A 238780-nucleotide genomic window follows, 5' to 3' on the forward strand; every position below is an offset into this window, starting at 1 on the left:
GTGTGTGTGTGTGTGTGTGTGTGTGTGTGTGTGTGTGTGTGTGTGTGTGTGTGTGGCTAAGGGGTGGAGGGGTGGCAGTGGGAGTGGCCTACAACAAAAGGGTGCATAACTTCTAAACAGATTCCTATAACATGACAAGCTTTGTAGAAACACACACACACACACACACACACACACACACACACACACATACACAGATAGACATATGTACACATTATAGTTGACTTAAACTGAACTAAAAACTAAAACTAGGTGTGAACAAACATATACTAATATACTAATGCTAATAACTTCTATACTAATGAAATAATAATGAAAACTTACTTAAAAATAATAACATCTGCTTACAAAACTAACTAAAATAAAATGTAAAATCTACAGGAAACATCTTTAGTTTTAGTCAATGTGGTCATATTTGTCAACACAACAAGCATGAGGGGGCATAGGCACGTATGTTTCTTGAGAGTGGGACATCTACATTAGAGACTGACATTTTTTCGAGAATCTTGCGGTTCACAAGATTCCCATGAGATTCCCGCAGGATGGGAGTCAGTTTCATTTCTCATCACGTCACTGGGACTGGACAGGAAAAACGTTAACAGGAGACAGAATCATAATAATGTGAAGTCAGCAGCTGTTAGTTCAGAGAATAGGAAACATATGCCTTCAAGTATGAGCATATATGTCGTTTTATGTTAAGCATGTTAAGTAAAATGGATTGTTTGTTAAGATAATATTATTGCTATGCTTCTTCCATTAGCGCAGTAATTTTAATTCCCATTATGTGTTAGCACCGAGCTAAGGAATTTACAAGGGATTTGCCTTGGTGTTTTGTGCATACAATGAACATTCAGTAAGCATATAAAGATTAAATAAAACTTAAGTAAAAGTACTGCAACAGTCAAAAATATAAATTACAATAAAAATATGAAAAATATGCTATAAAAAAATGTTTATATTTCAGTGTTATGCTTGGATATACTTAGTTTTCATTATATGTATACGCAGTTCTAATATTAAAAACACTATTTTCTTTATTATTTAAAAACACAACACCTGAATGGGTTGGGACAGGAGTTTTTTTTTTTTTTTCGTGGGATGGGACAGGATAGGGATGAAAATCCACTCCTGTGTCTCCCTCTAGTCTACATGACTAAGTAAATTGCCTTCACACAGTTTTGTGTTTGTATTGTAATGCTTTTATATTAAATCTTGCCCCCGACAAATACCCCTGATAGTTTAATTTAAAAATAAATTTAAAAACAACTATCACTGAAAGCAATAAAACCTGAGACAAAAGTAAACATCTTTGAACAATAAAAACTAAACTGAAACAAACAAACCTACGTTGGAAACTGGAAACATGACTGAAAACAAAAATAAATTAAAAACAAAATAAATATAAAGCCTACCAGAAAATAAAAAACAATATTAACTCTGATACACACACACCAGTTTGTCACATCCCCTTTCATAAATGATGAACCGGTTGTCGCAGGGAGGCAACACTGGACTAGTGACAAATGCTTGTGATGGTGTGTATGTGTGTGTGTCTGTGTGTGTGTATCAGAGTTAAGAGTGTACACATGGGCGCATGAATGTGTGGTCGCAGCTATTGCAAATGTGTGCTTGTTTTAACGACCATTGGATGGATTTTCCTGAAACCTGATACAGACATTCATGACCCCCTTTGGATAAATGTGGGAAAGTCAAATCCCTGCACAGAGTGACAAGCCTGTTCAGTGTAACCTGACTCTGTGTCCTCTCCTGTTACCTCTCAGCTCTAGATAATCATCACCTTCCTGTGTTTTCTGTCCTCTGCAGGCTAAGAGATTTATTAACTAGCAAACAACGTGTAAGGTCTCAGGAATGTGCTCCAGTTTCGTCCATTGAACCTGACGGTGACTGGCACTCACGCCTAACGTGGCAGGCAGCTCTGTCTCGGTAAGTCTGCGTGGGCTGCCAAGTGTGCAGAGCTGTACTCCTGCTTAATATCTGTCTGAGGCCCTGGTCTTAGGGGCAATGGAAATGGGGAGAAAGCGCACAGACCCGACGTCGGGTCCCAGGTGTGCACTTAACGCCACCTATCAATTCCGGCCCGAGGTGAGAGAGACTACAAGTCAGATCGAATCATGAGTCAGAGCTGGAGGATGCATTTCAGCCTGCCTTATTGCCTGGCTAGTCACATGATAACAGCACAGACTGAGATGGAATGAGTCAATGGCCACGGGAATCACAGCCACACATCCATCCAGGTGATATGTGGGAAAGTGTGAATTGAATCTGGACTCTGGGGCGTATCTCATAATCCCATGTTACAGTCATATCTATGATAAGAGACAACCAGGAGAGAAAAAAAAAAAACATCAGCTGCACTCAAGGAGAAGGAATAGCAGCATCTGAAGCTGCCTATTATGTGGCTCCCCATATCCACCCACTGCTTGGTCCAAGGCTGTCTGTGCCGCTTAGCTCTGGCACAGGGACTCTCTGTGATACAGCAGAGCTCTCAGTGCAGGGAGCGTGGTGCCGATGCCAAAGTCCTGTTATCCAAATCCGTCGGCACTGTCTCATTTAGAAGATAAGAGGCTAATCTACAGGGTGGGCAGGAGATAGACCTACAAATACAAGGCCTCTCTTGTCGCTTGCTCACCATTCTCCACATTCCTGGAATGAGTATAGGCATGTGCAACCAAACAAAACCTTTAGGATCTTTTTCCTTTATTCCCTCGGGCTCAGATGTGCAGTTATAGAATGTAAATCACAATGTATTTGTTCTGTTTATCTGCCTGAATTGTTTTTAATCTTACAGATGTAAATTACAGCCTTCTCTTTCTCTTTTTTTCCCTCTGCAATATAAGAATCATAGCTCCGAGCAGTACGGAAATGCTGGAGCAGAGACTTCTGTATTTGTGTAGTTAATCAGTGTCCAACACAAAACTGTTTGTAGTGCTCCAACTGGGATTTCTGAGTATTTACAATATGGGTGGATGCATGCTGTTAAGACTTCTGATGGCTCAGATTTGCTGATGGAAAATAATCTATGAGTCTGGTTTCCTAAACATCAAGTCAGTGGGGGTCATCAGTCTTTCCTCCATTATCAACACAGTCAATTTGCTTTTGACAGAGATGAATCCCCAGTAGAGCTGGGTGTTGTTTGATACTCAAGCTTAGATTCAGTGCCAATGCTGAACAATACTTTTTGACACTTTACTATGAGAAAAACCTTTAAAGTTGAAGAAAATAAGTGTTGAGCACTGGCAGTCATACAAAAACATTACCTAACTAGAAAGGCTTAATTTAAATCAAGGACGATTTTGTCAAAGTTTAAGTAAATGACTAAATGACTTGCAAGTTTTCTACACTCATTACTACTGTGACATTTCAGTCATTACCAAACATTTTGAGTCTTAATACCCAGCTAATCCCCAGTTTAGCTGCTCAGTCCCCGGCAGCAGAATACTGGTAAAGCATGCACCCATATAGGCTGAGTCCCGTGCACTGGCCAGAGTTCTGCTCTTTGCTGCACGTCACCGCTCTCCCCCTTTCATGTTTATCTCTGTACTATCTAGGAAAGGCAAAACTGCAACATCCTGAAACTTCTCCCATGTGCAAAGTGGGAACTCCTGGTTAGGATTCCTTTAGTGTTCATTGTTCAGGGGGGTTTTTCAGGAGCTAAATTATCCGCAGAGCTCTCTTCCTCTCCAAATCAAACAGATCAGGTGATATAAACTAGTAAAAGCACTAAATAAAGCAGTGTGATATTACAAGTCAGTGTTTCTCCTATGCTGTTTGGCTTGTCGCAGATGGGCTGCTAGCCCAGCACCTGCGTGCTCACCTCTTTTCTCTGATAACGTAAGATCCAGAGGCGGTATTCACAAAATTGTGATGTTTTCTTAGAAATTCCCCTTAAAGTTGAGGCTAGGTCCTTGTAAAGATGAAAGTTATTCACAGAGCATCTTAGTGCTCCTAAGGTGGAAAACTGTTAGGAGTAGGGCAGTGGACTTTAAAGAGGCTGAGGCGTTCCTTAAGAGGAGAAGAAAATGGCAGAAAGAGGTATGAGAATTACTCTCCAAACTCTGGATAACAGTGCAGTGAGTAAATGAAATGCTACAGATTAGATCATGCAGCGATAATGTTTGTGGTTGATCTCATTAGGGAAACACACACATTTCCCACCTAATGCTACAACGCCAGAAATTAAATGATCCCGACACTAAGATATTTGAAAAATTGAAAAAGGCAACAGTGCAGCAGTGATGACTTGGGTCTGTCTAAACCTTCCATCATCAGAGTGATCACACTAACAATGACAACCCTTTCACAGTCAGCAGTTCATTTGTCCACACCTTGCAGGCTCACAAAGGGGCATGTCTCTGACAACCAATCACATATGTTAAAAGATAGAATCATACCTAGCAACAGGGTCAACCACGTCTTCAATGAGATAAAAGTTTCTGCCCCTTCCTTGCTTAGAGTTGGTCTGAGAACATTCCCAAATCACTCCAAAGCTAGGAGCAGGGAGTTGAATCTTCCACTCCTAAACAAATGCACCATATGAATAAAACCAATAAAAACACTGCATAAAGCAGTTTCACATCAAAGATCAGTGTTTGTTTGACACTGTGCGACTCGTAGTAGACTGGCTGCTAACTACAGTGGCTGACACGAAAACGGAAATGGCCAAATCTAGAGCCAATGTTTGGTTTGTCCATTCTGGGCTACCCTAGAAACATGTCGGTGCAACATAGCAATCTCCGTGGCAGAGGACCCGCTCCCTATGTGGCTCATTCTAAGGTAACAAAAACATGATGATTCATATTTTCAGGTGATTACACACTAAAGAAAACATCCTCATTATATCATATGCTGATATGTCCTGCTAAATCCCATTGGACATTTAAAAAACACTGCCGCTGCTAGTTAGTGTCTAGTTAAATGAATGTGTGCATATCAACATACAACATGGGCCAACAAAGGGTTAAAACCGATGAATAAACAATGGTTTCAATAATTAAAGCCCGGGACACAGAAACAGGCACAAACTGGCACGCTAGTCGGCTCTCTAACAGAGACTTTCTTGGTAATTGTTTTTGTCCCTTTTGTTGGCTGCATAGTTACAAACATTCAGCCTTTATCCTTTATGTCAGGCATTTCTCACTGCAAATCCTCCACACTGATGGAGGCCTGACATGGGACAAAACGTTTGTTCTTTGCTCTCAATAAATGTGACACAAAAAAGTAGACAAGGAGCTCATTATTCAGTTGCAGGACTGTGAGTCTCGTGTTATTTGTAGTTGCAAATGTATTCATAATTAAATACTGGTATGTGTATTCCTTTCAATGTCAATGCAAAATCAGGCTCTATTGTTCAACTGCTAACTTTCATTATTGTCTAAAGTTACAAAAGGACTTACTACCACACCATTTTGGTATTGTGTACAAGTACAGTATTGTGCTCCAGTACAGATCTCATTACCTACTTCCCCACCTCGGTGCACTCTCAAGATCAAAGGCTGTTTGAAGGTTCTCTTCATACCTGATACATGAGACTCAGCAGATAGCCCTGTCTCTGAAGTTATGCTGCATTCGTGAGCTCCTCGGATGGTCCCATTTCCCAAGTGGGGAAGTTGTTCTTCTGACTTCTGTGTGTTCATGAGCTTTTAAGTCATACTGTGGCAACAACATGGACACGACAAAGATGATGTGTTGTATTCACACTGTTAAAAATGTTCTGAAGCCTCAAATTCAGCATTTCGGCTGTCGCCATCTTAGTTTTTTGGAGCCAGAAGTGACCATACTGGGACGAGAGATTGGAGCTGTGGAAGAGCAAGGGGTGGACAGCCTGTCAATCGAAGCACCCCGCCCTTAATTATGCTTAACTTTAGCCTTCATAAAATGTAAACAGGTTAGTTGATCCCTGTACAGTTGAATGAATGTTGAAATTAGCTGTAGAGACCAAAACTGATTTTTGAATTAGACTGCAAACGTGTTTATTTCTGCTGTAATGTTGGGCATTTAACACTGGGGGGTCTGTGGGGACTGACTTGCTTTTGGAGCCAGCCTCAGAGCAGTTTTTGGCACTTCCATGTTGGCTTCGTTTTTCAGCCGCTTGGTTGTATTTTATTGCTCAGAACATTTAAACAACCCATTGACAGCTGTTTCCAGTATTTGTGTAACAATGAAGAGCAAAGGAAATACATCAGATGATAGATTTTGTTCCAAATGTCAGTGAAGGTTCTCAGTCATCCAGGTAGGCAACTGGACATGCTTGAGTTTCTTGAAGACGTCTCACCTCCTCACCATCCAAGAGGCTTCCTCACTTCTAACAGACTGGTGCAGAGTCGCAGGCTTTAAACTCTGTGTGGGTGCGAACCCTTACAGTCGGACCTGCCACAGTGTGTTACTGGGTTTGAAGTGCACAGGGATGTGGTGTTTGTTGAAGATCCCCCTGAGTTTCTTAGACACTCCTGCGACATAAGGAAGGATGATGTTTGGTTTTTGTGTCTCTTCCTCTCTGTCTGTTTTGGGTCTTTCTGAGGTTTTTGCAAAGGCCCAGTTGGGGTAGCCACAGGTTTTAAGTGCTTCCCTGATGTGTTTCTGTTCCTTCACCTTCCCCTTCCCCTCCCCCTCCGTCCTCGTTGGCACGTTTTCAGCCCGATGGTTCAGGGTTCTGATGACTCCCAGCTTGTGCTCCAGTGGCTGTGAGAGTCGAACAGCAGGTGTTGGTCCATGCGCGTAGGTTTTCTAGGCTTCTTGGATGAGAGGCGAAACGTCTTCAAGAAACTCAAGAAAGTCCAGTTGCCTACGATACATTCCCTAAAACCACCAAAATATTGCTTTAGCTGACTTGTTATCAGGGTCAATGCTAATGAAAAACATTTCAAACTAATCTAGGTCACTCTACGTGGATGGCAACTAATGGTTACAATCTAATACCATATTACAAATTACATGTGAACAATGCAATATGTGAATTAATAAAAAGTTTCGTACCATCAACCAAACATCGACTTTTGTCTGCCATGTTTCTGCCTATATCACATCAAAGTTGGCAGGTCTTGTACCAACGTTTTCACATATTTTCCAAGTTGTTTCAACTTGACAGGGCATTAATTTTCCCAGCTGGGAACTTATTTTTCCAATTATTCTAATACCACATGAATGCAACATAATCAAGAACTTTGATGGGGCCCTGGAACAGGAAGTGATTAGTAAGTTAAAAGTTTTGAAATGCAAAGTAAAGATTCAAGAGTTAGAATTACTAAATCAGCTCCATATTTTGTCAACAGCATTAAGATCATTTGAGGGCCTTTAATAATGCAGAATTAAAAAGAATAGTCATTTCTATTTATGTAGTTTTAAGTTCTCGTTCCCTCTTTTGCACCTCTTTGAAACGATTGCCAGAACCTCCCACACTTTCCACCATACTTATCAGATCAGGTTCCTGCCTACAGGCTGTTTCCAACCACAACACTAGAAACCATATCGTCATAATGTTGACTACAGTGCATATTTGTGCACCTGCCGATGACACAGTATCCTTTGGCCTGCCCGAGACATAGCCTGGAGGAGCACTTCCTCTCACATCTGCCATGATCTCATCCTCACCCCTTTTCAAACACACACTGCATTAAGGCACCTTACGACCCAGAGGCCACGGCAGAGGTCTTATTATTGAGACATTTAACGGTTACACATTCGCTGCATGATCGTAAAAACTGAGAAGAGAACCTGCATGAAATCTCCTTCTCCTCTCTTCTAAGTGGTTCAATTAAAACTGGAATACGGTTTGGAACAAAGCGTCATTTATCTGGGTGCAGGAGGAGACTCATTATTATTAAATGAAAGAGAATTGCAGTAGTGATCTGTCTCTTCTATTAAAACTACGGAGGGTATTACAGGAAGTCTTGCATCCACCAGGCAGTCCTTTTAAAGTCCTATCACCAGGTTTAAATGATGTTTAAGTGGTGTCATTGTGTGCTGTTTAGTTGAGGTTCCTGTTTTAGATCTAAAGGATTTCTTTGCCATTACACTTAAAACAATGTCATCAGAGATCTGTGGAGACAGTTTTAAAAGGCACAATAAAATAAGCTATAATTGTTTTATAATTTGTGCAGTCGGGTGACAAATGACACTAAAAACGCAACATTTATCGTGGTAAATAATATGTTTAGTGCGGTTTCACAGCACACACAGCTACATACACCTCTAAGCTGTGCTCATGCAGTGTTGAGGCGAGCAAGCTTTGTTCAAGAACACATCGATGATAGCTGAGAGGCCAGAGTATTCATAATTAACTCTTACCTACATTTTACTGCCCATGCTGGGATTTGACCTGGCTGTCTCTGTAACCACCAGGCCAGCGCTGCTTCTTAGAAACCAGATAATGTAAGGACTTGAGTAGATTACTTTGTCATATTGATATATTCAGTACTTTTCAAATATAAGCCCCCATCTAGTACCATTTAATTACTTTACTGTGGACATTGTGAGGCAAATAGTTGTGATCACTCCTGTCAAAGTCCTTAGGAATATGTTCAGTTAGTCAAAAGATTAGTGCATTGGTGGTAGCACAAATACTGAAATCATTGTGATTAAGATTACGTAACTGGAGAACTTCAACATTAAATAACATGTTTTCTTGCCATTTGTGGTGGTAATGACCTGTGAACGCAACACTGACATATCATCACCCTCTAAGTTGCTATGCGGAACTTGTTAGCAAACAGCCTCCTGTTTATCTCGCACATCCAGCGTTTACAGAGCAACATTATTATTCATCTGGAGTCGTGTTTCTGGCCACCTGATGAATGTAAATCCAATATTCACTCTCTTTTAGGCTCTGTTTTGGTTCTCTACCAACTCCTGAGGGAAATATCTGGCTGTTTAGCTGCTAAGTGCTCCACTATGTTCACCAGCTGGTCCCTAACTGTGTCTGTCTGTGGTCTGGTGCTGAGCAGGCAGTGTACAGTGGGTTTTATAGAGTTTCTACGTTGAAAACAGATGCCTGCGGCAGATATTAGGGTGGTAAGAGTGAACCCAGCATCGTAACACCACACCAAATTTAACAGACACTTTTAGAGCACTGGGCAGAGATTATGGAGTTAAGTAGATTTTTTACTGTTGGAGTTGTGTTGTTTTTTTACCATTAAAGGGGAACTAAAACCATTTTTAAAATTCATACATGTTATTCCTCTGGTCTAGGACGGTCCAAAAATATTAGTAAACATGAACATCTCTCTTCCAAATCCAAAAACAATAGACAATGTAGGGCTGCCTGTCTTAGTCGACCAAACATTAGTCGACCAGAAAGGTAATTAGTTGGCAAGATTACTTTGGTCTCTCAGTCTCAAAAACAAAAAAAACACGAAACTCTATTAGGACTCTGCACTCTGCTTAGCAACCTCATACGCAACCTGCCGCTGCGCTCTTGAAAGCTGGTACAGCAAAGGCACAAGAGTAGCAGCCAATGCCCATCCTTGTGTTTTCTAGGTGGTTAAAGAAGTGGCATGTATACGGCCCCTAATTTTCCAGGGCTGGTACCTAGAAGTGGCATGTATACGGCCCCTAATTTTCCAGGGCTGGTACCTGTGGTTATTCCACAGGCTAGTTAATAACATGTCGGGCAGGAAATCCAAAGTGTGGGATCATTTTGAGAAGGTGAAGGACGAACCCAAGGTGATATGTAAACTCATCTTCATTGGTCGACTACAAACATGACGTATCATCTGAAACATGGAAGTAGCTACATGCCCATTAGCCCACAGCGTCATTAACAGGCGGCTCGCTCAGTGTGTGACGTGCACTTGTAGATAAAATATAGGCCTATATTAATGAAGGTTCATTAGTACGGTTTTGTATTTCTCTGTAATGTAGCACAGTGTTAACAATGTTACTGATACTATTCTTTCTAACACCTTCAACTCAAACCATTGTGTTGCCCCACCCAAAATAAAATCAATATCGTAAACATGCAGGCGACTAGTCGACTAATGGCCCTTAATGACGACTATTGGTCGACTAGGAAAATTCTTAGTCGGGGTATGCCCCAAGACAATAAATAGGGAAAGATGTTCCAGATGACACTAAGAGGACCCAGGGGAATGTTCTGAGTGTATTTCCTGTTTCAGCACTGAGAACATTACAATAGCATAAAATGCATACAACAAAGAACTGTAGACTGTAGACAAGCAAAGTATTTTTCAAGTATGTGTTTTATTTTATGCCAATATTGGCTCTAATGCAGATGATAACCACCAGCTGATGATGATGATGATGATGCGCACCCTATGTAACTGTAATTTCCTAAAGTAATAAAACCATTTTTTTTTAAAATTCTTATCATAATAGTTGTCGACAGGTGGGGGTGAGGCCCGTTTGGACTACCCCCACACACCGCAGGGGTATATTTTACGAGCCAAAGTGGACCAAAACAGTACAGTTGCAGGCCTGACAGCTAAACAATTAGCTGAAACTCACTATAAAGCTCTGTAAAGCTGAGAGGAGCTGCAGATTCAGGTGACATGTCTTTGTAGGTTCATCACTAAGACTCACCCCCTTTCATATTGTCCGGCCCTATGATGATATTCACAACACCAGTTAATAGAAAACTATCAGTTGCCGTCACTTTAAAACATGGGTGTCAAACATATGGCCTCGGGGCAAAAACCAGCCCACCAAAGGGTCCAATCTGGCCCTCTAGATGACTTTGCACACCTAATGGTGATGCTCATACTTCATGTAAAATACTGCCTTAGAGGCTTTTCCACCCTGACCAGAATACAGCTCTCTGAAATAATACGTACTTTCTATGGCCATATTTAAAGATACTGAACACTGTGCAAAATATTGTCAACCAGCAGCTTCAGTACAAAAGAATCTGGATCAGACTTCTGTCTTAAAACAATATTAGTGGAACCCTGCTGCTGAGGCACTGACAAAACATCAAACTGTAAGGCAAGAGATTAATTAAACTGCTTCTTCAATAGCTTCCACTTTAGAGGAAAATCATGATAAAAGTCACATGTAATGAAAGTGAGTAGTACTGTAGACTGACTGTACGTGGAAAAACTGAGACATACTGTTGATTTGCACATAATTTTTCTTTCTTCTGTGTTTGGTAGATGGATGAACATTTTCAGAATTAAAGAAAATTTTGAAGGGGTCAATATTTATAGGTTATTATTATGCAGTGGTTTCAGTGGTCCGGCCTACGTGAGATCAAATTGGGCTGCATGTGGCGCCTAAACTAAAATGAGTTTGACACCCCTGGTTTAAAGGGTCAGTTCACCCCCCAAAAAATACACTTTTTTTCTCTAACCTGTAGTGCTTTTTATCAATCCAGATAAGTTGTCAAATGTTGGAGATATCAGCTGTAGAGATGTCTGCCTTTTTCAAATATATCGAAACTACACTGTAGATGACATAAGCGCCCAGCTTCCTTCTGTGTGGTGATGCGGTTGGCGGGTTTAGCTCAATAAAAGGAAAATAGTTCCTACATGAATCTGCTCACAACAACATTTGTGGTTTATCTTGTGTAACCAGGTCGTGATTTCTGTTTGGCAACCCACACAAAACAGTCTAGCCAGATATACACTGATCAGCCAAAACATTAAAACCACTGGTGGGTGAAGTGAATAACATTGATCATCTTGTTACAGTGCATTGTCCTGCTGGGAAAACTTTGGTCCTGGCATTCATGTGGATGCTTCTTGACATGCTCCACCTGAACACCATTGCAGTACCCCACCTCATGGCAGCAGCACTTGTCAATGACAGTGGCCCCCCAGCAGGACAATGCACTATGCCACACCACAGACACTGCTTAGGAATGACCCGAAGAACAGGACAAAGAGCTTGAGGTGTCGACCTGGCCTCCACATACCCCAGATCCTGACATGATTGAACATTTGAGTGACATGCTGGTACCCCAGAGGTACCCCAAATCCACGGTGGGTCCTCCTTGGACCAGACTTGCCTCTGACCTCTTAAGACATGGACACAGGGCCTCTGGACGGTGTCCTTTGGTGTCTGGCACCAGGGTGTTAGCTTCAGATCTTTTGGGTCCTGTGGGTTGTGAGGTGGGGTACCAGCATGTCCCACAGATGTTTGATCAGATTGGGATTTGGGGAATTTGGAGGCCAGGTTGACGGCTTGGGCTCTTTGTCACCTACTTTGGACCATTCCTGAGCAGTTTTTGTGGTGTGGCGTCCTGCTGGGGGGCCACTGCAATAAGGGGGGGTACCTGGTCTGCACTGGTATTTAGGAAAGTAGAGCGTGTCTGATGGCAACCACGTGACTGTCAGAACCCAATATTTCCCAACAGAATATTGCATTGTAACAAGATGGTCAATGTTGTTTGTGACACCTGTCAGTGGTTTTAATGTTTTGGTTGATCGGTGTATATATCACTACAGGTAAAAGGAAAACATATATTTTTGATTTCGGGGTGAACTGTCCCTTTAAGTGACTGGCCAAGCAGAGAACTTAATCAAACAAATGAAGTCCCTGACAGCTAAAAAACATTGAATGCTGTGAAGAATATCAGATGGTTTTCTTCGATGGTGATCTCGGCTTTGATACAAATATCAAACATACAACTAAAAGTGCCTTTAATCACATGGAGCGGCCCCCCTGTGGATCTGAGGGAGGATCGTCAGTAGACTTTTTTTTAAAAGCACCTCTAAGATGTGTCAGCTTTGACCTTGTCTTTTTGTAAAACTGTCATTAAATTTCTCTTATTTCATTTGATCTTCTTTTTTTCTGCTCATTCTCTCACTGTGTGGTATATCTATCACGTTTCCTGTACTCTGTGTAACTTACAGGTTTTTACTGGATTTATATGAACACCACAAATGAAGGTTCATTGAAAAAAAAGCAGGAGATGAAACGGTAAATTTGATTATGTCACACTTCATGACATTTACACAAAATAAATGAAAATATGGTATCACATGGGAGCTCAACGTCCTCGGTGCATACAAAACAGAACAACACTTAAAGAGCATGGCAAACATAATCCTTGTTCTGTAAGCTATTTAATACTAAATCTCCTATTAGTATTCCAACTCCAGTCTGTTCTGTCCAATGTCTCCTTCCCACCCATTGTTCAAAATAATATACTGGCTTCAAAGCAAAGCCATACATCTTCAAAGAAGGATATATGGAAATGTGCTTTCTAATAAACATCACCATTCTGCATCTAAATGCAAATCATTGCCACAGTGGTAAACACTATATAGGGGTCCACTGTGCATGTGTCTGTGCATGCATTTAATTTGTGGGTCTCTTTTATTCTTTGAGCTGGTACTGTGGACGCTGAAACACCTGTAGCTTCTGCAGAATTATCATGTGAATTTTAAAGGAAATCGTAGTTAAGCTTGTACCAGAGATCTCTTTCATGTTTGATAAGTAAACATCAAAAAAGAAATGTCAAACCATTGCTTTTCGCTTGAGAGGGAATCAAAGATGATCACAGCTTTCAAGAAGATCAAGCTACTGCAGGAGTAACTTTAATGAAAGGCTACTCCTCCTACGACCTTCTGTGAGCTCCGGCATGTGGAAGCAGACAAAAGCACAATACGTCTTCAATCGCCATTTGTCAGGACAAAGTTAAGAAATCCAGTGCGGACAATGTTAAGCCGTGTTTATCTGTGCATGGGAGGATGGGAGAGAAGAAGAGAGACGTTCCACAGCTGAGTAATTGTAGTTGTTGCCCTCGTGTCATCTCTCGTTGTTTCAGTGCCATTTAGTATGAGAGGTATTTGTTAAGCTTGAATGCTCCCAGACAAGCAGGGATGATATACATTGTGGTTGTCAAAGCGAACGGGGGGGGGTCTGTGTACCGTGGCTTCTATCAGTGCAAGCAAGAATGCTTTTGTGAATTTGACATCACAATCTAACTTTCAGCTTGACTGGATTTTTTAGAAATGATCATGTTACAATGAAAACACATGCAAGCACTCCAGGCTTAACCAAACTAAATTAGAAATTATCCAAATACAGATGCATATCCCGGCGTGTGGTTCAGTCGCTAAAAATGGAATCCAAACCATATAATTATACCAATTTACCCTCACACCTTTACACTCTGGCAGAAATTCAACACACACACACACACACACACACACACACACACACACACGTAGCAGGACAGGGGTGGAATTTCAATTTCAAAGGTTTGGGGTGGGGACACACAGCTACTTCAGGCACAAATCCTCAAAGGGGCTTTAGTTTTTCAGATACTTGTATCTGAGGCAGAACAAAACATGACCATGTTTTTTCATTAATTTAATATGTCCCTTTCATGAAATAGAATGGTCGTTACAATAATATTTCAGACAGCAAAAAGTTATGAAATCACCCCATAGGTAAAAAAGTTCAGAATAAAAACACTGATGGTGATGGTGGTGTATCTACTGAATCTTGTGTAATTTTTCACCTATTGCTTGGGTTTACTCCAAATTTGCTACACCTCAAAGCAATATGAATGGCAACATATATATTTATTTAAAACTTAGAGCCTCAAGGCTTTAAAATACAAATGTCATAAGCAGACACCTTCTTTAAGCAAAGTTACTTTTATTGGAGGTAATATACACACCAGGTGGTGCAATGTGTAAAGTGGGGAGTAAAATGCATTTTTTGACGTTCATATGCCAAGGCAATCTCTTTTATACTTAAGCAGGTATATCCATCCATCCATCCATCCATCCATCCATCCATTTTCATCTGCTTATAAGGGGCCGGGTCGCAGGGGCAGCAGGCCAAGCAAAGCACCCCAGACGTCCCTCTCCCCAGCAACGCTTTCCAGCTCCTCCTGGGGGACCCCAAGGTGTTCCCAGGCCAGATGGGATATGTAATCCCTCCAGCGTGTTCTGGGTCTGCCCCGGGGCCTCCTACCAGTGGGACGTGCCCAGAACACCTCTAACAGGAGGCGCCCAGGAGGCATCCTGATCAGATGCCTGAACCACCTCAATTGTCCCCTTTTGACGTGAAGGAGCAGCGGCTCTACTGTGAGCTCCCCACAGATGTCCGAGCTCCTTACCCTATCTCTAAGGCTGAGCCCAGCCACCCCACAGAGGAAACTCATTTCGGCCACTTGTATCCCCAACCTCATTCTTTCGGTCACTACTCAGAGCTCATGACGGTGTTTGAGGGTTGGGACGTAGATGGACCAGTAAATCAAAAGCTTTGCCTTCCAGCTCAGCTCCCTCATCACCACAACAGTCCATCACAGCCCCGCATCACTGCAGAGGCTGCACCAAACCACAAATCAGTCTCTCGCTCCATTCTACCCTCACTTGTGAACAAGCAATCCACTGTTTTCAGGCAGAGAACCATGGCCTCAGATTTGGAGGTACTAACTCTCATCCCTACCGCTTCACACTCAGCTGCAAACCGCCCCAGTGAATGCTGGAGGTCAACAGAACCACGTCATCTGCAAAAAGCAGAGATGTAATTCTGAGGTCCCCAAAATGAAAACAAAACAAAACTGTAAGCCCACTAAGCCCTACGGAGCTCAAGATTTCAAAATGTTTCTCTTCTTACAATGTTTAAACCAGACACTCCACACTCCACTATAAGATATACTGTTAGAACACAGATTTTTTTTGTTTTGTTTTTAAGTTATTCTCCTTTCATTTTCTATGTAATTTTCTACAACTTATAAGATAGTAGGGTTGTCTAAAATATCGATGTATCGATACACAGATTCTGATTATTTGAAATTCAATCTATATTGAATATTTGTATTAAGAAGAGCAGTTGTGTAAATGTGCGGATGATCCATGGTGAGGAGAGTGTATTTATGTAAGAGTTTGATTAGTGATGGATTAGTATAGTTTGGGATCGGGTGTAGGGCTGGACAAGCAAGTTGTTTCTTCCTACTCCTTTTCGGACATGAAATATTAATTTATGTTTCTCATTTATGTTTCTCATCGTAAGTCTGTTTATGATTTGTTGTTTGTCTCTGTTTTGTAGGGTTTTTTTCCTGCAATATATTCTATTTTTTTCAAAATGTTCGCAATAAATTCATCAAATCAAATCGAAAGTTGTTATTGAAGCCTGAAATTTATATGGATTAATCAGAAGTTGCTATATTTATGATCTGTAAGAAAAGTACTTTCAGAACAGCCTCAGAATTGAGCTTCAGATCATTTTTTATCACAAGTTTAATAGATTAAATGCAGCTAGCCAAATGAGGATTTCCCTTTATCATGAGTACACATTTTTCAAGTCGTCATTTAGCGCCATTAGTCGACTAGTCGCCCGCATATTTACGACATTAATCTAATTCTAAAATTATATATTTTGGGTGGGGTAACACAATAGTTTGAGTTAAAGGTGTGTGAAAGAATAGTATCAGTAACATTGTTAACACTGTGCTACATTACAGAGAAATACAAAACCGCACTAATGAACCTTCATTAATATAGGCCTATATTTTATCTACAAGTGCACGTCACACACTGAGCGAGCCGCCTGTTAATGACGCTGTCGGCAAAGCAGCAATGATTGTGCTAAGTGGCTAATGGGCATGTAGCTACTTCCATGTTTCAGATGATACGTCATGTTTGTAGTCGACCAATGAAGATGAGTTTACATATCACCTTGGGTTCGTCCTTCACCTTCTCAAAATGATCCCACACTTTGGATTTCCTGCCCGACATGTTATTAACCAGCCTGTGGAATAACCGCAGGTACCAGCCCTGGAAATTAACAGTAACATGACTCCCATTGGACTGCTGGGCGTGGCCACTTCCTGTGTCTGTCCTTTCAAATTAAATTCCAAAATAGTCCAGTCATATATGTTTTGATTTATTTTAACAAGGCACAGCTCCTAATAGAATTTCAAGTTACTTTTATTTTTCTGCAACTAAGCTACCAATGAAATCTTGCCGACTAATGACCTTTCTAGTCGACTGACATTTGGCCGACTATTAGGGGCCAGCCTTCATGACAACACCATGCCAACTTCCACACCTTTTTAAAAACATATAACAATAGTTAAGTGTAAAAAGTGGTGCAGGGTACACCACCTACCCACCCACCCTAAATTACGCCCCATTGCAGGGAGAAAATCTTTCTCATTTAAAAAAATAAAAAATAAAAATCCCACACCTAGTGCAGCTCCCTCAGCTTGTCCACCTGTGATTTAGCGCAGATCTCACTGTGTTTATTATATCCCTGCATTATATGTGGCAAGTGTATTGATGCAATCACACTTCCCTCTCTCAGTCAATGGCTGTGTCATATCCAACAGTGCACCTTAGCTGTTTTAAAGCCACATCAACATGACTGATGGCTGGCAGCGGTCTGACCCACACACCCCTAGTGGTGGCTGCATTTTTCTTGTCTTTCTTTTTTTTAAATAACAAAGCACCCTGTCGCTGCAAGATGGATTTGAAATCACACAGCACCTCCTACTGTTTGAAAAACAACATGTCACTCTGACAGTGGGCCAGATGGACCACTGCGAGTTATTCAGCGAGGCTTTTATATGGTTAAGTGATTGATTTATAGGGTGCTGTTATGCAGAAACTCCCACAGAGTCGCTTTTGCATGGGTGAAATTAAACAGTAATAGGCCGTATTATTCTTCTATATCTTGCTTCACAGTTACATTTCCCTGTCAAAAGATTTAAGGCATAATACTGTAACGCCTCTTCCCTCAAGGTTAGAGTCTAATATGACTTTATTCACTCAGTGGCCCTACACTGGGCCAGAGTTGTGGTAATCATAGTGGATAATTGCATCCCTTTCATCTCAATAAGTGACCCCATAAGTGCTGCAAATGTGCAGCTCCCCAAGTCGTAACTTACATTTGGGAAATATACAGCTAATAATAAACTAAAAATAAACTGTGTGAATGTATTTATTTAATTTATGTAGCCTCTCTGTTCTCTTCCGACTCCCAGCCAGGAGAAAATGTCACCATCAGACAGACAAAGCCACAAACTGTATCAGCTTACGGAGACGGTGCTAGAAAATGTCAAGCTGTGATGAATCGAGGCCTTTTATTTAGAAATATAAATATGAGTTAACATCCATTCTCTTTGCTGTGTATGAGAGGCACCTGAGATAATTTGTGAAATGGATGGAGATGTCATGCTCAAATTACCCAGACGTTCCCTCCCTCACACAGGAAGCAGTGGGAGCTGTCTAGATGTCTTCCTTCAGCGTCTTTAAATTAATGAGCCGTTTTGTGAAAGTGAAAATTCATCACATTTTCGTTTGGTGTGAAAGAGACTGATTCACGTCATTCTGTCTCTCTGATGTTGTTTGTTTCACGTCTCATGTCTCCACTCAGATACCGTCATGCCTCTGCAGCTCTGTTAAACAAATCTGGGCGATATGAGGTGTGTGTGTCACTTGCAGTTTGTTGCACTTGACTCTTGATTGTTGGTGATGTTGTTGTCGTGGAGCACTTTGTTTCTGAATGTCTGTCTTCAGCTGTAATGTCTTTTTGATGTGGTTCTATTTGTCTGACAGTTGCCACAGACACAAAGAGTTTACGAAAGGATGAATAAACAAAACTAAATGAGAATGTCGGCCACTTTGCTAAGAATACCTGGACTTCATACTGCCGCTGATATATAATTTACAACAACATTACAATTTTGACCCTGTGCAGGATGAGATAGAATAATGGAGGATCGTAATCACAACCACCCTGCATACGCCTGATCTCGTATGCTCTTGGAAAACTAAGAAGGGTCGGGTCGAGTCAGTACCTGGATGGGAGGTTACCTGGAAATACCTGGTGCTGTAAGCTTGGGCCACTTCAGTCCGAGAGATAGCAAGATACTGAACCCCAGACTGCTCCCAATGGCTGTTTCATCGGTGTGTGAGACTTTGTGAATGGTTGCCGAGTTGCAGGTGACAGGTGTTCGGAAGACTAGAGAGACACTATATAAGTACAGTCCATTTAACATTTGCGGGGGGCCTTTTTCAATTGACACAGTCTGCAACCTAACCATCTGGGGGGAAATCACCCCATGAGAAAACTTAACAGCTGAACTCTAGAGCATTTTGAAACAAAAATCTTAGATCAGGAGTTTTCAAAGTTTTGATGACTGAGTGCTATTTCAGGGAGCCAGCATTATGATTGAGGACCGCACAGGAAAAGTGCAAACACACTGACTTTTTAATGACTTTTTTATGACACTTTACATAAACTATAACAATCAACAGTGATATAGCCCAACATTGTAGCTTTCTGCTTTTTCAATACATTTGAAAGTAATGAGACAAAAACAGGACACGGTGACACTGATTGTACCCACGGCAGTCAAACAATGGCTTCTGCTGGGGTACGACAATGCACAGCATGATTTTGCCAAGTAGGACATGCTCCTGGATCAACATTGCAATCAACCACTGACAGCCCTTTGACATCACTGGTGTGCTGCTCCTGTGCTTCTTTCTTTGTGCTTCCTCAGAGCTAAACTAGTCTTCCAAATTCAGTACAAATTTGGTCCAATTCAACAAAATCCTTGTGCACTACTGCAGGGTTAGCGAGATAGCTTGCTAACTAGGTTTGTTATGCTAACAAGTATTCTTGACAAGTGGCTAAAATATTGTTCATTAACAGTAAGGACAATGTCATTTTGCAGTTGCAAAGACCTGTAATGGACACATTTTCCACCATTTTAATAACCTATATAAAACTATTTTTTGCAAGATTGCAGTGCTCGTGTTGATCCAGGACCATCACTGCCATGTTGACACTGGATAATTTGTTTGTTGATCCAGAACCATCATTATCATCACCTTTATCCTACATGATTTGTTTGACCCATGGACATCACGGCCATGTTTTTCCTGGATAACTTGTTGATTAGTGTTGTCGTTCGCAAACGAATCGTTCAAAAGAACGAATCTTTTGAGTGAACATACTGAACTGAATCACTTCTGGAACTGATTCATTCATTTCTCAGTTCAGTTGAGCTCAGCAGCAAGCATGCAGGCCGGGAGTGGAACTGCCGATTCGGTCCGTGCGAATGATGAATCACTCGCGAGTCGCGAGGCAGCCAGGGTGCAGGGAGGGACTGCCTACCGCGTGACGAATCACTCGGTGAACATCGTAACCCTGATCCCTGAGTGATTCAAATAATTTCTTCTCAGAGATACACTTTCATAGGGACCATTTTCTCCAAGCTAACGGCTAATGTAGCCAGGAGTCAAGCCACATGAACACAATCACACACCTCCCCATTGTTTTAACAGACTTAGTTTCCAGATAAGCAAACTTAAAATGTTAGGCTGGCCAGTAATGAGACTCACCAGTGCAGGGCAGACGCAGCACCAGCTCAGCCGTGTATCAGTTCAGTGAGTCGGACTACACAGTACACAGTCAGGGCTCCTCCAGCCAAGCACTGAACGAATCTTTTGAACGAATCTTTTTAATGAACTGATTCTAGTGATTCAGTAACATCTAAAGAACTGCTTTGCCCATCACTATGATGTTGGTCCAGGACCATCACTTTTATGCTGATGTCGACATAAACAAATCATCCAGATTCAGTGTGATGATGATGATGATGGTCCTGGATAAACCTAACCAAATCTATCCAGGGTCAACATGGGAAAAAAAGGAGGAAAGGTATATTAATTGCACAAATAATGATGCCTGGAATAATGATGAATAACAACAGAAAACATAAAGCCCTAACTCAGAAAGTAATAAAGGTTTAATCACCAAGTGATATCATGGCATCACATCACTGAATAAGGACACTACAGACTGTGTGTGACAAAAGAGCTGGACACTGAAATAACTGAGGACATGTGGCTGAATGCCTGGGAAACACAGTCGACCTCCACCAACTCCCAGACCTGGAAAGACTTCTGCTGGAAAACCCTGATTCGCTTTTTCATCACGCCCAAACAGAAGTCTAAACAAACTGGCACCCAGCTACACTGCTGGAGGGAATGTGGACAAATCATGATTGACCATGCCCGAGTTTTTTGGTCTTGTCCTTCTATTCAGACTGTCTGGAAGGAAGCAGCAATAATCATTTAAAAGACTTTGGGTTTTGGTATCAGTACAGCATTCATGTCCCTTAATCTTGGACACATCCCTGATGGACTGAGTAAAGATGATATCTATCTACTAAAGATCCTGCTGGCAGCAAGTACAAGGGCCATTACAAGATACTGGCTCCAGAAAAACTGCCCCGCTGCTTGTCTACTTGTTAATACTGTTAGACACGTACATCTTCTGCAACAGATGACCTACTCCTTAAAACTTAAAAAAGAACAGTGGAGGAAATGGTGTGTTTATTTAGCTAATGAGACAGACTCCACATGATTATTGTACCATATATGACACCCTACTTTAAATGAGGAAAATTTGTCATGCTTTTCTAAACATCCCATGACCTCATATTTGTCTTTTTTCCCCTGTGTACTGCTTTTCTTCATTTCTTTTGTCCCTGTACTTACTGAATGTAAGAAAACATTCATAAATAAAAAGTATATATATATATATATATATATATATATATATAAACCCATAAAGCCATAAATGTGCCTCCCTTATTTTCAGTAACATATCCTCCTGAGACCCAGCAAATATTTTTCCTCTGTGGGGGACATGACACCAAGGCCTTCATTTTAAACAACAGGAACACAGTCTGCAACCTGACGTACTGTGAAAAGCACATCCTGGACTTTCTAGTGATGTAAAACACACACTCAGAAGACATCTTCTGGCAGTAAAAGAGGTAGATGATCTATATTACATACATATATTATCTGTATCTATACATACATGATATATAGATTACTTCAGGAAACAGGAAAACCTCAGAGCCAGGCAGTAAAGCAGGATGCTTAAAGCTCAGAGAAGGACATATCAGCTGAAGAGGAGCCTGAGGACGATATTAGTGACACCCAGCACCCATTTTGAATTATTATAACTCTTATTATTTGGATTAGATTCAAAGATTTTTTAATGGTACACACACGCACACTCACAAACACTATATATAAGCAGATAAGAGCACATACAATAACTTAAATACTACATTTATTAAACGTGAATTTAACCATATAATATAAATGTACGGTAAGATATGTTTTGTGGAAAACATTGACCTGATGGCCAAGAGACATGTTAGACAACATTTTAAATAACATTTTTGAGTAAAATTCTTTTTGATATGTTTCTTACATCCTAATGACTCAAATTATGTAAAACTTTTTTTCTTGGGGGTCTCAGGAGGATATAATGGACAAATTGCAACATCCAGATAAATGCACTAGATGGCGCTACGCGAGAGAAAGTTACTGATGATTTAAACACTACAAACTTCAAAAGAAAATGCCTAATTTACATTTGCATCACTGACTTTGATTAAGCTGACGATTTTTGCATCTTTTGCTCCAGATTTGTGAGAGATCCTCATGTTAAGTTGGCCTGTAGCTGAACAGTAAACCCAGAGACAATTTCTCAAAAGGTTTGTGGTATTTAATTTGCAGTTAACTGGAGTTTGAATATGTATATAGCTGGTAAATATGCAGTAAATTATGTGTAGCTATATTAAAAGCAGCACTAACGTTATATAAAAGGCCTTAAATTGACACCCCGGTAGGTACTGTTAATTCCTCCATTAAAACACTCCGTATGATTGAGACAAGATACGCAGATTTCCGAGCAGTCTGATTGATTCTGCAAATGTAATTTCCCCGGTCATGGCATGATTTCACACCGCGCACAGGCTCACTGATCCTGAATGTGTCAATCTGCGCTGCGACGCACAGGGAGAAGAGGCGCGCTGCGCTCCCAGCAGAGGTCCTGTGGGGACAGGATCACACCACACCGGCCGAGGCGGGGATACAAACATACCGGAGCCAGCTGAGCCAGAGGGGACTTTTTTTTTATACCCAGAGAGCACTCGGTTCTCTCCTACGAGCTGCCCTCGGTTAATGGTGATCAGGGTGAGCGGGGTGGTCGCCGCCTGCATCTCTCACTGTGTGTCTCTCCCCTTCTCAGCGCACAGGCGCCCTGCACTCCAGTCTGCTGACACACCGGGAGGACAGTCCGCACTACACGTCCGCGTCATTGGACTCTATGTGGATACAAAGCCCGGGTACAACACACATCCATGGGGATACTTTAGTGGGAACTGCAGCCTGCGACCTTTTACATGAGAACAGGTAAGTGGCTCAGATTATTTCAGAAAAGGCACATTTTTGGACAGCATGTTCCCAATTCTATAACTTGAAACAGCTCTCATCCAATGGGTGACATTCTTGATCGCTATCCACAGTCATATTCAGTGTCTTATCCCTCGATTCACAACAAACAGAGAGGCATGTATTTTTAATTTACCCTACAAGTCATTTTGATGAGCAACCACCGAATTAAAGCTAGAACCAGGCCCTTTTAACGATTTAAATTCTTCCTGTCCTTCTAAATCACAACAGTCTCCATTGTTTTTACTTATATGAGTAGAAGCTGAAATGTTATCCTGGATCTCTAGATTCACACGAGCTGAATTAATGAAGCCATAAAGTGACTGAGGTTGTTAAATCCAGCATATGGCACAAAGTCGCCAGATGAGCAGGGGACACAGGGAGACCAAGGAGACAATTGGTCTCTTGTGTGTTGACGGTTTTATGATAATGAAAGTGGACCCGGTTGGCCAGGCCAGTCCTGAACACAAAGATCATTCTCAACAAGTCCGGTACTGTGGGCGCCTGCTTGGTGCTGAGGCAGCGAGTGTGTGTGACAGCACCATTATTCACCAAGATGCCTAATTGCATTAGTCTTACACTGGGATAGAAAAACTGTCTTGATAAGCTGACCCAAATGAAAACCAAAACCCAGGGCAGATGCTATTTGGCTGGACATGCATTAGTTACAAGAGTCACATTCGGCAGTTTAGTACACGAACACACTCTTTAACAGACAGTAATTTGTCTACAGTTTCCAAATATGTCCAGTGTTGTTTGCCAGGCAGTCACAGCCAGTAGTGATTTGAAGAATTATTTTCATTTAGCACAATCAGACTTGTCAACATCTTAATTAACAATCAGGCTTCAATACAAATTAGTCTTGATGTGTCTCTTAGATTGGAGTGAAAATCTGTCCACTGTTTCCACTTCCAGCTTTAATATCACTCACACATCCCGGCCTAAATTTATCCACTTTATGAAATTCAAGAGACTGATCATCTTCACTACAAAAGAATCAATCAAAAAAAGCAGCTGATAGCAGACCAGCTGATTGATTCAGGAAATCATGCTCCTTTCTGCCTGGAGACGCTCATGAATCTTGCATGTGTGCGCCGCTCAAACAAACAGTGGAGAGAAATAGGACACAATTGGAGAATTGCACATCACTTATGGGTGTAACTGTAAGCTGTTTGCGGGAGAATTCATTTAGGTGTAATGCCTTGTATGACTATTTTACTGGAGAAGTAGGAGAACATGATTTAGATTTATTTTGCCAAGCACATAACGGAGATCAATAAAGAATAGAATTTGTGTGTGTGTGTGTGTGTGTGTGTGTGTGTGGTGATGGGGGCGTCTGCTTGAGTGCATGCACACTATTTATTCCTCAACAGGGAATAGGACACACAATTTGGCTGATGTGTGAGGCACACGCATCTTTTAGAGGAGCTCCAGGGGGCACAAAGACAGACCATCATGTATTGCTGACTCTCTGTCCAAATGCAATTCCTTAATGCACTCTGAGAGTCGGAGATCTAATAAGAAGTGGAAGAGCATCTTCAATAATGAAACCCCACCTGCATCTCTGCTGCAGAGTGAGGGCTGGGGCCGAGAGGCTTCATAAATAACAGAAGCCAGACCTGACACGTGCTGCTCCAACGTCTGGGAACTGCCAATAATCCTTCTCATCTGCTAAGATGCTGTTCTTGCGGACTGAAGGCGGGGAGGGCGAAACAGACACAATGCTTAGTTTTAGTTTGCAGTCATCAAGTAATTGCAGCCCGGTGCAGCAGCAGCTTTACTCTATTAAACAGTTCTGCAGAGAGAGATCATGGATATTCAATCACCTTTTACTGACGAGAAGAGGACAGGAAGAGCTTTTAGTCATTAACAACACAGAGGAGCGGAACTGCTTCCATTGACAAAACGTCTCAAAACATTTTTCATTGGCTTGATTACTTAAAGGTTCAGTGTGTTGGGTTTAGGGGGTAAATTGGCAGACATGGAATATACTATAATATAGTATAGTATGTTTTCTTTAGTGTATAATCACCTGACAATAAGAATTGTGGTTTTGTTACCTTAGAATGAGCTGTTTATGTCTGCATAAGGAGCGGGTCCTCATCCACGGAGTCTGCCATGTTGCTTCTACAGTAGCCCAGAGCGGACAAACCACACACTTGCTCTAGATAGGGCCATTTGTGTTTTCCTGTTTTCATGTTTTCGGGTCGTCCACTGTACAGTATTTAGAAGCCCCTTCGCATTGGAAAAACACAAATTCATGCTTTACTTATTGTTTGTATCAATTTAAATCACCGGGTCCCTTTGTTGAGGAGACCTCTGCGGATAATTTGGCTCCCAGTAAAAACCTCCTGAACATCTGGATCTTACGTTGTCAGAGAAAAAATGTGAGCACACACTTGCAAATGCTCAGCAAGTGGGCCATGTGCGACAAAGCGAACAGCATCAGACACTGATTTATATCATGAAACAGCTTTTTCCAGTGTTTTTACCAGTTTTAACCACTAGAGGTCAAACTTATAAACATTGCATACGCACAAAATGAGACCTGAAAGAGGCGTACGCCACTTCCCATTCTCTGATCATTTAAGATCTAGACATTCAGGAGATTTTTACCAGAAGCTGAACTATCTGCAGAGGTCTCTTCCTCTCCAAAACAAACAGATCCAGTGATTTAAACAGGTAAAAATACTGAGTAAAGCAGTTTTGTGTTAAAAAAAAAAATCAGTGTTTTTCCAAAACGATCATGGCTGAAGGGCTGCTAACTACTTTTGGTGATGTGCAAAAGCGAATGGCCCTATCTAGAGCCAGTGTTTGGTTTGTTTATTCTGGGCTACTGTAGAAACATGGTGGTGCAATATGGTGATCTCCGTAGACAAGGACCCGCTCCCTGTGTAGATACAAACAGCTCATTCTACGGTCACAGTAACACAGTGATTCTTATTTTCAGGTGATTACACACTAAAGAAAACACACTCAATATATTTGATTCCATTTCTGACAATATATCCCCCTAAATCCTACACACTCGACCTTTAAATCATGTCAATATCAAATCAGTCCTAAATAAATTCTGTTCTCCATCTACAAAATGTCAATTTAAAAGCCTGAAATAACCTGCACTGCTCCTGGACTTTTTACGAGGCAAGTCAGTATCATCATCTTCACTCAGGCATTAATTTAGATGTTGTTGTCACACGAGCGTTGTTGTGATACAAATTAATTTCCTCTCCAATATTTGAGACAAATCCCCTGTAGCAATTAACCTGCATTTGAGCAATTAACCTGTGCTTGTCGCTATCTAATAACTGCCGACTCTTGAGACTCATCTCCACTCTCTTCCAGCTTTGTCGATTGCAATAGATTTGACTTCATTATCCTTACCATGATGTAGGCTGTGCACAGAGCAAAAATCACATGAATACTTATTGATTTGTGATGCTTGCATGCAAATAAACAGTGAAGATCCCTTTGTTCTGAGACTTCTTGTTCTGCTTATGAAGGGAGCCTTTCTTCTGAAACAGAATGTGACCCTTGCCGCTGCTCTTAAGACTGACCCCACTGTCTGACAGAGCCGCGGGCTGTCCCTGCTATGAAAAGATAGCTCTGTGTTGAGCTCCAAAGATTGACCCAGCAGGCCCCGTGACTCTCCTGTTGTGTCTTGCAAAAGAGTCTCATGAGCGTGATTTATTTAGTTCAGAAGTTACCCTCAAAGAGCAGCTTTCATGCCGTCTGTACTGTACAGAGAAGCGACCGGAGAAATACGGATAGGTGTGTGCTAAGTATGCCACTCCAGTGAGTAAGTGCTGTATATCAAGCGAATGAGCTAAAAGACTGCTTTCGTGACAGTAATCCGCTCTACAGTATACTAAATGGAGGTTTTCTTTCAATTGGCCATCTGCATCAGTGTGTGTGTGTCTGTTTTTGTATTGCGACCAAGAAAGAGAGAAGCCTTTTATCCCCCTCTTCAGCTGCCGAGTGCCTGAAATATTTAACAGGGACTGCACTATTTTTGGGTTTGTGCTCGGTTTGTTGAGGAGCTTATGTAATATGTAGTTTCAGCTCAACGTGCACGGGTACTGTTGTATACCAAACAACACACCAGCAGCTCGGCTAACTTAAGCGCAGCGATGCTGTAAACAATATGACTTTGCAGCCATACTGTACAGCACTGTGAAGGATACTGTACAGTGAATCGGAGCAAGGACTCCTGCACCATCTGTGCTTTGATTAATTTAATTGCCGTTTTTAATACAGTGTATTCTACGTCAAAGGAAGCAGGGCCAGTCCACATCCTCTCAGGTTACTTGTTTCTCTGAGATATCGATCAACTCGTCTCTCTTCCCTCCAACTGTCCCCATCTCTCCCCCTTTTCCTTCTCAATTTGTCTCCCTTCTCTCTCTCTCTCTCCTTCGCCTCTCCTTTCCTCTCTCCTCTGAGGTGTCAGATTCTCTGACTCATGCCCTGGTGTGGAGGATGGGAGGGAAGCAGGGATGAAAGAGAAGAGAGGAAAGTCATTTTGCAGATAGAGAGAGTGACCTTCATCCTGCAAGAGGGATGGGATAAAAGCTAGAGTTAATACCCTGCCAAAGTGTATTCTCCGCCATGCCAAAAAAACCATTCAGAATGATATATGGTCCTAATAGAAGCTCTCTAATAATAAGAAGCATGCCATTGTAAGTCAAGGCAAGGCAAATGACCAGAAAATTCCAGTGTCGAGTCCAGAGGGATAAACACTCTGCAGAAGTCAAACTGCATAATCGAATGAAAACAGCACTGCAGCACGTGACGCACAAAGCCAGTTAGAGATTCTCCTAAATTTACTGAAAGAGATCTACAATATGAGAAAAGACTTGTTTTACCACTGAGACAGAGCTGCAACGATTAGTCGATCAGTCAGTTAATCGATCGTCACAAAATTTTGGTCATCGATTTATCGCTTCAGTCACTTTTCAACAAAACAAGTGAGACATCTCTTTGGTTTGAGCCTCTTAAATGTGATAGTTTGCTGCTTTTCTCGGTCACACATGATGGTAATTTATAATATGCAGTGGAAATGGATACAGAGATCAGCTGCTCATATGGATCAGAAAGCTTGGGACAGAATCATTCCTATAATGCCGTTTAAATAATTTGCTTATAAATAGCCTACTTATAGTGTTTAAGTCTTTTCATACATGACAACATATGGAAAAAAACAAACAAAAAAAACACGTTCTATTTATTTGTTTACCATAAAACTTCAATTTAAAGCCTAAATGTGAAGTCCCTTTTACTAGCCTGGTGTGACTACACATTTTGACAAGTAAATGTCTGTCTCAAATAGACACCTGGTCAAGCAGACCATTTTTAAAAGTTCTTTGGTTGTATAAAACCAGGTTGTTTTGCTACCCACTTGAGCTAACGTTAGTTAGCTGTTTACATCACGCATGCAAATGTAAATGTCAGGAGATGCTACATATTGTTAGCTTGGTTAGATTCTCAATAATAAATGAATCATTGGGGCGTCGGTGGCTTAGTGGTAGAACAGGCGCCCCATGTACAAGGCTGTTGCCGCAGCGGCCCAGGTTCGAGTCCAGCCTGTGGCCCTTTGCTGCATGTCAATCCCTCTCTCTCTCCCCCTTTCACGCTTGTCTGTCCTATCAATTAAAGGCCAAAATGCCCCCCCAAAAAATATCCTTAAAAAAAAATAAATAAATGAACCGTTCAGTTAATTCTAGTAACACCATGAGCACCAAAGAATAATTCATCCAGATTTACCGGCATGGTAAACAAGAGAGACAAAAAAACTTCTACTACATCTGAAGCCGTCATAAAGTCAAATGATGTGTCCAATCCTCAATTACCTTGTAAGTCATTCACATTCCTTTAGTCCACAAGGGCCCTTAGATCAAAAGAATCAAAAGGGTTTTTCAAATATTTTAAGTTGTGTGTATTCTTTTAAAATACTAATTATACAAGTGATATTCATGCTGGTTTAAATAAACAATTGGAGTGTATTTCCCAGTCTTTGCTGAGCAACAGTTTTGTGTGAAAGGAATTAAAGGCCTGTCCCAATATAGGCCTGATGAGTTCAGTAATTGAAGCAAATAATAGCCCGGGCTACTAATCAAAGTTTTGTGGTAATTTATTTTTTACCTTTCTCCCATGATACTCGCGGTATTGCGTCTGCTTCCAGTTGGCTACCTGACGCTAATGCTGTGTGCAGTGGAGAGGAAACTTTATGAAAATTTCATATTGTAATGTAGGTGACCTAAATATTTTTAAAATATGCTGAAAATGTTAAAAAAAATAAGTAAATTTTACATTGAAAACCATGGATAAAATTAGCAGAGCTGTGCACTGTTTGTTTTTGCACATTTTCAATCCGTCATTAGTGCAGTTAGCATACATTAGCTCGGAGGGCAGACTTGGCATGTTTACTATATTATGTGATTGTCGCTGTCGTCCTCAGCCTCTTGCCAAACTCCGTTCAAACTCTCAAACACTATAGACCGTTTAAAGTTGTCTTACAGCTGCTGGGAAAAGACATTGGTATTCCACTTGGAGTCCAAGTCCAGCCACTACTGCATGAAAACAGCTTATAAAACCCTGAACTTTGGTCCTCCTGAACTGATATACAGTGTGGGAAATGTCGACATACGTTTGAGAACCTTGCGGGTCAATAATAGGTTGTTACCTTCGAAAAGGTACAAGTCAGAAATAAAAGTCTACCACTTCCCTGAAGAAATGATTCAGCGCAAAGTGTGGATTGCAGCGGTCCAAACAAATAACTGGACACCATCAGGAAACTCCAGGGTCTGTAGTGTTCATTTCATTACCACTAAATTTGAATTAAAGAATGAAAATAAGAAGACAGACACCAAAATGTCTTGTCATTGCATTCATAGCAGTCGTTAACACTTGCTCGCCAACAGTCTACAGAGGGAGAAAGGAGCATTTGTATTTGTGTGTGCCGTGTGTCTGTTTTGTCATTTTCATTTTCCAGAACACTGCAGAACCCTGCAGTTTTCCAGCGGTGTCCAGTTCTTTTTTTTTTTTTGATTGCTACAATTCATACTTTGCGCTGGTTCTTTGGGGAAGTGATTGACTCTTATTTCTGACATCAAGCTTGTATCTTGCGGAAGGGAACAACCTACCATTGAGCAGCAAGGTTCCATTTCCAACAGTGTGTATTTCAGTTCAGGAGGACTAAAGTTTGGTGTTTCATATACTGCTTTCGTGCAGTAGTGGCTCGACTGGGAGTCTAAGTGGAACAACAATGTAATTTCCTTGCAACTGAAAGACGCCTTGAAAAGTCTGTATGGGAAAAAAGTAAGTAATGGTCAAATATTTGTCGACAGGAAGGCAATCCAGGCAAAACATATAGAACAACAAGGAGGGAAAATATTAAAAAGCCTTTATTGTAGGGGCTAAATCATTAAAAGAGCCAATATGTTTCGACCACTGCAGGTCTGCGTCAGGGCATTCAAAACTTAACAGATATGGCCCCACTTACAGTATGTAGTGGCGGGAACCAATCAGAGGCCATCACATGACCCATATAATGGCATGGCAGGTGAAACTAGACATTAAGGGGAAAACAGCAATTTAATAAAGAACACAGAGTGACATCACACCCATCTTAACACATAGGCTGTGAGAAAAATGGTGAAGCTTGTAGAGAAATATTACAAATCACAAAAAACATGTGAAGTCTATATCCAAATATAGTCGAATATTTTTATTGAACAGTGACATCTGATTGAATTGATGTGTTTCTGAGTCGGATACAGCCCTCCACTTATAATGATCAGTTTGACCCACACAGATGTGATCACTGTATTTGAATTCTGGACTGACTGTTGGATAAAACAAGAAATTTGAAAACTAATTTTAATATTTTCTGATATTTTACAGACTAAACAATCCATAGAGAAAATAATCTGCAGATTAAGATAGTGAAAGTTAGCATTAGCCCTAAACTGAGATGAGGACAGCCAAATGACAAGTGTGCGGTGTACAGGCTCGGGCCACACTGGCCCCATGCTTACTAAAGCCAGTGTAAATAAAGGCTCAGACGGTGTCACTGTGTGTCTGGAACCAGCAGCCACTTGGGAGATAACAATTGACAGCCCAGAAACACACGGCCCCGTAAGGTTCATTATCTGTGTGTTTGTGTTGTTTTCATCCCCGCTGGCAATAATGAGAGGGAGGAAGAAACTGGGGTTTACCTAATGAGGAGACGGGATCCTTTGTGAAAACAACACTTGATCAATGTATGTTTCTCGCACAGTGACCATGTTCTTTCAAGGGTATTCTCTTATTAATAACCGTCGAGTCAGAACTAACTAAATACTGCTCCATCCCGACAGTCGCACAAACTGATGGCTTAGGGTAGACCGCCATAATGGAGTGTCAATTATGCTCCTGTTCATTAGCTATTGGATTCACTCATGGTTATGCAGATTCTGCAGCCAGACTGACATGATTGTAAATTGCCGTGACAAGAACAAGTCCTGAAAGTATTGATCCGTGCCACTTTGAGATATGACAGACTTTGCAAATTTAACTGTTTCTGCTAATAATTTGTGGCTCCTGAGCTGCCGTCGCGTGCAGAAAGGGCAGTGACAGTTGTTATGACGGAGAGAAATAATCTGCCTTTGTGTAAAGATAAGAGACTTTTAGTTCAGATATAGTCAAAAAGATGTTTGGGGGATGAGGAAGATATTACAGTATTTTGTTATAAATAAAAACCAACTGGATGGCGCTCCAAATTCATCATGTCAGCCAGAAATCCCACACAGTTTTGGAAGATGCTTAGAAATTCCTACATCAGTGATTTTGTCACAGCACTTCGAATTAGAAACTTTCACTGCAACTGTTCAGCAGATTTGTTCAAACAATCTGCAGGAAATCTTGTTGTTTTATTCACTCAGATGAGAGATTAAACAGACAGTGCTTTGGGGGGTAATCTTATCAGCCCACATTTAGGTGCAGTGGCTGCAGTGAACGCGGTTGTTGGCCTCCACTCTGCTGCAGAGAAGCCGAGCTGGCTCCAGGAGCAGCAGGCAGCCCAGGGGTCTGATAACCCTCTCTGGGGCCCTGTGGTTGACAGGCGGCTCGCACTGCAGGCTGACACGGTTATGCTTTAACACCAGATGAAGCCGGCGGCTGATAGGAGAGGACAGTCCCCTCTGCCCCGAGGGCTGACCCCTCCCATTATATGTGACAGAGCTGAGACAGACACGCTGAGAGATGAAACACTGCTCTTTAATTTCAAGCCTCTCCTGTTTCACAACTGGAGCCCTCTCCTCCTGTCTCTCTTCTTTTCTCTCTCGTCTCAGTGATGTGAGACCGTGGATGTGCAGCCACGGTGAAGAAGCCTTTTTATACTTAAAACAAGAGCTTTTTGGTCTTAAAGTGTCCTATAATAAAGATTAAAAACTTAATCGAAATCACAATATGGCCTCTGCAATTTTTTTAAATTGCAGGAGCTGGAATATTTGTGAACAGCGAATGTGTGTCAAAATACCATTTTTTGAATATTGTCTTGCTGCCTACACACCATATGGCCTACACACCATATGCTACAGACTAAAGTAAACATCTTTGTTTGGTACAGATCCCTGCAAAAATCAGACCAGATTCATTTTAATATGCTTTTCAATGAAAACAAGGATAACTGCACTATCAGGCAAAATAATCACAATTAGATATTTTTTCAAAATCATTCAGCCCAATGTCAGAATATGTATATTGAACTCAAACCACCAGAAAATCTATCCTTTTCAATCAGCTTCTGACTACAGTATTATCCATGTGGTCTTTCCTGAACACAGTTTTCTGTCAAAGTCTTGGTTTCAATCATAGACTGTATAATGGACATAGCCACTGTAACAGTCCCATTTTGAAGCCTTGACTTCGGCAATTTGGCCGTCGCCATCTCAGATTTTTTGGATTTAGACCAAATTTAGAAGAGAATGTGAAGATGGGAAGGAACAAAGGGTGAAGTGATGACTTGCAGACAGCCTGTCACTCACAGCGGCCCGCCCTTAATCATGCGTAACTTTAAGCCTTAACTTCAAATGGTTGAGTTATGAAAAAATTCATCCCCTGTACCGTTGTCAGAAATGTTTAAATGAATGATTGAGACCAAAATACATTTTTGTACCAGGCTATAAACATGTTTATTTCTGCTGTAATGCTGGGAATTTTAACATGGAGGTCTATGGGGATTGACTCGCTTCTGGAGCCAGCCTCAAGGGGCTGTTCAAAGAACTGCAGTTTTTGGCACTTCCACGTTGGCTTTATTTTTCAGCCCTGGAGGTTGTCGCTTGGTTTCATTGCATAGATTTCTATATTTCTCCTCTTGGTGGATTAAACTGGGCGGGGTTCAGTTGGGAAAAAGAGATGTCACATATTCCGTTGCACCAGTCAGAATTTGGCAAAATTTTAATTACGATTTGATGACAGTTGTGGGTTGTTTGCTGAAGCTGCACCTTCAATCAATGCACTCACACAGTCCTGAGGAAGCAGATTACCTTTGTCTCTGTTACATTGTACTAAGTCATGAATGTTAAATGTAACCGAGAAAAAAGATCTGAAACCAGTTCTCAGCGGCAAGGAGGTTTAAAGGGACAGTTCACTTCAAAATCAAAAATACAGATTTTTCCTCTTACATGACATCGGATTTATCAGTCTAGATTTTTTTGGTGTGAGTTGCTGAGTTTTGAACATATCGGTCGTAGAGATGTCTGTCTACTCTTGAATATAATGGACCTAGATGGCCCTTGGCTTGTGGTGCTCAAAGCGCCAAAAAAATACGTTTGAAAAACACAACACTAATGAGTCTTTCCAGAAATCATGACCTCACTCAAGATAATCCACAGACCTTGTTGTGAGCAGTTTCATGTAGCAACTATTTCCATTGACTCACACCAAAACAATTGAGCCCTTTCATGCATGGTGGCCACTACAGCGGTTAGATGGTTGGAAGCCATTTTGAACCAGCTAAGTTATAGTATCATGTCCCGACCATTACATGGTAAACCCCCAAAGCTTGTCTACAATTCCATTTCATTTTTGTCCAAGTAACGCTTATATTGCTTGGTGGTTTTAAGATATTGCATCATAAATTCAAGATGGTGGAGGGAAGAGGTGAGGCACAAAGTACTTCAGGAATAACTGTTAAATTCTTTTATTTTCACAAAAACCAAACAGGCAATAAATAAAGAAATAAATAGATAAAAGATGAAAGAAATTCAGGATATTGGATTTTTTGCTGATATCCGACATGCCGATATGTAACAACTCATTTGGCCAATAACCGATACCGATATAACCACTTTTTCCCCCACCTGATTTCAGTGATCATCAAGTCTCTTCTGTGGTGGAAATAACATCATACTATGCATGCATACTCTTATCACGATGGCCCACCAGCAGATGGAGACATGAAATACCAAGCTTTTCGATGTATGTAATAGTCAATCATCGTAAAAAGAAAATTAACACACATTATGCTCCAAAGGGTATACAAGTCTCTTCACTGCAGTGGTCACCATGCATCACTGGTATAAAAAGTGATTCAATGGAACTCATGGGTTGAACTGTCCCTTTAAGGTGTGCTTCATTTCCACAGGCGTTTTATGTTGCACATAGAGTCGTCTCTGCTATGCAGCTCGGCTCATAAAGCAATATTACTGATGAATCCCAGCATGACTTATGGCTGTGATGCTGTTAGAGCTAATCCAAACATGCAGATCCCTCTGTGAATATTTCATTCACATGGAATTGAGTTCATTTAATCAAGAAGCCTCTACATCAAGTCGTAATTCTGCTGAAATGTAAGTATTCTTTTAAATGTGCAGTCATTAGCTGTGTTAGTCCAATACTTTTTGGAGCTTCTACACATACTCTCAGATACAGTATGTAGTCAAATTCATAGACAGACACTCCAAATGGTTTGTTTACATGTGTTTGTTCTCTTGTGTTTGCTCTTGTGTGCACACATTTGTTCCCTGAGGATCTCATTTGAGTTTGGAGGAGACTCCGACTGGCTGACCACTGATGAGGGGGAGCCCGTTGAGGGCCCCCTCACTTGTGCTGTCTGAGATTTTTCATCATTTAGGAGGTGACGCTCTCATTGTGTCATCCCATGTACTCAAACATGGCAGCACTTTGAATGTGCTCGTGACAGACAGGCGCAGGAGAAGTCCTCCTGTGGAACTTCTGAGCAGATCAAAGCCTGTTTGCTCCTGTGTTTCAACGGGACAATTTCCGCCTATGTGTGTGTGTGAATTGTTGCCTTCTTTCATCCCAGCAGCTGTATGAGGGTTTGTTTTGGTGCACACAGACCTGTGAATGTGGCTGTCTCCATGTGTGTGAATGGTCTCTCACCTCCTGCCCTCGCCATGCGCGTGTACACACGTTGACACCCTCTCACTTACTGCTGTATGCGTGCCCACCCGGGGGGGACACCCTATCCTCTCTGCCTCTCCGTGTGTTTATCGAGCGGACACTCAATACCCCCGACCCCCTGTATGTACTATATGCAGAAGGGAACCCTGTTTCTGTCTTTCACCATGGAGACCAGGCATGTCCTCATTCCTTCTTCATTTCCTGTAAGCTAGCCCACAGCCGTCTGTTTGTCAGTTGTGTGAGGGACATGGTTGTCTCTGAACAGGTGTCCAGTCCTCTAGACAAGCGGGTTGTACAGCATCCTTTTCATCTAGACACACTCTCTGGAGTGGATGCTCCCGAAAACATGGCAAGAAAAAACTATTGCTGGCGGCTGTCAAGGGATGTATGTCGGCTGCTTTTATCCGTGACATCTTTGATGTGTGCATCACAGAAATAGGACCAAGAAAACAATCCTTTCAATATCTTAAAGAATAATTCTTGTTCATTGCATCTTTTGGTAATAAACTGGATCTTATTTTTGTTCCTGGCATGATTCCTATCTGTAATTATAACACTGAGCCTAGGGCCGGGGGATAGGGGAAAAATTCAGGATGTTTTTAACCAAATACCTCAATATGAATATTACAACAGTATTGTAGGTTTGACTAATGGTGCTTTCACAAAATATTTACACAATGAGATTTTGATAAATAATCATCAGTAATGTGGAGATAATGATTAAGTGGGTAAAGGCAAATAATAGAATAGCGAGAACAGTCTGGTAAGTTCAGAAAATTACATCACTTTACTGTTATGCAGCCTTTAAAACCAGGAAAAGACGACACGATATTCAATATCTGAAAAGATATGGTCTCATTTCCTGATATGGATATATTAAAGATATATTGCCCAGCCCTAAGTAAGCCAGAGAAGCACATATTTATATCTGGTTAATTGTGTATGCTATTGCATGTTATACATACTATATAACATTTTTTTCTGATATCAGTGAAGCTCACACAATAGTTTTATGCATCTTTTGAAAAGAGTATTACAAGCAGACTATGCTCTGTGTTTGTTTATATTTGGTATTATTCCTTTAAGAGCTGCAACTAAGGGTTATTTTCATGATTGATTAATCAGGCAATTATGAAACATACAAAAGTAGCTTTAAAAAACACATATTCCAGTTTCCCAGAATCAATGATATCTCCAAATGTCATGTTTTGTCTGAACAACACTTCAAAAGTTAAAGATATTTTATTTCCTGTAATATGGCAAATTTCTGGCATTTTTGACTGAAAAATGACATTTAATTTACAATTAAAGGTGTACTATGCAGGATTTTCCCAAAAAAGAATGTGTAGACTCATACAAAATTCATCAGTCATCACTTATGACCCACCATAGGTGTGTGCGGCTGTTATTATCTGCAGAGACTCTACCCTCTGCTTGTATTTGTTTCTTATTTTGCTGTGTTATGGAGTCAGGACGTTCCTGGGCACAGCACGCAGGTGAGTTCAGGACTTTATAAAAAGGTAGCGAGCATAAACAGCACACGTCAAAGAGAGAGCTACAGAAATTGGGAACACAGCACAAAAAATAAAAAATAAAAAAATACAAATTTAGTGAGGCAAAACACCAAGTGGAGTAAATCTGGGGCTGGCTATCACTTTCATATTTGCCAGCAATGTTGTTTATAAACAGTGTCTGATCATTCCTGCATAGTATACCTTTAATCAATTCTCAATATCGTTGCAGATTAATTTTCCTTTTATAAGTTAATTGCTTTGTCTTTTCAGCAGAAATTTGTTCCCTGAGTATAAACTGCAAGGAGATACAAGCCTGCACAATATGAGGAAAATATGTTGTATGAAATAACGTTGTTGAATAATGTGGCAACGACATACTAAACTGATATTTAAGTGTACTCAGTTGTGCCTTATTGCTGCTTTCAGTATACTGCTAAAATACAACAAATTGCTTGTTTAATTAAAATAAAAGGAAATTATTTCCAACATTATTTTACTGATCAGATTGAACATTGAACTCGACATAAAAGGCAGCAATAAATAAAAAGAACACCATTTATATTTTAATGTGCAGCTTTCGACTAAAACTCTCTTTTAACTAAGTCAATCCCTGAGTGCATCACAGTCTTTCATGGCGTGTAACGTGCAATTTCACATTTAAGAAATGATATAAGACAGAAATGATGAAGAAAATATAGAGACCAAATTGTGATAAACCATAATTCTCCTTTACTATTGTTTAAACTTATTTTTAATTAGTCAACAGCAGACTGACCACTTGCCTCTTCTGGCCATTTGTTTTTGTGTCAGTCATTTGGTTTGACAAAGTCATGCCTAATTCAGTGTATATAAAGATGAATACACGCAGTGACTCATAACGAGGAGCTCCTGCATACTGGATTCAGTCAGGCAGAGCAGGACCAAGGTTACACAGTCAGTGACAGAGGCGCAGGACAGTGGATTTGCTCTCCGCCTCTCGCTCCTGTTCTGACTGTATTTTGGCAGCCTGGCGCTGCAGTCTGCACTTTGCTAATTCCTTGTTCTGAGTTACCAGGTCTAATTTAGAACAGAGGGGCTCTGTTCATCCTGGAACGCTGCTGCTGCTTGGGACTCTGGAAATGAGGGAGTTCAGAGACTCTCCGCCCTCACACAGACACAGAGCACATGCCTTGTTATCAACCCACAGAGCAGCACATAATGATCCCTCCAACCATTAGCTCCTAATGCAATAAAGTGCTAACATTTTAGCCGTGCCCTTCAGTGCCTAAACATAATGAAGTTAGCCCACAAGTTGCACAAATGTGCTCTGCGATAACACGTGTGCAGGATGCATCGATCAAGCTTAAAGTCATGATTACTCGGCCTTATATCTGTAGCTAACAGCAAGCAAAATGTTCCCATTTTTGTTTATCTCCAGTCAACCCCCAGGGCTTTGTTTGATATTTATGGAAATTGTATGGAGATGAGCTTCTAACTGATAGCTTTGTAAGTCAATGAAATGAGCACCTCTCTCAAAAAAAGCAGAGGAAGTTTGATTTGGTGCAATCTAATCCAGGAAAATGACACTTTGCTCCACTTACTACCACATTTTGATGGGCTGGCGTGTCAGACTGCACCGTGGCCATGGAGGGGAATATAAAGCCCATACAGGCAGTCAAGCTCTGTGGGTTCTTAAGAAGTGAGCATTATAACGTGTCTTTGCAAACATCTAGTGCATGAATAAATCAGCGAAGCAGCGATGGCCTTGTGCACTGAGCAAAAGCAATAAACCTGCCTACAACAAGTCTCTCAGGAATTGGATCTCATCTAAAATAACACCCATTTATTAAACATGATCTCCTCACATAGCTCACCAAATCTACAGACAGCATGCAGATTTAGAAAAGACACACACATATGCCAGGCGGCGTCAGTAGGATTGCAGCAGTGGGCTGGTGCACAACGGATCTGTAGGCTGGTTGGAATTCACTTGGCAGACAACCAAAACAAATGGCCTTGATGAGTCAAAGAGCAGAGTCTGTTATTGTGTTGTTACTGAATATGAGTGTTAAAATCGTGAGCCATGACGATAAAGGATTCCTCTGATCTCAAATGTCTGAAAAGATGTATTAAAATCAAATGCATTTTATTGAAGCATTAAAAGCAGAGCTGAAGGAATAAGTCAATGAGGACTGGACCCAAATATTCAACTATATACAGTATATATAAATATTAGTTTGTCTGTTTCAATTTTGGGTTTTGAATATTTGTATTTGGTTGTTTTTCTTGAGAAATGACAATAAAGAAATGGTAAATAAACACAAATCATAGTGTTTCCCACCACAATGTCAGCATTACTATTTAAAATGAGTAAAATCTTATTTCAGTGTCGTTGCTGTGAGCACACAAAATGAAAAACACACACTCATGTGCCCTTACACACAGGATATCAATGAGATTATGGACATGATTCCACTGAACAGAGCTCACTCTTTGTAGACACTGATTAAATGTAGTCATATTACAGGCATGTCTTGCGCTACTGGAGCACCAGCAAGTCTCTGCTGAATGATGGGACTATGTGCTTTACCCTTTAATATCTTTACAAATGGATTTACTGTTTATTAAGTTTTTGTGTATTGTTTGGACCCAAATGTTTTAATTGTTTGTGTCAATGAAATAACTAACTAACTAACTAGAGCTGGGCGCGGTGTATTGATTCACTCAGCCTCTCCTTGACCCTGTTTCTTTCTTTCTCTCTGCTGTTAATCATGAGAGCTTCACTCCATGCTGGAGTCAGCTGCTGAGAGTCCACCCGCACACACACTAAGGCTAACTGTTAGCATCACACAGCCAGTTAACTGTTAATTAGCTGTTTAACAAGAGAGTTGAGCCATCTCAGTGTTGGTGTGAGTTTGTTGGGACAGCTTTGAATAAGCTTTGAATGTCCGCTGTTGATTTCTACCGAAGCTCTGAAGCCCCAAAAAAAAATGATATTCCTGACAGCCCTGTGTTGATTATTAGTACAGAAATTAATCAGCAACCACTGTGATGATTCATTAATTATTTTAGTGATTTTTATCTACACTGGCGGCATGGCTGTGGAGAGGGCAATGTCAGTCACTTGTCCTGTCCCCCACTTTGGTCTAGATTGAAATATCTCAACATTTCCTTGATGGACTGGCACAAAATATTATCCAGACAATCATGATAAAACCAAATCATCAGAATAAATGGTGGCGTGTTGTAAGTTTCTGCAATCCACAGATACTAGGGATACCCGACATTGGATTGTTTTTTGCAGATGTACGATACACCAATTATAACAACTCATTTGGCTGATAACCAATATCGATACAACATGCTCCCTCAACTCCGTGTTTACCCAGAGCCATGTTCGCTCAGCCCTGTGTTCCCTAAGCCCTGTGCTCCCTCAGCCATGTGTTTCCTTAGCCCTATGTTTCCTCAACACTATATTCCCTCAGACATATGATGTCTTGCCAAAAAAATAACCCATTTTGTTTGTTGGTCTCAAACAGTGGTCTGCAACTTGGCAGGCCTGTTCCTCAACCCTGTGTTCCCTCAACCCTAAATTCACTCAGCTCTATGTTACCTCAACCCTATGTTCCCTAAGCCCTATGTTCGGTCAGCTCTATGTTCTCTCAGCCCTGTGTTTGTTCAGCCCTATGTTCCCTTAGCCCTGTATTTTCCCAACCCTGTGTTCCCTCAGCTCTATGTTCCCTTAGACCTATGTTCCCTCAGCCCTATGTTCGCACAGCCCTATGTTCCCTTAATCCTATGTTTGCTCAGCCCTTTGTTCTCTCAGCACTGTTACTTTAGCCTTATGTTCCCTCAAACCTATGTTCCCTCAACAATGTGTTCCCTCAACACAGTGTCCCCTCAATGCCATGTTTGCTCAGTTCTATGTTGCCTTAGCCTTATGTTCGCTCAGCCCAGTGTTCTTTCAGATCTGTGTTCCCTTAGCCCTATGTTCCCTCAGCCCTATGTTCTCTCAGCTCTATGTTCCCTCAGCCCTGTGTTTGCTCAGCCTTATGATCTCTCAACCCTATGTTCCCTCGGCCCTATGCTCCTTCAATCCTATGTTCCCTTAGCCCTATGTTCCCTCAGCCCTATGTTCCCCAGCCCTTGGTTCCTCCGATCAACCTCTGCCAATGAGGTAATATTTTCGCTGCTTTAATAACCTGGGCAACCCTAACCCAGTTATGGTAGGGCCAGCTGTGATGCTGAGGGAACACCGGGCCTAATTTGGGATGGAAAAAAAGTTCATTAGAGAACATAGGTTTGGGGGACCATAGGGTTGAGGGAACACTTGGCTGACCCTGATGGGACTGCTGGATTGGTGCCCAGGTGATGTATCAAAACACTTTGATTACCCCCAGATAGTGTTCCCATTGTGCGTGTTAGCAGTAGCATGACAGTAGCCTCTTCTCATCTTGTTTTCTTCAGAGTCAGTGTGGCTAAGCTAACCCACTTGGTCTGACAGAGCCCCTCAGGATCTGACATCAGAGAGGGTGGAAGGAGAAGGTTTTCTCTATTGCACCATCTAAAAAGCAGCTCTGACGGAGTACACCAGCAGCTTCAGTCCTGCTTAATTAAAAATGCCTAACATTCTCTGTATCCGGCTCCCCGGATGTGCTGCTTTTCATCTGTTTATGTGACAGTAAACTGAATCTGTTTGGGTTTTGGACTATTGGTTGGACAAAAATAAAACAGCCATCTGAAGATTCCACTTTAGGTTTCTGGGATATTGTGATGACTATTTCCTGACATAATAAAATGAATAAAGAAAATAATTATTAGTTGCAGCCCTAATGTGAAGCCTTTGTCCCATCTCTCCTTGCCTTTAAGTTCTGCTAATCACAGAGCATCTACAGAGTAGCTATATTTATGCATCACATATATATCTGTCTCCTTCCCCTGTCCCAGCTGACAAATGTAAGCAAATATAAATCAAGAGGAAACATGAATGATTCCATGAACTAATTATACACATCACACTGAGACTGAGCAGCCAGGTGACTCACACATTAATCATCATACCGTATGTCACATTACTGACATGCACGTAGCCGATACCACATTGTCATTCCGGGATCAGCACAGACGCTCCTCATTTGCTGTCTGCGTATAAATTCTGCCCATTTTTTTTTTCCTCTCCTGCTGACTGTGATTGAGCAGATAAAAACCAGGTCCCTAAAGAAATTCCAAACATTTTCAGGTTTATGAGAACTGTTTCGAATTGAATTTGATTAACTTTGTATGAATCTCACACCACGCTCGGCTGAAAGGAAATTTCAATTTTTTTTTTTGCATCCAATTTCACAAATCACTCAACTCGCTGTGAGAGGAACCGCTTGTCAGTTAATGAAGATACACAGATAGAGTGTTACTCATCGATGGCCACCCACAGTCTGTTAGGACCCCGAAGCTCTGATGAGATGCAACACCGCTGACACTGCTGGTGCTTCTGGTCAATATCCTGCACACACAATGCTCTTCATTATGACTTTGTTATGAATCACCATCAATATTACATTGACTCTAACTAATGAAGAAGTTCCTCACAGAGATACTTGATTCCAGCGTGCTTTCAGAGGCCTCTCAGTGGTATAAATGTATTTGATTTCGGCTTTGATTTGTCCTCTGTTCATCTGAATGCCTTTGATCTCCGGGAATTATCATTCAGTCAACAATGCAGTTAGATACAGCACACAGTTTCCGAGGAATGAATTAGAACACAGCCATTAGTTTAATAGTGGCACATAATGTTCAGTGAATAATGACACTGTATTTCCTGTGTGTGTGTGTGTGTGTGTGTGTGAACATGAGCTACATCTTGGGTGCAAACAATGGAGTATGTGTGAGCATGGATGTATATGTATGTGACCTGATTCTCACATTCCTTTAGGGGCATGGATATTCTTTTTAAAATGATCAATATTTTATTTTATTCCCTCTCAGAGCGGCACTGAAGGACCTCGGAGAGCCAGAGAACGAGCACTGGCCTTCGTCTGACTGTGTGACCAGCGAATGAGCCTTGTTCATGCGTCTCCCTGCGTGCCACTCCCACATCACTATGAACTGTGAGCAGGACTTTGCAGACGGGGGCTTGGGAGTGACCCTCACACTACGACTGCTCATGCATGGGAAGGTACGCGCCTCCTGCTCACATTGTTTATGAATGATTGAATTGCATGCTGCAGAACTTAGGGGCCCTCTTTAGCATAACATCTGTCACCACATCGTGAATTATACACCAGATATGTATACAGAAATTAAAAAATAATGAAATGCTACTATATGGATTATAAATGTTTTAGCTTTTCAAAGGAGGAGTGTGTAGGATTTAGTTGCATCTAGCAGTGAGGACTGCAGATTGCAACCAGCTGAAACTTCTTCCATGTGCCAAGCGTGAACTCCCGGTTACAATTCCTTCAGTGTTCTTTATTCAGGAGGTTTTTACCGGGAGCCAAATTATCCACAGGACTCTTCCTCTCCAAAACAAACAAAACCAGGGAATTAAAACCAGTGAATAAAGCAGTTTCACATTACAAATCAGTATTTTTCGGACACTGTTTAGCGCATCACAGACGGGCCGCTAGCCCAGCACCTGCTACTGTGTGCCCACCTTTTGCCTTTGATAACTTAAGATCAAGATCTGTTACCTGGAGCCAAATTATCCGCAGAGGTCTTTTTCTCTCCAAAACAAACAGACCTGGGGTCTTATTTATAAAGCAGTGTGTAGGATCCATACTAGAAATGTACATACAGACACAGCCAAAAATGGAGTGCGCCAGAAAATATTCGACAATTCCTACAATCAGGCTTCCACCTCATCATCTGTGTCGCCAATTTCCCGTCTTCAAAATGTTTGTAAGCATCGGTCAGAGTTTCTCCCATCAAGTCTGCTTTTACAAATCACAACTTTTGCATGGGAAATAGCGTAAGCCACTTTCAGGCTACATAATGTGTGTACGCAATGTTTATAAATGAGACCCCTGGTGATTTAAACTGGTAAAAAATGAGCGTTTGTTTGTTTTTTTTTTCTCTGGCTCATCACAACTATGGTGGCCGATGCAAACTAAAAAAAACATGAATGGCCGTATCTGGAGTAAGTGTATTGTTTTCTGTTCTGTAGAAACATGGTGGTGCAATGTGGCGATCTCCATGAATGAGGTCCTGCTTACTATGCAGATATAAACTGCTCATTCTGAAATAAGAAAAACACAGCGATTCTCATACACTGAAGTAAACATGCTCATTATATCATAATCCATTTCTGCCAATATATCCCCCTAAATCCTACACACTGGACCTTTAAAAGTGGATTTAGTGTATGTAATCACCTTTATCTTTTTGTATTTTAGGAGGTTGGCAGCATCATAGGAAAGGTAAGAATTCCTAGTTTTCTTCTACTTCACAAAACACTGCATATATATAAAAGCATTAATAATAGGAATGAAAGTCCTTTATCAGAGGTTGACGTTTTGTAATACTTTGCTTGTGTCTGATCTTATGTGTTTTGTATGTATTTTCCATCGATTTAAGTCAAACACCTTATTTATGCCTTTCTTGTGGATTCATAATACGTCTTTGTGGAATTATTTTCCTCCCCTCCTTGATTCTGTTTTGAGATCAGCGCAGAGCACAAAGCCCTCTAACAAACAATTGTTGTTCTGAATATCCCCATCCTAAATGTAATTGCCTTAAACCAACCCTCTTAAGACCTCGGCACAACCCCCACCACCCATAATGCAACTAAGTAATCCATCAAACAAAAACATTAGTGCGCTGACTGCAAGCCTCCTGTTGAAACTGAGCTCCAAAGACATATTACCGTTGGCCCCTTGTGGGCACTCTAAATGTCTGTTAGGATGGGCCTGGCTGCTCTATGCTGCATCAGTAGCTCCAGCTATCACGCCTCGTAATACAATACCTACAAAAGACATCAATAGAAGACAGAACGGGGACAAAAATAAATAAATAAGTGCAGGAAAATAAAGAGTGCTGGGAAGAAAGATGTCACAATGGATGCCACAGTGTGTTGCAGAAATCAAAATATCTAAAAGAAAATAGAGAAAAGAAAGAGAGATGAGCTTGGCACATACTGTGCAGCTCAACAGAGAGAGAGGCACTTGATCTGCGGCACTCGGACTAATAACTTGCCACTCCATCTCTCTGGCAAACCTCTCATCGGTTTCTCTTCAATAGAAGACAGACACACGAATCATAATTCACCACATATAATAAGCCTCCCTAAAATATGACATAAATAACAGTGTAGCGCAGCGTGTTGGAGATGATACAGTTTTTGATACTCTTGTAAGGAATCGTCAGAGGATGCACGAAGGTGTGAACAGAGGTGTGACAGCTTGGATGGACTAAAGCCAAAAGGAAATTGGGGACAGGAGAAGAAACAATCTAAAAACCAGCAGAGGACATGCTGCGGCGTGACACAAAATGTCTGACAAAATGTTCTTGTCCCTGCTAGCAGGAGGTCTTCACACACGCTGCATATACAGCTATTACAGCAGGTGTACGTCCCCCCCTTCACACGCGCAGATGTATTTGATATCTTTTTTGAGACAGCAGTGCAGAGGACACCACCACAGTGCGTTGCGCATTGAAACTCTAGCTGAAATTTGTTCTGCTAAATTCCAATCAGACATTCGTGGTTTGAAATAGCAGGTTTCACTTAGAGGTCGAGGACACTGTGATGTTTCACACAAAGCATATTTGATTCTGTTTAAAGCTGTCCTTCATTTTCTTTTTTCCAGAAAGGAGAGACTGTGAAACGAATACGAGAAGAGGTACTGTGTCCACGATTAAAAGCTTTAAAGATGTCAACTTTACATCATCTGCATCAGTTATGCTATTTGTTGTTGATTTTTAAGTGTGTCTCTGAGTGACTGGCTGTGTCAGCATGCCATACAGCCAAAACAGGCACACACTACACTGTTCCCTGTTTCTTACACGGACACATGAACCAACCACATCTCTCTTCTGCCTTCTGTCTTTGACCCTGTAGGTTCATCTCAAGAGAAAACATAATTCAATCTCAGAAGGTTTTTGGAAAGTTGTATGTATTAATCATAAAGCTTTGATTCTCTGCTCAAACCCAACTAGGCTCAGCCCGAACCCAGCAGGTTGAGTCGGGCCCAACATTCCCCCGAGCTTAAATCGGGTCAGGCTCTCGGCAATTTTCAGCATTAAAGTGTTTTCATATTAGTTACGATTGATTCATATTGTATCCGAATAAAATTGCAAAGCTCTCCACCTCTTGCCGGAGCTCCGACTGCAGGTAGGAGGCAGCAGCAATGCTAGACCTGGGTTTGTCCATGGGGGGCTGTGCTGCTGTCTGATATAGACATCAGAATAAAATTGAGACTGTTTCATAACCAGTTAAAGAGTCCTTGTAGTCACAATAGCAGTCCAGTGTGCCTGGGTATGGTACACAATAAGTATGTTTACATGCACAGTAAAGTTGAGCTACGGTTATAGCTCGACTAGGCCATTGGACCACTGTCCTTGTCCCAGTATACAAACACAGGAGGGAAATCGATTTGTTGACCAAAGCATGTCCAGCTCCACTACGATAGGTGGCAAACTGGTACCCTGGTGGACAACTTAACAGCTCTGTACATTTCATCTGTCCAAAAATGCACGGCTCCGGATGTAGATTTTGCTGTGTTGTTAGCTGTTTCTTCTTCCGTTACACATTTAAGGCTTTCAACTTTTGGGTCAAAGCCCAGGGCGGACACTGTGGAGCACGTGCAGAGTACTTTAGCCAGTTTGGGTCCGACTGAGTATTTACATGTTTAAGTAAGACTCCCAATTGCATCATCTGGTTGTGGTAATCTGATTTTGAAAAATTAGATTTTGTACGATTTTAAAAGTCCAGTTTTAGTTGGACTAACACAATAAATCAGTTTTCTCTAATGTCATGTAAACGCACTGAATGTTCACACTACAACGTAGTGGACTTTGGGGTCAAGTGTACCCGGATCCAGGCCTGGGTCCTCCTTACAACGTTCTGTTTCTAGCGTTTCTATATAACTTAACTATTTATTTTCACTTTTACTGCATACTGTGCTTGCTGCTCTCGCTCCAGAACCAAACGGCGTATTCCAACATTGCCACAATACAAACGGTCCAGTTGTGCCAGAGTGCGCTCAGAGTGGCTCCTTAGAAAGGCATCCAGTATCACAAATGTCCATACTGCACTGAAAAGACTTGTTTACTTTAGCTGTAATCAATTAAAAAAATAAATCAACATTGGAAATTCTATTTTTAATCAGGCTCGGGTTGGGCTTGGACTGGCTCATATAGGGTCGTAGTTGTAGTTTTTGGGCACAATCAAACCTTTAATTAATAACAAAGCTCTTCCTCTGCCTGTGTCTGCCTGAGCATACAGAGCAGCAGCGATGCAGAGGACTGCCCACAACCTGCGTGTCAGGCAGGTCCAGGAAAGCTTACTAGTAAATATCACGAGTTCAGGTGGCCGCTTAAAAAAGTGATAAAGCAGCGCTCTGAGTAAACTATTAATAACTTACAGAAACATTGTGAGCTGCAGTCCACCTACCACTTTCTGCTCCCCCTCGGTCTCCCTCTGAAACAAACACACACACACACACACACACACACACACACACACACACACACCTTGGAGGGTTCAGTCCTTGTCTGTCCTTGTCTCAGTCCTCACTCCTGACAACTGCACTACTATAATTGCATAAAGTTGGCTGTTTGTGGGTCAGGTTCGGGTGGTTCATTAACGTATATTTTTTCAGGTTGGGCAGTGTAGATTGGCTCTCACACTGAGCTAGGTTGGTGCGGTTGTTCAAAAACCCTGACACGTGCGTAACTACAGAGCAGATACATCGTCCGAATTGCCTTTTGGGCAATAACGGCACCTTTTCAATTTAAATCCTCTCTCTCCATCATTCACTACCCCTCCTCTAACCGCTCTCTCACCAAATCCCTTTTCTTTCTCTTCCTGCCTAAAACAGCTTCCTTCATCTCTGTCTGCTCCTCCATTCCCTCTTTGTAAATCTCAAGGGTGCAGCCAAACTAATGCCGCTTGGTTAACTCTTTGTATTAAAAAGTAATTAGGCCAACACCGTGGCAGTACATTTCTTTCTCTGGCTGCTAAAGGTTTTATGTTGTACTTTATGAGGCAGAGGGATAAACAGAGGAACAGTGAGGTGATGGGACAATACAGCCCTGCAGAGCTGCTGGATAAACCACTCACCCATGGTAGTCATTCATCCATTCATCCAGCCAGCCAGTTTTGGCCTTTGTTACTTCCCAACTGTATGAGCCTCATCCTGTCAGCCACTCCCCGGGCCTTACAGTCACAGTGGGAGCATGACTCACTGGAGTGACTGGAGAAAATGTCCCAGAGCTCAGAGCACTGTCCCGCCTCTGCTCATGTGACTTCAACTCAAGGACACAAAATGAAAGGAGAGGAGGGCAGGAGATCTGTCATCTGAGGGCAATGCCCCGAGAAGAAACTCTATTACGCTGTCACTCTGAGATACAGAGATGTGCTCTATAGCTCTGTCTCACCTCCTTTGCCTCGTGTCACTCGACTCTCCTTCCCGTGAGTGTGCTGTACTGTAGAGTGTGTCTCTTCGAACTGTTTCAACGGTTTGAAACCGAATCATAAGATTACCTGAATAGACAATACACTTTTTTGCTTTCTTGTGGAGAGTTAGATGAAGAGATCAATACCGCTCTCAGATCTGTACGGTAAATGTGACGGTACAGCCAGAAACCAGTTAGCTTAGCTTAGCATGAAGACTGGAAGCAGGGGGAAACAGCTAGCCTGGCTCTGTCGAAAGCTAAAATAAATCTGCCTAGCATCTAGGGCTGGGCAATATGGCAAAAAATATTATCACGATAATTTTCCCCGTATTGATTGATCTCGATATTTATCACGATATATAATTTGATAATGCTGCAAGTTTCAAAAGTATCCTGATAATGTCTGACACCTGAAGAAACCAAACGATTTTTCAGCTTCACACGGCACTCAGTTTGAGAAAAATATTTCCTGCCTGGGAGCTCATACCTGCAGTCTAGCACTTTAATTTCTTGAACCCGTCTTTCTCCACTGTGCTCATGAGCATCATGTCTTTGGCTAAGTATGACACTGCATCTGTTATATATCTGCTCCTTATTTGCAAGAAAGCAAATAAGGGTACTACACTGACTACACTGTTAATGTTGACCATTAACTGACCTAATGATCATTGTCCCCACAGAGCAGCGCTCGGGTCAACATCTCAGAGGGCTCATGTCCAGAGAGGATCATCACCATCACCGGCTCCACAGACTGCGTCTTCAGAGCTTTCACCATGATCACATACAAACTGGAGGAGGTAACTGACCATAATACATGCCACTCAGTGACTACATTTACATGCACAAACACATATTTCATTATTTTTCCCAATATGACAATATTCTGAATTTGATACGAGACATAAGGACATCATATTCCTTTGGATTAGGGCTGCACCCAACTAAGAATTTTCCTAGTAGACCAATAGTTGTCATTTAGGGCCATTAGTCGACTAGTCGCCTGCATGTTTACGATATTAATTGAATCATTAAACTATATATTTTGGGCGGGGCAACACAATGGTTTGAGTTCAAGGTCTCAGTACAAGGGGTGTGTTCGCCTGGTTGAACAAGTTTGTCACCAGTGAAAAACTTTGAAAAAATCTTTTATTTTAGTTGAGTTAGCTCCAGCCGTTTCACCTCGATATTTTGATATGTATATCCAGCCACATGTAAATAGGAATATTGGTGGAATATTTATCTTTATTAGCCATGTAAACAGCTTAGTAGGAATATTTCTATTATTTTTTAGAGTAAGGGCAAAAACTGGAATATGTTGTGCATGTAGACGTCAGTGTCACTGCATACAACAAAATCCACTCAATCCATCATCATAAAAATTTTGCTGTAAAAAAAAATTTTAAAAAATGAGGACTGATCTCTTGTGGCTTTTTACAGAGAAAACCAATTAGTGTGCAATCAGACATTGTCTGTGGCAGGCTTTTGGAAGTTGTCACAGTCTTTGTGGAGCCAAACTAACTTGTTTCTGAGACGTGAAAAAAAGTGCAAGAAGCCATTTCACAGCGTTATTACAAGAAACCTCTTCCCTAGCTTCATCCCAACATTACCACTAATGTGCTTTTATCGCCATTGATTATACTCTAAACTGAAGTGATGGAAGGAAAACTTTCCAGCTGTGTTTCATAGCACTTGATGCGCTCTCAGATACGATTACACTGCAGATGAAAATTTGGGATAAGTGGATTAAGCTGCTGCTCTTGTACAACCATTTTTTTGGCTATTATAAGAGGAATGACGTGATGTGTGTTGTACTGTTAGTAATTTGTCTGGTGATGTCACACAAATGCTTTTCTCTGGGCAACACATGTTCAGTCCACTCACAAAAAGAGCGAGGGATGCTAATTTGTACCTGTTAATGAGAGGGATTTGTACACCTTCTCATCGTCTACTAATGAGTTATAGATGACAGCTTCCTCTTGCCATTAATCCCCATGGTGACTGTCCATCACCGCGCTAATTAATATGGTGGAATGAGAGCCGTCTTCGCTCTGATTTAGCATCACAGCAGACCCTGGCAGGGAAACAGGTGCTCCCTGCGCAGGTCGACAGCCTTCAGTAAACACACGCTGGCTGGGAGCACAGTGCAGTATTCATTAAAGATCTTTCACACTCACCTCTTTTCAACCCTGAAACTCTTGAGTTTCCATGGCAACATGTTGGCTGACCCACTGCGCGCTGCTTCCACCATAGTTGAGTTATTGTATGTGTGACACATTTAATTAAAAACAAAGGGGGAATAATCTGCTTTTTGGCCTCTGAGTATTAGACTTGGCATTTGTTTCTGTCTCAATAGTTTATGATTAGACAGGCGCACTTAGTTCTTTCATTGGCAGTTGATCACTTGTGTGCGTTTCCGTCTGTGTTTTATGGATGAAGTCCCCCCCTGACTGCTGCAACATTAGTGCAAACACACACATTTATGCAAATTAAGTGATCTGATAATCTGGAAAGACATGCTCTAATAGCACAGTACATTCACTACAGTATCATACATGTATTTGTTCCCAGGTGTCAAGGCACAGCACGCATGAAAGCCGCATAATCTGTCTGTGCTGGAGTGCCACAAGCAACACAATATGCTTTGGGGATTTAAGCCCAGTAACTCTTTTGTGTGAGCACTGCCTGTGTATCCCGCTGTCTTATTTCCGCCAGTGCGCTTTGTGGGTTTCTTTTTATTTTTTTGCTAGGATGTCACAGGAAAGTATGGGAACATTCACAGTTGTTAAGATGTGGCTCATATTTTTAGATCAAATCAAGAAAATGACGCCCAGAGTCTTGTGATTGTACAGACGAGCTGCCTCCTCTAATGAGACGAGACGTCAGAGAGCCCGATCCGCCTCACTAAATATAGACGCGGAGCAGAGAGGCACAAGTGCCACATCAGAGTATGCTTTTTAAATATAAAGTTCACCGTTATTGGAGACATTATGCAGCTCCCTTCATAAGTAAAATCCCTTGAGGTGGCGCGTCCATGCTGTCCCGCTCTTAAGTCAAACTCTGCTAATTTTATTGCAAACACAAGCCGTTGAAAAACAAGCAGCCGGCTTTGCATTCTGTCACACATTTTGTTGTGGGTTGAACTCTGATGGGAAGAGAGACAGCACGGCATATTTACATTTCAAAGGTTCACTGAGACACACTGTTCATTAATTAAAAGCTCAATCTCCACCCACAGGAGAGCAGACACAGGATGTTTGCTACCTGCACTGTAAAAACACTCATCAAATCAGCGAGGTTCTTCATCCAAATATATCATACAGATAACAGAGACATATGCTGCACCCATTCTTTCTTCAACTGTTATTATCATCAGACATAAAATGATGTATAATTGGACTGCAGCCATAGCGATCTATCAGACTTTAGGCACTTAAAGTATTTCCTCCCATGCTCTCATGAGTTTTCCACAATGTGTGTCCAACATTCCTGTAGTTTAAAGGAACAGTTCAACAATTTGGGAAAGTTAGATAAGACGATTGATACCAGTCTCATGTGTGTGATTTAAAGGCTAAGATTCATAATAATACCGAGATACTGGATCCCAACATGGCGCTTATTCACTCCAATGGAGTTGACGCATACAGCGAAAAAAAGGTTTCTAGCTTCCAGGTTTACTTCCCAATGAAAATGTGGAGTAACGTTTCTCCTGCTGGCCCCACCCGCGAGTTATGTTTATGTCTCATACTAGCCTACTAGCCTACTAGCTAGAGTGTCAGACTGAAGCTCCCAGAACCTTCAGTCTGACATGGCTTCCACTGAAGGCGATTTACAAGGGGGAGGGAATTTGATTTTTCCATAACCAATCAGTAGAGATCAACGACTCACCCTGAATCTGACGTCATTAGTATCCATGCCTCGGGGGTGCCGAAAACAAGCGAGCATTGCCCGTTTAAAATGTCTCCGTCGTCGTGCACGCCCAGCTGCATCCCCGTTAAATCCAGTTTAGTAGCTTCCTTAATTTGGTCCTCCATTAACGCGAGTAGTGGCGAAATACCTCAATAGCATCGTTAATGTGGTCTGTAGGATCTGTAGCGGTCGCCATTGTTGCTAACCTCACCAGTTACCCACGGGCGGACAGCTTGACATCAGCGTGGCGCTGATTGGCTAATCGCTAGACCCGCCCCCACCCCCGGCGGCGCTGATTGGCTAATCGCTAGACCCGCCCCCACCCCCGGCGTTCATTGGTCCTTCCATCGCTTGGACGAGATAAATCGCAAATTCATTGCAGTATGCCAGACCAGTAATGCAAGCCTACTCAGTTGAGTGGGCGGGGTCTATGGTCTGGAACCAGGCTAGTCTCATACAGCATCTGACCTATACTGACTTGTATCTGTGCAGGGTTTGTCACAAGAGAGCTATCTTCACACTCCTCTACTGAAGGGGCCGATGTCTGTGCACATATCTAAAACCTGAGAATCAAACACACTCCAGGCAAACTAGATTAGCTACGTCACTAACACAAAAGCCAATCACTGTCTAATACAGGAAGCATGTATCACTGGAGGAACAGACTTCAACGCCACCTCCAGTGCAGAGCAGACTTATTACATGTCAGGTTGGGTACTGTTGCCATTTCAGCAGATACTGGTTCTGGTACTGGTATTACTGGTATGCAACTGTACTTTTTTTTGCATTTAACTTTTACTTTGTAATAACAAAAGTTACAAAAGTTTTTGAACAAGCTGCAGGGGTGACTAAAACACAATTCTGCTCCTCTACCATTTTCTGATCACACATAGAGCTAATTGTCTGTCTCTGTATATCTTTCTGTTAGTGCGTGTGTGTTTGTCTGCTCAGCGAGCAGTGATGCTAGGCTAAAGAAAAAACAAAGAAAATAGACCACGAACTGAAACTACTGCTGCAGATCAGCACTGCAGCCGACGGAGCACTCAACGGATCAACCGACAGAGAGCTCTGTGGCCGGCTTCCCGGTTTCGGGGCGCTTCCTGTTGAGCTTCAGTCTGGGTCAGACTGAAGCTCTCTACAATTTTTACTCTTATGTTTCCTCTAGTGTTCGTGTTACAGGACACACTGATGGTAGCCATCTTGATGCGCACTGCTCTGTTACTGGTTAAACTAGCGCAAGCATCAGTGGTGGGTGGGGCGCAAGGCCAGATCAAGAAGTGCTCATTGAGGGAGACAGAGTAGATCTGAATCTGGCCTGTTTTCAGAGGGGAGCTTTTTAATGTGGGAAAAGCATGTTAAACAAAATTAATAATAGCAGAGTGTTTTCACATACTTTAAAACGTGTCTGGAGGGGAACTTTAAAGGATCAATAATCTCATAACTGTAGGCAAGAAATCAAATATGCATGTCTGAAAATGTCAAATTATTCCTTATAACTGGACCTCATCTGATAGCAGTTTCATTAGATTACGAGAAAAGGGACTAATCAAAATGTAGATGTATAAACCTTCATATTACATCCTCTCAGTCAGTTCTTTTCAAAAAGATTTGTGTAAAGAAATCCCAAGGTAACCAGCTCCAGTGTATTTGCAGTAGGAAGGACACACAGACGAGGTGTTCTGGCTCAGTTTTATGCAGCAGAGTGAAAATCTCAAAGCACGATTTGCTCTCTACCAGTGCTGCAATTAATGTCCCCCCTTTCATGGAGAATTCAGCAGTTCATATGAATGATTGAACAGCCTTTTAAGACCCCACACAGGACTGGATTACAGCTCCTACATTGCTGGCCAGCCTCCTGTGGACTCCCGGCACACAGTGAAACTTACAGAGGTTGATTAGGTGCAGATGCTAGATGGTGCTTAGATCCACCTGCCACTTCCAGTATAGATCCTATCTGCCTTTTTCTGATATTCCATTTGATGCAGTGGAAATTAGGTTTGGCTACATTTGCCTCGTTTCCATCGAGCACTTTTGATATGGTACCTTTGGAGCCAAAAGTAACCCTTCAGACATGGTACCTAGACCGTAGAGTTTCCTCAGCAAACAGTACTCTGAAATGGTGGAGTCATGAGTATAGCATCTGCTTTGCTCTTTAAAGTTTTGAATGTCGGTATTACTGGGGAGGTTTAGTTTCACAGTTTCATTGTAGTATTCTAAACATTCACCCAAGTTACTTGCTGAGTAAGGCGTAAGGATAAAACTGAAATTGAAAATGTGTTTAGATTAATGTAAAGCCTAAATTGTCCAATAAAATGAGCTCAATGCCTCTTCTAACCTAATTGTTGGAGATAAAACCCTCCAGTAGCTTTCCTCTCCCTCCATTTTCACTTTGACCTGCATGTTTTTTTCTCTCTGGGACTCTCTCTGTCTTTCTCTCTGCTCTTTGTTTCCTGTCGCCTCTCACCACATTTTTTTTTCTTTCCCCACATCTCCCTCCAGGACCTGACCGCACTGGTGGCCAACGGAACCATCAGCTCCAAGCCACCAGTCACCCTGCGGCTGGTCATCCCTGCCAGCCAGTGTGGCTCTCTCATTGGGAAAGGGGGGGCCAAGATAAAGGAGATCAGAGAGGTGAGCAGCCAGAACACAAATCTACTCCATCCTCCCCGTCCTTGCTGCACAGGCAGCTGGACCAACATTGAAATATGGAGAGAAAAAATCTGCTTCTGGAGATGAGGGAAAATAAACTGCAGCTGGAAGGAAGAGATATTTCATTTCCCACAATTCTTTTTTTTCTTTTTTTGTTGTTTCTTTTCCCCCTGCTGCTGTTTTGTTTTGTGCCTTATACTAGTGTAAGTCCTCCTGCTTGTGCTAATACATTTTAGGTAAGTGTTAGGTGCTCTTATTCAGAATCACTGCAGCAACAAAATGGTATAAAATAATGAATGTATGAATAATTTGTCATAGATCATATCATAACATGCAAATTACATCAAAGCAGAATTTAAATAAAATACAAAAATTACAAAGATGCACTAGAAGTATTAGTAACGAGCCTACAGCCATGCTAGAAGCGCTGTGACTCTTCTTTGAGTTACATGCTAACGTAAGGTTGTGACCATGCTGTAGCAGGTCCAATGTTTACCTATAAACTGTATAAATATAATGAACATAGCCAGCGTGACGTCACCAATTGGTTTGTGGACTCATGTTTTGAAGAGTCGAGTTCCATGGCCATCCCCATCTTGTTTTTAAGAGGCAGAAGTGACCATATGTGGACAAGAGGGTGGAGCTGTGGAGGAGCTAGGGGTGGATCTGACTCACAGACTGTAGTGATACCTTGCAGACAACCTGTCCCTCAAAGCGTCCATGCCATTAATTATGTGTAACTTTAAAAAACCCACTAACATCTGGCAGTACAATCAGCATTCACTCCCGGGTCAAGTGACTCTGCAGCAGTCACAGGTATTTATTGGCTCCAGCTCCGACTGGCTCCGACTGGCAGTGACGGAAACTCGACATCCGGGGGGACGTGCTAATTTTAGCCCCTTTGCCGGTGCAGTGCTATGACAGGATGCCACAATGTACCATCTGTCTCCATCCGAGCAGCACTCTTACATCATTCCAAATTAGTTGGTACCGAGTTTGCAAGAGAGACCGAATAAAAAACAGATAAAAAAGACATAACCACCGTAACATTTTCAGTGGCTTTAATGCTGCTTTCTACTGTTTACTAACCTGTTTTACGGCCTGTTGTTACGCCAAACATGACACACCAGTTAAAGCACAGAAAAGCAAAGAGTGCATTTAATAAAGCATCATATTAGAGATTATTTATCAAAAAAGTGCCAGGCAAGGATTCCCAGGACCCCCGTACAGAGGTCCAGTTTAAGCCCTGAATGTTCTCAGTACTTAGAAACACCCAAAGTAAGTTGAGTATCCCTGGTCTACTAGCAATGGGAAAGGAGTCTATCATCTATTTTAGCAGGTTTTCCTGTGTTTCAAAAATGGCATATACTGTACACGTAAATTATGGTGGAAAAAGGGAATTATATAAGAAATTCAGTAGAGTTGTCATGAAGGTGGAAATTAGCCATAGCCACGTTTTGTACCGGGCTGTTTATTTCGGCTGTAATGTCAAGGAACTGCAATTTATGGCACTACCACATTGGCTTCATTTTTCACCCCTTGAGGTTGCTGCTAGAGTTCACCATGGTCACCATTTTTGCATGCTAACATTTGCTAATTATCACAAAACAGGAAGTACAGCAGAGACCAAGGGGCATGTCATGAGTTTTGCAGTTACATGATCATAAGGCAAATAAACATTTCTGGCCTGCTGGTGGCGCTCGATAAAATGTCAGTGGATCACCAGTAATCTTACAATTCACCCGCTGGAGAACATGAATGTCTGTCCAGGATTTAATGTGAATCCATGCAATAGTTGTTGAGATTTTCCACCCGGAGCACAGTGGTGGTATCTGCACTTAGGCTGGCACCAGACTAAAATTGGATTTGGCTATTAAGGCAGGAAATTAGTGAGACAATGAAGTCCGATAGATCACCTAACACAACAAACAGCATGACTCAGCAGTGGCAACTTTGAAAGGGAAAAACTCCTGACTTCATTTAGGCCCAGTTGAAACATCAGGATTAAACATATCAGATCTGTTGCCAGAGACGTCTGTCACTGTAACTTTAGCTCTGTACCGATCTACAAATAGTCTCTCTCTCATTTTAGCCTTTACCTTCACTGGCAATGGCATCCAGTTGTTGTTTTTTGCGGTTAGACGGATTTTCTCGTCATGTTCATAACCCAGATTTGTTTCAGTTGCAGATTTGTTTTGTTTGTTCGGTTGCCACAGGACACATGCTCACTTACAGAAGCATTTTGTGATGTAAGTGGTTCAACAATGGCCTCCAAAAACCCTGCAGTCTGATAGAGACATCAGCAGATAAATCTTTAAAACTCTTCCTTTTGCCTGCAGACATGCTATATTAGGAATATATGAGCTAAAATTGAGAGAATTACCTCGGCTGACCACGGGTGACTTTTCATTTATCTCTAACCTGACAGTGCTTGACGTTAAACATACAGCACGGTTGGTCTCCGACAGTATAGGTGGAATAATATAAGGTCAGCGAAGCCAGCAGGGAGGCACGGAAAGCAGGCATGGCAGAGTAATAACGACTTGTCTTATCTCCGGAATCAAGCTAATCTTTTTTTCCAAAACCCTATCATTTGCAGAGCACCGGAGCTCAGATACAGGTGGCAGGGGATTTGCTGCCCAACTCCACTGAGCGAGGGGTGACGATATCTGGGAATCAGGAGTCTGTAATCCAGTGTGTCAAGCTCATCTGCACAGTAATCCTGGAGGTAGGAAGCGTACCATTCCTCTCTCTTACTACCCTCACTTAGCTGACATGTTGTCGGAGCTCTGCTGCTGCAGCTGTATGAAGGAAATAATTGCTGTTGACATGCATGTTTTCATTTCACCGGCATGCATTGATTGTTTATTGCACTGCAGCAGAAGTTGATGCATTTTTAGTGGGCTGTGTTGTTCTTCTTTGTTACATAATGCTGCTATGATTAGATTCACAGTGCTGCTGAACATAGATTCTGTAACAATATCCTCATTAGAGATGTTCCAATACCATTTCCGCCTTCCGGATACTGATACCCAAACATGTGTATCAGCCAATAACAAGTACTGACCCAATACCATCTGCGTTAAGAAAAGTTAACAGCTGTATACCACTGATCCTTCCTGATATCAGACCGAACTGTGAATTTGTTTAACTCCGTTTCCATCTTCAGTTTGACACTGCATTCACTCTAACCATTTCTGGATGGGGGGGCACCAAATAGGCGGAGTCTGCACACCAGCTGTTGTTGCTACTAAATTGCAGCGGTGACAGCAGCGTACATGTCATGGCCCATACAATCTAATCAACAGAGATGAATATCGTTGCGGCTTAAAGAAGTTTTTCACCACTAGAAAGATGGTCTTTTCAAAAAACTAGTCTGTCAATGCAGTAGGAAGACACAAATACTTTTGGAATTGGTGCTACATGACCAGAGAAAACAGAAAAAAAGGAATGTGGCATTCACTTCTGCCCAAAAGGTAGAAAACCTACAACAACCAGAAAGCACAGCGCCGCACCGGACCAGTAAATGCTCCTGCTGTAATGGGAACTCATCTGTTTGACACAATGGTGTCAAGCTGGTAATAAACAATCTGGTATTAAAAGGTCAGCTAAAACAGGTTTCTAAAAACATCAGAGGCAACACAGTACCAGAATCCTGGCTTATATTTGATCAGCACTGCCTAGTTTTACGGTTTCATCTCAGTTTTTTGTCAGCTTTTGTTTTCAATATGCAGAAAACAGTATGGTGTCCACTTCCTGTTGACAAACTCTCACTGTAACAGCTAAACAGGGCACTAAAATATGTTTCTGAAGACATTTTAAGCAAGAAATAGGCACTGCAGTAACATAATCTTGGTTTATATTTGATCAGTACTGCCTGTAACGTTAGATTGGAGGTTGGTCTGAATTTGAGAGAGAAAGGGGGGCGGATCTGTCTCTTGAGCCACTTCTATACTCTTTGTGTCCATGGTGATGGCATAGGTGGCGGGAAATACGAAACTACGGAGGTACAGTCTGTAGTTTGAGCAACAGCCCCAGAGCCAGCAATAACACATCAACCAGTGGAGTTCCATTGGGTGGGAACAGGGAGATCTAGGCACTGGTTAGATGGAGGGAAGTTTACCACAGTTAATTTACACATACTGCCCACATTGTCACGATACAAAGCTGGTTGAAAATCATCAAAGTACTATGTTTAATAAAATCACATTGAGTAAATCACCATGCAGGCAATTATTTGTCAACTAGGAAAACAATCATGGCTTTTGCCCCATAGGCTGACATTGTTTTGTCAGCTGACAATAACGTGGTTGCTGCCGCTTGCTGACAGATTACACTCCATTTAAAGAGTTGTCCCAGCCCTCGCCCTTATGCATTTAGCGAAGCACCGGTGCACTGAAATGGAGTGGAATCAATCCAACATCATAAAGTCCACACTGATGCACAGCCATGTCAACATACATGTTTTGCAGGGCTTTTAAGAGTGGAGCGGAGCAAAGTCAAAACAAATTACATTGTCAGTTGTTATGAGAGGAGCCTCAATAGCAGCATTTGCCTTGTCAATAACACTCGCCAATGTTGTTATTAATCTTCATTGGTTCCATCGCATCGCTTGAACATGCTTGACAACAGCGTGACAACGGCGTTAGTCCCAACAAACTACTTTCAAGTTTATTGATAAATTACGTGGTACCGGATCAATGCTTGGTGTGCGTACTTGCCAATACCCAATCCAGCATCTTAGGCAGTATTGGAGGCATTTCGGGTACTGGTATTAGTGTCGGAACAACTCTAATCCTCATCTAACACAGGAAATGTCAAGAAAGTACATAGTTTCTTTAATGTTTTGACCTCCTGTGCTCTAATCTGCCAGATGAGACATTTTGGCGAAGAGTCAAAAGGTGCTGCTCTCAGGTCAGAGCCCAGTATTGTTGGAGAGGACACTAATCTGCTGAAGGAAAACACACTGGCCTGCAGCAAAATCTGTCCACCTTTAGACAACAGCTCTCTTGAGAAAATCGAGGAGGAGATGAGAGAAAAACAACCCCGAGCACAGTTTCTCCCTGTGTGTTCATGGAAGTGCACAAGTCCTTTTTGTTTTAGCATTGCAGCTGGACCTGACTGACTAATTGCTAGTTTGATCCAGTTTTCCAGGGCTTTCTTCAAAGGCTTGCGAGTTTCATTAGGATTCTGTACCAGCGGCTTCTTGCTTTTGGCTCCAAGATTTAAATTATGCAAAGTTATACAAAGAATTTGCTGTGACTGCTCCCGCAGAAAAGATGCTCTACATTTTAAACCCCAAAACAGTATCGCCAACATTGCAGTTACTCGATAAGATATACGGTGTCATGTACTCTGTATAATCTCCTTTTCTCATTGGTGTTTGAAGAATTTTATCTTCAAATGTCTCCTTGTCAGTGGATGCTTGATTTATCCAGAGGGCAAACCACTGCAGAGCCAGCAGCTCCAATGCAAACTAAAGCTCAGAGCTATTATCCACAAAGAGCTCTCACCACACGGCTTCAATAATTCAATGAATGACTAATATTATCAAACGGAAACAAGGAAGGGAATAATGTCGGTGTCATTACCAGTTTAGTTCATCATTAATTGTTATTGTATCTTAATGTACCAGAGAGTTACACACCATTTGCACTTAGTGTCTCACTCTTTGACAGGAGAGCTGATGTCATTTCAGAGAAGATGAGCTTATTCATGTCTTTGAGGTTTCCAATAAGCATTTATTAAAACCTCTGACCCCTTGTCTTTGACTTTTCAGTCTCCTCCAAAGGGTGCCACCATCCCCTATCGACCGAGCCCCTCACCAGCTGCCCTCCTCATCGCGGGAAACCAGGTGAGAACCATTTTACCACACAAGTTGTGTAGCTTATCTATGATATGGTAGCACAGCGGTTCTCACACTGTGTAGTGAATCCTGCTTTATGGTTTTAGGGGCTTCACAGGGGGTTAGAGTTAGATCGGGGGAGGAAATGTGGATCTTGAATGAGCCGAAGATGAATGAATCTGTTTCCTGTGGGAACAGTGAAAGTGCTCTGAAGCTAGTGAGGCTATTATTTTACAAGTTTTATTCAAATGGCAAAACTAAATGTTGAGTTTAAGATGAGCAGATTTTTGACAGGAGAGAAATCTAAATTATTGATATTTTTTTCAAAGAATAACATACAATTTGGCTATTTTGTTAGTTGTTAAAAAATACTGTTAAACGTTTTTGTTATTTTATTTATTTAAATGATTCCCAGGAGGATGGAGGGCAAATGCCATGCTAACGGCTCTGTTATGCTTAAGGCAAATGCTTGCAGATGTTTAGCAGGCATAGTGTTTACCATGTTCACCATCTTAGTTTAGCATGTTAGCATGCTAACGTGCTAATTACTCTGCACTAAACATGAAGCACAGCTGAGGATGATGGCGAGGTCATGAAGTCCACAAAATGACCATTTGTAAATCAATGTGTTACCTTGAATTACTGAGGAAAAGTTTTTCTTACATGCCTTCAACATTGATTTATTGATTGATGGGGGACATTTAACAACAGCAAAACTATATCAAAGTATCTGTTTACAAACTCTTACACAACTCCTGCAGTTTGATCCAAGTCTCATTCATCCAGCTGTATGCTCAGTACTTCCCAAACACATGCATTTTCCTTAAAACCTTAATATTTAAAACTGAAAATATTAAGGTTTTAAGGAAAATGCATCTGTTTGGTAAGTACTGAGCAGACGACTGGATAAATGAGAATTGGATTATACTGCACGAGTTGTGTGAGAGTTTGTAAACAGATGGTCCCCAATCAATCAATGAATCAATATGATTTCTGTTTTCTGTTGAGGCATGCGAGAAAAACACTTCACAAATTCAAGATAACACGGCATGACTGACTGCTTTACAAATGGTCATGTTGTAGGTGAAGTATTTCTTCAATGGGATCTGCTTTGGAAACTCCCCACGTACCTTCTCAACAGCTGAACTGGGGGCCATGTCCGACAATTTCTGTAACCTTCAGAAAATGACAATCCAACAATCACACCCACTTCACACATGTGAGAAAGTAAGCAGGGTTTAAAATCCTCTCTCTAGCTCACTTTTTTATTAGCTGCGACCGTCAGCTCATTCTGTCCGTCAGTCGGTCCATAAAAAATTTCCCACCCTTTGGCGGCCACGATTTTTGCCTTAGGAGGCTGAAATTTGGCATGGAGGTCAAGTGTGAGTGAGTGAGTGAGTGTGTGTGTGTGTGTGTGTGTGTGTGTGTGTGTGTGTGTGTGTGTGTGTGTGTGTGTGTGTGTGTGTTCATGCCAGTGGACCTTTTCCAAAGCAGACATTTTGACTTGTCATAGCAGGAAAAGCACGGGTGAAGTGATAACATTAGCAGTGGCTCAGTTTCATTAAGTGTTCCGGTATGCTGTTCCGCACAGTACCAGGCCCTCCTGGTATGCAATGCAGCTTCCTGCGAAAAAGGCACCGAACTTCCACATGGATAAAAAGACTTGCCCAAGATTTTGTGGAAATATTGGTCATGAGCCAAAGGACAGCTGATTAACTCAACTGGCAAAAAGAGGCAGTGCATACTGTAGATACATGCACATACGTTGTTGCAAATCTGCCCTTGTTTAATTTCTTTTCTAGCATGATCCAGCCCTTTGCCTGCCATTTTGCAGGTATTTGGTTATAAATCTCCCAGTGATGGTGCTAGAAGAAAAGTTAATTGAAGTTGCAACAATTCATCCATAAAGATCTGAACTAAATTTAATAGCAGTCTCAATAGTTGTCGAGACATTTCTCTCAAAACTACAAATGTGGACCTCATGGTGGCATGACACAAGATAAGGGAAAACTTTGACCTGCTGATGGCACTAAGTGAAAAGTCAGGAGATCATTTAAGTCATTAGGATTCATCCTCCAAGCACCATGACTACCTGCAAATTTGTAATGGTATTTTAGCATGGACCAAAGTGACGGACTGACTGACAGACTGATATTAGAGCCACATCGCCAGCAGGGCTAAAAAGTTTGAGATCCACGAGATTAGAATTTGTGGCTGACACCTTCACCTTCCCACCTTACATGAAACTACAACTGGTCACTGGAGAATGTTCGGAGGAGGTATTACCACTGATCCGATCTTTCACTGAAGTTCTTGGCTCACTCTTGTGGAGAAACAAGACTCATGTAGGTGCTCCCTGGTGGGGGATTGGGTGTGTGTGTGTGTGTGTGTGTGTGAGGGAGGGGTTGAGTGTTTGAGAAGGGACAGATATCCACCCTCCCATGGAGCAAGTCACAAGATTAGCCAGCGAGACTGGAGGCCTGCCGTCTCCTCCGGCTGCAGCAGCAGTCAGATATTCTGCATAGCTGTCAGCAGTTCTGACAGTGTTTGTGCTGCCTCAGACTCTGGTCAATTTATGGAATGGCTTTGTGTTTTTGATATTACCCATAATAAGCTATCAAATTAAACCCGGGGCGAGGTCCTGGTCACTGGGAGATGGCTTTAATGAAGGCAGCGCAGTGATAAGGGATGTTTGTGTAATTTGTCAGAGGAGAAAATGAAGTGGAATGGGAAAGGGTCTGCGGATGAGTCATGGCCTATAAGCCTGTTAGGTGTGTGAAAGTGTCAGAAATGCAGCCTCGAGAGCCCATCTCAGAGCAAATTTGATCTGTGGCGAAAGAGCAGGGGGAAAAAATGAAACTGGAAGTTTTTATTCATTATTTTTTACATAAAATTTACCATGGAGGGTTTCAGCTGGTGAGAACACATTTACTCTCACTAATCATCACTTCCATTGCAAAAATAATGACTGTTTGGACTGTATAAACATCAAGATATTTCAGTAATGAGCCATGTACTTTCCTATTGTGCTTTGCAGGTGTTTGAGGCATCAGAATTTGCACCCCACCCTCTGTACTCTGTCACCCAGGGTGGCCTGGACCTCCAGCAGGTAACTGGACATTCATTAATGTAAAAAAACATATCCAGAAATCAACTCACATTTTTTTAAACGTTGGCCCTAAACTTTACTATGGAGTGCAGGAGGAATGAGTGTCAGGGCTGTGAGGACCTAAGGGTTGTGTGGTATGTCCAAATTTACACAGTCCATCATCTGGCACAAGGCATTAAAAACAACAGCTGAGCGTAAGCTGCAGCTATTGTTCTACCCCGTCACAAGAGCTATAACCCCTCATGAAACATGATGCCATCACACACCACCACCACCACCACAGTCTTCTTTTTTAGTCCTGCCTAGCTCTGCACCAGAAACATTTCGGCTTTAGGAATATTCCTCCCATGACGGCGATAGCAGATACTGTCATAATAACAGCAGCCTCTGACAAATCAGCTCGTCGTTGAAGGGAAAAAATAATAATTGTGGGTAATGAAATATAAAGACATCACAGTTTAGATCACTCATGCTGTAAATTGCAAGATTATTGCTAATAATTTTTGGTGTTCTGTGCTTTCCTGTATAAACACACCTCTAATGTACTGATGCACTGTAAAGGCCGAGCTCCCCTCTCCAGTTTATGACCATATAGGATGCACTGGTAATAGTAGCCAGACAGCTGGCGTCAGGCAGAATTGAGTTAAAATAGACAGATGGATGGATGGATAGACAGAAATGAAGTTAAAGTGAGTATCGATGGGTGGAGCGAGAGGAGGGCAGGGGGTTAACATGCAGTATGTGAGTCTGCATTATTTAAGATAATGTGGGGATAAGACAAAAAATGACGTAGCCAACAGGCAAGACTGCACAAATACTAAACATGCTTTTGGCAAATTCTTTAAAAAGGGTCAGGTCATCAAAATAACAGAAAAAAAGAAAAAAAAATTTTTTAAGAACCTCTAGTGGTATCTAGCCATGCAGACAGTTTTAGCTTTGTTTGCTGTGGTTTTGAGGTACTGGAGCTTTTAGGCGTTTGTTACAGCCCCAGTGCCAAAATGGAGGGAAGGGAATTTTTTTTGTGCTGTTCACAGGATTGAAAAGTGGCCTCTGTGACACATGTTGCATCTTTTATCCCTTGGAAAATATAAAGTCAGGCGCTGACTCTTGTGCCAACTTTTTAGGGGGCAGGGAGGCAGGTAGCGCCTGATGTTGCTCAGCGACCATAACCAGCCCTGTATCGTAGCCTACTTACCAGAAATCAAGAGTTCGGAGCTGATGTTCTTCCAGGTGTTATTTTTTAAGTGTGTTTTAAAATATTGTGGGACAGAGAGCAAAGCTCTGGGTAGACCTGCTACGAGCCATCCGGTCCCAGTATGACCAAAATGAGAGCTGCGTCAGCATACTCAGCGTAAAGTCAAACACACTCTTGGTGGGTGTTGGCCTCCGCCAGGGTTGCCTCTTGTCACCGATCCTGTTTGTGATATTCATGGACAGGATCTCGAGGTGCAGCCGGGAGGAGGAAAGGGTCCGATTTGGGGCAGATGATGTGGTTCTGTTGGTGTCATCTCACCGTGACCTCCAGCATGCACTGGGGCGGTTTGCAGCTGAGCGTGAAGCAGTCAGGATGAGAGTCACCACCTCTAAATCTGAGGCTATGGTTCTCTGCCGGAAACCGGGGGTCGCCCCCTCTAGGTTGGGAGAGAGTTACTGCCTCAAGCAGGGGAGTTCAAGTATCTTGGGGTCTTGTTCACGAGTGAGGGTAGAATGGATCGTGAGATGGTTCAGCAGCTTGGTGCGGCCCTTTGATGCAGGCACTGTGCTAGACCATCGTGGTGAAGAGAGAGCTGAGCCAGAAGGGAAAGCTTTCAATTTACTGGTCCATCTTTGTCCCAACCCTGACCTATGGTCATGAGCTCTGGGTAGTGACCGCAAGAATGAGGTCACGGATACAGGCAGCCGAAATAAGTTTCCTCAGAAGGGTGTCTAGGTTCAGCCTTAGGGATAGGGTAAAGAGCTCAGACATCCAGAGGGAGCTTGGAGTTGAGCCGCTGCTCCTTCACATCGAAAGGGATCAGTGGAGGTGGTTTGGGCATCTGATAAGGATGCCTCCTGTAAGAGGTGTTTCAGGCACGTCCCACTGGTAGGAGGCCCCGGGGCAGACCCAGAACACGCTGGAGGGATTACATATCTCATCTGGCCTGGGAACGCCTCGGGGTACCCCAGGAGGAGCTGGAAAGTGTTGCTTGGGAGAGGGACGTCTGGAGATGATGTCACTTGAGTCAGTGTTGGTTGGGGCTGAAAACTACAGATCTGAAGAACAAAAATTTGGGGGTGTCGAGTTAGAAAGAAGTAAGGTTACTAGTTCTCTGAGACATCTCTGCTTGAGGGTAGTGGCTTGTAGCTACATTAGCTATGACTAACATAACACACCCTCATGTTTTACTGAATTGTCGGTGGCCGAGTTGCATCTTGGGCATTGTAGGCGCCATGTTTTGAATGGGATATAAAAGACAATATCTCTTGGTCTGCTTCGCCGAATTTTATGCTTCAAAAAAAATTACAACGTTATAGAACGGGCATGTCCCACTGGGAGGTGGCCCCGGGGCAGACCCAGAACACGCTGGGGTTACATATCTCATCTGGCCTGGGAACACCTTGGGGTCCCCCAGGAGGAGCTGGAAAGCGTCGCTGGGGAGAGGGACATCTGGGGTGCTTTGCTTGGCCTTCTGCCTCCACAGCCTGACCCCAGATAAGCTTACCTGAAACTTCTGTGTAAACGTCAGGAAATTTAGACGCTAGGAACATCACTACTTATATTAGGTGTAATATCAATGCTCAGTTTATGTACCTTTATCAAATGTGCAAGCCCAGTTTGTGACAAAGGGAAGGGTTACCGCTTCAAAACTTTTCTACATAATGGGTTTGATACACCGCAAGATGTTTTTTTTTTTTAAGGGATGAATTGGTTGATTTTGCAATTATTTTAATTATCTTTAAAATTAAAGCAGTGTGACCACAAATGATGGGGAAGTAAAACTGATTTATCAGGACAGTCCACCAACAATCTTCACAGCAGCTACTTAATAGTCCGTATAACTGTTGACACTGAGGTCTGTGGATTATTCAGAGTAACAAGGACATTGTGTTTAAAAAAAAAGGGATTTTCCTGTTGAATCTTTCATTATCTGTAATGCTGTGAAAATTACAAGCAAAACTCAGTTCGCTTCCTGTGCATTGGGGTGGATGCTGCAAATTCAGAGATGTCAAAGCCTGGACTAATAAAACCAAAACTGTGGTGCCTGCTCTGGGAACGAGACCACTAGAGTAAATCGAAAAGTATGTTAAGTTCAGAGCTGAACTACAAACGCTCGTTTCTCTTACTCTGAAAAACAAAAGAGGCATGTATTGACAGTGAGGCACTTCCATTAAGAGGCTGCAGATTTATTGCCTGTGTGTGATGTTTTATTGCTGTAATTTACCTAATGCAGGACGCTCTCTTTCAGGCCTACACTTTGCAAAACCAATATGGCATTCCACACTCAGAGGTAGAGTATGAGCATCTGTGGAAATATTATGATTTAATATAACATGAGTTCTTTATGGTTCAGTGCATCAGGTTCTGCTTTCTGTTTTACAGATGGCCAAGCTCCATCAGCTGTCAATGCAGCAAGGCCTGAGTCCAATTGCCCAGCCTGCTCAGACTATCATACCTGGTATGTAAAACAGTAATACTAGTATTTGCCCTGAATTATATTCCACTGCTATGACAGTCAAACAAGTGGGAAAATAAGCAGCTTGCAGAGTTTTGTCTCTGTTTCTCCAGCTCTAATTTGTCGCAGATTTTCCACCTGCCTTTAGAAGTAAGAAATAAAGGCTCGCTGTCATTAGCCGTGCTGATAATGTGCTTGTGTCAGTGAGGAAGGAGGAGATGAGGCTTTATAGCTCTCTCATAGAAACTATTATGTGAAATGATACGTTCCGCAGAGTCAGAGAACTGGGAGAAGGAAAAGAATGAGTGTCGTGTTAAACATCGGTCCATTAAAATGGAAATTAACTGCTTTAACATATCAAGCAGTTCCCAGCTCAATGGGTTTTTCCAGCATATCAGTGCCGGGTTTGTGTGGCTTCACTTGTGCTAAAGGAGTTGAATGAATATTCAAATGTCTGTTATGTCAATTTCATTCAGTTGATTCCCGTGTTTTCTCTTGCCAGGGATGGACTCCAACTCTCAGACATCTCAGGAGCTGCTTATTCCCAATGATGTAAGCAGAAGCAACTTTTTAATTCTTCATATTTTTCGTATTTTCCCATCTGAACGACAAGGAAAATAAAAAACATCAGGAAATCAGCGCTCATCTCACATGTACACAGCGCAGGAGCAGGTGACTTTGAATGCAGTAGCTGCAACTGCAAAGGCTTGTGGTGTAACTTCAAAAGAGACGAGAGACATGTTGGCAACTTACTAATTATCCTCATTATTCTAACCTCAGACTAACCCAAGGTTAAAGGGATTCTGAGCTGATATGGATCCTTTTCGCATTATTGTCTGGGCTGCAGTTGCAGTGTCTTAGAGTGACTCCCATGAGTGCTCAGTAAATCCTCTCATGTTCCCTGACCTACTTAGAGGCTGTCTGCTGTCAAAACAGCCAATAAGAAAACAGACAAAGATCCTTTCCCTCCTCACTTAGCCTCCGCCAGGGTTTGATAAAACGTCTCTCCAATCTGAGAGGAGAAATCACGATGCATAGATACACTTCAAAAATAAAGTCAGACTGCATTTCCCTTTAGACGATCACTGCATATTTGGTTTGGATGGAGAGCATCTCGCTTTTAATTGTACTAATTTGCTTCCTATTGAATTTAATTTAGAAAAATGACAGACAGAAAGCTCTCTTTTAAAGTCAAATTTATGATGAAGTCATTAATGATTCATGATTTAATTTGCACATATTTCATCCAGAATACAAACAGAACAACAATGACTGTAAGAACGAAATGTTCAGAATGTTAAAAGATGAGCCTGGCATTTATTTTCTGTATTTTTCTCACTGTCAGCAAATACGGTAAAAAGACCAAAACACTCAATATGTCAAGTCTGATGGTTGCCAAATCTTTTATCAATAATGTACCCCCTTTGAAGTATTTTTTCAGTCCAGTACACCCCGACCAGCACAAAACATTTATGGTAGAAAAACAGTGAACAAACATCAGTATGACTGTATCAAGCCCCCAGGAACAGCGCCAGGCTTTGAAGCCAGTTGGACGTAGTGGCCAAACTGTGGAATTACAACTTGCAGGTCCGTGATGTGATGCCATTGGGCAGATTTACATTGTCTACCACATTTCATAGTTGACTAGTAGTTGTAATTTAGGGCCATTAGTCAACTAGTCACCCGCATATTTACGATATTAATGTAATTATTGAATTATATATTTTGGGTGGGGCAACACAATGGTTTGAGTTGAAGGTGTGATAAAGAACAGTATCAGTAACATTGTTAACACTGTGCTACATTACAGAGAAATACAAAACCTTACTANCACCTTCTCAAAATGATCCCACACTTTGGATTTCTTGCCCGACATGTTATTAACTAGCCTGTGGAATAACCACAGGTACCAGCCCTGTGCACATGCTGCATCTTTAAACACCTGGAAAACCTAAACCCCTATCCAGTTCTCTTTATACATTCATGGATTGTGTTTGTTGAGGCAGTTGACAGTTTAGAGCAAATAATGATTGCCTTGAAAATAAAGTAAATGTGGTTCATCAACCTTACATTTACATTTTTACTGAACTTATTATAGTGCAATTATTTTAGGAATAATGCAAAAAATAAAATAAAATAAAATAAAGCAAAAAACTCTCGGGGTACCCATACCCCCATTTGAGAAAAAACTGTGTTAGTCCAATTTATAATGACTTCCTGAAACTCATTACTTCCTAATGAAGATGTAAAACTTTGAAATCTGGTCACAAATATATAGTTTCGTTTTTAAAAGCCAAAGAAAGATCCTGAAACAGCTGAGCACTGTTAATCTGTACCCAAACAGGAGTAAATAAGTGCATTTGCAGGAGACCTTTTCCCACTGCAGGTTTCTACTCGCCTGTGAGTATTTACAGCAGCAGGATGGTGTACGTGGGACTGACTCAAAATAAACTACAGTGAAGGAACATGTCAGCCTGTGCAACACTGTGGCTCACTGCTGTGTTTCAATAGTTGTTTGGTATTTTCGTCGGTCTTTTCATAGGATTTGTTTGTTTGTTTCCAATAGAGTCCGCCAGGAATGGGCCCTAAAACACAGAAATGAGTTTGGTTCATTTGTCTTAAAGTCAATGGGTGTTTTGAATGGGTTTCTGGTTAGATGCCTGGAATAAGGTCTGTGGTTAACACAAGCTTTAGAGACTCACATTTTGTTCTACGACATAAAATACATCAGTAAATACCCCCCTTGTGAACTTTGACGCTTCTATATGTCTTAAAAAAGCTGGCTAAATGAGACTACAGATCATCATCACGCCAAGTCGGACTGAACACAGCTTTACAGTTGTGTTATGGTGGGGATGTAAGGTCATGTGACCATGGTGTAGCACATTTATAGCCTAATATTAGCTTTTTACTTCCGGCGAGTGCATTAAGGCTTCAATGATCATATAAGTAGTGGTCATTTGTGATGATTATCTTGCTGAAAAATATGTGTAAGTATCATAAACATTTGTTTGCCACACAGTTTATTTTCAGCAATAATCCAATATCCAATGGAAAAATCATGTAGGCTTTTTGACGAGGTAACGTAATCCCTGGCAGACGCTATTAAAAAAATAAAATAAAACCGCCTACAGAAAATTGCTTTTTTTGTTTTGTTTTTTAATTTTGATTTTTATTGGCAGCCACAGGATTTACAAAAGATAATTACAAATGCTTCACACCAGTTTTGATAATTAAATCACAACAAAATCAGGTGCTTAAAGGGGAGAAGAAAATAAACCACTGAAATAAATAAATAAAAACAAAAGAAAACATTAAGGTTCAAATCATTTACTAATAGATTCCTCATCAAGACAGCCACCTCTTTAATCTGAGGGAAATTCGACATTTATATATTTTAATTATGAGAAATTAAACTTTTACTTACAACTTGTTTTGTTTGTAAAAAATAATAAAATATAATAAAATTTACAGATTAAAAAGTATCACGTTATTTTGCAGGCATTATTTGTCGGTACCGAACGGAACTACTAAAGTACAGGACAAAATAAGTGGAGGGAATGGCAATTGTTAAGTTAGTCACGTGTGTCTTGTGTAAATACCAGTGTTATTCTTTAAACTAAATTTATCAAAATCCTTGAGTGTCAGCAAAGAAAAAAATCAGACGTGAAATTAATTTTCAGTTTGTTCTCTTGGTTTGGATTGATTAGGTTTCAGTGCTCTGTACAGCCACAGCCCTTCAACAACATTTCTAAAATGCCTGAAGGCTCTTTTAACCAAGTAAACCCCCACATGGCGAGTGGCACAATGCATCAGAGGAATGAGGGAGTCCAGTGCTATACGTGACAGGGACAGCTGTAAGCTCCAGCCATTGTTCCAGAAGAGAGGACTTATAGCCATGACTGAGCCTCCTCAGCCCTCCGTCCCCCCTCAGGCCGGCCGCACAATCCCGCTCTGTGCTCACACACTGAACGCCGAAGGAGACTTCTGCACACACACACACATACACACACACACACACAGATGCATTGAGAAACTGCTTACACCCAGTCAGCAGTATGTACTGCACTTCTGCGCGAGGAAGATTTAGCCGGAAGAAAAATGGCTGCACCCTCACCATCCCATCCCTCTTCCTGTGTCCTTTCAAATGACTGCCTCAGCAGGAACTCAACAATATGTAGGCCACTTATAGTTGAGGACCAGGAGTGTAGTGCAGCATTAATGATATTTGAATGCTCAGGGAAAATAATCACCACAGCAAGCATACCTGCTGTGTCTCCTGTGTCATTTATTTAGCTCTGGCTGCATTTTTTTAAGGGTTGTTCATATAGGAATGCTGCTGTCTGAGGTCATGCACGCCAAAGTGGGTGAGCTGTTGACAGCTGGTGTCTATTGACAGCTGGTGTAAAAGGCCAGAGTCCTGTGGAGATTCTTGGTCTCAGTGGGGGAGACATGTTATCTGTGATTTGAGGACTGTCTGTAGTGGCTATTGTCTCTGGAGTTGCTCTTTAGGCCGGCCGCTCTCACTGAATAAACTGCTGAGCCAATAATAGCCAGGCGGACCGACCAGATCGCTGTGTGACAAATCAGACATTGTGGAACAGGCTGCTTACTTCTCAGGAAAGGAATGTGAAATGCAGGGGACGAGTGCAGCACGAACGCCCTGTTTGTGTGTGTATTTCTACCTACTGTATGCGCCAGCCGCTGTTAAGCTGCCAGCACACACGCATACTACAAGTACTTCATCACTGTCTGTCCCACTCACCATATATCTGGCAGCATAACCCTGTCACTGAGCCCTGACACCCTGCACTTGAGCTGATACGCAGCCCCCGAGCTCTGGCTCTGTTAAATATCTATTGTCACTAATAGGCGGGGGTCCAGGTTGGGTAATGAAAGCAGAACAAAAGTGATAATGCATTTTGGAATGCAATAAAAACCTCATGTCACTGTCTAATCTACTCACAGCAGAGGGAACGCTCAAGCCGACGGGACTGTATGTTATATATTTGAGTTATTTTCCCATTATGTTTTCCATTAGTGTGGAGATGCATCTAGCTGGCATGTGTTTGGGAAGTGATTTGTTTGGGAAGTCATCACCACTCTAAGGAATCAATAACCTTTTAGCCACTCAGATTAATGAGAGGCAAATGTGCTTTCTCTCGTCTCTTTTACCGGTGCACACGCAGTAGCAATTAAGGGAGGCTCCGGGAAAAAAAAAAGTGCTTTTGACATGCATGATGGATGACCAATCCACTGAAGACAATGTAATTGCAATATTCAGAGTGGACTGCATTAAGTCAGCCCAACAGCAGCGCACACTTCTTTTTTATTGTAATAGTGTTTTTGCTTTGAGGCTTTTTGTTAGAATCACTTCCATCGGCATTACAACCAGCACTACGAAAATCAGTCAAATGATTTATTGAAGCCTTTCCTCGTAAACCATGTCTGCTTTTTTTCCCATCAAGCTAACAGATCTGTCTCTGCCTCTGTCCTCCTGCAGCTGATCGGCTCGATCATCGGCCGTCAGGGCACTAAGATCAACGAGATCAGGCAGGTGTCAGGAGCTCAGATCAAGATCGGCAGCCAACTGGACGGGACGAGTGACCGTCATGTCACTATCACAGGAACACCGGTCAGCATCAACTTGGCCCAGTACCTCATTACCTCCTGGTAAGACCCAGTGAACAGCCGCCTAATGAGTCACCGCGAGTGCAGGCCTGAGAGAAATGCATTGATTCAAAAAGGGTCAAAGGTCACGCCATAGAGTGATAAGTGATAATGAGGTATGTCCTTATGCTGCTGGTAATTGGCCTCGAGGGAATGAGTAAAAGCCTGGTGGTATTGTGCGACACAGAAGCGTCGTCTTGTTGGAATTCAGTATTTGCAGTGCAGCTCTGGCATCTTTTTCTTAATTATCTTTTCCAATACTTCATCATAATGCGACACGAGGCTTACAGTGAATCACCGGAGTACACGTGACAAAAAAATCTGCACATATGAAGTAGTTAGTACAAATAAAATTAGTCAGAATAAGAAGAAAAATAGGCAAAGTACAAATAAAATCCATAAATTATATTTCTTTTTTTCCTGCAAATTAAAATACGACACCAAACTGGTAATTATCAGTCCTTCCTATTAGAGATTCACAAGAGGCAACGTCTGTCATTAATTTTAACTATCCATCAAAATCTGGTTTTGTCTGACTCTTGCAATGATGGACAATAAATCTCGCTTAGAGAAACACTGTAGTAGGAGAGACCCGTCTCCTCATAAACACAGCTGCGGTGATTGTTACAATGATAAATGCAACTGCTTTCTAATAGTTTTGATTAATCATATCCAAAAAGTAGAAACAAAAGAACAATCACACATTAACTCTTGTGTTTTGTTGAAATTGGCTTTTCGTCCTTAAGGCTCATTTACACTCCATTCATGTATGAAAATAGATCTGTCTGTTTCAAGTGTTGTAAACGGTGGAGCAGGTCGTAATAACATACCTTTAAATGGAGGCAGTGTTATAGACAGCGGTGGTCTGTGAGGCCATTATATCCTCCTGAGACCCCAAACTTTTGTTTGGTTTGCATTCTTAATTTCTCCTAGCTATTTGGGATCAGTACGACCTGATAAGTATAAAAAAAACTAAACACTGTCAAAGATAATAAAGGCTGCTCCCAAAAACAGACCAGGTGACAAAAACAGGGCGGGTAAGTCATATATAATCACTTAAATGCCAAATAAACCTACTTAAGTGTTAGTGTCATATCACTCACACAATATCACAGCCAAACTATTTTAAACTAAGGTACAAGCACTGCAAGATGAACACAACAACTTCCTTCCTGCAAATGTTTCACAATAAAAGCCTTGCTAGAATGGCAAATGGCAAAACTTTACCATCTAAATCACTGCAGGGCCTCTTTATCTTTAAAGGGCAAAGGTTGATGGGAAAACTCCAACACTCAAACGACCAATATTGTAACTTCATTAAGCAGAAGTGACCATATTTGGGCGAGAGGGTGGATCTGTGGAGAAGCTGAGGACACTATCAGTAGACAGCCTGTCACTCAAAGCGGCCTTACCCTTAATCTTTCATAACCTTAAGCCTTAATAAAATGTAAACAGGGGAGTTATATAAAAATTCTACCATGTACAGTTGTCATGATGGGGGGGATTAGCTATAGACCAGGCTGTAAACATGTCTATTTCTGCTGTGAAGTTGGGCATTTTAACATGGGTGTCTATGGGGGTTGACTCTGTTTTGGAGCCAGCCTCAAGTGGCCAATAGAGGAACTGCAGTTTTTGGCACTTCGTTGTTGACTTTATTTTTCAGCCCCACAGATTTGCCTCCTGTAAGAGACAGATTCTAGTGTTTATAGGGCTGGCTTCACTCTGCTAGGGCCCAGCCAAAAAAGTGGAAGTTGACGATAATGTAATATGATAGATCCATTGAATATAAGGATCTATTTAGGGTACAAAATAAGGTGCATCAACATGTCAACACATCACACCACTGAGCCCCTATGACAGCACTTTACAGCGTGCAGACACCTGATAATCAATTAGGCCTATGCAGTAAGAAATAAAGGCAAAACTCAGCAACTACACAAAAATGCCACAGTGAATAAAAATAGAGCCATCATTAAGCCACATAAACAATCTGACACTTTGTATAGAGTCACCAGCAGATTAAAACATCACCAGACGCAGAGAAACATGTGTGAAGAATAACTCCACAGCAGCTGCAGCCCCAAACACACATAATACAGCTGAAATACAGTTTCACAGTTTTTGCACAACCTGCAGCACACACGCACACACACACACACTTAACAAGAGAGAGTTTGTTGTACTCACCTGTCTGAACGCGACTGTTGAACCGTCCTCCTTAATCTGCTCCAGGTCCAACTTCTCAAAGCCTCATACATCCAGTCCTCTCAGTGTCTCAAAGTCTCAAAGTCCGCAAACATGAATATCACAAAGTCCTCACACACCTCAGTGAAGATAAAAGGTCCTCAGTAAACACCTGGAGGAAAACTCCATCAGCGTTATAGATCCAGGACGCACCTGTTCACGTGACAACGAGGGTGCGTTTGATTTGTATCACTTAGCATTCTGGCTGGGTGGAACTGTAAACTACCAATTAATGCAGATACATTAACCCTTTGAAAGCTGAGCACATTGGCTTGATTTCTTTTAAAAACATGGGAAGAAGGCAATGAGCGACAAGAGGAAGTGACCTAAAGAATTAGCAAGAAAATATTTTAAAAAAAGAAAAAAAGAAGATTAGTATAAAAAAAGAAAAAAAGAAAGAGTTATAAAACAAACAGACAAGGAAAAGACATGGAAAGAGTGATTAAAAATGATAATAATTATGTAACTTTTTTTTAAATAATAATAATAAATATAGTTTTTCCTATTTTTTAAATAAATAAATCTTTTTTTTTTCATTATTGTAGGAAGAAGCAATGAAAACAAATTCACTTAAATCTATAGTGTAAAATCAAAAGTGTGTCCACTGGGCTCTCCTGGTCACAGTACACTCTTCTCGGAGTGTGTTAGTTTTTTTTGTTTTTTTTGTTTTTTTCATTTATCACCATAAACTCTGTCATGCTGCAGTTAAGACAGAGTCAGAGGTACTTTACTTTTATTCATTTTTTTATTTTATTGTTTTTACCTTGCTTTGGTTGCGAAGGTCTTTTGTGCAATGGTCTGGAGATCCCTTAAGTATAAGAACAACACAAGGAGAAAACTATAAATACTAGTGAACATTATAAGGATTTTTTTTCAAACTATAAAACATTTTTTATGTTTAAACTATACACCAGAATAGTGGTGGTGTATTTTAAAAGAACACTTAACTGATTTAGCATTGCACTTCTATAATAATCTGATTTTTTTGAGAGCATAAAAATTGGTGCAGCAGACCGAGAGATATCATCTTTTATATTCCAGTGAAAACATGGCGCCTGCAATGCCCAGGATGCAACTTAGCCACCGACGATTCACTAAGACATGAGCGTGTGTTATGTTAGTCATAGCTAATGTAGCCACAAGTTGCTACCCTCAAGCAGAGATGTCACAGAGAACTGGCATCCTCACTTTTTTGTAACTCTACACCCCCAAATTTTTTGTCCTTCAAACTCAAAAGACATCACTTGAGGCAATGTATGTATACCTTATACAGCATTTTTCACATATGTTAAACAACAACCTAAGACCAAAGCTGTGTCTCAATTTGGATACTTCCATGTAGTACACTGTGTATACTATGTGCTTACTTGTGTAGTGCGTGAATTTCAACAGGGTAGCATCAAATCGAGCATGGCTGTTGTGCACTTACCATAAATGATAACTGCAACCTTTGGCTGCTTTTTTAACTTCTCTTTAATGGAAAATTACAGAGCACTGCTGGCAACATTCGACCCTTGTTGGCACCTACCAAAATATTTTCTGGCTTGATTGCTTGTTCATTGCAGCAGCCTTAACTGCTGCAGCTTTCTCAGCTGCCATTTTCACTAGTTTAGTGGTCCTTCACCTTCCACCACATAGCCAAGATGGCAATCATTAAGGATGGAAGGCGTCCAGTGTTCCACATTTAACTGACCGTTCTGAGTGCACCACTCAGGTACTCATAGTGAACTGCATTTTTGCATACTTGTTATACTTGTCAGTGTGAATGCACTAATGTGCTCAAAATAGCAAGTGTTCTGCAGGAGGATGATAACTGAGACACAGCACAAGACTTTGATGTGTGAAATCAGTGGAGTTCCCCTTTAAAAGAATGTCCAGGCCCTTCACCCTGTGTTGCAGCAACAACATAATCCTCTAATCTTCATTCTCTGTCCTTTCTATGTCTCCCTGTCCTCCCTCCTCCTATCTCTGCCCTCATAGTTTAGAGACAGCCAAATCCACGGCCCAGGCAGCCACCATGGCAGCTCCGGTCGACCTCAACATGGCCTTCACCCAGCCAGCCTCCCCAGCTGCCTCTCCCGCACCCACCCTGGCCACCATGGGCGCCCTGACCCCGGCTCATATGCTGGGCACCCCATACGGCGCCATGCCCCTCTCCGGCCTGCTGGGGGTGAAGTCCGTCCCCTTTCTGACTCTGTCCAGCCCCGGCCCCACCGTGGCCGTCACTGCAGCGCCCTCCCACACCACCCTGGCCGCCTACACCGCCAAAATCTCCTCGGCCAACTGCATCAAAAAGCCAGAGAGACAGAAGTTTGCTCCGTACTGATGCAGCCTCTGAGTCAGATGAAGGACAGCTGCAGTGCTCTTCCACGAAAACGCCTGATGTAGCCATATCCGCTGGCAGAGATGCACTTGACTTTTATTCTACGATGCACCAACAGAGAAGAGACCAATGGAGATGTGGACAAAGCTATTAAAAGTTATTTACGGTTATAGATAATTTGTGAGTTTCCCCATGAAATGATGGACTGCTTTCATCGTCACCTCATCACTGTTATTGATCACTGAAACAGGGCTGGAACCTCACCTGAGAAACACGTGTTTAAATCTGTTTTCACGCGTGTTTCTCAAGTTAGAGCTCAGCTATAAGTATTTATCCTTCAATAAATTTGTAAATTATACTCAGATGACAAATGCTCTACTGTATGATGCTTTTATACAATGTCTATGTTTGCCTCTTGAAGTTTTTAAGAAAATTTGTAAATGTCTCTGGGGTTGGGATCTTTTTTTTTTTTAATAATCTGTGCTATGGTACTGTACTTTACTGTTCAGTGTTATGTTTTGTTGGATTTTATTTTGAATGTGCAACTTGTTTAATCTTTATTTATTAGTATTGTTTCATTTATTAAAAGTCTTTGTTTCCTGACATCTCCTAGTTTTTATCTTTTCCTTCTGTATTCGGAGCACACCGGTGCACAAAAAGCTGCCAGTCTGCTCATTTTCTTCCCAGGCGTTCGAACAGTAGACCCAGCACTTGAACCAAATCTGTGTCAAATTAATGTAGCAGCATGGGAACACATATTCTGGAGGAAACAGCACACACAAAGAGATGCAATGCCAGATCCAGGTTATTTTTGTTTTCTTCCAAACAGAAGGCTGGATGGCAGCTTGTCATTCCAGTTGCCAGAATTTATGAGAGATGCTCTTCACATCATCGTGCTCTTGTGCCCCAAACAATAACAGCAGAATGAGACGGTGCAACCCCTGAAGAGGGGGAGAGCTCTGCCTGCATGCCAAGCATTGCACTCACATGCATGTAAGTGTGCGCAAACAAAAACAGACCCAGTGTGGAGAGAGCACATCATTATACTGACTTCACTCACTGTAAGTCCCTTAAGATGCAATACAGTGAGACTTTAAGACAGAGGAGTTTGTGAAGTGAGAAAAAATGAGAGGAGTCACAGTGACGCTGTAAAAAAAAAAGAAGAAGAAGAAATTCAGTATCTGCATCAGCATGCACCACCACAGCATCATCATCCTCTGGAGAGGCAGCTAGGATCCTTTCATCCTAACTCTTCTCCTTTTTTTTTTCTGTGACTGCATCATGGATATGCAAGACACGGAGAGTGCACAGTCCTCATTGTTACCAAAGACATTTCAGAGGCAAACAGACACACAGCCCACGCGTACAACTTCAGTGTTATTCAGCTGAAGTCCATCGAGTGGCAAGGCTAAAAGATGACACAGAGGGGCCTTGAGATTCTTGCTTTTCTCTTCGAAAGAGCCCTATCTATCTATCTATCTATCTATCTATCTAGTTGCAGTGCCACTAAATGAGCCAAACTACACGTCCTGATGATGATGTCTGTTAGTGTTTGCTTTATTTTCAAACAGATTAGATTCAGATTGTTTCTAACGATCCTACAGGAATTCTTAATGGGTCACTTGTGCCACCTGTAGGCCACACATCACTACTCATTACTGAGACGGTGTAAACTGACTTCGAAGCAGATCCACAGTATATGCAAGCACACGGATAAAAACTTCACTTTAACTCCAGCTGTATTATTATATAGATATATATATATATATATATATATATCAAAGAAACAGAAACACTGCATTTGAATATCAAAGCTCGACGTTAGTGTCACCATGAAGCTTGAGCTGGTGAGAGCAGGGACCTTGGCTGTCACTGCAACTGAAGACTTTGTCTTTTTTATGTCTTTTATTCTTCTGTGGTGGACCCAAGGGTTGTGTGACAAGCTGTTACCACCACACACACACACACACACACACTTCAAGCACACCAGTGGTGGATTGCAACTTAGTACATTTACTCAAGTTGTGTACTTAAAGGGACAGTTCACCCCCAAATCAAATATATATATCTCCTTGAACATGGAGTGCTATTTATCAACATATATTGTTTTGGTGTGAGTTGCAGAGTGTTGGAGATATCGGCTGTAGAGATGTCTGCCTTCTCTTGAATATAATGGAACTAGATGGCACTCAGCTTGTGATGCTTTTAAAACTCAACAGCAATGTCTCTTTCCAGAAACCATGACCCAGTAACTCAAGATAATCCACAGACCTTGTTGTGAGCAGTTTCATGTTGGAACTATTTTCTTTCTACCAAAGTATGGATCTACTACTCACGTGCACCAGTGAACTAGCTAATGTTACAGCTCAGCCGAGGAGGACGTCATTAATGTTCAGATCTCTGGCTGGCACCAGCACAAGCCTCTCGTCCATAAGTAGATGCACGCTTCCTTCTGCAGTGAGAAGGTTGGCAGGTGTAGTTCAGTAAAAAGAAAAATAGTTCCAACATGAAACTGCTCACAACAAGGTCTGTGGATTACCTTGAGTTACTGGGTCATGATTTCTGGAAAGAGACATTGCTGTTGAGTTTTTCAAATGGCACTTTGAGCACCACAAGCGGAGTGCCATCTTGTTCAGTTGTATTGGAGAAGAGCCAGACATCTCTGGCTCAGATATCTCCAACACTCACAACTCACACCACAACAATTTAGATTCACAAATAGCACCACAGGTAAGAGGAAAAAAAAAAATCTGTTTTTCTGATTTGGTGTGAACTGTCCCTTTAGGTGCAAGTTAGACGTGTTTGTACTTTACTTGAGAATTTAAAGTTGAGGCTACTTTACAGTCTACTCAGGGGTGTAAATATAGACAGTGCAGACAGTGCAGTTGGCCTTTATGAGTGATTGCCACCTTGCAAATATGCCTGTGTTCAAAGAAGAACTCTCATTTAATTAAAACTAGTGCCATTTGCTTTATATGCCCTTTAAAAAGGCAAACGGATCTCCATCATGTTTATTTTTCTTTTTTTGTCAAATAGTCAATAACATCTATAACAAAAGTATATGCTTATTCCAAATAAACTATAATCAACTGTTAAAATTGTTCAATTAAATTAATAATTTCTCATTTTCTTTGGTATATTCAGATATTCAGATATGCAACGATGATTGTTGGGTAATATGTATGTTGATGTTATCCAATGTCAAGTCTTTGATCATATGATGAGACGATATGCGCACAATAGCGTACACTATCGTGCCTGTCATGATAGTATGCACTGGGGCCACTGCATCTAGTGCTCAGCTACATTTCAGAGGGAAATGCTGTAGCCTACGTTTTACTCCACAACATTTATTTCAACCACTGCAGTTACTTGCTACTTTTGCTGTTGCTTACATTTCAACGCATTAACACACACACACACACACACATATACAATATATATTTTTATTACATTATTTGTAGTCCAATATTCTCACTATTTGAGCTCCCATTTGGATTTTTATCTTCTAGATGTTTCACTATGTTCACCAGCTAGTCACTAACTGTGTCTGTCTGCTGTTTAGTGCTGAGCAGGTAGTGTACAGTGGGTGTTTAGAGCTTCTTCTTTTGGTCTTTGCTGAAAACAGCTGCTTGCTGCAGTGGAAACGACACTGTGAGCGGTGGGAGTAAACCAAAACAATAAAGTCGTTCCAAAGTTGGCTACCCAAAGCAAAGATGAGTAAAAGAGTAGAGGTCTCACTGCTTTCCCCCACACAGTCTGTTCTTTGTGGTAACATGAATTTTAACATTTTGATATCTTGGAAACAAATTTGCAGAACAATTTACAAAACCACTATTGATTCCTACTCCAGATTCTTTCAGATGGAGATCTTCTACAAAATTACTGCTATCAAAAAACAACTTAATGTTTAATATTTCAACACAATGAAAAGTCATCATTAAGCACATTTTTGGGACCTGTGGTTCCCAGCCTTTTTTCTCAGGGGACTCCTTTGCTATCAGTTGGGTAAACTGACAACCCCTGACAAAGTGACATACATTCAGCTGCCACTTTATTAGGCACACCTTGCTAGTACCAGGTTGGACCCCTTTTGCTTTCAGAACTGCCTTAATTCTTGGTGTCATAGATTCAAGAAGATGCTGAAAACATTCCTCAGAGATTTTGGTCCACATTGACATGATAGCATCACACAGTTGCTGCAGATTTGTCGGCTGCACATCTATGATGAGACTGTGGAGGCCATTGGAATACAGTGAACTCATTGTCATGTTCAAGAAACCAGTTTGAGATGATTTGAGCTTTGTGACATGGTGCGTTATCCTGCTGGAAGTAGCCATCAGAAGATGGGTACACTGTGGTCATAAAGGGATGGACACGGTCAGCAACAATACTCAGGTAGGCTGTGGTGTTTAAACCATGCTCAGTTGGTACTAAGGGGCCCAAAGTGTGCCAAGAAAATATCCCCCACACCATTACACCACCACCAGTAGCCTGAACCGTTGATACAAGGCAGGATGGATCCATGCTTTCATGTTGTTTACACCAAATTCTGACCCTACCATCTGAATGTGGCAGCAGAAATCCAGACTCATCAGACCAGGCAACGTTTTTCCAGTCTTCTATTGTCTAGTGTTGGTGAGCCTGTGTGAACTGTAGCCTCAGTTTCCTGTTGTTAGCTGACAGGAGTGGCACCTGGTGTGGTCTTCTGCTGCTGTAGCCCATCTGCTTCAAGGTTGGACGTGTTGTTGGTTCAGAGATGGTCTTCTGCAGACCTTGGTTGTAACCAGTGCTTATTTGAGTTGCTGTTGCCTTTCTGTCATCTTGAACCAGTCTGGCCATTCTCCTCTGACCTCTGGCATCAACAAGGCATTTGGCTCACTGGATATTTTCTCTTTTTGGGACGATCCTCTGTAAACCCTAGAGATGGTTGTGTGTGAAAATCCCAGTAGATCAGCAGTTTCTGAAATACTCAGACCAGCCCGTCTGGCACCAACAACCATGTCACATTCAAAGCCACTTAAATCATCTTTCTTCCTCATTCTGATGCTCAGTTTGAACTTCAGCAGGTCGTCTTGACCATGTCTACATGCCTAAATGCATTGAGTTGCTGCCACGTGATTGGCTGATTAGCTATTTACTTAAAAAAGTGGCCAGTGAGTGAATTTTTTGGATATTTCATATTAAATTTAATGCATTAAATTATTTCCTGTGAATATTGCATCAGAGATCCATTCATCCATTTTCAACCACTTATCCAAGGCCAGGCTGTGGGGGCAGCAGGCTGAGCAAAACACCCCAGACATCCCTCTCCTCAGCAACAATTTCCAGCTCCTCCTGGGGGATACCAAAGTGTTCCCATGCCAGATGAGGTATATAATCCCTCCAGCGTGTTCTGGGTCTGCCCTGGGGCCTCCTACCAGTGGGATGTGCGCAGAACATCCCTAATGCGAGGCGCACAGGAGGCATCCTGATCAGATGCTTGAACAACCTCAGTTGGCCTCTTTCAATGCATAGGAACAGCAGCTGTACTCTGAGCTCCCTCCGGATGTCTGAGCTCCTGTTTGTATTATTATTATTATTTTAAATGTTATAAATCAGACATACTTAATTGGCTTCTTCTTCTTTTTTTTTTACTTTTTTTTTTTCTTTTTTTTTACAAATTCACTTTTTCTTAAGCTCTTTGGTTGTTTTAACTGCATACTTTTCTAACGCACTGTACTGTAACTGTTTTACAAATGTTAGGAATGGTTCAAGAAATCAGTGAGTAAAAGACCCTTTTCCACACCTGAAGCACACGCACACAAAACAGCCCAAGCACTAGAAACCCTGCCTTGGCGTCTGCTTCATGTGTTTTCATGACAAATGGCGCCCTCTACTGTCCACTCGACATACTGCTCCACCAATCACAGCACAGCAAAGGGAAGGAGGAAGAGTTAGAGCTGATAAAAGATTGTCTTTAATGTTTGGCATCGTTAATGAATTCCATACCACAGCAGTTATGGGAGTAGGAAAACCACTTTTACAACCAAACACTGTTTGATCATGCTAACACCATATGTACAGGAAAGCACATTGAAAAGTGTATAAAGTATTTATATGAGAAGACTCAAAGTCAAGAACGGTTGAGACAGCCACAGTCTAATGGATTTGTCCTTTTTCAAACACTGATTATAGATATTTATCAATTACATTGATCTCTGGAGTACATGTATATACACAAAACAACGATAAACCTTTTTGGGGCGTCTGCAATAATTCTCAAAAATATTTCACAATACTGCTGTATGTACAATAACAGAATTTACATTGAAAAATTCTATTGTACCCATATTTTGAGTATCACTTCAGTCACCAGTTATCCTCAGCGCCATCAGGCTCACACTCACATATTGTATATATCTAACCTCAGGCTCGTCTCCATACAAAGTACAGCAGCTGATGCGGTACCTGGGCCTTCTGTCTCGGTACGGTTTCTGAAATATGTTCACACAACTGATGATCTCACATACAAAAATAGATGTTGTCTAGTCAGCTGACAACTTGATGTACAGTAACACAAAGCATCCACCTGCAAAAAAAAAGGAAAAAACAACCAGGAAAACAAGTCATTGTTAAAATATTAGCTATATCCTTCCAACCCACTATATCGCGATAAACAGCGCTGTTTCTTCTGCTCCACAAAAAGTAAACCTCTCTCTCTCAGTCAGCATTCTTCTGAAACACATCATTAGTTTTCACACAACAGAAGGTGATTGAGAAAGAGCCGCAGGCAGAATAAGAAATATTAGCGCTACAAACCAAACAACAACCTGAAACCAAAGCGGGACAAAACCATACAAAACATCACTAGGTAGATATCTTTTTTTGTGTTTTTCTTTTTTCCTTCGGGGAGCGTATAGTGAACAGAATGAAAAGGAGAACGGCTGTCGCTAAATGAGCTTCTCACAGTCCGGATGAGAGGTCAAACTGCATTTGAGTGCACTTAAGGCAGGTAGGCGATTCCAACGCTGTCTGAGTGGGCTCTTTGACTGGCCACTCAGTGGGCGGGGGTCTAGACAGTGTCATCAGACGCAACGCAATGCCACTGCAGCTGTCCAGGTTCAGCCCTCACTGCTTAACATGGTCTGACAACCATACAGAGAAGGAAAAAGATGGAGGGAGAAAGGGAGAGAGAATGGTGTTCGTGTTCAGCAGTCCAGCAGGTGGTTTGAGGTGTGGAGAGTTCTCGTTCCATCCTGTCTTCTGTCACCGCGAACATTGAACATGACAGGTGTGGGACCCGTCTGTCACTGTCCTCAGTGTCCTCTCTCCTTCCTCTCAAGATATCTTTGTCACACAAAAGAGACAAATAGACTTCTTCAACATAGACTGAACTTAAAGCACTTGAACAAAAACCAGCATTGCAGCTTGTGCAATACAAATAGAACATCTCATCTGAATACATTCACGTAGGTTTCCATACGCAGCGGTACGGACGGGAAATCGTCAGTGACTGGAGTTCGTGTCCCTTGAGATGCCGGTCCGAGAGGAGAGCTGCAAAGTCCAACCTTAGAGACCTGCGATCCATGACAGCAACACGTATCAGAGTGCGCCATTTGATATGATTCACTATTAAGGAGCACTTAACAGTGTTTTGAAAAACATAATGGACATAAGCCTTTGAAAACACTATAATGTATTTTGTATTATGTATTTATTTATCAAAATAAGAATTCATATATATGAAGCATTTAAAGCAGAGAAGTCACTTCACTGTGAGTAATAACCATCGGTCGTTGCCTTGTGTTGTGAAAATGCCATGAAAAGCAAAATTAAGGGAGTTCAGAGCTTAAACTGCACCTGGGATCATGTTGGTGATGATCACGGTTGTCGTATTTCACAAAACTGTTGTCGTATTATTCATCAAATGAAAAAACATGCTCACAGACGAGTTGTACAATTGTGTACAATCAATATCAATTTCAGAACAAAGTTAGTCTGTCTTATTGTTCAACAGATAAATTTCTTTTAATAATATCTAAGAGGCCACCCGGAGCAGTGACGGCAGTTGTGCCTCGTACTGTCGACTCATCGAGATTCACTCCCTCTTTTCTTTCCTTCATGTGCACTGAAATTAAATCACAGAGCGAGAGGGGTCGACTGAACTCACTCCACTGCTTCTGACAAGACACTTCCTGTTACTGTTCCTTTAACTCAGTGCAGATGAAGGGAAGAAGACAAGGGGAAGAAAGCTCTCACTGAAATTAGCCGGAGCCTCGTCATCACTGGGTCTCCTCGTGCTCCTCGCTGATGCACTGCTCCCAGGGGTGTTTCCCCTGGTCCTCCCGGTGGCCGTGAGGGGAGTGGAAGATCCTGCGGGGCAGTGGGATGGGCTGAGGCGGCAGCTCCTCCTCAGGGATGCAGCCCTCTCTCAGGTAGGGTTTAGGTGGCACGGCTGGAGGCTGAGGCCTGCGGTAAGGGATGTGGTGTGGGCCGTGGGTGGGAGGATGGTGGTGAGGCGGCGGCCCGTGGGAGTGGCTGTCCAGCCCGGGGTGGGCGTGGGCATGAGGATGCGGGTGATTGTGTGGGTGTGAGGCGGGGCTGCGGTAGTGGAAGGGGCGGACCGGGTCCACGGAGTCGATCTCCGGTCCACCGTAGTGGATGTGCAGGTAGGGAGAGGCCATGTACTCGTCAGGTGGGGACCACAGGTGGCTGGGAAGAGGCTCCAAGGCGTCGTTCCTGATGGGGCCGGGGTCTGGATACTGGCCTCCGAAGTTACTCTCACTCAGAGAGGAGACGCCGCTGCTGGCACTGCCTGACAGAGTGGAGTTACTGCCACCCAGAGCTGACTGAGGACTAGTGGGGGAGCCTGGGATCGGGTGGAGAGGAGACTGGCGGGAGAAAGAGAGATAGTGGGTGTCATGGGTGCATTCCTCACTAAAGTGTCCAGTGTCGTCACTCATGCTGCCTTCACATGCTGTCAGAAATATTGGAAATACAAGTGGCAAATGAAAGACGATGGAGTCAACAACTACTTCATCATTCTGACATGGTCCGTGTTTCAGACACCGAGGCACTTCAATATGACTTTGTAATTATGACTTGACTACTGGTGTGAAACAAATACTCTGTCTACTCTCAATCATCAGGCACTGCAAGGGACTGTAAGTGAAGACAATGTGTGGGAGTTAACAACTTGGTGAATAGAAGCTTCTGCGAAGGCAGGGTTACCATGACAAAGGACTGCAAATGTCATTTTGAAAACTGAAAATGCATTTTCTAAAGCTCAGATCACAACATCAGCATCGTATCTACATGAGGTATTTATGTAAATTGAATAAAGAGGAAGATGAAGAAGAGGAGAACGAAAGGGGAAAAAGCAGGAAGAAGAAGAAAAACAGAAAATTTGCTACAAAGCTGTTTGCCCTGATATTTTATCTATCACAAAGTCCAAATTCTGTTGTCATGACTACATATAATATTTGAGTGATGGCTGTACCTTTCTCAGAGAGCGGACGGGCAGGGCAGGGGGAGGGTCGCTGTTCTGATGGTGATATGCATCACAGTGCATCAGGAAGTGTCCTGCAAAGTGAAATTCATGAGGATATAATTATTGGTCTTATGTAAAGGTCTCAAATAGCCTTGAAAATCCAGCCTCACAAGCTTACTTTTTTTCCTGAATATTATCCCTGACAACCAACAGGACCAATTAGCTTAGGTAGTTGACAGCTGCAAGCAAAAGGAATGAGTGTGAGGTAAACGTACCTGGTGGGAAGGACCTGGGTGGGACTGGGGGCATGATCACTCCTCCAGTAGAGGCTGGCATGTAGGACACCTGCTCCCTGTTCTCTCCGTCCATGCCCCAGCCGCTGGGAGTGTTGGGAAACACTGGAGGGGGAACACATACACATGTCAACACACACTGTAGCACAGCTCATGTATAAAACATTGTACATGTCAACCTGTTTGTGTTGTGTTACCTTTCTCTGGTAGATTCATGTGAGGGTCAGCACACGGCTTACAGGGGCTAACTTGCTGAAGTAAGGCACGCTGCATGTGGTTGTTCTGTAAAAAGCAACAGAACAGTTTGTTAAAGTAAGCTAAAAACTATTATAAAAATCTCATGTGAACATTTGACACCCATCAGGTCCTCTGGCACGAGTCTGTTAGTTATTTCAAAGTGCAGGACGAAAACCTCTTATATGCTCTGAGCCGCTGGAACAGTCAGCATTATTCATTCATATTCATAGTCATTTTATTATTATTATTATTTTTTATCCCTCTTGATTTTATTTTGTCTTTATTTTTTTCTCCTTTTGATCTTTTTTTATCGAGTTTTTATTATAGCTTTTATTTCACAATTTTATTACTATTAATATTAATTTTAAAATCTATTCAATCATATTTTCTAGTCATAATTTTTTTTGGCTTTCTACTATATTTTACCTAGTTTTTAGTCCAGCTTTTATTATAACTTATTATTATCATTATTCTATTTTAATAAATCTATTTTATTGTATTTTATGGTCAGTATTTTTATTCTTCTTTTGTCTTTTTACTTTAATTAATAATAATAATAATTATTGTATTTTAAATATAATATATTTTTATATTTTATATTAAAATAATATTAATAATAATATTATATTTTTAAAATCCATCTATTTAATTGTATTTTATTGTCATAATTTTATTCTTTTTTAATCTATTTTTACCTTTGTTTTAATCTATTATTATTATCATTATAACATTTTATTTCATTCTCATTATTTTATAGCTGTTCTGTCTTTTTAAATATAAATTTATTTCACTTTTCAATTTAGTTTTTATTTCACTCTGTTTTACTGCTATTATAGCTTTTAGATCTATTTTATTACTCCCATCATTTTTATTGTCTCGTATGCATAGCTTCTCAAATTGTTAAACTGTCTTTGTCTTTTTTTGTTGTTTTAATGGTTCACACTTGTTCTGTCTTATTATCGGCTCGTCAGTCGTCTGTGAAGCACTTTGATCTGCGCTAAGCTGTGTGAAAGGTGCTATACAAATTAAGTTTGATTGACTGATTAATTCTAATGACACTAAACACACTTAACATCTGGTATGTTTTGCCCACTGATACACCATCTGTCCTACCTGTCCATTCTCTGCCATGTTGTAATACATGGAGTTGTTGGCCCTCTCACGATGAGACGGCAACAGTATCATCACTTCCCGGTTGTGTTTGGCCTTATCGGGCAAAGACGGAGAGCCTGGGCAGAGAAAAGACATCATCATTTTACTATTTCTATTTACAGCAGCCTCATTAAGTGTGACAGAGATGTCTTGTTCTACAAAAGCAGATATTTTTTAATATCTTCCTACCTCTATATATAATCTATGAGATATCTATGGAATATATTTTCTAATACCCAAGTATCTGTAATTGATTAAACCTCCGTAATATAAACAGATATAAAAATTTTGGTGCAGCGTACAGTAATGATAATTTCAGTCTCTGTTTGTTACTCACCTCTGGCACTCGAGGGAGCAGAGTTAATAATCTGAGAAGAGTTGGAGCGGATTGAGCTCAGGCTGGAGGAGGAGGGGCTTGGCTGCAAAACAAAACATATTCTAAATATAACACAAACTTTAAGGAGTAAAAAGCATTGTTCTATAACAGAAAACATCTCTGCTGTATTTGGTGCCTTTAATGTTTCATCTAGCAGACAGGAAACTAAAGATTAAAGTTTATGTGCAGTGACAGCAGCATTAAAATGAAGTTTTAGTTACAGTATCAATGCTACAAGTATTATATAGTGTCTTACATCCTGTTTCATACCACTTCCACCTCAACCATGCCAACAATGCGTGTTATTTTTTATTTCAATCCACACCTGCATGTGTAACGCCTCCTCAGGGTGCTCCCCCATCAGGCCGTCAGTCATTATGACAAGGTTCCCTGCTTCACTTGATGTGTGAGAGGACAGGGAGGAGGATGAGTGACGGATCGAACCCTGGAGGTTCAGGGGGCTGCAGGACAGAGAGAAGAAAGAACATTTTTTATTAAATCTGTGTTTGAATTCAAATCATGGAACTATCAGAGCTTTAGATTCTAATGTATACTGGTTAAAGCAATGTTTTAATGTGCAATACAGGATTTAATGAGCCTGAATGCCGAGATGGGGCTGCATCTCATGGAGACCTGCATATTCTCCCTATTTGCCTGATGGAAATATGAGTGTGAAAGTGTTTATTTACTTATTTTGTGTTAACGCCCATCCACACCAAGAACGATAACTGTAAATATATCATTTTAAAAATCATTCTAACTCAAGTGGCTGAGTCCACACCACAACTATAAAGACATCAGCACTGGGGAATGATTTCATTTGGATCACTTTCTGAGTGATTTAAAGAACATTACAAACACTGACAGCCAATCAAAATCCATCTGAATTTACAGGGCGTAACCTGGCAACACAGCTGGACTGTGCAGTGTGTGCTTGGCGCCACTGTTTACAGAACGTTATAGTTCATCATCGTGGATGCTCTCATCATTATAAAGTTATCATTCTTGGTCTGGATAGCCCTTAAGTCCTGTGATAGAGTGGTGACCTGTTGCCCAAATGCATGCTGGGATAGGTTGACCCTGAACAAGATGATCAGTTTAGGAAATGGTGAAATTAAAAGCGTTACTCTTGAGTTTGAACATTTTATAAAGGCGATCACACTTTTTATTGGGTTGAGATTAGAGATGCAGCAAAATTTGGTGAAGGTTTAATGATAAATCTGCCTCTGTGTGTGTGTGTGTGTGTGTGTGTGTGTGCGTGCGCGCAGTGTGTGTGTGCGTATGTCAGACTGACTGACTGACCTGTGTCTGTGTATGAGACGGACACTCTCAGGGCTCATGTGGCTATGAGAGGAGAGGATGCCTCTGGGAGAGTTGACCCCTTGGCAGCCTGCCGGGCCGAATCGATCCACGCCGGGCACACCCTGCTGGGACCCAACAATATACTGCTCTGAATATTTACACTGCTCACAGAAGCATTTTAACACTTTGTACATAAAAACATATAGCCAAACCCAAAGCACTTTATCACAAACATGTCTGCAGGGAAACAGACTCAGGTAATTAGCCTGTTTGTCAGCAGGAATAAAAAGGAACACAACTTAAACAGTAACAAAAACCTGAGCCACATGTGGGATGACTCACATGGTGTAAACCTGTCCTCATCATGTGGAACTGGTCTACAAGCTTTTTGTGCAGGGGACGCATCTCTGGATGCACCAGCTTCTCGTGAACAGCCAGCCCCACTCCGAGAATGTGCACCTGTTGACCGAAAACCAGAGGAGAAAGAAGAGGATGTTTGCACCATTATCACATGAATCTGTTAAATAAAAGTTCCACATATGATGAAAGTTAAAGTCTAACCTGCTCCTGCATCAGATCCTTCAGATGTGTGATCCTCTCTGTGTCTTCTGGGTGACTACTGATGTAGTCTTTATCAAAGAAGGCCTGTTGTTGAAGAGAAGTCAAAAGATGAGGATCTCTCACAATGCACATTCATCAATCAAATTCAACACATCTGCCCATTTATCTCTGTCTACCTCCTGATATCTGGCGATGCCTCCATTCACAGCAGCATCTATGACACCATTTAGGCACATGCTGAGCGGGTTGATGTTGCCATGATGCTGTCTGTGTTGGTACTGGCTGATCAGAGTCCGCAGCTCCTGGGTTTTATTCTCCACCACATAGATGGCATTCTCCAGAGGGCTCACCTCCATCTAACACATACAAAGAGGGGAGGAAGTATGTGTACATAAAACTGTCTAGCGTCCCTCAGGAGACAGTATGAGCGGTATGAGATGATAGAGAGTGAATGTTTGAGCTTCTCACCACTTCTCTCCTTTCCACCTCCGCCCAGCGGGAGATCCCAGGGAGAGGACGGGAGAGGATCAGGGTTGTTCTCTCAATCCACAGACTCTGTAAAAACATGGAGAATAGAGGTTATGCAGTCTACAATCAACCACATCTGGCAGCATCATGAAGATCTAGTGGAGAACTGACTGTGTGTAACAGATAAAAAAAAACCTAGTCTGATGTCTCAAAACAGTATTTCAGTGTAGCATGTAGGTCAGTTCAGTGAAGAGTAAAAAAAAGTCCTGGTGTGGTTTGATTCCATATCTAGGTTACTGTGTCAGAGGAAACTGGAGTACAGTATCATTCCAGGTCCAAGTCTCTAAAGCCCTGTTGGCTGTTCTTGTGTTAATTACAGGGGGTGAGTATAGTAACAACAGAAAAGCTTGCAGTACAATTAGGGCTGAAAAAACAGACAATCTATTAGTGGATTTGAAATGACAGAATTTTGGGTCGTTTAACTCGTGATATTTCTCGACCTCAAAAACGAATCTTTCCTCATCCATTTTTTAGTTTTTTTATAGTTCTTTTTGCATCAATGGTGAGGAGAGGAGTCGAGCTGCCACTGGAGCAGAGAAAAAGAGCTGCTACGGGAGCTTGTATGTACAAGCAGAGAGCGAGTGGGAGGAAAATGTATTTAATTCCAGAGAGGGTAAGGCTGGAAATATGACTGTGGTGTGAAGTTGTCCAGGAGCGCAGAAGTGCGTCCAGCCGCCGCCGGTGTGGGGTTGTACATTGAAAATAATAGGGGGCATATTTTTGACACACTGCATTCGCTGCTGGTGTGTTTTGGCCTCAAGTGTGACCCCTCTTAGCTACTGTATGACCACTGGATTTCATTGGACAGGACCTTGATAGGCGTCTTTCCCTGGGGCCCTCCAGAGATTAGGATTGACACTGATTGTGGAATTAATTTCTGAAAGGAAAATGTTGTTTCCTGCTTCTGAGAGTGTGAAGATGTGCTGCTGTTCTGTTTCGTGTTATTGTTAATTTAATATCACTGGGTTTTGGATTGTTGAATAGACAAAAAACATAGACTATAAAATAATGGACACAGCTACTATGATGTCACCCACTGGTTTGTGGACTGCAGTTTTGAAGCTTTGAGGTTGGTATTTCGGCTATCATCTTGATGTTTTGGAGCCTAAAATGTCTATATTTGGACAAGAGGGTGGAACTGTGGAGGAACAAGGGGTGACTCTCAGACTGTAGCAACACCTCACAGACAGCCTGTCCCTCAAGCGGTCCTGCTGTTAAAGGTCTCATATCGTGCACGTATTCAGGTACATTCTTGTATTTTGGATTTCTGCTAGAAGAATTTGTCGTGCTTTAATGTTAAAAAAAAAATCATATTATCCCATCTTTTTAGGTCGTTTCAGTGGAACTACAATGGATGTTAGGCAACAGCTTGGATCCATGTTTGCTTCCAGTCAGCTAATGTCATTTACAAACATTGCAAAACATTCATACAAGAAATACTAAAGGACCCATTTTAGAAATACTTTTGACATCACAAATTCACAGCAATCCTGGCGGCTTGTTTAAAGGCACAGCTCATGAATCCGAACTGTGTTCATTTCTTTGTGGACTGAGCATTTTGATACTTCACTGCTTTAGCACCTATACCTGCTTCGCGTTTACAAAGACATGAAAATCTGACTTTTCACAAATATGGGACCTTTAAATGTGCACAACTTTGCCTAAATATGCCTGATTGAAATGTAAACGGGTGAGTTATTTCCTCAATGCGAATACAGCTTTTTGTCTCTGGCTTATGTCATTATGATTCTGGAAACTTTTCCTCCTGCCACATTACATCATTCTGCAGTGTTTATGACTAATGCACCCGCGGTTCAGACAGGGACTGCTGTGAGTTACAATTACAGAGGCTGCTATACAACCAAGTCTTATTCGGGTGAATAAATCTGTGGTGAAATAATCAGAGCGAGGCTCAAGAGATAAGTGTTAAACCGAGTACGTAAAGCACGTTTGTCCTGCTGACAAGTGTACTATAAGCTTTCTGAAAACCACCGCATCTCTCTGACCCTCTGTTTGTTAATTGTCCCACAAGCACTCTCTCTCTCCCTATTTCTCCTCCTTGTCCTCTCTGTCACTCAAGCTTGTTTGCACTGGACCATCAGCCGTCCTGGGACCCCTCTCTCTTTCCCCTGCTTGTTGGTGCCTCATTCAAGATGTTCTTGATCTAGATTTTTGTCCTTCAGGAGATTCAGCCGCTCCCTTGTGTGCTTGTCCACCTTGACGTGACGTGACATGCTTCAGTTTTGCCACTTGTGTGTGTGTGTGCAGCTTGTGTAGGTCACCATGGTGGAGAGGGGGTCAAGTTCTATGTGTTTGGTGACACCTGACGTCATTACTCATTACATTTACTGTGATGCTCTATTCTGTACACACAACATCAACTGCACGTTTCCTGAGATTTTTTTCCGATTGTTTTTTTCTGTTGGGAGTTTTTCTTTATCCAAATCAAGGTCATTGTAGAGATTGTAAAATCTCTTTAAGCAAGTCGGGCTATATAAATAAAACTGATTTGACTTTATCACAGGAAAGGTCTTTGAATCAGTCTAACTGCAGTTTCCACAGAGTGTTTTTAACATCTGAATTTAGTGAAACTGTGAGGCAGAGATGGACTGAGAGTGGCACTGCTGGCTCACCGTACCCTGAACTCATTCTCGCGGTCCTTGGGCCCCTTGTGGAAAGGCCTGTCATAGTGGAAGCGGCTGACATTGTTTATGCGGTAGAAGCTCTTGATCCTCTCGGGCACACGCTCCAGCTGAGGCACATCAGAGATGTCTGACACTGGAGTCACCGCATAGATCTGCAAGTCTAGGAGCCAAGTGTCAAGGAAGTGACAGACAGACAGACAGACATACAGACAGACATGCATATTCACAGAGGAGAAAGAGCAGGAGGGATATTCAAAGGAAGTGCTTACAGAGAGCGTTCGTTCTGACTGTCTGACTCTGGAAATACAGTGTTTTTATGTGAGCTGAAATAACCTCAAACACATACATAAGCAGTACATAATATAAGCCGTGATGCTGAAATAAGTAACGAATTCTAATACATTTAGTTTTAGACTGTTGGTCAGACAAACAAGCAAAGTTTTCAAACTGTCTTCATAAAAAAATAAACTACATATTCATTTCAAATAAAAATAACTGTTCATTTTAGCTGTATAAACCAAGTAGGATACACTGAGCATCACTCTGCAGGATGGTGTCATCAGGTTGGTTGGGATGCTGCATGGCGATGGCTTGTGGAAATTCCCCCAGCATCCTTTGCTGGAAGTCCTCGAGCCGTTCATAGTCATAACCACGACAGACAAACTCCTTGTTCTGCAGAGAGAGGAAGCTTTAGTCAACACACAGAGTGACATGCTGATGAGAAACTGTTACACAAGACTCTGAGGCCTCTAGTGAACACGAAACTGGTGAACCAGTGCTCTGGATTTTTTGGTTTAGTGCTGGTACTAATAGATATTTTAGTATTAGTTGTTACTTCTGTTGTTTTAATACTATAGTGAAAAAAACAGCAAAAAGGTTTGTTCACCAGTTTGTCGCTAACTGTGTCTATCTGCTGTTGGGTTTGAGCAGGTAGTGTACAGTGGGTTTTTAGTTACCGGGCATTGTCAGATGTAGATAGGTAAATATTTTTTTGAAGGCTGATAGATTTCAGTGGTGAAATTTTACAGTTTTTATACTATGATGAGATTCATGATAATAAAAGCTGAGAGGGAAAACCCACGCAGCTCCTAATTTTCAACATAAACTTCCCGTCCCGTCTTTCTCTCTTGCACAAGCTGTTATAGTTGACATTGTCTCCTGCCGAAGTATGATGGAGCAGAGTAGTTGTCCGCATCAGCAGAATCATAACTGTGCCATGAGAGACAAAGCTGAGACTAGATTGAGGAAGTCTTACCCTGAGGAAGAAAGGAAACTTCCTGCCATAGAAGCCCATCCTGAAGAACTCCGGCTCGATCCTCTGCTGCTCGATGATGTTGTCATAGTACGCTGCCTCCATTTTCTGTCACAGAATAATAAACATGCAAAAGAGTCATGATGAATAATGATATAATCACACACATTACTGAATCCTCTGCATTTCCTGATGAGAGTGGGTGTGCACAGGTAATTAGGACATTGTGTTTGATGCTATACGCAGAGCTGAAAATCTCCCTTTACAGCATCGCAGAGGAAGCACTCAAGACTTTACTTACCCGTATCCAGCTGAGGCTCTGATAATCATATAAAGTCTCGTACTGGAAAGCCAGCTCCCGGCAGAGAGAGATTCCATATTCCCAGCACTGCAAAGACAGATATAAATGAGATGAATGGAAGAAATCATTAAAGCTGAATTTACACTTTAAGATAAAGATAAATCATCATTGAAATGACTGTGTGAGATTGGGAAACTTTGGAGGACTACAGGAGAAAGTATACAACAAATATAAAGTCGTTAAATAAATTACTGCTACAGGAGGAATAACTGAGGCAGCGGACAGATTTATACAGACACATCCTAAACATGAGGAGAATTTAACAGAGTCTAAAGACACAACAATTTGAAAGTAGAGGAAAAAACGTTTATAAAACGTTTTATACTTATATTCCAAAGGTCAGAGCTAAAAGTATGAAATCATTTTTAGAATTCAACATAGCTTCAAAATGTGTGTGATATCTGAAAAGAGGCCAGTTTGATGTCAGGCTTCTTTGTTTTCTTTATAGGAAGTTGTACGTACATGAAGATCTCATCAAGCATCTGTGTTAACTTTATATTTTACCGAAATTATTTTTAAAAAATCAGCTTCTACCAAGAACATTTTTAAAGGCAACTTGCAGATTGAATTTCTCACTAGATTTATAATTTAAGTTTTATGAAGATGATTATTTCAAAGGTTATTGTGGTGTTAAGATTTAAACGACATATGGGCAGAATTTTGGAGTAAAAATTGGGGATTTGCATATAAATACACAATTTTTCAACCCCATCAGGATATTTTATTCTGTGTAATTTTATTTGCTGGATTTTATTAAACTGTGGTGCTGATTTGTTTGAAATTAGTTTTTGTTATGAAAAGCATTGTGTGACATTTTTAGAAGCTGCTTAATAAATAAAACTTTTTATAAACTTTTTTTAATAATAATAATAATTATTATTATTATCAAAACTGGCACTGAGAATTTAGAATACACTTTTATTATTCTTAAACTTGACCTACCGATTCACAAAACGTTACCAACATCAAGTTAAATTTTTAACACGCTTAGAAGAAGAACAGAAGAAGAAGAGGAAGAGGACAAAGACGAACAAGAACAAGAATACGGAATAGAAGAAGAAGACAAAGAAGAGGAACAAGAACAGGAAGGAGGAGGAACAGAAGAAGAAAAAGAAGAAGAAAAAGAACAAGAAGAAAAAGAAGAAGAAGAACAAGACAACGAAGAAGAAGGAGGAACAGAAGAAGAGAGAGAGAAGAAGAGGAGGAAGAAGAGGAGGAGGAGGAAGAAGAAGAGGAAGAACAAGAACAAGAAGATGGAATAGAAGAAGACAAAGAAGAAGAACAAGAACAGGAAGGAGGAGGAACAGAAGAAGAGGGAGAAGAAAAAGAACAAGAAGAAGAAAAAGAAGAACAAGACAACGAAGAAGAAAAAGAAGAACAAGACAACGAAGAAGAAGAAGAAGAAGAAGAAGAGAAAGAAGAGGAAGAACAAGAACAAGAAGACGGAATAGAAGAAGACAAAGAAGAAGAACAGGAAGGAGGAGGAACAGAAGAAGAGGGAGAAGAAACAGAACAAGAAGAAGAACAAGACAACGAAGAAGAAGAAGAAGAAGGAGGAGGAACAGAAGAAGAAGAAGAAGAGGGAGAAGAAGAAAAAGAACAAGAAAAAGAAGAAGAGGGAGGAGAAGAAGAGGAGGAAGAACAAGAAGATGGAATAGAAGAAAAAGACAAAGAAGAAGAGCAAGAACAGGAAAGAGGAGGAACAGAAGAAGAGGAAGAAGAAGAAGAGGGAGAAGAAGAAGAGGAGGAAGAAGAATTTTCTAATAATAAAGTCAAGTTTTTAAATGAAAAAAATATCATCTTACAGTTCAATGTTGGAATAGTTTTTGAGTGTACAGTAAGAAGGAAATCATTTGCTGGGTAGAACATATATAGATTTTTTTCCCCCAAATCCAGCTTCTATATAATTGTCCCACCACTAATTCACTGAGGTCACTAACCTGCAAGTTGCTCATATAGAGCACCTGCAGATTTCAATTTGTCCTGGGTGAATTTTAATACTGGCTACAGCACCAGGGGATTCCACAGATGCAGACCAGCAACTTTTTCTTTGTACAACAGCAGCAATAAAAACTAGAGATGACAAAGAGTTAATGAAGGAGGCCACTTTTACTTCCTCCTCAGCTGCTCCCAGAGTCCAGAGGGCATTGTCCTCTCTGAAGCACAGAGACCAGTCGACTAATTTAATTCTGTGGATGAATACCAGCCAGGGAGGAGTGATTCGGGGGAGCAAATCACATTTGAGCAGACATCTGACCCTTACTGAGTAGAACTGTGGTGTGGGCGAAGGCTGCAGGTTTGTATCTATATTATATGATACTGAGAGTTTACTTCAGTGCAGAAAATTCTCTCATGATATATGCCGAGGCAATGACAATTAGATGATGTCGTTTTGATAATACACAGTTCTGTTTATGCCCTCGACACAGGATGCTGCTTCAGCTTTAAAGCCTGTGATGAAAGTACATTTACTCCTGAGTATTTCCATCTAAAGCTACTTCATACTTATATTTCACTACATGTATCTTGGTTTAGTTAAAAATTTACACATAAAACATATGATCAGCTTATAAAATATGATGCACTGTTAAATATTTAACTGTCAAACAGTATTCTAAAATTAGCTCCACCTTCACAAGCTACAACATTAAAATGCTACTTGAAAATGAAATGTATAGTCTGCTGTTAGTAATAATAATCAAATATAAAATGATGTAACATTCGTCAAGGCTATTTTTGCTTTTTCACATGTATTACAGCAGTACTTTTTTATTTTTTACAAATACTGTTTCACATTCTTAGGTAGCAGGTAACATTCTGAATTTAAGGCTTTTATACTGGAGTTTTTTTACACTGCTGTATTAATATTTTGAAGGAAGGATCTCAGCACTTCTCGCCCGCTGTATAAATCTAGTTCAATAGCTACAAGCACGAGTGAGTGTTGATGTAAAACATGATTTAAAAAAAAAAGTTAAAGAGAGATTACTGTAAAAGAAACACTACTAGAATCTGTCTCACAGCCAATGTTAATGAGGGCAAAATTTAATTATGTTTGTGAACAGCTGCACTGCCGATGAGAACAAAGAGCCACTTCAGCACTGTATGAAAAATAAAAATAAATACAAAAAGCAAGAAAACTGAATGTGATCTAAGCTAATTTACTTTCTGATGTGACTTGTCTGGCACAAACCTACAACACATACTGTTCCATCACTATAAAGTTAACCCAAATTTCCAATGTATATCAATTACTCACCCCATGTTACATTGAATTTGTAAAGGAAATTTTGTTTTTCTCACATGCCTCCATGGTGAATGAAGAAAACATTAATGGAGAAAATTCTTGATGAATTGAAGTCATAGGCGACTGCATTTAACAGCAAATCTATATGAAATCATCCGTCTACAAACTCTTATACAACTCGTACAGTGTAATCAAAATCTAATTTATTTGTTCATATGCTCAATACTTATACATTTCTTCCCAAATCCAATGTAACACAGGCTGAGTATGGTACATACAAATGATCATTTGGGGGGTGAAGTATTCCTTTATCTTGGCTTTCCCTCCATTTTTTCGTTTCACTCAGTTGAAGTACACACTGGCTTGAAGTCGGTCAAAACAGGAGTGACAGATAGAGCCATAAAAATTCACTTGCCTTGCCCTTGTTAAAGTAGTGCAGGATTTTACGACTCAGGTTCTCCTTACGCTGCCACTCGCTCTGACAGGGGTAGTGAAGGAAATCCCTCAGGGGCCGGTCCTCCCACTGCAGCAGCTCCCAGTACAGCAGCAGGGTGAACGCTGCCTCTGTTGTGGAGGGGGGAACAGGTCAAAGGTCGTCAGACTAAAAGTGTATTATCTGCTGTCTAGTGAAGTCACAGATGTTGTCTGGCCACAGTGATGAACTGATACCTTTTTGGGTCTGGTTTTTATGAACAGATGGTGAGCGACATGAAGTGCGGTCAGTGGCACAAAGCACAAGGTGCCCAGAGCATGGTGAGTGTGTTTTGGTATATTGGTGGCCAGATGTGCAAAGTGCAATTAAAATCACTACTGCTGCTCTAAGTCCCTTTAACGCAGTGGTTCCAAACTGGTGGGAGCTGTCCCAAAGTAGATTGCGGGTCCATTCTGAATGGACTGCAAGTGACTCACAAACATGTCAAGTTTGGAAAAAACACACTTTATTTTTAAGAACAGTAAATTTCTGGTACAGGGTTTTTATTTTGAAGTGCTGTTTCCTTCCTGTAGAGTGAATGACTAACGGACAACTACTCGACAGAGACAGCAAACTAGCTTACACACGTGTGAAGCTGAATGTAATAAACTGTGTGGACCTAGAACTAATGACTAAGGAGAGATGGACCCTGTGGTTGGACCAGTTGGGAACCACTGCTTTAGTGGGTTTTCTCAGTTGCTTTGACACAATCCTGAAATTAAAATTCTCAAACCCAAAATTGCACAGTAAATATGGTTTATTTTGCATTTCTATATAGTTTCTAATTTACATTTACCAAAAAAACTAAAAATAGTAATAACAAACGAAATATCTTTGGGTTTTTGAATGTTACTCATCACGCTGGGGTTTAGAGATCATCAGGACATCAATATTGACTATCTTAAAGATAATCGTTAATGAATATAATCATTAGTTGCAGCTCTGAAATACAAAGGACAACAACATGAACTCATTGCACCCTCAGTAAAAACCAAAGACAAATGATGGTTCTTTCTATGTTGAATTCCATCTCTGAAGAACGTTTTTTTAAGACAATGATTCACACAATAACCACATGTGTAATCACAGCCAACTCTGCAGAACATTAAATGTGTTTCAATTATCCTGCCAGCTGCCTGTTGTTCGTTTTACGTAAGTGATGAATAAGGTTGTATTTAATTAGTCATATTTGGGTACATTTACATGCACACAATAAAGCTACCACTGCCAATAATGTGAGTAAAGCAAGAACACTTAAGCCATTTACACGATTACATAAACTGACAAATTCCCCCGATTTCCTGTTTACTTGATTGAGAGTGCCATTAACAGAGCTGATTAAAATTTACTACAACCCCCCTTCCAAATAACCAATTTAGCCTTTTTATGATAAAGAAAGGACTAATGTGATATAAATACCAGAATCACAAGAGGCATAAAGGAGGCTGGTGACTGAGTGGAGACTGTAGAGCAATAGTTTAATGTCTTCATGTTGAAGCACATATTTATCTGTCTCTACCTGACATTTAGCCCGTCTATTTAGCCTGTCAAGGCTGTCTCTACACCGCAGTGTGATGTTTACTTTGCAAGTCTGTGTTTTCATCATACTGTTTTCTTATCCATTATCTCCCTTATCTACAGCCGGAGAGGGAATTCAGTCTGCTGTGGTGGAGTTTCATCAGTTTTCATGAGGTGATGTCACCAGACTGTCTCTTTTAATTGTTGAGGGCAGCGCTGCAGTACTGATTCTCATTATCTACAGGGAAATGCTTTCCAAAAGAAAAAAGGTACCAGACCTGAAACTATCACCTTTATAACTTCAGAATTGATTGTAGGATTCTTAACTTTTAAAGCTCAACATGATTTAGCCCCCAGTCATATAGCTGAGCTTCTATTGGGAGCCTCTGTTGGCAAAATAGGGAAAGTAGGGAGTAGTATAGGCAGAGCAGCAGGGCAAAGGCAAGAAAAAAACCAACCTAAGCGTCCGCCATAAACCCTGCATCATCACAAAAAATGACCCAGTGTCTCAGTTACCTGTGAAGTCCTCTGCTTGGAGATGCAGGTCACACAGCTTGTGGATGTAACGGATGTACATGTCCTCCTTGTTGACCTCTGATTTGTAGAAGTTCTGAGGTTAAATTAAAAAAATAAATCATGATTAAAATCTTGTTTTGTGTAGAAATACTCATAATTGTGTTTTAGACTAAAACCACTGCCATGAATGTCTCACCATGAGGTTGACAGAACCACCAATTTTCTTGTTCTCCATCTCATCTCCTTTCATGCAGTCCCTAAAAATAAAAAATAAAGATTTTTTTGTCATTGTTCTGCAATTGCATGATAAGCCACAAGTGTTTTTATGTTCAACTTCATCTCAGTGTACCTGTAATCCAGTAATCGCTCGACAAGTCTTGTGACTGATGTGACGAATGAGATCCCTGTCTCTCTCCAGGTCTCCTGCTCTATCTTCTCCAGCAGGCTGCACAGAAAAAAACGGTGAGATGTTCTTACAAAAGGTGACGAGCACAGGAAGGAAACAGATATGAATCACAGCGTGTCCTAGTCTTAACTGTGAGGGCATTCCACCTCACCTTGGATAAGGACCAAACAGCTGGGTCCTGCAGTGTGACAGCCAAACACACAGAGAAGAATGTTAGAGGGGAAACACTATGAGAGCAGCATTATTCTGGATATCACTCCACAGGCTCACTAAACACAGGTTTGATGCTTACAAAAGGCTGAAGAGCTCTCTGTGATTATCATCGCCTTTCCCATCTGACACCATGCTGTCCAGCTTATCCATCAGCTCTGCCTCCACCTACACACACACACAAACACACACTCAGTCAGCCAAAAGATGTAGGTATTTCATGTGACAAAGAGCTGTCCATTTTTTATCACAACAACTGCCCCTCGGCACACAACCTGTTCATTCAAAGCTTCTATTGAGGTTTTCGAATGAATGTTCAAATGACTGTCATCATGTTTTATAACGTCATCATCACCCTTTAAAAAAATCCTCAATTTGAATAAAGTGACTCATTGGATTAAATGAGTTAGTCTTTCATTAATTAAATCAACTGTCTTTAAAGGTCCAGTGTAGGATTTAGGGGAGATATATTGGCAGAAATAGTATAAATTTTTATCCCTACAGAATGAGCCATTTATATCTACATACAAAGCAGGTCCTCTTCCACAGAGAATTTGTGTTTGCGCATTGGTCACTGTCTCCTACATGCTTCGCACATGGGAGAAGTTTCTGTTCTGCAACCTCACCACTAGATGCCACTAAATCCTACACACTGGACGTTTAATGAATAAATGTAATTTATTAAATCAAATCAAATCATGTTTATTTATATAGCACCTTCTCATACAAGTAAATGTAACTCAAAGTGCTTTACAGGTTCACCGTTTCAGTCAGGCGAATGGAGTTCGAAGTGCAAAAGAGCATGTTAAAGTGCTGCACCCTTTAAAACAGTGGTACAAGATACAAAAAATATAAGAGGTAAAAAAACAAATGTACGCATATGCACACGTACAAATATACATACATGTTTATACACACATACATCAATATACACAAACATACATGTCTAGACAGATATACACATACATGCATACATGCATTCATGCATACATACATACATACACACACACATACATCAATATGGAATCAATAAAATAGCTCCAGGATGGTTCAAATGGTGTGGTACAGAGTGACATCTAATCAAAGGCGCATGAAAAGAGAAATGTTTTTAGTTGGGATTTAAAACACATAGTGGTGGGAGCATGTCTGAGATTGTAGGGAAGCTTGTTCCAGCTCTGGGAGGCATAAAAACTAAAGGCAGCTTTGCCACGGCGACTTTTGACTCTGGGAACAGTTAAAAGGCCACTCTCCAACGACCGTAGAGCTCTAGTGGGTTTGTAAGGTATTAGCATGTCTGAAATATATTTTGGTCCCATGCCATTAAGTGTCTTGTTTACTAGGAGCAGAATCTTAAAATCTATTCTATGTGAAACAGGTAGCCAGTGTAGTGATTTAAGAATGGGAGTGATATGAGCAGATTTCCTGGTGTTTGTCAGGACCCTAGCAGCAGAATTTTGAATGAGTTGGAGTTGTCTGAGTGCCTGTTTGGAGAGTCCAGAGAACATGCCGTTACAGTAATCAAGTCTACTGGATATAAAAGCATGGATAAGAATCTCCAGATCATGCTTGGACATGTAGCCTTTAATTCTAGAAATGTTTTGGAGATGAAAGTAGGCTGCTTTGGTAATTAACTTAATGTGTGCATTAAAACCTAGGTCTGAGTCCAGAATGACATCGAGGTTTCTGACCTGGTCTTTACAGTGTAGTGAGTGCGCTTTGAGCTGGACACTAACACTAGTCCTTTTTTCCTTAGCTCCAAAAATAATGGTCTCAGTTTTGTCTTTGTTTAATTGCAAGAAGTTTTGGCACATCCAGTTATTAATTTGTTCCATGCACTCCAGTAGGGAGTTAATTGGTTATCGTGCTGTTAAGCCCAGTTTAGACCAATGATTCATGACGGGACTAAACCATTTTAGAACATTGCAGAGAAGAGTCGCACTGGTGTGAACTGACCAGTCTGAGCTCGACTCAAGCCAGCTGATGGTGTCACCTGCAACTCAGCTGGTCAAATCACAATTTCAACAGCGTCAGCCTGTAATGAAGTCTGCCGGTCAAGTCAAAATGTTAAAATAACTCCCCTTGGGTTGTCTTTATTACTGTCTATATTATTGTGCCGTTTTTATTATGAAAACAGTACACTGATGCTTGTTTTTTTCCTGTTTTTCGCCATTTCATCACTATTACAAATGCAGCTGTAGCCAGCATCTCACTGTCAGGAGCCATGTTTCCATCATCCTGTTTAGATGCGCATCCAGAAGTATCGCATCGGAAATGGATGATGGAAAGGCCAAAATTCGAATTAAAATCCCCTGATTGGCACAAACTAAAATACGCTCGCTTAAGCCGGGTTTTGGTTGATTTGAAAAAATGTTAATTCGCAAAACGGGGGATGGAAACAGTTATGCTCAAATTAAGTCTGACGTAGTGCACCTCTCTCCGTGGTGATATCCACACTCCGGGTCGGGAAGGTGGTAATGCATTTACAAGCTGGTTGCCATCCACCAGAAAACGTAGAAGAAGAAGAAGAAGAATGCGAGACTTGTTTTGTTTCTGGTTCTGCGGAAAACTCGTGCGAGTTCGTAGTTTTCACCAAAGTCCGTACATTTAATGGAAACACACAGGATTCGTATTTCTTTTAATGCGCATTTCCCAGTGATTTGAATCACTTTTGGATGGAAACATAGCTATTGTCCTCATTCATATTTTAAGAAGCTACCAATTATATTCAACCACAAAATAAGCCTTAAAAGCTGGAAATCAGAACAGGAGTACAAAGAGTTGCTGCATAGACAGGATACACCGCCTCATGTAGTTGCATCGGTATAGACTGGCAAGTTTTTAGAAAGTTGCAGAATGGCGCATTGCAAGTAGTTGCCTGGTTCAACTCGTCTCATCGCAGATCTTTGGTCTGAACTGAGCTTTAGGTTGCTGCCTAAACATCCCTTTAATACAGATGCATGCTTCCCTTTGTGTGAAAGAAGTGGGAGAGCAAATAGTTTTTGACCTCAGTGAAAATGTTGTTTCTTAAAGACTAAACACCAACAAATATGGATTGAAGCAGAACATTTCCTCAGATAAAAACATGTTAGTAATTTCACATGTTGTAATGACATCTATTTTTTGTAATACATTCTGACTTTTGGACTTCACAACATTCTGGTATTACTGGAAACGTTTGGATCACACAAGTTGCAAACAATCCTATGCGGCCATCACTGGAATCTAATTCTACAAATAGTATAATACTAATAATATTAGTGAAGCCTAATCTTCTCGATCAGGTTTAAACAAAATGAATAGACGGGCAAAATAAATAAATATATAAAACTGAAAATTTGAATGTCAACATCATGAATGAAGCTTTGAACTACTCAGTTCAGCCCATTGTAGATTATAAGATAACAATGTCATACTGACCTGTTTGAAGTTGCCGTTTTTCCTTTGCTCCCAATCCATCATGTCATGGAAAATGGGGATCATAATATTTCGAACCTCCGTCTGAGGCACCAGAGTGACACCAAGGAAGGGACCCATCATTCCTGGGATGAAGTGGGGCTTGTTGTCACCTGGATTACATAGATTCACATAGAAAGGAGCCATTTGTTATCATTAATTTCATATGAATCTAAATGGAGGAGACACACTGTGATACATATATGTGAGTGTGGAGTTGTGTTGTCTTACGCACCTAATTTTTGCCACATGCTGAAGAGCTCATAAGCCATCATCACTCTCATATCTCCATGCCTACAGAGTAGAGAACAGAGTGAAGTTTAAACAGTTACACAAAGAATTAACCTGTGTTGGAGAAAATGCCCACAATGAACATACCGACAATCTCTCATATCTAAATGACAGAATAAGTTGATTTCCACTGACTTCCAAAACAATATATGTTACTGTCGCAGTTTTAAAAGCATCCTTAATGTTATGAATCGTCACAGTTATGATATAAAATGTTGTGGTTAGGTTTAAAAAGATCATGGCCTGGCTTTAAATAGTACTTTTGTTACTAACCTAGTGTGACGTATGCCATGTGACAGACAACATACACATTGTGTCAAATACATTACTAACATAGCATGCTTTACATACTAGCATACTACAATACGTGGTTATCAAAAGAAGTCAATGCTGACTTCAGGGCATGAAAACCTTTCTCTGGGGTGAAAGTCCTGTGCTTGTTTGACCGATCCACCACCCTTTTTGCTCACACTGTGGGGACTTCTTCGATCTTTATCACAGATGTATAATAATACCCAGATACCAGATGCCAAGATTGGCGCCTATTCAGTCGAATGGAATTGCTTGCCTGGCGCATATGCCAAAAAAGTTTCTACTTTGCGGGGTTAATTCAGGGGTATGTGGCCCACTGAATATGTGCAGTAGTGTTTCTCCCACTGGCCCCTACAATTAGAAATATAAAACGTCCATGGATAAAAAAACATAAGAAAAGAAAGAGAGAGTCATAAGATACCTTGTTTGCAGTTTGAGTTCACCTGTCAACAGTTTTACAGACATCTCTTTTACAGTTGTGGTCAATGGGGAAAATACTTTCTGGGCTGCAGGGGATTTTTTTGCTGCAATATCGCAAGTGAGAAAAATCTGGGCCTGTTCCTGGGGGCCTGATCATTATATAACATTACATGGACGTTGTCGCATTTTATACTACGTCACGTTGCTTCCTCCTCTGCTACCGTAATAATTACTACAGCCACTAGAGGGCGTCATCTTATAATAAACGCAAGTAAGGGTCATAATAAGCTGCTTGCACAGTCGACCTGTATGGCTGTTTTTACAGAGAGAGCTTTAGTAAGAGCAGGGTGAATATATGGTGGTTTCTTACTTGTCAAGGACTTTCTTTCTCTTAGCCGGGCCGAGCGCCTCCAGCTGCAGACTGGGCTGGTTGATGTACAGTACAGTGAGGCTGAAAAAGGAGTTCCACACCTAACAAAAACCATAGAAAAAAAAGTGAGTAAACGCTATGTTGAATCATTAACACCAGTTTCAGAAAGTGAACTGTGGAAAAGTGTCAAGTAGTCTGTGGCTTCATGATGTCGTGGGCTTCCTAAATTTCACATGCAGCCTCCTGCTGTTCAGACACACACCTTGAAATCAAAATCTGTCTCTGAGAAGTTCTTGTGCAGCGCCGGAGACAGGAACTGTGTAGTCACCACGATGATACTGCGGAAAAGCAAACATTACACTGTCAGCTTACGAAACGAGGTAGCTGCCAAAAATAGATGAAAAAATTTGCAACACAAGCGTCACCTTCAGAACAGGATTATCTGAAGAGAGTCTGATCTAATGGTTGGCTGTATTCCCTTACCATCTCCGGGACAAAGACTGCATGACAGAAATGGAAAAGCAGACTCACTGACTAGTTAGAAGCCTCATGACGCTCCAGTCCCGGGGGAAGATCGTCAGTTTCATCAGATTGCGGAACACGCAGAAGATCTTCAATAGGAACTCCTGCCAAGGAATATATTAAGAAAGTGTATGCAGTCAAGGTATGTAGTAAGCAGGCTGCAGCAAAATGCTGTAATCATGCGCAGCTCTGTGACTCAGAGAGTTTCCTACCTTAAGCTCCTCTTTGCTGTGGAAGTTGTTGAGTAGATGGTGAAAGTGGATCTCCGTCATTTGCTGGAGCAGAGAGAGAAGACAGGAAACATACTCCCCCTGCACGACAGAAAATGACAGATACGGCCAAACATGTTTTAAAAGGTTAATCACCTCAAAATATTCACTAAATTCCAGCTGTTTTTAATGAACATCAAAGAGGCACATTGAGTGGAAGCTTACCGTTATCTCGGCAGTGCACTGGGGACAGCGTTGTCCTCTGGACGTCTCCACAGAGTGAGACTTGCTCATGATGGACAGCAGAGTCTGCAGCAGCACATCCAGGAGGCTCTCCACCATCATCTCCACCTCCTCCTGAACAGAAGACTCCTGAGACACAGAGATGCATGCCATTTAATGGGAATGTTTTAGTGTTGTGCAAACAAGCTACAGCTGCAGTATCATGGAAATAGGAATTTTACATTATCTTTATTACTAATTCAATCCATCCTTTTTTGGAAAAGGGATTTTAAATCATATATGTCAAGTATGTACATGGTACAAGGTCCTGTACCATTGAGCTTGTCTTAATTATGGAAAAGATGCTGCCAAGGATCCCAGAGCAGATGAGCAGCTCCCTCTGCTGGCGCAGATGCAGGTGGATGTGATGCAGAACCACTGGCAGCAGAATACTACGAGACTCTGAGGGAGGAGAGAAAGGAGACAGAGTGCGGATGAGACTGAAAAGCACTGCATGGACATTAGGCTTACATGTACGGTTGTTAAATAATCCTCCGCATTTGTCTCACCAGGGAAGAAGAAGAGGCGGCTTTCAACTGTACGAGCGATGGACTGCAGTTTGACTACATCCATAGACTGGCCAATGTCCACTGTGCTGGGCATGCTCCCAAGGGTGCCCCTGACATATTCGGCCACCTCCTGAACGGTGAACATCTGCAGCAGCTCGTCAAAGATATCAGGGAAACTGTTCAACAGTGCAGCCTGGGCAGAGGAACAAAGGACACAGAGAATGAATTTGTAGTTTGCAAAAAACATGTTTCAAAGAAACTACACTGACATGTATAAAAACATCACAAAAAATACCACTTATAGCAGAAATCGCTTATTGCTGAGTGACGCTGACACAAAACAAAAATAGCCCAAAAATAAGCCTGCTATTTATCTTCTAAAATGAGCATCAAGATCTTAAAAGAGGGACACACAATTCATCTCGTTCCACAGACATAATCTCAGTTTCTATCAAAACACTGGCTGCATATCAGCTACTTCAGAATACATCATCCTGGACACACAGCATCTGCTGCAATGTGGTATCAACACAGGGGGGCGCTGTGACTTACTGAGATGGACGAGAGCCCAGGAGCATGATCACAGAAAGGCATGCAGCTGATCACACCCCTAAACTGTCCCCGAGCAAGACAAGGATGGGGCAACAGGCGAAGGATTGAAGCATCAGAATGAAAGTCCACAGAATGAAAAGTGAAATAAATAGAAAAGATGAAAGACGTTAACAAACAAAAATGAATCAATGAATCATGAATGCAAACTAATAGGATGAGCAAAAGAGAAAATAAACACTTATAACCAAAATAAGACTGCCGAGCAGGTGAGACACTGTATGTCATCACATCTGTTAGGCGGTGAAAATGTTTGTTGTGCTTTGTGAACTGATCTGACCTGCGTGAACACCAGGTTCTCTGAGCTGCGGCTGTCCAGACTCAGGACGAAGCGGATCGACTGGAAGAGCTCTTGGATGCTAGCTCTGAACTGCTCCTCCTCCATCCCGCAGGTGGCTCTCGAGTACAGGATACGAGACTGGACAATGAACTTAAACAGGTACTCTAGAGCCTGAGGGGGGAGTCGACAGAAGGCAGATGTAGATATACAGTCAGCAAAGGGACTTTAAATTCCCTTAGAGTGGAAAAAAGTACTGAAAGGTGTTTGTGGTTGATCATTTAGAGAAAATCAATATATAAAGAAATGTTTTAAATGTGTCAGGTCTCATGAGAGAATACCTCTTCATATGATCTCATTGAGGAAAGAAATTTCCAATGAGATATCCTGGGACATATGTGAGGTACTGGGAGAGGACACTCCTCTTATCAGAGATCAGAGATGTTATACAACAACTTAAACTGGAAACATGGAGATTCACTTTAAGATGTTCCACTGAGAGATTCCTTAAGACTTACCAACTATAGGTAAAGATTTCAGGGACATAGGGGACAGTAAAAAAATGAGAGTGGCAGAAGACTTTTATATTTGACAAACATAAGACATTTACACCAAAAACTGAATTGGTGCATGAACATTCACCAGTATGCAGGAAATTAAGTGTCTAATGCTGAAAAGTCCCTGGGAGAGGACCAACTCTGTTTCATGCGTCCAGCCTCAATGTTGAAACGAAACCTATGCCCTTGTTACCAAGCTTTTATTGACAATGTAGAGGCTAGGTGAGAAACATCCTCTTGACCTTTGCTACAATAACAAAGTTAAACCTCATGTGAGATGGCAATAGTCAGCATTTAAAGCAGCTTTGTTAATATTTATACTGTATATTTACTACACATCTCCTCTTGTTTTCTATGTGTGTCTGTGTATATAAATTCTGCATTGTTTCTGTGGTATTTCATGTAATTTGTATGCATTCTCCACTGTATGGTTGTTAAACAAAATACCAGTAAACAGACTGTGGAAATGTTTAACACTGAGCACGTCAATATCTACTGAGATTTTATATAACTTCCTTCCTCTCAGCAGAGAAGTCGCTGACTGAGGCTTACATGGCGTCACATTACTCCTTATCAGCCTCTCTGTGTCCATTTCCCACAAATTAATCCCAGAAGAAGGAGCCAGGACAGAGCAGAAGGAAGTGAGTGTGATACGTTACCCTCATGGCTTCCTGAATGTGGTCCTGTCGGACGACCTCGGCCGAGCGGTCCATGTACCACTTAAGACATCGAATCAGCTCTCTGCAGACACACAGTTTAAAAATATGAGAGTGGATATCAAGTGTGACTTTGTAGGTATCTTATTTCAGATTCTGCATTTGCTTTTTTGTCGTACTTGTATGCCAGAGCTCCAGCAAAGTGGTTTTGGATGTAGGAATCCATGACAGGTCTGAAGTGGTAGAAACGGCTATCCCTGAGCAGGTTAATGATGAACACCTAAACACACATACATATATATAGATGTTATGCATGTTTCATCTGCTTACAGGCAAGATAAATCATACAGTAGAGTTTATGTGTCCTTCTTTCATTTTCCTACCAGTGACTGGAAAACCAGCGGTCCATATTTATCAGTGTTGTCATCTAAAAGACAGAAGAGCGTATCCAGGACATCTCGCAAGAACTGTGAGGAGAAAAAGGAACAACACTCAGCACAAGCATCACATTAAAGGCTGCTGACTAAAATAGAAAACAAAGGGTAGCCCCTTCATCCAAAAACATAATAAAACCCTTTTTTAAAAACTCTGACATGATGATGTGACTTCTAAACAGTGTTAAACATTTTTTCTTAAATTATTTGTGAATACTGTAAAAAACCAGTACATTGTGAATATAAAATCGAGTGAACAATTTAAAGCTTTAAAAGCTAAATAATTAATCTAATCAGTCATTACATAAGAATAGCATAATATCACATATAATCAGTCCTGCTTTTATCTTTGAAATATGAAAATGTATTTTCTTTCTGAGCCTAAATAATCTAAGAGACGAAATCTGAGGCTGAATATTTTGTGTCGTGTGTTGTCAAACACACCCTGCAGCCACACAGAAGGTAAATATACCTTCACATCAATAGATAAATAATGTGCTGACAGTGACCTTGACGATCTCCTCTCCGCTGATCTGACGTAATCGACCGAGGATGTCCAACACCCTGTCTGGATGGGCCTTCCAGTTCAGAAGAGCCAGAAGGTCCACTGGAAACCGAATAAGAAACAGTCAGGTGAATTAAACTGATCTGCAAGTGACACTATATAAATGACAGCATGTACGGTATTTGATTACCGTTTTGTGTGAGTTTGGTGGAGCAGAGTATCGTGGACACCCAGAAGGTTTCTTTGGGGCTTCTCTGGAAGGGCAGGTTGGCTGGCAGGTTGGGGCAGCTGTTGAAGTCCTCTTTACAACAGGGCAGACTCAGGTACAGGCCCTGGTTACTGAAGGTGGCATTTTCATCACACTAGAAGGCAGATAACAGAGGGACAGAGAAGATTTATTAATGTTTGGAGACCATTTGGAGTTAAGCGAAATTTAGACCAAAGATTTGTGACAAGATGAACTGTTTTAGAATGTTGTAGTGAAAAGTTGCAGTGGCCTCAGCCTGACTCAAGCCCGCTGATGATGTCGCCTGCGACTCAGCTTGTGAAGTTGCCAGTGGCCGGTTTTAAAACGTGAGGCATGTCACCTGTTTCAACAGCCAACCAGCTTGTAGCAAAGTCAGCCGGTCAAGTCAGTTACAAACTGTCAGCGGACAGCGTGTTCACTTGCTGTGGCATTCACTGACAACAGCCCTCCGTCCCCGCTGAGCCCAAGTCTGTCTCATTTACATCCCTGCGGCTGTTGACATGTATGTCGGCCTCCGTTCTAGGTCACTGCTGCTCCTGGCTGTATTTGTACATGTCACACACACATACTCAAAAAAAAAAAACAGCACTCTTACAGTTGTTACATATTCCTGAAAGCCGGAGGTTGTAGAATGTTTGTACAGAGAGTCGATGACGATACACTGTCTTGTCTTGTCCCATTGGTGTAAACTTGCAGGTTAATCAGAACAGATTTAGAAAAAAAAAAAAAAAAGTGTAGCCACACCAGGCTAGTAAAAGGGACTGGGTGTTTAATTGAGGCTAGGCTGTTATACTACTGTACAAAGCCTAGAGTTCTGGGTCACAGGAGGGTTCAAATGCTGCATTCAAATAGGGTTGTGTTTACGAGAAGGGTCCATATGAAGCCCCCCCGTTGTGGTATTCTGAAACTCTTAAGCAGAAATTTTCTGAGAGCTCTGAGTTTATGACTTTGTGTACACAACCTCCCATGTTGTAATCACACGCTCACAAGTTTCATTTGAATGCAGCATAAGACTGATTTATTGATGCTAGTTAAATATAGTTGAATAACCTGGCAGGGAGCAGGAGGCTTTATTCCACCAGGACTAAAACCTCACGCTACAAAAACACTTTCTTCTCAACTGTATCTGGCCTGGTCGACAGGGCCTGGGACCCCAACTGACACTGACTCCCATCCCACCCCATAGACATCACAGGTTACATTAATGCAGAGTCTCACATCTGTTACACTGCGTTACATTAAATCTTTGGACTATAATCTCTGTACATAATTGCACATATTCCCTACACATTATAATGTGAACTTTTGCTCATTCCTGTACAAAACGGTTCAGCTCCTTAGTTTTTAAACAAATATATCATTCATATTTTTCTAAATCATATTTTATTTCCTTTTTTGTGTTTCTTGGCTGTTTGCAGTGCTTCTTTTTATTGTTCATTTTCTTTTACTGTTTATTGTTATGCGCCAAACACCCAGAGAAATGTATTCCATGTGAAGACCTACTGGGCGATAAACCTGTTTCTAATTTCTGGAATACAGTATATCATCATTTCCTTCATATCTAGAGGTGCTGAGTTAAAAGGTAACTGGACATGCTTTCGATATTTGAGGACCTTTCTTACAAATGCCCAGACATATTTATATCCTCGCTCCTTGCTGGATTATGTCATACTTCAAGTTATTTTTTATGTGACAACTCTCTAATTGCTGTGGTCATTCTTTAATTTTAGTGCCTAAAATCGGGGTCACAGGCCCAAAAGGGCTGACATAAGCCTCTGAACAACACACATTTCATGGCACTGTTGGATCAGTCATTCGGGGCTGCTCAGCTTTCACAGCATAGCTACTGTACATGTTTTTGGTGAGGGAGAGCAGAAAACAAAATGGACGATGCATTTAATTACAGAGGCAGAGCAGGTCATGACCTCAGGTCCACTGCTGAGAAAATACAATAAAGACACACAGAGAGCTGCCAGCAGCCGACTCCCCACCATGGCGGGTCCACTTTAATGCACTCAAATTAAAAAGTTAAAGACACAAAAGGTCAAAGATAAAGAGACATCAAAGATAAAGAGAAGACACCAACCATCAAGTGTGTGTGTTACACCTGCACATACCTTGTACACATATAGCTCATGGCTCTCGTCTGACAGTGTGGTCCCATCTTCTCTCATCAGGGGAGTGAAGGCAAAACCAAACAGTTTTTTCTCTCCTTTGTCTTTAGCTGAAAGGAAGCACATCATGATATCATGCACCACCATACTGTATCTACACAGCACAAACCATACTTGTATAACTCAGAGCGTGATCCAATCTGTCCTAGCAAACTCGTGTGCTGAGGGATGACTGCCACCAGGCTGCATTAGTGACTCACTGGAGCAGTGTCTGAACTCAAAGCGTAGGTGGGATCCTCTGAAACGATCTATGGGAATAGGCAACTTGACCATCTCACTCCAGCGAGGGCTGTTGTTGTGGTACAGGACAAAGGAGCGATATTCGCTGGAGCTGGGCTCCCCGCTGCCCAAACTGATGCAGTCCTAAGAAGGAAAAAGAAGCACAGTAGATCGTGTTGAGTGACACATACTGTTAATGATGTATCAAACTAATGTGTGGATGTATGGGAGGAACGCTACACTCATCGTGACTCATATATGGATGATATGGCACATAATAACTCATATGTGTCATACTTTGAGAGTGTCCCCGTCGGCGTAGAGTACATAGAGCGTGACTTCGATGTTCTTTTGGACGCTCTTGCCGCCCCTCTCAAACTCCCCCCGCTCCAGGGTCAGATACAGGTCATTGCGTGTGTCACCTTAAACATCACAAAGGAGAGACTTGAGTTAAAAATAGAACTCCAACAATCGTACATATCAAAGTTTGTTTACAGGTCTTGGAAAGTTCCACTACCCATTGTCGGGTGGGGAACAAGTTAGAAAAAAATTTAAAAACTGAGGGTGTTGAGCATGGATGTATTGTAAGAACTGGCTACTGGACTCAAAGATGGCGTCCAGTTGCTTGAATGAAAACTGCTTACAGAGCACCAAAAACATGCTTTTGTGTTGCAGCACAGTACCTGCATTCCCACTTGGCCCATACACTTTATATCGGGGGGATTTTCTAGGCTTTGGGGCAGTTTAACAATTATAAAACATGCATGGATAAAAAAAATCATAATACAAAGAGTAATGATTGCCTTTGTTTGCAGTTTGAGGTATTTCGTCAACAGTTGCAGTACTGCAAATGCCCACTGGGTCAAATTGGTAGCAAGGCTGTGTGTGGGACATATCCAGCTCTCTTAATACATCCATGCTGTGGAGGAAGAAGTGAGATTATGAGCCCACTCCTCATCTCTGCTTGTGGCTAGGGGCTCGAGGCTACATTAGCCGTTAATAGCATAACACCCCCAAATCTCTGATCCAAACTGTCGACAGTCAAGGAGCATTATGGGTAATGCAGGTGTCAGGATTTGACAAGGGAGAAGCGTGTGTTATGAAATAAAATAATCTCTGGTTGCACTGCATCAATTTTGATTTATTTTTCAGTCCATTGTGAATCCTACAATGTTACAGAAGTACAATGCCAAATCGCAGCACAATCTTTTGAAGGAAATCCTCCAAGTGACCATTTGTATATCCGTGACTCACCCTGTGTTACACTGAATTCGTTAAGAAAGCTTGTTTTTTTTTTCCCTCACATGCCTCCACAGTGAACGATGAATTCTCGATGAATTCAAGTAAAGGAGGTCCATGATTAACAACAGCAAAATTATATCAAAACATCCATTTGCAAACTCTCACACAACTCGTGCAGTATAATCCAAGTCTCCTTTATTCAGTCATATGCTCAGTACTTTTCTAACTTACGGCCCTTTCCTGCGAGGAACTGAACTAAAAGCAAAACTTATCTATGCTTTCATTAGAGCCAGACTCCATTGACAAAAACAGTAATTTTACCTCGCTGAACATGCGAGTTGCTGGTCTACTGCTGCCCCAATCAATAGTTTGTTGGGGTTATTGGGTGAGTTTGCTGAATCCTTACTAACCCTATAAAGCCAAATAACACAAACACACTGAATGAGGCAGTGGTTGACCAGCAGCTGCCGTGTTCTGCGAAGTAAAACTTTCTGTTTTTGGATTCCTCGTTCATTGTGGAGTCATGTGAGGAGAACGTTTTCTTCACAACTTTAATGTAACACAAGGTGAGTAATGATATACAGAAGTGAAGTATTACTTTAAGCTTGACCCGCTAGGTAGAATGACGTGCACAATCACTGACCTCATGAAGTTCAACAACAGGACAAAGACGTCTCAGAAAATCCCAGACTATGATAACAAACATGTCTCCTGCCTTGGCGATGTTAATAAGTTGCAATATACATGTCAGCCTCTGCTCCACAGCTGCACTGCAAGTGGTCAACATAAATTAAGACCAAGATGTGCACCACACGTCATTGTTCTTGACGATGAGAAATGACCCCGCTGAGCTGTAATACACTGTAGCTCATGACTGCCTCAGCACCTTTTGTGAGGTCAGTGTTTAATGCAATAAATATCAGTGGCAACAGCGGAGGAAGATATTGCAGTTATTTATAAAATCAGATTATAGTTATTTATATCCAAGTCATTTCCTTGGGGACAGATGAGTCACACGGGGTGATATTGGGAGGTATTTCAGGCTAACTGGAAAGGAGTTGGAAAGGAGTGGGAGAGGAGAGAGAGAAGAGAGGAGAGGAGAGGAGAGGAGAGGAGAGGAGAGGAGAGGAGAGGAGAGGATCATACACTCCCAGCAGGCACAAAGCAGAGCAATGTTATCTGATGAAATATACCGAAATAAACACACACCTCTTCCTTTCTCTCTGTCTTTGAGATATCTTTGAAGACCTCTGCTCTTCATAAGTTACTCAGCACCTGACCTAAATGCTGATCGCACGCAAACAGGGAGCGACAAACTGAGAGTCTCCAAAATACCAGTGATGGAAGAAGTACTCAAATCCTTCAATTAAGTAAAACTAACAATACAACAATCTAAAATATGCCATTAGAAGTAAAAGTCCTGCATTCAAAATCTTCAGTGAAAGAACAATACTGTCAGTTAAATGTACTTATAGTAATAAAGGTAAAAGTACTGGCTCTGCAGAGAAACACCCCGCTGTGAGATTTTGGATTATTGCAGAAAATAAGCTGTGTATGATACTTAAAAGTTTTGTTAAGCAAGTAAAAGGCTAGTGTGAGGCTATAGACGTACTACACTACAGTTGCATGACCTTTACATTGTCACCACAACAAGGTTTTAAAGCTGTGTTCAGCGTGATGACGCTCTGTAGTCTCATTTAGCCACTTGTTAAGACACATTAAAGCTCTAACATTGATGAGGGGCATATTTACTGACATATTTATATCATAGAATAAAATGTGAAAGTATCTTAAGCTTGTGTGAAGCACAGACTTTTCAGGCATCTGACCTAAAGCTCACTTACTTCTAGACGAGGGAACTGGGAGTGCTAAGATGCTAACTCTTTATGGATTTTAGGACTCAATCCTGCAGCCCTCTATTGCATTTGATCTCTGCTCAAGCAGACCCCATATATATGCGCATGCTCAGGCGCTACTTACACATTGTCAGAAGTGCCAATGTGTAAGTGAAAATGCATATGTTTGGGAAGCCCTGAGAGTACGACTGGATAAATGAGACTTGGATCATACTGCATGAGTTATGTGTGAGTTTCTCTATTGATGATTTTATATAGTTTTGCTGTTGTGAGAGGTGGTCCTCAGTGATTTCAATTCATGAAGAATGTTTTACGTTTTTGGATTCTCCATTCACAGTGGAGGCATCACAAATTCAAGATAACACAACTGATAGACAAATCATAACTTTGCCGGTATAGTAATCTATTAATCCTATTGATACAGTAGTTCCCAACTTACGAGATATATCTGTGGGGTCATGAGATGATGATGAGGTAGGAAAGAAGAACAAACAAAGTTCTGTGAAACAAATTTTAATTCATTTTATGTTTGGATAATTTTACCTCTTACCGCCTAAATGATTTAAATGAGACAATCTGAGGAGTTCAGAGGGGGAACAAAACTCACAAACATCTGAAATGTGCCAAGAGGCCACTAGTAATGTACAAGTTTCATACAATAAATGTATGTACATATTTTGTAAGCTTATTTAATGTTATTAGAGTACAATGTTTTCCTCTGAACTGGAGTGACATATAAGCATTAAGTTGTGTAAGTATAAACATTTATCTGAAGTTGTTTTATTGCACTAGCTGTATCTACTGTATTTCTTAGTGTCTTGTATTGATTTACTTCCTGTTGCTGCATCTTGGCCAGGTCATCATTGTAAACGTAAAAATAAAGTACATTAAAATATGTATTTACATGTGCTTTTACTGTTTCCTCATCACCACAGCCAACTCTGCTCTCTCCTTCATCTTCTTTAATGCTGCTTCGCTGTTTTCTTCTATTAAATCTTTGACTACCACTCTTGCTTTCCTCATATTCATCTTGCCTCGTCCCTGACCTCCCTTATCTGCATCCTCTGCACCCTGATCTGTGACCGTCCCCTCTTTTCATTCCTCCAAGCCATCTGGCCTCTGGTCTCCACCTCCTCCTGACCTCTCTGTCCCCATTACCGCCCACTGCTCTTTGCCTCCTTACCTGGCAGGATGACATCTGGGAAACCCAGTTTGCGTGTGAGTGCCAGGGCCCTGTTGAACACAGCTTGGTTCTCCCGTCTGATCTGCTCCAGCTCACCCCGCAGCAGCTGCAGGGAAATGATGAGGCCTGGGGGCAGAAGGAGGGAGGTGAGGGTGGGCATGTTCGTGTGTATGTGTGTGTGTGTGTGTGTGTGTGTGTGTGTAAATGGGGGGAAAGGGCAAATGAAGAGGTGTGAGGTTGTAGGAGGAAAGTGGAATTGAAGGGAAAGAAAGCAAAGGGATGAAGAAGAAGGGAGATGGGAGAAGGGAGGGACAGAGGGGTATTTAAAGGACATTAGTCAGAATGTGGGGGAGGAGAAGACAGACACAAGAGTGGATGGAGAGACGTGATCAGAGCCGGGGACCACAGAAGGAGGGAGGAGAAAATGGTGTAGTGGAATTACGCAAAGAAGCAAGGAAAAATATGGCTACCACACAAATCTAGTGACAGATTTTTGTGAGGCATGAGTCATATATCAAACTGTGAGTTGCTCATAAAAAAGATACAGTAAGTAATAGTGAAGAAGGAGAGTTCACGCTTACAGCGAGATCATTTTAAAAACTCCACGCAGCACGATTGTTTAAAGGGACAGTTCACCCCAAAATCAAAAATACATATTTTTCCTCGTACCCGTTGTGCTATTTGTAAATCTAGATTGTTTTGGTGTGAGTTGCTTGAGACATCGGCCGTAAAGATGTTTGCCATCTCTCCAATATACTGGAATTAGACGGCACTCGGCTTGTGGTGGTCAAAGCGCCAAAAAATACATTTGAAAAACTCAGCAGCAATGTCTCTTTCCAGAAATCATGACCCAGTTACTCAAGATAATCCACAGACCTTGTTGTGAGCAGTTTCAAGTAGGAACTATTCTATTTCTACTGAACTACACCCGCTAACTGTATCAACCTGCGGGCGAATTGTGTGCCATCTAGTTCCATTGTATTGGAAAGAATGCAAACACCTCTACGGCCGATATCTCCAACACTCGGCAACTCACACCAAAACAATCTAGACTGGAATGAGGAAAAATATGTATATTTTTTATGGGGTGAACTGTCCCTTTAATACCAAAGACACAGCGTGACCTGCGTTATCTTTTCAATAAGTGCTGACCCAATTTGATTTCTCCATCAGGTTTTATTACTCCTGTTACTACAGTGAGAGTTAGCGGTGGGTAAGATACTGTGAGGTAAGTTTAATTAACATTCATAAATATCAGGGTTTAGTTTATATACTGTCTGATTCAACTGAAAAAAATAAATAATTTGACATTTTAAGAAATATATTTTTTTAGAGCAGAAACTATTAGTTGATTAATCGGTTATTCAATCAACAGAAAAATAATAGACATACAATTTTTATTATCAATCAATCATCTTTTTATAACAAACATAGAATTCTAAAATTTCCTGGTTTCAGCTTGCCAAAGGTGAGTATTTGGCTGGTTTTCATAATCGTCAATGATATACAACATTTTGCGTTTGACAGAGCAAACAATACAATACATTTAAAGACGTCATATAGGGTTGTGGGAACTAGTTTCTATTTTTATTTTCTAGACTAAAAAAATTAATTGAGAAAATACTCAGCAACCCTATTCGCTTTCTTGCCACAAGTCAGATTAGAATATTGATGCCAGTCTCTTATTTGTCATTTAAATGTGAAGCTACAGACATGAGTCGATTAGCTTAGCTAAGGGCAATTTCTATTTCTTGGCCAGGAGCAGAAGTCACAGCTCCCGGCCAAGAAACAATCCCCCCACGTAATCCCCCGTAAAGTGTAGTCTTCACACCTCTGTTTTTCTTCTGTATAAACGAAAGAGCGTGGATTAATTAATGAGCTTTAGAGGTGCTGGTGGGTGTATTCTTCTACCTTTGGACAGGTTCTCACTGTTTCTGGTCTTTGTGCTAAGCTAACTGTCTGTCTAAATTCTAATTTACTATACAGACATGAGAGCTGTATCATCTAACTATTGGGCAAGGAAGTGAAAATGCCAAATGTTTAACTACATCCTTTAAATAAGGAACCACAGGTACTTCAGGGTACTTCATCACATTGATGCAAAAATAATCCAAAGTGTAACTTAATACAACTAAAGATAATGAAGGAATAAATACCTCAGTATTTATAAGTCTTTAACAATCAATAAATGTTTATCATCTCATGGTATAAATTATCATACAATTCCTACATTATCCAGATGAAAAATTATTCAGTCTGAGGGATGATTTTAATCTTTTTTTTCTTTGTTTTGTTTAGTTCATGTCAGCAGCAGAAAAAAACAAGTCCAGTTCTTAATAAACAGACTTTGCTGGTCACAGTTTTGTTTGGAACTAATTTCTATGACGGAAAGAGTCACTATAAAAAGTGTAGACCGCATGTTCACCATGACACTGTGTCTAGAGGGACATGTTGCTGTTGAATTTTTTCAGTTTTTCGGTACTTTAAGCACATGAAATTCCATCTCCGTGGTACTGGAATCGAGACAGAAGTCTTAAAATCTGGGCGAAATATGATCAAAACTGTGTGTATGTCCAGATACCAAAACATCATAACTGCCTATCCTACTCTTAAGACAATATATGTCTGTCAGCAGTCCCATGACCAGTTGGCAAATGCCCTTGAATGAATTATCCTTCACATCTTTCCATCGAGGCAATGAGTGACTGTTTAGGAAAAGACCTAAGACGTAATTTGACTATTTGTTCGCAGCCCTGGACCCTGACCTGCTTACTCACCGTGGCCTGCTTTGGATAAAAACTTCAGCAACAAACATTTACTTTGCTTTTGACTTTTATCTCTTTAAATTCAAACCAAAAGAAAAAAGGTGCAACTTTAATCCCGTAAAGAGCAAACAGGTAACAGATCTGTAGAGACAACATATTTACCATAGTTGGTGCTGGGAGCTGAGTACTTGGTGTTGGACTTGCGGATAATGTTCTCCTGTATCTGGTACCACTCGTTCTCATTGTTACATCTGGAGAGAAAGACAGTTGGGTGGGGCTGTTAACAACGCACCCATTAGTGAGTCCAGATGGAGGGATCGGGACTGTGTGCATGGGGACTACATGAACAGCATGTGTCCCAGAGCCGATTTCCTCCTGGAGAAAAGGTAGCAGCAGGGGGAGGTGCTATCAAGCAGCACATTAGCCCAAATGCACAGCTCACTAAGCAAACCTGACAGCCAGCTCTCTACCAGCCTTTTTCATTACTGTGGGCCCGTAGGCCCCTGGGATGGCATGGGGAAATGCACAGACTGGAGCGTTATAGGAGCCGACAGTTTGGAGGCAGCTCAGCACTGAATCACTGCTTGCTTTTTAAAGGGAAGAGCTCTTCGCCGCAGCAGAGGAATCCAATAAAAACGACAGCTTTCTATTCTGGAAATCTTTATTTCACACCGAGCTGTAAAGCTATCCTGAAAATACTACACAAGAAAAACATCACACACAACAGGATGGCAAAGTGTATGAATGACCTTTGACCCGGAGAGGACGCTGACACAAGGAGAGATTCTAGCTGTTGACTGACAAGAGAAAATGCTGAGCTTGGTTTTTTTTTTCTTTGTCCTCTAACTTTGCTCAATTATCTAAGTGTCATCCCTCTCAGTCTCTTCCCCTATCCTTCTCTGTGTCTCCCTCCTTTACTGGGTTGGCCAGCGTACAGGAGCGGCTCTCTGTGGCGAAGCCTAACAGAAGCAGCCAGATTCACAACACGCCAAGGGCCCTATCTCAGGCCCGGGGTGAGCAGCTATTGATTTTCCAGAGGACACTTCATTATCATTCTGGTCAAAACACACCAGGCATCAACACTGAGGCACTAGGTTGTCATGCACGACATTTGCAGAACATTCACACATTCCCACCTAACTGCATAGACTCTTTTAGCTCTATTTCCAAAAGTACAGAAGCCATGCAACCACTGAGCAATTACACTGACCATTTTTATGATAATATTCTGTTTCACACTTTAAAATGCCAGAGGAATAATTTTTGTGCTGCTGCATTTATAATCAAGAGGAAAAAGAGCTTCACATGAATACTCACGTGTAAACTTTTAACACAAAGTCTTTCTCCTCTTTGAGGTCTGTGATGGTGTGGAAAACATCACTCATGGCGAGAACAGCACAGCCATAAGGTCGTCTGTACTGCACATGAGGCGGCCCTTTCTTTGAATCATTTAGCAGCATACGACCTGGAAATTAAAAGGAGAGGGACGCGCTAAGAAGAAGCACCGATGAATGAAAACCCTCTGTCATTAAACACTGTTCTTTATTTACCAGTTCTTATGACATGTGCAACAATGTACAGGTCTCTCTTCAAGTCTTTACTGCTCAGGTCCTGAAGAGGAAAGGGATAAAAAATATTAGCGGGACAGCTGAGATGTAGAATATTTTCATATAATGTTTAGAAGGGAAAATGTGTTACCGTGAAGAGAGCACACAGACGATCAACCTTCTCTGGATTCTTTGGTCCTCCATTTTTGTTCAGTTTCACCATGAACTTCTCACTACAAAAGAAGCCAGTTCACAGCGTCAGAGTGTCTGTCAACCGCAGAACGCCTCAGTCAATCTGTCGGACAGAAATAGTGTGTTTGCCCTTGCATGCATCGTGAGATCGTTCGGGGCCGTTACCTAATCTGTTTGGCCTCGCGAGTGTCGTACAGAAAGAAGAAGACGTCTGCGTCCTCGCTGATGCTGTTGTAAGTAAAGCTCTTCAGATTGATGAAGAGGTGGTGCGACACGGGTACACGGCAACCGTCACCATGGCGCTGTCTCGTGCTGTCACCCTGGGAACGAAGAAGAAAGTGACCGCTAACAAGACGGGTCCTCACTGCGAGCGAGGCCAAGTACCTGCCACTCTGTATATAGATAAGCTTATTTAACAGATCAATGGGGGTACTGGAAGGGGTGAATAATTCATTGATATATGCTCCACAGTGTATTTCATCCTGTCACATGTGCATGTTATTTACAGTAGGCTCAGAGGACATGCAGGGTTACAAGAAATGATGAATGAATGATGGAAACGGCAGCTCTGGTGAGACTGTATTCCCGTGATGTTCTCTATTTATACGATGTGTGACAACTGTAGCCATTACTAAATTGTTATAAATATATCAACATATATATAATTTAGCTGGTTATAGGAGCTTTCAGTCATGTCCATCTCACTCTTCAAGGGTCCTTATCAAAAATATAGTTAGATATTTTGGGAAAATACGCTTATTTTCTTTCTTGCCGAGAGTTAAGGCCCTGACACACCAAGCCTATGGTCGGCCGTTTGGTCAATGTTGGGCCGTCTGTTGCCCTTCTTTGCGTAGTGTGTCCCGCATCACTGGCATTAGTCGGCCTTTTGTCGGCCCTTGTTGCCTGTTTTTTGGCTGATTCAGCATGTTGAATCAGCGTCAGAGCCGGCTGTGCTACTGGTGAATGAAATAACTCGGATTGGCAGTTCAACTCAGTGCACAACAAGAGAATCATCATGAAGGCATGAGATCAAAATAAACTTGTTATATGAGGTAAGATGATTTTTTTAGCCACTGAGCTCTTATCAGAAATGGTTTGTCATTGTGTTATTGTTTACTAGTGCACGGTAAATATCCTTTTTTCTTTCAATGTCAGGTTGTCTTGACGGCTAACTCGCATCTTGAATTCATCCTGTTGGTCTCCCACTTTCCCTTTTTCAATGACTACTTCCACCTGCTTATATGTAGAGTTATTTCCTCTCATGCAGGCGCAGAACGTATGTGCTCGTTGGCTTGTTGGCTGTAGTTTTTGCAGTGTGTTCAAATGCAACTTTTTGGCTGGGACACAGGCGACATGAGGCGACACAACAGTCAGCCTTGGTTGCCACTAGTTCTTTGATGTTGGTTTGGTGTGTCTGGGCCTTTAGATGAGAAAAACATTGATAACTGCCTGTGAAATATGGAGCTACTGTCAGCAGCCGTTTAGCTTAGCTTAGTACAAAGACTGGACACAGAAGGAAGCAGCTAGCCTGGCTCTGTATGTAAATAAATGACATGTTGTGGTTTCCCAGGAGGCTAATTAGTTAGCTTTTAGAGGTACTTGTAGGCTTGTTTTGTTACCTTCAACATTACAAGCTAGCTTCCAGTCTTGAGATGTACTAGGGTTTAGGTGGCAAAATAAGCCATAAATTTCATATTTAAAAACAGCATCTTAATCTCTTGATGGAGTCAAAATGCACCAATCTTTTAAAGGTACACTATGCAGGACTGTTTGTTACTGTTGTACACATGCTCACCAGCAGAAGTGAAAGTAAAAGTCAACCCCAGATTATCTTTCGCTTGGCGTTTGACCTTGCTATATTTGTGTTTTGTTTTTTGGTGCCTTCTCTCTTGGATGCCTGCTGCTTATGGTCTGGTACCTGGTCACAACATTTTTTTTTAAAGCCCTGACCTCCCCTAACTGCTGTGAGGGTACCCACCTGGAAATGTCCCAAACACAGAAAATAAGAAGAAAATATGAAAATACAGGCAGAGGGCAGAGTCTTGACATTGTTTTGTTTTATAGAAAAAAACCTGCATAGTGTATCTTTAGGTATTTCTCCATAAATTAAATTCAGAGGACACAGCTATCTACCCTGCAGTACCATTGGTGCATACATCTCAGGGCATATGTGGCCCCAGTGGGAATCAACCATCCCACTCTGGCAGCAATAGTGTGAGGTTCTTATGGAGCATGGCAGTGACACCTTGTAATTTTAATTTCATATGAAAGGCTTTTAACCCTACAAGTTCTTATCCTTAGTGCAATTAGAGAAATTCCTGGATCACCAGGTCTAAAGGTGGTTGTGTATAGAGACAAATCTAAAATGAGAGATGAAGAGGCTGGCACAGGATGAAAGGTTCGGATGATTTTGTAAACAAACAGCTTTGAAAAGACTATACCTGGTTTGTGCTTTGCTGACCACAGTGTCTGCTGGATACATGCTAAAAAAGAGCGAAGTTCAAAGGAAAGATGTCAGATCAGTCGGCCCATTCTTTACTCTTCCCACACAGCATTGAACTTATTTACCTTATAGCAGCTTCAGACACACACTACCTGAGCGATGCCTCGGTTGATGCCTCAAATCTGACAAAATTTCACCTACGTACGTAGCCGAGCAGCTATACTACTGCTCCTGCAGCAGCGCTAAAAGAAGCCCACATGAGGCAAAACGTGAGCATGTGGGAGAGGAGAGGACAAAGCCAGTATCGCCCACACACACCTCTCAGCTCAGCAGCCTGAAAGAACTCCTCTACTCCTCTACCTGAAGAGGTGCCAAGGCCTTGTGCCCTGCCAAAAGCAAGCTCACTTTCATCGACAGAGTCAGGAGGCTTTTTGGCAAGGAAGAGCTACGCTGTTGTTTCTGTACAGAGCATTTAGTGCACAAACATTCTGCGTGCAAAGCTGAGAAACATGGCAATGGGATAATGGGAGGCTGCAGGGCAGTTGGAGAGTGTTTTGATCAGCATATGGAGCTTCAACTTCTGACCAGAAAGGATCTCCCTCCTAGATAACAGTCTCCAGTAGTATTACATTAGATTTCATAACATCTGTGCTGTAATCGCATATTTCTAAAATTGGATCTGCTTCAGTACGTCTCCTAAATCTCCTCTCACTCTCTTTCTCAGTCTCTGTATACGTTTGAAAGTCCCATGTCACTGAAACCAAAATACATCTGAGGCATTATTTATCTCTGGAAATATGTCTCTAGTCTGGTTGGTGGATTAAAGCAACCAAGACTAAGATATGCAATTTATTTTTCAAAACAACGATAAAAAATTGATTCGTATGTATTTTCCCATCGCCTCACCTGGGACTGTCACTTTGCATTATGTCTGCATTGCTTGCTGGCAATCATGCTTGTGAGAGTCACGTGCAGGCAAGGAAAGGGACACACTCAATATGGCGGTAAGATAAGCATAAAGAACAGGTCACATGAGGCAGCTCTAACAGCTGAATCGCGCTCTCTCTTGTGAGTCACCTTCTTATGGATGATTTGATAATCGGTACATTCACACATCCCTACACATTCGACAACACATTCTTATATGCAAAAGCAGGCGGTGAAAATAAAAGGCACAAAAAAAAGTAAGTATCATAGTATGTAAAGACAGCATCGTTTGAGTCACTTCAACAGACATACTGTAGCATGTGCATGCTGCAGAACTGTACTTAATTATTGTTCATAGAATGCACATTTACTTTATTAATTCATAGTATTCAATAATTCATGGGGTGAATTTGCACAGCATGCAATGGTTCAAGAATATTTTCCATCCAACATACCAGTTTGTGTAGTTCTGATACGCTGATCTGATCTGGATCCACCATTTCAAACTCTTTTCTGGGAACAAGGTCTAAGCCAAGGTGCCTGGTGAAAGAGGGATTAGTAATTTTTTTATTACAAAGAAAGTGAGCTTTTCAAGATGATAAGAACTGTCCAAACATATCTCATTCAACATTGTAATATATCTAACATCAAAACTAAAAGCATCCCTTCATAAACAGGCTTTTGTACACTTTCATAAATACTGTACCTGCATCTAATAATAGTATTTCTGTTACATGCGACTTTGCACCACTAAATTTAAGAGGAAAATTTTGTATTTTTTTACTTCACTCGATTTGTCTGATATCTATAGTTACTATAGTGTACATAATAAAGTAATAATCTTGAAGATTTTCATTCTAATAAATGTCTGTTTAGTCACTATCTATTGCTGAATGAGGTAGCACAACAGCGAGTGAGCCTATGGCCTATTGACAAAAGCCTTTGCATTTGCAGTATTACAAACTGGGTGTCTGTGGCAACCTTTCCAGGAAAAATCACAAGCAGCGCGCAGTTGGTGACACCTTGACCATAACTCAGCAGTCGTTTGTCCGTCAGAGAAGGTAGCCATACTGTTTGGATCTCTTGGAAGTGAGATCCAAAAACACACCTGCAATTACCATTGCATGCATTACTAGTCGGACATTGTTTGGATAGCTGTTTTTTAGCTGACTTAGCATTTTGAATCATTGGCAGGGCCAGCAGGACTGTGGGAGCCTGCTGGTGAGTGTAATCACTCTGATTGGCAGTTCAGCTCAGTGCACGAGTTTGAAAAGCAAACAAATGACTAAAGTCAAGAGGGTGTGAGATTGAAACAAATTTATTATATTAGGAAAGATTATTTTTTTAGTTACTGAGCTTTTTAGCAGAAACGATCCTTAATTGTTTGTGTTATTGTTTGCCAACGCACAGTAAATATCCTTTGCTCTTTTAACACTGGGTTGCGTTGTTGATGTGCTAACTGGCTAACTAGCATCTTGATTCCATCCTATCTTACAGTTTCCTTTTTCGAATGAGGATCCGCCGCCTGCTGGTATGGGGAGTTAATTCCTCTCATGAAGACTCAGAACGTAAGTGCTAATTGGCCGTTGGCTGCAGTCTTTGCGGTGTGTCCAGGTGCAGCTATTTGGCTTAGACACAGGCGATGTGCAGTGACGCAACAGTTGGCCTTCGTCACCACTAGTTCTTTGATTGTGGTTGGTGTGTCTGGGCCTTAGAGGGATAGTTTGACATTTAGGAAATTATGTTTATTCGATTTCTGGTGGAAAGTTAGATGAGAAGATCGATACCACTCTCATGTTTGTACAGTATATATGAAGCTACAACCAGCAGCTGCTTATCTAAACAGTGAGCCTGGCTCCAACAAAGTCTGCCTGAAAGCAACTCTTAAGCTCACTAATTAACATGTTATGTCTTTTTTGTTTAATCTGTACAAAAACTGAAGTGTAAAAACGACAGTTTGCAGTTTTAGTGGGGGGGTTATGTGCCAGACTATCTCTTGGCTAAGCACACTCGTCTCTGCTGGTTGCCTGGCAACTGCTCAGGGACAAGAAATAGTTATAGCTAATAGTGGCGTATTTCCCAAAATGCCAAACTTTTGCTTTAAGAGTTTAAACACAGGATTATTTCACTAATTATCAGTGTTACAGTAACTCCTCAACATTATTTAAAGTTGTTAAGTGTAGCTCCACCTCGACCAGCTACAACACTAAACTCCTGCTATTAACGCATCCATTACAATAATCAATGATGTAACGTATATATCACTCTGAGAGGGGCCATTCTGCATAATGAGAACATTTCTTATTATCATCATTATCATTAGATAGTGTTTGTTAATTTAAACTGCAGCAATGCATCATGAAATTATCATTATTATGTTTTGCTCCCTGAAAACAATTAGCCGTCAGATGAATGCAATAGGGTACAATATTGACAATACAAGAGAATGTAGTGGAGTAAAACTATAATGTAACAAAAATGAAAATACAAGAGAAAAGTATTTATACGTATAGCACTTGAACTTTTGTTCTTATAAACTGTGTTCTATATCAGCTCACTCCAGCTACAGTTTGATGTATCGGTATTATCTTCAAACAGAAAACTCAAATTTTCACAGCAGCACCACCACATTCAAAGCCCAATTTAGATTAGTCTTGTGCATGCGACATTTTTGGCATCTTTGGAAACATTTGGATCTCATAGCGGAATTGGGATTTGTGGGTTTGAACAGTACTTATCCACTCAACATGAGTTTGCATTTAAGAGACCCACCAAAGAGTGTACAGGATTAAAGAGGTGCTGGTACAGTGCTGAAGTAAATGTTTCCTCACACCTCTGGTTCATGCTGCTGTATATCATACTGTAACCCTTCACTTAAATATAGTTGTGCAGCCTCAAATCACTGAGGACTATCAGTGCTGCTGTGATCTTTTGACCATGAAATTAGATCACTACAGCTCTCAGGTCAGTGTGCACTACAGAGCACTGACCTCAACACGCATGGTGCACAAAATACAGTGTATTGCAGGCTCCACTCCTGAGGTTTTTTTCATTCTAACACATATATTTCAAGTGGATATCTGTGTACTTTTGTGTGTAATTGTGCAATGAATCTTACAATAAACTGACAGATGGCCCCTCCACATAAAGTTCTTCCTTGGCCGAGCTGCAGCCCTCACATCTTTATCTCTGTTATGGATGCCTGTCACAGCTCAGTTGGAAGGAGTTTAAGACTGGCAACAGTAAGAATATGGCTTTACAGTTCCTCCAGGGGGATGTGCATTGACTTTAAGCCGCTTGAGATTCACTCATCTGCTAAATGACCATAAAATTACATCATAGCGGATGCTATTTCCCACCCACTCATCCAGGGCTGTAGATCTCTCCAGTGCCAAAGAAATATTGCATTCCATGATCGCCAATCTCGGCACAATGCGCTAAGCACAAGAGTAACTCACTCGTTGCCCCAGTCGAGCCGTACAGTGATGTGCCTCTTGATCTCACGAGTCTGATCCTGGGCGAGGTGACCCTGGATCAGCTGCCGACGCAAGTCGATGAGCTCATTCATCACGTGACGCAGCTTATGGAATAGATCCACCTTGTGTTTCTGTTGAAGCAGCCAAAAAAAGACTCAGTTAGGATATGTGATCTCCTTCTACTACAGCATTTATATAAAAATTATTAAAGGGGACCTATTATGCTTATATTGAAGTTCATACTTGTATTTAGGGTTTCTACAAGAACATGTTTACATGCTTCAGTGTTCAAAAAACACTTTATCTTCCTCACATTGTCTGTCTGAGAAGGCTCCCTTTAGTGCCTGTCTCATTAAGCCCCCCTCCTGAAAAAGCCCATTCTGCTCTGACTGGTCAGCATTTCTGGGTCTTTTCTATATTAGCATCTCTGCACTGTCACTGCAGCCAGGCTATGACTGCAACAGACAATACCAGCACTTTTTACTATGACAAAATCACCAATTAAAGCTTCTAAACACAACTGGACATGTTCCAGCAGGAAAATGATCTGAAATCCGGGACATCAGCGACCAAGTAAACATGTCTCCCTGACGTTAGCATTTAGCTCTAGATCTTATGCAGTGCAACTTCTGGTTTAGCCCTCCACTTACTTGAATGGTGATAAAAATGATTTAATCGTGCAGCTTTTCTAGACTTTTGAAATGTTATCGGACCAAATGGGTCAATTTCCAATAGTGACACAAGTCATTTCGCAGGGGTTGTGACTAGAGATGTACCGATAGCACTTTTTCCTTCCTGATACCAATTCCGATACCTGAACCTTAGGTATCTGCCGATACCGGGTATCGATCCAATACCAGCGCGTAAAATAAAAATGGATGGGATATGAATTGTTGTATGTCTCAACTCCTAAAACTCTCTGTAAAATATTAAGAAATGAATACATAATAGTAGAATGAATGCCATAAAACTTTTTTTATTATTATTATTATCCAGTGTTGACACAGATCAAGCACAGGTTAAAGTGCAGCCACACAATTTGGTAAAAAAGACATTTTAAAGGCAACAGTAGAATGCTTTTTAAACTCCGCTCCGTTTCCATTTCGTTTGCCTGTAGCGTGCGTATGCCTAATGACGTGAGGCATTACGTGGTATCGGATTGGTCATAGGCTGTACTCGCTGATACCCGATACCGCATTTTAGGCAGTATCAGAGGCATTTCCGATACAGGTATCGGTATTGGTACAACTCTAGTTGTGACGCTCACTGATTTACAGATGTCTCTTTCACAGTGTAAGTAAATGGGAAGAAGCCTTTTGGGCCCTATGGCATCATGTGACAGACCTGAAAGTTGTAATTCCACATTTGGCCACTATATAAAATTGGCTTCAAAGTCTGGCGCTGGTCCTGGGAGTTTGAAGCACATGACCATATAAAGAACTCTGGCAGACTATGACATCATACTGTCAACACAGTAGAAAAATCTGTTGGAAACGGTGTGTTCAAAACCGTAGGAAACCTGAGATTCTTGCTTATAGCTTATTATTTGAAACTTTAGCCACATTTATTATGAACATCCTTCATTGTACACAAAATATGGAAAAGCATAATATGTCCCCTTTCGTTAAATTCTTCCCAGCATTTACTTGATATCATCTGTTGTGTTAATTTTATAGCATAATTTTATAACTGCAAGGCTGGACACTGAGAAAATTGAGAGTCAAAATGTAGGGTTTTTTTCTAAAATCAGACTCTGCTGATTTATTTAACATTCAGTTGAAGTATGATCAAGACAAAATCACGTTCCAACCACTTCTGCCAGCCTGCGCAGGTAGCAGAACAAATATGTGCTGCTACTGAGATTTAAAGCCCACTGGTTTTGTTAATGAAACAAACAAATAAATTCCCCTTGCAAGTCTGCTTTGACCTCCTCACAGTAATGAATTTCATCACCACTTCTCGCAGACCAAGGACAACACTTTTAATTCGGGCATTTTCTGTTCTCCCTAATGGCATGACAAGTCCACATTACCACTCAGGTTTGTTTACATAAATGCAAAGATTAAGCGGCGCCACAATGCCGATGTAAATTTAATGAGGATAAACACTGCATGTTCTCAAAGGCTGCTGAAAAACAAAGATTTTTGTCAGGGTTGATGAGCCCTTTCGGGTGTCTATTCTGCGGGGCTAATTACGTACATTATAACAGATACACAGTTATGCTTAGGCCATTGCTCCCTGAAGTAATGCCATGAATTGTAATTGGCAACAATAAGGTGAAATGCATCAACATCTAGCCAGTGCTACATCCTATTATTATGGATGCAACTGTGGCAACATGGCCCATATCACACAGGGGGTGAGCACCAAAACGAGCACTGTTAAATCAGCTCTTCACATTAGTCGAGCTTCAGAGGAAGTTACATCACCACACCAATGCCTCGGGCTCCTTAGTTGCTCAGAGCATGAGCAGTCCTCAGTGAGAGGTTATGTAAAAACTCGCTGCCAGCTCCGCAACGTATCCACTCAGATCCAAACTCAAAACCCTACCAACCACTTCTGCCTGCCCCCTCGACACGTAGCAGGATTAAGGATGCTTTAGGTTTCCAGTAATCACTTTTGCCCGGCAAGTAAAGGCTGACTGAAGGTGGCGAGCAGAGCTGGATCTTAGGATGATGCAGAAACTACGAGAGGCAGGCTTAAATCAATCAATGGCTGAATGACACCGCATGAAATTGCATATGACAGGTCTGTAGGCCATTATCTGTGTCCAACCACCATTTCTGTTCCTACATAGATAGTATATGAAAATGTAGGGTGACAGTCAGAACGACATGCTATGGGGAAATATCTAAAGGAGCTGTCACTGTATGTTTGGGCTGTATCTCTTTGGGCTATTCACTATACTGCTGGTTATACGAGGTGTTGAATTAGGTGCAGGGAAGAAAACATACTGGAAAAGCTTATTCCACCAAACCCCCTAAGGAGGATGCAAATGAAACAACGATGGGTGTAATTTCTTTTTGCGAGAGCTGTTTTTTCTCCCAACTCCCTTGGAAATCTTGTTTGTGTTAGATTCAGTCTCACATTTATTGCTTAGTGTTTTGTTTGAGGATGAGTGAGATGTATTGTAATACAGTGGTACTGACCACATAGAGCTGCTTCCACAAGACCCCCCATTCCTGCAGTGTGGAGGTGGTCTCTGTGATAATAGGGTCCTCGAGGGGCACCACTGTCTCACACAGCCTGCAGAAAAAACACGTATATTAAAGTGAGTAAACACAAGGACAAACACACAAATATCAGTATTGGTCAGTAATGCAGTGCTGGCAGATTACTTGTTTCAGTAATGTAGTAGTGTAAAGGATTAAAATTTGAAATTCTGTTGACCCCTGATGGATTTTTCTTTTTATCTTGGTGTTATTCAGTCTTTAAAGAAGCTGTTTACAACATTCAGAGCACATGTATTATTCAGAGTCTGAGCCGGGATTGTCTGCACACGGTTCTCAATATGGAGGTGGCTGAAGTAGTAGCTAATAGGGATGGGTCACAATTTTCGAATTTCGAATAGTCGTTTTATTTTTGAAAAATTGTTTTTTAATGCGACTATTACTATTCACCATCTTATTTCCCCCCCTTTATTTGACATGCAATTCAGCTCCTAACCGCACGAGGGCAGTCTAGGATTGCTACAGCGGTGTGAGATGGGCTACCAGCTAGTTTGATGCTCTTCTACAAACAGGAGAAACATGCAGAGACTACTACTCCGTGAGGAATGTCCGCAGTCATTCGGGCTTTCATAGTCGAGCGCACCTCCGCGTTGTAGTTTCCTGTAAAAATGTCAGTGAAAAATCCCCGCGATGTGAAAAATACATGCCGAGCAGTCACTGGTGTGCGCGCACAGGGCTTGCGGACGTCCGCTTTGAGTCCACGCGGACCTCCGTTCCACCCGAGTATGTTCGGGCCTTTAAAGATGAATGGATCTCAGTGTTGCCCATCCTTAGTAGCTAACAGTGCTAACAGAGCTAACAACAGCAACAGTGCTGACAGAGCTCACAGTATAACCTAGGCAGGGAACTAGAGGGTGAGAACTATGCTTCTGCGATGATGCTGTTGCTATTATCAGCGGTAACTGCTCGTAGCTGCCATATGAGTGCAGTGCAGAGAGGCAGCAATTAGCTAGCCAGTGGGACACACACAGGGACTCACATGATTCACTACACCTGCCTGCTGTGCAGAAGGAAGTAAGAGTCTACTCATGGACGAGAGGCTCGTGCTTGTGAATGTGCAAGATGTAAATATCAATGGTGTCTCCTTGTCTGAGCTACAACGTTAGCTAGCTATGGTGTGCTAGGCGCTTCCTTTTGTGCAGTGATACAGTTTGTGGGCTAAAGAAAATATTTCCTACATGAAACTGCTCACAACAGAGTTTGTGGATTATCTTAAGTAAGCAGGTCATGATTTCTGGAAAGACACAATAATGTTGAATTTTTCAAATATATTTTTTGGCACTTTGAGCACCACAGGCCAAGTGCCATCTATGTTCATTATATTCAAGAGAAGGCAGACATCTCTACAGCCGTTATCTCCAACAGTTGGCAACTCACACCAAAACAATCTAAATTGATAAATAGCACTACAGGCAAGAGGAAAATATGTACTTTTGGTTTTGGGGTGAACTGTCCCTTTAAACTAGCTGTTGAAGGAGAGTGAATAAAGTGCTGCAGGGATGATGTTTATTTGTAGGCCAACACGGTAGTTAGCGTCGCCCTGGTTCTCTTGTCAAAAAGCCAATGACATTTTTCCATTGGATTTTGGATTACTGCTGAAAATAATCTCTGTGGCAAACAAACATTTATGATACTTAGACATTTTGTTCAGCAAGATAATCTTCACAAATGAACAACACATTTATTATTTTATTTGAGCATAAATGCAACCTCCACAACTAAAAAGCTAATGTTAGGCTATAGACGTACTACACTACAGTTGCATGACCTTAACATTGCCACCACAACGAGGCTGTTAAACCGTGTCCGGCGTGGTGACGCTCTGTAGTCTCATTCAACCACTTGTTAGAAACCGCCTTTTTCAAAACACATTAAAGCTTTAAAATTCATGAGTGGGGTCTTGACTGACGTATTTCAGGTCGAAGAACAAAATGTTAATGTCTCTTAAGCTTTTGTTGACCACAGACCTTTTTCCAGGCATCTAACCCACTGACTTTGAGGTGAGGGAACCACAAGTGCTAAAATGCTAACTCATTTTCAGGTTTAAGGACTCTTCCTGTACCTCTCTATACCCTCAAACCATAGGCTGCCTGCCTGTTAAACCACAGCATCTGATGTTCTACTTCCACATAGAGTAGATAACGTAATGTGTAAGTTATTAAAATTTCAAGGAGCTGGCTCAAGACTGACATACATAGACACATACGAAACCACATGGATGTATGTCACTGCTTGAAGCCAGCTTTTTAAAGAAGAAACAGCTATGATATGACAAGGAGGTAATATCATGAAGAGTAATGAGATTTTCTCTGCCTGCAGTTAGGAACGGAAGTGGAGCACTCTAAAAACCACAACACACATCCTTCCTGTGTGACCACACTCTTAGGGAAACATTACACCAAAGGTTAGATCTCTTGAAGTCACTATGCTCTGGCCTGTGCTGCAAAGAATTATCTTTAATACTGTATCCTTGTTTTTGCAACAAGGGAAGCATCTCCATCCACTACATAATGAGTCAGGGTGATTGTCTGTGGCACGGATGCTTTGGGAGAACCACAGATATGCAGTAGGTGTGTCACCTCATTAACTCCATGAGACAGCAAAGCACTTTTCCCAGAGTGCAGCTCCTAGAGCGAGGAAGTATAATAATGTCAATTTCCAAGTCTGCACTTTTAATTGTTTGAGTGCAAACGAGAGTCCTCCTGCTATGTGGGAGCTCAACTGGAGGGTGGTGATATAACAGCAAATATCCCATATCCCAGTCCACACTGAGCCACAGCTCCCAGTCTGCAGATTTAACATCCATGAGTTCAGGCTGATAAAGAGCTCTGCTGCCTGTTTTTGTCTCCGCCTTTATTGTGGCCTCTACAACCGGGACCAGCTATTGTGACGGGAACTCTAGATGACTGCCACTGTGTGTGTGCGAGGGAGTGTGTGTGTGTGTGCATGTCAGCAGCTGTCCGGTGGTAATTGTCTTGAAGATTGGATCGCCACAGATCATCACACTCTGACACTGATGAGTTGATGAATCTATATCACACTGCCTGTGTAATGAGTGAAGAGGAGCTCCTGACTAATATAGAATAAAGAGAGCTGTTGTTTTTTAAAACATCATTGCTAATATGATCATCCTGCAATATGTCTCAATAACCACTGCTGATGTTGTATAAGGATGTTCCTAACGACTAATTTCCCTGACGTTAACACATAAGTTAAGACTACTCAACTAGTCTAAACATAAGAAAACACTCAGGAAACAATATTCTTTAGGAAAATGAATCTTTAGGAACATGCCTGATTATTACAACAGCGATTGCATTCACTAGGTGAATGCAATCGCATAAAATAAAAAACTTGTATAATAAGTTTAACCGACTACAACAGATCATCAGTATATTCATGTGCATCTCTCCGCCTACATAGGACAGGGTTCCCACACATTTTTACCAATGAATTTTAAAAACTTTTCCATAATATTTTACCCCATATCAATGACTTCACTTAAGTAGTTAAAAATAGGTAGCCTTACATAGCAAAGGCGCAATCGTGAGGCTCTTACTCCAGTGTGTTATGCCTTAAGACAGGCACTGTAGCAAAAAATGTAGCATGGAATATGAAATGAAATGCCTTTGTGTCTACACATACAGTAGACACAGAGCTGTAACGTTATCTGGCCTGGCTATGGCAGGCATAAAATATGTGCTTTTCCCCCTTTAACATGGCTGACTAGAGCCGTTTCCCCAATGTTCCCAACATCAAACGTTGTGGTGCAGAGCCTACATTCAGCGTGGATAGGGTCTGCCTCTCCTGAAGCCATGTATTACATTTGTCATTTGAAAGCCATATGGTATTAAAGATATACTGTGCAGGATTTTCCTAAAAAAAACAATGTACAGAGTCACACAGAAGTAATTCCTCTCAATTATCATGTATGACCTTCTGTCTGCATGTGGTGGTGTATTTTTCTGCAGAGACGAGGTCCTTTGCCTGTATTTTTTTATTTTCTGTTTTTGGGATGTTTATGAGCGTGTACCTTTATAAAAAGGTATCCCGTAAGCAGCAAATGTAGCAAAGCAAAATGCCAAACGAGAGATATCTAGGGTGCTGGCGAACAAATTCATCATCACTAACCGACAATCCTGTATCGTGTACTTTTAAATAAACTCTTTCCAGGCATTTGCAGATAAGTAAACTGCTTGCGCCTGCCAACTTTACTTGCTCATTGACATTCCCATCACCAACTACGCCAGTGTGTCTCAGTCATGCAGCACAGCGCTAGATTTTAAATTAGTAACTAGTTATCACGCCTAACATTAGACATGTTTTGGGTTTTTTTAATATATATTTTAAACAACAGCCAAACCAAAGTATATTCAAAACTTTTCCAAAACATTCTGTTAATTACGAACCATTTCCAGGCCTGGAAGTTTTTCTAATTTTATAAAATTCCTAGGAATTTCATGACCGTGGGAACTATGATAAAATTCTACATGCTACAATAAATGAAGATTTTATTTAACTTTATTTGGAGATGGGATCCTCCTCATTAGGGCTGGGCGATATATCCTAAAAATTATATCACGATACATGATATATATCTCGATATTTTTAAATCTCCTCAAAAGCAGTTCCTTAATGCTAGGACTGGGAGACAAAATCAAACATAACAATATTTCTGACCAAACACCCTCTCTGATGCAACAAAGTCAGATTAATAATCATCAATATTATGGATATAACGACTAAGTACGTTAAGGCAAGCGTTAAAACATAGAAAACGTCTGGTAAGTTGATAAATTTACATCACTTTGCCATATTTCAGTCTTTAAAACAAGGGGAAAAACACCATTTATGCCATATTATGATACTACGATATCCAAAATCTAAAATGATACATCATCTAATATCTCGATAACAATATAATATCTTCATATTGTGCAGCCCTACTCCTCATCTGACTCACACTGTACATTTGTGAAAATGTATTGACAATATCAGAGAGCAAATCAACTGCAACTAATTAGTTTATGTTGATTTACTTGCCCCTCTTGAGTGTGTCTCACTGTGAGTTCATCTAAACTTTACTATCTACACTGGCATTTTTTTATTTGTGGATAGATCAGGGTGAGGTACATACTGAGTTCAAAATAAATTTTAAAAAAGTTGGATAAGTGCATCCCTAATTATGATGCTGTGCAAGCTCAAATAAAAACACTTCATCATACAACTCACCCTCTGTTGGTCACTGTGGATTTCTTCAAATGGACATAGCTGACTGGGAAAATACCCTGCGGACAGAGAGGAAGGAGCAGAGATGTTACTGAGTGTGACAGGATCACGTTCTCCATTCTCCTGCAACATGTAACCAAAATGTACAGTATTGTGTTGTGTCTGTGTTATTAGGTAGAACTGTGTTGAGTTGAGATTACACAATTCTGCTGGCAACACATTATATGTTGAAGGAAATACGAGATCACACTTCCCTTATATATTTATATTTTTGACGATTTCTGCTTTGCTGTGTGCTGACATTTTCTGCCATGCAAAGGAAAAAAAAGATACTGTTCGCACACACTACAGAGACGAGAGGCAGAGCAACGTGCAGGAGCCCCATTGTGGCTTGGCTTAGCAGGGGAAGGGCATGGGAGACTGAGTGGTGCCAACTGCCACCCTTGCAGTTCATCTTTCTTATTCTAATCTGCCAGATGTGAAGAATTGGCCACAGTGAGCACAACTAATTCTCTCAGCAGAGAGAGAGTATGGGGGCGATTGAATGTGGGCAGCAGAGTACATAACAAAATGGAGGGGTGTTAGTAAGAACTGTAAATAGCTGATGAAGAGTAGAGAAGGACAGCATGTAGCCACTAACACCTACATTTACCAGGACTGGACAGCTTTTGTGCTTTCTTTAAAACATTACAGCAGCATCACATAACACTCCAGTTTCTGACATTTCAGATTGAAGCAGTGGACATATGAAAAAACAAAAAAATCACCTGCTGCTCTCATGTTTCTGATACATCCGGTATCTGTGTCTCTGTACTACTGTTTGTATTGTGGATATTTAACTCTCCGACTTTGTACAACAGCTCTCCAGCTCTGCTACAGGTTATCAAGTCTGTTACAAACAGTCTTTACTGAACGATCAATCCAATGGGAAGCAGATGTGTCAGTCGTATATAATAACCACTTACTGCAGTGCAGAGTATTGATCTCTGTCAGCAGTGATGGTGTTGTATTATTCCGAGTTCTGCACCTATGGTCTCTACTGAGCATTGTGCAGCGAGAGGATTTATCATAATGATGCTGCATGCACTGACTGTGAAGTGAGAGGTTTGGATTATATCGCTCCGTCCTGCCCTCAATCTTAACTTTCCCTCTGCTTTGATCAAAGATATAACACCACAACAAGTGTGTGCTGCATCTCTCCTGCAGAAGTCACTGAAGGATACTGTTTCTTTAGTGCTATGGGATACAACTAAAGTGGATCTTTGTTTTATTTTTTATATAACTTTTGTTTTGTAAAAGAAATGGTTATCAGATTACTAACTGCACCATCTGCTGGCTGAAAGGAAAACAAAATTTGGATTTTCCAAGGAATTCCGCACAGGTAAAGACGCATGTAGGTGGTGTAGTGGTAGTTGATGAGGTGATGTGGGTACTACTGGGTATATAGCTAGGTTATCATTGAGAAAGTGGGTATACACGCATATATTTCAATGGCTTTTAGGCTGATAGATGAATTTACTGTAAACAGACAGAAAAAAGGTGAGTATAGCTGCATTTACCCTCCACTACACCACTTTGCAGTGTGGAGTATCCATGATGCTCTGATAATCTGTTAAGTGCCATACTACAATTTAAAAGAAATAATGTATCAAGGTGTGTATGCAATGCAATGCACATACAGTATATGTATTCTATCTATTCTTGTCTTTTTTTTATCATATTCACCACATAGTGTTTTTCTTTCCCACCATTTGAAAAAAACATCTTGAAGATGGCACTACATTTGGTGCTTTTGTGCTATGAAGTCAGAACAACTTGGTTAAAACGGTGTCTTTGTGAAAGGAAATACAGGTCAGGAGGTTTCTATTTTTGTCAAATCAAAGCTCTATTCAATAAGTTAATCAGTCATTAAGGCCTTTGTTGTCTAGACGAAGTTATTTCTGGGATGTGCATCTCTCACTTCACATATCATTCACAAAAATGCATTGGTCTCTGATAAAAAAAAAACCTTCATGTAGAGACCACTCTGTATTACAAGGCAGTTTCACCGATGTTTTGGTGGCTTTGTGTGTTTAATAAAATCTAGGTTAAATTAAATACAGATTGTCCAACCATTTATTTAGTTTACAGTCTTCTACATTATTAATGTGCGCCTACACATTTCTGCTTATTTACAATGCAAAGAGTTTTTTGTTATGTAGGGGTCTAGTTATGCCTTTTATTCCACTCTCAGTAAATTTAAATGTAGAATACTGTATGTAGCCTGCAGGAATCCACACAATGTTAAACCAGTAATGTGTGCAAGCTGTTATAATTACCTTGATAGAAGGCTTCTTGGTGGAAAAGCCTCTGTACCAACCTAAAGAAAGAGCAAAGTGCACATCAGAAAACCACTCTATCTCACAGTGAAACACAGTTTTGTATACAGTATGTGTCATGACACCATTTTGCAGTGGAACTTGATAACATGGTAGCCTTCTGAAGAAGTTGAAGGTCAAGTGTGCTAGCCTTGTTTTTAAAAACAACTCAAATTAGTTTGTAGTTGAAATGTCAATATGAATATATCCCCTACTGTTATAACTTTGCTTTTATCACAATGGCTATCATACCTCTTTTGAAGTTTATTCATGTTTACCTGCTAAGCCTAATAGCTAACAATGTTGTTTTTACGCACCGTGTATAAACTTAGCTAACTGTGCATTAAACTTGCGCTAGCTTCGACTAGCCTAGCCTAGCCTAGCCTAACCTAGCCAAGCTTAGTCTAGCCTAGCCTAGCTTAGCAATGCTACGGCAGGTCCACTTTTTCTTTATGATAGTTTCAACAAAATAATAAAAATATGCCTGCCTGTCCTTTTAAGCAAAACTTACTGTTTTAACTGATGCCGTGAATACTTCGTGGTCAGTCACTTTATTAGCCATTAAATAGTAAACACATCTGTAGAAGCAGTTCCGTTAGCCGCGGTTCCGTTTGCTAGCAGCTAGCTCGGTTATGTCACTGAACCAGTATGATGGATAATAATAAAGTTAGTGGCTTTTTAGACACCACTGGCTGTACGGGGGAAAAATAATATGATTATATTAGAGTAAATGTGGCATAAAATGAGTATGATAGGATTCGTGTTGGTTATCAACGTTTAGAGTTTGTTTAAGACCTCCATTGATTCATCCTGAAGCAACACCATAAACTGCAAAGAGCACTGTAACCAGGATTTGAGAAATAGGACTACTGTGGGCTTGAGTCAAGGTCCCTACAACCACCTCACCCAAAATCTGAAAAAGAAATTCCCATTATTTGGATTTTTCATTATTTATTTATCAAGTTAGCTTCAGTGATCTTTTCTCTGATTTTTGTTTAAAGGAGCAGTGTGTATGTTTTAATAGCATCTAGCAGTGAGGATTGCAGACTGCAACCAGCTGAAACTTCTCCCGTGCGCCAGGGGTGAACTCCTGGTTAGGATTCCTGCAGGTGTTCAGCATTCGGGAGGTTTCTACTAGGAGCCGAATTATCCACAGAGGTCTCTTCCTCTCCGGAATAAATGGACCGGGTGATTAAACCGGTAAAAACACTGAAGAAAGCAGTTTTACCTTAAAAATCTTTTCTTTTTTTTTCTCTCTGACGCGTTTTGGCTTGTATCAGATGGGCTGCTAGCCCAGCACCTGCTACTGTGTGCACACCTTTTTTCTGAACATTCAGGATGTTTTCACCAGGAGCTGAATTATCCACAGAGGTCTCTTCCTCTCCAAAACCAGCAGCCCTCAGTGATTTACACCAGTAAAAACACTGAATAAAGCAGTTTCACCTTAAAAAATCTGTGTTGTTTAGACGCTGCTTGTCACAGACGGGCCTCAAACTAAAGTTCTGGTGGAGAAATACTGAATTGTTTATTCATTTATCTGACCTAAACGTAGTCGCATTTAAACACTAACTAAATTCCCAGACCAAATTCCTAGAGGCACATAGGCCCTGAAGGAAAAGGACCACCACCCTGCTGTAAAAACCTGCTACTATTAACAATCAAAATAATTGTGCCTCTGTTAATCACATTGCAGTGCCAAAGGAGAGCTTTTACCTTCACTCTTCTCCAGGATCTGTACAGTTTCCCCAATCTCCAGGACCAGGGCCTGACATATTGATGACCGGAAGTTGCAGATCACTGTGCAGAAAAAGAGAAAACAATCATGAGACGACAGTGTTGAGAAATATTCAACCTTATAGTAGGTGAGTGTCAAGAGATATTACATTAAGGATAAAATCCATGCTTGGTTTCATCAGTGCTGTGACCTCTGATTAAGCAAGGTGCCTCCCCTACACTGTTGTGTCTCCACACAGCATGTGCTTTGGGGTTGTAGCTGGGCTTTTAATAAGCTGTTTAATGCAAACATCTAAACACAGTGTCACACAGGAACCACTGCTTAGCAAACTGTAAACAAGCTCCCACCCTAAAGTGGGTAGTCATTTTAATAGGCAATTAATTCTTAAGCGGCCTGATTTTTGTGCAGTGTTAAGTTAATTGAACTGTCTCCCAAAATAGAGCCCACACAAAGTGCTAAGTAGTAAACGCTGCTTTATCATAAGTCGGTATTAGCATAAATCTTCAACGCCACCTGCTTTTGCAGCATCGTGCAATCCTTGACCACACACAGAAACATCTTGTGACTTAAACATTTAATAAGACTGTGATTATTCCATATGCCACAGCGAAGGCCTTCATAATCGGATGGCCTCTGGAGTCTGTTTTTTATCTGTGCATCTATGTAAGATACAGAATACAAGACAAATTTGTTTAATAATGTCAGGACTCCACTGATGATTTTAAAAACCTACAAATGGTGGCCCTTCAAGGAGAGTTTGGTGTGAATCATTATGCTAATGAACTAGCCAGGGGACCCAGTGAGGGGGAGGAAGAGGAGGAGGGGCTTGGGCTCGGCTCCGTTGCCTGTTTGAGGGTAACGAGTGCTCAGTTCCTGTGCTCGGGTAACTATGGCAACAGATCATCCACAAACTGGAGGGCTTTCTTCACTGTAACTGCTGCGGGGATCTGGGCATTTTAAAATGGCAAAGCTTATGGATGCTGCATGGCACTGGAGTTCAAGTCAAGCGTATTGGGCACGTATTAGAGTCAGAGAGATGGATAGACTTAAAGAGCCTCCTTGTCACCTTTTTTCAGTCTGCCTCGGGCCCTTTTCCAGCCAGGGCTAAGTATTTCCTATTTGAGAGTGCTATTCTTTAATGGCCTCTATTTCATTTGAATTGCAAAACCGGCACTCACACCATTTGAAAACTCTTTAGCGGAGGCCACGTCAGAACAAGATGAGCTTGTCATGTTCGAGAGAGACGGGCGCATCAAGCAGGCTCATATTTTCATAGTCCACCCTCACAAAACCTCCAAGCTGTGTAAACACTCTTTCATTGTGCCTAAAAGCTTCGGAGCATTAGCATATCCACAAAACATAACCAACAAAAATTCATCTTTATACTCCAACATGTTGAACGTAGGATGTTGGAAGGACTGACGGGACAGGCAGTGGAAAATGTTGGCAAAAGCAAACATCTCTACTGAGCAACGGTATATCAGTCCAGACTGTCCCTCTATTTAGTTGCATTCATAGTCCACATGGCATCTTATGGCCACTATTGTGTAACCAATAACTCAGTGGTGGGAATTATGGGGCTTGTGCACAAGAGGAGACTCCTGCTGTGCCCCACTTTCCTCTCATCTTGTCACACCTTCACTTTTCTATGTATGACAAATACATAGGCCTACTCATTCATTACTTAAACACCACCTGCATTCATTCACTTATTTTATTCACTTTTTTAAAGAAACAGATTACCTCAAATATTTAAATACATTTTCTTTCTCTTACCTGTAGTGCTATTTATCATCTAGATCGTTTTGATGTGAGTTACAGGGTGTTGGAGATATTGACCATAGAGATGTCTGCCTTCTCTTGAATATAATGGAACTACATGGCGCCCAGCTTGTGGTGCTCAAAGTGCCCCAAAAAACTCAACAGCAATGTCTCTGACCCATGTTCTCAAGATAATCCACAGACCTTGCTGTGAGCAGTTTCATGTAGGGACTATTTTCTGTCTACCAAACTACACCCGCCAACTGTATCACCACACAGAAGGAAGGGTGCATCTACTGCTAGCTCACCTAGCACCACTGAGCTAGCTAATGTTACAGCTTAGCAGAGGAGGACTCCATTAATATTTAGATCTCACGCTGTCACGAGCACAAGCCTCTCGTCCATGAGTAAAATCACCTACTCTAGCTGATCACTGTAGGGGAGGGGGCTTTGATTTTCCCTAACCAATCACTAGAGATCCAGGTATCCACCTGAATCCAACGTTTTAAATCCACTGATGTGTAGCGATGCCGAAATACCTGTTTTGCCTGGGTTTTTAAGAGTAGAGTGGAGCAAAATGAAACAAACTACAATGTCAGGCTGTACTGAGATGATGGCTCTGGCGCACCTCTTGACAAAGCTTGACAATGGTGTTAGTTCTGTTCATAGTGCTGAGTTGCTAATTGTTAGCTCCCTGCGGTGCTTGTTGGTAATTTTTTATTTAAACAGCTGTTTATTGTCATGATGCCAGACGAACCATTCAACTTGAACTCAGTGGAGTGGGTGGATTCAAAGGTCTGGACCCAGGAAACCGTGATACGGTTGGCAGGTTTAGTTCAGTATAAAGAAAACTGCTCACAACAAGGTCTGTGGATTATCTTGAGTAAGCGGGTTGTACTTTTTTGGAAAGAGACACTGCTGTTGAGTTTTTCAAATGTATTTTTTTTGGCACTTTGAGCACCACAAGCTGAGTGCCATCTAGTTCCATTATAATCAAGAGAAGGCAGATATCTCCAACACTTGGCAACTCAAACCAAAACAATCTAGACTAATAAATAGCACTACATGTAAGAGGAAAATATGTATTTTTGCTGCCCCTTTAAGGGAGTCATATGCATTGAGCTCTCTTCTACTGGGGCAAGTTTTCTTTGTAAAGAACAAAATAGCCACATGTTAATCTTCCACCTGGTCTAAGATAGTAAAGTAGTTCAAGTTTTTCCTATTTTAAGAATGTTTTATTTATTTGGGGGTTTGTAGGTTGAATCCAATCCTTGTTTGAGAACATTTCAGTATGAAGTAAAAGTGAAAACTAAATATAAACTCCACAAAATAAAAATCCACAGGCTCCATAGGGGGGGGCACTCAGTTTGGGGCCTTGAGTTGTCAGAAGTCGTATTCCCCCCACTATGACACCACGGGGTACAACATTTGAATTCATCAAGAGAAGCTACGGCTCTTACAGTAGTGATAGAAAAAGTTCCCCCTGAAAGCGGCAACCTTACAACAACACGATGGGGACTGGATTTAGTTGAGTAATCTGGTCGTGACTTTCAGTTGCAGTTAAAGGGAAGGGAAAATGTTGATGGCAGCAAAGAGATGCAAAGTTTTTCCAGAAATAATTATCGAGCAACAGTGAATAATGCTTCCAAAAACTGTAGAAATGGTGATTTTCAAAAGAAATAAATTGGGTTGAGAATAGATAAAAGAACTACACAGGATTAAATCTTTACTATGTCTTGTCAACACGCAAAGTATAAACTCAAAACACAAAATATTCCCTATTTCCTGCTTTGACTGAAAGGTTTTAACAGCGTGAAAATGTCTCCTATGAATCCATTTTTTTGTGTGTGTGTTGGCGTGAAGTGAGAACAGAAGCTGGAGACGCTTTTCCATCACAGCACCTCATAACCACCACCACCAGCTCCTGTAGGACAAAAGTAGCAATAGTCCTGGATTTAATTACGCACACATTACGACAATGAAGCCATGACGTTTACATCATCTATGGTATCACTTGGGTCACCTGATACTGAGAATCATAGGAGGGAAATCACCCAGTGAGTATCAAGCATCATGGTTTAAAATAAATATTAGATTTAGGAGACAGGAGACAAACTTGTTCACAATTGTAAAATAAGTTTTGAAGCCACTGAAGCAGCTTCAGTGAGAATTAATGACGCTCTTCCTCTGTTGTGTCTTTATTTTCTGACTCGCTGCTCTTCACCGGTGGTGCTGCCACCCAAAGCCCAATTTTTTAAATAGGAAGGCTACGAGTAAAAAGCTCCACCTCACCTTGTGTTGCGGTGTAAAAATGTGGCAATTCAGAGCTCTCCAATGTGTTAGAGAGTTGTAGTACCACAAACATTGCGTCTGCATTTGTCTTGGGTGACAGGCACACACTCGCATCACATAAGCAAACTGTAATTTAGAGTTTTGGTTGTCTTTAGGTCATGTTAATGTGTGTTTGCTGTCTGTAGTGTTTTCTGCTCTGACACCACAACCACTGAGAAAATACACATGTATATGTCCAGACTAAGGCTAGGCAATATTTCGATATTATATCAATATTATGATAACAAGCTGGATTTCATCTCAGATTTTGGGTACTGTAATATCTTAAATGTTGTCTTTTCCTGGTTTTAAAGGCTGCATTACAGTGAAGTGTAATTTTCTGAACTTACTAGACTGCTCTAGCTGTTCTTTTATTTCACCTTTATCCGCTTTCTCATTAAATCCACGTTTCTTATGAGTATTTATCAAAAATCTCATTGTGTAAATATTTAGTTAACAATACTACTACAATATTGTTTCAATTTTTATATCGAGGTATTTGGTCAAAAATACTGTGATAAATGATTTTCTCCATGTCACCCAGCCCTTGTCAAGAGAGAATTTGTTCAGTATACATACTCTGTACAAAGTCAGTCTCAGGTACATGAGATACTCTGTGTTTGAGGGTGACCTTTGACCAATTTCCCTTGTCTATCCTTTACATACCTGTTTCCTGTCTTTCTCTGTCATTTTTATAGTCAAGCCAAATCCAATATGTAAGATATTGTTCATTAAAAAACATGTATTGTTCTTTAACAACTGGTGAAGTGAGACATCTTCCAGTGTAAATATTATTACATGCTGCCATGTCTTGAAAAATGTTTTCCCTCTATATGTAATATAGTGAAGCTTAAAACACAGCGTGCGTGGCCTGATGATGACCTTGTATTAGAATCAGTGAGACACACAGAGTACCTCACTGTACAACGGCCCTCAGGGGAGAAATATTCTGCAGAGAGATGGGAGATGTCATCAAAAACCTGCCAGTACAACAGTAAACACTATTATGGATTTTAAATTGTCTGATTTTTTTTCAAAACAACTGCTAATGGCACCAGTGTGCTGAGAAGCATTTTATTAAAGAGGACACTGTGCTGTTCTAGACTGCAGCAATGGAATAAACTTATTTTTGGGGAGTTTCTTTCATTCTTTTAGCTGCAGTCTCAATCATAACTAGTGACAAGTGAAGCTGAACTGCTTTCTGAGTGGATCCTTAAAGCATTCCAGTAATGCAATGTGAATATGCAGACCGTGAAGGTCCTGCTCGAGTAGTCCTGTCCCAGATCCAGCTAAGTTAAAAATTACACAACGGTCTTTGGGCTTCGCCCACTGAGTCATGTTGTTCAGCACGACTTGAATGCACACTCACTTACTCAGACACTTTACTGTGCTGAAGTCTTGGTAACCTAGGGATATCTGCCACAGAGGCAGAGGAGCGTTTCACCATATCTGATCCCAAATCAGTGTCACAGAAATCAAGGCATGTTAATCAGCTGCAGGAGTCTGTGATGACATTATCATGTACATCACACATACAACAGTAAGTATATTTAGTGCTGATGTGCAGTTAATGTACAGGAAACCACAGAACTAATATATATTGTGATCATGATAAAGCCAAGAAGTGCTCACCAAAATGAAGCAGAGCAACTTTCCACTAAAATCAAAGCTAAAACCCATGAAGAAATGCTACTTTGGGCTACTTTAATCTCTCTAATCCGCTCTCAGTCGAACATCAGCTCTGTCTTTTGTTCTGTCGTGAACACGTTTGATCCTCGAGCTGTCCATTTCAGATAATGGTGGCCTAGCCTGCTTGATTATTTCATGTACTGCTACAGTAGTTTGTGTCTGAGCCGTGTCCATGTGGCCTCAGATAAAGCCAGCTGATTCATTTCACTCTCTCTCTGTGGGCAGGTACTGACTTTCAGTCGGAGCCCTCTCCAACAAAAGTGTAAAGATTTTTTTTGCAATATTGCTGCTTATGTGAGAAAAAAACATCAGTGACTCATGCAAGAAAGAGAAATTTCACAAAGACTGGCCTGGGGATTGATTTAATGGTGATAATTTTGAAAATCTACTGAAATTTATGACAAGAAATCCCAAATATTTACAACCTACGACGTCACAAGTCGCTTATATTTTTGTTTTATATCACTAATGAGCATTTATATTTGACATTTTACAGACTAATTATTAAACAAGGAACAGAACAAGCAATTATAGATTAATTGGTGATTAAAATAATTATCAGTTGCAGTTCCAGAGTGGAAAGAGCTGGGCAACACCACCGGTACATTCACTCCAGGCTTTTGCTGCCACTCCACAAGTGATTTACAAACCAATATTACTTCCTGCATAAACAAACAGAATAATGAATAGGCAGCGATTCTAAGAAAGGCATTAACGTTTCATGAGGTGGTCTCCAACTGTTTCCTGTTTAGACGGAATCCATTAAGATAGCATGGGAGGAAAGAAAGAGAGGCCTGGCTGGCTGCTGACGGACCACAGTTTTAAATCGGTGTGAGAGACAATTTAGAGGCAAAATAAGAGACAAAATAAAGCAAATAAGACGGAGAAGTGTGCAAAATGGTGCCACTAATAATACCACAGCTGAGAGGAGATGATAAGAGGCTGTGTAAGGGCCGGTTAACGTAGCAGCGTGGGCTTCATCTTCAATGATGCTGGAGGAATATTGAGCCTAGCATGTCCACACGTTATCTGAGGCGAAGGGGGGAATTGTACCAGAGTAATGTGGGCTGCTTTTTTACAAGGTACAGTGTGTACTGTGTAGGTACACAGCCTCTCTGCTGCTTCCCCGCATTTCAGCACCGTGGACAGCGTCATCCTCACATTTCAGCACCATGGACGGCGCCAGGTCACTCCGCACTGACTGACTGATGCGGAGGCTGCGCCGAACTGTTGCTTCCCCACACTGTCAAACCCCCCCTCGGTGTATCTGCGCCTGAGAAACACCTGCAGTGACTCTGTGATGGATTCATGGAGGCGCTGGATGAAAAATACCAGCCCCTGAATGCGATAAGATTACAGTACAGCCAATTTAAGGAAGCAATAATATGGTGGATTTCCATTGGGGGCTCTCATCCTGCAGTCTTTAACGTAATACCTCCAAACAAAGTGTGTATGTGTGGGCGTGTGTATATATATATGTGTGTGGGGGTATCATGTGCAAGGCTGCAAGACAGAAGCTGTAGAGCATCTGGACATGACTCATTCCCCCAATGGAAAGCTTCTATAGGATAATCAGACGCTGTAAACACTATTTGCATAACAGCGGGGTTCAGCAGTGGGATACTATGAGGCTCTTTTTGCCCCTCTTGAGCATGCAGCTTGCTTTGACGTTTGCTTTTTTGTCATAAAAGGCCAAGCTGAGTGGAAATGCTGATCTCGCAGTGCACTTTCACCTCTCCCCCGGGGTCAAAGTGCACACATGCAGGGATGAGCAGTGGTACAGTGCAGTGGCTGTCTATGCAGCAGCAGCAGCAGCAGCAGCATTAGGGCAGTTTCTATCCACAGGTATACTCCAGCTTCACTCCAGCCTACACCTGTTGGAGGGACGCAGTCACGATGCCCCCTCGTGGTTTCAGCACGAATCGCCTTTTTTCTTTCTCCTCCTCTCCCATCTCCCCTCCTCCAGATATGCCCATATGAAGAAAAGGCAAAAATGCCACACTGACGCATTTTTTTTAATTATTATTATTATTTCTTACAAAACCACACAAGTGAAGAGCAGGAGCCTGATTTAAAGCACCGCCTGCGGTTGTGTACAGACTGCGATAGCATCTTTAAGGTGGTGGGTTGTAGGCTGTATCATCCCACGCAATTTCCCTTTCTATGCAGTCACTGTCCGCGTATATCAGCCATTAGAAGTGTATGTGTTTTTCATTGGGTGTGTAATGGGTATAATAACAAGGGGGGAAAAAGGGCTGCATATGCGGGGTGTCGATGAGCAGAAATTGGGTGTTTCTCGTGCTAAAATTACCATCACAACGCTGCCTGATTAAAGTCAATATAAAAAGCTAGAAAGCAAAGGTTAATTAATGAACAATAAAAGGCTGTGATTGACTCACCAACTCCGATTTTCTCCTCCTCTGTAGGTATCCACATATTTGGTTATTTTCCCTCCGGTAGAGCAAGCCACATTATGTCGATATCGTGAGATGATGCTGCTGAAAAATGAGCGCTGAAGGCTACAGATTCTCCTGGCTGCTCATACACGGGACTACATGTCTCGACCGGAATCAGTATCCTGGCGTTTGTGCGTCTGTGTGTGTGCAGGGGGGGAGGAAGGACCATCAAAGCCTCGATATCTCCGCTCTATTATGTCCCGGCGTGTGTCTCCAGTCTGATGCAGTCGCCGTGTCCACCTAATGTAACGCACACACACACACACACACACACACACACAGACACACACACACACACGTAAGCATGCACGCACGCTCGCACGCACACACACGGTGAGCGGTTTTCTGCTCTCCACAACAAGGTGTTATTGCAGCCGCATTTCAAGTGGAGCGCAGATATTTCTTTTTCCTCGAGGGTTATTTATTTAATTTCTTTGTTTTTCTTTTTTCCTCTCTTCTCCTCTCTTTTTATTTATTTATTAATTTATTTTTTTTATCCCCCAGCCAATCGCGCGCAACTCCAGCTGATCCACAATAGGCTGCTCAGCCAGCGTGAACGGGCTGAATCGGTCGGTAATTAGGAGGTAATAGGTCGCGATATCATTCCGCGGTCCGAGCTGTCTAGCTGCTGCAAGAAAACACTGAGAAACCTGCAATATACCATAAGCTGCGCCATCTTCATGGTCGTCACATGACTCGTTTTGTCAACACTGATGTGTCAAGCATTTGCAAATATATGCGCCCTCCCTCCTTCCCTCCTTCCTTCTCTCCCTCTCTGCATCCATCACAAACACAAACTGCATTTTCTCCTGCTACGATGCTGGATGGCAGGCTGCCTTCCCCCCTTTTTTTTTATTGAATGCGATGCTTTGGGGGCCATAAAGTAGCTCCCGGTGTTACGGATCAGGCCAGACCATGTGGGGAAGCACCTCCTGGTTGAGTCATTTCAAAGAAACAGACCCACTACCGGCGATGCTTTGTCATAGTGCAGTCATGCTCCCACACAGATGAGATGTAACTAACTCCTAAAGGCCAATTTCCTCCTTGGATTTCACTGAGAGGTTTGACGAACTGGATTTCCCATCAGATCTATATAACACAACTGTTGGCTGATTTATAGATGCCAGTGATGGAATCTTAAAGTCTGTCTTCATGTATTTAACTTCATGTCATAGATTCATGAGCTGTAAACCACAGGTGTTCCAGCACATCTATACACATTTATGGTGACTGAAACAAAATCCAGGAAATAATTAAGTTGGTCATCATAAATTCTGCTAGAATAGCACTAAATGGGTTACTCCTCTGCCATTTTTGGAGTATATTGGAGCTAAATGAGTGGCTCAGTTCACTTTCTCAGCCAGAGTCTATCTGCTGGCCAAACAGTAGCATACCAAGCACGATTTTTGTAGTTAAAGCTCCAGTGTGTAGGATTTAGGAGGATATATTGGCAGAAATGGAATATAAGTATGTTTTATTTAGTGCTGGTATTAATTATAGAGGCAATTTTCTGAAACACATTTTGAGTCTAGACAGTTAAGTTTATTCCCAGATGAATTTCTTGGTAATACATGCACCATTGAAAGGTGCGGTGTGTTGGATTTAGGGGGATACATTGGCAGAGATGATATGCAGTTTATTATATTTATATTCATGTATTTGAATGAATTCAAATACACAGGATGAGGAGTTTTTCTTTTTTACCTGTTAAACTTATTTATTGTTTATTATTTATTATTGTGAGGATTGGATGGTTGAATGTATGGAAGCTATGTTTTGTAACTGTCAGTGCCTTATAGGAGTAGCACTCCTAATTGTCGACAATAAAAGGCATTCTGATTCTGATGCTAATAAGTATGTTTTCTTTGGTGTATAATCATTGTTACCTTAGAATGAGCTGTTTATATCTACATAGGGAGTGGGTCCTCATTTACAGAGATCACCATGTTGCACCACCATGTTTCTACAGAAGCCCAGAGCAAACAAACCAAACACTGGCTCTAGAATAATGGTTTCGTGCCAGCTATCATTTTCAATAGCCCCTCTGTGATGAGCAGAGTCTGAAAAACACTGATTATTAAAATGTGAAACTGCATTATTCAGTGTTTTTACCAGTTTAATTTACCAGGTCTGTTTCTTTTACAGAGGAAGAGACCTCTGAGGATAACTCAGCTCCCAGTAAAAACCTCCTGGATGTCTGGATCTTAAGTTATCGGGGAAAGAAGGTAAGCACACATTAGCTGGGCCTCGCAGCGCACACTGACTTGTAATGTAAAACTGCTTTACTTACTGTTTCTTCTGGTTTAAGTTATCTGCTACATTTGTTTTGGAGAAGAAGACACCTAATTTGGCTCCTGGTTAAAACCTCCTGAACAATAAACACTGAAGGAGTTCTTACCAGGAGAACTTTCAGCTGGTTGCAATTTGCAATCCTCACCACTAGATGGCACTAAATCCCCCTAAATCTTACACGCTAGGACGACACAGACAGGATTTTGGGTGGGAATTACACCTCAGGGTGTGAATATGACTTCAGACTTCACTTTGGACTTGAGTTAAGACAAACCTGCGACATTGTCCAACAGTATTAGGTGCGTAATCTTCTTCCATATTTTGAGCATAATGTGTAGATTCAACTGAATTCATATTAAGTTGTGAGTTCAGTACCTGGAACTGAGTAACTGTGTGCTTTAAATACTTTATTTATTCTGTTAGCCACTCACTTATATATTCAGTACATTTTATTTTCATTAGGGCTGGCACGATATTTTCAGCACACGAGTATCATGGACAAAAGAGTTCACGATAACAATATTATCACAATGTCTCTAGAGAATTTGAAAATAATAATAGTAATGCTGTCTATCAAACTTTGTTTACTGCCCATTTTGTGTGTTTTTTTGTTAAATGAATAACACTCAAAATATGAGCTAGGGGACATGGAGAGTGAGTCTGTAACCAACTGTACAAATCATACAATAAGAGCAATTGCACTTGATGAACAGTGAAAAGGTACCCAGATGGCATTGGGGGAGGGAAACAAAGTAAGAACAAAAGAGAAAACAGACATGATTTAACAGGCACTGGATTATTTACATGATATTATCATATATGTATTATTAACATGATATCTATATTTCATTTCTAAATACCACAGTCATCGTCAATACCAGTTTATTGCGACACCCCTAATTTCCACACATGAAAGTCTAAATGCTGTTTCAAAGCCTCCATCCTGCTGCGCACACAGTTCTGGTGGGGAAATAGTATAGTGAAATATTTATGTATTTACTTATTCATCTTTTGATGGCTTAAGTCAGCCCATAAAATGCCCACCATGTGCTCCTAGTTTTGAGGAACAAGTTTGCCTGTAAGCTGATTGATTTGATTTGTAGTGACGTACATGTGACGCAATGACTGTGGTCGAGACTTGTGCACAAAGCACCAGCGCGTGGATTGACTTTATGGCACACCTGTTCCCATGAAGTGACTCACTGCTGTTAGAACAGTCTGTGAGGTAATGATGAACACTATGCACATTACTTTGCTGTGATGCATCAAACCTGTGGAGTTAACAGTCCACGCAAATCCACCAGCATGACCTTCTAATTATTTCCGTATGCCACAAAACATCAAATAAACGCAGCCTTATACGTGCGAACATTCCAGGAACGCCATCTGTTGTTTTGCCTTGACAATGTTCCTCCGTCTCGCAAAGACCTTGATTTAGAACATTTAAACATCAGCATGCTGTGGGAAGAGGACATGCTTTTACGAGATGATGTTTCAAAGCAGATGAATCTACAGTTTTAGTACCAAAATCTTTGTCATACAGTGTTTCATCTATTGCTCAATGCACGTCTGGTCATTTTAGCGCATTAAGTTGTCTTTTCCTATAGACAGGGCCATCGTGAGTAGAAAAATAGAGTGATTTGGTGAATATTGAGCGTCCAGTGAGTTTGATGTAGTGTGGGAGGGAGGGCAGTATTCAGCAGGGTAATTTCTCTCCATCATAGCGGCGCTGTGACTGACTCCCATCTGTCTATTACTTCAAGTGGAACACTGTGGGCGGTGTTCCAATCACATACATAAAGCTGGAGGAGTGTGGGGCGTTTTGTAAGCTAAATATGCATCCCAGCTAATAAACATTTGACAAAAAAAACATGACACAACAAATTATAAGCTTCCACCATGCCTGCTGAAAATGTGCTGGAGTGACACCGCCGCATGCTCGCTAAACCTGGCACAAAGGATTTCAAAATGATGAAGGATTTGAAAACGTGCACTTATCAGTTTTTCTGACAACGTTTTACTCGTTCAGCTTGGAAAGAGTGGTGGCTACATTTAGCTCCTGCTCTGATGCAGCAGCACTGTGAGGATGAGACACTGGTCCACTGCAAACAGGGATTGCCTAATACAGTGAGAGCTGCTATCTGTTTCAACACTCCCAAAGCTAGCAGGCAATAAGAGCCAGCCGAGGAGGTAATAAGAAGCATGTCCTACCAACTCATCCATCACCTGCCTTCACACAAACATTCTTATTTCTTCACACTCCTCGGGATCATACATTTCATGCACCCTGTGCTTCCTGTACAAATAATCACCCTCTGTACACATGGACACACACGTGCCTGTGCAGACACACACACACACACAAGCACTCAATTTAGAAAACACATTTGATCCTTCTTAATTTGGTTCTGGTGACTATTTTAATGTGCTCTATTATTAACTGTGGGGGAGGCCAGAGGAAAATTTAGTGGCAAATCCCTGCATGCACATTTCAACAATCAAGAGACCTGAGAACAACACTTAAAGGGCAATAAAGACTGGATTATTCCCATGCATAATATGTATAGCATAACTAATATATGGTTCAAATATATACCTAAACTCAGTTTTACTGATTCTTAATGCAAATGCACACTCTTAGCTCTATTTCCAGTATAGTTCCTCTCACTTAAAAGTAGCCTGGAAACTGTAATCTCATCACACTGGACATAATATATAAAACTTTCCCGACATTTGTACCTGCATTAAAGGTATACTATGCAGGATTCCCTAAAAGTAATTCAAAAAGTAATCCCTCTTGATCATCACTTGTGACCCACGATAAGTGTGTGACAGTGTATTTATCTGCAGGGACTTTGCCTGTACTTTCTTATTTTGCTATGTTCGGGACGTTTCTGGGCACAGTGCACACATGCCGTTGGGACTTTACAAAAAGGTAGTGACCAGGTGTATGCATCCAAGAGGAAGCTACAGAAATCACGGACACAGCACCAAAAAAAACCCCATAAATATAACGACGTGAACTGCCAAGCAGAAGAAATCTGGGGTTGGCTCTCACCTTTAGTTTTGCTGGCGATATTGTTTACAAACAAGCTGTGTCTGAATTCAGGGGCTGCAGCCTTTAAAGGAAGCGGCCTTCACAGTTGACGTCTGCCACATCCTTTGAAGACCGAACCAGCCAAACCGAACGATCTCCGAAATGGAACGGTCTGGGCTGCGGAGGATTTCGTGGTTGCATCACCAGTTGTTCTTGCCCCAACCTGTTGGCATTCCTGTTACCTAGCAACCAGCTGCACTTGGCGAAAGTAAATTAGTTAGCCCTAAATCATGGACCCAGAGATTGTTATGATGATAGATGATTCACCGTCGGAGACACCGCCCTCTAATATATTTCAGGCTGGAAAAAAAAAAAAAACTTTTTCAGGTAAACCTATTAAATTAAAATTGATTAAGCAGTGTGCTTTAAGCTAACAGTAATGTTAACAACAGTTAACCATTGGCTAGTTAATAGCTGTTAGTCAACTTAATGTATACTTGTCGACGGCGCACAGTGCATCTTGGGATAAGCTGGGCCATGAATGATTCATCTGTTGCATCCTCCAAATTCTGGAAATTTTGCATTTCTCGGCCGCATTTGAAGGATCCTTTGAAATGGGACAGCCTTGGTTGCACCGATGTGACGCAACTGGTCTTCAAATGCAGCATTCGAAGGCTGCAGCCCCTGAATTGAGACACAGCTACAAGCCCCTCTTACACTGCCAGATTTTCGGCGAATGTTGGGCCATTTTGCCGGCAAGCTGCGAGCGTTTAGACACACAGAGCCGGATTGGCGAATTGATCCGAGGTGTCCAATTTTCCGCCTCGTAGGGTAGACATATTGGCGGAACCCTTTTAGTTTAAAAAGACCGAGGCGGCCTTCCGCCACAGGAGGGGCTGTTGATGACTTGTGGGAGGAGCTGTTGATGACGCCGCACGTGCGACCCACTGGCGGTGGATAAACAGGAAACAGCAAGAAACAGAAGAGGCCATTAATCGTCAAATGACGAGAACAGTGAAGGATGGGCCAATTTATGAGAGAATCGCTGAAGGACTGACCATCCGCGGCCTCCCTCTGAGCAATGCTGTTTAAATACACGTAGACCTACGCAATTTGTTAGTTGCTCACGCCCCCCATTGCCCCGAAAAAGGCACTTTCTGTATGAACAAAAGTAGGCAGGCGGCATTTTGCTGCACTCCCCGATTTTGTTTTTATACTGCCAATGCTGAAAGAAGACTGATTGGGCTTTCCTGCAAATTTGCACAATTCCTATTTACAAAGGGCCACAGTAAACGACAATCCCTGCATAGTGTACCTTTAATGTTGAAGCACAGTTTTAACAAAATGAACATATCATAACCTTTATCTAATGAAGTAGATCTGCTTTGCAAAAGAGAGATGAGTACAGCAGGAGTTGAACAGAGATAAGCAGATACAAACGGCATCAGAAACAATCACACATCTCCAAAAAAGGACCAAAATTAAAAATTTAAATTCATCCAACTGGACCAGACTCTCAAGTGTTAAAGTGCTTTGTAATTCATTCCATTTACATAATGCCAAGTACTGGAAGAACCAGTTCAGTATTTACTCGTGCAGAGGGAGCCAGTCCTGTGATCTGGTCTGATGAACAGTAGCTTTCAATTTGAGAGGAGATGTGATACACTGAGGCAGCTATCGTAGGATACATTTACAAACAATAGATATAGTGTGTAATTCTCTTTTTGTTGTGAGTGAGGTGGAATGAGCAGCATGAGAGTACAGGATATCTCCATAGCCAAGCAACGACATAATGGTCGACCAAATGAGAAAAACACAAAGCCATTTTTAATCTTCGGGTTCTGTGCCAGCTGTTCCACATGAGGTTTAAAAACAAGGCTGCTATCTAACTGAATTCTCAAATACCTCAATATCGATACAACATTGAGGTTTTGCAGAGAATGCTGAAGGAATTTAGACATGGCTTGATTTGAAGAGGAGCTGTTTACACACAAGACTTTATCATCTGCATAAAAATAGATTTTACAAGTCTGTCGGAATGATAATAAATGTACATTATAAATAACAATGGACCAAGCACAAGACCTAATGGTACCCCTTTGGTTATAAAGGGGGAGGCTGATATGAGACCATCAGTACAGATCGCCTGTTTTCTGTTAAACCTAAAGGCCCAAATGCACTGAAGGCATCTGATGCATACATTTTGAAGTGCACCTACAGTTTTAAATGGCCAAACACACACCAAAAGTGTTGAGTCTGCTTTGACACCTCTACTCTGAAGTTGGTTCAAAGTTGGAATGCAAATGAGTACCCAGTGATCGAAGCCGATTTTTCTGCAACCGCAGTACCTGTTCAGAAAGAAAAAAACCCAGACAGGTAAGGCTTTTTTCCCCAGAGGACAATGAAAGCCTACTAACTGTTTACTGTTACTATGGCAACAACTGACAGCTGACATTAGCTCCTATGGCTTATCTTAAAACTTTATGAGCAATACTGTTGTAATGCTGCAGTGCTAAATGAAAACAACTACCACTGCCAACAGCTTCAGCGCTACAGATCTTAACTGTTTTGTCGTCGCGTCAAATACTAAAAATAAAAGCTTAAACCCTCGGTAGTTAGATTAACATAACAGGCCCACCCTGTATATTAGACTTGATCTAATAACGGTACTAGTATCAGAAATGCCTCCAATACTGTCTTATGGTGCTTTCACACCTAGAGCTGTCTTGCTTTGGTCTGAATCAGGGACTTATTTTGTTACAAAGTTGTATAATTACCTAGAGTTGGTTCGTGGCAGCATTTACAAGCGGACCAGATAAAATGCCTTGTGTGACAAAGCTGCTCAATTGGTCAGAATTTCCATGTGGGAAAAATCCAGGAAGTAAACAAAACATGAAGAGTACACTTGCAAGATAAATTCTTTGTGACACTTTCTAATGTCACAATGGAGGGACAACTACGCAGGTTGATTTTAGCGCTGGTCATCGCGCTGGTCATCGTGGACTATATTGCTGTCATTGTTCATTTTAGTCAAACCATACAGTTTGAAAACATTAAAGTGTTGTTTTCCAGTTTTGATGCATTGGATGTGCTGAATGTGCATATTAAGGCAGTACAGGAGGAGGTGCACATTAATAATCCTCCAGGACTGTAACATGCTCATGTTTAACCCAAACAATGTGTAATGTGACTGCAGTTGGTTCGATCGGAACACATTCTCGCCACAAACGGACCGCACAAGAGTTTGTTTGTAGCCTGACAGAGACCACCTCTTCAAGAAGATCTCGATCCGGTTGTTTTGGTGCACACCCGAGTGTGCTCCATAGACAATGAATTGGGAAAATTGTAACAAATGAAACTGAGAGCACTCAGGGAAATGTTCTAAGTACATGGGTACATTTCCTGTTTCAGAACTGAGAACACTACGACAGAATAAAGCTCATTTGGGTATAAAAAAGAAAACCTCTCTGTGGGTTCCCAACTGGTCCAGCCTTGGGGTCCAGATCTCTCCTCAGTCATTAGTTCAAGGTCCACACAGTTTAATATATTCAGCGTCATATTTGTGTTTGGCCATATTGTCGAGGTAGCTTGCTGTCTCTGTCACATAGCTGTCCATTCACTCTTCAGCAGGAGATGGCACTTCAAAATAAAATCTCTGTGCTGGAGATCCACTGTGCTTAAAAATAAAGTGTTTTTTACAAACTTGACACATTTGAAAGTCACTGGCAGTGAATGAACCTACGACCCACCAGTTGGGAACCACTGGTCTTTGGAGCAGCTCCAGACTTCATGACATAACAATTTGGTTTCTGGCTTTGAGAGAGAGCAGCTCATTTATTGAGCTCTTCTAGGCAGTGGAAATAATATACTGGAATCCTTAATTTAAGTGGTTTCCCCTTCCTTCTGGAGTTCCTCGCTTGCAGGTGACTCGATACAACGATCAAGTTTGTGTGTTAATCAGACCTTGATATTGGCACCGGTTTCGGCATGCACTGTTGCTTTCTCCCTTTTAAAAGAGCCACAAATGTTTAACACACCTCCGCTCTAACAGCTTTTAAATGTCTACTGCCCGCGAGCATCATTCACACTTCATTAAAGGAGCACACAAAGCTAATTTTGCAGCTTTATTTATAGTAAAAATACTTTAGATACATACAAGCTGTACATAAACCGTCTCAAGAAACTTAACATCAAAGTCTTCTTATGGAAAAGAAAACAGGTAAAATGAACAGATACAAGGCAAAGAACATGAGAAAAATCAACATTTGCACTGCTTTCAAAAAGTGTGCAAGTGAAAGGCATTTGTTTTCACAATGTTGAGACTTTATAGCCTCCTGTCACTCCACCCAGAGGAAACTCAAGTCTGAAATGAAATATTATGAAATATCTTTGCTGAATTGAACCACCATCTGTTATTTCCAATGTTTCTAAGATTTAGCCAGATCGATTTTATTCCAAGGGATGAGGTTTACTATCACTCCCGAACTAAAGTGACTGTGATAAGTCCTCAGTTTTCCAACATAAGATTACATTTAATTTTCACTGTATTATTGGACTCATGCTGTTATCAACAGCACGAATCCCTGTAATCTTTTTAAGAAACATCCACTAAAGCCAAATTCTTGTGTGGCTCAATAAAGCCTCGTAAATAACAGAATGGCAGAGAGCTGTAGAAGCCTCTATATGTTTGTCATGTGCTGACAGTGAGCAGGTGTGTCAATTGTTTTGTTACAGTGTCCACTAGTTAGGATTTCCTCAGCAATACAAGAGCACCAAGTTGATTTAATATCTCTACTTACATAATGAAATCAGAAGGCTACTGTATGTTCACAAATGGCACTGCTGTGTGTGGCGTTTTGGTCATCGGTTGATGGTGAAAGTAAAAAGCGGAAGGCGGGTTTGACGCTTGATGAACCATCGGCAACATGTTTGTGCATTACATTAGCTGCCTAATTCAATGCTTTATTACTTTTTGGTGATAGTTCCAGGTGGCCTGGCGAAATACAAGTTTGAGAGAGAGAGTTGTATTTTTTGCCACACAAATGCAGACCCACAGCGCTGCGATGTAAGCCTTTCCCCCTACAAACACTAATCTGTGACCAAACAGAGGCTTACAAAGTGAGTGAATCAATATCAAATGAAGAGGCTCACTTAAAAAGCTGTAAATGTGACAAAATATAAAACTGGTCTTCACTGCATCTACACACTGGCGATTTTGCTCATCAACCTCACTTTTTTTTTTTTTTTTTATAAAACTATATAATATACAATCATTTTTTGCCCACAAGTAAGTCAATTTGTGCAGCCCCCACCCCTCCTCTCTATGAGATTGTTCTTGCTTGGTCTCGTCACTCAGAGTGTAGACACCTACTGTTTCAAACTGGCAGTGCTCCAAGTTATCTCCCACCTCATCTGCTGATATTATCCTCCTTTTCTTGCCTCCTGTTCTGCAGCTCAAATGTCCATGAGGCAGAAGTCTTGACATGTTGTCCCAGACAACGCTGGCTCCTCACTCATTCAGGGATAAGATGATGTCATCCTCAAGGTCAGAGTTGTCGGAGCTGTCTGTTTGTGCGATAGACAAATACAGATTTTTAGAAACGTGGGGATACAGAGACTGAAAACAAAATGTGAAAGAGCACTAGATCTGTTTTTTTCCCCACAAATTCATGCTTCTTCTGTCATTCTCTGGAATAAACCAAGACAGCAGTTTTTTAAACTCCACTGGGAAAGACAACATTTCCTCACAGTGACCAGACAAGCATGAAAACACAGAACTGGACAGAACATGAGGCTTGTTGCATGACTTAGCTGAGACTGAAGATCAGAACTTATCCGGGCTAACATGCTCTTATCAGTCTTAAGGATCCTGTTAATTCTCATCAATTCAATTCTTGGTTCTCAGCAGGCTTTAGTGAATACAGATAGAGAATTGATTTGTTAATCTTCAGTAACCGTGCACTCTTATTTTGAAATAAATGCAACATGAACAGAGAGTTGAAACCGAGATCAATATTCACATAACTGGCTGAGAGAGGTAGCAAGACGTAAATTTCACATCATGGAATTCATGAAAGATACTAATAATTATCATTGCTGCCCCTGCTAGCACATGGTGCCCTACGTACAGCCTGTGATGCGTGTGTATGTCATGAAGCTCAATGTTGCTCTATAATTCTTCTGAGGTTTATCAGTAAAATGTATGAACTACGTACACCACAGACTGAAGTTTACAGTGACAAACAGAGTGACAACAGGTCCGATCAGGGTTGAATGTGCAACGGCAAGTCCTTTGTGTGTTGTATGAAATGTCTGTATCATCACTGGGCTGTATTTTTATACAATGATGGATGATAAACTTGTCACATCTCCTGTCTCACTCCATTATTTTGGTGCGTATATCCTCATTGTGAAAATTAAATAGTGATAGTAACACCAACAATATGTAAGGGTTTCTTAAGAACCTACAGGTTTTCATTTAAAATCATCATCCCTTTAAGGGAAGGAGTCATTTTGTGTCTGAAAAAGACTGTCTGGGATTTAAGTCTGCACTTCTGCAGATTTGGGCTTAAGGACTTGTTGCTCTGACAACATCTGCAGATAAATCTTAAGCCAGCTTATAGAAGAGCTGAAAAATCCTGACTTGTGTCTACAGTGAAATCAAGCTAACTGGGTTATTCGCGTACAAAGAACACGAGCCAGACAATTGGAAATTAAATTAAATACACACTTCAGTAAAAACACATATTTAGGACATTTAAAAGGCTTCAACTGAACAGCACTGCAAGACCTGACTCACCATTGTCACCATCCAGATCAACATCGTCATTGTCAGAGTCATCCTCATCATTGTCATCCTCATCATCGTCGTCCCCGACGTCGACATCATCTTCGAGGAGGCGTGCCACCTCCTCATCAGAGGGAGAGAATTCATCGTTCCCATCATCCTCCTCTTCGTCGTCCTCATCCTCTCCGCCGTTCTCATTCTCTAGCTCCGCAATGAGGGGATCCGTATCAACATCGTCATCTGAATCTTCGTCATCGTCGTCGTCTTCCTCCTGATCGTCATCCTCCTGGTGCACAGGTGACAAAAAAAAAAAAAAGAAGGTAAATTACAACTCACTTTGTATCTCTGCCTGAAGGAATCAAACACTGCAGTATTAGAGGAATAAAGTTAGAACCTGATCCTCCTCATCCTCCTCCTCTTCCTCTGCAAGTCTCTGCCGGCCAACTTCATACAGCCTGCACACTGTGTCAGTGTTCACAGAGTCTTGGTTCTACGGGACAGGCGGGAGGTAAAGGAGATTAAATTCTTTCATACATTTAAAGATAATAAATTATCACAACCTTTAGCAAACACTCGTTACATTTACCTCAATCACAGCAAGGTAGCAGTCTTTGGTATCAGTGCAAAGGTCAAATATATTCCTCTTGACATCAATAGTGGCTGAAAGGAAAGCAAAGAGCATGTGTCAGAGGTCAATTACTGAAAATATTACAATAAATAACCTAAGATTTTATAGTGTATTATAGTAACTGAACATACAGTATAGGGCTGCACGATTATGGCCAAAATGACAATTATGATCATTTTAATCAATGTTAAGATCACAATTATGTATTGATTCTAGGGACAAAATATGAATTTTTCAGTTCTTGCACGTTCTCCCTGTGTCAGTGTGGGGTTTTTTTCCTGGTACTTCTTCTTCCTCCCACAGTCCCAAGACATGCAGGTTAATTGGTGACTCTAAATTGCCCGTAGGTGTGAATGTGAGCGTGAATGGTTGTTTGTCTCTATGTGTCAGCCCTGTGATAGTCTGGTGACCTGTCCAGGGTGTCGCCTGCCTCTCGCTCAATGTCAGCTGGGATAGGCTCCAGCCCCCCTGCGACCCCTAACAGATTAAGCGCTTACGAAAAATAAATAAATGAATACATATTTTTTTTATAGCACTTTTACATTTAAATAAACACAACACTACTTCCACTTTCATGTTGAGCTGAATTCCTGCTAATGTACAAATCTTTGCACCAGAATAAGACCAGTCCTTCTTCACAGTGCATCTCCTCAAAGCAAAATATAAATAATATGTACTCAAAATATAGGCTAACTAAAAATACATATGCCATCACTGAATGCAACCAAATGAAAACAGTGTTTGACACATATCTTTGGCCGAAAAGCGAGCTGGATGGATATACTGACATGCTGTACAGCATCACTATTATGGATGTCTGTATTGACGCGGATTCAGTAAGCCAACACTGAAGACATCTTGGCCTTTGTGCATTCATCGTACTCCAGACTGTGTTTTTTCAGGTGGCTTAACAAGTTAGTTGTGGTGCTTTGCAAGTCTCTTTGCAAGTCTCATGCACTCTTCGCATGATTTGTTCTCTACTAAATCCAAACTACTTCCAAACAATGGATGATTATAACTGATGAATGAATGATTTTCTTTTTGCCCCTCTGAAGTCGTAACATTCAGGAGAGTTATTCGCAGGCTGTAGCTGCAGGGTGCGTGTGTTGTGGCATGGCAGCTCTTCAAAAGTGGAGGCTGGCTGCTAGTCAAGGAAATGCTTGATTTGATATGCAGCAAAGTTTTCTGTTAACAAAGCATGCAGTTGATCATGTTAATTTAATTGTGGGAGGCCAAAATCGAGATTGTGATTAACAATTGATAATTGTGCAGCCCTACTACAGTCCATAAGAGTCTTTAAGTAAAAATCACTTGATCAATATGAATGACTTGGGGGAAAAAAATCAATTTAAGTGAGGTGAGGTCAGGACACCTTACCGATTGGTTTGTAGTCTGTGGCATTAAAGGTCCTGAACGATGACCCAAAGGGACTTTTCATCTGCATTTCCATCATGTCATCTTCATCGTCAGCCTGCAACATTGCTGCAAAACCAAAAGGCCACGGCATGAGCGAGAGAGTAAATAAATCTGTGCACAGTGAACTGTTTAGCTGTGGTTTGGCCTCCTGAGATGTCCAAGTGTTCGTTGTACGGGCTGAGCCATTACGGCACGCCCATAGCTCTTCCTGTGAGGTGGCGTGAACCAGCTGGTTCTCTCTGTTGCCAGTCCAACGCTGAGCCTTCTGCCCATATGGCTCTGAGTGACGGTGGTATCAAACACACACACACACACACACACACACACACACACACACACAGACCTCTACAGGCTCTGTTCACACCTCTCTACAAATACACACATGCTCACTTTGCTTCATAATTACCAGCCTTTCACTCAGACACACCTTTCACACACTTGTACTACATGTGGAGCGAGTTGAAGGCTTAATGCCAGAGCCTCTACATTACCCATCATGCAGTGGGCTTCTGTATTTACCTCCATAGATGACGGTGCCGTTGTTGTTGAAGACTATTCTGCACTGGTCCAGAGCGGGAACTGTGTGGAGGAGGTGGAACGTCCGGAGATCCCACTGAAACTCCAACTAAGGACCATGACACCATTCTTCATTTGCTCCAACTAAATCTGCTACAAATTTAATTACACAGCGATTAAAACTATCCCCAGGGCAATGAAATCAATTTTCAGTGCAATAAATATTTAATGTTTAGCAGTGAAATAAAAGCCCAACAGTCATCCTATCATTGGAGCGGCTACAAATTTAAACACTGATGCAATCTTTTTTTTTGTCTCGGTCAGATTTATGAAATGTTCCACTGTATACTCATTACTTAAGTCCAATGTTAAACAAGCACTCTTGAACCACAGTAATGAAATCACTTTATTTTAATTAAAGCAATTAATTAAGAAGACGATATGCGGGTCTCTTTAATACTGCAACATTTCTTTCCACCATATGGTGATGTACATTTACATTTTTGTTTTTAATAGACATATTTTAACCACCTGTTGTGTCTTTATACTCATTGTTCTGCCTCACACTTTGGAAAAGATCCATAAATTACATTTTACTCATGCTATCAATATCTAAACAGCAGTAATGGCTGTCAGTCCACCACTTTGGTCCAGAGTGAAATATCTCAACAGCTACTGGATGGATTGCCATTAAATTTTGTTCAGATATTCAGTGGATGAACCCAACTGACTTTGGTGATCCCCTGACTGTTCCCTCAGCTTCACCATGTGGTTCACGTTTGTGTATTTTCATTTTGAAAACTGTATGAATGGCCATAAAAATTTGTTACAGACCTTAATGTTTGCTTTTGGATATTTTTTTATAACTTCAGTTATCCCTTAATTTATATTCTAGCAACATAAAGTCAGCTCTGTGCTCATGGAAGAGGTCCAGCAATAACCCTGTGTGCTTACACACCTGTCTGTTATTGATACACCAACTCTTCTACCTCCCCTAAGCGTGAAAGTTGGGTGAGAAAGGGCGGACGACATGCAGCAAAGGGCAACAGGTCAGAGTCTAACCTGGGCCGCTGCAAAGGACTCAGCTCACATGGGGCACACACTCTCCCACGTGAGCTAGAAGTCTCCCCCACTCAGGTATTTTATGCCCAAATTAAAATTGTGCTTAAAAACAGGTGGCTGGAAACACGGTTATTATAAGGATGTTAGCATGCTGATGTTAGCATTTAGCTCAAATTGCAATGTTCCCTCTTTTATGATGAGATTGAGGATGAGTTAACTATCACGTTCCTTTTACCAGTCAATAGGCATCTTGCTATCAACAATAAACATTCACTCCAAAATCAGTTAGTCTCCTACTGTACTCTTATCAACCCAAGTATTGACGTCTCAAGGATACAATCTCCGTGTTTACGATGACCTCCAGGCCGTTGGGATGGAACACTCCGCTGATGTTCATGTTGAACTTGTCGAACTTGTGGATGGCCTGAGCTGTGCGCACATCCCATAGCACGCCGTCATTCAGCACCAGGTCATCTGTTGGGTTGAAGGTGGCACAGTTCCTCTTGTAGTTGTTAGCCAGGTCTGGGTTGTTTAGAGTCAGAGTTACCTGGCCTGTCTGGATGTCGTAAATCTGGAGAAGACACAAGCTAAATGTAAGCATTCACCATTGATGTGTGGTGTTTTTTCTGTATTGATCATTACATAAACTCATATCATCCTGTTAAAATGCTGACAGACATACCCGTGCTACATGTTCCTTGGTCCCAATGACACGATCTTGTGAAAGCTTACTGAACTCCACATAATGATCGCCCAGAAAAGAATGCCTGAAGACAACCAGAGCAACATTTCAACATTTAATCAAAGACACAGAGCCAGCCTGGGTTTAAAAGCTGAGTAGTTTAAAACTTATAATTGCTTAAAGACGCAGAAGAAATCCAAATCCATCGGCAGAGTCCCAGTGTTGCCTTGGTTAAACTGTACGGATGAATGATGCAAAGTGCTTGTGTTCCATGAACTGAAGACTGCAGCCCTCAGGCTGTTAGCGTACATAATTAAACAGCATGTCATCTCCTTTCGGCAGCTCGCTCTTTTGACAACATAAAGCTGCTGTAATATTGGGCAGGGAAGACCACATACTGTACATGGAGGCAGCAGGATCACACACAGTAGTCATGTCATATTCGTGTCACAATTCTGCACTGCAAATGTTTGTTTATCTAAGATTTTCTTTGTAGCTGGTAAAAAATATGAGATTGGTCTCTTAGGCAAACATCACTTACTTCATGATGAAGACTGATTTCATGCCCCACAGTGCAGACAGAGGGTAACTCCAAGAGGCTGACGTCAAGAGCAGAGAGCCATCCTAAAAACACAAAATGTTATGGTTGAAAATCTCCTCTGAGAGACATATAAACTCTGCTTGAAATAATAATGTGTGTCTCATTTGGTTTTTCCACACAAAACGTTCAATTACATGGTTAAAAATCCCTATTATCCCTATTTTTTTTGGAAAATCCTGCATAGTGTACCTTTAACTGCTTTATGTAAGATGTTACACGGCTTCAACTCGGACCTTCAAGTAAAGCAACAATGTGCAAAACACATTTTCAGCTTTAAATATCTCACACGTAAGAGGAGAGTGAAGTTGCATTCAGCAACAGCAGCAACACATAACATAAAACTGTTGGTATTCTAGTAGCTTTGTCTACGGACCCGTGAGGGCTCCAGGTGAGTGATGGCTGAACTGTGACAGCTGTAGCTGGCTTCCTCCTGGCCTGTAAACACATTGTAGAGTTTGAGCTGCCCTGTGCACGTCCCGAGCATCAGGAACCGCTCGCGAGCTGAGAAGGCACAACACATGAATCCACTCTCGTCTTCGTCTGCCTCCCTGAACACGGAGATGGGACGGAACCTGGAAAACACAAAGTAGAGAATGTAGAGAAAAGGTTGTGGAGGATGGTGAAGTAATCCAACGTTGTGTTCATTGAAAGAAACAAAAATCTAACAAACCTGCTGAAGATGAGATGTCTGTCAAAGCAGCCTCCATCCACTCCTCCATATTTAGGATATATAACCCGCCGTGTGTGTCGGGATGTAAAGTTGATGGGTGCTTGGCGTCTCTGTTTGGGCTCGGGGCATTGGTGGGGGGTGAAGAGAGAGAAAGGTGGGCATGTTGCCACAGGGTTTTTACAGCGTGCATGCTGCTCCCTCAGGTACTCTGTGATGATGCTGTCTAACGCAGGGGGGGAGGGCAGGTGCCTGTCAAACTGTTTCTTCATGGCTGGACTCTGGCTGAAGGCGCCGTGGTCAGATTTCTGCCTAAGCACCCGAGGTTTCTTGCAGCTCACCGTGCCACACCCGGTTTGCCGTTCACGAGAGAAAATGATTCGTCCAATCAGTGGAGAGCCGTTGCTACAGGGTGGGACAGATGTTGAGGGGAAAGCAGTAGAAGGACAGACAGCAGGTTGTGATGTAGAAGGACGTGTTTGTGGATTAGTGGATCCGGGGGTGGATGGATGAGAGGGGTGGCTTCCGAGTCTTGACCCAACACCATTGGCGAGCCGTGGGGTGCGGGGTAGAGTAGCAACAGGGGAGGCAGGTGGGGGAGGGGCGACAGGAGCGAAAGCAGAAGTTGAATGTGCAGAATGAGACAGACATGCCATTGGGAGATCTGCCTCCTTGGTGAGTGTGGTGGCGGTGTCATGAAGGCCTTTGGCCACAAGGTGGTTCCTGATAAGCAACAGCAGCTCTTTCTCAGGAAAGGAGATCCTGGACTGAGCGACCACACTGGCCCTCTGCAGCCATGCCAAAGAAACGTCCGTACCGATGAGCAGCGGTTTCCCAGAGATCCTTTCTATCAGTTCAGCAGCAAACTTACAGAACTTGACATGTTCGCTGCGTTTGTCCTGGAGCACAGGCTCCTTCATGAGCTGCTGGATGTGTCCGCTGCTGAACAAAGGCAGCTTGCTGATGATCTGTCTGACGGAGCTGGAGCGAGACAGACCCACCAGAGCCTTGCAGGCCAGAGCTCGGATCTGATCTGCATCTGTAATGGGCATCTTCACCGTCAGCAGGGACAGCAGCACCTACAGAACAGACGCAGGATGTAAGTTAAAAACAAAGGCTGACAGAACAGAAGGCTTATTTAAAAGCGTATTTTTTTAGGAAAGTTCCCAGCTGAGTAAACTGACCCGGTCGTGTCTCAGAAAAATCCTCTAAATTCTACTGAAAGGCTCTTCAGTACTTTGCTATCTTATTTATCCCAGGAAACGCAGAACTCTTTTTTAAAGAGTAAAGGAGAAACTGCTCTGCAATTGTTTGCTCAGGCAGCACAAAACTCAACAATTATCACATTTCTGACCAAGTGGTTTTAATCAGTCAAATCAACTTGTTTAGAGATTTAGCTTTGATGATTAAACATGTGCCTGAGCAAAAATCATTCACAGAGCAAACGTTTAAACAGATGTTCTGATCTGATGTTTGTCTCATGTTTTATCTTTACATCAGCTAATCCAAGTGTAGTTGGAGCCTCTTGGCACAATAGTTGCTTTCCAAATCCCAATTTTACAGCCTGACATGTAAATCCTAATCTAAGATGAAGACATCTGTGTGTTATGCAGGTTAAGTTGATGTCTATTAATGCCAAATCAACATTTTTTTTCTTGCTGCCTGTGAATTAGCATGTTATAAAAAATGGTCAGTTTTCTTTCTGCATAGTCCCATCAAAGTGTCCTTAATTGATATAATGAACTTTAAATCTATGCCTTGCATGGCAGCTCCACTGCAATGAGTGTACGGATGTATGTGTGTGTGTGTGTGTGTGTGTGTGTGTGTGTGTGTGTGTGCGTGTGACTTAATAAAGTGTGCACTGTTCACAAGATAAGGGCACCATATAAATCCAGTCCATTTACCACTGCAGCTCTTAGCAGCACCTGTCTTGATGAACAAATATGTCTCAAAACTCTGACTGCTGCAACAACTTTAAACCCAGTCTTACAGAATGACTATAAAGACTTTAAGGTCACCCTTTGGTACAATCACAATACAGTCCTTGCCCCTACTACTTAGCCCTGACCCCTCCGTTTTGCACGTTCATGTCTAGGAGTAGGGTGTCCCGATTCTTGTTGGGATAGAGGGGTAATGTGAAGTGTTAGGGCTACATTGCCCTCCTAGCAGAGTTTTTCAGAGGCACACTTCAAACTATTATGAAAAATCATCGACAAGATGGCTGCACAAGCAACAAAAGAAACCCACAATTGGATTTTCTTATAAAGATTTTAAAATTATGATAACCATTGTGTAATGGTAGTTTAATATCCTCTCAATATATTATGGTCCTTCTCTTTATAACAAGCATAACAAAAAATGAAACGCTTGTAGTATCCTGATGTCTCAGTAGCTAACTACCTATCCAGTTAACGTAAATTGTTTTTGCTGATTTGTTCATGACAGTCCCACATTTTGACATGTTTTTAAGTCACACCCCCCCCTTTGATGGTACATGACCCCTGAATTTCAACTCAAGTCCAGCAGCGAAGTTGCTGCACTTGTTACCGCTCCTCTAATATCAGTGCAGGCTGGCAGGGTAGGAGCACGGGTTTCCGCCTTGTAATGAAAAGGTGATTTTTTATTTGATGACTTGTTAAATCGATAACTTGAAACTTAATTTTTGAGCAAACCATGAGCATTCTGACAACTACAAAAGGCTGCCTTCTGTCAACGCAAGAGAAATCCCCTCAGCAGAAGACAGCATATTCGCAATACTCAGCAATACTCAGCAACACTCGTCGCGTCTGTTCACGTAAACATCAGCATCAATGACTAACAATGACAAATCAGGGTCGCGAAGGGTTGTACTTTTTCATAAGGGGAGATTTTATCAACTACCCCTCGAAACGCTGTTGCAAAGGGCAAGGTGTAGGGGTAAAAATATGTGATTGGGCCATTGTCAGTGTGTTAAAAAATGTAAAATACAGCCTTAAAAACCACAGTCTTTGACGACTGGTGTAACTTAACTCTACCTTGATGCCATTGTTGGACTGCACCACATTCCACATCTTGGTGAGCACACTCTCGCTGGCTTTGGTCTGCTGAGGCAGGCGGCGACGGGGGGTGCCTGCGATGAACTTGCCAATGCTGGACATGCGTTTGTCTGGAGCACATACGCAGTTGATGACGACCTGCAGAGCTGACTTCTGAATCTCGGCATCATTTACAAACACCTCTCCCTCTGCCACTGCCAGGACTATACTCATTCCTGAGGGGGAAGAAAAACAAATAATTAAATGAGAAACCTTGCACAAAAATAATACTTGGAGTCACGCCATCTCTCAGAGGAGCTGGGCACAGGTATTATGAAATAAACCAAAATGAAAATACAAAGCTGCTGCATGTTATTACATTCTGTGTGGAGTGATAATCCTTTTAATTTTATTGCACTACATTTCTAAAAAGCAAATGTCCATGCTCCATTATGATGGGACACTAGACCAGGGCAGTGTGGACAAATTTACAGTTACAGCTGCTACAACAACATACTTTATGCCATCCTGCTTGAATGTATTGGTGATTATTTGCTGTATACATTTATTTTAACATTGCTGATTCATATTCAATACAAAACACTTAAGCGGCATCGCACTCTGATAACACCTACCAACAGTGGAAACAGTGGATCCTCCCTCATCGAGCACAGCAACAGCCTCAGACAACAACAGCTGGGTCTTTGGAACAACTGTGAGGATGCTCAGGATGTCCAGGGCATAACGCACTGTATCGCTCCTACAGCGAGAGAAAGATTCATCATTATATTACATTATCAAATCATTATATCACCACATAACACATCACGTCGTCAAATAACTGTAAGTGACAAAGCTCTCTGGAAAAAATGTAAAAAAGATGATAAAGCAGGAAGCAGGGAGGCAAACACATGTAATGGTCAGAAAACAAAGAGCTACCAGAATCAAGAAAAAGGCGACACCGCATTAATATGACCATGTGACGACATGCCTGGGGCCCTCTGCAAAATTCTGCTGAACCTGACTCCTACCTGACCCATGTGCCATGTAAACCATTTGCCACTGCCACACAGTCACACCTGACAGCCCAATGCTCACTACGAACCTCCCTACTTTAACAATCTACTCCATCTGTTAGTCAGAGAATAAGTAGACCTATACAGAACAGAAAGAGGTATTAATAAACAATATTTACTAAACAAAATATTTTCCCCAAGATTTCCTTTTTATACATTTTCAAAAATTAACACTATTAATGGCTGAATACTTGATGGTTATGATTTACTGAGAGATTTCGCATCCGTTTCGTAGAGTATGCCCAGCTCTTCTACAGTTTAAAATTAATATTTTATTAGTAGTCAATGTCAATCCATTGTTTTCCATCCTGTGTTCGTCCAGAGTTCTAACTTAACTTTGACTGAGAAACTAGATAATCATCTTGATTTAAAATGATGTGCTCCTATGAGAATTGCCTTCACGCCCATATATTGCCTACACTGGTCCCCACAGAGGTTGCTGCTGCTGGAAAGCACAAGTTTCATTTCATGCACATGCATATAAATGCACGTTCATGCCTAGCTTGCAACAATAGAAGATTTTCATGGGACAATAACCATCTTACACAATATCATGGTCTCACGGTATCACACAATTACTATTATCATTACTACTATCAGTTACAGTGACACATAAAGGAATGAAAACAGAAGGATTTCATTGGCTTAACAAAAGCTTTATATAACTGAAACCTGAAACCATTTTTTCAATGAGGTGTGTGTAAAAAGTCTGACAGGCAGTTGAGGAAGAAAGAAGATGTGCATACGCAGGTGAGAGTCTTCATCCTGTTGCTTTTTTAATGCTGGGTATCACCACTGAATTCCTAAATCGAATCATTCGATTAGACTAGATTTACGATTCGATATCGATTCAATTGGGGATATTTCAGTAACAATACCAATTTTTGCTAGAATGTGAAAGAGATTCTCAGAGAACTAATACTCAGAACATGATTAAAACTGAATATTTTATAACTTAACGTTGTTTCTAAAGCAGCAACAGTAACATTAAAACAGCAAAGTCCCAATATAAACTCAATATCTCACTAAACAAATCTAAAATGTCAATAAAATAAATTATATTCCTGACATCACAATACTGAGTGAAGTTTAGAAAGAATAAAGAACACAGACATCAGTCAGTATCTGTCAGTCCTGCTGTCCTGCTCCTCCCTCTGCTGCTGAGGAGATTCACTTGCAGGTAACATTAACGTTGGTAAGTGATACATGGCTAACAAACAGTTTGCGTGGGAAGAATCGATTATTTTAACCCAGCCCTAGGTGTGACAGCCGTCAAAGTTTCATTCCACAGTATATGGTTTTAAAGTATACCAATTCATCCGCAATGCAGTTTTCTTTTCCAAGTTGCACTTTAGAAACATTGTTGTCCACTGGCTTTAATCGGATGTAATAAATAGATGTATTTCACTCTGTCAGGCACAAATTCACAGAACAGCCCTGGAAGTGTCCGACAGGCAAGCAAGACATGCCAAAACATGCACTGCAACATTACTATTATTTGCTAACTTCAGACTTGGAGAGGAGAAAACACAAGTTGACCTGATTACTGTTCCCGCAACTCACTCTCACTCTCTGGGTTTTTTTGCTCCTTTTTGTGACCTGAAGGATAATTACGCTCCATCCTCTCATCAAAGTTATGAACACTGACACCTGCTTTGGCATGAGAGGGAGGCGTGGCCGGTGTAACTTGCTATATTCTTAAATAAAGAGGATATTCTATTTACTCATAGGGGCGTGACAGAAATAAGCTGTAGGAAACGTTAAGGAGATTCGTCCATCACACATATCCCCCTTCAAAAAACTTTTTGAATCTGGATGATCCACACAAGTCATCCAACTTGACGTTAAAAAAAAGCCTCATCGCCTAAAAGTGAGTTGTTTGCATCCCTGAAGAGGAAATGAGAACTACTGTTTGATCCATACCTGCCATAGTAGGTCCTCCAGTCACAGGCAATGGAAATGAGCTGCAGGAGGAGCTGGACACATGACAGCTTGTGAAAGACCTCCGCTGGTTCCCAGTACAGTCTTAGTGGACCATACTCTATCAGAAACTCCATCATTTCCACCACCTGCTCACGACTGTAGCTGACCGCCTGGGGAAGAAGACGAGAACGCAAATGATCACGACAAGAACACAGACTTCTGCTATTTGTTTACAACAACTAAAACAATAAATAGAGTGACTAAACCACACATTTATTTATTTCTAAGGACTAAACGTACTTTCTGAGTAAAACATTTAAAAATGTTTACATAATAAATAAATTGTCCAGTAACGTCAATATCACTTATCCTTTGTCCTCTGTGTACCTTGTAGTACGGCTGGGAGTGAATGGGGGCACCTCCCTCCGTGCGCTGTAGGGATTGCTTCACCTGCTCCACCTTTATCGCCAGATGGGCCTCAAAGTACCTGCGCAGGGCCATGCAGGTGTGCTTGGCCGTCTGCCTGCTGGAGAAAATCTCATCATCACTCAGCAGCGCTCCTTGGTCCTCAGGGTTCAGGATCTCCAATGTGCTAATCTGGAAACAGTCAGTTCATATCACCGTAAGCATCTGTTATGTTATGATACAGATTTGACTCAGTTCTCGAAACGTATCGTATTTTCTGTGAATGATACGGATGGTTACGTTTTACATGGTTACAGCGAGGCAAACACGACTGTCGGTTTGTCCTACCAGATTGACGAGGCGTCGGAGCCCGTCCTGCCTGTCGAAGAGCTCCAGGACGGCACGGAAGGAGAAGGAGATGGAGAAGAACATGGTGGCGTGGCAGCAGCCGGACGCATGTGAGCATTCCAGCAGCCACAGCGTGTAACCAACCACATCTGACAGGATGGAGTGGGGCAACATGCACACCTTGAGAGGAAAGGACACATTTATGAATACAAATGTGCACTGCTACTAGAGCTGCCAAAAAAATACCACAGTTGCCCTTTAAACAGAACAGACAGGCAAGTTAATAACTGTATCACTAAACTGTAACACAGCCATTAGGTACTTTCGAGATGTATCACATATCGTTATCTAAATTCCAGACAATATTTTATGTCACAATGCAATATGACACATTGCCAAGCTCCAACACCTTTCCTTTGGCACATACATTACCCAAACATCAAGCTGCAAGCAAAATTTGGCACAATTATGGCAACACTCCAGATTTCATTGTGTATTTGCATGACGTGTGTCTGTTCTGTACCCTTTCCATGGCGTCCTGGTTATAGGCAAGGTAGTAGAGGCACAGAGACACTCCAGTAGCAGCCATGGACGGCCTGGGGATTTCCAGCAACTTCTGAACTCCTCCATGAGCCACAAACTCTGCAGCAAACTTCTTGTGCAGCAGCAGCGAGGCGAGGTACTGCGAGGAGAGAGAAAAGTAGAGAAATAAGTCAGAGGAGCTTGACCTTGCATTTTGGCAGCATGGAGGATCAACTGGAGGAGATGGTGTTTACCTTGAGAGCCTCAAAGGTGAGCTGCACGTCATTGGTCTGCTTTAGATCCATGTAATGCATGAGGAGCTCACGAGCCCCCATCTGCATGAACACCGCCAGTAGCTGCAGGAAGGAGGAGAAAGAACGGGCACTGAGAACACATAAATCAGGTACATTCGCTTTACTGTGGAACTTATAGATGACAAGTTACTGGAAACAATGTTAAATATTAAAAAAAAGTCCCCACACATTTTTACCAAGAATTTTCAAAGTTTTTCCATAATATTTTTTTATGTTTTCAGTAGTTTAAATGGGTAGGCCTCTGTAGCAACACAGCCATATATTATAACAAATGCACTTCCCAGGCATTTGCAGGAAAGCAAACTGGTAACACTTTGTAACTTTACTCGCTCGTCAAGACATTTCCGCCACCAACTAGCTGCATAATTATGTCAACTGCTGCCAGACCGAACCTGCACATAGGGGTACTATGGAAAACATCAAGGGCACGCCCCTTATGGGAGGACAGAAAACAAAAGATCATATAGATATTAATGCAATTTGACGTGTTTGGATCATATTTCTGGCAAGTTTGAAAGCATTTTTTTCTTGCTGAACAAACGTTTGTTTCATGGATATTTAATAGCTGTTTTGCAACCTTGCTAAACCAGAACACAGGTGATACCTTAAAAAATTAAAGTCCATTGCCACCATGTCCCTTCAGTTTTGCTCTGTCCAAGTGGATCAATGACCCAGCCCAATGGCCTGATATTGCTTGTCCGAACATCTTTACATGTATAAGTGTCAGGATCAAGATACCAGGGGTCTCATTGTGTACGCACAAAACGAGGCCTGATAGACGTGTACACCATTTCCCACGCAAAAGATGTGATCTAAAAAAAACAGACTTGATGGGAGAAACTTTGACCCATGCTTATAAACATTTTGGAGACAGGAAATTGGCGACACACATGATGAGGTGGAAGCCTGATTGTAGAAGTTGTTGAATATTTTTTGGCGCATGACATTTTTGGCTTTTGTCTGTACGTACATTTTTAGTATCCTACGCACGGTTTTCTAAAAGAGAAAATATATAAATATATATATAAGACTGAATCACCAGCTATTGTTAGTCTAAGTGTTGTCTGTTAGTGGCCAACTGTTTGAACTACAGGCTGAGATTTAGTTGGAGACGTCAGTCTGACGCTGCCATACTGTATCACTGTAACATTACTGTAGCACCCAACCACCCAAGCTAACGTTAGCCATCCATCAGCAGTAACTGTCACCAGCATCATTTAGTGGTTCACCACACTGACAGTCAATATTTACATATCTTTCGTGGCTCAAATCTCAGTCTGACAGCCTGGTTAACAAGCTACACAACAGCTTTCTGGCATCTTCCTGTTCCTCTCCTGTTGTGACAGCGCATTCTATAACTCCAAAAGGGGGCGCAGCCTTGGCAATGACAATGTACCATCGGGTCGATGTGTATCATGTGATCTAGTGACACTGACAGTGACAATAGTGACACAATGCAGCACTAGATTTTGAATTAGTAATAAACAGACCATATTGTGCATAATGTTGGACACGTTTTGAGATTTTTATGAACATATTTTAAACAACAGCAAAAACAATGTCCAAAAACAATGTACTTTTCCAAACTATGTCCAGGCCTGAAAAACACCTTCTCTAATTTCATTACTATTTCATGACCGTGGGAACCCTGATAAAAAAAGCCTGTTAGTGTTTAACAACTTCCTATAAACTTAAAATAGATGAGACGACCCTTTAAAGTCACTCTTTCATAGTATCAGAACTAAACACAGTAATTTCTTTAATCATAATTAACGAAGACTGACATCTGCTGGCAGGTCTGTGACAAGACAAGGGAAACGCATAACTTGAATACAGTGATAAATAAACTACTGCTATTGACTGTGTAGGCTGATGTAAATGGACAAACCTCCTGATACTCTCCCAGAGGCGTGAGATATTGCAGGATGAGTCTCTGCTCGATCTCCGGGGTCAGAGGGTACAGATGATAGTTGTTGCCAATCACCCAGGGGCTCATCTCAGACCAGCTGCTGTTGGAAAGCTCGCTGAAGGTCCTTTCTGGCTCTGGCAAAGAGAAATTTAGCTTCTGTTTTGTGATCCTGCCGCTCTCCCTCTCCACCCTTCTTTTCAGGTAACTGCTGCCATCAGACATGCCTTGATGTGCCAGTGAACCTGGGGCAGACATGGGCTTCATCATGGTTTTAACAGCCGAGTTGGTGCGGCTGCTCGTCTTATGAGGGGAGTTCAGTCGGAACGAGAGCTCGTTTTCAGGCTCGATGGTTGAGAAGGGAATTTCGCCATCCTCCTCCGGCCCCACCCCCTCCCTCTCAGCCCCGTTCCTCCCCGGTGTAAAGGGCTTCTCTTCAAAGCCTCCGTCAACAGTCTCCTCATCCAAAGGTAGCAAGGGCTCACTCAAAGTCTTCCTGGGACTGGGGCGTTTGATTTCCCTTTTATTCTCCGCATCCTTATCCTGAAGCTCACGCAACCGATGCAGCATCAAAGGCACCTGTCAGAGTGAGACATGAAAAACAAGTTGATGGAAAGTTGCTGTTTCACATTGCCTACTGATGATGAGCAAATTTCTCTGTGGGATAACACAGATCTATCAGTTGCTGTAATGCCTTGTCCATCACTATGTACTTTTACATTATTCATTAAAATAAAACCAACATTTGAGACGGCAGAACCCTCTACTGACCAAAACTGAGTTTTCCTCCCTGTAGTTGGCTGCAATGTCCTGGTTCTCCATAGCGCCGGCCAACAAGCCAGTGGCGTAGATCCTGAGGGGCTGCTCGGCCTCCTGAGCCCACTTAAACAGCCTTTCAACTATGCCCTCCTGAGAAGAAGAAACACAGGAGAAATTTGTCAAGAAACAAGAATATGAACAGACTTTTAATGAGAGTAGTGTGTTTTGCCCAACTTGTTCCCATATTGTCACAGGTGCTGTTCTAAATTAAAAGTATCTATTAGTATTAGTCTACATTATTCTTTTCAAATTAACCTTTAAAAGACTTTGTACATTTTAAAAAACAGTCAGGTGACAGTTTATCTGTATCTGTAAGTCAACTGTCATAGAAAGGTGGTTAAAGTGTAACTAACTTGCAGACTGGACTCTGACTCCCCAAACAAAAACTGATGTTGTCTCTGGCTATCCACATTTGATGAAGTTTTTGTTCAGTACAATTGACTCTGTGGTAACTCTACCTCAGCATCCTGCCTTTACCTTCTACCTGTGTGTTTCTGCCAACTGCTTTAGTACCAAATAAACCAGAGTGCCTGAGCAATATGCAAAGATCTTCCTCTCAAATCAAAATGTGAGCTCCTCCTTGTATATACAGTGTTCTCTTTGTTGTTGTGATGATGGTTAACTGAAGGGCTGAAACAGTTACCTGCTTTACAAAAAAAACACAATAAAATTCCATTCCCGACAGTCAGTTATTACCGTATCAAATCTGAAGTATCATTAAAACTGCATTTGATTACAGGGCTTTGAAAACTCATGGTAAACACTGTCCAGCATCAACATTCCCTTGTTTACAGAGTGGGCTTGCAGCATGCAAAACTAGTGATACTACTGGTCGCTCTTCTTTATTTACAGTGCAAGCATGTAGTGCACATTTGATATGGTTTTTGTGTTTATATTAGGTATTGACTATGTTATTATTTTTATTTATAGACAAAATGTATTTCCTCACAGCTTTAGTTTTATCTCAATGTATTATTGTTCTTTCGATTCTCTGATTACGTTCCTGTAGACATTTGCTTTTTGCTGAGTCACACTATCTTATGATAGTGATTAACACATCTACATGTGCCACTGTTTGAACTACTAATTCAGGAAGACAGTCTTTGAGAAGCTTTCTTAAACTTGCATATGGAAAAAAATTAACCAGCACCCCCCACTGCGGACAGAGATATTACAGTAGCAGAGGTGTTGAAGGGATTAGGGCAGAATGAATCAGACTGTTTAGTTAATTAGCCTGTCAAGGATTCCCTGAGTCACTCAGATCTCTTGATTAGCCAATGATTATATAAACAAGAGGCTTATAAATTTAGTTTAAGAACTGGTATGAATGCTACAGATAAGCTAGTACAAGGAATAGGATTCTGAACTCTTCAAGTAGAGGGCAGAGACCCTCTTAAGACAGAGTGGTGATACTAATGATCTAAGCAAGTAAATTATTACTGATGTATTTTAGACTGTAATCTCTGACAAGCTGTCTTTGTGTTGTGTTTTTGTACAGTATTGTGTTGCATTTGAATCTGGTCTTTGTAGTGTCATTAAAATTAAAAAAATGACTGAATAAATAAAATAAATAGGATGTCTTGATTAGCCCAGCCCACTGTTTTCTACACCCTTCTGAAACTGCCACAGAATCTGACCTCAAAGAAGATGCATAATGCTTCTAATTTTATCTGTGGATTCATTATAAAACTTGGGGGAAGTATTTCAGTGTGTGTGTCAATACTTTTTGGACTTTTTCAGCACATTTTTACAACACTGCAATAATGCGGATAACCATGATATAAAATGTGTACACCATATTATCTCTGATCAACTGTATTGTTTAAATCAGCATGCTCAACACAAATCTATAATGCTGTCAGTAGAAGGCATGTAATCATAAATTACTTAAAGTGCCTTCAACCACAAAAACAGCGTGTTGAATATGCATCTGCAAAACTATAAGAGCATTACAGAGTGACCTAAGAGCTGAAATTAATGTGTACACATTGTCTGAACAAGAGAAAAAAAGAGACAACTAACTGCTGTTATCTTATAATTAACTCAGGTAATAAACCCACCTTTTCCTGAAAGACAACAGCCGTCTCCAATCCAGGCATGATGTTCTGAAGCAGGCGACAAGCTGCTGCATTGAGGGAAAATTCTCGGCTGGTCATTACGTAGCTATTCACCAGCTACAAAATAAAGAAAAATAAATCAATCACCCTCTGGCTTGGATGCGAAAAACAGCCCCTTATTCTGTATGAAAACAGCCTATAAAGCGATTCTTACTGTGTTCATAAAGTCATCATTCTTGAACAGGATCTTGAGCAGGTGCCCTAACACACACTCTGGATCAGCTCTCCCTAGTGGCCAAGAGAGAAATGTCAAAAACATACACCATACTCAAATCTCCAGTCATCCTCCCAGTATGTGATCTTTTACTTATTCATACCAGGGTGTCGATCATCAAAGGGGTCTGGATCCGCTTTGTGGTACTCTTCTGTCTCTTTCTCAACACGCTCTGAAATTCTGGAAATTACAGCACATCAACACATTTACCATCTTTGAGTCACACCAACCGAAACACAGCTTGTGGGACTACTTTATCATAAAGAGTTTCAACTAGACTACTTACTTAGTGAGGATGTTCACCAGCTCCTGTGTGCTGCCTTGTTGCTCCCTCTCCCACTGTTCCAGTAGAGCAGTCAGCTCTGCCTTGGAGTCCACACTGGCAGATGCCGACGCCATAGCGCAGCCTGTCAGGGTGGGATACACTTTATATGTGTTCATTTTTATTATTTATACAATCGTTTCTGCTACCCCAAGGGGGGTGTGACAAAGTCTGCTGCTGGGTGTTGTGGTGTATAATGTTATAAAGTCAGCAAAAACACACATAGGAAAGCATGGTGGCATGTTAGTGTGATGATATATCCCGCTATAATCAGGAAAATAAAGAGAGAGGAAGCAGATTTGCTCCATCGCTTTACTAACGTCTAACTACTGTGTGTGCAGGTGCAGCTGCCCTCCAGGGACTGCAACTGTCAAACAGCACTTCAAAATAACTACTGCTATTCAAGTTAGCATGTTCATTAATATATTTTAGCATTATTCCTGCTTTGAATGGGAAACACAATCTCAGCTCCCACACTTGGGAGTGTTTTCCTACATGCACTTACTGTACCAAGCAGCAACAAACTCAGACTCTGCCTGTTGCGGTGTTTGGCTAGCTAAACTGTGGCTAAACAAGGAAGCTAATATACTTAGCTCGCTAGCGACACTCATAAAGTGGCCAGTTTTGAATTCCAGTCCTACAGTTGACATTACGTCTGAGCTGTCCAGACATGTACAGCTTAGTGTGTCACATTCAAACCACAGTCGAGCCTACGAAACCTGCCTGTACATGTAGTGTAGCGCTGTGGCGTTAGCTAGCAGCATCACAGGTAAACCTGGCTACGTAGCTAGCATGCTAACTTTACCTCGTTGTTCCGCTCAGTTCTCCTTCGGTTTTCCCAAATTTACCAAGGCTCGTATCCACCGATATCAGCCCAAATTTGATTACTCACAGGTGAATATCCACGTATCGATCACCGTTTCACAGCTACGGCTTTATTTGCTTTATTGTAGCTTTGTGTTCACGGTTTATTATCATTATGGCGAACACGTTCCTCACGTCATCACGCGAGCGACGGTCCACCTTTAATGACGACCAGATTCAACAACAAAACATTGCGAAACACCATTTATTCAAACTGATGAATTATAGCAAAGCAGGTATTGCAAGTTTTTGTCTGACAAGATCATACACATTTACCAAGTTACAGTCACATAAAAACAATTCTTATTTTTCCACGTAGCAAACAGATTATGTTCAAATACATGTTACTAATATAAAAAAATAGCATTTAACAGCATTATATTATATAGAATTACAACAATTACATACAATAGTTCGTCGTACTGATCATTAGAAAAACCACTGCTGTCACATTGGAGCAAAAAGGTTAGGATTCAGTGAATTTAGAGTGATTAAGGTTTACATTGTGTCTGTAAGTTTTCTGTGGTGCATGCATACAAATGTTATGTACAGTAAAAATCACTTCCCAAACATTAGTCATCTTGTAGTGGTGAGTCAAAGGTAACTTCCCTTTCTGTGTAGCCTTGTATTTCATTGACTCAAAAGACTTCATTTGTTCTACTGATGTGTGTGGAGTTCAAAGGTTAAATGCATCTGTTTAACTCTTTGTAATTCTGTGTAAAACTGACTTATTGAGGTACCCAATGATCTGGAAAGAGAGAACCTTCATTCAAAATCATTGTATTTACAGTATTGTACAGCAACAGGTAGCAGGATAGTTGTCAGCATTAACTTTGAACTCATTTCCATAAACAAAGTAAATGTGTGAGTTCCCTTTCCACGAGTAGGTCACCTTGGTGACGGGGATCAGCTCTATGGTTTGACGCTGCAGACAAAGAGAGCAAATGTGAGCATGTCACACTAATGCACACACTAATGTCCAGTCCATTAACACTGAGAAAATATTATTTCATGAGTATAGCAGGCTTTAAATGAAGTAGGGGCACTGTTACCTGTTGTAGAATGCGTGACGTCTGGGAGAATTTGCCCTGATGTTCACTGACAAGGCGCTGTGCAGCATTCACCACTGTAGGGTCTGGGAAGCCCATCACAGGGTATACCTGCGCAGGGTTATCAGAAAAAAATATTAACAAGTGCTGAATCACCATCACTGTTGATGATTTTCATTTCTGGGGTGATGAATCGAGCAGGATAACCAAACTTGTGCTGGGGCAATTATAACCTCTGAATTTAGCGTCAGAATGAGGCCAAACACCACCTCAACACAGTTCACGCACTGCATAGTGAAAGGAACGTGCAAGCAGCAACACATTCAGTCCTCCATCAGTGTCACACAGGATGTGTTTAGCCACAGTGCTTAAGTGTGGTAACCCAGGTTTTGGCAGTTTAGAGAGCCCAAAACACAGTATCTGAATCTACACGCATAGAAGTAAAGAAAACAGACTAAAAGGTCTCAGTTAACCTCATACAACCTTAGTGCAACACAAAGGTTATGTGAGCTATGTAGACCACTGAAATGGTTTGAAATGTGGATGGCTTGTTTGTGTAGATATGGGTGAAAGTAGAACAGCTGTACCACTGATAAGCATGCCTGGTTATCATTCTAATAAGTCAGGCAAAGCATTTCTCCCCAAATATCTAAGCAATTTGCATGTTCTATGTATTAAAATAATATATAATCCTCTCATATCCACATCTTGTGTCCCCTGAGAAAGTGAGAAACGGTATTTTACCAGGTACTGGGAGTCCTTGAAAAGCTCCTTGCCAGACACCTTGCTGAGGTTGTCTATCTGCAGTCCACTCGACTGTTCCACAACATAGTTGTCAGAGTTGGTGGTCCTGAAAGCATGCGCAAAAAAAAGGAACAATCTAGTTTAATTTTACAACTGCTATATGCTAATTAGCCATATAAAGTAACCATACATGTTGATGACCTTCAGATTGTTAAGAAAGACTATTCATTGCTTAAGTTAAGTCAGACAATCTTGAGGGAAACAGTACCATTTCACGGTGAGCTTGATGTAGACCAGAAGCTGCTGTTTTCCATGACATGTCTCACATTGCTTCGATCCTTGCCCGTGACAGTGGCTGCAACTGTAAACAGAATACTCTTTAGTAATCATCAGTAAATATTATTATTTAAATGCATTTTTACTTCATTAGAAATCGATGAAATGCAATGGGTACTGCTTACTTTTCTCTCCCTCTGCCACTGCAGTGGTGGCATCGGTCATCTCCGTGGCGGTAACCAGATCCATTGCACACCCAACAAACTTTCTAACAGGAGCAAGAAAAGAAATCATAACATTACCATATGATGTTCATAACAGTCTTAAAGTAACCCTTTCGGTGGAAAAGGAAATGAGGAAATTACTTACATTACCAGCACCGGCGCAGTCTTTGCAAGGTTTTCGCCCCATTCCCACACACCCATGGCAGGGCTGTGTATGAAATGTTTCTCGTCAGTGAAAATCTCTTAAAGCAATTACAGGACATTTTTCCTCTCCAAACACGTGTTACATAATTTACCTTCGTGGACGATGTGTAGGGAACCTTTATGATCTGTTTGTCATCCGCAAAAAAAGTGGGGGTTTTAGCAGGAATGTCCCAAGGACCTGGAGGTGGTTGGACATAGGCATCCACTGGCTGACCTGATTCAAATAATACAACATATCAGATTATCTGTGAGCAGTCGCCCTAAATAGCAGCAGAAAACTGAGAATTCAACCCCCGCAACTAATATATGGTAATAGTACTGCACCTTTGTATGGCTCGTGACTCCACTCTGTAGATCTTGATTCAGTAAAGGTTTCCAGGCGGTACTAAGAAAAAGCAGCAGTGGAGAATATGAGAATTTTTTACTTTGGCATTAATGCGCTAGACATCCCAAGCTATGAGACAAACTATTACTTCTATTGATTTTCCAGCCTTTCTATCAGGTCTTCCAAACACAGACTCCGTCTTACCCTGTAGGTATTGAACGCATCCATGCCGGTGATCACACCATCCTTTGCTGGTGCTTTGCTGTAGCAGCACTTGCTGGAGGCATACAGGAGAAGCGCCTCCCGGGCAGTGTCTTCAGTTATAGATGGGATACTGTGAGCATTGAGGGAATGAGATACAGTAAGTCATGCAGATAATCCTTTAAGAAGAAGTGATGTTTTTAATAGCGTCTGAAGTGCTAAGACTGCTTTAATCTTACAACACATCCTGGAAATCGTTTGGCAATATTACGAGCTATGCTAGAAAAAGAGGAAATAGTTTTAGCTTACTTCCAATTTGGTTGTTCAGGACTAGGTGCAGGCTGAGGAGCTGGGAAAGCAGGCATCGGAGGGGGCAGATATCCACCTACAGCACAAAATGAAAGTTTTTTTTTTTTTACTGTGTTATTGCTTTACGTTAAGAGCAATCATTTCTAGTGCTTTTTCACATAAAGCATTCGCTTAGTGGACACTTTATTAGGTACTTTTGTAAAAATCCAATACAACAGCTCAGCCATATATTCTAATTTTAAACAGATAATAATGTTCAGTTCCATATTTATTATGTAGGTTGTAGTTATACATTGAAAGGTGTTTCTAATGTTTTGCACATTATTAGAAACACATTTAAATATAATAGCGTCCAGTTCAACATGACTAACGCCGACCTTAGTGATAAACATGATTTACATCATGTGATATTTATACAGAATTTAAACAAGAGCTTAAACTGGAAACTTATCTGTTGAATGAATACCAAAAGTACAGACAGGCTGTTTTGTAATTTTAGAGGGAACAACAACAGAATTCCCAAAGTCACATAACAATCGTTTGGGAGATCAGTATCATATTTTGTTTAAATGTAAGAATGTTGGAGCGCACAGTAGCTCACCTGGTAGAGCAGGCAACCCATGCACTAAGGCTTTATCCTTGCTGCAGCAGCCGGGGTCAGACCCACAGCCCTTTGCTGCATGTCGTCCCTTCTCTCTCTGTCCCCCTCTCGATTAAAAGGCATACAGCCCCCAAAAATATCTTAACAAGAAAGAATGTAGCTAAATAAAGTACAGAGAAAGGTATTTGTCAGTCTATGTTGTTACAATCAGATAAACCAAAAGTTACTTGCAAACTAGATGCCTTTTTAAAGAAATTCCTCTCTTTGTTTAACAGTTGGTTTACTTTAGCTAAGCCTTGGGCCACTGTTTTGATATGATTGTATGTTATGTTTGTGCTCCATAACATGTGATCACGTTAAATAAATGAGATGAAAATGAATTGACAAAAACTGTCCATTAGAAGAAAAATTAATATTATTTGGGAGAGCTGCCACACTGGATTGCAAAGGATAAGTAGACGTGTACCTGATAAAGTGGCCAGGAAGCGATCATGACAGAATTGTGAAAGAGGTTTAGTCATAATGTCTGTCAGCGGGGAGAACCAAGACTACAGACTTTACCTCCTCCTGCCACTGTTCCTTCATAGCCAGGCATGCTGTCAAACATGCTGGCCGGAGGAGCGCTGGGGCCCTGCTGGGAGTCTGCTGCGGGTGGGGCGATCATTGCTTAAACAAACCAGAGCCAGAAGAACCAGTTCAGTCACATGAGTGGATGAAGACTTTCACATCATAAATCTTATAAAAGTTTTCAAGCATCGCACAAACGACTCGCCCACAAAAACTGTTATAGACTCTAATGCGCGTCAATGAATCTTTCCAGAAAAACAAACTGAATTCTTGACGTTTCCAAGTTGTAAACATGTTTCTAAATGACACCTGAAGTGTCCAAGAGAGTGACTTACCGTGCCCTTCCGTGTTATTATCCATTCTGAGATGTCTTACAGCAACAACAAACACTCACGGACAGGACTGGGACCACTATCAAACACTATAAGTTAGGTGTAAGTAGTAGCGCATGCACACACCACTCCTCCTGCTCGTACGTGCGGCGACGACTACCCGAAGTAACCTGCACGTAAGGTGACGTCACTGATGTGTGTAAGCCACAGAAGCTACAATCACGACAATATTGTAACTGTCTTTACATCCAGACTGTAACTAAAGCCTTCAAGTTCACTGCAAAAGCGTCATTATAAAGCCATGGAGCTTACCGCGTGGTCCCGTTGCTGCTGGTATATAACCCGGATTGGCTATACCGTATGATCTGTTGGGCTCGCTGTAAAGTAACAGAAACAGAAAGTTAGGCCACTGGTGTGTTAAAAAAACACGCACTTACATTTACTCTGGAGAAAATACGCAACATGAAGAGACGCTTACTTTATAGGCTGGTACTCCATTTCAAAGCGCTGAAATACAAATACAAGGCGTCATATGTGCTCTAATCACAGTCAAGCAGTCTGTCACCAATCATCATGTGACAAAAAGCTGATCATTTACCTTTTATCTCACCCCGGTTCCAAAATCTTGTCAGTAGCCTGACGCCTCTTCTTTGCGCTATTAAAACGCAATAAAACTTCTCTTTTTAGTGTTTTTTTGGTTTAACCTGAGAGCTCGCGCTGATATAAGTGACGTTTTGATGATAACGCACTCACTCAGTTTGGAGAAGTAGAGTTCCCCCACAAATATGCAAAACTCTCATCTAATCAGGAAGTGCGCAAATCCGTTTTATAGGCAGTATACAGATATAAAAAGTGGGCGTGCAGATGTGCAACAAGCTTAAAATGTTAAAATATAACACTCACAAACACAGCAACAAGAACTACGCGATTTATGATACTAAACTGAATAGTTTTTGGAGAAATAAATGTTATTTTCAGTTGATCACAAGCGCATTAAAGCACTGTGGCTGAAAAAATACAGTACCCATAATCCTTTGCAACACTCACGGAAGTCCTTTTCTTTCCTTCCGCCGTCGTTGAGGTCCCTTTTGGATTTACATCGGCGGGTGAGTCCATACAATCTATGTTCATCAGCCATATTTCGTAACTTATTTGACCATCCTGCTATGGATTATCAATCATAGAAGCCCACACTATATATGTTGAGTAAAATTGACCGTTTTGTCATCTTATATCGGCTATAATGTCGCTGTAAAGTGAGGTGCTGCTCCTGAAGCGGCTGACCGGGTGCTAACGCTCTCCCTGTGAAATGGGGTTGTAGCAAAGGCCTGCTGTGCAGCGTGGTTTACATATTAGCAATGTGAAATACCAACTTGGTGTTGCCAACAATAGAAATGAGTGAAATGTTTCTGTGTTTCTGTTAAGGTCACACTGTTAAAGCGGAATACACGAACTAGAGTAGCATGGTAAGCTAGTTAGCTAAACATTGAACTCAGCGTAGAAGCTAGCTTACTTAGCTAACGTTACTCAACACGTTTACCTGGAGACTCACTCAACAGAAACGTTGGTGTATACTTGCTATTAGTCGCAGGCTCTGCGATCGTTTAGCCAGTGAGATCCAGTGTGGTCTGTATGTGTGACAGTAACCTCAACACTTGTTAACAATATCCCATTAGCATGTATCACGTTGCTTCATAATGCTACATCACTGATAGTCATGCTAAATTTGTTGTACCTAACTTGAGTTTGTGTTTCTGCCCTCAGTCACCATGGCAGCCCTCAGGCCCCTCACAAAGCCCAAGATTGTCAAAAAGAGAACCAAGAAGTTCATTCGCCATCAGTCTGACCGATATGTCAAGATTGCGGTAAGAGTCTGGTAGATGCTGGAGAAGTCCAGCTGGGTTGAGCCACCTGCTTTTACATGCTGGGGTGGACCTGCATGTGATTAATCCTGCAATATCACTGTCATATCTTTAACAGAAAAACTGGCGTAAGCCCAGAGGTATTGACAACAGGGTCCGCAGGCGGTTCAAGGGCCAGATGCTGATGCCCAACATCGGTTATGGTAGCAACAAGAAGACCAAGTACATGCTGCCCACTGGCTTCAAGAAGTTCCTAGTGCACAATGTCAAGGAGCTCGAGGTCCTGATGATGAGTAACAAGTAAGTTGTGTGTGTACTGTGAAACAATGCAGATTATTTTTTTCTACGTAACATATGTGTTTGGTAGTGTTTGCAAGCTTTATTCTATTTGTAGAGAAAGAGATAACATCTGCTGCAACTCCAGTATACTAGAGGTTAGGGGAGTAGTTGGTGCAAGAAATAATTGATCTTAATATTGATCAAAGTAATCGTGATTATCATTTTGGCCATAATTATGCAGCCCTACCTTGAACACAATAAAAAGAAATTCCATTAATCTCCAGTATACATATGTAGCATCAGAAGTCTAAGTGTCAGAGATTTCAAAAACCTTAGCAAAAAGGCTAATTACATGTCTATTAGGGCCGTAACGGTACATTTGTGTCGGCGACTTCCGGTTCGGCACGACCCTGTACCGAATTATTGGGTGCAGGGTATTATTTTATTTTGTTTTGTTTTATTTTAATTCCGTTTTTGCGAGCCGAACCATTTAAAATATCTAGTTCCTCAACGGACATAATTGAGTGACGGACCAAGTCCGACCGTAAATCTCCGCTTTCACTTTGTGCAGCGCATTCTCGCATTTTGACAACATGGCAAGTGAGCCTGGCGAACCTTTAGACCCACCCGCAAACCTTAAGTCCTCCGTTTGGGAACACTTTGGTTTCAGGGTAAAATACGAAGATGGAATAAACAAGTTGACAAGACAAAAGCAGTGTGCCGACACTGCAGAACAGCGGTCGGGTATGTACTTGGCAACACGTCTAACATGCTAACGCATCTAAAGCGACACCACCCGAGTTTGAACGTTAACCGGCACGACTAGAAAAAGCAATCTGGTGCAAACTACGATATCGTCATCGTTTAAAAAAGAGCGTTTCCCTGACCATCGCGCTAAAGAAATAACCAACGTCATTGGAGTTGAGTAAAATTGTTTAAGCTGCACTTTAGATATAAGCATGTTTTGTTTACTGCACTATAACAAAGTGGGAAAGCTAATTAAGTTCCTAGTAAAACTGAATCTGAGCAGGCTTTAAATCTGACCAGCTGCACTATACTTTTTATTTTAATTGAGTAAAACTGTTAAAGCAGAAATGTATATTTATATTTTTCATTCAAAAAATGTGTTAAAAAAAACACCAGGATTTTATTTTTCACTTTTTATATTTCTATTTTCATTCAAACAATGTGAAAAAGCAGGATTTTATATATATTTTTCATTCAAAAATTATGTAAAAAGAGTTAACTGCTGTGGTGGTATGTTTTAATAAGGTTACCAATAAGTAAAAGATATTTAATAGTTGTCTATTTTTTTCATTACTGTACCGAAAAAAACCGAACCGTGACTTGTGTACCGAGGTACGTACCGAACCGTGATTTTTGTGTACCGTTACACCCCTAATGTCTATACACCTCAAGGAAAAAGTGGGTGAACTGGACCTTAAATGGCAGCAAGACTTGAACTGGTATATTCTGTCAGGAGTTTTCTCTACATAGAGAATTGCGAGGCAGCCGCCGCTGTCAAATTTTGTCCCACCTCTAGGTCACAACAAAACTGTGATGGATGTCATAAGTATTCTGTCATTTGTAACTGCAGTTGCGGCACTACGCTGATATAGTGGTGCCATCGTAATCACCGTAGTGCTGTCTGTTTTTGGACCACAGGAAAGCGGGTCAAGACTGGTGCTCCAGATATTCATCAGTTCTGTCTTATCACTTTCCCTTGACTTTCGTTTGTATGGGTTTTGTGGTTCTAGTGATGTAAACACCGCTGTCTGTACTGAAATTTAGCAGCAGATTCGGTGGATCTGCCGGGAACGATAACTGAGAAATGGTGAGCAGACTCCGCCTTCTCGGCTTCTGCAGGCATACACTAACGTGGCAATGCCTGACTGTCAATTTGTACTGAGACTTCAATATATTATACCAGTGAAATGTAGGGAAATAGTGTTTTTTTTTTTTTTTTTTTTTTTTTTTTTTTTAAATATCTGTTTTTGTCCCAATTTATCAGTACAAAAGTTCAGACATCTGTAAAATGTGATGTTCGCTTATTACAATACATAAGAACATGACTGCCATATAGACTGATAAAAGCATAAAATCTAAATTAGAAAAGTGTCTTTTAAAGGTGTGTGAGGGAATTATTTAAAAAAACTGATTTTTTAAAATTATTTTATAAATGATTCAAAAGCAGGATCTCTATATTTGTATCAAGAAAATCAGCACACATTAAAACATACTGGGCCACTTATAACCCAATTTAGGTCAATCTAGCACTGTCCTAGTACTGGGTAAAGTTTACCCAGTATGCATGAAAAGAAAAAAACACCAGTAACACCCCAGAATGTGTTATTTTGATCCAGTTTTAAACCAAACCAGCCACCTGTGTACGGGTCTTCTGCATCAGAAAACAACACAAAACTGACATGGCCTGGTATTTTTATGGTGTTTATTAGTTTTTGTGGTCATGTTCTCAGTCTTGGTGTATTTTAGTTCAGAATGTTAGAAACTACAGTGATTTTTTTTTATTTATTTATTTTTATAAATAGTGCAATATTTCATATCATGGGGATGATATTCACTATTGCAGAAGCTTGTTGAGCCTCATGAGGAAAACAATCTTATGAGAAGCAGGTACATGTATGAGGAAGTTCATTATAGTGTAAATGGCATCACAACAACGTGATGCTGAAAACCCTGAATAACCATTCTCAAATAGTTTATCAACTCACCTTGTGTAACCAGAAGGTACAGCTCTGCCAGGAGGGAGAGGAACTTTAATACAAAGGTTAGGTCCTTGTTTTTGGCACAATGGGTTTATTTTTTCATGTAGTTTTACTTTGAAGTTGTGAAAAGATATAAGATCAATGTAATAATAATCTGCCTTTTGACTAAGGGATGATGCGATGACACAGATGCAGTCTGTTAAACATTTAGGAAATTTATGTCCAGGAAGATCCCTCTGACGGCTGCTCTTGTTTTCTTTCCTGTGCGCCATAAACTGCATAAAGCCATGGCTCTGGTGTTGATCACGACGTTCATACGTTTCTAATGTGGTGGGAGCTTAGTGCGAGGATGTGTTTTCATCTTGTCAGTTTATTTTAAACCTGAAATTTGAATAACGCAGTGAAGCTGAGGTGGGGCGAGCAGATGGCAGTCACCACAACTTAATTTTGAAGCTGAAGTTGAGTAGTCACAGCTGAAAGCATACACTTCTTTTCACTTCTTTAATTTCAGTGATGAAGGGGAGAGATTCTTCTGCTTCCTGGCATTAATTGATCACTGATACTACCTCCTAACTGTCAGAGTTTAGTCTGGCTGAAATTAGACCCACAAAATAGTAACTTACCAGTGTTGCATCAATTTCAGAGTAGGGGTGCGCGATATGGACAAAAAATAATATCTCGATATTTTGGGGGATTTTGAAGATAACGATAATTAGACGATATTCTTTTAAATATGTGTTTTTAACAGCCTGAATTATAGCTCATTGTTTCTCATGGATGATATTAATGGAAAAATCTTCTTAACATTTCTTGCTGCTTTTTTACCTGCTCTCTCTGTTTGACTCTGGTGACGGCTTTTTGTAGCGTCNTGTGCCATGTTGCCGCTTCGTTTAGCTAACTGTGGCTAGGCTAGGTAGCTCCGTAGACGGTCTTCCAGTACTGTGAACTTTGGCCTGACAGGCTGGGACCTATCACTACAGTTGACCCACGTCTTCCGAAGCTGCTGGAGCATCCGTGGGCAGTGTTGCTATGTTGTCTCGCTAATGTTTGTTTAGCAGCAGGCTGACCTGCCGGGAAGGTGCCCGTGAGAGATCATGTGACCACCTAGGCGTACTGCAGCATGCTGCTGCACGCAAGTTACGTAACTCTTGTTCAGTGAATGTGTGGGGTTTCAACCTTTCAACGTGTGTTTTCAGTTGTTTTTGTGAAGTCATTTGCATACTCGATAACGTAAATTTGCACATCGTTAAAACAACAATGACGATATTATCGTTAACGATATGTATCGCCCACCCCTATTTCAGAGAGGGTTGAATTGATCTGTTTAGAGATTGTGGCACTGTATTCTGAATGCAGTATATTAGGCCAGATAATGGATGCCAGATTAAGTGTGAGGGCAGGGATAGATCATTTGAATTAAAGGTGTTGAACTTTAAACGTGTGTGTGATGTGAGCTAGCTAGCTAACCAAGCTCAGGCAACACATCATGCTTAAAACCTTGCCCACGGCATTTACTCCACATGATCAAGTAGACTATGGATCTCTCTGGATTTCAGTAAGGTTGTGAAGACCAGGGCTCGCTGTGCTGTTTTGTCTTCAGGTATTTGTGCTTTGTCTACTGTGACTGAACAGTTGAAATGACAGTGACGAGCAAGGTCGAACATTTTTCAACTGTCGCTGCTCAGAAAAAGAAACACCCAACGAGCATTGCTGAGCACAGAATTAACGCCAAGTTCCTCGTTGCACTGCCAGCGTTTGTAGTGCAGTATAAATACGCTCCACTCCTACTGCAAAGCATTACAAAAATACGCTGGCCTCAGGGAAAAAATGCTTTGGTTGATACTGCCCCTTTATAGTTTCAGATATGTTCAACCAAAACATTGGTGCTGTTGGACACAATGTTTACTATTCTCTCGACACACACAAAAAAAACAACCCAAGATCAACTTAATGTGATTGTTTTCTGTTGCGAGTTTCGATAAAATCGGGTGGTCAAATTTGAGCCTTTGTGTAGTGTGTTGCCTTCTTGTGAGTCTGTCATAACTACCCTATGTTTGCACGTTTTAGAAAAACAAAATTTTAATGTGGCTGTGCTTACCCTATGCACAAAATTTGCAATTTCGGCATGATTGTTTATTTACTTAAAATTATAAAAATGTACAGCTTGATCTTTCTGTAAACCTGGAGTCATCCTGTCACAGGACTGAAATTGCTCAATAAAGCAACAGAAAATCTTAAGATAAATTGGGCTACACAAGACTTAAGTTCCATTTAACACTTAAACTAATTTTACAAGGTGAATTTATGCTTGTCAAATCATTCTGCCAGGAAGCACAATCATTAAACCTGGCTTTACTCGGGGTTCAGATGTCCTCCACTGAACTGACTTTGGGTCGAACCCTCAGCACAATTTCAGCCCAAACTGTCACACTTTCCACACATTTCAGTGAAAACATCCTGTCATTAACCTAACATCCTTCCCCCTCTTTCTGTAGGACTCACTGTGCTGAGATCGCCCACAACGTCTCCTCCAAGAACAGGAAGTTGATCGTGGAGAGGGCAGCTCAGTTGGCCATCAAGATCACCAACCCCAATGCCAGGCTCAGGAGCGAGGAGAACGAATAAACTGGTTATTCACAATAAATGTTTAAAAATGGAAGCTGGCTTGTGGATCATTTTTTGCAGCTCAATGCTTGTAAGCTGTGTTTTTGCATATCCTACATGAGTGAAATCATTTTATGGAGGAGAAGCTCCTGTCAGTTTTAAATTTAGTTCATCATTTATTGTCTGAGAAAGTTGGAAGGACAAACTTAAATGTACTCTGACAGTTGTGAAATTGGTTTGAACAGCAAAATTTGTTTGTTCTAATGCAGTGATTGGATTTGCCTTAGTCAATCAAAATGGCCTGTATGTGTGAAGTTAATGTTGAGGAGAAACGGGGCACTCCTGCACTGTTTTTAATGTTGTACAGCATCAAAATTAATTTGCTTCTGACCCTCATTTAAACTAGTGTCAGTGGTGGAGAGCGCTCTAATATCAAAAAGGAAAATTTGTGTTAACCGGTGTTGCAGTGACCAGGGAGTTATAAATGGGTATCTCATTTGTGGCATGATACTTAAGAGATTGGAGCTATTTCAGTGCAGTGCACAGGCGTCAAAATAGTAAGAAAATGCTCGCACATGCATGAGTTGGCGTCCACAGCGATGGCCGCGGAACTGGTTGTATTCTCCCTTGGGTAAAGGGGGTTATTCCTCACTTCCTTCCAGATGACTGGACGCTGAAACAGAACAAAAGGGGCAAAGGCGCCTGAAGAAAAGTGTTGACCCATATTATAAATAGAGGAGGCCACAGTACTTGGTATAAATGCTGTTATCGTTCCAAGATGTGATCTGGGTTCGCTTTTGAAAGAGTAACATGCTTTTACAGTTTGTAAGGCTTCTTGCTGTCAAAGAAAATTCTGGATGGTTTTTTTTTTATGAAATTTTTACCAAAGTAACTCCAGGTTACTTAGAGTGATAATAGATGTAGATAAGAGAACTTGGAACTGTATTCATCCTGAGGGAAATTCTCGTGCAGCAGTGACTGTACAAAGTAAGAGAGTGCAAATAAAATCTAAGCAATGATAACAAGGTGAAAAAAAACATGTACTCAGTGCCAGAAATGTGAACAGATTAACAATGTGGTGCAAATAAAATATACACATGCTAAGAAGAAAACAGGTCCAGATCATGGATAAACAGGTTAATGATTTCAGGTGCAAATCCAAAATGGCAGAGCTGAAAAGGTTGCTGGAGTCACTTCACGTCTCTGCTGTACATCTCTGCGAAGTGTGATGTAAAGCTTGATCATAACAGGAAGAGGGGATTTCCTGTGGTATAGGTGGTGCATCATGGTCTGGTGGTGCTGAAGCTGCACATGTGCATGTAGATGGAATAATATTAAAGCAACTACAAGGTTAATTGCAGATAAAGATTTTTTAACTACAAAACATAAACTTGTGAAATATGATGCAGATAGGGTACTTACAATGGGTCCCAGTGCATGCTATTGTGCACATATCTCGTCACATGATCAGAGACTTGACACTGAATAACCATTGCATATCTATATAACAAATAATACTAAATAAAATACAAAATTAAGAAAATATTAATTTAACAATGTTAATAGTTGATTTATAGTAATAGAACAAGCATATAATCTTGCTGTAGATGCTACTGACTGTTCTACAAAAAAAGAAAAAACGTGACGGAGATGGGTTTGCCTTTGTCAGGGGCATAAAAAGTGAATGGCCCTGTTTTTAATTTCATGAGAATTCCCCTTTGGACACAGGCATATTTTCAAGATGGCCAATTCTCCACCAAACACATGATGGAGGCCCACACTCTCTATGCGCCCCCCCCCCCCCACCTTATGGGCCCCCGTGAGACCAAACTGCCTGCACTCTCCATATTTACACCCCTGTGTTAAATGTTCCAACAGCACACAAAGTACTAAAAAACAGCTCCACCTTGATGAGAATTTTTGACCCTACTGTCCTTCTTGCAGTGACCAGGCATAATGTTAGTGCGTTATCCTCATCCTCTCGATCCAGTCTGTAATCTTGGTGGGATTTTTGCCCAATCCAGAGCTCTGGCGCTCACATTAGGACACTGATTTGATCATGTTTCTTTCACCTAAGAAACATTGCCAAACAAGAAATGAAATGGAGATCCTAATACATGCTTTGATTTCATCATGTTTGGACTACTGTATTTCTCTTTTTTCCTGCTTTAATAAATCTTCCTACACCCTTTACAAAATGCTGCACGGCTCCTAACATGTTCCAACAGGCTGTCACATATTACACCTATGTTAACATGTCTGCACCGGCTTCCTGATCATTTCAGAATTCATTTTATATTTTGGTGCTCACATGTAGAGCCCTACGTGATGAGGCTCAACAGTATATCGTCGACCTTTTGCACTCCAGGGCTTTCTAAGTGCACCTTGGACACGTTTTAAGACTCTGGGAGATGGTGTTTCCCAGTCAGCAGCCCCTACACGAATAGTTTCCCAAAAAGCTGATGTTTTTTTGACTCTGTGGACTCTTTTAAAAAGCAGCTAAAAACCATAGACTGTATCTGTTCAGAACGGCATTTGGTTTTCAACTTGTGTCTTGTGTCTCTTCTCCTCGTATATTTCATCTGGTGTTTCAAATTTATTTCTTTGACTGTGAAGCACTTTGTGACTGGTGTCTGTGAAAGGCGCGATATAAATAAACTTTGCTTGCTTGCTAGAATTAAACCACTGCCAATGTGTCAAGGGATCAGTAATAATAACAATCCAATAGGTTTTTCATGACATAATACTCTGAAAGGGACAAATCTGCTCACTGAACACTCGTATTTTTAATACTCAAGTTACAGATAATACTTTCGTACTTTTACCGAAGTAACACCTTGAATGTAGGATTGGTATTGCACTTTTACTTAAATAAAAGATAGAAGTACTTCTTCCTTCATCTGTGATTTGTGAAATGGACCCCAGGCTTTCTGTTAAACACGACTGGTAAACTGATCTCTGTGTAAAACTTGTTGACTGCTCCTTTAAATAACACACTTTACAAGGTTAGGTTAGAGCAAGCCAAGAGATTCACAGACTTGTACTAAAAAACTGAGCACAAAGCCAGCACACAGTCCCCTCGCTGGTTTTAGACTAATAACAAAGAGGCAGTTTGGGATTATGTATCAACATGTTGAGACAAATCCACAGCTGACACTCTGGTGTAATATCAGTAGATTAAAAAGACTGTTATTACAAGTCTTGAAATGGCCAGCTCAGATTGTATATTGTTTTGCGATGTTGCAGAGCCGACTCCCTGCAGAGAAAGTTTCCATTGCATTCTGGCAGGCAAGCTGTGCCCCACAGCCCTGAGCCCTCTGCCATCTGTTCCTGCAAAACTGACATTGCCAGAGATGCAAAAACATAACATTTATTTAGCCAGTCAGCTTGTGGCTGTTTGGAACTGAAGGGAGTGAGTTACCAATGCTGGTTGAGGGGAAAAACAGACACAGTGTTGGATCTGAATCTTTCCTTTATTTAAAGAACCTGCACCTGTTTGTGGCGCGGGTTTTGCACCTGAGAGGACTGGAAGTTCTCCAAAGAAGGAGGAGAACACGAGAACAGCAGGATGGGCAGAGACTGCGATGTCTAAGAGATGGTGAGAGTGTCAGGAAGAGGACAGGATCCGTTTTTTCCTTGTCACTGGTCAGAAAATGAACATGTCAGCAAGGGTAGCATTTGGAAAGGGGCGCCTCACTCCCAAGCAGCTCTCCTTCGCTTTCCCTCAGACAGACTCCCTGAGGAAAGGCAGCCGGTCTGCCGGAGGAAAGAGGAGGATGTTCTCGTTTTCTCTCAGATGTCGGCTGGGCATCATCAGAGGGAGAACCAAAGGTAAAAGCCAACGGGAGGGCTGCGTAATCTCTGGGGAAATGGTAATGTATGCAGTTGATGCCTTTGATATTTTAGAACAAGACATGTGAGACTTGAAAGTTCTGCCAATTCATGCAGGAAAAAGAGGAGTTTTGGTGCCTCCACAAAATATCTTATTTAAGTTTATCTGTCATTCCCCCGACATGCATCACCTGAATGAATTTAGAAACAGACGTGAGTTGTTTGTGTGCAGCAGGCCTGTTAAACTGAGCATTCGCTTGACTGAGATCTGGGCTTTTGGCCGACCTTAAAGGTGAACCCTGCTGCAAACTGGAAGCATGAGTGTGTGTGACACATCCTTATCCTCCGGCTCTTTTTTTGTCACACACTGATCTGTGCTGGCTGACAAGTGAATTAGTCATTTTGCTTTTTAGACTTTCACTTGCAACTGGATCTCATCACCATAAGATGGCAGTGTGGTCAGTTTGATTGAGCAGCGGGTTAAGAGATTCAGGGCCTCCTGCCTAGAATACCCACTTTGTCTGTGTTTAATGGAATGTAGGCTGTTTGCAGAAGGGTAATTATTACCTGTAGAGATGTAATACTGTAGATGAAAGAGTGGAAACATTTACACAGCTGCTCTAAATAGTGAACAAAGTTGCAGGTGTTAAATATTCAGCACCTGTTTAGTGTTTTTTAATTCTGCTCTGCTTTGTTTCTTTTTAGCTTTAGTGTTCCTAACCTCTATTTATATGCCAATGTCACTGCAAAAAAATCTGCTCTCTTAATCAAATAATTACATCATCACTCATTCTACATCAGTACTGTCTACAGGAAGTGCAAAAGAGTCAATTTTTTATTATAACCCGACGTTTGCCGCCCTGTTCCCCGGGGGTTTTATCAGTCCAACACACTGCTCTGTCTCGCGATTCTCTTTATTGTGCTGGAAATTAATTAGTCTCGCTCTGAAAGACTGTGCTCGCTCACATTGTAAATGGGGTATTAAGGACAAAAGTCTCGGAGGAAATTATCTACACCGAAGAGTATTGTGTCCACTGGAACAGCTGACTAATTAGGCTCTGCGCAACAGCGGGTAGAAACATGGAAATGTTTGTTTGTAATCACTTTACGCATCTGTAAAATAAGCAGTTGTAGAAACAGAGGGTGTAATTTTATATCGTGCGTGTATTCTGGTGTTGTACCTTGTTATTTGATTTACTTACCCGCCTACAAAGTCTCAGCGATGACAACAATTTGTTCGCAGTGACCAGAACAAATGAGGCAGACGAGGCCCGGAGGAGCTGCCAGAGAGGCTGGAGGAGGGCGTTTGTTGTTGTGGTTGGTGGTGGTGGCTGCAGTGGGGTTCAGGAAGTGGCAGGCGTCGAGGCTTGTGTGCATGGCAAATGGTCTGACAGGTGTGGCGACGGGTCAGTCAGCAGACCAGTTAGTCCCTCTGTGTTTGGGTGGAGGGACTTCAGTGGGGCCTGGATTAGCAGACGGTCCTCTCAAAATCCTGAGGGGAAAACATGAGATGCATTTAACTCTCACACTAAAGCTGCAGCAAACAATCGATTGGTTGTCAGATGTTAAATTAATTGCCAACTAATTTGATAAACAATTAATCGCTTTAAGTGATTTTTTAAGAGAAGGAAAGTCAGAATTCTTTCATTTCCACTTCTTCAATATGAATATTTGTGTTTTCCCTTCTTCTCTATGACAGTAAACTGAATGTCTTTGGGTTGTGGATAAAACAAGACATTTGCGGACATTGTTTTGGGCTTTGGGAAACACTTATTTACCTTTCCACCACTCTCTGACATTTTATAGACCAAAAAACAAATAGATTAATGGGGAATGTGAAGTACAAGGTGCAATCAGAGTGCTTAAAGGATAACAGGGAGTTTTCTAGGGAGAAAATGACCTACAGTTTAATTGACATGATAATAATCTTTAGTTGCAGCCCAATTTCACACAGTCACTCAGATTTGAAGTGTTCCTTCTTTGCTTCTGTTTTAACAACACTCATTTACTTTCACTTGACCACAGTATGACAGTTAGAATCTGTCATCACAGCTTTGTGCACGACAACTGCACTTTTATGAATAACATTTCAACAGCTAGACATCTCAAACAGGCAGCTGTTCTGCACAGGAATTATGCATATGCACATGCTAATATGAATGTGCGTATGTGTGTGTGTGTGTGTGTGTGTGTGTGTGTGTGTGTGAGGGAGAGATACTAGCACTGTGTAGATACGGGCTGTGCAAAAAATGGGTGCAGTCTCTATGTGAGAAAAAACATGACACAGTGCGGGGCTCAGTCTGACAATGAATGTGCAGGTGGTGTTAATTGTGCAGAGAGTTGAGTGTGTAGAGTGTCGTGTCTTATCTCAGTGTGTGTGAACGTGTGTGGGTGGGTTTGAGGATGTGCATATAAGGGGTGTTTGACTTGGTGGGAAATGTGGATAAAGTGTGTGTGTGTGTGTGTGTGTGTGTGTGTGTGTGTGTGTGTGTGTGTGTGTGTGTGTGTGCGTGTGTGTGTGTGTGAGTGCTGGGGGAGGGAGTGACGATCGTGTGTGCCTGCCTCACTGAACCCCTCTGGCAGGGGGAGAGAGGGAGGGAGACAGAGAGCAAACACACTCTCTGCCGCTCTGTACGAGAGAGGAGGGTTATGTGTGAGCTCATGTGAGTGTATGAACAAGGGATGATAAACCCTCTGGAAAAGGACGACTGATTAGTGAGAATAGCTCAAAAATGGAACCACGGCAAGATGGCAAGAAAAGGACATGAACTATTGCTTTGGATTTTATAGGAAAACAGAGCTTGGTAGGTTTTTGAGGACTGAGAAGAACATCTTTTTGTCACTAAGTTTAAACAGAGAGGGGAACTAGAGACCATCTGAGGATCAGATTCGCCCTCCAGAGCTTGAATTCCTCGCTTGGTTTTAAAAACGGGGACAAAGGTTAAAGGAAATGTTGGCAGAGGAGTGAAGAAACGAAGATGGTGTTTTATCTGAGCGGCTGAGTCCCTTTTACCTCAGGTGGAACCTCAGCTCTCTGCCCACTACTACAGATCAGCAAGGTTACTTCCCGAGGGGTGGCTGCGCTGACTAAACTACAGCCATGCTGTGTGGTCTGAGGAGGGACACCAAAAACAGCATTGGTAAGAGAGCGCCACACTTTGATCTTTGCAGAGTGTTGTAGTGGAGGATTTGTGTCACCTGGATCACCTGTAAAGAGCGGCTTATGTCTTAAATGTGTAGTTCACCTGAGGGACAGCCACTGCAGCTGGAAAACATCCCCTCTAATTTGTAATCCATGCAGAATAATTTCATGTAGAGTCATTACAATGCATGTATTAGTGGTTCTGATTGGAGATAAATGTCAGTGGACTTGACCACCAGCTCTGCATACCATCCTGCCATGTGTAATTGGGGCAGATATAGCAACGTAAACTGGGTCTGGCAGGGCCCCCGTTTATAAATAAAGTTTTACATCTGAAAATAGCGTTATGATTTCATTGTCAATGTGAGTGCCGCCCTCATATTTAACCTACATTCTGATTGGTTACGAGAGGGATGGCATACAGTGCCCTGAATTAAACCAGGAGTTAATTAACTCACATATTTACGCAGTAGCACAGAATTTTATTTTAGTCCGTGCGGTGCTCCGAGGTCCTTTAGACGCAGCTCTTCTGCAAACCATCAGCCATTCACTAACCTCCTCTTCAAAGACAACAGATTTGTTTTTTTTAACAATAGTTGAGGCTGTTTATTAATCAGCTCCATCCTGATTTTAATTCCTGCCGTTAGGGTTAGATGATGGTTATTTTAAGCTGGAGGAGAATGGCTGGGGGATGGCTTGATGGTACAGTGGCGTTCAGTCACGTGCAGAGCGTTGGGGTCTGCATTACCCAGAGCTAATGTTGCCTTTTGACTGCAATGACAGCTGCTGGACTGTCAGGGCCCTCAGGAGCCCGCGTGGTTACGAGGCTTTTGCCCGGCCTGATGTGTTTGTGATGTGTCACTCACTCTGTTTGTGCCTCACAGCTACTGGACAGGATATTTGTGCAAGGATGTGTGTAAATTAGTGTGAAATACCATAGTATGCATATGTATGTTCTATACATTGCCACAATATGCCAAGACCAGTTAAGATATTTCTGTTGTTAAGGTCCGACTCTGAAGAGAGCTGGATTTTCTTGCCCAGAGGTTTCAGGTCAGAGAAGGTTTGACAAAGGATCTATGCCTCTCAGCTGTCTAAAGGCCTCATCTTCAGCTGGGCAGATGTGGAAACTCGATGCAGACAGAGAGAATGCAGTCTCTTTGATGCCCTCAGAGTACTTTTTTCCCCAGCTCAGTCTTTACAAATCAGCACACAAGACTTAACTGGGAGAATGGGGAATGGTATTGTTCATGTCAGATTGATATACTGTCAGGACTGGGATGTTACGTCTTAACTGGCAGGTCTAATTTCAGACCTCTAGAGCACATGGAAGTAGATCCTGCTTTAGCTGACTTTGATTGGGGACAGTGTGGACACACCTCAGATGAAATTGAGACAATGGGCCTCATGCAGCAACATTCTCTTAAAATACTCACTTTCTGTTAAGAGAAAATACAAGAGAAGTCAACTCCAGATGCACGAAACATTCTTACCATCCAAATCTGCTCTTTTGACGGATGACTCTTACCTATCAGCAAAGGTAACACCCCCTAAACACTATATAATGACAGGTGTTGTGATGTGTGCAAAGTCTCTGGCACATTCCCAAGAACTGGAGAGTTGCCACTGAAAAAAAAGGCTGTAAGAAGTTCTGTAAGTGGTGAAACTGACTTCCTGGTAAATAACCTTAGACAAAGTAAACGTGATTTTGGGAGGGAAAAAATGGCAAAACATTTGTAATGTTGTAAATGCCATGTGAGCAGTAGTGGTGGAGGAAGTATTCAGATCCTTTACAAAAGAAGAAGTACTGATACCACTCTGTAAAAATACTTTGTTAGGTCCTGCATTGACTAGTTACTTAAGTAAAAGTAAGTAAGTACAATCAGGATCATGTATTTAAGTATTGAAGTAAAAGTACTCAATGCAGAAAATTCTAATCAATGAAATATAAAAAATAAACTAATTAAATGGAAAAGCAGCTGTAACTATTAAATGTTTTGCATTAAAATGACTTAAATTATTATAAAAAATAGCTGAAAATAAATTTTCTAATCAATCGACTAATCGCTTCAGATGCACAGGTATATTTTTATGTTGTTTGTGCCCAAAAAGTTTTATTTGTAAAGTCACTAAAGTTATTAAATAATTGTAATGGAGTAAGAAGTTTACTATTTTCTCTGAAGTGGAGTGGAATAGTTGCAGGAGATTATGATAATCTGGTAAAGTAAAAGTACTTCAACTTTGCACTTCGATACTTGAGTAAATGTACTTAGCTACATTCTACCACTGTTTAGCAGACGGACTTACGGTAATTGAAATTACAGAAATTGGGATCAATGGACCAATAACATATCTTTAGCCCACATATGTAATAATCCAATCATTATAATTCATCTAAAACATATAATTTTAATTTGATTATAATATATTCATCCATTTTTATGGTCCTCACATTTAAAACTCATGTTTCCATGCTATCACAATTCATGTACGGACTGTGAAAACGAGATGTTTTTCTCTTATCTTAATAAGAGTGCTCTTGATCACTCATAAAATTATCTCTTTCCTAACATTAGAGCGAATATAAGAAAACATCGGTGAATCCCAGAAATCAATGTGTACTAACAAAATTAAAACAAATTGTGGATATGAACAACAGTAAGAGAAAATTTGTTTGTATATCACTTCTTGCATGAGGCCCAATATCCTATCCATACAGCAGCTTACAACATGAAGTGAAAGCAGTACTCTGTTTATTAAAATGTGAAACTGCAACAAAAAACAACCTTGTGCCTAAAATTAATGAAAAATCGTGATAAATAATCGCGATATCAAATATACAAATTATCGTGCAGCCCAAACACATTGTCTATTTATCTATGTATGTCTATGTCAATTTGACTAAAATAGATTTTCTCACTCCAATTATTATTCTTTGTCTTGTTCCTGTTTGATAGATAATCGCAGCCTAAATTTTAGGTGATGTAAACCAAGGAATCTGTAAAGATTCCTTGATGTAAACAAGGAAGTAAACAGGAAGTACAATGTGGATTCGGTGAGTTAGCTGCGGGCTACAACTTGTGCTAATTATTTTAGCCTATATTTGTATTTACTTTTAGACAAATTGACACCATTACAAGTATGCCGAATTATCTATTAGCAGTCCCTGTTTGCAGTGTACTCATGGGTGTGCAGACAACTATCACTGGATTACTGTGACACTGAAGAAAACATAAAAATATGATGATTATCAAGGAAGTTCGGAGCTAGCTATAAGGAGTGGGCTAACGATGCTAATTCATGAGCGTTTATTTCGCGGTTCATCGGAGTTAATGACATCTTCGGACAGTGTAAGTCACATTTTGTCTAAAAATTAGTGTATCGTGTCATGTAAACTCATATTGGATATTGTAACTCTGAGAAGAAGTAGGCTAACATTAATATTTTTGACGCAAATTGCAGCAATGTTAGTCTGGTGTTGAAGATAACAAAGTACCAAGTTAACTTACCGCCATAAACACCAGCGTGCACCTGTCCCTTTCACCTCACCTAATATCTGTGTCTCTCCCGCCGAACAAATTTAAAACATCTGGTTTCTAAAAACAGTTTCTGAATATTTGGGTTGTTAGAAAAAAAAAAGTTTTTAAAATCTGTTTTTTGCACAATCAGAGAAGATACTGTTGGCTTGTGGTGACTTAAAGGGACAGTTCGGATGTTTGGAAGTTGGGTTGTATGAGGTATCTTTCCATAGTGTATTACCATAAATCTTCAATTAGTAGCCCAGGCAGACAGCGCATCAGAGAAAGACAGAGTTACGGCACTTGAGGATTACGGCACCCGGCATACCGACACATCACCACTTTATCCTGTTAAACAATCCTCACAACTTGGATTATTTTTTTATGAAAAACCCTTTTGAATCTTTTGATCTGAGGACCCTTATGGACTAAAGGAATATGAATAACTTACAGGGTAATCAAGGAATGGACACATCATTTGAGGTAGCCAACAACCTGCTTTTATACATGCAAAGAACGTCTGTAAAGAAAAATTAACTGCTTGGCAACCAGACCAGGCATCTATTTGAGACAGGCATATATTTGTCAAAATGTGTAGCCACACTGGGCTAGTAAAAGGAACTGGGCTTTTAATTGAAGTTTTACAGTACACTACAGTCACATGATTTAAAATCCATACCACAACGACGTTGTAAAGCTGTGGTCAGTGTGATGATGTTGTGAAGTCTCGTTGAGCCACTTGTTAGCAACCACCTTTTATAAGACACATGAAGGCTTCAAAATTCATCGTGGGGTATATACTGGCTTATGTGGTACAACAAAACGTGAAAGTCTCTTAAACTTGTGTTAACCACGGACCACTTTATTTTGCCACAGACAGCGCTTTCCAGCCAGGAACTGAAGCTCTTATGTCACTCTCTTCAAAGCCATGCTCCATTGAGAAAAACAGTAATTTAGCATAGATGAACCCAGGAGCTGCTGGTCTACTGCTGCCTCTATCACATGGTTTGTTTGTGTTATTGTGCGATTTTGGCATTAAAAAGGGTAAGCTCTGATTCACCAAAGTCCCACAATAACTCAAACAAACTATCTGATGGAGGCTGCAGCAGAGCAGCAACTCCCGTGTTCAGTGAGATAAAATTAATGTTTTTGTCAATGGAGTCTGGTGGCTCTGACAGTTGCATAGATTGGGAACTGAAGCCATTGATTAAATAAAGGGTCCACAGCAGTATATTGCTTAATTTTCGTGACGGTTCTCCCGTATGATTCTCCAAACGTGGGGCATGCAGACTGCTGCCGTCTGTATGTAACACACTGACTCTGGATAAGAACCTCATACAACCCCACTTCAAGAAATCCAGACTATTCCATAAGTTTGATGCCTGTAGCGCGAGGCACCAACACGGCCCCTCCACTCTTAAAAAGAGGCCTTGGCACAGCTTATCTTTAAGTTAGTAATATGATGTTCAATCACTGTGCCGGACAGCTGAAAAGGTAATCCGCAGTGGACAGGATTAGAGAAGTGCCAAGTCCGTTTCCTCATCACTGTGACTGCTGACGTGCTTGTGTGGTTCCATTCAGGTTCAGATGGCCGAGCCGTGGCTCTGCTAATCTGAGGCCAGCCCTGTGCTCTGTCAGCAGTGGGTCCCACTGTGGGTAGAAAATAAAAAATCAGTTTCCCTGCAGAGCAGATTGAACGTTTCCCAGCGTTCTGTAGCAGCTGCTGTAAATGACATGAAAATGATGATTTTCTCTCCATGCCCGAACAGTCCATTAACCGCGTGCTGTTCCTTCAGGAAAATTCCCATGCTTTAGTAGCTGCATACATCAAGCTCGCCGCAAATGTATTCTTGTGTTAAATTAATGGTTTTCGAGGGTCTCTGCTGCACACAGAGAGGAGCTATTTAAAGCCCTTGAACCTTTTGTAGGATTGTGGAAACAAATTGGAGTGACCTTCCAGGGTCCTGATTTCAGGCTGATCACTGTTTTAAAGTTGAGAGTCATGCCTGATGGATGAATGTTGGCTAAGTTCTGTTTCCCCCCCACAACCCCCACATTACCCAGAGTGCAGTTCAAAGCATTAACATGTGTGCAGCTGTCATGATGTGCAATGGATGTTCACTTAGCTTTCTGCTGCAGAGTTTCCCTACATGTCACCACAGCTTCAGCTGCTTCATAACAGCACTTCCATACCTCCCTGCTGTCTCCTCAGATGAAGGACCATACTCAAAGGGGAGCAAGGAGTCCGGGGCAGCTGACCAATCCCATTCGTCCTGCAGGCGCAGCTTCTCAGGTACAATCCAGTCAAAAGTGACATTTTATTTTCTATCTGTTATCTGATTCATGCTCCCGCGTCCTCAAAAACAAGAAGAGTCATTTTTGTCCGTGTGCGTGCAGAGCCATGTGTCTGCTGTGTTTTGCTTGATGTTGCACTGTTTTGAATGCTTAGATAAGGTGAAAAAAATGCTTGTGTGGCATACCTGTCATTTGCACTAAACCACTCTTGGTAGACTATACGTAGAACGATTTAACAGCGCAGCACAATGTGGACCACAAGACAGAATGAGTCCTCTGATGACACTATAACGCCGCTTATCCATCAAGAAACTCATTTTCAATCACTTAAGGATACACTTAGATTTGACTGTATGACCTGATGAGTTCACTGTAATTTTCAATGAGTGCCCCTTTTGTGATAATACACTGCATTTCTTTTCATTATCAGTATTTAGTGTGCTATTAATAAAACGGACTCTGTCCTCGTCCTCCTCCTCCTCCTGAGCCCGTCACAAAGATTCACTCAGACTGAAAGATTTGAAAGAACAAGGAAAGGACAGGAAAGTGAGAAAATAAAGTATGTGGTCGTGTGTCAGAGGGCATTTCTGTGAGAGATTCAGGAGAGAAAGATGAAGAAAAAAAGTCTTTAGTTGCCTCTGAGACAGGGTGATTCTGTCAAGTGGATACTAATGCTGACTGTGGATCTGTGCCTGTGTCTGTATCTGTCAGCAGAGGAGTACAGAGGAGTGACCACGGTGGACCTGATGAAAAGGGAAGGCAGCAGCCTTGGCCTCACCATCTCCGGAGGCTCCGATAAGGACGGCAAGCCCAGAGTGTCAAACCTACGGCCAGGTGGGCTAGCTGCCAGGTGAGATCACTGCTCTGTGATGCGGTTAAAAGCTGGCAACCACACCGAGCTGTCCGGACTTGTTATTCTGCTCCCAAAAAACGTGCACGTGTTGCAAAGTTACACCAGCTCGCTTTAACTGCAGGACTGTAGGCGTTGGGTTAGATCAAGTTGATGCTGTCACACGTAAGAGCCAAGAAACCATATAAGACGTGTTGATGAATTGATTTAGATGTTAATATTTTCATTTTTTCATGATCAGTTCACGTTTAAATCACTGCAAGGGGGTAATTATTCAACATAAGTCTTTTGTGAACCTTTTTTTGCTTAATTAAGATTCGATTAAACAGATTTTCCCGGATGTCAACACCATTAAACTAATTTTCCCCAACATCAACCACATGAAGGGAAAATGTAGCAGAGGACTCACGTTTCATGATGATTAAGCAGCGTGTGACTGAAGTGTAACACACACACACACACACACACACACACACACACACACAGTTTTGTAGGAATGACACAGCCCCTCTGAAAATGTCTTGGCCAAATATGCCATCGCTTGTCAAGTCCAAAGAGGTTTAAAGACAGACACTGTGCTAATTCTTCCAAGCAGCTTGTCTTCCCACAGCTGAGTGCATGCTTGTGTGGAAGTGCTAGCTAATTTACTGGGTGGAGAGACACGCAGACAGACAGACAGAGAGACACGAGAGAGACTGGCAGTGACGCTGTGTGATGGGACCGGACCGGATGACAGGCCGGCGGTCGGCTCTGCTGGTCAAGTCGTCTTTCTCTGTCTGTTGTCACGGCTGATTGGCAGTAGCCCAAAGGTGAGATGGGGTGAGCAGGGCAGAACATCTATTTAATTAATTAGCCCTCCAACGAGCAGCGTGTTGACTCATAATGTCATATGTGAGACGGCATGTACAATCATTTGAGTTTGAGGAGGAGAGACTTCACTCACTCATCTGCACAGCTCTGCGTGTTAATCTACATATTGCTAAGAGATTAATAGTGAAGTTATCATTGGATACAAATTAATACAAGCAACCACTTGTTCTATTTCTGCCTCTTACACACAGTTACAACAGCCAGAATATTAATTTTACATCAGACAGTTGTATCTCATTTTGATCATTACCGGATCAACTTGTTGGAGGATCCCGGTTCCAAAATGTGCTCATGGGCCCATGGGTGCATTATAAGACAATGGGCCTCTAGGCACAGACATGTCAACTCTCAGACACCTGCCACCTCTCCTACATAGGAGCAAGACACACAGACTTTACAGTTGTTTAGCCTCTTTGTTGTTGTTTGCATCTCTCTGTAGTCATCACACATCACGTTATTTCTGTGTCTGTTTGAGGTCATTTTGAGTCTCTTTATGGTTGCTTTGGGTCGTTTTGTGGTCTCTTTGTGTCTCTGTGGTTGTTCTGGTTCCTGCAACTAATTTTGAACCATTTGAAGCGTTTTGACCAAAAATAAATTGGTTCAGAATCTGAAAAGTTAGCTCCCAGCTGTAACCAAAAATTAGCAGGTTTTTCTTAACCTGAAGTGCGAGCTGTGACGACATCACTGGGCTTGCCACACTCTATAGGTGGGAAAAAGAGGATGGAGAAGTTGACTACAGAGACGTTAAGAGAGTAATCATTGGTTAAAAAAATATCATGCAGTGATCTTATTTACCGTTTTTCCATACTTTTGGATTTAAACAGATATCTGTAGTAACAGAACAAAAGTTTGCAGGTAGGCTAATCAATGCGATCCGCCATCTTGCTATTACTGGTAACTTATGTAGTGCACTATACAATGCTCTGTGTTTATGGCGCATCCTTGATTACGATGATTCTGATCAAAACTGGTGGAAACGCGGGCTGGTTCGCTGGATGGCACCAAGGTTGCGGCAGTCCTGAAAGGACCCAGTTCAAGAACCAGACCTAATGTCGTCAGAAAGGTGTAATCCATCCATGGTTGGGCCTAACTGTAACAAACAGGTGGCTTACAGTGAGTTTAGAGAGATGAAAATGAAAGGTGTGCACTGTCAAACCAATAGATGAGCTAAACATGGCTAAAAAGCTCTTTAGAGTTGTTGATAACACTCTGTGGGGTTTGATGCCATAAGCCACATCTCTCACATTATAGATGTTTTGAATTTAAGGCAAGTTTATTTAGAAAGCAAATTTCAGCAGCAGGGCAGCTCAAAGCACTTTACATACAGAGTGCCAGAAGAAACACATTACAAAAGGACATTTAAATACAATTAAAAACAGTCATTAAAGAGCTAAAAGAATACAAAATTAAAACAAGCTATAAATAGAATAAAACAGGTATAAAACACAAGAATAAAAGTTACAGTGCAGAACGGGAAACAGTCTTGAATTAAAAGAACAGCGACCTGCAGCAGATTTTATAAGTAAACCCCTCAAACTTGCAGTTCCAAAAACCAAGTGACATGCAGTGAATCTGCAGCTTTTTAGGGCCCCGGGACAGTTTCCAGTTATGCCTGACTTGTAATGCAACTTTAATCTTGATGATACTATGTCCATACTTTCCACAGGAGTGACCAGCTGAATGTAGGCGACTACATCAAGTCAGTGAATGGCATCAACCTGTCAAAGCTTCGCCACGATGAGATCATCAGCCTGCTGAAGAACATCGGGGAGCGAGTTGTGCTGGAGGTGGAGTACGAGCTGCCCCTATTCGGTAGGTGAAGTTCAGCTTGAATATTGAGCCTGTTAGTGCAACACATGCTCAGACGTTTAGAGAAAGTGCTCAAATGCACAAAGGTAGGAAATGGATTAATAAAAAGGCTGATTAGTGAAGGCTGCAGACCAAAAGAAAGGCCTGGCTTATGATTGCTAGGGCTAAAGTTTGGTGAAAAGGTAAAATCTTCCAAAACACTGTACTTTTGTAGCATTAACATATCAAGTTCAAGTTCGACTTTATTGTCTTGTGTATTAAAAATACAGTGAAATGCTTGTGCTCAGTGGGACTCTCTGCCGTACACAAAGGGCACACATCCCCAGACAACAAGAAAGGAACACTACACACAATATACAGTACATGCAATATACAGCAACAACGTGCAATGCGCTTGGATGCGTCAACTGTTCAGCAACCTGACTGCCTGAGGGAAGAAGCTGTTACTGAGACAGATGGTGTGTGATCTGATGCTCCGGTAATGTTTTTTAGATGGAAGGAGCAAGAAGAGAGCATGAGTGGAGCAGCAGGTGTCCTTAAAGGGAAAGTTCACCTCAAAATCAAAAATAAATATTTTTCCTCTTACCTACAGAGCTATTTTTGGGGTGACCTGTCTCTTTAATGATGCTTTGGGCTGTCCCTTTTGCAGCAAATGTTGCTAAGTTTTGGTCATTCTGTGCCAATTAGTTTTTTCCTGCTACCACGTATTTGTGCTGCAGATCAGAATAACCTAGACATCTATAAATGCTCAGCCAAAATTAGCCCCGATTTAACTTCAACATCTAGACATCTTTTGACCTGCAAATCACCAGATCAATACTTACTGGGTTTCTTCGATCGAGGCACTGGCCTCAGAAACAGTTGGTCCCCGGGCGCTGCGCTGTGGCTGCTCACTGCTCTGAAATCATTAGCACGGGTCAAATACAGAGAATTAATTTCCCCACTGAGATTAATTAAACATATTTCCACAATGCTTTGTTCATTCTCAAGATTCAGCACTTATACACTCAGATGACATTATAATCAAACTTTGGTGAACGCCTTCCACATTGCTAACACTGCTCTAGTAAATCATAGCATTAATTTCCTGAGTCTGTCCTTTGCTGTCTGCTCTTAGTCCAGAACCCCACAGGAGTCTTAACCAAAACCATAGAGGTGTGTTTACACAAGGAGGGAAACAGCTTCGGGTTCGTCATGAGAGGTAGGTGGACCGGATGTTTTTGTGCTAATCCATCAGTAAAAATAATAAGCTGTTTGCACTGATTTATGTTGTGTGTTTTGTTTGTTTTTAGGAGGCTTCCACGAGGACTGGCGCAGGTCTCGTCCTCTGGTGGTTACATACGTCAGGCCTGGAGGTCCTGCTGACAGGTGAGGACGTGGCTAGATGAGTTAGTGTTTGTGTGTATACATGTGGAGCTATATACGAGTCTCGATCATGCATGAATGAGCCTATTCAAATGATTGTATGTGTGCGTGCATGCATGTTTCTATATGTTTATATTTAGATGTATGGACTAATGGAAGTGTTTTACTAAAACAGCAATGAAACTATTTATGCGCAGCCATATGGGATTAGATGATTGAGAATTGTGCTTTAGATCCACAACATCTCTATGCACATTATGTCTTTACGCTCAGGCCGGCGCTTGAATTGTGGCTGTGACACATATAAAACATCTTCAAAACAGAAAGGGCAGCGCTCATCCTGAGGCTAATGCAACATTTTACTTTTCCCTACGAAAACCAAGTGCACCAGAACACTGGAGCAAACATAATTCACCATCAAAGACTTTACAGCAGCTTATCTCTTTTATCCTTCATCTCACCTGGGAGGGAACACTCATGTGGAACTGTTTAATGATTTACTGTGACTGGTGCTTAAACGCTTGTATGAGCATCTCGAGCCGGTCGCCCGTGTTTTATTATTTTGCCTCCTTTCTCCTCCCGCGTTTCTCCAGAGAGGGCACTTTGAAGGCCGGAGACCGAGTATTGAGCGTCGACGGGATGCCTTTAAACAGAGAGAAGCACGCCGACGCTTTGACCATGCTGATGCAGAGCGGCCAGGAAGCTCTGTTCCTGATTGAGTATGACGTCTCTGTCATGGGTGAGCACACACACACAGGGAATATGTGGAGGCATGGTAGGGCAGCGTTGCTCTGAGGGTAAATAATGTGGCCGTTCGGCAGCGTGGATGTGAGTGAGTGTCGGTGCTGGAGACGCCACCAGGGGAGTCACACTGGCCCAAGAGCACACATTGAACAGGGAAAGGGTAGATGGGTAATAGTCAGTGTTTTATTATAGTGTGTGGATCTCTCTTCACTCCTGAATCATGGCAGGTTCAATCTTAATCTATTTAAAAAATGAATATTACTCATCTGTATCAGAGGAGCTTTTACTGCAGGTGAATTATTGATGAAATATAACACAGTGAATGGTACAAATGGTGTTGTGAAAAGGAATAAACACAGATCAGTCTGACTGTAAGTGTACAGAGCAAATCAAATCTTTTTTATGTAAAAAAAAAATATATATATCCCCACCATTGGGTCAAAGAGTAGTAAAATATGCCACTGAAGACAGGAATTCACTACAGATTATAACCCCCGTTTGGTCATGGTGACTAATTCTCTCACAAGATCACAAACTGCTCTGTGCAAAATAGGGCAGGTCACCAAGGACATTTGACACACATTATCTCTCTGTATGTGGGAGTTTAGGATCCAAACCTCCTGCCTCCAGACTAAACCAGTCAGAGGGTTCACAAATTATAAGGAACATTTTAGAAAATGGGAGAAATTAAAACACGATTTCAGAGCGCAAACTACACCACGGCCTTCGAGGTAGCTCACTTTATTTTCAGAAACATTCATAGCTGAGAGCATGTTGGCCTGCCTGCTCTCTGTCAACACATCTGATCTCTAATACTCAGTTAATGACCACATCAAACCTCCACACGGGCATATAGCGTGCATGCCGGTATCTTTATTAAAGTGAATTAGTGATGAATCACTCTCATGCATGAAGCATACATCAATAATAGCCTGATTTCACATATGACCCATGATAATGAGGATACAGAGGAATAAAGATGCACAGCAAAAGTAGCATGTTCTTAGTATGTTAGAGACCCTCCAAAATTTTACAAATCATGTCTTCAGGTGGCGGCAAGGTGGGGCAGTCAGGACTGTCGCTTCACAGCAGGAGGGCTCTGGGTTTGAACCTGCCGGCTTCTATGTGGAGTTTGCATGCAAGTGCATCATACTGGAGGTTTAAGTGGGACTGATTACAAAGGGCCCCATTGGGAGGGGAGTCCTTGAAAAGCCTGGAATGAATAGTTTGGTTTAATCTGCAAATTTTGTACTTATTATAGTGCCTTAACTGAGTGAAAATTGGCTGTATAAAGTGGTTAAAAGACTAAACTTTGTATGAAAATTATGGAAGCTCTCTGAGGCTCCTCTCACCTCTCAAAGACGCAGAATGGTTTAGTCCACCTCTGCACCAGGATTCATCTGTAAACTCAGCCAGAGCAGAGTGAGTGACTCCTTATGCTGCTGGAGCACTAACGTACACTGTTTTGTCTTTCTCTGGGAAAGGGAAATCCGAATTCCCAAAAAAGAGAAGATTGAAAGAAAGAAAGGAAAACTGACCTTCAAAAAAAATTCAAAAGGTGAATATGAGAGACAGATCAAGAGAGGATGGGCGGGAGGGGCCCACAGAGAACACATATTCATTGGGTCCAAACTTTGGTGCTACACCCCAGTGTCAGCATGTTTTTTCTCCGGGTGCTCTAGCTTCCTCCTAAAGTCAAAAGACATGCAAGTTAGGTTAGTCGTTGACTCCAAATTGCCCGTATGTGAGTTTGAATGGTTGTCTGTCTCTATGTGTCAGACCTGTGATAGTCTGGTGACCTGTCCAGGGTATACTCTGCTTCTCTTCCAATGTCAGCTGTGACCCTGGACCCTGAATAGGATAAGCAGTTACAGATAAAGAATGGATGTTTTCATGGGCGCTCATGTCTTATTAAGAGGAGCCAAGCCCCCCCTAGCTCACCTGTAGTTCGCACCCTGCATTCATTCTTCAGTTTAAGTCAGTTAAAGTTTTTCTCCATTGCTGTGAACACTGTTACTGCTCCTAAAATATTCACTGAAATCATTTTAGAAAATTGTACCTGTTAATGTATTATTATGTACTGCATTTTAACTAGACGATGTGCTTGCTCATTTGTGGTGTGTGACAGTTGTATTTGTCTGTTTGTGTTTATTGTTGCAACAATGTTTATGCTGCTGTGTTGGCCAGGAACCTCTTTTAATCTCATTGAGACTTTTATCTGGTTAAATAAAGTACAAGCTTTATTTCTCCCGCTAAAGACCTTCCCTGCTGCACTCAAAATGGTATGTCCGTTTGTCATTACGTCAGAACAATTAAATGTTTAAGGAGCTGTGCCAAAGGGCAATAAGTTGTATTTCTTTTTGTCATTTCTCATTGAGATTTGCCTACAATAACCCAGTATCCTCTACAGCCAACTGAATAAACTCATGTTATACAAACACCAGTTACACCAGTGTAGTGTTCACAGCTTTGCACCCCTCTGGTGTTCCCCCACTCACAGTGAAGATCATTTTTGTAAAAAATAATATTAAACAGAAATGATTAAAATAAAAACACAGTATAAGCAAATGTCCCAGTAGAATAAAAATCCTATGAATTAGGGACCATTTAGAGAAAACATGTTTTCTCTTTTACTGTTAAATGTTATTTCTGGCATGTTGCAGCCCTCCCCAACATGTCTCTGCTGTGATGTCCTCAAAGGCAGCATGTCGTCTCTCTGCTCCTCTGTGTCCACCTCCTCCTCTGACAACACTTCCAGTATATTTTACATCCCATTGTCCCTCTCTGATGTTTATCAAGACCATATTCAGTAACTGTGATACCTACATGAAAAACATTTTGTCCACCTGTGGTGTAAGTGAACTAAATCCAAACCTGTTATCAGTTTTTGTGGCGTTATGAAAAGATTAATGCCAAATTAATTGGAAAATGTGCAGTATTTTGCGTGTGAGAATTTATACAGTGAACAGAGTAATACAAACTATTTGAAAAACAGTGTAATCCACTTTGGTCTTCAAGGCAAAGTCACTGCATCAGCAGGTCAGGAAATCCGTGTAATGTAAATCTGATGACAGTGTGCTCATATTTTGGGGGGTCTGTTCATCATCGGTTAAGACTGTAAAAGAGACACATATTAACATGTTGTGTTTGTGGCTGTAGCTGCATCCAGTAATCTTACAGGCCTCTCTCATATCTGTGTGTATGATCTGTTTCAGAGGCAGTGCAGCAAGCCTCGGGCCCTCTGCTGGTGGAGATAGTGAAAGGTCCCTCCACCAGCCTCGGGATCAGCCTCACCACAACAATATACAGGAGCAAACAAGTTATTATTATTGACAAGATAAAGCCAGCCAGCGTGGTGGAAAGGTGGGACTTACATCTTGCAGTATACTGCTTTACACACAATTTGTTGTAAAACGAAAGGTTTCCTGACACAGTTGTTCTCACTGTCTCAGGTGTGGAGCGCTGCACGCAGGTGACATCCTTCTGTCTATAGACGGGACCAGCGCAGAGCACTGCTCTCTGATGGAGGCCACGCAGCTACTTGCCAGCACTTCTGATGTTGTTAAACTGGAGATTCTCCCGGCCAGTCAGAGCAGACTCCCCGTCAGGCCGCAAGATGCAGGTATGTCCAGGAAGTGACACAGAAAACACAGCAAATCTGTTGCAACAGAAAAAGGCATCCGATAGATATGACAATCAGCAGTGAAAGAGGGAGTGATACGTGTGATTCTTTTGAATTTATAAATATATTGTTTAGCCTGTCAAATGTCTGAAATGGTGGAAAATGCCCAATACAAGTCTCCAGAGCCCACAAACAAATGTACAAGGCAATGCAAAATATTCACTGAGGACAACGCTGACTAATGGACTAATCATTTCAGCACCACACCATTTAAATATTTTGTGTACATTGTGGAGAATATACAGGCTGGAGTCACCATACGTATTGTGACTTCTCTCGACTCCACCTACAGCTGTAAAGAGCCTGGCTGCCTCTCAGCTGCCTTCTCCCATGCACTGTGAATCAGCGTGTGTGTGTGTGTGTGTGTGTGTACGCTGCCAGCCACAACCCCTCTGCCTTTAGGCACACACTCTTATGCATACCGACAAGCCACTCTCTCTCTCTCTCTCTCACACACACACACATACTCACAAACACTGTAAACACTTTCTCTGTCAGAGATCATGTTCGTGCCATGTTCTGCAGACTTATTTCTGGGTCAGCAGCTGCAGGGACTCCTTAACATGTGAGCATGGAAAGAATCATACAGCATGACAAAGGAAATAAGATGTAGTTTAGTCTTCTCTGCGGGTCACTGGGTGCTTTCTTCTACAGTTTCTTCTTTTTCCCCTGATCCAGTCTTCACTTTTATTTACCAAACTTCTATCTGACTTTTATCCTTGTGTACTTATTTTGTTTTGATCAGTGTCTTATATTTACACAGGCTTAAAGAGACAGTCCACCCCAAAATCAAAATGCATATTTTTCCTCTTAACTGTAGTGCTGTTAACCAGTCTAGATTGTTTTGGTGTGAGTTGCTGTGTGTCAGAGATATCGGCCGCAGAGATGTCTGCCTTCCTTTGAATATAATAGAACTAGATGGCACTCAGCTTGTGGTGCTCATACCTCAAAATAGTGCATTTGAAAAATTCAACAGCAATGTCTCTTTACTGAAATCAAGATCTGGTTACTCTGATAATTCATGGATCTTGTTGTGAGCAGTTTCATTGAAGAACTAATGTTTTCAAATATGTTGACTTATCAATACATGTCAGTTCTATTTTAAATGGTTTCAATACTCATTTTTGTTGGTATCAATTCTATCAATAGTAGTTTCTCGCTCTCTCTTCTCCCTAACAGTGGGTTGACACACACACCGCTGCAGTTCCCCCATAGCCCCACCTCCTCTCTCGCACTCAAAGTGCTTTTTTTCCTCGTCATTCATCTCATTCACTTTGGTTGCATATAGGATTTTGCGGCACAGTTTTGTTTTGCTTTTTTCTAGCACTTATTGTCTTTTGAATGTGTGCACTACCACAAGACGAATATCGTTTTCAATAATGTAAAAACGTTTTAATTATTGTTACTGTTTACCAGTAGTGAGTACAGTCCTAACCAGTAAAGGAAAGGTTATTGTTGTCATGTTTCATTTATCATTAAATATAAATCTTAGATTGTGTGCTTTAATGTCAAACGTATGGTGTTGAGAATGGTATTGAATGTTGATATTTTTCAAGATATTGTATTGAAGTTAGATTCCAGTATTGTGACAACACTAGAAGGAACTATTTTCTGTCTACTGACCTGCACCAAGTGTATCTCTTGGCAGAAGGAAGCATGCATCTACTCATGGATGAGAGGCTTGTGCTCGTGAGATGTAACATTAGCTAGCTCAGTAGTGCTAGGTGAGCTAGCAGTAGACGCATGCTTACTTCTGCACGGTTATACGGTTGGTGGTTGTAGTTTGGTAGAAAGAAAATAGTTCCTACATGAAACTGCTCACAACAAGGTCTGTGGATTATCTTGAGTAACCGGGTCATGATTTCTGGAAAGAGACATTGCTGTAGAGTCTTTCAAATATATTATTTGGTGCACTGAGGACAATGTAGACTGAGAATAAATAGCACTACAGGTAAGAGAAAAAATGTCTGTTTTTGATTTTTGGGGTGAACTCTCCCTTTAAATCCTCTGATGAGCGCTTACAAATGAATACTTGAACTTCATGGCTCCTGCTGACCACTGAACAGTCTCAATACAACATGCAGCACAGTCATCACTTCTCTATCAAATGACAGGCATGTATCTTCTGAAATTTCAATTCAATAATGATTCACTTCCTGAATAAGGCATCATGGCGTGATGATAAAACGATATTTTCACAGCTTCTTTCCCCCCAGGATAAGCCATGATTATAAGATGCAATTTGTCTAATCTCCTCTGGGGATTTAATAAGACTGATATGGCCACTGAGAGATTAGAAGTTAATGTTTCTTTCCAGCGGCGTTGATCGAAAACACCATTTCTTGGAGAGCTTCCCCTAGGTGAGCTTAACATAAGCCGTCAGAGCTGAAGCTTCACAGGTTTGATTGAGTCCGATAGACACTGGTTCTCCGGAAAGGGCTGGGGGTTCTCCCGCTTGTATTCTGATTACATATGAGTTGGATTTAACCAGGTTCCCTGAACATGGCAAACGTCCCAGGCTCTACTGCAGTCATCCATGTTTCCAGCAAATCCTCCATCCGTGTGAGCAAGTTGTTAGAGATTAGACCCCTGCAAATGAAGCAGCGCGGATTACTGTCACATGTAACGCTCTGTGACAATTTTAGCTGCATGAATATGTAAAGGACAGTTAATTATTGAGGTGTGTGTCATACAGGAGGTCAGTTGTTTCCCTTTGAATGCTTCACAGATACGCTTTGACTGAATGTACTGTTTATACAGGCTTAAAGTGCCTTTCAGAATTAACAACGATCCGTGCTCTCTTTTTCATTCAAAGTGGGGAAGTCAACAGAATTGCTAAATAAAAACCACATGAATACAAATCACACAGGATTAAATTGAACATGTTAAGATCAAGCTGTCTGCCAATGAGGTGCAGACTCCCTGCATCATCAGCAATCAAGCTTTCAGCTGGGCCCAATCAAGTTCAAGCCACATGTCTGCTAACAGCCAGTATCACAACATCACCATGCCCAGCGGTCAACTGACTCAGAGTCTTTCTGCACCGCGTTCTTTTGAAAATGAAATTATAAAAATGATCTCCAGTTTGCACTTAGCGTTTTGGAACCTTGCTAGTAAAAGTAAGATTTTTTTTTTTTTAGCCCATTCAGCCAGTTCAGCTCTGTGTGTCTAACTGATTCTCAGATGCTCATCAAAATACATTAAACCACAGGGTTTAATCTAGTGTACCATGACGAAAACATCAAATATCAATTACCCTGCTCTGAATTATTACCTCCAGGCACTGCGTCGCGTGGTGCAAATTTAGACATGGGAATGAAAGCATGATTTCATGGGTAAAATTTAGAAACGTGCACAACAGAGGAGTGGATCTGGTTTACTTAATGGATCTGTTTGCCTCCATGTTGCTGCAGTAAAAGTGCAGAAGAGCAACCATCATCACTGGGACCAAAGCAGCAACTACTGCCATCCCCCACATGCCAGCCACAGCAAGACATGGAGCAGCCCAAGCCACCCACACAACCAGCAGGACCACTGCAAATGTAAGTTATCACTTGTGACAGCACTGCTGCTGGCAAGACACCATAGCAGGAGCCTTTTCTTCACCGCGTTTGTTAAATCTTTTCCAAGAGGTTTACTCCAACACTGTTACCACAGTTCTTTCTTTTGTTGCATGTTCACATGAGCGTGTGCTGCTGCTGCTGTGGACGTGAATGAAATATGGTTTTAATCCGACTGTACCAGCCCTTTGATACGTTTAGTGCTATGTCTCCTTTCAGCTCTGGTGAGTGGTGGCTTCTCCCCTTCCTCCACAGCCACCTCAGGCTTCAGCAGCCAGGGGAGCAACACGCTGCCCTGCCCCATCCCTTCGATCGCACCCACCAGCCCCCGCAGCTCCACGGGCAAGAGGAGGAACAGGAAGAAGGACCACAAAAGCTCATGTATGACCAACTGTCTACTCTTTCCTTTTCTTTAAACCACATTAAAGGGTCAGTTCAACTAAATTAAACACATTGTTTTACCCACAGCATTTTTTTCAATGAGGGTCGGCTAAATATCAGAACCACCTCTCTGTATTTTCTGCAGGACTGTAGTGTCAGGCTTTTAGCTCGATGCACCTAATAATAAACTGGCAAATGGGTGTATGTTGATAAGATTTTTGTCTCCAGCTTAATACAGTGGAGGTGAAAGGGATTGTTTGTGATGTTCACAGAATTGAACATGTCTCTGCAGACATCTCCGCCATCCAAACACCTTTTTATTACTTTTTGGCAGTTTGATATGAGGGGTTTGTTTGCAAAAGCAGATATCTACGTTTTCATTTATCACTGCAGGGAATATCATTCAAACTTGGGTTGGTTTACTCATTTTAGGAATGGCCTTTATTTGATTTTGCAAACATACAGACTTGTGGGTGTATATATCTAATATCTATATATATGGACAGAAGTGACCATTCCCGTCAGGATAGAAATGTTTCATCATAGCATAAAGGCGATCAGTCAGAACAACTTTGTATTGATTTGCAGCGAACCTTCCCTTTAAGGCAGGGGTCTGCAGCCTTTACTGTCAAACGAGCTAATTTTGGCCAAAAGAAGAAGAAAAAGAAAATGCCTGGAGCCCCCAAAAACATATATGAGCCTCATAATGAAGGTAACACAGCCTATTAAATCTAAATTAGCCAACAGGTCTAAATGAGCATTCACTAATATGTTGAAGTGGACTTTTTTATGATTATTTGGTTCTTTTATTTTGCAATTTTGGTTGTGAAAGCAGATTAACCTCTCTACCCACTATTGAATTCTCAATTCTTTTAACCTTTTTTGGATTTAGAATTCATAACTAGGGAGACTCAAGAACAACCATTGGTATTGAGGTTTGGCAAAATATAGAGGAAAAGGCACCAGGTCATCGACTGACGAAGCACATTTTAGTTGTTGAAATGTTAAAATGTTTTTTATTCCGTGTATAGGCTACACACCTTTACAGTTGGAGAATTTAAGAAACCCTTTCGGCCTACAACAATGATGAATAAAAAGTAATACCTCCCATATAATTTCAAAGGTAGCCATAAAGAGCCACATATGGCTCCAGAGCTATGCCAGCAAAATGCCCCCTACAGCATAACAGAGCTGCAATAAATGTAGTGATTGTTAAATGAAGATAATCCACAGACTTCACCATCCCTGTCTTCACTGTCTGCAGTTTTTATAGAGAATATTTGTTCAGTACAAAGAAGTTTCTTTAAAAAATAACAATCATAACCACTCAACTCTAAATAACCTGCAAAACGAATCACATTCACGTCACATTAGACCTTTAAATCGGCACAGTTTGATGCTAAACTTCCAGTTTCTTTTACCAATAACCGGTGACTTCCTCTTTTCTTATTGAACTGTAGCTCAGAAGGATCTTTGTGTCTTAATGTCAGTCTGGTTGAACCATTGTAAAGCTTTGTTCATGTACAAAACAATCCCTTCATACAAAGTAACATTATTGGTACAAAGGACTTTCTACAACATGAAAGACCATTCAGAAGTATAGAGAAGCGCTCCCATACATCTGACTGCACCCAGTCAAGCTTTTGTAGCAGGCAGTTCCAAACTTTTGAATGGCAGTGTATGTTTGTTTTTTTGTGGTTGAGTTGTTGTTTTTTTTAGGTGAACTGAACCTTTAAACATGTTTCGCAGCTTTGTTAAAACACCTTTAGCTCCTGTTTCACCCTCTCAGTGTGTGAACAGACTTGACTGATCACTGACGTAAACATGACTGACGTAATCTCTGACTCATTGCCTTTCCATCCCCATGTCATCTCTGTGGGTGCACGTCTCTTCCCTTTATCCTTCTCCATTTTTTTGTCTCCCACAATCCCTCTCTTGCTCCATTCATCTGCCACTTCTCCACTAATATCTCTCTCTGATGTGTCCCCTCCCTCCCCCCGTCCCTCAGTATCTCTGGCGTCCAGCTCTGTTGGCCCAGGGGGGCAGGTTTTTCATGTGGAAACAAGCGAGGTCGTCCTGAGGGGGGATCCGCTCACAGGTTTTGGGATCCAGCTGCAGGGGGGTGTCTTTGCCACAGAAACCCTGTCCGCTCCCCCAGTCATCCGCTTTATTGAGCCCGACAGCCCAGCTGAGAGGTAACACACTGAGACACCTAACGAGTAAACAAGCATCATATAGGGGGTCACCTTGAAGCAGACGGCCGCAGTGCTAATCATTCAGCCACATGTGAAAAAAGGATAATTTTAGCCTCATGTCTCAATGAGTATTTCAGCTGAAGGCAGGCGCATTAGAGCTGCGTTTGTCTCACACTGTGGTTCCCAAATATGAGGTCAGGACCTACAGAGAGCCATAAGATAATTAAAGGGACAGTTCACCCCAAAATAAAAAATACATATTTTTCCTCTTACCTGTGCCTATTCATCAGTCTAGATTTTTTGGTGTGAGTTGTTGAGTGTTGGAGATAACGGCCGTAGAGATGTCTGCCTTCTCTCCAGTATAATGGAACTAGACGGCACTCGACTTGTGGTGCTTAAAGTGCTAAAAAATATACTTGAAAAAATGTCTCTTTCCAGAAATCATGACCCGGTTACTCAAGATAATCCACAGACCTTGTTGTGAGCAGCTTCATGTAGGAACTATTTTTCTTTCTACCAAACTACACCCGCGTATCACTGTATCACTGCACAGTAGGAAGTGTGCACCTACTACTAGCTAGCACCACTAATGTTAGAGCTCAGCAGAGGAGAAGCCATTAATGTTTACATCTTGTGCTGTCACAAGAACGAGCCTCTCATCCATGAGTGGAGTTGCAGGAAAAACGTCATCCTGTAGAGCATACATCCTATTTTGCATCTAAATGAGGCTCAGAAGTCAAAATATTCAAATAAAGCATGAAGAAAAACAGTCTGTGGTTGAACTGGTCACAACTGGTAAACGTAAGTAGGCTATATAACTTATAACAGTGTGTCTTAAGTAGATATTGCTTTGTTTTAAGGAGACGGGAATTGATAAGATTTTATTGACATCAAAGCCCTTATTGATTCTGCTCATCAGTTTAATTCTTTATTGATTCCCATATTGATTCCTTAGGTATGACTACACCCTGTGCAGAATGAATAGTGTTAATTGCGGCACCTAATTTACTTTTAAATTTAGTGATTTCTTCTCACCTATAGGCACTGTCCGTCTCTACATTATCACTTAGTTTTTATATGTTCATGACAATTTATATACGTTTTGTCATAATTCTCATTTTACAAAAGCTACTTTTAATTTTAGATTAAGTCTTGTTTGGGTGATGAAAAGCAGGTTATCAACGAATGTTTTTTATTTTCGCTGACAAAAATTGAGCATAGTGTTAGTTCAGACAGGACACGATGTTAAGCTCAGCTCACATCCCAGCTACATCAGCTGATGTCAAACAGCCCATTCAACTGATGGAGCAGCTGATTGATGGAAGTTGATAGATCACATGATTCCTTTCTATGCAACCAAATCTCATTCAAGGCCCTATTTAAACTGCTCTGGCCTTCCTACTGTTGCTGCTTCCTCTGCAAGCTGCTTTGCAACCCACCTTTGCTGCTTCCTCTGCAAGCTGCTTTGCAACCCACCTCCACCCCAGCTCCTCCTTTTTTATGTTGTGTCTGACTTATCAGTGTCATTTCTGTTTGTCATTGATGCTGCTCTGTTCTGTTCCCAGGGGATCTTTGCTGCTGCTCTCCCCGCCTTAGGCTTTCCATGTAGGTGCATGGAAATGTGGAGAGGTGTGCTTTGGGGTTTTTGGGGCTTTCTGCTGCGTGGGAACTGCCCATTGGTCCAACAGCCCATTGTTCCGACATCCCATTGTTCCGACCATATTAAACCCATTGTTCCGAAGTCCCGTTGTTCCGACATCATCATGATGCCCTGTGGTTAAGGTCTGGTTAGGTTTAGGCACAAAAACCACTTGGTTAGGGTCAGGAAAAGATCATGGTGTGGGTTAAAATGAAAAAGAAAGTGACAAACACATAAGCCGTGAGCCTGCTTCACCTCAAGCCCCCATCAAGCCTTTCCCAGCTGACCGGGAGCCGTTCAGCACTGCGGACCGTCGGACTAATGCGATGTCGGACCAATGGGCTGTCGGACCAATGACATGGACCCTTCTGCGTAGGCCTAGGAAAGGTAGAGGCCCCAGAACAGAGCCATACCGCCAAATATAACACTGCAAATGGAAATAAAAGTTGTCTTTGACTAAAGTGTTCCTCGCTGAATTAACACTGTGCAGCAAGCATGAAAGGGGGAGCTGATGGGCGAGTCAAGCTAGCTGTAGCAACAGTCTGTCACCATTCGCTGGGGGTTCCACCATTACTCAAAATGATCATTTAGCAGACATTACAAGCTGCACTGTTGTTATCCCTCTTTATGAAATGAAGCCACGCATTGGACCGTTTCTTTATCTCCGCCATGACTCCTTCTTGTCAGAAGTTTCCAGCAGCGTAAATGAATGAGTCTGACGTCATAGTTATGCAATATGAAAATGTCTGAAAAACATGCCAGCATCAAGAAAGAAATTTATAAGCTCAGAGGCGATGGATTGGACAATTTGGAACCAGTTTTTAACTGGAAAGTTCTCAGTTCCTGTCACGAGACGAGCCCAAATCGTAAGTGCTCGACAACACTTGGCATGACAGTTTATTTCTTTAGTGAGGGAGGTCACTGCCCAAAATGTAATGAGGTCAACAGATGTTCTCAGTTATTTATAACAACAGTTACTTTAAGTCTGACGATCTTCATGGAACGGTCGTCTCCAGAAGTTAATTTATCACACATTAGACATGAGGCATTGATCCAGCCAGTGTTTTTTAATGGTGAAAAAACCTCCCTACTGGTATGAAGTACTGAATTGATCAGCACTGCATGTTGCAGTGTCATTAACACACAGCTCTGATCAGGCCAGTGTGTTGTATCTGTCCTTGTCTTGCAAGATTAATGATGGTGTCTGTGCAGGGCCGTGTCCCCTGGCTCTTGTAACACGATTAGTCCAGCAGCAGTTGGACAGGAGTGACTCAAGTACAGCATCCGACTGTGATGTTGGTGTCTCAGCCTCCACACAAGGTTAATGAGCAGCGGTGGTTAGTGAATTAATATCAGTTGACAGTGCTTCGGTGTTTGCCCTTGCAATTAGGGGTCTGATTAAATGTGTGATATGTGGGATTTTTTTTTTTTTTTTTAATCCGTACGAGCACTCGCTTTGCTGAGGTGATTTTCCAAGTTCGAGTAAGGTCAGTGCTCAGTGTGTTTACGTAAAGTCCAGAGGCCATATCATTTTATAGATGGCATTTTAAACGTTCAGCCTATGTGACATGTGGTGTCACATCGGCTCAGTGTGTCACTCATCAGACCCTTTTCACTGAAAGCAGAAATCACAAGCCTTGCTGATACTAGTGTGGGCATGTCGAAGCCATTAGTAGATCAATCGATTAGTTTATCAACAGACATTTGTATAATTTAAGTATTTTTTGAAGCAAAAAATGACAAACATTTGCTGCATCCAGCCTCAAAGGAATACTTCACCCCCCAAAATGATCATTTGTGTATCATTTTTTTCCACCCCATGTTACACTGAGTTAATGAAGGCAATGTTGTTTCTCTCACGTCTCCTCAGTGAATGAAGAATACAAAAAATCTTGATGAATTGAAGTCATAGCGGTCTGCGTTTAACAACAGCAAAACTCTATCAAAACATCTGTTTACAGACTCTCACACAGCTCACACAGTATAATCCAACTTCCATTTTTCCAGTTGTTTGCTCAGCACTGATACACAAGTGATCATTTCAGGGGTGAAGTATTCCTTTATTTGTGAGAAATTGATATGTATTTGGTTTTATATCATTTCTAATTCAATAGCTTTGCGTTTATAACTGTTGGTTGGACTAAACAATGAAGCTGGGGAAGACTTGTTTCTGCAAAAAAAAAAAAAGAAGTAATTATTTTATATACCAGTATGTAGTTTGTTCTCAGGTCTCTTGTCAAAAAGATATTTATCCTAGTGACACCCTCTGAATGAATAATTAACCTAAAGACGTTACCTTGGGCTCTGGGAAACTGTGATGGTAATTTTTCACTTCAATACTTTGAATAATTGTTAGTTGAAGCCCAATTTTAATTATTAACAAGTTGTTGTTTTTTACATTATTTTGTAATGTTTACACACAATTACATTTTTATTTTCATATTATTTTATTTTATTTTATTTTATCTTATTTTGTTTTACTTCATTTCATTTCATACAAACTGTTGTGGGGGGCAACAGTCTCTCACANAATAATTGTTAGTTGAAGCCCAATTTTAATTATTAACAAGTTTGGTTTTTTTTACATTATTTTGTAATGTTTACACACAATTACATTTTTATATTATTTTATTTTATTTTATTTTATCTTATTTTGTTTTACTTCATTTCATTTCATACAAACTGTTGTGGGGGGCAACAGTCTCTCACATGAGCTTTATTTCCACTCTAAGGCTCTTTGTGTGCGTTTTCTGTGTGGAGGTGTGGGCTGCTGCAGGTCGGAGACAGACTGTTGTCCATTAATGGGATCCCAACTGAAGATGGCACTTTGGAGGAAGCCCATCAGCTGCTCAGAGACTCCGCTCTGGCCAATAAAGTCACAGTGGAGATTGAGTTTGATGTCGCAGGTATCAAATTGTGAAGATAAATTCTTATTGTGTGAAATCTCTCAGCGTATTTGTGTCTTTCCTCTGATATTTATCTTCACTTCAAATCCCAATTTAGAGTCAGTGGTTCCCAGCAGCGGCACCTTCCACGTTAAACTACCAAAGAGGAGAGGAGTGGAGCTGGGCATCACCATCAGTGGTGAGTTTGTTATGAAGGTGACACACAGCAGGGGGCAGTGTTGCTCAATAATACTCAACAGACCCGCAAACTGTAAATCTTCTTTTGAATCAATGTCCTGTGATCCATAAAACTCCACGAGGGCACATACCTCATTACCTCTGAATAATACAGGCCTGTACCAGCATTCATCATTACTCTTTGTGCTCTGGGCAAACACAAACAGGAAGCTGAGTATGATTAGTGCACCAAAAAGAAAAGGGAGTTCAAATGGTTTTATCCTCGTATCAAATGTCCTAGAATAAAAACACACTTTATTTTCTTGTCTTTCACCAGCAAGTAAGAAACCTGGCAAGCCCCTCATCATCTCTGACATCAGAAAAGGAAGCATAGCACACAGGTATGTCCCAACGTCACACAGAAATAATCATATTACTAGGTACATGTTTAGTTTTTTTTGTAAATACAACAACGCTTTTCAGGTCACATTAAGGAGACACTGTTACTCAACACTTAACAGTCAGGGTGAACTAGGTTTTCTAGGCTTATGTGGGATTATTTCATGAGCAAAATAAAATTGTTTTGTGAATCCACTGTGTAATACAAGCCTAATTGGATTGAGCTATCAAAACTGGATCAGTAGGGCAGAGCAGCTACATTTCAGAAGGGCTCAGTGTTGATTAGGTTGAGGGTGAGGTTACGGTGACCCCCGAGGATCCCACTGAGACACTAACGCTAATAGGATTCTCAGTGAGTCAGGAGGAGCAGCTCCCGGGGCCCAGTTGATACTTGTGATCCTCTCGTTTTTGTGTCCGCTAGAACAGGCACTCTGGAGCCAGGAGACCGGCTGCTGGCCATCGACAGTGTGCGTCTGGAGAACTGCACCATGGAGGACGCCATGCACGTCCTGCAGCAGGCTGAGGACATGGTCAAACTCCGCATCCAGAAAGATGAGGACAACATTGGTACATTAGTCCCTTAAAACGTCAAACATACAACCTGTGGAAAGAAACCAAGCACATTTACTCAAGTATTTAAGTACAGTTTTGAGGTACATAAACGAATACTTCTCCCACAAAAGGATCATTTGTATATCAGTAGCCCTTTTTACACAGAGATCGCACTGGAGAGCCACTACAACGTCTCTTCTTCATGCCTCCTTTGCATTTTTACCCAGAACCAAACAACGGCGGCATCATTAGGCTCCAGTGTGTGATTACACATTGCATAGCAGCTTTGCGGAATCAAAAGAGGTGTGACGGGCGTGACATGTAAGACAGCAACGTCAGGCTCTAATGTAAAATATAACGTACACTTCGGCAGCGCTTTCTAAATAACAGCAATGGCATTAACAAGGCAACAACAATAATTTATCGTCCCTGTCAAATGGCAGCTGATCTGGTCCTCTACTTGGATAGTAAGTCTTTGAGTTAGCCGCTAATTGCTAACAGCTCATTTTTAAATCTCCCATAGTGGGTTGCACGTATAACACGTCGTCAAAATGTCACACCTGTTCCGCCCATATCCTGTTTCTACAGACACCATTTCAGCACTGTTACTACCTGCTGTGGTAGATTTAAGGTACGACCAGTATGTCCCCCCCATTCTGTGATCATACCTTATATGCAAAACGGTGGGGCAGCACAACGGCATAATATTCCCACCTTAAACAGGCGGTGTAACAGACACAAGCATTTAGCATTAAGCACTTCTGCTTAATGACTACACGAGCAGAGTCCAAAATGCATGCACTTGCCCAGGTGCTCTTCTCACATGCATACATGTTTTAAATAGTGAGTTTATAGCAAAAATACATGTGTTTTGATCAAATGGTTATTTTGTGGGTGGAGTATTCCTTTAATTTTTTTCCATTTGTTGCAATACTTAATACTTAACTCCACTACATCTCAGAGGCAATATTATACTCTTTACTCCATTACAATTATTTAAAAGTCGTCTTGTCAATATTTTATATAAAAACATATGATAAGCTAATAAAATACACAACAGTATCAAAGATTAAACCAGCAGCTCCTTTTTGAAAAAGAAAAAGAACTCAAATTTGTGTTGCTGAACTTTTTAAACTTGTTTTTCCTCTTTGCAACCCCGTTTATAACCTCACAACCCCTCAGATTTTCCTGGTGACCTTTGATGGTGGTCCACTGGACTAGGGTTGCAAGTAACAATGATTTGCTTTAACCATTTTTTTTTTTCGCACCAATAATCGATTCATTTTTCATAAACATGTTAAGAAAGATGTCTATCATAAATTGCCTATTTTTACCAGGTTTTCCCGTGTTTAAAAAACCCTTGTACATGTACTGATTTTGGTGAAAAGGGGGTGTTAATGTGTACCACATTTTTAAACTTGTCTTTTTTGCAGCTGTAGAGCCTACAAGCAGCAGCCTATGTTGAGTAGTAAAGGCTGAATTTTCAAATAGAACACAGAGAGCTGAAACTGGGTTATAGCTCAATCTAGTTAAAATGATAAAGAGCCATGAACACATTTCCAAAAACAAAAAGTACAGGAAATAACTAGACACTTTTAACATCTGTAAGATGTAGTATAGGTCTCCATGGATAACCTATGTCTATATTTTCCTGAGTCTTATGTGCGGTATCTACGGTTTCCTCCATGTGTTGTAGATGAGTTGGAGATGTCTGGCTCTATAATCTACACAGTTGAGCTGAAGAGATATAACGGACCACTGGGTATCACGATCTCTGGCACAGAGGAGCCCTTTGACCCCATCGTCATTTCTGGCCTCACCAAGAAGGGCCTGGCAGAGAGGTGAGAGAAGAACAGGGGGAGAGGTGAGGAATGAAAGGTCAGGGGTAAAGACAGTTATTTGAGAAGATGGTGATACTAACATTAGGCTAAGGCTGCACAAATCAGTAGTGGTCCCCTTTGGATTTTTTCTGAGTAAACAAGACAGTAAACAATGTCTGTCTCGTCCTTTTCTACAACAAGAAGCCTCTTTGTTTCCGTCCCAGTCGGCGCACTGGCAGCCTGACAGGTTTCCACCGGCCCGCCTGTCGGTACTGTCTGGTATAGTCTGGTATCTCTGTCTCCTCTGCTCTCCTAACCCTGCAGGACCGGGGCCATCCATATAGGGGACCGAGTCCTGGCCATCAACGGGGTCAGTCTGAAGGGAAAGCCACTGAGTGAGGCCATCCACCTCCTGCAGATGGCCGGGGAGTCCGTCACCCTCAAGATCAAAAAACAAGCCGACCGTATGTGTTTTAGTTATTTCCTTTTGATTACTTATAGTGGTTTGCAAAAACTTATTTCACAGAAACAGTTGCAGATTGAGACCAAAACAATTTAAAAATGAAATGGAACAAAAGTATAGGCAAAAGAAGAAAAGCCAAGAAAAATGGAGGAAAATAAATATTGAAATAAATAGAGATGCATTGTGTACAAAACATTCACTTTTTCACATTCCATTTGTTTGTTTGATAGATCTAAAACATGTCCTATGAATCAAAGGTTTCCAGCTTGGTCATTCACTTGTGCAAAGGGCATCCCAGTCAAAGGTCCAGTGTTAGGGGGATGTATATTGGCAGAAATGGAATATAAGTATATTTTCTTTAGTGTATAATCACCTAAAAATAAGAATCATGGTGTTTTCGCTACCTTAAACTGAGTCGTTTATATCCACATAGGGAGCAGGTCCTCGCCTGTGGAGATCACTATATTACACCATCATGTTTTTACAGTTTTTACAGTGGCTCTAAAGCCCCGTCTCCTCCAAACACTTTCGGTATGGTACCTGTGGATCCAACCCTTCAGACATGGTACCGAGACCCCAGCGTTTCCACTGCAATCAATACTCTTTTATGTGGGTGGGGTTGTTGTCACTCACTGCTCCATCCAGCACTTACTGTATTTCCTCCTTTATGTGTGCCTCGTTTATTGTCCACAGAATGAGGCTAAACGCTGACATTTTCAGAACAAAATAAAACAGGCTGCAGTGAGAGTCTCTCTCCATGGGATATTTAAAAATAGCAGGTTTGTCCATTTAGTCCTTCTCAGGCAAGCTCACATGAACAACGCTCTGCAACACTTTTTTTTTCTCAGAGTGAGGATTGGGATATACGCAGTACACACAACCCGGTCAGAATTGATATATAATTCTAAACGCTTGAAGATCCACTCATTACTAAAAGTGTATGTCATATAGAAACTAAAGTAATGGTCAAAGTTGGCAGTGAATTTTAAGGTTGTGCTAATGGATTCACGTCTTCATCTGAGTAACATTACAAGTCAATGTTCCACCTAAAAGTTGCCGGCAGTCAGCCCAGTGAATAAAGTTATTTTTTCTGCTGTTCTGCTGCAAGAGGCAACAAAACATCCTTTCATTTTATAGTTATAGTCTACTAATAAAACTCTCCATGGTATGAACAGTGGTTACATGAGCCTCAAAACCAGCCACAACTCAGCCCTGAGCAGAGTGACCGTCCTCTACCGACCAATCTACATACTGCAGTGTTCACAGCTCCACCTTTTAGTACCAGATCTGTGTGCTAGGTACCCCAACAGAGGGGGGACCAAAAATGGGGATGATACGGAACGGTTCCATTGGTACCATCCACAACTCTTCACAGTGGAAATGGAAAAAAAAGCGCACTGAACTGAATGTCTATTGAATGTTGAAGGAATTCAGTTGGTTGCAGTCCACAAACTTCACTGCTAGAAGCCACTAAATCCCCCTAAATTTTACAAACTGGACCTTTAAGCCAACAGTCAGATATATATTTTCCCTTTGTCGTTCGGCAATTGTTCATCATTCTCTTGATCCTACTGCAAGACAGCGAACTTTATTTACATAACACTTCAAAAAGTTAGAGAGATCCTTATCTCTTTAATGATTTTAAACTTAGAATAATGAACATGGTCACTGCTGGCTGCAGTCGCCTCTATTAACTAACAAACACATGAGTAACTAGAGACCATCTTGGCATCACTCCAGCCACAATACAGGAATCTGCACGTGAAACGAATGCGGAATAATATAGGGAGTGGGGGACAATGGCGCCTTCCCTGCTTCCTATCCCCCTACTTCTCGACCCCCCTGCTCAGACCACACCCACACTCAAACTCAGACTTCATTGTAATCTCAAGTACACAGCCTTGAAGTTTCATTACTGTGTCACGTACGGGTGCTACACTATTGTAGTGTCAACATCAGCCCACAGACAGACAGGCATAGAAACACCTGGCAAAATACTCGGAACGTCTACAGTGGTAGTTCACACTACAATAGGTGTCTCGAGGAGCACATTTTTCTACGATGACACACACAAACACACACAAAAACTCACAAGGTCACAAACAATACCCCGCTGCTGCAGCTTGTGAATATTGCTGCTTTGTTACTGCACTGTGTTACGTAATGTATTCTTAGTCATACCTATTGTGCCTGATTTGATGTTGTTGTCCTGTTATGCGTTGGATGCTGCAATTTGACCCTGTTTTGGCTCAATCTCACTTGTAAAACAGGTTTTAATCTCAATGTGACATCCTGGTTAAATACAGGTTATGCTTTATATGGACGGCGCTTTACAAGAGAAGGAAAAGAGAAAAGGGAAAAAGAGACAGAGAACATAGACATATTAAAAACAGGGAGACATAGTGTACAAACCAGAAAAAATAAAATTGTAAAATGACGAAAATAAGTTAGTTCAACAACTAACAATGTTAGTTTAACAATGATTTGACTCACTGTTCGTTCCCAGAGTCTGATGGCCGGCGGCCTCCTGACAGAGTAGCTGGGTTTTTAAGTGACACAGAGGATGACCTGACAGACTCCCAGAAGACCAGTAAACACTCAGAGGTCTACTCTGCCACTCTGCCCAGTATAGACTCTGCTATGAGCTCCTGGGATAGCTCAGGGTTCGACGCGGGCTACAGTAGCCAAGGTGAGGTCCACTGGATGCTTGTTGTCTATTAATTACCAATTTCCTGTCTTATCTGATAAGTTCAGTTAATTTTCTTGTTTTTTATTTTTTTTTTATTTTTCAGCAACATATCTTCACAAAGCATCCGATATACTGCTCAATCCAAATGAGTGGAGACGCACAAAACACAGGAGCCAGACCAGCTCCAGCTCTGCAGGCCTGGTCCACCACGCAACGTTGTACGACGGGAGATTCACTGAGGATGAGTGGGACAAGATACCAGGGTGAGTGCACAGGCCTGCACTTCCCTTCCTGTTTACATCTTACATCTTGCTTCAGTGTAGCTTTAAGTGTTTATGATTTCTCAGTAAACAGCATATTTAATTTAAATCATGTTCTGTGTACTAACAGTGGTGGGAAGTAACTGAGTGTATTTATTCAAGAACTGGACTTGTGTTGTTTTAGGAAATTTCATGCTGTACGTCTTCTGTGCTAGATTTCAGAGGGACATATTGTAATTTTGCATCACATGTTTTTGACAGATATAGATACTAGTCTCGCTACAGATAAAACACATGATAATCCTATAGGTAATATAACACATATTCAGACACACATTCATTTGTCTGTCAATTACTTACCCCGTGTTACATTGAATTCTTGGAGAAAACTTTTTCTCACATGCCATGAGAAAAATTTTGATGAATGGTGCCGCATTTATTGGCAAAACTCGATCAAAATTTCCATTTATAAACTCTGGTACGACTCATGCAGCAAAATCTGAGCCTCATTCATCCAGTTGTGTGCTAGGTACTTCCCAAACACATTCATTTCCGCTAAAACGTGAACAGTCTCACACATGGATGGGTGCATTTGAATTGACATTCCATTGAAATCTAACCTTGAGCTTTTTCACTGCTGAGGAACATGGGTGGGTGGATGACAGAAGAACTCCTGGTCAATGAACAAGCTTGAAGGCTGGAAGGTATTCCCACTGAATGCACAAGCAGAGTTTAAACAGAGCAGCAAATAAAGTCAAAGCAAAAAGCTGCAGTTTCTCTAATGGCCACTTGAGGCTGGCTCCAAGAGCGCGTCAATCCCCATAGACCCCTCATGTTAAAATGTCCAGCAGAACAGCAGAAATAAACATTTCACAGACCGAATATGCAATCCTATAAAGATGTGTTTTCAGGTGGGATTTGAAAGTGGAGAGGGAGTCAATATTGCGAAAATCGTGGAGGAGAGAGTTCCAGAGGCGGAGGGCAGAATGGCTGAAGGCTCTAGAAGCCACGGTAGTCAAGCGGCAGATGGTGGTGTGTGTTGGAGTGCAGAAGATGGTCTAAGAGTACGGGAGGGTGTGTAGATATGAAAGAGTTCAGACAGGTAAGAAGGGGCTTGATTATGAGGGGTCTTAAAGGTGATAAGCAGAATCTTGAAATTGATGTGACGTTCAGCAGGAAGCCAGTGAAGTTGGAGTGATGTGATCTGTGGAGGGGGTTCTGGTAATGATACGGCTGGCTGAATTCTGGACCAACTGGAGTTTATGAAGACACTTGAGAGGGAGGCCAAAGATAGTAGAGGTGTAAGTGACGGGCGAAGACAATTAATATTTCGTAGCAGCCTGAGTAACATTGTTGATGATGTTGACATTGATATTTTTTTTTATTAATTTAAGAATGTAACAGAACTGCAACAAAATAAGTTTTTTTTTATATCCTATAAAAAATTATACCGGCATTATCGTGAATGAGATGATATGGCTAACCCCTATTGTGCACCTGGGCAAGCATGAACTGTTTAGGAAGTACTGAGCATACCACTGCATAAATGAGACTTGGATTATACTGCAGTTGTGTGACCGCCTGCGTGATGTTTCCATATAGTTTTGCTGTTGTTAAACGCGGCCCCCTGTTCATTCAATTCATCAAGAATTTTCCCCGTTTTTGGATTCTTCATTCACTGTGGAGGCATCCAAGAAAAACAGTTTTCTTTACAAATTCAATGACTTAAATTCAACATATGGTGAGTAATTAATATTCAGATGATCATTTTGGGGGATGAAGTATTCTTTTAAAGATTAAACCAGGGATTTCCAACCTTTTTGGCTTGCGACCTCTGACAAAAAAAAACAGTCATCCTCTTGTCATGTTACAGATGTCTTTAAGTTGTTCGTAAAGAGACTTTTTACCTTTTTAAACTTCTGACATTGCTTCATTTATATAACAGTTTAAGGCCTAAAAATTATTCAATATTCCACAAAACAACAAAGATCAGACGAAATTTAAAAACCGTGGTATTGGTACTTTATTGAAGTAAAGGATCTGAGTTCATTCCACCACTGTGAATATATTAAAGCTTCTGTGATTTTTCTTTTCCCTTCTTTGGGTTCGTTGACAAAGTCAAACTGCACTGTCTGAATTATTTTCTCTTCATTTTGTGTTGTATGCTTTCGTGTTTTGTGCTTCTCCAAAACTGTCCTTTTCTCTTCTTTCTCAGGTATTCTCTCTCTCATCTGCTTTACTAACTGCCCACGAGCTCTTTGGTGTTTCACATAGATGCATCTTTTTCTGTCACCCCTTGTCCACAACAAAAACGTTTCCACAGAAAGCACCTAAAGCGCCCAAGGATACATCAGCCTTATCTGTCTCTTCACACTTCATTTTTTTTCTGAACTTTTGTGTCACATGCTTTCAATTTTCTGCTTTTTTGGGGGGGCGGAGGGGGCGACGTTACTTTTGTAGAAGTGAACTCTTTTAAAGGTTTTATCTAATGTAGTGGACTCCTCAGCGTTCGCCACAAGTGAGAGAATTTACAGTAAAACCCTCAATGTGGTCCTGAGAGGTTTTCAAAGGGATTCCTCCAGCACGCAGCACAAAAACTGCATTTCCCATGCTGCCTTTTGTAAGCGGCACCAACCTCAAGACCTGCAGGGCTGCTCTCATGTTCTGGTTCCTGCGTTGTCATAGATTCGTCAGCCCCCCTCGTTGCCATGGCACCCTGAACCAGGAGGACAGCTTCTGGTCCCAGGCTTTGCAGGACCTTGAGACCTGCGGCCAGTCAGAGATTCTCAGGGAGCTGGAGGTAAGCTGGCCTGTCATCTCCACCCCGCCTTCCTGCTCCTGTTTCCTCTCCTCCATCTGTTTTGTCCTACTCACGTATTCATAGACCGGTGTCGGCCTAGATGACAATACCAGATGAAGCATTATGATAATCGCCAGAGTGCGTAATCTGTTATTAAATCTGACAAGCAGCGTCGGGCACCTGCTGCCATACTGACCCAGAAAGGCTTTTCTGCAACGCCCTGGCCTCTAATCTGTCTCTGTGAACACCTCATGAGAGATTATGTATTTGGATGTTTTCACTTGTCCAAATGGAAGTCTTTTTTTCTCTTTAACACGTGATGCTTTAATAATCCCTGATTTTGTGCTCTTTCAGGCATCCATGACAGGTAGCGCTCTCAGTCTGTACCTAGAGGAGACAAAGACCAACGACGACTCAATGTTCCAGTCTGAAATTAGTCCCATTAAGAGGGAGGGACTGCACAGCGACTCTAACAACAAGAGCAACCTGAACATGTCGACTGGAGCCAGAGACGTACCGTCACGGGGCAGAGGGGACCCCTCTGATATTTTGTCCCCTACCCCTCTGGCACTGCACAAGGTAGTTCACGTTAGCATAAATTGTTTCAAAGCAAACAACAAAAATTGAAGGGTGCTCTGATCAATCAGCCACTGAATGTTATCAACTCATATTCATTCTAAGTAACCGAATCATTTTTGAAGTAACTTCCAGGTACAAAAACCCCCACATCATGAACACAAAATAAAATGGTACCCCGATAATGCCGCCTAATTGGTCAGTCTTCAGCCACCTAAAAAAGGCCCTCTTAAATAAATCTATATCAGTTAGTTAGTTTGCACTGTATTTAAAATACTTTCACTGTTTTACCTTGCCGTCCTCTACCTGAAGCCGTTCTCTCAATCCCACCAGACTCCATTGACAAGAACAGTAATTTTACCTAGCAGAACATGAAAGTTGCTGGTCTACTGCTGCCTTGATCACTTAGTGGTGAGGTGGGCACCATGTACCATTGACATACCGTAAAACTTCATGTAATAGCCCAGGCTATTATTTGCTTAAATCACTGAAATAAACGGGCCTATATTTGGGACAGACTAAAGGAATATGAATAATTTACAGGGTAATCTAGGAATGGACACATAATTTGATTTAGCCAACAACCTGGTTTTATACATCCAAAGAACTTCTATTACATAAAATGAAATGCTTGGCGACAAGATCAGGCGTCCAATTGAGACAGGCATTTATTTGTCCAAATGTGAAGCCACACCAGGCTAGTAAAAGGGACTGGGTGTCTAACTGAAGTGCTACGGTATGACTTGGTACACACAGGTGGGGTGTCATGAAAGCAGCCGAACAACATGTGGCAAAAACTATATACATTTGTTCTGTCATATCTGACATGATGGGACCAAAAAAGCTTCTTCTCTAACATCAGTATTGATCATCAGATTGATCCTACCCAGGATCCATCTAGTAGGTGTGGATGTGGCTCAAGGAGGTAGAGCAGGTCGTCCACTTGAGAAAGGTGCTTAGAAAGGTGCTGTACAAGTTGATTTACAATCTAGCAGTGAGGATTTCACATTGCAACCAGCTGAAACTTCTCAGAGTTAGAATTCCATCAGTGTTCAGGTTTTTACAGGGAGCCAGTTTATCCACAGAGGTCTCTTCCTCTCCAAAACAAATGAACCTATTGATTTAAAGGCGCTGTATGTAAGAATGTGGCCAAAACGGTTACTGCACTCAAATTCTAAATACTGCCGCGAGTCGTGTCCGCCCCCCCTCCCCTACAGATTCGAGGTTGCTGGACAGCGGCACGCTGGAGACTGATTTGGTTGCCCACGGGCGGCTGCCGTGGCAGGGCCGCGTCGCCGCGTCCTTGATCTTTGGTTTTCCAGCAGACCGTT

The 238780-nt window shown here is 41.4% G+C and overlaps 6 protein-coding genes and 1 long non-coding RNA gene across 13 annotated transcripts in view; 4 read left to right on the forward strand and 3 right to left on the reverse strand.

Moving 5' to 3' along the window:
* Nucleotides 1–22761: 22761 nt before the first annotated feature.
* LOC126403292 (poly(rC)-binding protein 4-like) lies at nt 22762–78699 on the forward strand. The gene is made up of 14 exons (XM_050065873.1): nt 22762–23162; nt 43079–43268; nt 44485–44508; nt 45895–45927; nt 49384–49500; nt 55109–55240; nt 57858–57986; nt 61038–61112; nt 64141–64212; nt 67659–67700; nt 67793–67868; nt 68368–68417; nt 73369–73538; nt 77760–78699. The coding sequence occupies exons 2-14, from the start codon at nt 43161–43163 to the stop codon at nt 78103–78105; spliced, it is 1374 nt and encodes a 457-aa protein (XP_049921830.1). The 5' UTR covers nt 22762–23162; nt 43079–43160; the 3' UTR covers nt 78106–78699.
* A 5344-nt stretch (nt 78700–84043) lies between these two features.
* Nucleotides 84044–151347, reverse strand: LOC126403227 (dedicator of cytokinesis protein 3-like). 2 transcript variants are annotated; one of them, XM_050065781.1, is made up of 54 exons: nt 151056–151347; nt 142854–142937; nt 141102–141142; nt 138787–138842; nt 133474–133570; nt 130307–130455; nt 127304–127388; nt 125920–125961; nt 123644–123798; nt 123438–123519; nt 123290–123350; nt 123057–123204; nt 121902–121990; nt 118975–119100; nt 114991–115115; nt 114675–114837; nt 114418–114524; nt 112244–112415; nt 112058–112155; nt 111498–111581; nt 111294–111394; nt 111118–111199; nt 109905–110075; nt 109016–109208; nt 108781–108908; nt 108450–108596; nt 108228–108326; nt 108025–108119; nt 107756–107831; nt 107494–107594; nt 106336–106394; nt 106065–106213; nt 102730–102815; nt 102589–102615; nt 102381–102476; nt 102228–102288; nt 102032–102125; nt 99941–100089; nt 96222–96308; nt 95924–96028; nt 95199–95340; nt 94662–94828; nt 91964–92050; nt 91672–91851; nt 91496–91579; nt 91277–91393; nt 90935–91059; nt 89958–90093; nt 89594–89675; nt 89218–89333; nt 88065–88149; nt 87850–87972; nt 87584–87666; nt 84044–86975 (listed from the first exon to the last, which is right to left on the reverse strand). In XM_050065781.1, the coding sequence occupies exons 1-54, from the start codon at nt 151090–151092 to the stop codon at nt 86367–86369; spliced, it is 6243 nt and encodes a 2080-aa protein (XP_049921738.1). In that variant the 5' UTR covers nt 151093–151347; the 3' UTR covers nt 84044–86366. The 2 variants fall into 2 exon arrangements, with proteins under 2 accessions (XP_049921738.1, XP_049921737.1); XM_050065780.1 differs by having other exon boundaries at nt 90935–91077.
* Nucleotides 98467–102713, forward strand: LOC126403228 (uncharacterized). The gene is made up of 4 exons (XR_007571300.1): nt 98467–98577; nt 100222–100278; nt 101639–101784; nt 102450–102713. It is a non-coding gene; the product is annotated as an uncharacterized LOC126403228 (long non-coding RNA).
* Nucleotides 151348–160535: 9188 nt separating the features above from the next.
* On the reverse strand, nt 160536–182787 carry LOC126402895 (DDB1- and CUL4-associated factor 1-like). The gene is made up of 25 exons (XM_050065225.1): nt 182586–182787; nt 181745–181865; nt 181562–181638; nt 181399–181472; nt 181188–181301; nt 179080–179217; nt 178291–178887; nt 176343–176444; nt 176090–176248; nt 175567–175746; nt 175201–175410; nt 174814–174983; nt 172450–172574; nt 171815–172050; nt 168804–169879; nt 168507–168705; nt 168074–168156; nt 167533–167617; nt 167188–167421; nt 165792–165885; nt 165234–165338; nt 163815–163888; nt 163623–163718; nt 163241–163514; nt 160536–162006 (listed from the first exon to the last, which is right to left on the reverse strand). The coding sequence occupies exons 2-25, from the start codon at nt 181855–181857 to the stop codon at nt 161951–161953; spliced, it is 4671 nt and encodes a 1556-aa protein (XP_049921182.1). The 5' UTR covers nt 181858–181865; nt 182586–182787; the 3' UTR covers nt 160536–161950.
* A 46-nt stretch (nt 182788–182833) lies between these two features.
* Nucleotides 182834–188278, reverse strand: ssuh2rs1 (ssu-2 homolog, related sequence 1). 4 transcript variants are annotated; one of them, XM_050064526.1, is made up of 14 exons: nt 188075–188278; nt 187955–187983; nt 187789–187853; nt 187139–187243; nt 185977–186052; nt 185671–185800; nt 185466–185526; nt 185234–185355; nt 185083–185145; nt 184899–184981; nt 184706–184798; nt 184438–184543; nt 183697–183804; nt 182834–183569 (listed from the first exon to the last, which is right to left on the reverse strand). In XM_050064526.1, the coding sequence occupies exons 2-14, from the start codon at nt 187972–187974 to the stop codon at nt 183429–183431; spliced, it is 1173 nt and encodes a 390-aa protein (XP_049920483.1). In that variant the 5' UTR covers nt 187975–187983; nt 188075–188278; the 3' UTR covers nt 182834–183428. The 4 variants fall into 4 exon arrangements, with proteins under 4 accessions (XP_049920483.1, XP_049920484.1, XP_049920486.1 ...); XM_050064527.1 differs by lacking the exons at nt 187789–187853; nt 187955–187983; nt 188075–188278 and adding an exon at nt 187480–187726; XM_050064529.1 differs by lacking the exons at nt 187789–187853; nt 187955–187983; nt 188075–188278 and having other exon boundaries at nt 187044–187155.
* A 213-nt stretch (nt 188279–188491) lies between these two features.
* On the forward strand, nt 188492–195002 carry rpl32 (ribosomal protein L32). Its single transcript, XM_050064531.1, has 4 exons — nt 188492–188582; nt 189241–189341; nt 189457–189638; nt 194839–195002. The coding sequence occupies exons 2-4, from the start codon at nt 189246–189248 to the stop codon at nt 194966–194968; spliced, it is 408 nt and encodes a 135-aa protein (XP_049920488.1). The 5' UTR covers nt 188492–188582; nt 189241–189245; the 3' UTR covers nt 194969–195002.
* A 3547-nt stretch (nt 195003–198549) lies between these two features.
* The window catches only part of LOC126402752 (glutamate receptor-interacting protein 2-like), a 44450-nt gene continuing 4219 nt past the window's right edge, over nt 198550–238780 (forward strand). The window contains exons 1-22 of one of the 3 annotated variants that reach the window (XM_050064985.1): nt 198550–198778; nt 207651–207731; nt 208445–208583; nt 211120–211265; nt 212380–212463; nt 212555–212630; nt 213221–213366; nt 216587–216734; nt 216824–216993; nt 220467–220595; nt 220833–220994; nt 223003–223189; nt 227589–227734; nt 227832–227912; nt 228228–228291; nt 228711–228856; nt 230538–230682; nt 230986–231125; nt 233631–233813; nt 233917–234076; nt 236759–236873; nt 237228–237452. In XM_050064985.1, the coding sequence (XP_049920942.1) occupies nt 198601–198778; nt 207651–207731; nt 208445–208583; nt 211120–211265; nt 212380–212463; nt 212555–212630; nt 213221–213366; nt 216587–216734; nt 216824–216993; nt 220467–220595; nt 220833–220994; nt 223003–223189; nt 227589–227734; nt 227832–227912; nt 228228–228291; nt 228711–228856; nt 230538–230682; nt 230986–231125; nt 233631–233813; nt 233917–234076; nt 236759–236873; nt 237228–237452 (3051 nt within the window). In that variant the 5' untranslated portion in view covers nt 198550–198600. Of the gene's footprint in view, nt 198779–201423; nt 201919–207650; nt 207732–208444; nt 208584–211119; nt 211266–212379; nt 212464–212554; nt 212631–213220; nt 213367–216586; nt 216735–216823; nt 216994–220466; nt 220596–220832; nt 220995–223002; nt 223190–227588; nt 227735–227831; nt 227913–228227; nt 228292–228710; nt 228857–230537; nt 230683–230985; nt 231126–233630; nt 233814–233916; nt 234077–236758; nt 236874–237227; nt 237453–238780 lie in introns of those variants that run through there. The other 2 variants (XM_050064986.1, XM_050064987.1) reach the window with 2 other exon arrangements.

Source organism: Epinephelus moara, chromosome 16 (assembly GCF_006386435.1).
Source record: "Epinephelus moara isolate mb chromosome 16, YSFRI_EMoa_1.0, whole genome shotgun sequence".
Lineage (NCBI taxonomy): Eukaryota > Metazoa > Chordata > Actinopteri > Perciformes > Serranidae > Epinephelus > Epinephelus moara.

Excerpts from the sequence above, each read along its gene's own strand:
- LOC126403227 (XM_050065780.1), bottom strand. The coding sequence starts at position 151,092 with ATGTGGATACCTACAGAGGAGGAGAAAATCGGAGTTG. Across the intron at positions 107,595-107,755 it reads AGACAGATTTTGATTTCAAG|GTGTGGAACTCCTTTTTCAG; the intron begins GTGTGTGTCTGA and ends GGTTTTTGTTAG. Across the intron at positions 94,829-95,198 it reads CCTGCAGAGTGATGCTCAGT|ACTTGCAGATCTATGCGGTG; the intron begins GTATCCTACTTG and ends CTTGGCTCCTAG.
- LOC126402895 (XM_050065225.1), bottom strand. The coding sequence starts at position 181,857 with ATGGCGTCGGCATCTGCCAGTGTGGACTCCAAGGCAGAGCTGACTGCT. Across the intron at positions 175,747-176,089 it reads ACCAGGACGCCATGGAAAGG|GTGTGCATGTTGCCCCACTC; the intron begins GTACAGAACAGA and ends TTTCCTCTCAAG. Across the intron at positions 175,411-175,566 it reads TCCGACGCCTCGTCAATCTG|ATTAGCACATTGGAGATCCT; the intron begins GTAGGACAAACC and ends GACTGTTTCCAG.
- ssuh2rs1 (XM_050064526.1), bottom strand. The coding sequence starts at position 187,974 with ATGGAGTACCAGCCTATAAA. Across the intron at positions 184,982-185,082 it reads ACTGCGCCGGTGCTGGTAAT|AAAGTTTGTTGGGTGTGCAA; the intron begins GTAAGTAATTTC and ends TGCTCCTGTTAG. Across the intron at positions 184,799-184,898 it reads AGTGGCAGAGGGAGAGAAAA|TTGCAGCCACTGTCACGGGC; the intron begins GTAAGCAGTACC and ends TTCTGTTTACAG.
- rpl32 (XM_050064531.1), top strand. The coding sequence starts at position 189,246 with ATGGCAGCCCTCAGGCCCCTCACAAAGCCCAAGATTGTCAAAAAGAGA. Across the intron at positions 189,342-189,456 it reads ACCGATATGTCAAGATTGCG|AAAAACTGGCGTAAGCCCAG; the intron begins GTAAGAGTCTGG and ends TATCTTTAACAG. Across the intron at positions 189,639-194,838 it reads GTCCTGATGATGAGTAACAA|GACTCACTGTGCTGAGATCG; the intron begins GTAAGTTGTGTG and ends CTCTTTCTGTAG.
- LOC126403292 (XM_050065873.1), top strand. The coding sequence starts at position 43,161 with ATGCGTCTCCCTGCGTGCCACTCCCACATCACTATGAACTGTGAGCAG. Across the intron at positions 57,987-61,037 it reads TCTGCACAGTAATCCTGGAG|TCTCCTCCAAAGGGTGCCAC; the intron begins GTAGGAAGCGTA and ends TTGACTTTTCAG. Across the intron at positions 73,539-77,759 it reads CAGTACCTCATTACCTCCTG|TTTAGAGACAGCCAAATCCA; the intron begins GTAAGACCCAGT and ends CTGCCCTCATAG.